Raw genomic sequence first — 288,358 nt, forward strand, 5'->3', positions numbered from 1 at the left:
TAGTTGCACTCAGTTTTATCTAAAGTGTTTGCTGGATCAGTCATTACAAAAAACTAGCATTACTCTTAGTTCTCATTGTTATAGAATAGTTGACTCTACTGTAATAATACTTCAGAGCCACATCTGGCAATTGCATATTGCTATGTAAACATACAGTAAAGTTCCTCCAGTAAAACATTTATTACTTCTCTCAAGGAAAGATTCAAAGGTTTCTTTCAGAAGGATTATCATAATTCTTTGAGAGAAAAGATCAGATAGCCTCATGAATACAGCAATTTAATATCTTTTTTTTACAGCCAACACTGAATCTGTTTTGATTCATTTAATATACCATTTCTTTTTACTACATTTCAGTAGAGCCATGCTTTGGTATCCTACCTTACAATTCCAAAATGACAAAACCAGTTCTGCCAGCTGCAGTCTAGTAGATAGGAATGAGAGGATGTGTTTACGAACTGGTATGTCCCTGTTTTCAAATCCCTGAATACATGCTTAGCCTGTATTATGCCCCCCATTCCTGTTGTCGTGCTTTTGTAAGGGGAGCCTGCATATGATACATGCTGCTGTGTGGCATGCAAGCAGCAACACAAAAATGTTCCGTCCTTTCCCACCACTCAGTGAAGTTTGCCATTGGCATTAGTCAGAACAGTGTAAAACCCGCAAAGCTCTTACGGGTCCTTCAATGCTACAATAAAGAGGGTGACAGAAGTAGAATCTGCTTTGGTTCAAAGAGTTTCAAGAAACTTCTGAAGAACACGCTGATATTATCTGCACAGTCAAAATGATGCATGTATCTGTCTGCTTTAAAGGTCACTAGCAATTCTGGGATTTCAGTGGAACTGAAGTGTGTGTTTAAATACCCTGAATCAAATCATCACTGAAACAGCTTAGATAGTGATTAGAGATGTCACTGGACTGTGACATCTGGCCCCTGTCCAGGTAGGAATGCAGTCAGATAAAAATGCAGGATGAGTATCCAGACTCCTTTGTAACTTGGGGGTGGTTGGAACAGGGCCATCAGTGATGGCACTTGGCTCCCATAAATTAATTTCTGAGGCATTTTACTATCAAGTGACAAACTGCCATGGAAAATGCCCTTACTGTGAGGCAGCAGGCAGTGGTAAACAATCTGAAATGCCACTTGGATCACAAAGAAAGTGAAACTGCTGAAATCTATTGCTCCGACTAAGTTGTGGGTGCCTCCTGAAACAGGAGATGTTGGCTTTGTTGTGCCAGCAGAAAAACATGTATTATATGAAGTAAAACATATGATGAAGCAAGTTCCTTGCTGCAAGGATTTAACAGGCTACATCATCTAGATACTCTCCCCCAGAACAACCACGAGTCCTCTTCCCTTCCCAAGGACATTACAGATAAAATCACCCAGAAAGTCTCAGTATCAGGTGTAGAGAGAATTTTTTTTCTGCCCTCTGTGGCCTATTCAGAGGCAGCAAGTGAGAGAGATGCACAAGCTAACAAAATAATAATGACACACCCAGGCCCGGGCTCCTTGGACACCATGTAAAGAAGGTCTGTAAGAACATAGGCTATAGTGTATTTACATGGGTTGAGTATAAAATGCTAAACTTAGCAAATTAATAACTTATACGTAATAATGCAGTATTGCTCATAAAGAATTTGATGGAGGTCTACCTTTCATTGTGTCAACTGTAGATCCTGGAAACAGTGGGATAATCAATAGGAAGATGAGATAGGCCACAGAAAATCCATTGTATCGGAATGATATAGCTGTGAAATAATCAGATGTGACTTTAACTGAGATGGATGATGGAATTTAAAGAAAGCCTATGTCTATTCAACAATATTGTATTGATATTGGCAGTGAGATATTTCGTTTCAAAGCCTTCACTCCTCTCCTTGTTTTTCCATAAGCTATACCATTCCTCTGAGTGACAGCCCTGAACATGAACTTGACTCCTCTACTTTTCAGTTTTGATTGTAATTTTAACATTTTATCTCTTTATGAAAATTACTCTGTATTTAATTTTTTTCTCTTAATTGTTGTTATTGGAATGTCCTCAGTGCTATGCAGGCTCTTTCCCTAGAGCGCTTGCAGTTTGAATAGAAAGCTAAGGATAAAGAAAGAGTAGCATGGCTGAGTGGTGATGTTGCTCCAGCGCAGCAAAAATATTGTGTATCAGCTATAGTTCTAAGTGTGAACTCTGAGTTCACCCAGCTCAGTGTTGCATAAAGATATGCAGCCCAGCTCTGAGCAAACTAGCACGGAGACTGGAAATAGTATTGGTGCATCACCATAGTACTTTGGCTGAGTTGATATTCTCACTAATATTCAGATCAGCATTAACTAGCCAAGGCAGAGCACAATTGTGTTGATACAGTAACATTGGTACTATCGACTCACTCAACAAGTTTTCTCTCTGTCCTCTTAATGATTTGCTGATGCCATTTACTTCTTAAACTGTGAAAGCTGAAATATTTCTGTGAGTTTTCTTTCTAATCTTTGCCTAATGACTTTGTAACAGATAATCCAACAGAGAGCATGTGGTGGGACTGTGATTTTGTTGCCAAACGTGTCCGTAACTAAACTTTGCAGCCCTGAAAACATGGAGCTATTTAAAATAATTTGCCAAAAAAGCAATTACAAGTTGTTTTGAGGCTGGTACTTGTGTGCAATCTCCTTTTATATTATTGTTAGCTTTAAAGGAAATTAATCATAGGGTGAACGAGAGCTCCCATCACAGAGGCTAGCCAGAATGCTGTAACATGTTTGCATGCATATGTTCAGTTGAAATAATGCAGGTGGCTGGACTGTACCCTGAGTCACAACAATTCCCACAGCTTCCTTTAGCACTGGGCAGCTGCATACTACTCCCACACTTTAATGGGAATTAGTTCAGGGGCTGGTGCCTTAATTACACGGCCTGTCCAAAGGGATTTTGTCAATGTCTCTGTGGAGTATCAATCCCGGGGAGGAACAAGTCTTTTCAAAGTTCTTAGCATGGGTGACTCAAGTAAGGAACTACACTTTGCAGACTAAATGTACTCATCTGTTTATGTAATTCACTTCTAAGATTGTTCTACTCTCAGTAGAATTTAATTCAGTCCTATAAACCTCTCTGTGGTATGTGAAGACTGAATGATAGCTAACATTGCATTCTTTTTCTAAAATCTTGTTGGAAGGACCACAAATATCTACTCTGGCACTGGCTGTATACAGAGTTATTTCATAATGGGAGTGCCAGTAAATGCCATCAGCAAAATAATAAAGCTCATCAAATCCTCCTTTGCTGTCCAGTGAAAAATACCACTTAAGATATGATTGACATCATAGCAAGGGGAAGCACATTTTAAAATGGAACAGAAAACAAAGTCTCTTGTGTTATATGAACAAAGGGATGATTAAAGTGACAGGAGGGTGTTACAGTCCAAAATACAAACGATTACTCTTCCCTATATAGCAGCTTCTGGAAACTGGTAGAAACTAATGTCATATTCCGCCTTGCTGTTATCTGTGCCACATCACTAACTTAGGCTACGCTTTGGCTTCCAAGCTGGAAGTTGAGGCATCATTGAACCAGTGAGCAAAACTTACCCCTCGGTCCCTGAGGAGAAATTGCAGTACAGTCGCAATGGCCAGAGTTTCAGAATTACGTGGCCTTGGTTGGGGTCTCTAGGCAATAAGTCATAAGGTACACTTGCGAGTATTGTCATCGGAGCTTTCGTTCTGTCCAAAAGCCAAAGCAAGCTAAAGCGTGAGGGATGCTTACGTTATGGAAGGGAAAGGATTTTTTAAAAATAACCCGATGTTCTGCCATATCTACCTCAGAATAACTAGGCGAAGGAAAGCTACCCTTGCCTTGCTTCCAATCAGACATTACGCTGAGGTCTCCCAGTGCAATAACACAATTTTTTTTTTTAATCTGTGGAAATAAGGCTAAGATTCTTGAGTAGTTTAAAGAAGAAAAAAAACTACTGCCATTTATGGGCTGACTTTTTCGCTATATAGAAGTGGAAAATAGGGGAGAGTAAGGAAGGCACAAGCTCTGTGAGCTTGGAAATTGCATAAATTCTCAGCAAGGTGTCATCTTTGTGCATCATGGTCATATCCTAGCATCACTGAGATGTTTCAGTAACATTTGGAACTACCTGGTTAATGAATAGAAGAAAATAATTATACTTTCAAAAATTTACTTGTTTTGTTTTATTTCTGACAAAGGCTAACTCTGTAAAGAATGGCATGTTTAAAATTCTTATTTTCATGTTTTCTAACTAGCTCTACAAAAGATGGCTCAGTTCCCAGTATGGATATAGGTTTGGTGAAAAAAGTCTCATTGGTGTAGAACAGCAAAATTCTGGCTTGCAGCTCTGAAAGCAAGAATCCCTTGGCTTCCTTTCAGGACCATAAGATGATATATATTTTGCCTTGTTCCTCTTGTAGGCCTCCATAGCCACTGCTGATGCTGTACAGTTTTTGGTGTGCTATTTGCCAGATGAGACAGTTTCTTAATGTGAAAAGACTTCACTGCCTTCCATCCCCGGCTTTTTTTTCTGTGGGGGGAGTCAGGAATGCTTTACACTTCCAGGAGGGCTGGAGGCTTTTTTCCTCACCGCAGTTGCATCTCTTTCACCTGGAGCCCTTCCATTTGGTCCAGGTGATACTGCAAGTTCCCCAAACAGCACAGAAGGATCCTCTTGAGTACTGGGTAGCTATTTGTCCCAATAAACAAAAGTCTTTTGTTTGGGCCTTCCAACCAGACATGCAGATATCTGAACTCATTAGAGACCAGCCGTGAAAAAGCAAATAGTGAAGTAACAGCCTAAATAATTAAAAAGAAATGAAAGGGTTTGGGTTTGGGTTGTTTTTGTTTTTAGCTTTTAATGAGTCTTGTGTTATTATAGTGAGGTCTCATTAGCAATTTAAAAAATAGCTTTAAAGCTGGCCATCTCCAGTAGCTCTTCCTTTGTTCGTAGTGGACAGACTTTAGGGGATGTGTTACTGCAGGACCAAGCATTTGCAAGGCTGTGGCAGTGGTGACATCTAGAGGATTAGCGCTCTCTGCATTATTGACAGCCTGGTGCTGCCAGTGAGCTGAAAGTACTTTCTGTCCAACCCTACGCCATTGCACACTGCCAGCTAAACTAATTTCATAGTGATGGAACAGAGGAAAAAATTTAAAAAAGTCTCTGTGTGTATATATAACTGTGCCCTGAGAAAACACTGTGCTTTCCTAGTTCTGTACCCTCACTGTAGTTTCATATTTCATTAACTAATAGTATAGGCTATACTACTGCAAGCAAAGAATAAGAAAGCAAAATCAGTTACTTTACTGTTGTGATTAACTGACTTATCAGAGTGCTTATATCTGGGGACATTCTCTGACTTTGTTCCCAGAGTCAGGGTCAAGTGACCATGTAATGCAGAACAGATGCAGCTCTGGTGTTGTAGGGAAGTATTTCCACTGCCCTCCTTCCGATCACTGATAGCATCTTGCCCTGGAAGCAGTGCACAAATAGTCAGAATTACGGTTACAACTGCAACTGCAATCACTTGATACCTCTGTTTTCTGCAAGCCCAACGAGAATCAAGATGCAGAGGTTTAGGCAATGTGAGTATATAAAGAGTATATAGTATATAAAAGTATATAAAAAGTATATAAAAGTATATAAAGAGCACATGGGAGTATAAATTCTGCTGCAGGGCTGCTTCTTCCCATTTCTTTGAGACATGCCCCCGAATTACCTTAGCGAGAGCCCTGGGTTCACTGAGCCTCCTTGTCCCTGGCAGCTCCAGCTCTTCACCTTGGCTCTTGAGCTCCTTGGCACGGGATCATGCAGTGGCAGAGCCACCAGCCTTCTCGACCTCCCCTGTCTTGGGTGGCCAGAAATGCCTTCAGGTTCGGTGCCTTTTACCAGGAAAGTGGGTCCATTGTTTCCCTGCCGTTTTCCCCTTTAAAGCTGCATGAGAACAACCAAGTCTAACAGGCAAAGTCAGCCTGGCCCAGTGCTCCCGCATGAAATACTAAACTTCCAGTGCTCAGAGACGGATGAAACCTTTACTGGTAGAATTTTAACAACCTAATTACACTGGAGTCAACCAGGAGAGATTCACAGAGCTGTAAAATAACCTAATTCTCTTCTAAATCATTTCAAAAACTAAACAGCACAAACTCTTTAAAGCCAAAGGGCAGTTTTGACTCTTTTTAAAGAGATTGTACAGTACTTTGTAAGGCCTAAACTCAGTGCTGGTGATCAAAGCATTTAACAAGTATTTGTGGGGAATAGCAGGGAAATGGATTTCTGGGATCGTTTTTGCATTTTTCCACGCAAAAGGGAAATTGATAGCAGTCTCCATTTCTTTGGTGCAGTCTCGGGCAGTTACAAAGGCTGTACGTGGCGTCCTGTTCCCATGCTCACGACAGGAACAAACAGCAGCTGGCAGTGTCCTTGTTCGGCAACCCAAGTCTCCTTTTCCAGTCCTTTTCCTAGAAGATCTCCTCCGTGTAATTTCCTCCCAGGCTCACAATACCTCTTTGCATACTTGTTTGCTGTTTCTTTCCCTCACAAAGGCTGCGGCCAAATCAGCACCCAGATCAGTTGTGTGCTATATTTGCAGTGAGTTTCCAAGAAAACACCTTGGGCTTCACAGTCATACTTAAGACTTGCCAAACCTTAGGCAGTGGTTTTTTTTTTTTAAGGAAGTAAGTAAGGTCACTAAAAAAAGAGGCCTCTAATTGCTTCATCACTAAGACTGACAGAGAGGTGGGTAGCACTGTTCCCTACTTCAGTTAAGTTTCGTATTGCTTGTGTGAATTAGAGTACTGACATATGAGGACAGTATTTGCAGATGCTGGCTAAATTCCAGCACATCCGGTTGTTCTTTGCTTATTACACTGAACGTAAAATTATGTTATGGAGGTCGTGCATCTAAGTAAGACTTTGGTCATTCAGCTGAAATTTGCTTAGTTCTTACTTGTCTTTTCCAAATGTTGTGTGATCTTTTCAAACACTGATTCAGAAAACAGTGTTCGTGTCCCACGACTGGTTTAATTAGTCAAATGGACTATGCTTAAAATGCTTAAAGTGAAACACACAAGTTCTTGCAGTAGACTTTAGCCTTCTCCTTCAGAATGGCAACTGTTGCGTTTTCTCAGAATAAAATATAGCGAGAGCCACAAAACTGGAAGGACAATTGTTGGGAATGTTTCATAAGGAGCATGATACATTGCCGACTGTACAGTTTTTAAACTTACTTGACCCTGCCCGCTGGACAGTACTGCATGAATTACTTATCACTCCTGGACGCAAGCCAGTGTTATTGCAAGATTACTCGCCCAGTTATTTGTTTCTGCCCGTGAGCACTATCTCAGCGCATGAAACCAACTGGTTTTGTTTTTCACTACCTTTGTTGATAAGAGCCAACAGATGTCAGTATAGCCTGAATAACAAGAGGCCGTGCTGGTGCAGGAGGGAGCGGGCACCGCAGGAACATCCCTCGGGGGAGTCGCACCCGAGACGGAGGTAACGCTCCTGGGAGAGGGGGAGAATGCCACCGAGAACAATCTCACTGTGTTAGGGGAGGCTGGAGAGGCTCTCACAGCTAAAAATACCCGCCCAAGTAATTTTAAAAACACATTCAAGGGTCCTTACAAACACATGGACTTGTGTTGACAGAACAAGACTGCTCATTTATGTTGTGTATTATCCTTGAAAACTTGCTCTGTTTATGCAGGGAGTCCCATGACAACCCTGGCTCACTAGAGGGGCCGCAATGATCTCAACAACAACCGTGTCGCTTTATCTTTTAGAAAGGGACAGAGGGGAAACAGGAAGTATCTGCAGTCTGTAGGAAAACCAGTTAAGAAATGGAAATAAGCTGTTTTATCAAAATATTGCTATTCTGTTTTCACAAGCACAATCCCAGAGGTTTTCTAGCCCAACTCTGGACACCTATTATGTGGTAGGTTGCTGCTAGATATATGTATAAACCCCAGTGCAACCAGGGGAATTAGGCAGGTCATCTGGCTGGTTAAGTGATTTCTGAATGGAAAGGGGTTTAAAAATATGCTCTTTTTTTTTTTTCCACCTGAAGTTCTAAATATTTCTCAAGGTGATGGCTTAAGGCCCCAGAAAGCCACTGTAGGGAACCTTACGGACAATCTTCAATTGGTGAAAAGGGTAACGATTTTGTTATTCTTGAAGTAAAACTGAGACGTGATGCTAAGAATGAGCTAAGAGTCCGTAAAGATAATCAGGGGGGAATATAGCCAGTTTTACTGTATGCAACAGAGGAAAAGTTTGGACCTTGGAGTTTGGATGGTGATATTGGCTGATTCTGTGCCTAGCGATCACTACTTGTCAGAGTAGTCAACCCAGAGCACAGGCTGCCGTTACCACCAGAAGATGCTTCAGTGAGTGCCTTCAGAAGTTTGGCAAGAGGAATAGACCCAGGAGCAAATAATCACACTTTAATTTATACCCACAATGTCAGTCTGAACTCATAATGCAGTACTCACAGCTACAAACATCCAAGTCCCACACCATCTTTGCATGTCCTTTTTCTTGCCATGACAAGTCAGTTATCCCTCACTGCATTGTTAGGACCAGAGAGAAGAAAAATGTTAGATGAGATGATGAAGGACCTCATGGGAATTGCTTTGGGATAACTAACATCTGCATAAAGTAAATCAGGATATTAATGACTGGGATGGCTATCGTTTCAGCTATGCTCTACACACAGTGAAGTGCACAGCTTTGCTTCTGGAGACCAGGCTTGGCCCTGCAGATTCAGGAAACCTAAGATGGCCCGGAAGGGTTTCAGAATGGACATTTAGACCAGGATGCTGTCCCCCCACAGCCATATCTATATATTCCAGTCTCCCCACATAAAGGCTTTTCTCTCTTTGTACATGGAATGGTTTTGAATCTCTTCCTAGATGAAAGGTGGTTTTGCTCAGCCTACATCCTCATGAGTCCAGGGTGGGAGCTAAAAATCTGCTGTGCAGTAACAGTAATAAAGCATTTTTTGACAGTATCTTGGGAACACATTCCCATGACTAGAAGCACTTTTGTCATTTGGTATCTGTAATACAGTTCAAACGTAGCTAATTGTAACAATCACAGAATGGTTGAGGTTGGAAGGGACCTCTGGAGATCATCTAGTCCAACCCCCCTGCTCAAGCAGGGTCACCTAGAGCACATTGCACAGGATCGCGTCCAGGCGCGTTTTGAATATCTCCAGAGAAGGAGACTCCACAACCTCTCTGGGCAACCTGTTCCAGTGCTCTGTCACCCTCACAGTGAACAAGTTTTTCCTCATATTCAGATGGAATTTCCTGTGTTTCAGTTTGTGCCCATTGACTCTTGTCCTGTCACAGGACACCACTGAAAATAGTCTGGCCCCATCCTCTTGACACCCTCCCTTTAGATATTTGTATACATTGATAAGATCCCCTCTCAGTCTTCTCTCCTCCAGGCTAAACAGGCCCAACTCTCTCAGCCTTTCCCCATAGGGGAGATGCTCCAGTCCCCTAATCATCTTTGTAGCCCTTCGCTGGACTTGCTCCAGTAGCTCCATGTCTCTCTTGTATTGGGGAGGCCAGAACTGGATGCAGTACTCCAGATGTGGCCTCACCAGGGCTGAGTAGAGGGGGAGGATCACCTCCCTCGACCTGCTGGCAGCACCCTTCCTGATGCACCCCAGGATACCATTGGCCTTCTTGGCCACAAGGGCACATTGCTGCCTCATGCTTAACTTGGTGTCCACCAGCACTCCCAGGTCCTTCTCCGCAGAGCTGCTTTCCAGCAGGTCAACCCCCAACCTGTACTGGTGCATGGGGTTATTCCTCCCCAGGTGCAGGACCCTGCACTTGCCTTTGCTGAACTTCATGAGGTTCCTCTCTGCCCAGCTCTCCAGCCTGTCCAGGTCTCTCTGAATGGCAGCACAGCCCTCTGGTGTATCAGCCACTCCTCGCAGTTTGGTATCATCAGCAAACTTGCTGAGGGTGCACTCTGTCCCTTCATCCAGGTCATTGATGAAGAAGTTGAACAAGACTGGACCCAGTACCGACCCCTGGGGGACACCGCTAGCTACAGGCCTCCAACTAGACTCTGTGCCACTGATCACAACTCTCAGAGCTCTGCCATTCAGCCAGTTCTCAATCCACCTCACTGTCCACTCATCCAGCCCACACTTCCTGAGCTTGTCTATGAGGATGTTATGGGAGACAGTGTCGAAAGCCTTGCTGAAGTCAAGGTAGACAACATCCACTGCTCTCCCCTCGTCTACCCAGCCAGTCATTCCATCATAGAAGGCTATCAAATTGGTTAAGCATGATTTCCCCTTGGTGAAGCCATGCTGACTACTCCTGATCACCTTCTTGTCCTCCACATACTTAGAGATGACATCCAGAATGAGCTGTTCCATCACCTTTCCAGGGATGGAGGTGAGGCTGACTGGCCTGTAGTCTCCTGGGTCCTCCTTCTTGCCCTTTTTGAAGACTGGAGTGACACTGGCTTTCTTCCAGTCTTCAGGCACCTCTCCTGTTCTCCATGACCTTTCAAAGATGATGGAGAGTGGCTTAGCAATAATGTCTGCCAGCTCCCTCAGCACTCGTGGGTGTCAAGTTTGCTTAAATGATCTCTAACCCGATTCTCCTCGACCAAGGGAAAGTCTTCCTTTCTCCAGACTTTCTGTCTCTGGTCTCCAGGGTCTGGGATTCCTGAGGGCTGGCCTTAGCAGTAAAGACTGAAGCAAAGAAGGCATTCAGTAACTTTGCCTTCTCTGTATCCTTCGTCACCAGGGCACCCACCCCATTCAGCAACCGGCCCACATTTTCCCTAGTCTTCCTTTTGCTACCAATGTATTTGAAGAAGCCCTTCTTGTTGTCCTTGACATCCCTTGCCAGATTTAATTCCAAATGGGCCTTGACCTTCCTCGTTGCATCCCTGCATACACTGACAATGTTCCTATATTCCTCCCAAGCGACCTGTCCCTTTTTCCACATTCTGCATACTTCCTTCTTCTGGTTGAGTTTTGCCAGGAGCTCCTTGCTCATACATGCAGGTCTCCTGCCTCCTTTGCTTGACTTCTTACTCATAGGGATGCTCTGATCTTGAGCTTGGAGGAAGTGATGCTTGAATATTAACCAACTCTCTTGGATCCCCCTTCCTTCTAGGGCCCTAACCCATGAGATTTCTCCAAGTAGGTCCCTGAAGAGGCCAAAGTTTGCTCTCCTGAATTCCAGGGTTGCGATCCTACTTATTGCCCCGCTTCCTCCTCGCAGGATCCTGAACTCCATCATCTCAGGGTCACTGCAGCCAAGGCTACCCCCAACCTTCACATCTCCAACCAGTCCTCCTTTGTTTGTTAGGACAAAATCCAGCAGCACACCTCTCCTCGTTGGCTCCTCCACCACCTGTGTCAAAAAGTTATCATCAACGCTTTGCAGGAATCTCCTGGACTGTTTGTGCCTAGCTGTGTTGTCTTTCCAGCAGATATCAGGGTGGTTGACGTCCCCCCCGAGAACCATCATCTCTTATCTGAATATGGTGATGTTCATTTTACAGATGAACTGGCTATGAGTTAAGAGATGTGACAAGGCCACTGATAGTGGCTTTGTGGTTATAGGTATTAGGAACTCTTGGCTCTCAAATCTGAAAGAAGAAAAAAGTTAACAGTTTAGATGCATACATAAACAGGGTTTTAGGAATCCAAGATTGAAATTAGGCACTTAATTACCTTTTTTAATCTATACATTAATATAGGAAATAGAGGAATGACAGCAGCTACATATTGACCTGAAGCAAAGAACCAAAATTAGAGACCGGATAGAACCTGCTTCTGCTAAAATTAATGGAAAACACTCAGTTTGTCGTGGGTGTTGAATCATGTAGACTCTGGGCAAACTTTACAAATGCAGAGGCCTTTCTTTATGCCCTAAAAGTCTTGTTTTGCACTTGGGTGGCAAGATTTATTTTTCAGGGATACTCAGCACCCCTTGTTGCTCTAGACTTGCTAGGAATTGCAGCTACAGGGCCTCTTTGAAAAGCTAACTCCTTTACTGAAGGTCCCTTTAACAGAGTGCCAGGCTACACCACCTACATTGGAAAAGTTGAGTGCAAATCAGTGCACTGGAGAGAGGACTGCCAGTGGGAGGAGAGCACCAGAAAGCTCATGAATGACTCTGACACATTAATGTTTTTCAAGAAGAAATGAACATTGCATGTATAGATCACTTACGGTAATAGGGTTGGGAGTTTTCCTAGGATGTCTTGAGTTCAATCAATTATTTTCTCTCCCAAGGCAGAAATAAATGTAAATTTTGCTAATTTACATTTCTCTTGCTGACATATTTCCTGGTGGTGATCCAAGTTCTTTCACTTGTGTGTCCATGTCTCTTCTTTAAATGTTGCAGCCTCAGTTATTGCCTCTCTTTCTCTTTTCCTTGAAACTTTTGCATTCCCAGATGGCCTGCTCTGCTTTTTAACCTCTACACTTTTTTTTTTCCTGTTGCAGACAGTAGAAGCAACAGAATAAAGATCTAGAGAGATCTGGAGCCCTGTGCTCAGGGAGAGCAATTCTCTATTCCCTTCCTACCCTGCTGGGGAGTCAGGAAGAGGCAGGGTCTCAAGTCACCCTCACTCTGCTAGCCTGCCAGAGGGATGGGGGTAGAGATGTACGTGAAAGCAGTAGACTGTACAGACATGATATTTCTGTGGACTCCATGCTTCAGACAGCTTTCTGATACACCTGATGTGGAGAACACCTTCTGGGCTGGTACAGCCATGCATAGTCCCAAAGGTGGCTGAGCTTTACAAGGGGCAAGTCTCAGGCATTTGGCTTTTATTAAATTTTGCACTCTTGTTTTTTTCCTACAAAAATTACTAGGGAAATTTTCATAGCAAGAATTTAACAATTGAGAAACTTTTATCTCAGCTCTCACTTTACTATGCATGGACGCTTGCTTCTTGTAAATATGGTATGTCATGGTTTTTTGCTTAGGGCGTTTGAAAGAAGCTGAACACATTACATGAGGTTCCTGGGGCCATGCGGTTTGTCATGCATAGATGAAGTCGTGTAAATACAGAGTGTGTGGTTGTGGGCATGACCTGTGCCTGTTGGAAACACATTCTCTGTTTTGTGAAACCTGCTTAATCTGTGCTCTTTAAACTTGCATCTGGCCCACGGTATAAATTCTCCAAATATATGGATGAATAATATATATAAATGGTAAAAGATGGTTTGATCTTGGAGGTAATTTCTTCTGCTATCTTTCAAATTGTATGTGATTTCAGAGAGTTGTCAATGTGTGTCTGTGTCTGTCTGTGTGTCATGCACTCTTTACCCAGTTGAAATATATGACTTTATCCTTGCTGTCACTGAAGTCCATCAGAATTTTGCCACTGACTTTTACTGGAATAAGCTGCGAAGCTGATGAACAGTGCCTGACACAGTTAACAGGGGGAAAGTTGAGGAACTATGGAGTTATACAGTAACTATAGCCAGGGCAGTAACCAGGAATATACCAGAATGTGCAATTTCTGATTTCCTGAAACAGGTAATTCATAAGTTTTATGAGTTATGGTAAGGAATTGGAGGTGAAATAGGATGAGGGAAAGCCTGACTTCCACTTTCAAGTTCTACTTCATTTTCAGATTTCTACTTCAGATCATACCTGGGAGAGAAAAGGACTTTACAGCAAAGATAAGTTCTATGTGCTGTGTAGAACAATCTGGAGCATTGATATATCCTTTAAGATTAAGTCACCTGAACTGGAAAGGTTTTTAAAGTAATGAAAACAAGAGAGACTGATCCTAAACTTGTCTTACTATGAACTGCACAAACAGGAAAAATGTTTATCTTCCTGCAGAGCCAGGGGAACAAATTCATGGGCTGAATGCTGCTTTCTGACTTCTCATTTTACATTTTGGTTTTGTTCACTTTTTTTTTTCTTCACAAGCACTCAAGTGTTCCCATTCCTTTTGCAGGCAGCACAGAGATCCCTGCAACATAGCATACTTCTCAGAATTGTCCTGTCTCTAAGGATAACCTTGTTCTAGTGCCTCCCAAAAAACACAGGAAGAAAAAGAAAACTGTTATTAATAATCCTCTAGCCTGACCTTTCCATTTGCTTGGTGTATTACATTCTCAGGGGTATGTTCATCAGATGGACAAACCTCAGTCATGGAGGAAAAGGCATTACAGCAACGGAGGCAGAAAGTGAGTCATGTGGGCATCTAAAGCATGTTGTGAGATTGATTAATTTCTGCAGTACACAACTGTCTCTGAAGCTTAGGATTGTGAAACTTGTGATTGTGTAAAGTGAACTCATCCGCTGTATAATGATTTAATTTGTATACCTACTAATTATTGTCACAGCCAGGCAGTAGGCTACTGATTAGGTGCCCTCAGTGTTGCATAGGCAACACAGCAAAGGGGAAGAAGCCGAGGTTCTCAGGCGATGTCCTTCTCCAGGAACAAACTCGCTGACTTTCCACAGGATAACTTATGGCAGCGAAGAGGTAAGAATCTGGTCCTGTTACCGGGCCCCACTGAAAGTGAGTCAAATAGAAATAAATTTGTCATTGAAATAACTGACATCCTTCTTACGAAGGACATAAACACACAGCGTCTTCTTATGGAATAGGTGCAAAACACTCTGGGTATGTTCCCACTGTGAAGCATTTGCTTTTGTGTGTGTTTGAGCCCAAACTCACAGATCATTTTAATACATTTCATGAACTTTTTCCTGGCATCCCCACTTGCCTTCGTTGATTGTGCCTGGAAACAATCTGGGAGGAGGATGCCAGAGAGCCAGTTCCCAGAGAAGCCCGAGTTCCTGCCTGCCACACAGGGTGATGGTGAGCCTTGCAGACATGCCAGCAGCCAGCCACCAGGGACTTGTCGTTGTCTTCCAGTAAAGGCAGGACCCAGGCATGTGGGTACTCCTCCTCTGTTTCAGTGCAAAGTCAAATAGGTTAGTTTAGGTCATCCTGAAAAGTCTAATTCTTGAGTCCTAAGAGTAGCAAAGATGCAAAAAAAAAAAAAAAGCATGTGAGCTGGTTAACTCATCTGCTTAACAGTGACCTCTGCGGACAGTTCTGTAATTCCTACAGGGTAGCCCTTACCCCTCCAAAGCTGTCCTGCTGATTTCAGCAACAGAAACAGTATGACTATGGTCCAGACGTGTGCTATAGGATATGACCTGCTCAACCTTCTGGGTGGTATTTATAAAGAGGGAAGAAAGGGTCACTGCAGTTCTCTTAACAGCTCCAGCCTTTGGCTAGCACAGACTCCCAGGAAGATTTTGAAAGAGAAATTTATGGACAATATGCAACTCGTGAGAGAGCACTGAAAGGAGAAACTGAGATTTTAATAATAACCATACAGGCTATTTGCAGAAGACATGCTACAGCAGAGATAGACGGTTGGAAAGCTCCAACTCCAGAACGCAGGATGTGTGGCCAGGCCCTAGAGACTATTAGTCATATTGTAAGTGAATGCTCAGAGCTGTCCGGAGATGAGTATAAAATATAGTATGACAAAGTTGGCAGTACTGTGCATGGAGTGTGCTGCCAGAGGAGGGAATAACATTACCACAGCAGTATTATCACCCCAGCCAGGTAAAATGATAGCAACGGAGGAGGTATATTTGAAGTTTATTGTAAGAAACCAGATGCGGAGGTTACGAAGCAGAGGGGAGAGCAAGCGGGCAAGCTTTGTCATTAACTTCCCTGCCGGGTGCCAGTGTGGATAGAAAATCCAAGCAACCCCTGAGAAATCAGAGCGTTCCGGCCGGAAGCGCGCAAGGTGCGGGGCATGAGAAGGGGCCCATCTCGGCGCACGGCCCGCGCTCCCCGCGGGTTGAGCATCGCCACGGCGCGCTCGAGCCGGCCGCGAGCCCCGCGCCCACGAGGTCCCTCCGCGTGGCGGGACGGGGACGTCGGCTGGAGCGGTCCAGGCCTGGTGCCGGGCGGGACGAGCTGCTGGCGGGGGGGGGGGCCGACGGGGCGCGGGAGCGACGGCTGTGGGCAGCGCTGGGAGCGGAGGGACGAGGTTTCCCAGCCTTGGCCGGGGGCCTCGGGCGGGCCGGGCGGCGGCGCGGGGCGGGCCGGGTCGCTCCGCTCGCGGCGGCGGCGGCCTCCCTGCGGGACAGCGCGTGGCCGCGCCTCCGCTTTCCAAAGAATACGGTAAACACGTCCGCGTCACGTGTGGCCGTCTCGCCGCTGCTGCCGCCGGCCGGCGCGGTGGGGGGGGGGGGGGGCGCGGCGAGCGGGGCGGGGACAACGTGCTCCGCAGCCGCGGCGAAGCGGGGCCGCTTTAAGAGGCCGCCGGGCGCCGCCGCCGCCGCCTCCTCTGCCCGCCTTGCCTTGCCTTGCCTTGCCCTGCGCGGTCCGGCCGGCGGCATGCCCGCGGCGCCCTAGGGAGGGCGGGCCAGCCGGCCGGCAGCTCCCGCGTGCGGCAGCGCGCCGCGCCGCTCCGCGCCACTCCGCGCCATGGGGCTGTGCTACAGCCTGCGCTCCCGCCTGGCCGCCGCGCGCCCCGCCGTGCCCTACGGCGCCCGCGGCGAGGCGGACCCGGAGCACGGCGACCCGCAGGTGCGGCACCGGCTGCGGCAGGACCTGCTGGCCAAGGAGCGGGCGGACAAGAAGCGGAGCAAGAGCATCGACAAGACGCTGAAGGCGGAGAAGCGGGAGTACAAGCAGACGCACCGGCTGCTGCTGCTCGGTGAGTGAGCGAGCGAGCGGCGGCGGCGAGGCGGGCGGCCCCGCGCCCGGCTGCTGTCAGCGGGGCGGGCGGCGGCGCGCGGCGCCTCAGCGCCTCGACGCCTCCCGCGCTGAGGCGAGGCGGGGCGGCGCGGCCGTTGGGGAGCCGTTGGGAGCGGCGCGCGGCGCCCCGCGGCCTGCGCCGAGCCCCTGCGGCCGCGGGGCCCGGGCCACGCGTGGGGCGGCGCATCGGCAGAGCGAAGGCTGCGGCTTTGGAGCTCCGCGGGAGCCGCGCGTCGGAGCAGGTTTGTGCGCAGCCCCGGGCTGTGAAGCCGGGCGTTAGTGGATGCTGTTGGGTAGGAGCTTTCAGCCGACCGGGGAGGAATAACCACCCCTGCGGGTACTTGCCTGGTCCCCGCACAGGTGCCTTCCCCCCCCCCCCCCCCCAACCGGTTATGGACATAAAACCACCCATTGAGTCTATAGGGGAAGGAGATTTGGTTAAGGTGGTGCAAGTTTTCTTTACATAGAAAGCCTAGGTTTTTATACATGCACTGCTTTTTTGCTATCGTCTTCTTTGCCCCTCAAAGACTCGAAGTTTTAGCTTCAAATACTCAGTCTTGTTGGATTCATCATTGCTTTGCACTCGCATGCGCAAGCATCTGCCTGCTATATCACAGCTTGTCTCTCGGAGGGTCCCCGACCACGATGTGGCTCCGCGCTGGGTCGCTGGGCTTCTTCATGGGGCTGGGGAAGGTGGGAAGCCCCGTGGAAAGGCAGCTTCTGTTCATCCTCTTATGCATAACGGGGTATGGCACACCTGAATGCGTTATGTGACACCCCCCCAACACACGTGGTCATAGAAAGTCATAGATTGGCCTTCAGGTAAGTCATGGGTTTGGAAACACTTCCAAAAAAAAAGTCAGCCATAGATATCTAAGTCTTTAAGGGCTAAGGTAAACATCTTCATTCTAGAAGCACATTCTCTTTTGAAGTGGAGGTAGCTATGCTGGTATAAGAGTGTTCATAAAGGTGTGCTTTGTTCTTGTTAGGAAGGGAGGTGACGCTTGCATTGCTGTAATTATATTGATAACATATCATACCTCTAACCAGCATGGCTTTCCTTTCAAGCACAGGCTAAGTTTTAGGTATTTTACATTTTAACTTTTTTAATATATTTTGTATCCATTCCGTAGTAAATAAGTGCCTGAATGAGCTGTGAGAATTTTTTTTCCTTTGTACATTGAACAACTTAAAAAAAAAAAAAAGGAGGGGGGGTGTTGATAGGGCTAATTTTGATGTTAATCTGCAAGCCCTTATGACATAAAGGCTATCTGGTAGCTTTCCATATTTGCAGTATGAAACATTTCAGTTGCCTGTTTTTTAATATTGTTTATAACAAATGTTGTACCACAGAACTGGTTTTTGCATAAATGACATTTAACATTGAGTGGGTTAAACAACATGTCTTAGCAGTTAAAAATTATCTATGGTGAAGCCAACAGAGAGCATTCTTTGTCAAAGTACTGATTTATTAATCTGATGGATATGAGTCAGTGTTATGCTGGCAGTGGTTTATTATATTTCAGCCTGGACTTGAATAGCAGGAAGTCACTTTTTGGCCCTCCTGTAAATCTTGGGATGCCTAAGAGACCCATTTCCCTACTCCTTACACAGACGGACAGTTTCCCAGTTAGCTTCCTTCCCTTGCTGCTTCTTTCCTGTATCCCACTTTTACTGTTACTTTGTGGAATTTCTATCTCTAAACTGGAACAAGAAACTTTAGGTGTATTTGACTGTACTTTATACATTTGCAGGTATTACTACTGTAGCTGAGTGTCTCTGTACAGAGATGTAGCCTAGATACTTATGACGACAAGCAAATTGTTCAGGACAGTAAAATTGTCCCACAAGTGAATGAAGGGCCCAGAAGCATCTATCTTGGATTTAAAGCAGCAACTGAGTCTTCATTCAAAGAATGAAATTAGGATGGAAAAAAGACTAAAGAAGTGCAGAGGTAGGGATTTTACCTTTGCCTGAAGCCAAGGGCCCAATGGCAAAAGCTTCAAAAGGTGTGCTCACGGTGTCTTCACTTGTGCTCCCAACTTATTTTTGGGCTGATCTGCTCCTACAGGCACATACCAATGACTTGGAGCAGCAAAGGATGCCAAGTGCCAGCTCTTTCAAGGTCTCGGGATTTAAATGAAAACTGCCCTGGCACTTTGGGTCTGGACTATCCCCGTGTTGCAATGCCTGTGGTAGGCTCTGCCCATAGGCCTTCAGCCTCTGTAACAATAGGGTAAATTCTCCACAAATCTAGCACAGACAGTGAGGCTTGACACAATGTGCCTCTTCATAGCAATGTGCATGGAAAAGAGGAAGAAACTCAAAAGCTAAATCGACTTTAAAACATGCCTGTGTTTGCAGTGGGCTAACATAGGGTTGAGAAGCTGCACAGCAAAGCTGGAGCTTTTACTCGTCCCTCATGCTTAGTTGTACAGAATACAGTGAATGCCTGAAGCAGTGCGTGTGTGTGCGCGTGCATGTGTGCACCTGTATGTGGTTTGGGTTTGTAGTGTGTATAACATACCTTATGGCTGTAAGCAGCAGTCTATTACTCCAAAAGCTATAGTGCTGTTCAGCATGCCTGATATTTTAAGTTAAAGGAAAGGTTGCTTGCTTTTTTAGAGTTCTGTTATGTGCAGTCAACATGTGTAGTTACACAGTGGGTGTCTGTATGCGCTGTTGTTTGATTTAGGGCTTAACCCCCTGCTGCCCTTCATCACAGGTGTATAAAGTAAATTCCTGACTTTTGAAATTTGTTCTTTATTTCAAACAGGCAAAGAGTTTGAAGCCATAATCTGACTTTGTACTTGCCACAGAATAGTTTTTTCCTTTCCTTTTGTGAAAGGAAAATGCACAATTGGATGTAATCACATTGAGTTTTGTTTAATATACTGCATATGAAACTACCAAGTCACAACTTCAAGATTACAATCATTGTTATGGTAGTACCACAGGGTTGTTACTACTGTGTATTGCAGGGTGATTTTTTTTTTAACTAATATTATTATTTCTTTATTTCTGTGTCCTGAGAGCAATCCTGGTGCTAATATTGAAAGTGTGTGCTTAAGGGAGAGAGGTTTTTAAACTTTGCCATAGAACAATTCCATTTTGTATGTGCTTTCTCATTGGTAAGCATAATATGGGGTCTTTTGCATTTTTTTTAGACTTTAAAGTATACTTTAATCTAAACTGTATTTTTTTCTTATAATAAATGTCATGTGGGGAAGAGAATTTCAGTCCTATTTAAGGAGTTCCAAGGCTTTTCATCAAAACACAATTAATACAGTACAACCAAAAACTTCCATTTTGTGAGTTAGTATTTTCAAACAAAAAAGCATTGTGTCAAAAACTGTTGTTGAGCTCTTCTGATGTATGTGTTGCTTTACCATGGCTTACTTTCTATAGCCTGGCTTACTGTAAGAGAATGAACTTGGTCTAGGTCTTCTGTAGGTGCCTTTACTGATCTTTGTATACTTAAAGTTTTTCAAGTCCACTCGCTGAGACTGAACCCATGTAAAAAGTACTTGTAGCTTATTCTCATACAGAAAATGGAACTTGGATATCTTTATACCAGTATAGATATAGACACTTTTCATCTCAGGTATTAACAGTAAATTTGTATATTTTTATGATTTGTATATATAAATATATAAATTATATATAAATAAATTAATGACCTTTCTGAATGTTAACCAGCATCAGTTTTTTAAGTTTAAAAAAAAAAAAGCTTCTAATGAAAATATTTATATTTGTAAAAGCATCCCCTAAAAAAACCTAGGCAATATCAGCATGAAGACCGTGTAACCACAGTCACCCTTTCTGTGTGTGTGCCTGATGGTAAGCCTGTAGATACCATATAATTAAAGACAGTCTTGTGTGGTTTACATTGTATTTTTTTTCCACAGGGTTTCTACTTCATTCAGTGCACAAGATGGATGTTGTCCAGTGAATGAGTGGCCATTCAATATTCTTATCCTCCTCATACAATGTGTCACCCCATGCCCTATTTACGACACACCATCCGTACCCTGTACTGAATAAAGAACTGTTAAACTCCTCATGGGCTTTTCTGTAGTGCTGATCACTGTAGTGGCTGAATGTTCCTAAATGTCAGTGAACATATCTGAACAGCACTGCTGTGAAATGAGTTGGTGGTGTTCTCCCTCTTTTATAGATGCTGCAGAAGGAAATGCTGCCACAGAAAGACTTAGGCTAGAATTGTCCAAAGTGACCACTACTCTTAAATGTCCGATTTTTGCCTAATGCTAATTTTTTTTCTGTAGTACTCAGCCTTTTTATAGCACTTCATGAGTTTAGAGCATGGTCTGCACCCGTGTTTCTGAACACTCAGCGCTTTTGCAAGTTGAGCTTTAGACACCCTAAGTGCAATCCAGGAAGTAAGAAGCACAGACTGGTGCTAACTATGGAAATTCAGTTTTGTCTAGTCTACCAGAGTAGCTGTGCAACAGAATGAAGGTTATTGGGTTCTCTAGGGCAGCATTTAGGCATAAACCACAAGGTCACCCTTTCTCTGGTTGCGATTCCCTACCTTGTTTGCTACATGCTTACAATAAAGCAGTTATCCTGAGACTACCCAGCTTCTCTCATGGGCTGGGGGGAGGCGAAGCTGTGAGGAAGACACCCAGTTAAAAATAAGCATGTGCTTAAGAGATTGAAGAAATTCCGTCTTGTAGGAGCTCTGTCCCTGTGGACAATAGTTTCATTCACTTAACAGCTCTGATTTGTTTCTTGTTCCCCATGTATTGTGAGCTAAAGGAGACATGAGCCCTAGTGAGAAGCATATGATCTGTATTGGAAGACTGTGTAAAAGACAGATGCACAAAAGAATGGAGTAAAGCTATAGAGGGAACCTTTATTCTGGCCTTTTGTAATTCCTGAGAACAGGATTTTCAAAACGTAACATCTTATACCAAGTTTGTGTTTAATTTCCCTTTTAAGAAAAACAGAAATGGGGATGCAGGGAGGGAAATCCTGTATTCTGTCCTGTGGCATGCTTGTGATACTAGTATCTTGTAACAGGCCTGTGTCTTGTAGCAGGCTGCTGTGCTGAACAACCTGGCCTCCTGCATACTGAACCAGTGGCTCACAGAGAGCAGCACTACACAGTTGTTACCCAGATGGACTGTCATTAGTGGTGACAGAGTTGCAACTTTTTCCAATAGGTTTCCCAGTAATTACTAGATACTACAAGAACACTGGCACATGGGAATCTCTGTGGTCTCTATCTGCCCGGTACTTTCCACTGCAGACATGATGATCCTGCTATGGACACCAAGAGGTGGTATGTTAATTATGGGTCTTTCTTTACCCTGAAGAGCCTCTGCAAGAGAAGTCCTACTTGGTTCCCACCGCTGTATACAGAGAGAGCTCTATAACATGAAGTGTTGCCTGTTCAATTGGTAAACAGATATCTTCTGGATCTGGAGCATGTTCACCCTGAACAAAAATACCTGGAAAGCTTTGCAAACTGCCAGCCTTTAACAAGGCTTTATCCAACATATGCAAGTGATGCTAGCTCCGGGACTTTTGATGCAACTGCATATTGGTGAATGTTCACTGAACGCGAGACCATTATAGTGTCTTGAGCACTGGCACCTCGGTGCTTAGATCACTTAATAAAATAGTTTTATGAGCTTTTAAAAGGGGGGCAGGAGAGATGGCAGTAGATAGAAAGGAGACAAGCAAGGTACTAACATTCCTTGTCTTTTTCATGAGAACTCCTGACAGTGACTTTTTTTCTTGTACCAACTTCACATACCCAAAAAATCATTAGTGTCAGGGAGACATGTAGCATGGAAAGCCTCAGCCAGCATATTTAAAGTTTGGCAAAGCTAGAGTTGCTTTAAACAGGGTCTGACAGTGGAAAGTGTCGGAAAACCTACTGCGGCACAGCTGTAAAGGTGTTGTGATGAAGGGCTGCTAATGGATCACACGCTGTATTGATGCTAGGATGATGCTTTCTGTATAGAGGTTCAGATTGCAAAATAATTACTTTTGTGACTAAAGTTAATGCTTCAGGGAAACTCTGTGTATGTGTAAACATGGATTTTTAGTGGGGAAGGGGCTAAGGAGTCTAGGGGATTCCTTGATCCCTAGCACCAATCACAGCTGTGCCAACAGTCACACAACAACATAGACAGGCAGCATCTTTCCCCTTCCTGAGCATCTATGTAATGTCTGTGTTAGTGGTAGTCTTGTATTTTTACTCCTAAAATGCCTGATGGGATAAAGCTCATCACCCTAGAGGGGCCGCATTCGTGAGCTGTGTTGTCATGGACCCCATTTAGGAGGTTAATCAGAGAGAACTTTTTTGGGGGGATGCTCTGTAACTTTCATGTTTAGTTAGGACTCTCCTCTAACCGTGCCCTCTCGTTTTGACTGTTTTTGACTGTTTTTTGTTAGCTGTGTCTGTCCCATCCCTTTTATTCCAAAGGAAGATAGCTGTTTCTTACCCATCCTTCTGTTGCACCTACTGGCATCACAAAGAGTTTTCCCAGAACAGAGTAGTGGGCTATATCTGAGTGAAACCACTTTTTTTTTTTTTTTCCTGAAAGAAGTTAAGACTCACCCAGCAGTCAAGTTGACTGGAATCAGAAGTGTGTTATAGGGCAGTGGAGTCCTGTAAAGTTTTCCTCTTGGGATGGGGAAGAGGAAAAGGGGAAGAGAATTCTCAGGTGTGAATGGGCAGCCTGACTTGAAAGGAAGGCTGACTCAGTAAAGAAAGGGAAATGCAAACTTGTGGAAATCCCTATTTATAGCCTCCAGTTACAATGAAGTTATCTGCAGACCACAGTTTTGGTTAAATGGTTAAGCCTTGGCTATGCTGTCATAATTTTAACTATTGACTGGTATGATGGGCTCTAAATTTAGCTGGTTTCAGTGCAACAGGCCTGGCATGAGCTTGTAATCCACGTGCTTGGTTGGCACCATCTGTTTTCAGAGCAGAGAAATTTTCTTAATTGCTCCTGTGCGACTGGTACCTCTTCTCTGCAGTAGAACATCCTAAATTGAACCATTTTCTGTGCCAGGGTTTCTCTAGACCTGGCAGTGTCATGGTTAGGAATATGGAATATCTGACGAAAAACACCAGCAGGGAAAAAATCAGAGGAGGACTGAACCTGAACTGTTGCCTTCTAAAACAGAAAAATCTAGTACTCTGGAAATAAAACAAAGAGGAACAGGAAAAGAATAGAGAGGAGACCAAGCGCTTTAGTATTATTTATAGTTCAAAGTTTACTGCTGTAATAAAGTACAAGCAGGCTCCTCTTGTCTGATTCATGAGGCACTTGTGAAGTCTTTGGAACTGCCTACAAAAATGTCATTCTAACTCTTCCCCAGTTTCTCAGAATTTATATTTAACATACATATTAGAGTTGTGCTTGTGTTTTTGTATGCTGCCCAAAAGAGCTATCTCAGGCAGGTGCCTGAAGGTGTAAAATATCTGGAGTAGAGGAACAATTTGTTTCTTCCCTCATGATGGACCAAAAACCCTGCAGTCGGAGTTAAGGGAGTAGCCTTCAGCAGTGACAAGTCTGGTTTTCATGCCTGACCTCTACCCAGTTTCTTCTATTAGAAGAAACTAATAATTCCCTATTAGACCCTTGTTCTTGATACAGCTTCCTTGGGAAGGTGGGATTAGAAAGACCCGAAAGGGAAATGTAAAGTGCCATTCCACCTTGAATCCAAATAGATACTCTAACCACATGGTCATTCACATTATTCCTGCAAAATTTTCCCCCCTTGCTCTCAGCTTGCTCCAGAGTGGGATCTCACCAACACCAGAAGTTTCTCAGGTGACCTTCTCATTCCTTGGAACTGCTCTTCAGTGGGTCATGTGACATAAGGTAAAATGGGCAAAATCATCTTTATTGGGCAAAGACTTCTGCCCCCTTGTTGGTGTGACTGAGACCTGCTTGTTCCTAGCAACTGTTAAGAAAAAGATGTAAAGAAGTTAAGATTTGATTTGTGTGAGCTACATACTTTTTCCTTTGGCTGTTCTGAAACTGCACAGTGTTAGTGCAGGTTTGATCTCAATGGGAGCAGGACTTTCTGCAGCCTCCTGGTGTCTGACTGGTGTTGTCCAAATACAAAACTAGGAGGCTTGTGTGTGTTAGCCTATTAGTCTGCCAATAACGCTTCAGAGGGTGGGAATGGTTGGTGTTGTGGCTAAAGATGTTCTCTGAAAGATACTTTTCAGAATTCTAATGCGTTTTCTGAACATGTTTGATCTGGGAGTCCGGCTGCCAAGACCTATGGAGGCCAGCTAGTGTAGTGTTTGTTTATTGTAAGTCTTCTCCTCGAGCACTGAAGCTGCAAACTAATGCCGCTCATAGATGAGAAGTTGGCAGTATTTACTCTTGAGTTTGGACACTGACTTTTTCATGGCATGTTGATTTCAGTTTAACCAGGATTTGGCCTGTGAATTACAACATTGTCTGTAATTCTGCCTACAGCACTGTTTGATTTGGCTTTTTTCTAGGCTATATCATAGTAGTTTATTGGCACATTTCTGAAGTGATACTGCATTCCCTGATGACTCCATGCAATACCAGTGGTCAGAAAGCACATTCAGGAACACAATTCAACTCCCCCCCCCCCCCCCAAAAAAAAAAAAAAAATTGCTGAGGGGCTGATTTTTACTGGTGCTAGGCTTCAGTAACGGCTGATGAAACTGATGGGAGTCTGCCTAGGCAGACTCTTGAAATTTGCATTCAGCTACTTTTCTTACTTAAAACATATTTTGATCTGTATCTGTCTTCTATATAGGTCACACCCACCCACCCACCCACCAATCTCTATGTGTAAATTCCTACTTCCTAATAGTAGTCTCTTCTGCTTTAAAACATTACACAGCTGTCTTTGTACAATACCCTCTGAAAGTATATGTGACTGGTGTGTTTTCATTTTTAACATTTGCACTTGAAGTGTTACTACTAAAATCATTGATATGAACTGGCAGTTTGTTTGTGTTCTCCTTTTATGGCATTTCCTGCCATAAAAGAGATTTCTTAAGAAATTGTTGGATATTTTTTCCCTTTGAAGGAGAAGGGGTTAGGCCCTTTGAGTGGACCTCATAAATAATTAATGATTTCTTTAACATATTGTTCTGCAAGGTCAGACCTTATATCAGGAGAGTTAGGTACTGGCATATCCATCCTGACTGTAACATTTGAGACTAAAGGGTGGACCTCGTGGTATTTGCATGAGCTAAAATTATCAGTGTCTCTGTTACAAAGAACAAGTTGTTCTATGCATAACTGAGCTCTGCATATGGGAATATGGGGCACCTTTGCACAAACTTTGGCTTTCCAGTGCTGTCTGCTCTTGAACAGTTTCATACGGACAATACTTTAGCTTCTAGTCTTCCACTTGTACAGAGGCTTCTAGCCAGTGATCCTAGCTTGATCAGAACCCATAGTGTCAGAAAGAGTTGATAGTCATCTCAACAGAAATATGAATAGTTTCTTTTTAGGCATGCTATTGATGCCCACACATCTCCATAAGGTGCATTGACATTCATTGAAGAAAAACCATGAAGTGCAAAGTTGCTTCTGTTTACGTACAGTTCTTCCCTGTCTCCCTTCAATTTTGGATTGTACTTATTCACAAATATGCATGATTTAATTTCTTCTAATTGCTCTAACTTAAAAAAAGAAAAAAAAAAGCTAGAATAAGAGGCTTGACAATTCCCTGAAATGAGGATAATTCCAGATTCTTGTTAGCAGAAAATCCAGTTATAGCAGGCATATTAATCCATTTTTTTTTTTAGATATTTAGGCCCAAAGGATGTTTCTTAAGAAGCAAATTTGAACTTGATGACTTATTCTCATTGTTCCCCTGGTCAGTGAAATGTGAGTAATGAGCCAGTGTATGCTTTATAAATAGCACAAATTAAGTTTTTACTTCCTCTAATATGTTCCCTCTGCAAAGAAAATCCACAGTATCTGTGTATGAGCAACATTTTATAAGACTTCCATGTCACTGAAGAAAATGATGATATATTCCCTGCATTGAGGAACAGTGGGGCAGGTGGGGGAGTCAAGGGTGTTAAACAGATGTCAGAATATTGCTACCATTTATTTTGCCAAGTGGAGGAAGTGGATGCTGAAGAGGAGGGACAGGCTCCTAATACGGAACAATCCACAGCCTTATTTTGTTTAGCTGCTTCTCCTGTCTCTGCTGCAGTGTGTTGGAAGAGGGGAAAATGCTGAACTTCCTGGGAGAATCCAATTAAATTTTTTATTCCAAATTGGAGGAAGAGTTTGGAAGGTGTTCCTCCCACTGACGAACTATTCCTTCCCCTCTCCTCCATCCCAAGCACTCATACTCATGAGGAAGGATTGGCATGTAAGAATCATAGAAAACAACAAATACCAACCAAACAATTAAACCTGGGGCCTCCATTCGCCTGGTATATGCCTGTCCCCCAAGGCTGAGCTTGGCACTAGGCTGTCAGTGTATTCAGCACTATTTTCAGGAACCAAGTCTGCACACTTCCACCCAAGAGCGGCTTCATACAAGTTTGTTTGTATAGCAATGCTGTCTCAACTTAATGACTTTGACCGCAAGGAAGTATATCGGGTTCAATGGAAAAACAAATGAATAGAGAGCCCAACCCCTCACCCGTCCCATGCATGAATGAGCTGCTCCAGGATGGTATTTATCACAATTCTAGTGGGAAAGAACTGTGGGAACTATAAAAATGCCCACTGCGACTTCCCCAGTGAACTGAAGGTGATTTATTTGTAAAGTGGAACTCTGCCAGCGTGACTGGAAAAATATTTTTATGTGAATTTTCGTGGAAGATGCTTTCATTTTAAAGCACAATTTCAGATGTGACTAGAGCCCTGACCATAGAGCTTTATGGGTTCTTATTATATTCATTTCTTCTTGCCATGAGCTGTCCTGCATGGAAATCTGTTCCCAACCCTACTACCCCTACACCTACTACATCAGGAACAGTTCTCAGATCTGTGCCTACCACAGTAAAAGCAGTTTTCCTCAGCATGAAGTTATAGAAATGCTAATCTAAAATATGTTGCTTTTAAAATCAAAGGTTTATGTTTTGGGAGCATTCATCTGATCTTTAAAATCATGGATATCTTGACCGAGTGCTATTATTGACCACTGAAAAATAGGTTGCATTAGCAAAGGAGCTTGAAAGGCCCAGTGCTCTTGTGTTGCTCCCTTTGACCATTCAGCACTGGTTATGGGGTAGTCAGGGCAGCCAGGAAGATAAGCCTGAACTATAAATTGTCCTTGTCGTGTTGCAGAAAGTGGTTTCCATGCCAGCCTCCATTCAGCTGCAAGCTCTTACAGGGAGAAAAAAGTATTGACTAACGCACAGTGTGTTTCCAAATCCTGCAGTAGACTTGGCTGTTGTGTTAATGTTTGAACTGAGGAAGACCCAAGAGCAGGTAACTCCTATGAAAGCTGCAGCTTATCAGGCCTGCAGCAGGATCACAATGTGTGCCTGTGTTGTCACTCTTTTTTGCTGTAGCTGCACTGTCACTGGGCTTAGGCTGTGCATCCTGGCAGCGTGCAGAGCAGTCAGCAGCGGCCAGAGACTAACAGTCACAGATAGGTGGTCCCCTGAGCTCTGTCTGCGCACCACCCAGCAGATGGCACGGATCCTTACAGGGTGCCCGTACTGTTATTGGGATCAGAGTAACTTTTTCCTTCTTGAAATTTTCTGCATGCAAACAGCTAGAGAGGAAAATATGTATTTTGCCAGGTGTTTTAAATTTCCCTAATATACTGGGACAATTCTGATCATGGTCTTACTACTGATGAAAACTTTTGATACGCCCAAGTGCAGAAGCAAAAGGCTGTGGAAAAATTCTATATACAGCAGAAAGGAAGAAAAATAAAAATTAAAAGCACTTGAATACAGATATCAGAAAGACATTACCACACGAGAGCACATGTGTACACTTCTTCTGAAATCCTACCAAGTTCTTGGCCATGCTGGTGGTATATGGCAGTGAGTTCTGCAGGTAATTGCATGTAAATATATGTGTAAAAATCTTGCCTTATCAGTGTCATGTCCTTGCTGTTCTTCCTAATGGAACATTTCCTTGTTCTTATGTTGTAAAGAAATGGAAAGTGAAAACTTGGATCCCTGTCCCATATTGTGTATACCTCCTATATCTTCTTACACTGTTTGCTTCATCTGTGAAATAAAGCAATCTTTTTTTTTTTAAAGGAAGTCTGTGCATATCACTTGATCAGTTTCCTCTTAACACTTTCTATACCAATTTTGAGACATTTTGGCCGTAGCTAAAGTGATTAAAAACATGTAATATTTCATTATACATACATTATATGTTGTGTATATATACACACTGTATCTACATGCATTATACATAAATTATAATATTCAAGTTGCAAATGATCCTTTCTGTTTTTCTCGTTGGCTACCACCGACCATTTAGCAGAAGTTTTGACTGAACTGTGAGAACAGAATTTAAAGATCTTTCTTCTTCTGAATTAGTTTAAGAAATTACAGCATTAATGATGTATGTGCATTTGAAGAATCATTTGGCTATACTCAGTGTTCTGTTCAATGTAGCACAATAATTTTAATCTTTCAGGGGTGTTTTTGCTAAAGCTCAGATGGAGAGTAAGTGCTCTGCTCTCCAGAGGTGGTGACTGACTTGCTGCAGCTCCTTTGGGTCAGTCCTACATTGTAAGTCTAGGCTCCAACGCTACTGTTTCTAAGAAGGTTGTAAAGATTTTCATCACAGAGTAGTAGGCATGTGTTTGTGGTGAGCCCTGCTCTGCTTTCTCATCAGTGCAAATCGAAATAACTTCAGAACTATTTCTTTACTGTTACTGTAAGTATCCTCTCTCTTTTTGTCAAGCCCAAAATAGCAGAGTATCCCAGGGATCAGGCTGTCTTCCAGGATCCTCCCTGTTGACATCCTCTGTTTAGGATGAACTGAAAGGGTGCTGCTCAGAGGATTGCCCCCTCCTTTACTGATGCTTTGGGTGATGAAAGGGGTCAGGAGGCAGTGCGACAAGGAGACTCACACCTGTTAGCTGAGGAAGTGAGGAGTAGCTATAGCTTTAATTTCAGTGGAAAGGCTTAAACTGCATTGGTCTGTAACCTAACTGCTTGCACTAAATCTGCCTGCTTGGTATCCATTCAGAAAGTACGGTTTTCTTCTCTGAGGAAAACATGGTGAGCAGAAAGATAACCAGGAGGTTATTGTTATGTTGAGCTTTTAATATTGCTTTGCACTGTGGGAGACAAGTCTCAGGCATCAAAGCAAGACAAACACTTTGTCAGTCTTTTCTGACTCTTTCATTTTGCTTAGGTTAACTTGACAGGGACATAACAACTGTGCATTCCCATTGTTTACTTGCGTTGAGTTTATAAACTCTGCTGCCTTCTTGGTGGAGATTACAAACCGCTCCAAGTCCATGTGGCATGTAGCACAAAGAGCCTGTATTGGAAGCCAACAGCTGTCTTACGTGTTTGTCCCCGAGCTATTATGGAAAGTGCCTGCCCTGTGGCAGCGCCCTTGAGAGCTGCTCTGTCCCCCCGGGGTAACCAGAGCAGCAGAGTCTTGCTGTGCCTGTTCAACAGCTCAGGCTGGGGAAAAGCCTGCTGCGGAAATGACAAAAAGCACTGTAAGGGTTTGTCCTCTTTCTCAGTGAAACTCTCGTCATGCATCACACCGCAACCTCTTCCTCTTCCCCTCCCCACCCCCACCAAACAATTTTTAGTTTGTGGGCTGTATTTGTTTGTTTTTGTATTTTTCTTGGTTGCTTATGTTACAGATACCAGTTCTCAGGATCCCGGGTTAGCCGGGAGATTCCTTGGAGTGCTGGGGTATTTGTGGGACTTTGACCTTACAAGAGAAGGAAACAAAGCCACTGAGGAAGAAGGGCATGCAATTGTGATCTGAAAATCTGCATTCAGATTTTGTTTGTTTACTTTTATAAATACCAGTTTAAATTCTCTGTATGGAAGAAAAATATTGCATAAAATACTCTCTTAATGCTTTTCCCTGCCTTCTCTCCCCACAGGAAATTCACGATTTGATAGACCTGATTTTTCCCTGGTGACTGAAAAACGTAAAGCAAATATCTTTTAGACTTTAAATGCTGAAAGGTCTTTTCTCTTCCAAATCTGATTCCTTAACACTACTCATACTCTTTTTATTTCTCTCATTTCTTTCAGCTTCTGTAAAGTTTGGGTCACTTATCTGTTGCACTTCATGTTTTTAGGTAGTGAGTGCTGCAGGATTTGATTTGCAGATATTGCGGAAGAATATTTATTTGTTTTTAAAAACAAATGTTCACAAGGAAACATTCTTTCTAGTCTGTTTCCCCAAAACAAAATCTGCAATAATGTGTGCTGCTACTGGAAAGTCAGAATCAATTTGCAAAGGCCTGTTTCATTAGTAAATAGATGGAATCAGTGAAATTTCTTTCTTTGGGCTTTGACTCAAAGCAAGAGTTTCAGTCTTGCAAACTGAAAAGCAGTCCCAGTGATTTCAATGGAATTATTCATGTGAGCAAGGGCAGAGTCAGCCATCCCCTTTCTGAGCTAGCTGGAACAGTTTGAGTAAGGGCTCTCATCTGTGCATTGCCATCCCTCAGACAGGGGTGACAGCACTTCATCCCCCAGCCAAGGCACAGTGATAGATTATGAAATCATTCTTAATCCACTTCAGTACAAAATCAGCCAATTTAGCCTAAGTATCACTGATCTGGCCCGAATTGTAGTTTTACTGTATAGGGGAGTTTAATAAAATGTTATTTCAAACTTTCTCTGCCATCTAATAATTCTGGTTTGGAAGGTTTGAGAATCTGTTGCTTCTAGTAGAGTTTTAAGCAAAAACTAAATATTGCAAAGAGATATTTCTGATTCAGGCTTATTTTGGGAGGGGGGTGAGGAAAGGCCTGATAAGTTATGCACTTGACCGCATGTAGTTAAAAATATTATTTGAAATATAAACTTCCTTGTCTGAAGACCAGCTTTATGCACTAAGTCAAACAGCACAAAAAGCAGTTCTCCTCCTGGCCTCCATAAGTATACCTTAATGCTGCTGAATCCTGGAAATTATGCAGGGCATGCTTTTTAAATGTTGATTTTGACTTCTTGCCTGGGACCAAGTGTAAAGTCTTTCCAAGGAAATACTTAGAAGGCTTGCATTGGAACCCAAAAGCTGCTGCCAAACCTTAGTTTTAGAAAGGGAGTAGGGGGCAATCTGGACTGTTAAAAACTTCCAGTCATTTGTAATTAAATCCACTTCTTCTGAGCACAATAAACATATACTTAGAAAAAGATCATTTTACATAATACTTACGCGGCTTACTGCTGCTCTTCAACTGCTAAAAATCAAGGAAGAGGGCTTCTATTTTAGTCTGGAAAGGCTACTGGAACCTGGGAAGCCAGGAATGATGTAACTGTGCCACCAAAGTGGCATGTATCCACTTTATCCAGCAGTGATAGGCAAATCAAGTTGGCAAATCCTCTTTTCATCTTGAACCATCTTTTCCACCTGACCAGTTGAAATTTGTTTTGAACTGAAAGGGATGGAAATGAAGAGTAGATAAAGTATCCCACACACCCATCCCCCTAGCCAGCAGTAGAACAGCTCTACCTTTGGTGGATGCTATGGGATTGCAGAAACTTCCCAACTGGGTTGCTTGCTTCTCTGAGGACTGATGGGAGACAGGACAACTAAATTCCCACAGCTCCCCTCCCCCTCAGTTTGGTCTGCTGCAGTTTATTCAAGATGTTTAAGTCCACTGCTGTCTTTCATCTGGAGGTCTGGAAGCATGGAGTGAAAACACCGGCAGCTCTTGCTGACAGCTGTTCCCCATCCTCACTGCCATTCATGAGTTGCTCCTCCAGTTGAAATAACTGGCAGAACTGTCAGAAAACTCAGCACGGATTAACACCTTGCTAGGTACTATGTTAGTGATCAAAAAGGACAAAGTTTGAGTGAGATGCTGTACCCCTTTGTGCAAAGGTGGAATGCCACCAGGTTGAGGCAATGTTGACAGATTTGTAATGTGTCTGCTTATGTCCTAGAGAAATGAGTCAATTCAGACTCCAGAACTGTTGGTCTCTTGTCTTCTGCCAGCACCAAAGTCACATCCAGCTTTGTTGTTATTGTTATTTAGTGCCAAAGATCAACTTCTTTTTGTATTTTTGCATTTGTTATGGCCACGAAAGTGTCATTGCATCTCCAGTGTGGGAACATTCGTTTTGCCAAGCTTGCAACAAAAGTTTTCAACTGCCAAAAAAATCCCTGATTTTCAGAGTTAATGAAGTTGTCTATAGAATCAGATCTTCTCCCATTGTTCTTTGTATATATTCTGTTTGTTACATGCACAAACACACAGCCCTCACCAGGAGTTCAAATGAGAGGGCAAAAGGCGACCCCTTCCCATGATGGACAAAAATTTTCAGAGTTTTGCCCAGACTGTGTGAATGATCTACCTTAGACCTCTTGCAGTTGGCAGTGCTAGCTGGGAAGGAGACGGAAGGTGGCTTCTATGTGTCCGAGAACCATCTGTCAGGAAAAAAAAAAAAAAAGAAGCATTTAGCATTTTGTTTTAACTGTTACCACTCTGCCAACACTGCTCCGATTCCCATTCTAGTGGCAAAGGGCAAGAATCCTGCTTTGCTGCAGAATGCACTCCAGACCAAGTGTGAGTTTATCCAAGGGGTAAAGTGTGCATTTACTCTTGGTGAGAGGGAATCTTTTCTAGGATGGTTTGAAGAAATTGTCAGTCATTACCAAGTAAGTTGCAGGAGCAATGACGTTTGGTGCTATTAAACAATAGCTGTAAGGTGTGGAAAGAGCTGAGAGGAATTACCGAATGAGTGACATAAGCCCTACAGAGCAGATTTGTTAGCATTTGAGATGAAAATCCCTGTTGCTTGCTGAGATTATCCCCCAACATATGGTAGGGAATGTAACAGAGATGTGGGATTAGCTGCTAATGATTTAGACACCTCTTGAAAACAGATATCTGTAGTAGCCCTGGATAACTATGTTCCATTTAATTCAGCTGCAATCTAGATTACTTCACTACAGGCTCAGTGTGGTATTATTGTGGTATCTTCATTTTCCACTGATCTCACCCAGTACAGACCACCTCTTTCTTAGGAATACTGCTGAAGTAATTTCATATGACAAAGGAATTGAGAATTCAGGAAACTGAAATAAGCATGGTGACTGCAGACACCCTTAGCTAAGAGACAGGGAGGCAGCCTGGGGAATTGCAGTCGTCTCTGCAGGCAATCCAGTATGTATCCATTTGGACCACAAGACTATTCTGCCACTATTGCTTGATAATAGGCAGTATGTGACGGTAGTTTCTTGATGGAAGATGATTTATCGATAAATTTCTTGAAGACCCTCTGGCTTGGGAGAAAAACAATGCATAGTGAAGCAGTTGTCCTCTGCATCAGGACTTTGAAGTTCAGATATCTGTTTCAGTTTGCTATCTGACATTACAAGGAAAAATGTCTTTTTCCCAGGCTGATTCCCACTGTGCTCTTTTCTCTTGTCCTTGCAGGCTCTCCTTTGTTTGAGGATTTTGTTCAGTGCTGCTTCCGATTGTGGTAAAATGCTTTCTAGTTTAGGTTCTTAAGACAGGACATGTCTTCTTTAGGAATGGAAGTAAACATAGTAAATAACATGCAAACAGTTCCTTGTGTGGGATAAATGAAATGTTTTAAGGATGACTAATAAAATGCCAGTGTATGGATTGTTGATACCATCCCTCTCATTGTGTGGCTTTCCTGCCTGGCTCCATGTGGAGCAATAAACCTAGCCTTGATGTACCTTATCCCTAAGGTTTGCCTCAACTGTTAATTTTTGAATCAACAATCCTAAGGTCTAAATTTTCTTCCTTTAAACTTCCTGCTCCCTAGGCAGAGCCACCAGGCCTTATTCTTTCTGCACAGATCGGTATTTCTCCATTAGTTGTATCAGCCCACTGTGAGCACATTTCAGTATATGGACTACATTATTTGCAGTCAAATGCTATCAACCACAATTTAGTACAAAGTCAGCCCTGAAACTTGTCTAAAATCCACCTTTGGCCATTGTTTCACAGCACACTAGTATCGTATGTCTTTAACATGTCACTTTTTGAGCAGGTTTTTATGTGATGTTAAAATCTGTCAGTCAATTAAATCACACTTGAATGTATTTTTATATCTGTTTTTTTTCATTAGAGTTGTTTGCTCTGTGGTCCTTATTTCTAATTTGACAGTTTATTGCCACTTCAGTAGGCCAGACTTTGGGGCATTCAAGATCTGAAGGGCAAATACCCCTGTGCCCTTGTAGGTGCCACGTTCCTCAGACAGGAGCATGTCCCATGGCAGTTCTTTTTGTGTGACATAACCAGCCAAGCAACTTCTGTGGTTATCTCTATATCTTCCAAAATACAGTGTTGAAGCCATGGAATGGTTGCCAATTTAGGAGCAGAAAAAGAAATTATTTGCAATAAAAATGCTCGCTGCATTGCAAGGAAGATTATCTTGCATTGCAATAGGTGGAGTTTTGTAACATAAATGACACCGGGTCAGAAGAATCTAAATCATGAGGGGAGACTGAGGAGTGTCAGATCTACTCAGAAGTAATGAGGACTTCTCTCTTGTGAGCTTTCTCTGTATTGCACAACAATGCAGAAAAAACTTCTGCTCTGCAGCTAATGATACTGCAACTGAGGAGAAATTTGCTTGTGGGTTTAAGTGTGAAAGGCCTGGCTTTTGGAGGCAGATATGCAGTATACCTTTAGAGGTGCATGTTTACTTTTTAGCTGATGCCTAGCATATACAAATGCGTGTGCAACAACATATTATTGTCACATGTGGCTTTGGCTATGAAGGAATGTAGGAGATAGGAGCAATGAATATATAAAAGGAATACTTTATCCTTATGCCTACATTAATACCAAACTATAATTAAGATTTCTACATGCACAAGGTTAGAAAATTCAACATAGTGGTTCCAACAGGAACAGTTACTTGACCAGATTGTGGGTTTTGTCTTGCTGTGTCATAGCTTTACAGTTCCTTTGAACGGAATAACACTGAAGTGCTAGTGTCCACCAGAGGGCAGGAAGCAATTCAGTACAAGTGTGCTGCAGAAATTACAGATGGTGCCTAGAAACATTCTCTGAAACAGAAAACGTTGAGACATCTTCTGGTGGCTGCGTATTTTTGGTTTATTTTAATCCAATAATCTTCTCTGTCAGTTTACTTGTTACTTATCCTTTGTTAAAGGATATTTAGTTGGTCTTTATTAAAACCTTTAAGCATCATCCACTTGAGCTTCCCCCTGTAAGTTTTGGACACTGAATTCCATTTCTCCAATCACAAGCTACAGGCTGGACGAATGAAGTGAACACAGTATTTACTGAAGAAAAGAGAGGAAGGAAGGATACTACACATCCAAAGGCAAACCAAGCTACTCTCCTTTCTTCCCACCACTGACACCTTTCACTTTCCCCAGGCTCTCCTCTCTGGGACTGGCTGCTGGGATGATCACTAGCGTGCTCTTCCACATGGACAGTACTCAGCAAGTCACTCGAAACAAGGGTGTTGAGCTTACAGTGGTCTACAACTTGTCCCAGTTCTCGGTAGTCCCTGCAAGAACAGCGATCTCCCCTGAACCACTGCGGATCTTGGTGGGTGTTGTCAATGATCGGTTGGTCCCCCTGTTGTCTACTTCATCTTGTCCCTGCTTGTTTGTCTGCTGCTCTGTTCCACAGCGCACTTCCCATGCAGTACATCGGCTTTTTTTTTTTTTTTAAGAATATGATAATATACAATTCAGAACCCTTACCACCAATAGGAAGCTTCCTAACAAGTCATCTCCCTTTTATTTTAACACATGCCCTCTCAGAACCTCTTTTTCTACAATTTCTTTACTCCAGACTCACAGCTTAGTTTACAGCTTCGTTCAGAGTCTGCTCCCATCCATCCTGGCTTTCATCAGTAGAAAATTGGGACCTAGTTAACTTTTTGTCAATGTTGGTTTTTTTCTGTTGTTCTTTCTGTCATTGTCTTATCTGAGAACTAGCTCAGCCAAAGGGAATAAGTGCTTAATTTCCTTTCTGGTGTCTTAATTTAGACTTCAGATCCTCTATATCTCCACTCTGCTATTTCCTTACCATTGAGATTTCTAAATTCAGGGGTACCTGTCTTGCTTCCACTGACATTTTCTTGGTAACTCTGTGTCTTCTACCTCACGTGTCCAGGACTGTCCAGGACTTGACAGTGCTGCAAAGGCAAATGCCTGAGGCAGAAACCCTCCCCTTTGTTATGTGTTTCCAATCTGGTAGTTTTGGTAAGCCCTTGCTCACCCCGACTTTGAACCATTGTCTTCCAATACCCAACTCATCCTTTCCTTTAGGGCACTGAAGTTACCAAGTTAGGGATGTTGTTTCCACTAGATTCTTAGAGATCTGCTCATGTACTTAATTACTCAAGCTGCTCTAATAATGCTGTCTCTGTGCTTATATTTGTTTATATGGAAAGTAATGCTTCCTAGGGTCTCTTAATTTACTTACCTCATTATTGGAAAACAGCTTCCCTCATATTAAACTTTCTTTTGGACTTAATCTTTTACAGTAAAAGCAAGACCTTAACCTCAACCTTTATTAAGTTAGATTCTTCTGAGCTGGTGTCATTTTTGTTACAAAGCTTCACCCGTTCCAGTACAATAATGTTTTTCTTGTGGTGCACTGCAGACACTGTTCCAGATGGGGGTCTTTTTTTTTTTCTAAATTAGCAACTGTCTTAATTGATATTTTCTGTGGTTTCCAAACTATGTATTATTGCTTGAACTAAAATGTAATCCCACTGAGAGATTTCAAGCCCAAGCTTCACTGGGCTTCCAGAAGCTTTTTATTTGCACAGACAAAACAAGTTTGCCTGCATACTGCATTTACGTGTTGAAGATGCATCTTTAGAAACCAGTTGAAAAGATTAATATTCTCTGCTATATTTTTCTCACAAAATAGAATTTTCCTGCAGACTTTTATATTAATATAAGGCTTAAACTATGGCCAAAATGTCATGCAACAATTGAAACGTTTCATTGCATCAAGACCGGAAAGCCCAGTTTCTCTGCCACTCTATTCACTACAGCATATAATCCCTCTCCTCAGGCTTCACCTCAGATTTGTTAGTTTTTGTCATTTTAAAATAATCATTGAGAAAGAATAAAGCTTTAATTTGGACAACATGCCTCCAAGTCCAACAGAGTCATATATTCACTTGAAACTTCCTTGGAGAAATGAAGAGGACTCTTATATTAAACCAGCTGCTGCAGACTTGCAAGTGTCATTGAACTCCTTCATGGTTGGAGGTGTAAGATGATATGAGGGCCATTTACTTAAGTTCTTTGTCACAGACAAACGTGGAAGAGAGAGGAAATAACGGAGAATTCACCAGGGTGTACCACAGGCCTTAGCATCACAGGCGCCCTCTTGCAAATTTAAAGCCCTTAGGACAAAAAGACAAGCCTCAAATCACAGAGCTCCTTAGACTGGCTGGAGAAGTGATCAAGGGAGCTGATTTAGACCACATGTAACAGTGCAGAAGTTGATAGATGAAATGAGAGAGGCCCAAAAATGGTTTTGCCTGAGTGAGTGACAAGAATGGTAATATCAGACTGGTGTATTGAAAGAACATGCATGAGAAGTGAGAATTGGTCTCATGCAAATGTTTGTCAGTAAAATACCTAGCTGTAGCTTTTTTGCTTTTTATTCCAGGCTTCTGATCATTGTTAGCTTTATTATTTGCAACAGTTTTATATATGTGATTCTTTTGTTTTATAGAATTGTTTTATAGAATCCACGATGATGAAATTTTATCTTGAATATTAGAAAGCCCTTGTTTAGTCTTCAAACTGTCAGTTTCTAAATAGATATATTAATTTATTCCAGAAGAATTCTAAGATTTTGAATGGTTACTCATATAATATGATTGACATGTTCAACAGCTAACTATTAAACTTGAACCTGCATTGTTTCTAAGTCTTTTGTGGTTGTGGATGTCTACTGTTTTTAAGATTCGTAGTTCGGTCCCATATTCTTCTCATTGCTCTTTGCCCATCCTGGCCCATCTGCTCTAAGCTGTCAGTTCATTCAGGCATTTCTTTTAATAGGCAGGACTTTTTCTGGAAACAGAAGGACTGTTCCAATTTTTACAGTTTCAAGTGAAAGGCCCTGAACCAACTTCAAGCCTTGCCCTGCAACATTGCAATGTCAGTGTTTTCTCGGTTGGGCAGCTAGTGCCCAATTCATGATTCACACGCTACATTTCAATGAATAGCCTCGTCCAGGGTAGTATGCACCAGCTAGAGAATGATTACAGCAAAAGTCACTGGGCAAGTCACAAGGCACTGGGCAAGAACTGATTCTGAGCAAGAATAGCTCTTTGTGTTTGTGTGCTTGGAGTCGAACACGTTTTGTGTTGGAATACAGAAATGAATAATGTCTTATCCTTTCATGCTGGAGGCCTGCAAGATGCTATAGGAGCCATTGTGTTTCATGAGAGAAAGTGGGATTCTTCTACAGCTGAAGTGCTAAAGCTGTGACTTTGAGATGGGAATGATCCCTGCCAACTGCCAATGGGAGCAAACTTGGGAGTATGTGAAGAAATTTCTTATGTCTGTGGGGGCAGTTCATTTCAGTTGAGCTTTCCTGTGAAGTTGCTGCAAGAACAGCGCATGTATTGGTCATTAAGATTTTGTCTATTGCATTATTAGATGAGATTTTTATTTTTTAGCTTTGCCCTCCATCTGCATCCCACTGTGCATAAAGAAAATCCTGCCTCTGTCACTTGAGAAGCAGCAGTTTTCCAATGCTCTTCCCAAAATACCCTCCAGAAAGAGAGTATTTCCCAGCTGACCCAGATGTTTTAGGAAGATCCATAAAGTGTCTCAGCACAGTGACTTCTGGGAGAGGCTCTCACACCCGGGAGCACATCACAGCGGTGAGGATAGTGCTTGGGGAAAAGGGCTTTTCCTGGGTATGCTTATGTCAAGTTATGCCAGCTCAAGTATCAGCCAAACTCCTTGGGTTTTAGTGAGGGAGGGCCAAATACTGGCCCATTTTCCAGCTGGGCCTTTCCCCTTCTCAAGTGGAAGTGGTATTCTTGTACCTCTAAAACCTCCAATATATTTTTGTTCTTCTGCCCTTCCATTAAGGATCTGTTTTTTGACACCAGTAGATTGTGGCTCTAAAGACAGCAGCTCAAGATACAGAGCTTCTTCCTTTTGATAGTTCCTGGCTTTGTCTCTGCTTTCTAGACATCATCTGATTTAGTTACTAAGTAGAGGTTCTAATTGATCTTGTAAGTTATAAGTAGGAATAATTCTCAAAACAAAAGATAATTCTTAAGCAAATTCTTGTATTTCCCCAGTTGTCCCCGTGCATATCTGTGGACCAGACAGATGGAGAATAGTGCCTCAACAATGCTATGCAAGATCTCTATTAGATACTTCTTTTAATAGTTTGTCTGCAAAAAGGAGCAGATGCAGATGATGAAACACAAGGATCCTACTTGCTGCATATACTGTTTAAAAAGTTAGTTCTGAACATATTTAAAGATAATTTTTCAATGGGAAATAACTGACTGAACTTACCATGGTAGTGTTCTAGTGAACTAGATATGGTATAAAGTTCACATTTGCATTTCTTTTTATAGCTCACAGGGTCTAATCTTAAAAGGTTTTTAATAGGTGCCAAATGTTCTCAGTATCTGTCAAGGTCATTTGTAGATGAGACTTTTTTTTGTATGGAGCAGGAAACATGAAGCATCTTATTGGAATTGTTCCTAGAAGGTTTGAACTTAGCAGATGTATGAGGTTTACATATGTCTTGGTAAAATGCTAAGTCTGAAGCTCAGCAAATTACTGTGCTGGCCATTTACAGAAAATTCTAGCTATGCTGGTTCTGCAGGCAAAGATACAAGATTGAAAGATTTCCACCTCTGCCAAACAGAGATCTCTTCGTACATAGCTGTTCCCAGAGAGGAGCTCTGCTGTTACAATCTGCCTGCAGTCTCAGGGGCGCAGCGCGGTAGCGATTCGCATTGAGCTAAGGTAGAACAACCCAAAACTTGAACGTGAAAAGTGTTCCTTTTGTTTCCAGATATAAACAGTGAGATCAATATCATGACATAGCTAGAAGAAGTGTTAAAATTGGACTTTCAATTTTTGTTATTACCTATTCTTAAAATTTAACTCTCAATCTTAGCTAATTAGAGAAAATACAGAAGCAAAGATTATCTTTGCAGATGAAGTACTTTTCTCAGTTTGTACTTGATATTCTTTTTCAGTATTTTTTCTTGACAAAAGAGGATTTTAAGGCAGCTTTCTTTGATTGCCTTCCCTTTATTAACTTTGTTTCTGCTTTTTTATAATTCCAGATGATTTCTGACATAAAAGCCCTAGTCCTAACATGAGCGTATTTTTATAGGACTGATATTACAATTTTCTCTAAATTTTGGCAAACCTGTGTGTATACTTTAGTACATGTCAAATGTACCTGCTTTACCATGTTTCTGCTTTCTTATAAGTAAGGCCAGACATGCACATTTTCTAAAATACCAGCAACGACTTTTAAAAATATTTCAGTCTTAAGGACACATATGACTGTTGAACAAATGAGGGGGAAATACAGTGATGCTAGAATTTAAAAAAAAATGTGAAAAAGTTCTTGAGAAATCAGTCTTCATTAAGTTTCTCTTTGCTCTTTCTCTGTTAAATAGTATGTATTAATTAGAAATTCAAATTTGTGGGTTTTCTTTCTCCCCTCCCCCTCAAAATATATTGTTTTGAGAAAACCATCTAATACTTAAGTGCTACAGTGAAAATACTGAGCATATTGGCCAAAATTGAGAAACTGAACAAAATATGAGAGTCCTGTGATAAAAGAAGGAACTTTATCAAATGCAACATTGTATGGGCAGATTTTCCAAATAGAACATTTTGTCAGGCTGGCAAGTTGTAACTTCCTTCAATCAGAAGACTGTTTTCCCTCCAGCCTGTGAAGCTTTGTTTCAGGTTGGAACAGAAAAAGAAATTGGGGGCCTTGTTTCATGACTTCAGAAAAAGCTGACTTATTACCGTAACCTGTGGAGATCTTGCATGTCCATGACCCAGCATTAGAGGTAGAAACACACTTGGATTATAATCTGAAGAAAACATTCACTGATATGGATGGATTTTGGATCTGGCTTTATCACCCAGCAAGAAGGGAGGTAGGGAGGGATGTGGTGGGGAGTGTAACAGGTAGAAGGTGAGGGAGAGGTGTGGGTTTCTTTGAGGGCCAAGAAGTCTTTGCAGGTAGGATGTTATGAAGGACCACAGAAAAAGGGGCAAAAGGCTGTTTATCACTCTGCTTCAGTGAAGTGCAACCCATAAAGACAGGATGTCCAAGGACTACAGCAACTATTATATCTCCCTTAAGAGAAAGTGGTGGTTAAATCTTCACCCCAAACTACTTTTCAGTTCCTTGAACAGATATGCTCTCTCACACTTTCTGCATTTCCCCCAGAACAAATAAATTATACTGGAAAAAAATTAATTCAGAGTTAAACTGTTTTCTCATCCTCCACCCATTTTATCACATTGTGTGAGTATTTTAAAGGATAACTAGGTACTAACCTTGAATGTTTAGTGTTAGGACAAACTTCTGTTCATTGTTTACCAAAATAGTACAGCCACTGTGTAACAGCGAGAGTATAAGTAAGTGTCAACACAAGTCACTGATATTTTAACAGGAGACTCTAATTCATAATAAAACTAACTGGAGGTTTTAAGGGTAGCTAAATTTATTACAGCAGCGCCCTCAAGTGCTACTACAATTTAAAGGTCTCATAGTGTCTCTCCTACAAGGCACTGGGGGTTTATTTGCTGGTGCTTGATTCTTCCACACGTTTAGCCCAGTAAGAGCATACAAGTTATTTATTTTGGTGTAATGCTTGAGTGTTCACAGAAATTTGTGAAATTATTTAAATTAATAACAGCATGAAGGGAAGTGTGCTGGGTTTGGGGTTTCTTTTTACATTGCTCTGTGGTAAGGAAGCTTTTATCAATTTTGTTGGAAGTAACGGTAATAAGAGTCCCAGATACGAGAGCTTTCTTCAGACAGGTCAGTGATGGGCCAGATCCTGCAGGATGCTGGTTTGTAGCTTGGGATGCTCAGCACAACCAAGGGCATAGTTTTATAAACCGCTCTTCAGCACCCGTGGCCCTGTCTTTATCTAAGGTGTGGGCATAACAGAACAGAATCGTCTTTGGTGCGACTAATTACCTTAAAGAAGAATTTGTCTGGATTTAGGCGTGGTATACACTCTCACCTTGCACTGGCAGAGCCATGTGTGGTAGGGTGTAGCCTTTTAACCAGCACAGCTATACCTGATGGTATAAATTGTGCAGACATAAATATGGCAGGATAAAGCACCACTGCATGTAACTGTGTTCTGTTAAGGTGTTAGGCTATCCTACCCATACTGGCATTATTACGGTTGTGCAAGGAGCCCACAGCCTTCTTCCTGGGCTGTGGTTTTGCTAGTAGAATTCCTTTTCTCCTTGTCATCAGAAGTTACACGGCTGCAGTAGGGAGCCCTGGTTACAAGCTCACTCTTGAACTTTTGATCAACAAAGCCACAGTCATTTCCAAAATTGCAGCATCTATTTTAGCTGTGCTGGCTGTGTGATTTCCTTCATTCTCTAGAATCCCTTTTTGTTAAACTCTCCACCTCTTGTCTCCAAGCACCTATGATCAAAGCAGGTCAAGTCATTTTTGTTCAAAAGCAAAGACAGAATTGCTGAGTGATACCAGTGTGTCTGTAGAAGTGAATTTAGCCCGAGAGCGCGATTCTACAGAGGTAATGCGATCATAGCACCTAATAATTACCTAGATCCACACAATGAATGTTTGAGACATTGCTGAGAGCAGAAGAAATCACTTTTATAACACTCCCATTGTAAAAATAATGCCCTTTCCTCCTAATTTTTAAATGGTAGTTTTGTAAAGATACTTCAAAGCTTGTATTTTATATTCCTTGCATATACTATTCAAATGTGTATTTTGTTGTGTCCTTTTGTGTGGGTTTCTCCAGATCTAAAGGGATTAGCAATTGTGATAGTGATAGCAATCTGTGGAATGAAGAATTGCAACATTTGGGCCATACCCACTCTTAATATTTGAGTTTTGAATGAGTATTTCTAGAATAAAACAGGAAGAAAATAAGAGGTCAGAGGGAAAAGAATTTAGAAATCATTCAACTGTTTGACTTAGGAGAAAAATAAAATAATGACCACATCTTTAAAATAAACAAATCTAAAAGGTCAGTGGCTGTGCAGAGATCCAATAGCCTGGGACCACTCAGAGCTTTTTTTTGGCCGTTTGAACAAGGAAGTTTTAGAGCCTTTGGCCCAAGTTCTGCTCTCCACTACACGTGCAGTTTCCCATAACTGCATTGTTAGGTGACCTTGGGCTGGTTTTGGTTTGCACAAAGAGGAATGACTGCTTTTCTTGCACTGGAAATGTTACCACACTGGAGCACTGCTGTGAAGGGTTAGGTTACTAAATACAGTTCCTATTTTGGCTCCTTAGGTGCTCCCTAGTACAGGCTATAGGAAAATGCTCCTAATTATTACAGGTTAATTTTTGCTTTTTTCCCCCTCCTCTCCCTCTCTCTCTCCCTCCGCCCCTGCGCTGGGACAGTTTGTGAATTTTTATATGGATTTGACTGTCTCCTTCAATGGCAAAGTTCATGCACCATTTTGAGCGGAAAGGCTACCTTTTTTCTTTTTTTTTTTTTGCCTTCTGCATGACATCACTTAGTAATTGAAACATGCATCTCAAGGAAAGAATATCTAGGTTCCCTGAGTACATTGTGAGACACCCAGCAGTTCTTTCTTTCCTTAGGTTTTTGGTCCAAAACACAAGGGTAGTGTTTGAAATAGTGCATATTACATGTCTGTAGGCAGGCATATAAGATGCTAAGGTTTGAGTTCATGTTGTCTTTAATCGTCTTTTTTCCCCTGGCATAACTTATTTTTCAGCAGAGTACTTTTATCTACATGTACAACTTTCTTCTATTTTTATCTTATTCCACTTTAATCCATTTAAGAAGCAACATAACTCCATTCCAGAATGAATTATCCCAGAATAAATATGGCCTCATACAAAGAAGGCCTTTTGCTGCTATCGCACCCTGTTTGCTTCATGGGGACCAGCCTGTTTATCTTTGTACCCTGCACAACTCTGGGATTGTTCAGACTGGATGTCACCCTGCTATTTGAATTCTGGCATGCAGTTAAATACACCACTGGGTAGCAGCTTCATATACCTTGAGTCCTTAATCCTGTCCTGTAATCCTACATTAGCACAGCTGGAGATACTAAATTTCTACTCTCTTTTTGAAGATTAAATGCCCAGCCCCGTCTTAACAGGAGACACTAGAGTATGACTTTTGGGAGTAACAATAGCAAATTTAAAGGGACGCTCCCAGAACATGGCTTAACGTCACGCACCAGTAAGGAGCTTTGGCAGAACTAGAAAAGTGCTGCGGGGCAGAAACGGTCTCCAAGAACAGCTTCCAGTGTGGATGCTTATTATTAGGAGCTGCAGCGTATTCACAGGAGATTCATACACTCCCTTTTCTCCTCCCCTTCCCTTCTTCTGCCAGGCTGGGGTTGGATATTTGCAAGACACTGAGGTGATCTCTGCAACACAACTCTTTAATGTACCAAACCCCAACCCCAAGGTACTCTTGATGACAGAGATGGCCATGACACCTGTGTCAGGGAGCCAGTGCAGTTCTGGTGCAGAGGACATACACCAGCAAACACCACACTGTTTTACAGTGCCTGCTTGCATTGTTTCTTTGTTCTCCTTGCACCTGTTCTGCCATGGACCTCCAAAAAAAGTGGCATTTTCTTTTATTGAATACCTGGCAGACCTCCAAGAGAAACAGGACCAAGGAGTTTTCTACTAGCAGAATCAGGGGGGCTAAAGCTGCCAAGGACTGGGGGGAGGAAGGGGGGTTCAGGTTGAGAATGGAAGAGACGGAGAATGAGGAGGAGCAAAAGAAGTGAACGAGCAGAGGAAAAAGACTGTGATGGGATTTACAAGCATATATGGCTGGCAAACAGTTCATCCAAGTGTTAGGAAACAGATGAAAATGGAAGACAACTTGCTTGGGGCTCAGTCTGGGGAGGGAGCTGGGAAGCAAAAGGACTGTGTCCACTGGCTCCATCTGTGTTGTACATCTGCAAAGGGTAATTATTTGCAACTCAGCTGGGAGGAGAAGAAAAAAAAAGAGTTCCTTGAGGTATAACTCTCCTAATCCTAATATAAATTCTCATAACATTAATGTGCAAGCATTTATTCATTTCTGTAGTGAAGTTGCACTTTTTTGTCTCAGTTTTCTTCTGCTTTTGAAACTCGGGGTATAACACTTTCTTGACCAGTTTAGGCCTTTTGCAGACATTTCCATTCCCTGCCTGGTTAGAAAGGTCTCCAATTCTCCCAGGCCTTGGGTCAAACTCTCTTGCTCTGACAGATATTTTGCAAAGCACAGCAAGCACTGCAGGACAGGTTGCTCAGTAGCAGCTTTGAGATGCTTACATTTTCCTCTGTCTTCTGAGTGCATGTTTGACTGTCATTCTGCAGCTACTCAGTGTAGAGCTAAGCAGTTCCCTTTTTTTGCCCAAATATACAATCACAGTTTCATAAGACAGAAAGGATAATCTGGTTTACCTGCAATCACAGGAATAAGCACAACACTGATGATAGCAATGTGGCAGTGAAGTTTTCACTTTCTTGCTTAAAGCAGCTTCTCCAAGAAATGTATTTCCAGCACTATCACAGCGTTTTCTTCATATTAATATCTTTCATAATCATGGTTTTGGGCACTTTCCCTTCTAGCCTTTCTCACAGCATCTAGAAAAACAGCCTTTGATTGCTGACATCTAATCAGTGATGCATTCCTATGAGAGGAATCACAGGAGGTGGTTGCTCTGCCTCTATGAGACACCTGAAAAGTATGGGAAATGGGTGGAAATCTGTATATTATAAGAAAAAATCCATAAAGCATGCGACAAACATGCTGAACACAGCTCCAAGCAAAGTCTGACCAGATTGCTGCACATCTATTTTGGCAATATGAGGAATTCTGGAAAAGCATCGGTACACATAGGAAGTGTTTTGTTCCTGTATAAACAAAGCAATGCGAGTGTAGCAGTGGTATAATCATGGAGGGAAAATAAAGTCTGAAAACTCTCGTGCAGACAAGACGTAAGATGCTGTGATTTACCAACTGAGAAGCCCAAATCAAGAAGAATAGCAGAAAAGCAACTGAAACAGGGCTATGAAGAGGTATAAATTTAGGTAGCAATGTTGCCAACTGTTACAGTCAATTTTTCTTCAGGTCCCACCATGATTATTACTTTTTCTCAAAGCTACAATTCATGCAATACTAGCACTGAGAACTGCTATTATTCCAAACAAACCAGATTTTCTGGCTCTTAAGACTACTGAGAAACATGTTTAAAGTGTACCCAAAAGACTCATAACCAGAAGGTAAGTTTTCCTTAAAGTCTCATAATTTGGGGAGGGTTTGACCCCTGTTTTTAAGCAGCTAGGACTAGCATATTTGAGATAAACTACTCTAAAATATTGTTGTGTTTTCTAGTGTTGTAGTACACTATAATTTTTTGTTACCACTGCTCAGTGATGCGTAACTTGTGTCATATTGCCTTTGAACTGGAATTCTCTGAGTAAAATGAGAATAAAATGAGGAAGCCTGTGCTTCAGAGAAGGGGAAGTCTAAGCGCTAAAGAGCATTGATACTAGATTGGAAGTTTAATTAGTTTAACACCTATTTTCTCTAACTGGGAAGGTGTGGCTTCCACATGAAAGGGAGTTGTGCCTAGCCTATGTGACCTCCCATTTTAGTCCCAGAGCTGCTTATGCTGCACGTACAGTTAGTGATTCCCTCGCAGGTACTAATGGAAACTTTTAACATGAGATCCACAAGACAGTAGCAACAGTGAAGGGATAAATCCCACACCTTTAAAATTCCCTGTGTAAATAATCATTGGGAACACATTTAATAAAACTGGGTTTGTTCATTTGCCAGTCCTGAAAATCATGCTTCTAGAATGATTTCCAGCGTCAATTCTAGAATCGCTTCTAGAGCCAGCTCTGGGCCCCCAGAGCTGCTTCAGGAATTGCTTCAGAATGGTGTCTTGAGTCAACAGGAGACATTTCTGGAATAACCTCTAGAGCTAGCTCTAAAATCAGTTCTAGAGTTGCTTCCAACAATCCCCTCTAAAAGCTCTTCTGAGGTCGTTTCTAGAATAACTTCCACGATTGCTCCCAGGGCCAATTCTAGAGTTGCTCCCAGACCTGCCTCTAGAGTGAACTCTGGAATACATATTTTTGATCGTTTATGGAGCCAGCGCTAGAGCTGCCTGTAGACTCTGTTCTTTGCTGTATGCCGCTGGCATATTCCTGCTCTGTGTTAAAGCTGCAGTCCGTCCCTGGACCACCTCTTGACACCAACTGCTTTCAGCGGTGCCTCTGCTTTGCAGTCATCTTGTCCTGCCTCCCCTGGAAGCAGCAGTCGTTTGAATGTGTGTTTTGTGGAAATGGAGTTGTCTGAGCCCTTTAAGTGCGAGATGAGCTCAGGTAGAAGGAACGCAAAGAGCTCCTTTCATCAGCCAGGGCCCCGCCAGCGGCTTCGGGGCATGTCCGGCCAGTTATAAATGGATCATGTGTTGCTATTTTTAGCCAAGAGAGGATTGTAAATATAAAAGGGTATAAAGTGCAAAACTTAGCAACAGTGGCGTTTGTTTGCTTTTTCTTTTTTTTCTTTTTGTTTTTTTTTCTTCCCCGTTGGCAGGAATGTGTTTGGAGAGGAATGAAGTTAAAGCAGGAGATTTGCTGGGTGATCGTGCTTGGACTTTGCACTGCGTACAACTTTTTTTGATATATACATACAAAGGAGGGGAAGGCAGGAGGGGAATACAAGCTCTTCTGATATTGCTTAAGGAAATCCAAAACCACTGTACAAAATGAAATGCAAACGCTGGAGGGAGAAGCGGGGGGAGCGAGAGGGCTGTGTGGGCAAGGAAGACGGTGAGAGTAGGGGCCGTGGTGGGGGAGCGCGAGGAAGCCGGGGGGAGCGCGGGCGCGGGAGGCGGCGGGAGGCTGGGGGCGCGCCAAGGGGTGCCGGAGAGGAGGAGGCTGGCTCTGTGGGTGGGAAGGGTAATTTGATGGCGGCGATGGTGGGTGATGGGTGAAGTCGTGTGGGGAGGAGTGGAGCGTTGCCTACATGAGGACAGAGTTCAACAAATGGAAAACACTGACATTCATAAAAATAGTAACCGCTGGTTTAAAAATAGCCTCTGGTGAAATAAATGTGCAGTAACTTCTGAAACCCTCTTGGGAACATTTCCCTTCTGATGCAGTCCTGCCCTGCTCCCTACTTCTTGTCCTGCAAGAAATCCCAAAGCAAATCCCTCTGCAGAATGCAGATATTAAGGAAGCACCCTGTACGCAGCAGAGGATGAGCTTTGGTTACTTTTTGACATTTTTATGGATTTTTTTTTTGTTTGTGCTGAAACTTTGTGCCAGAGACGGGGACAAATTCCTCTTTTGCTGAACCTCTTGCACAGTCTTGGGAAAGACTAGTTAGAAGATTTTTGGGAGTTGTTTCTTTTTTCTTTTTTCCTTTGCTTTTCACTTTTTTGGTGTTTTTTTTTTGTTTTGTTTGTTGGTGTTGTTCTTGGTTTGGTTTTTAAGATCCTCTGTCGCTTCTAGGAGTCCAGACTTCAGTGTTGTCGTCCCGCTCCGGCCCCTCAGCTCTGGCAGCAGCAAACAAGCAGACAGATGGATTATAAATCTTGCGCAGCTTTGCGGAGCTGTGGCTCAAGGGCAGCAGCCAGCCCGGGGCCCCCAGCCCCAAGCGGGGGCCGGGGACCAGCGCGGGGGCTGTGCTGCTCCGCGCAGATGCAAAGGTGCAGGCTTTTCTCCAGGGGACTGTGCGATGGCACAGGGAGAAACCAGTGAACTGTGTGATAGAAAAGGACAGGGAGACCTTGAGTAGCTTTTTCTTTGGAGCAAAGGGTTGACTGGTCCCTTTTCTCAATGGGGCTGAAGATATTAAAGGATGAGGGCATGAAAGGGCTCCCAGAAGTGGCTCAGGGAGGAGCAGAGGCAGTTTGGGAAGAGACGGGCAGGGGTGCTAGGGAGACCCTTGGCTCTGTGCAGGGGAGGAGGATTTGCAGAAATCTTTTTAGAAATCTTTTGCAGCTCTGGCTATAAACTTGGCTTGTTTTGACTGGACTAGATAACTGAGGCAGAAACAATTATTGTGACAGACAGGCAGACCTGTTTCCTGAAGCTGCTCCCGCCAACAGGATAAGGGGGAAAAAAGGTTGTTTAGCTTAGAGGTAATTATAATTTTATTTAGAATTTTTTAACTAAGCAGCTGAAAGTTTCCACCTGGCTCTTTGTCATCCGGACTGAAGGCACCGGGTGTTCCAGGGGTGCGTTTTGTAGCCTCTCCTCTGCCGGTCACCTTTAACGGCACTCGATAGCGGAAATGTGCTGCCAGGGCTCGCAGGCAGCGCCGGGCACGGAGCCCCTCGGGCCGCGGGCAGGGAGCCCCTCGGGCCGCCGCCAGCCGCCCGCCCGCTGCCCTGTCCCTGCGGCCGGCAGAGCTGCGCAGCACCGCTTCCCATGCAACTTGCTGCTTTGGGTTCCGTTAGGCTAATAAACGTGGAAAGCAAACATGAGAAATGAGCTTACTCGAGTTGCTCTATTGAAATATTACCAATGCATCTGGAAATCATTGGGTTTAAAATGCAGGTTAATGCCTCCCCTCTTTTTTAGGTCGGGTGTTATCCTCAAAGGTGTTTGTTAAATGCTTCGCCCGGGGCTGGAGGTGACCATGGGGGAGGGTGTTTTATCTGGCAAAGTGGGAAAGGGGGTGAATGTCCTTAATTGTATTTAGTAAGCTGAGCCCTGAGCACTTAATTACTTTTTTTTTGTGAGGATTGGACATTCCACAGCTTGTTTCTCTAGCTCATATTAAATTAGTTTTGATGTTTAAATATACTTCATATGAAGCCTGTCTAAATCCTTTAACCAGTATATTTTTGAAAGCACAAATATGTTTTTATTTGAGAGGGTAGCTAGAAAAAAATACTTTTTGTATTTGAGCAGAACTGTTATGTTTTTAAATTAGGTTGTTCAAATTCTTTTAATTTGATCATTTCATATTTGATTCAGCACATACAAACTATGTAGAAACTCCTATTATGAATCCAAACTGAGCATTCATTTTCTTATCAAAATATTATTATAGAAAAATATTAGTCATTCTTCTTGGCAGAGTAAGCAAAGAAACATGTGGATGTGTTAATTTATTCCAGACCCAGCAAAGAGGGATAGTTTATATAAGTAAAATAAATAATTCTTGCCTATTTAATAATTGGATCACTTTAACAATAGTTGACTAATAGTCAGATGTCTGACACACATCTTGCCCATTTCTGTTCTTTAGGGAATTTAGCATTTAAAGAGTATTTTTTCCAGGAATTCTCATTTTTTAAATTGTTACCTTTTTACATACTTAATTTTTGTGCCCTCCCTTATTTAGCAAGCCAGAACTGCGAGAAAACAGGACAAATGTATCTGAAATTAGCCCCATGGGAGTCTGCAAAGAAATTAAACTGAGATTATGAATCATATGAAGGAGTTTCTGATGGGCATATACAAGACAGTTTTTAAAAAGTATATTGTTTTACTCTCTACTGATAGAGATTTTGATTCTCAGAAATGGTGAAATTATTGGCTAGTCATTTATCAGTCTTGATAGTATTAATTGGCTGTCAATTTATATATATGTAATTCCAAATCGCATTGATGGTACAGGATTGAATTTTAGGCATATTAAATTAGAATAAAAATTGATACATTTGTCTCACTATTGTAGTATAAATGTGTCTACCTATGCTATATGAAATTTCTCTATTTTCACATATAGCTCTGCTAACTTGTTCGTTGTTAAATTGTTAACATTGTCTTCTGAGTTATTCTGCTTCTGCTTACAACTACATTAATGTATTGTTTTCCAACTTGAAGAACACAGGTGACGTGTCTCTTCATGTTGGTAATTGATAACAGCTAGCTAAGATTAATTCTTAGGATAATGCTGTTTTAGATAACAAAATTCCACAATTGTATTTTTTCATTTGCCTGAGCTTTAAAGAAATTAACCCTGTGATTGTGTTGTTTCTAAGTAATAAAATTTAAAACCTCTCTTGCCAATGGCAGGATGGTGAGCATATTGTACTACAGTTCAGACATACACAGTAAATCCTTAGACATTCAAGGGTATTTTTGCTACCCTCTAAAATAATAAAAATACATTAAAATATATTTATATATAATATAAATATATTTAAATATATAAGTATCAGGATCTAGAGAATCAGCATTAATTTACCATATTATTTGAAAGGGATAATTTATATTATTAAAATGTCAGATAAGCTGTCACTGTTTTATGTTGAGAGAGTTTTGAGTATGTGTAAATTATTTCTTGTTGACATAAAGATAGAATATCTCTGGACTATCACAGATCAAGTCTTGAATTTGTTGTTTCTTCAAAATGATTTTTTACAGAAGTAGAATATTTGGATGCATGTTAGTCATTCAGTACTGTTCTCTAGAAACTTAGCAGAAAAATTACATGTTGTTAGCAAAAAAAAAAAAAAAAAAAGGAAGTAAATGCAAAGCCAAAGATCTCTGAAATGGAGATAAATAGTATTTTTCCTGGTATATTTTTTCCTATTGCAGGCTATCAAAGTAAGGATATAAAAGCAGGGGGCAGGGAGGGGAGGTTGAAACCTTTTTGGAACTTTTACTTAGAATTATACTTTTCTTTTTTTTCTGCACAATATTTAATGTAATGGGTTCAGGATGGGCTATATAAAATATGTTTGTTTTAATTATTGGATAGTGTGTTTCCTTTTTATATAGTACAGTTACATAATTATAGTCTTATAAAAGCTAAATAAGTTTTTAAATCTTAAGAACAAGTTGTATATAGTTAATGTTTCTCATCATTTTGATGTAGGAATTTTTCCTATTTTAAGTTCTTTAATTTATATTGGTCAGAATTGTCATGTAAATAATATTACATGATTATCAAATTAGTACTTTATTTTGTCAGTGTTGTCTCGAGACTGAAAGGCATGGAGATGTATGAAACTGGTTTGCATATATTTGAAGATCATTCTGTACATACACACTAGCTCAGTAGCACTAGCCGTAGCACTAACCATGCAATTACAATATCTATATTTAAAGGAAAAGTAGGGAATTTGATAGCAGCAACCACAAATAGAAATTTGGGAGTCTTTAATGATGGGGAAAAGTGATATCTAATCAGTTATCTTTGAACTCTAAAAATTAAACTAGACTTCCTAACCCATGGTGAAAATAACTTTTTAGCATTTTTCTAAATGCTAAAAAATGAATACATGAAAACTAATATTCTGAGAAGTTGTAATGCAGCATTTCTAAATAAAAGAAAGAATGTAATTAGTGAGAAGCTGATTATGACATTTGTCATTGATCAGCAGTATTTTTTTCCCCAGTGAAAGTTTAATTAATTAAAACAAGGAAAATGGTGGGGGTCTTTGGTGAAAGAACCCGAACCCAGCTAATTCCTGACACGATTCAAATAATAAAAACCACCAAACACTGTCTCAAATCAGAAGACTGAGAGCTGGTTGGAGCTATCTGTGTCAGAAGCTCACTGGAGACCTGATCCTTTCTCAGCTTCTGCACTGCACTTTCCTGTGTGCAGCAGCAGAAGCAGACATTTAAATTACTACATTGTCATTAGGAAGTCACACTGGACAAAGAAATTTGACTAGCTTAGCAATAATCTTAGCAGAACTAAACCTGCTGAACTCTAGTCCCTTTCTATTTATTTTAATGTATTTTTAACCATATCTGGTTGAGTGAGAGATGTAGGGAAAAGGAAGCTTGGAAAAAACTCGGAGTATTGACTTGCTCTTTGCATATTTGGGAAGTATTTCCTCTGAAATATTCTTAAGGCTTGAGAAAATCTGAAAGGAAAAAGAAACTTATTACAATAAAACCACTGATGAAATTAACATTTCCTAGAGTTATGCAAGGCTTTCAGATGTAAGAGTTACCTAAACAGTTTGTTTCTATCTTACTAACAAAACTGAGAGAGATTACTAACCTACTGTTTTAATTTCTTCCATCAGGTTATGCTGATTCTGTTCTTACTTGATTGCCCCTGTTGATATGCTAGTTTTCATTGTTATATTCTTTACCCTTCATCTGTATCAGTACAAAAAGCCTGAGTTTATTTCTTCGGAGTCTTGAGGAAACTTTTTCTCACGTTCACTAGATGCTATAGCTCTAAGCCCTGACACAAAGATCATTTAGTTAGTGGAGAGATGCCTGTGGGTTCCCAAGGGCAGGCCCCAAAACCCCAGCTATCATGCTGTACAATGTTCGCTTCAGAGTTTTGAAACCTGCAGAATACAAAATGTGTGTCTGGAAGCTTGAAAGTCATATGTGATTGCTTCGCTTGATTTTAACAGCTGTGAAAAATAAAATATGTATTCATGACTATATAGTGATTAGTAGTGCTTATGCAGAAAAACTTTTTCTCCTCTGCAAATCCCTTGCAGTCAGAAATATAGAGCCAGGTATCTAGTGCATACCACTGGTATCTTAAAACACACCTTTCAAAGATCTCTCCCTTAGGCAGCATATAGCTGCCAAAACAGACTCCTTTAGAGTATCAAAGGGCATCTCCTGCAAAGAAATGAAGTTTTTCCCAGCATTATTGACAGAGAAGCTGTTTGGCATAACCAGAACTGCAGCTGTATAGACCCAGTCCTACTCATCCTGCTTTTTTTTAAGCAGTTTGTAAACATGCACTTCTGCTGATACAGCTACAAGTATTTTTAATTTTGTAAGCAGACAGGCTTTTTGGTTTAGTCAAAATTACTAAATGCAATGTGTTTTACCAAATCTATGAAAGAAACTGTTCCCTGATAGGAAACTTTGTGAAATCACAGTGCAAATCCCCCAGTTGCCTTCGAAATGCCTGGCTTCCTCATTCTCATTAAATGGTATTGATTTCTCCAAGCCTTCTATGCATTTAGAATAATGGAATATTCTCCAAAAACACTGACATCAGCTAGTGCCAGTGGTTCGGACAGAGCAACTAAGCACACAGTCGTGGGCAAAGTGCAAGTGGTCTGGCTGGCTGCAGGATACTGCTAGTGGGAGAACGGGACTCCTCGCTCTCGCACAAGCTGTTCAGCCCATCAGCTGGAAAAGCAGGCACAGTTCGTTATCCTTCCTTGAGGGGCACTCCAGCCATGAGATCGACATTCATATTGTTACTCCAACGCTTTCATGCAGCCCAAGGGAGAAGTCTGTTAGCGCTCATCTTATAAACAACTACTTTTAGGGTTTCATACATCATATGTGAACATATGTGTGAGTTAAAACTTGGCCAACGCTCTCAAGCCATCTCGACCGGAACTTGCAAGCCTGACTGACTAGAGATAGCCTAGCATCCAAAGTCTGTGCTTTTATATTGACAGGCTCTGCTTGCAGAAATGTAAAACACGAGCCCAGTGAAAGATGCAGATGCTCAGACTTAAGTGTCAGCCATTCTTTATTTAGGTACAAATTATGAAAGTAGAAATGTGACTTTAGACAGATTTGAAAAATTTGCTAGCTCTGTTGTAATGGGTTCAGTCATGCTGTCAAGTGAATCCAACACAGAAATAAAGTAGCTACAGGCTTCTTGCAAAGCTGTGTAACCACAAACAATTAAATGGGGAGCACCCATATTTTCTACTGAACACAGAAGAAGAGCCAGGCAGAATTTGTAAGGCTCTGATTGCTGTTCTGTGATAGTGCTTTGCCTGAGGAGCTGTACGATGATGGTACAATGGCAGCAGGTCAGCTTTCCCATATATGGGAAAACCCTGCTCTAATTTTTAAAGCTATGTGTTGCTGAATATGAGAATTTTATAAATAAAGCTGGATGTTATTTAGGTTTGTTTGCAGGCCAGTACCTTGAACTCTACAGTTCTGGTCACTCTACAAGGTATGCTTGCAGCCCTTACAGAGGCTTGCAGAGTTCCTAGGTATTTTGCTGGGAACTTGCCTGAGTAAGGAGTGTGAGATTTGGCCCTGTGTCCCACCAGTGCCAGCCCTTGAGATTCAGGGGTACATGCGTGTCTCTTCAAAACAAATAAATAATAATAATAAACCCTCCTGTTTGTTAACTCTGCAGTATTGTTCTGCCAGTGGTCTTGGGGTTTTCCCACCTATTTAGCATTTTCTAACAAAAAGTGTGAACTGGGGTAACAGCATGGCATAAGGGTGTGATGAGATATTCTAGAAAAGCAAATAACCAGAGGGTCCCATACATAATGTATCTTACATGGGAAAAAGGCACTTCTAAATATTGTACCTGGTCAAGGATTAGCATAAGTGGTCCATGGCAGCTGTTTGTTTCCAGTGTAAAACTGCAGACCCATCTCTAACCCTTTGGTAGTTTGGTTAAACAGCCAGCAGAGGATAAGCACTGCATGGTAAATGTGCTGGTTCAGAGGCATTATTTATTAATACGTATTATTTTGATATTATTTGGATTTACACTGAGCTCATCCCCATACTAATCTGAACACTTTACCCTTATCCAAGCTTTTCCAGGCTGGCCATGCAGTGAATAGACAACCAGTCCATCATTTCTGTAATTCTTGTAATCTAATTACTGCCTGCCAGAGCAGCTAGTAACTTCTCCTAAAGAGCCATGATGTACTGCCTTGATGCAGATATCTACTCTGGAGTAAAATTCAGCTAAAAATGTACTGAGGTCTTCTCAGGCTGAGATGCCTTTGGGGCTGCGGCTGTACTAGAATTTCTCTCCTGGTTAGTGTTCACCTCTGTGCACTTTGGAGTGAGTTACACTTAGCTACAGCAACTAAAAGACTGTGGAAAATGGGAAGGAAACAGCCATGGCTTCCCCGAGGACAAGGTAGCTGCTTTGTCCTGTGGGCAGGTGGTTATATGAAAAAGTCTCCCTGCCTGGCAGCCCAGAATGGACAGACCTCCCCCTCCAGGTGCTGCTTAGAGCTTTGGATGCTCTAAATTCACTCATATGTGGGTTTTTTTTATTAGTTTTAAAGGAAAAAATAGAACGTTAATTATTATTTGTAAAGGGCTAGATTCTCACTACAGCACAGACCAAGTAAAATTAAATCATACAGTAGTTACTTTGCCTAAAATATTTAATCCATTTGGTTTGCTGTCATTGCCCTACTGACCACTATTTCTGAGCCAACAAGTGTTCAAAATTGCCTGGTGGTGCTGTTAGTGGCTACCCTGATGTTTATCCATTGATTTGGGGTGGCAATGAAAACTTTCCTTGGATGCAGGCGTGACTAGTCCAGCAACAGAAGTGCCAGCATGAGCACGATGTGAATCTAGAATTTTTTATGAACATGTTTAAAACTAGTCATTTTGCAGCCCTTCCAAAAAAGAAAACAGAAATGAAACCCAGTCAGACAATTCCTTGCTCCTCTCTGTGCATGGTCGAGGTCACTACTCATTATTTCCATCATGTGCACTGTTTTAGGTGCAGCACCTGTGAGAATGTGCTATTTTCTCAGGAACTGGAGAGGAAAACATTACAGGTACTTGCTGGCTGGAAAAGAAAGATGCAGCAAGCAGCAGCTAGTTGCAAAATAGCTGCTTTAAAGCAGAAGCTGTTTGGCTCTGCCAAACTTAAAGGGCCAGCCCCAGAATGGAATGCTTATAAAAATAAGATGGTAACCATGCAGCAGAAGAGAAGCAGTAGAGACCAGGAAGTTTCAATGTTACATACAACACGATACTCTGCTTGGAAAAATATTGCCACAATTATAGAGATATGGGCATGGATCCATAGTTAAAAGCATAACCAAGTACCTATCATTAGGCTGATTTTAATCTCTCATTTCCAATTTTGTCTGTGGAACAAACTCCTCTTGGCTTGAAAATTCTCATGTGAAATGTTGAGCCAAAGGAGATGTGTCTCGTCTGGGGAAAAGTTTGAAGTAATTGGTTAAGGCTGTTTCTGAATTATAGAGGGGGAGAAATGTGTCTTACACTGTTTCAAAACATAACAGTATATGGATTTATTTAAAAATTTACATGACGTTGGATTTATTTTAGTTTAACCATGTTGATATTTATTTGATGGTTTGGATTTTCAGCTAAATGAAAGCGCTTCTTTGATGTAAGCTGATGGTGAAATAAAAACAAGACAGTGACCTATGAAAGCATGAATGCTGCAAGTCCTCAGCCCTCCTGAATAGCAGTGGGATATCTGGGTTTTGTGTACTTAAGAAATCTTGCAGTCTACTTTTAAGATTTTTCTCCTTTTTATTATTATTTTTTTTAAATAGCAGAACGTGATTTCTGTCATCTTGGTTTAAGATTGGCTATTCCTTGAGTTCTGCTTATATCCAGAGGGACAAGTTTTTGTTGGGATGGAGGCAGGTACATGTGTAAGAACTCATGTAAACTCTCTGACTTCATTCTGCCTCAGTAGTCGCAGAGATGCTTCAGTAAGCCAACGTGGACACTGGAGGAGAGACAAATCTGCTCCGAGAAGGACTGCTAGGCTGTCACTTTTCTGTTCTTTGTGCTGTTGTTGACTGGAGAGATACTAAGTGCTCCTCCTGGTTTAAAAATTATTTAAGAATGGGCTATGAAACATCTAGTCAAAATGCTAGAGAGAAGGTACAATTTGTATGTAGGTGTATGGTATTTCTCATTCATTTTCCTGCATTTTGTGCATCTTCTTGAAATTTCATCACCCTTAGTCTGCTCTTTAAGAAAGCACCTGCACCTGAAGTGAAATCACCCTACAGACCCGCGCGTTAGTTATTCGTGTTACGCCAGGCTCTGTCAGTCCTCCAGCTCTGTGCGGGCTACTCTGTTTCTGTTACGCTTGAGGTACTGCAAATCATATCAGGCCTGGAAAGCACTGAGCAGGGGACCCTGCCTTTGATGTGCAGCTGTGGCAGTCGGGCTGCGCTACGCGGGTTTGCAGTCCCTGAGAGTTTATACGCGTCCTGGTTTATATCACAGTCCCACTCCCTGCTCTGGTTCTGTTGCAAAACTTTCCCATTTCTGCTGTTCTCACTGTGGTGCCAGTAGGAGCCCCTACCACATTTCTGTGTAGTGTAAGCCTCGTTTGGAGCAGGTATGCAGAGATCCAGATTATTCCCTTTTGGAATACATGGCCTGAACTCGTGAAATGTAGTGAAAACTGAGGGGCAGAGATGCCCCACCATCATTGCAAAGCTATTTGCAAAACAGGACCTATCTGGAAAATCGAGGTTTTACTTGGCATACCTGTTGCACTGGCTAATGAACTCAAGCGCTGTCATTTGCCTACCTGGCTTTCTGCTTTTCTTAAAGGAATTCCTGTTTCTCATGTCATGGACAAAGCTTCTCTCCAAAGACAATTGGGAAGTAAAATAAAAAGCAAATATCAATATTCCTTCCAAAAGAAAAATGGCCTGTAGAGTGCAATAAGTTCAAGCAGCCACAAGAAGAGAGCTAGCAAGGAGCTCTTAGGGAGGTGAACAAGCTTTTAGGCTGGAGGCTCAAGTTTCCATGGGAGGGAGGAACATGAGGTATGAGCTGTCTGTGTCAAATAAGGACATTTAAACTGACACGAAAAGATCATTCAGGGTCTTGGTGAGGGGGGAGTGGTGCCAACTGGTGTCACAGAAGTACAGACTAGAGCTGTACCTTAGATATTTGTGCTCTCCTTCTGGCTCGCTAAGTCCAGAGAGAGCAAGTCTGATAGATTACTTTTTAGAGAGGGTCCAGTGTCCAGCACCTTCTGCCATTGAGTGTGGACTTGGGGCAGTGCATTGGTGGTCAAGGTGCTGTCAGTGAGACCAGCTCTATAAACGTGCCTGCTGTTGTCCCTCCACTCGCCTGACCAGCCCTTTCCCATTGGGAAGCTTCTGGAGACTCAATGGAGATTGCTGGATGGTACAGATGTCTACCTCGGCCAGTAAACCTTCAAAGCGTTGTACTCTCATCTTAGGTCAGTATGAGTTTCTTTTTCACACACTTAGAAAAAGTAAATATTCTATGCGAATTTCCTAAGAGCTAGTGTTGTTTTAAAAATCTTTAATAGATAATGCTTTAACAGAAAGCATTTTATTTAATTAGAAAGACCTTGGCTGACATGATTCACGTCACTGAGTAGTGAGCATATATATATTTGTCACCTTTATGAGGACTCCCAAGGTACTCTGTGGGCACTCAATGGTGGTGCTTCTGTCAAGGATTTTGGTGTTTACTTTACAAGCAAAGCAAAACTTTTTAGAACTAGCAAAAACTAGATCTAACAAAAATAGTTTAAGAAAACAAAGGTGTCTCTCTTTTGAGAGAAGGTAGCATGTGCTCATGTGAGGACATGATCCCTATGGACTCTGCCACACCACAGTCTATAAATAAAAAAAAAATCCACAGTGAAAAATAAAAATCAAGAGCTTTGTTCCTTTTCCTTTTCAAGTGCTCATACAGGCTCCTTTTTTTTTTTCCCTGCTCTCCTCTTAGACTACAGTTTTCCCTACACAGACTTTAAACTTACCATAAAATATAAACAGTTAGCGAGGAAATCTCCCTGAGGTGCAGTTTCTTTCTGGAGCTGAGCTGGGTGGAAGTTACGTCCCTGTTTGCTCCTCTGAGCTCGATCGCTGGAGCGGGGCCCGGGCGCAGGGCGGCAGTGACTGCTCGTGCTTGCCACCCGCCATACTCTAGCTTTGGGCTACCAGCTCCTCACCAAGCAAACGGAGAGCCACTTTGGAGCGCAGGTGTGAGACGAGCAAAGGCAGAGCCTGGGCCGGCACCGCTGTGCGGCCTCAGCAAGGCGCTTGGTCTCAGCCCGCGCTGTCTTTGCTCCGAGCAGCCCGCTGCTGGACTGGCACTGTGCTCTCAGCAGTACTGCTTTGTTTTTATTGGTTATTTTTCAGTCTATGGTCCTCGGCTTTTTTAAACTTAGTTAAAGCGGTTGCGCCAATCTCTGTGAATGGGTAGTTTAGGAATTTCCAGTCGTTTTAAAGGAACTGGTTATTGGTGATGCTAGTTGATTTCACAAAAGAAAATAAGTTTTGTTAGTAGGATATAGCTGGTTGTTAAATGCCAGCTGCTGCTTCCCCATGGTGTTTCCCCAGTACCGTTCCCCTTACCACATGTCTGAAAAGACAGCATCAGATTTCTCTTCTACGTGCGTAGCCAGAGAATTTCAGTTTTTAACCAAAATGAGATTTTCTGTCTAAGCAAGTTCATTTACAGAAGTAAACCCTACAGCAAACTCCAGAGAGCTGCTATTTTGTCTGGGGAAACTTCAAGTATCTGCTGCCTGCACTCCCTGCATTGCCGTACTAAAGAGTCAAGGCTTCGTTGTAACTTGTTGGGGTTGAAAACAAAAACACCCGTTTGAGTACTTTATGGAGCCTATCAGGGTGAATCAGCTGGGCTGTAAATAGTGTGAGGACTGGGAGCACGTAGAAAACTTCATAATACGAGCCAGAATGTGCCATGTCAACGTTACTGAGCACCTCCTCCCCCGTGCCCCCCCATCACCTTAACCTCAGTAAATCCATGCCTGGGTTGAACTGACTGGATATCTCAACCTTTTTTATAGATGTAGTTGAAGGCAGGTGACCTTTGTTATTTGGCAGCTTTATTGTCCTCTGCTGCACCTCAGGTGATCACCTGCTTTTCCAGGAAATATATGAAAACAGTTTGTGACATGCAGGACAGAGTTCATCTTTAAGAGGCATCCTACAATGTTTTATTCCTTGGGAAAGCATTTCTTCCTTGTTAGGAAGCTTGTAGCTCTATTGAAATTTTTTCTATTCCATAAAAATAGAAGGAAGATGCATTTACAGCTGTTGCATAACTGCATAGCCTGTTTTGTATTGCTTCAAGACAAATAGTTTCCTGTGACTTTGAGAGTTTAAATGAAGTTGCAGCAAAGGAATACAGCTTGAAATACCGGGTTGAGGATGATGTTCACCCCCTTTTAAATCTGTGATAACCAAAAAGCATACATTACTTCCTGAGAAGTATTTCAGAAGGAGCTTAAACAGTGGAAAGATTGGTATTTTAATAGATTGTGATCATTCGTTTAGGCACAATTTAATTCATTTCTGCATCTGCTGTATTTTTGACTTATGCCTTTGAAAAACACCAGTCTTGATTTAAAGTCTTTAAGATGTAATATAACTGCTTTGAAATGCAGACAGCAATATTGTTATTAAAAAAGCAGAAAAATGTAGTATCTGTGATATTATCAGCATGCTAGATATCACACCACATGAAACTTCCTGGGAGGTGTTCTTGCGATCCTGTTTGCCCAGACCATGTGTGGATCAACTTTTGCAGGTCTTTCAAGAAAGCAGGACCGCAAAAAATGATTTAGAGATTGTAAAGTAGTAAAATTGCAAAGGGGAGACACTGGAACTGGAGGAAAGGGACTCTGATATTTAGTTTCTTTTTCTTGGCATTATTTAGAATCCCAAATGACAACGTTTCTAGTTTTCTAGCAGAAAGGAGGCCTCATGCTGTTCAGGATCTGTTATAAAGTTCTAGTACATTCTTGATCATTTTCTATCCCAAACAATTTATCTAGCTCAGTGTTATTTTTAATGTACACTTACAGTTTATAGATCCTATTCGAATAGACAGTCTTTTTGGAAACTTTCCATTTATCTAACAAAAAAAGCCAAGATGGAATATCAGCTTCCATTTAGATCTTCCTGAATTTTCTCTCATTAAATCAGTAACATTATTTTTTGAAATTAACTTTTCTTTTGCTTTTAAGGAGAATAGAAAGGAGAAGTTATAATATTATTTAAAGCAAATACTGAGGCATAAAAAATAGCATTAATTACAAATAAGTTAAATAATCTGAGTGGGTTTTGTTGCAATATTATATTATTATAAAACTTATTTTTACTCACAGGAATGTAACTGATTTATGACATGTACTGTGGATGCTAGAAATATATGTGAGCAGGCTGTTGTAGCTTTTAGTTTGTGCACATCAGTCTCATGTCTCATCCTAGCCGTTGGGAGAGAGACCGAGAGACTGGAGAGAGAGAGAGAATTAAATCAAAAACTTTTTGACAAATTGACTCCCAGAAAATAAAAATATGCTACCTCCGTATTTGACTAGACCCAGCTACCTGAAAAGAGCTTCATGCACATGATCAGTCGCAGTAGCACTTTCATTTCTGTCACAGAGGTCTAAATAAATGGATTGGCCATCTGCAATTAATTCGCATTGTACAAATAGTTTGAAGACTGAGTAGTCTGTCTTCCGAACAGAACAATCTATTTTTAGCTTTTCAAGCAAGCCTGTTTTGTGTTCTTTGTAGAGTCAGCGACATTCTTTCAATTTTTCAGCTTAATTAACACAAAAGAAATTGTAATCTGAGAAGGCAGTAGAAACAAGAACCCCCTGAAAAACCATGAATTTGCAAGAAAGCAGAAGATAGCAGCTTTGCAAAAGATAGTCAACTGGCAAGGAAAAAAAAAATCTGCAGAGTTTGTGGGATTTGGGCTGGATATTTTAAGGCCTAATTTTATACATGGTGTTTGTTGTTTTGCAGTGAACGCTTATAGGTCCTGTAACTAATTGTGGATTCTTTATTGTGAACATGATGAGGTCCACAGAAAGAACATTTTCACAGCTTTCTGAAGGAGATTATAGCTACAACAGAAGAGTGCCTGTGGATAAAGCAGATTTCTGTTAGAATTAGGTACACATGTCTAGCCTGGGTGTGAACATTGGTGTCTGCTCCTTGGATGGTTGAGGGAACACTGAATCCCTTCTGGGTGGACTCTGTGTGCTTGCAGTTGTGGATTAATCTTTATTTCAAGCTTATATATAATCATATGTATATAATTTTCACTAGAATCATGCCTTGACAAATGCAAAAATATACGTGCATCTCATAATGTATTCAACACTATGTTAGTTAAAAGATTTGAAATGATCCATTGAGGATCAACTGAAGGAAAGCAAAGCTTACTGTTCAGAGGGATTCTAGTTAAAATGTTAGTTCTAGATACAAAAAAGAAGTGAAAAGCTGAATAAACAACAGAATACCAACTACAATCAGTGAATGTTAAGTAATAGTACTTTGAAATAAGAAAAATTTCTGTGCCTGCTGGCAGGTGCATTTCTGTTTAAATATGTTAAATATGCAGCATTAGCATTTGCTGTGCGTTGATATTATGTAGGTATTGCGTGTAAGCTTCCCAATTAAACATCCTCCCAAGCCCCTATTTGTAGGTGCTTGCTTGAAATACACAAGCAGAAGAGAAACAGTCATAAACGCTCAGCCTCCCCTCTTTGAATCTAGGTAGAGAGCTTGAAGGCCTGAAGTACAACTCTAAAAAGCATGCCAGTGACTTAGGCAGCCACATTCAACTGATTTCTACTGCAGCAGAGAATGTGGAAACAAATATTTTTGCAACAACTTGTGTGCCTGTAGCCTTATGTTCCTGACACACCATTTTTAAAACTAAAATGTAGATTCCAAGTCACATAACATGAGGTATTTTTTGTTGTTGCCTAAAAACACAGCTAAGTTCCTTATAGGATTCTTCTGCAATTACAGTGGTACCTATGACAAATAGAGCACAGTATAGATCCACCTGGCAGCCCTTTAGAAGTCTGCCTGCATCTCTGGATACAAAGGTACTTTTAAAATCTGGAGTTCAGGTGCTTTTGAAAGCTATTCCCTAACTGATTTCACCAACCCAGCCATTCTGAGTAGCAATAAACTTATAATCAACTTATCTGGTCCCTTTCCAGTATTTGTGTACAAAAAAGTCCTATTACATATTACAGAAAAAATGTGCACCAAAGAGGTTTAACGAGCTGAATTAGTTCTCAAAACTCTAAGTACCTTCAAATGTATCAAGTTAAATTAGAATCTATGACTGATTTCTGAAGAAATATGATTCTTCGATTTGTTTCAGAAGTGTTCTTTTTTGGAATGTCATTGACTTGCTGAACTAACCAGTTTTGCAATACAAAAGCCTCACATCTTAAAATAAGTGCTGGAGGAGACTGTTTCTTTTTTCTTTGGAGTAGAAACAGGCTGTATTCTCCATCTGTAAAAGAAAACTTTAACTTGCTTGAACAGTTAACAGAGAGAAGGAGAAAGAACATCAGTGTTCTCATTAAATAATAGTAAGAAAGTTATAAAGTTGTTGCAAAACCTACATAAAGGAAAAATGTGTGATTAAGAAGCTGTGTAGCTGGCATGTGAAATGAACTGACAAAGGATGCTGAAAATAAAAGGGTATGGTTTTGAGCTGTGCTGGGAAGATTAATTTGCTCTTCTAGAAACTTTGGAAACCGTAGTCAGGTAATGCATAACAGTTTCTTTAAAAACGGTCTCATTTTAATTTCAAAGTCTTCACAGTGCTAGATTTGATAGGCACTTGTCATTCTAACTGTATTCTGTTCTAACTATAGTTAATATGAAAGCTGCTGATCAACACTGAAAGTTGGTCTTTGATATTAAATACTACAAAAATCAGTTTGCATACTTTTGCATGAATTTGCACTGCAAATTTGACCCACTACACACAATGCTAAAGGAGATGGAGGAATGAAGGATGATCCTGTCATCCTTTTTGTATCTAAAAGCAGACAAAGAAAGCAGCAAGCACAACTTATTAATGAACTGGGATTTAATTATTATCTGAGTTTTACTTGCAGAAGTTTTCCATTCTGGGCAGTATGGAGGCATGTCTAAGGGCTAAATATACTCATAGTACTACTGTGAGTAAGTGCTCACTGTTTTGATTTTTATAAAGATTTCTGAGTATTCTTTAAACATTTTCAGTGCTTTGAAAAACAGCAAGATAGATTTCTGTGATCTTCACCATACTCTTAAAGTTCAATTTTTTGAGCTTTGTTCAAGGAAAAGTAAATGTAATTCTTAAAGTATCGTTAAATACAGTAGCAAAACAGGAAATATGTCCTAAGGTATGTTTGTTTTCAGCCCCATAAGAAAGTCTATTTATGAAATCTTCTGTAAGGAAATAAATTCTGAAATACCTATTTAGTGTAACAGTTGTAAAATAGGTAAGGTAGTCAATCATACCATTGGCCTTTTTACTCAGCCAGGTTGCTTGCCAACATAAACAATGACTTAAAGGCTTATTTTTATTAGAATTTATTTTAATGTGCATTTCAGACAGAACCCAATGTGAACCTTTCAGTTTATCTTTAGTACCCTTATTAATTATTTACAGGAATCATGTTATTTCTGAAAGTAATTAACCTAAATTGTTGCTTCTAAAGATAGCACGAAGGTATCTTCCACTTCATCCATTTTGTTCTCAAATGTGTCTCTCTTAAAACCAATAAGGTATTTCCTTTTTTTTTTTTTAAACAGAGGCATTTCTCGAAATGTCCTTGCTACCCAGTGTATTTTCTGCTGAGTCATAATTGTGCACTAGTCAAGTGTGTAGACCACTCCATTATTCAATAACAGTAAATACTCTTTGCTGCTGTATCATCTAAGGGAAGAAAAGGTTTAGCACCCAGACTGTGGACACACAACACTCCAGCAGGTAGGATGAAGTACATCATTCCCGTAAGGGTTCAAAAGAATTGTTTAGGTAATCAGCTGTCTGCAACTCTTCTCCATAGTCTTATCCCTGAACAACAAAAAGCGAAGAACCGGAACCCTTAACCTCTGTCATCAGCTGGAAACCCAGTTGGCAAGTAGCCTTCTTACACAGGGAATTCTGCAACAGGCTTCTTCCCAGAGATAGCAAGTTCAACAGAAGTATCAGGAGCCACACAACAGGCAAATCACAACTTATCTTCAGCATTGGCTTGCCCACTGTCCGTGAGGAATGGCTAGAAATCACAACTGGATGATGTTGCTCAGTTGTCACATCCATTTGTGTTCTTTATTCCCTCCTGGTGGCCTTTGGTATACCCTTCAGGGACTCTCATGTGAGTCCATTACCTCTTTGCTTTAAACGCAGGCCACACAAGAGGTCCTTTAGGAATGCTGAGAAGAGGTTTCTGTGCTTAGCATTTTTTTTTCCTCCCCTAGTTCTGAGGGCAGAATATATGATTGCTTCAGGTTCAAGATGGTGGCATTTGTCGGCTGTTATGTGTCTTAGGCTCAGTGCTGGTTTGTAGCTCTTAGCATTCAGCTTGCATGGTTTCCAGTTACTATCTTCCCTGCCCCTGGAAAGCAGCTAAACTTTTACAGTGATGCTGACTGATGACTTACACAAAGCATCATCTTTTGTATTTTTCACACTGCCAGTGATCATTACAGATATCAGCTTGTTGTGGCATCACATGGAAATAGGAGGGCAGTCCTTGTGCCACATGCACAATGAATCAGATACCTTCAGGCTGCATTCAACAGAATGCATGCATTTTGCATAGGTAGCTGCCTCATCTGGAAGGCTGGACAAACAGACCGATGGTGTTTGTGCACATGGTTGCTCTGCATATCCACAATGACCTTGTGGTCAGATCAGATCTGAAAAAAACACAAGCGTGTTCTTTCAGTTGAAACTCCTCACTGTACTGAGAGGATACTGCTTGCTAGTCACCAACAGTGTGAGCCCATCACAACATAGATGAAGTATTCCAAAAGGTCGGCAGTCCAGTCGCTGTGGGACTTCACAGGCTGATCTAGAGGCAGGGCTAAACCCAAGGCTCATTCTGTCTTCCAGGCTTCAGAGTTCTTCCTTCATAGGAGCTTCTAATTGCAATTGGAAGTTGTCTTCACCACCTAGATCTATTTTTGCAAAAAGCAATGGGAAACTTCTATGTTGTTCTGGAAGAGGAATTACAGAAGGGTCACCAAGTCTTTTGCTGTTCCTCTTCCTCCCCCTGCTTTACAGATGCTCACTGCCAATATAAAATGTGAAGGTGCTTTTCCCATGACAAGTAGGAGGGAGGGGCTGTGTCAGACAGAAGTCATGGGTCTAAGCATAGCGCAAATCTGCCAGTCAGAACGTGGAACTCGATCTCCTGTTCTCTTTTTGAGGATTTGTCTGGTCTAATAATCAAAATTTAAAGGACATGATCTTTTGCAGGGGAGGGAATGGACCTATATATTTGCCCTGCTTACACTGATTTTGATGGGAGCGGTGGCTGTTTGACAATGCCAAAATATTTTATCCTTGCTACCATAGTTACTTCATTTGGCTGCCTCGTTTCACATTGGACAGCCCCAGGAGATGAAGACAATATGTCTATAATATATGCAGTTCTGGATGAGTGTTATGCTAGTTGAAGGTCTATATATTTAGGCTCTTAATTTTGTCTACTTTTCTAAGGATGCATTTTCAGAAATGTAACAGAGTAACTTTTCACATTATAGTAAATAATAGACCTTTCTGCCAAGAAGAAATTGCAGTTTCTTCACAATATTACTATGTTGCTGCAAGGCAAATCAGACAGTAGAGGGAGCGCAAGTTAACTAACAGTCACTATTCCCATCATCATGGAACAGCAACATTAATTGTCTGTAAAATAGCTAGCAGAAATGGAAGAAAGAAATAAAAAGGACAAAGCCATGTTGGTTAGTAGTCCACTGGAAATGGATGAGAGGGCTGAAGGAAACAGGTTCAATGCCTGAGTATGAGAGAATGAAGGGCTAAATATGGCATCTTAATATGTCACATAGCAAGGGGCCAGATCTTTTTTGTTCATAGATTTTAACCTGCTTCCAGTATTTGGGTTTGAGTAGGATTAAAAACCAGAAAGGGATTTTTTTCTAGTTCTGGTTTGGACAGAGATGGAATCTCTGAAGAGCAATTTTGGAGCTATGGACTCCAAACCTAAATTCTAGTCTTGTGTGACCTTAGGATCCAAGCCACAACCCAACATCATTTCTTTAATTCATCTTACCAAACATTTATTAACTGTGCTCTATAAAATAACTTGCACACAACTACAAAATGTAGTTAGGTGATCGTGGCTCTCTGAAAATAAAACATAACACTTAGACAACTGATACTCGTATCAAGAATAGCGTGTGAATTTAGCCTGTTGCTTATCTTTGGTTTGAAAAATGTAGCATCTCCAAGGTATAATTTTCTTATGCTATGTGTTATACATATTTCCGTTATGAAGTACCAGGACTTGGACTAGTTGCTAAAATATAAGGTTTCTTAGGAATCAGCTGTATTAATGACTTTGTTATAACTGAGGATATAACTGAGAATGACATTTACATAACAGACTTTCCAGTATAAAAGCCAGACTCTGTTGGCTATAAACATTCAGAAAGCTTTACCATGAAAAATTACAACAATCAAGGGTTAGATGTTACATTTAGAGAAAATGTAGGGCAAGACACATGAAACTACTGCTTTTTTATATATTTTTTCCAAGTGGAATGACTTGAGCTAAAGTTAACTTTTTACTACTTAAGAAGATTATATGGTTCATAGAAAAATAATTCAAACTGCCTAATTTTTAAAGCTTTTTTAATAAGAAAACTTCAAAGAGGTTCACTTTAGAGGAGCATTCGAGTAATGTAGGTAAGGTAGTTAAATATTCCCTCACTGAAATGTAGTTTGAAAAATAGACCTTCATGGCACCTATACAAGTATTTCTACCGATCCTTATCTGTTAGAACAGCAACATATATATATATTTTTAATTAAAGATCATTATAATTGCTAATGTATGATTGTTTGGGGGCATATTTGAGTCCAATTGTGGTTTTGAGAACACGTTTTTTGAGAACACCTTAACCTTCACTGAAACCTTCGTCCTGTGCTGTAACCTGTGTGCTGAATTAAATGTAGACCTGTGTTCAAAATGCCCTACTTCCTTGCCAAGGAGAAGAGAACCTCCAAGAGGGCAGGTGAGAAAGCTGGGAATCATTGACTATAACTGAGCAAGAGAATTTCTTAAGACAATGACCACTTTGCCAAGAAGCTGGTTAGCAGTTTGGGACAGGAACAAAACAGAGAACCTTAGAAACCAAAGCAAAGAGGCAGAAGTGAGGTTCAAATTATTTAGGGAAGGGATGCCTGCTCACAAAGACACAGGACTTTCTGGAGAGAGCAGAGGCAGACTCATGACTCCTAGTAATGGTAACATCAGGCCAGGAGATGAATTTAAGCCTACTTGCTGTTTTCCATTTATTTGTTACTTGCTTATGTGTTTTTGTTTGTTTGTTGTTGTTGTTGTTGTCTTGGGGTTTTTCTAAGAGAAAGATCTTCATGATTAAGAGGTTCCTTTGCTAAGCCTGTATTGCTTTCTTTCATAGTCCTTTACGAATGCTAGCGGAAAACCAGAGTTTCTCACAGCCAGTATACCCTGGGGTAATGTACATGTAGAACTGTCTCCAGAAAATTGTACCATAACTGTTGATGTGTCCAGATATGTGGCTTACACCATGGAGTGCTCTTCAGCTCAGGTCTTCAAGGCTAGTCACTAATGGTTCATTCACAATGTATCTCTGTCCTGACATGAGATCTTGATGCAATATAAAGATTTCTTACTTAGGTATTAAGAGACCATAACAATTACATAATTGGCCCTGCTGTATTCCTCCATTTAAAATGCTAGTTTTGCAGAAAGGCAGCAGGAGGTCTCAAGTCATGGTAGATTATTACTATCACATCTTACCCCATCTTCCTCTCTGCATGCACACAGTTTGTGCATGTGCAATACATTTGGCTGTAATTGGATCCAACCAGTGAATGTGTATGCTTCTGCCACCTCCTACCTGAGTTACTAGTCACTTACTTCTAGTCATAGGTTTCTCATTTATGTTTCTATAAAGAGGCCTCATGTATTACACTCTTTTGGGCAGTGAGATCCTGTAGTCCATTTTCTTAAATACTGAAAGCACTGCTTCAGCGCTTCACGTTCTTCATTTCATAATATAATAATGCCTCAGTTTCAGCTATGGCTTACACAAGGAATTTCTTAGCCTTTGTCACTACCCTTAACCAGTACCAAGCATATACAGATCTCTGAAAAATAACATTCTTACATGTCTTTCACTGCACAGGCTGATCTTTAGTTCCTGTGTCTTAGATTAAGTCAGTAGCCCTGGGTTCATCAGTTCTTCCTGTTTTCTCTCCTCTTAATTTGTCCTGTGTGTGCTGGCACCGTGCTCTTTCAGGGTCTGGAGACTTTTCTTTCTAGCCCCATTTTTTTCCCCTACAAGCCAGCTTTTAAGGTGGAGAAGAATTAATTCTTATTTCTGGGCTGGAAGTTGGGAGATGGTGAGAGTGAGTAGGTCATGGCTGTTTGGTTTCTGCTTTGTGGCCATGGTCCTTCAATTGGATACTAAGTCCCTCCAGCAAAATGAATGCTTTAATCCCCCATGGAAGATGTAATGTAAAGCTTATAGTCAAGATGATTTTCACAGAATAAAATGGTGTTATCATTTTGATGGAGATATATTCTCAGTGTGTCACAACTGCCTTTGTCCCTTTTGCCTGTCAGAACTGTGAATTTATAAATTCACTCACCAGCTTCCTCACTCAAGGAGAGCAAAAACAGGAAGCTTAAACTCCATTTTTCTTTCAAATGAATATTAATGGAAAACATTATGAGATACTTGCTCAACTCTATAATAATACACATGTCAATTCATGAGATGGTCCAGACAGACCAGAGGATTAGGAATACAGAATTTAACACTGAATTCTAAAAGGCAACACAGGAACTTCAGGCCCCAAAACATCCTCTGAAAGTTTGGCTTTATTTCACCCTATCGGCCAGGATTCTCCTTACAGCACCACGGTATTCATAATAAAGAAATTAAATCCACGCCTTCCTGTGCACAGCACTGTGCGTGCTCTGCACATGTGTAGTTTTGATAAAGAGACATTATCGAGACTGAAATCATTTTAAACAAAACAAATAATGGGGCTGCCTAGCACTTCCTCTGGAAGTAGTTCCTTGGACAAAATCTTCCTTAACTCCTGTGTATGGAGTCAGTATATCCCTTAGTAACACTAATTCATAGAAAGAAATTTTCAGAATGAATATGGATGTATATTTTATGGATAGGGTGTGACATTCAGCCCTGCAAGAGGGCCCTGCCTTCAGTCTGCGACTTTCCTGTGCTAGGAGGGACTCAGCCTCGTTGCGAGCAGGCTGCAGTGGAGAGGGCAGGGGGCAGAGAAGCGCTGGGCCCCCTGCGCGCCTGCTGCCCGTTGCTCCCCAGCTCTGGTACGAGGCCGACGGCTAGCGGTCGGTCACTAGTCTTGTTTCTGGGCTGGCGGAGGAGCCGCAGGGTGGCTTTGCCGAGAGCTGCAACTTGGAGGCGGTGGTGGTGGTGGTGACAGCAGGGTAAATGCCATCGGATTCCCTGCCCTCACCGCGTTCCTGACACAAATCCTGGCTCCCTGGCCTTTATGAGAGCAGGGTGAATTTCCATCGAAGCCTTCTGCTAACCCAACTGCGATCCCAAGCAGCAAGCGGAGGGGTGGTGTCCACATGCAGCATTGCAGCGTTCATTCACGCGGGGCATGCAGGAAGCTCAATAACTCAGGGCTGACACCTAGCAAGCGCGTAGCACCCTCCAGCACCCTCCCGGATCATTCAAATCCTCAGGGGTGGAATGTGCTCCTCGCCGCTGAGGACCAGGGGCTCAGCTGCGAAACTTGCTCGCTGTTTACATAGTGTGGACTAAGCTGTAAGAAGCCGATTGCTTCAGAAGCGAATAGGTCACTCCTAGTCAGACAAACGAGCATGCACAGAGCAATGGAAAAACAAATTCGTTATTGTAATACCAAAGAGCATAAAGCAAACCTGGAGGTGACCTGCAAAAGAACACACCGCTGGGTTTCTGCCCTGTTTGGTACTTTATAGTGTACAGAGAAAGGTTGAAAAGTATGCAGGCTTTTTTTTTTATATTTCAAAATAAAAAGTATCTTTGTCTGGTACTTTGAATGTAGCAAGCACACTGATTTGAGCTGTCCCTGATTTTGCTGGAGGGCCTGTGGGAGAAGGACTCGAAAGAATACCAGCAGCTTTCTCAGCATTTTCACTTAAGAAAAACAGTGTTAAATTTTAAACAGAACTCATTTTTTCATTTCATGTTCTTGAGAATGTCTGAGTTAAATAAGTGTTAATAAAAAGAAGACAGTCTATTAAAATCACTTCCCTTTAAAATAATTATTTTATTATGAAATGTGTTACAGAAGGGCTTAAAAGGTCACAAATGAGATCAGGGCCCCTTGGTTCTCGATACTGTGCAGACACATAGGAAGTAAACAACTTACAACCTATATGAGAAAGGCAGATAAAACATGGTTGGAAAAAGAGGCACAAAAAGGGGAAATGACTTGTCCAAGGTCATGCACAGATCAGTGGCTGTGCTGGATCGAATGATCTGTGTCAGATCAGGTCTCCTGAATCCTATTCCACTGTTTAATGCCAGAGCTCACCTCTTTTCCATTGGCGTTTCTGTTGACTTCTGTGAGCATATGAACAGATTTAAGGTAGACACGACATTTTAACAGAGGGATGGGGATGCTGAAGGCGTCCCCCTGGGCTGGGTCCATGAGAGGGGATAATCCTTCACCTCTGCTGTTTTTAGTGGGACAGAGAAAAAATCCTTGTGTTGGGCCCCAGGTTCTGCCGCTGCCCGGGGCTGGAGCTGGGGCAGGCCCTGGCTCCCGCTTTGTGCCCTACCCTGGCAATGGGTGCGTTTCCTGGCTGATGTTTGAGATAGAGCAACAAGGGAAATCTTTCATTCTGCACCTAAAGGCTTTGAGACAATCAACTGATTTATGCACATTTCTAAACTTTAAGACAAAAAAAGCACCCAAAAGACTTATTTGGAACACTGGAAAAGGGTCTAAATTCTGCAACTGCCCTAGGGTACATGGGGCACTCTAATTTAACATCAAGGCACTTAAGAAGTAATGATGCTGTTAGTTTGCCAGACAGCCAGGGTCTTCCAGGAAAAATAGGGTACAAAAGACCCCTATTCTATAATTGTGTCTGTATGTAATTTTAGGTTCTGGGCTTAGCATTTTTCTGTGTAAAGAGGAAGATGGGAGAAAATATCCTTTTTGAAAGAGAACACACTCAGGCTTTCAGCAGTGCAAAGAAGGAAGAGCAAAATCACATTTCTGTTTTCCGTGCAGATCGTCTTTAATAATGGCTCCTGGTATTGGGAGTATTGTGGTTTGCTAACACTGAAATGTAGTTATTTTGAGTGTGAAAGCCTGAATATAGTTCTATTTTGAAAAAAGTAAAAGAAGGAGAGGAATGTTTACAGCACATTAATACCTGTGCGACAACTTAACAAGAACTATTTTAAAAATCCTCTTATTCCCCTTCCTGTTATGCTCCATAAAATGCGAATGCCGCGTCAGTAAGAAGTAATATTAGTGCAGAGGGATGCCGCAGCGTGCTGCTGCGGGAGCAGGCTGGGACCCAGCGCGGCCTGGCTCGCAGTCTGCCTCGCGGCTCCCCGTGCCGGTGGGAGATGCCGCCCGGGCCAGGGCTGCGCTTGGCACCGCCGGCGCTGCCGCGGGCAGAGCAGAGTCTGCCCCTGCTCCGCTCACCTCCCCGTCGGGAGAGCACAGACGCGGGAATTTCGCGCTTCTTCGCAGGAGCTAACCATAGCCCGATGTCTAGAAAACGCCCCCTTTACTTGTGCCTCTGCGGGTTTTGTGACATAAACAGAACAATTAAAATGGAATAATTCTTACTAAAAAAGCTTGCAGTGGGGGGTAGGTATGGAGCGAGTATTGACAAACATTGAAACTACGCCTGAGAAAGGAGTTGCTCCAATTTTTTTTGTAATCAGCATTCCGTATGGGTTATGCGGAGTGCTAGGATGTGCTTGGGCTTTTGTTACATAAGAGATTTTTTTTTTTAATAAAGTACACTGCAGAATGTGTGAATAGTGAGAAAAATGTAATGAAAAAAAACTGTTAAGAACATAACAAAAGCTAGTAGGTGAAAAGCTACTGCTCAGTATTTTATCTCTGTAATCCTGTGAATTCCTTACAGTCTCTTTTAATGTTTCTGAGGAAAAGCTTAAAAGTAAAGGGAGAGAGGCAAAATTTTTTTTTCTTTGGTTTAAAGGAAGGTCTTGGTTAATTCTATTAGTAGACTTTGGGCTTGTTTTTATTTAAAAACAAAACAAAAATCCCTCTCAAGTTTAGAATTTCTGTATGGAAAAATTCTTCTTCTTTGCCAGAGAGGGAAGTATCTCCTTTTCATTCTGTTTGTTTTGGAGTATCTGTACTTAAGTGTTTTCTGTTTGTTCTTTATTGAATATATTAGCGGTGCATTAATTTCTCCTTGACAGTGCTCAGTTCACTACATTCAGATAGGCTAGCTCTTTTCCATGAGACAAACTTGTCATTCTGCTTGATGATCCTGGATTGCCCTCCCTGGGTTTGATTGATAATGGTTTAATTTCCAACTTTGTTTACCTTTTAATACTTTTTAAAGCGAGTTTTGTTCTGGTGACTGCAAAGGAGACAACTGAAAAAAACCCCACATTGGATTCTTGCTCCAATTCCAATCTGTTTGCTTTGTTTTTCCTTTTCAGATTATTGTTTGGCTTTAATTTGTTTGTTTCTCCTTTAAACGGGTTTGAGATTACTCAAGGGTTCCTTGTTCAGCAGGTCAAAGGGTAATTTGGAGACTTTGAAACTGTCTCCCTTTTTATCACCAAGTTTAAGAGTCCAAAGGATTTTGCACAATGATAGCTTGTGGAGGATGCCTCCATCTAAGGAAAGCGTAAGCAGCAGACCTGATTCATTGCAAGAGGCCCCAGGAGCTGTTTTAGTGTTTAAAGCAAATGAAAAAATGGATCTAAGTCTAAATCAGAGCCTTAACTAATCCTCATGTATGACTAACTGAAAGACTAAATTTACTGGGGATTAAATACATTGAGATTAATAGGTCTGATACTCAACTACCAGTCACTTCTATGGCACAGAATGAAGTCTCACAGCTCTTGATTTCTAATGCTAAAAATTTTAAGGGACTTCAAAGTAGAGAAATATTGATACATAAAAATATACAGTTTACAGTATTTAAAAATGCCCTTTAACTGAAAGAGTCCATCCATCTCAGAAATAGTCCTTGATTTTAAAAAAAGTCTGTTAGAACTGCTCAACTGTAGCACTGTGAATTTGTAGGGTGACAAAACAATGCACTAAGTAATGTGGGCCTCTTAAAAAAAATCACAATTATTTCTTATTTCTATATAAAATTTAAATCCTCAAAGGTGCTATGAACAGGTGGAACTTCTTCTGCACCTTTTTAATATAACTTTGTTCATTGTTTATTTTTTTCCTGGTACTTTAAATCTCTTGAAAAACTTAGCAGAAAAAAAAAAGGATCTAAAGCCTTAATTTCTTAAAAAGATAATATATTTCAAATGAATCACAGAGTGGAGAAGAGTGCATAGCTTAAAAAAAAATAAAAAACAACAAAAAAGCAAGGTATAAGCCTTATCCTGCAAGACTATGTTCAACTGCAGGGTATTATAGGATTGCAGATGCTCAGTGAAGAAAGATTAACCAATCTTCCCTTTGAGACTTCATCTTGACATGATGAGCAGTTCCGACCCAAACTCTTATGGGTGGAAGTCTCACAGGTGTCTCTACTAGACAGAAGAGATAACTCAGGCACATGGCTGTAACTACATTTTCAAATTTGCAGTGAAGGGCTTTATAGTTTGTTATACACTGATCCCCCCCACTTGATAGCTTTAAATCAGGGAGGATTTTTCAGTTTTTTCACACGCAGAAAGCTACCTCCGTATAGAATCATCCTGAGATCACTGAAAGCAATGTTGCAAAGTTTACAGTTTAGTTTTTCAAGTTAAAAGAGTCTAAAGTAAATCAGAGATAAAGGTGTTGCTATAAGAACCATTTGTTTCATATGTTCCCTAAATTAATTGAGCCCTGTATCGTTTCATTAAAAAAGACTTGCTGAAAATAAGCTCTTTCCATCCTATAAACAGCAACAAAGGAAATTGCGTAGTTCGGATCACACCTATGGCTTTTAGTCTGTGAGCTACACATTTTGTCTTCTCTGCCGTCCCTCCTCAGCCACAGCAGGAACTGAAATACAGGCGATGCCCATAGCAGGGAGGGCTGACAGCTGCCTCCAAAGCTGCAATGCCGTTTGAATCTGGTTGCTAAGGGATGCTCAAGCGTGATGTAGTCTGTATCTTCCCTTCCAAATGAGCACATTGGTTTTGTCACAACTCCACCCCCACTTTCACAGCCAAAAGTTGATGAGGTCATGTAACCGTGGACAGCACAATCCCGTAAGTAACTGTACAACTGTCCCATGTGAAAACTAATAAATAACTGTTTCTTTTTTCTGTAGGCTGGGACATCTAAAGTACTTGGTACCGTCAACTTCTCAACAAATGGGACAGTAGGAAATAAGGGTATTTGTAAACCTGGAGGATTTGGAAGGTATCTGTGTTGCAAGATGGACATCCTGATCTTGATCTCACAATCACCCATAAAAACAGAGGGTAACTCTAACGAATGCAGAGCCTAACTCTGATCAGTTGAGAGTTTCACTGACACAACACCAGAACTGTAAGCAGAGAGTTTTACCTGTTTAGCTAGGGAAAAAAAAACAAATGGAAAGAAGTATGTGTTTGAAAAGTATTTTTTCAACAGTATCAAAATCTAGTCAGTTAAGAACATAATAAATGAGTCAAAGAACAACTGTTGCTTCTACGTTTTCCAGCCTATGTTTGTGAATTATACAACAGTATTCCCTTGTCTCCTACCTGTACTGGCACAATAAGGGAGACTAACCCTGGATAAGGAAAATGCATTAAAATGGCTATATGCAATGGTCTGTCAAATATAAAGTAAATGTATTTAAACAGGAAAAAGATGGTCTTTTTTTCTGAGGTCCTTTTGTGATTATACCTATAGGTATTATATGCAAGTCTTCAAAGGACAGAAGTTTGTGTGTGCAGGGTGGGGGGAAACTTACGGGACCTGGTACTTTTCAACCAGTTCTCTCCCGCTTTTACTGTCATTGATATTCTAGTTCTACTTTATATCTAAATTTTTCTAACCATTTACAAATTAAGCTAATATGGTTGTCCTAGCGAGGAAGAGTAAAGTCCAAATAAATTATGCACTTCAGTGGGACTACTCAGCTGAATAGAGTAAATGTTTATTTACAGGATCGGGTTATTGTTACAAACCTTTCCTCAATCTCAGACACCAGACAACTGTTTTTGAGGCCAAACTGTGGAGGGAGAAGGGAGGAATCTATTGCAATGGAATTCCTCTTTCCAAAAAAGAAAAAAAGAAAACTAAGAGATCTGACCATTTTCATTAGAATGTTGGACTAATAGGACTAAAAAGCCATTAAGTAAAGTTGTCAAATAGAATGAAAAGGGTTATGGATATGTGCAACTTTACAATACACATATTCCTTAGAAATACTCAATTAAAATGTTATTCACTTCAAATTATCCTGCTGTCTCTTCATGTGAGATCTTCTCTGATTTGAGAAGTAAAACAACAGACTGTTGTTTCTTACTACCAAAGTAAATTCCCTGTTCTTTTTGTAAAATCCTTAAACTAGATGTGTGTTGGTGTGTCAGTGTCTTTGCACATACTTTGGACTGAAAAAACTTGCAACAGAATTTGAGGTTGTTGGCTGTTATATTTAGACGTAAAAGGAGTATGAGTGAATTTGGATTTCATCTGCAAGTGTGAAACGCTCACAATCTAATCCCATTAATTTAAGTAGTGCAGAATTGAGCCAATAAGTCGTCTTCTGTCTCCTTCAGCCATTTCTACATTCATATTATCTTGCATTTTTGGAAGACATCTCTGCTTAACACGCAGCAGGGTCCTTTAACATCTTCTTTTGAATATCTTGAATCTTCGAATAGTTACATTTTTATCACATTATAGGCACTATGGCCATACATATAGTTATTTCATCTTTGCATTTACTTGTTCCTGAGACTGCAGGTTCCTTAAAAGTGAGCTTTAACTTTATTACAACAAGAGGACAATGTCTCCCTTTCCAATTGCCCCAATCAAAACGTTCACAAACAGCTTAGGAGTCAGATTTTGCATGTGCTTATCCTTCCGATGGGAACAGTCTACTGAAGCCAAAGTTCACAGAATTTTACAAGATGGAAGCTAACACAACTAGTTCCAGGAAGAAACAGTCCACTTGAAAGACCCATCAGCAGCATTGTGTTATTTAAATAAAAAAGAATGAGAACAGATAATGTTTTACTACACTTGCTCTTCAAAGGATGCTCTCCTAATCAGTACTGCACCAGAAAAAAATCACGCCACTTCGGTAGGTTTGTGCAGTATGGTTGGAATACCCTTTTTCTTGGGTCATATCATATTTCAGAAAGACAAAAAAGAGAGTCTGTTGAAAGGTTCAAAAGTCTTTAGGAGTTTTCTTCTTGTTTTGTAGCTTTTAACACTTCAACAATTTAATAACACTTTTCATACAGTGAGCTAAATCTTAGTTCCATCATAAGTAAATGGGAGTCTTGTAAATTAGCTGAGTGTCTTTTCTTTTTCAACTACCATACCGCAGGCAGGCTTTGTTCAAAGGATGCAGGTATATACAGCTTAACAGAACTGCAGCAGTGCTGTGCCTTAGAGCAGCTGCTGTAACATAACTGCTGTAACAATTTAAGCTCGGGGACACGGGCACATTTCTGCTTGGTGTAGCCATCAGCAGGCTGATGGGCAATGGCATTTACATGACAATAACTCAGTTGTCAGTGTATGCTTTGGCATGTGCTTGACTGCCCCCTTTTGCCAAGTCAACTCTGCTCACGATTCATGAAGATTGTAGCCTTTTGTATATCCCCAGCAACAATTTTTATCTTGTTTGTGTATTCAGTGGTGAACAGTTTGAAGCCTGAGATATTCCCCCTTCCCCCACATCTGAGAGAGCCGGGTGACACAGAAAGCAGAGCCTGGAGGCTGGGGACAGCTTTCCCCTGCTGCACCAGGTGGCAAGTACTGGCATTTCTGCATTCTCCTCATACCTCTTACCATAAAAAAGCGATGAAGCTTTATAATTTTCTTTCTGAATTCTGCTGTATTGATGCATTTATACCTTGTAAATACCACAGTTAAAATATATTTCAATAATACACATTACATGTAAACACTACAAATAAATAGAAGATGCAAGGGGACGCATGTGATCTTTGCTTCAGATTAATCTGGACATTGGTAAGCCAAGTCTCTCTAAGACCTTTTAAGACTTCCTTGGCCTAAACCAACACCTGGTGAAGTCAATAGGAGTCTCCAGCTGTGTACCCCAAAGTTATGGCATCTAAAAATATACTGAAAGCCCCAATAAATCCTCAAAGACCAAGGTTTGGTGGTTGCGTTCCTGTCTCCTTTGAGGTCCACCCCTCTTTAAGTAAGGGCAAATAAATAGATGTATCCAATGACACTATCTGACTTTATAGTTGCTTGCTCTATTCACATAATTATTTTACTGTAGGTGGTTGTAATACAGGACCTGGGTGACTTAAGAAGGTACGCTCACTGGAATAATGTGGATAACTGAATTTTGCAAATGAGGATAAATAATTTATGTAAAGTAAGGAACACATTTCCAGTAATCTCAGGAAACAGTAATAGCAAATGTAGAAAGCTTGTAAGCATTCATATGAAAATGGTATTTTAACAAATAAGCAATCCTCACTAATTAAGTACTTTTTGGAAGGAAAAATATTTTTCATTACCAGCCTTGTTCTTTTCTGTAGGATGATCATGGATATTTGCTGATTTTCTGGTTTCAGTTTGGAACTGATGTTAGTATGGACATTATTATTATTTGGTAACGCCTCAGTTTTTCATGCCAGTATCTTTGGGTTTCCTTCCATTTAACATTCCGTTAGTGTAATTTTGTGTGTAGATTTTTGCTGATGCAAGGAGAGAATGATACAATGGACTGTTAAAATGGAGCCTGATCCTTCAACTATTTAAGTATTCCTGTTCAGACAGAGAAGTTTCGTGTGTAAATTAATCAAAGGAGCATATAGTATCAGGATTGTTATAGTGACAGTTTTTATTGAATAAAAGATAACAAACCTCCAAAGCCGCCTTTGGGCCAGACCTTGTGCGTTGCAGTGCCTAATCAGAGTGCTCTCTCTTTGGAGTCCCACTGAAGCCACAGTTTATAAGTTCTGTTCAGGGGATTGGAGGAAAAAATATCTGCGGATTTTAGGGATCCAGGTTTTACAAAAGGAAGGAGTAAAGCACTAATCTTTGTTTTCCAAGTGTAGCTGATATGCTTGTGCCTGAAAATTAGTATGTATTTTATGTATGAGGTTTTCAAAAATATTTTAGAGAATGAAATGGAACTAGGTAGTTAGTGAAAGCATATGCAGGAGCAATTGCCTGCATCAAGGTGTACTCCCTCAGATTACCTAAGGTTATCGTTTTTTACTTGTGTGAAGCTCTCCTACACCTGTGCCTGACCCCAGCCCTGAAAGGACGCAAGATGGGTTTGTCCATGCCCAGCACCTTCGCGGGTCGCGCTGGGCAAGAGGGAGCTGCCGAACACATAGGGAAACGTAATTGCCTAGAATTATCCAAATTGGTATAATTCACTCCTGCGCATCAGGATCTGCAGGCTTGTTCTTCAGGTAACTACGTGAAGACTCAGAGTTCATCAACTGAGAAAATGCATACATGCGCACGTAAACAAAAGCGTTTAGCACAATAACTTCTCTGTTTTCTCGAGTGCTTTGATCGCGAACAGGCCCTCCAGGAGGCCGCTACACCTAACGGCTTAAAGGGCCCGGCCTGATGCGCCCTGCTGTGAGGGCAGGCACGGAGTGCGAGAGGAGCCAGCGCCGCGGGCCGCGCGCGCGCTCCGCTGGGGCCGGGCCGGGCCGGGCCGGGCCGAGCCGAGCCGGGGCGGCGGGGCGGGGGGCGAGCGGGGCGCGGCGGCCCCGGGCCGGGCCGGGGCTGTGTCCGTGTCCGTGTCCCGCCGGCGCGGCCCGCGGGGCCGGTTCGAAGAGGGCGCCGGCGGCGGCGCGGGCTGACGCGCGCCGTCATGTGAGCGGTTCCGCTCCCAGGGTTCAGTGTGGGCCTGCTTGCCCCACCCCGCCGCTCTGCCTCCTCTATAGAGCTCCATAGGGGGAAGGAAAAAAAGCCAGGAGAAATGCGAGCGAGAGCAGGAAAAATAAGACAGGAAAAAACCCTCCAGTGAGGGGACAGTTTTTGCTCGGGGGGAGAGACCAACCGGGCTTTTTTTTTTCTTCTCTCCCCCCCCCGCCCCCACTGTTTGCTGGAGAAGCCAAGAGGATTCAGCAGCCTGGAAACCTAATGTGAAAAAGCAGCAGCGAGGAAAAAAAAAGGGGGGGGGCTCGGATCGGAAAAAAACCCCACCATTAGGGAGGAAGAACCAGCGGCGGCAGAAGAGCGAGCGAAGGAGAGGAAAACCCAGCAGCCCGGAGAGGAAAAGGGACTCGTTATCCAGCAGCGAGCCGGGGGTTGGCTCGACCCCCTCGGGTGCTCCAGCCCTCCGGAGCGGGGGGAGAGGCGAGGAAGAGACATTTCCAGATCCTCGCCGCCGAGGATTCGGGGAGGTTTCCGTGCCTGGAACCCGCGCCTTGGATCTAAAGAGGATTATTTTTTTTTCGGGGGTGGCCCTGAAGCTGGATTTTCTGCTGTGCGCGCGGCGCGGGGGGGGGGATTCCTTTTCCGCCTAGAGGAGCCGGCGGCGCGGCCGGGGGCGCGGAGAGCCCCGCGCGCGGCTCCGGCGGCGCCCAGCCGAGCCCCCCCGGGAAAGGTGCACTGAGGGGATCGGCGCGGCCCGCGCGGGGGGGCGGGGAGCAGCTGCAGCTGCCGGGGAGGAGGCCCGGCCGGCGGAGCGGCGGCAGCAAAGTCATCGCCATCGGCCCCCCCTTGGCTGGCTCCGGGCTCGGCTCTCTCCGTGTCGCTGGCTCTGGGCAGCGGCAGCCACAGCAGCGAGTAAGGGGGGAGGAGGAGGAGGAGGAAGAAGAAGGGAGCCCGGGAGAGTGCCTCCCTGCCTCCCTCCCCCCGGCAGCCGCCCGCCGTCTCCGCGCCCCGCGTCCCCTGCCTCCCCCTGCCCAAGATGGGCTGTTTAGGCAACAGCAAGACGGAGGATCAGCGCAACGAGGAGAAGGCGCAGCGAGAGGCCAACAAGAAGATCGAGAAGCAGCTGCAGAAGGACAAGCAGGTCTATAGGGCCACGCACCGGCTCCTCTTGCTGGGTAAGGGGGGCCGCGGGCAGCGCGGCGCCGGGGCAGGGGCCGCCGCGCCGCTCCCCTCCCCTCCCCGCCGGGGGACGCAGGCAGGGAGGCGGCGGCGGGGCCGCGCACCGGCCCCTGCGCGGGCGCGGGGAGGCCCGCGGCAGAGGTGGGGCCCGGCGAAGCGGATCCGCAGGGCCCGGCCGGCGGCGCCGCTGCTGCCCGGCGCGGGGGGCGGCCGCGGCCGAGCCGTGGGGCCGCGCGCTGCCGCCCGCCGCGGGGGCGCGAGCACGGGAAGCGGCGCCGCGGCCCCCTTCGCCGCCCGGCGAGGCCCGGGGGCAGCGGGGCGAGGCGGGGGCAGGCCCGGGGGCAGGGGCCGGGCCGCGGCTGGGCTCGGGCCGCGGGATGCTCGGCGCTGCCGGGGCCGCGGGAGGGCCGGGCCCCGCCGGGAAGCGGCGGATGAGCAGGGCAGGGCAGGGCAGTGCCGGGGGCCAGCGCCGGCCCCGCCGCGGGTGGGATCCCGGGAGGGGCGCGCGCGGCGGGGGCGCGCGGAGGAAGCGGGGCTCGTTTGGGGGAAATGCGGGGGATCTCGGTGCTGCGGGGGCAACCGCGGCCGCGCGCGCGCTGCGGAGCGGAGCGGAGCGGGCCGCTGGCCCGGCCCCGGGCGCCGGCGCTCGCTCGGACGCGCTCGGTGCGCCCGTTTGCGGGGCACCATTAATTAAGGTGTCGCGCGCTCGGAGGGAGGCGAGCGCTGGGAGCTCGGTCCCCGGGGTTATTTTAGCGGGGAACTCGGGAGACCTGCACGTGTCGGGTCGCCCACTAGGTACGTTTAGAAATACCGATTATGGTTAAAGGAAGGGGAAGGTCCAAAACCTGTTATCGAGGAGCGAGCGCGAAAACGTTCGTCAGACCGACTATTTTAAAATATTTTCAAAACATATTTTAAAATAAGGGGCTTTTATGAGCTCTTAGGTGTTTTGGACGCTCTGAGGGGCTGCTTGTGAGTGTTATGCAGGATTTTTGTTGTGGAAGAGAGGTTAGGCCTCAGGAGTGGACTCGGGTCTGGTGTGAAACAACACTAATTTAAAAAAAAGAATTTTTAAAGGGTGGGGGTTTAGAAGTGTGCTCTTCCTGGTAAAAATCTTCTAAGTGCTAATTTAAGAAAGAGGCTTAACATAAATGGAGAAACAACTAGGACTATAGCAATACTTGCAGCAGTGAAAAGTCTGCCACTGTTCCAGCAGAGATCTTTTGAAAGAATAACTTGGATTTCAGGTCTTGGGGAAATTGGCCTACCAGATTTCAGGCTAAACAGTATGTATATACATGGAAACGATATACAGTCAGATTGCTTATTTTATTAAGAGGTGGAATTTCAGAAATAAAAACTTCATGGTTTTAAGTGGACTTTCTTTTTTTTCCCCTTTTTTTGTTTTGGTAACTGCAAAATAGTTCAGATACTCATAAATAAAAATTGTGGGTATTTAATGATGGCTGTAAGGCCATGTCTGTGTGCATGTTTTCAGGTGATAGTTATAGTGTTGTGGTTTCTAACAGTAGCTGTCATGCTCTAGAAAATCCAGAACATAACATAATAATAGAGGCATGAACTTTTTTATTTTTTACCATTAAATTTATGTTTACTTACTTTATAAAACACATGAAATAAAAAAACAGTGCTTTGGAAATACAAAGTACTAATATCTCCACATCATATTCAAATAACAAGAGCAGCTAAATAATTTTCTGACAGATTTACAATACTGTTTGTAGGCCCTACTCTTTTAATCGTATACCTGCTTCCCTTTTCTGCTGTGGGGAGTCTCACTGAAATTAATGGAACTATCCTTGGTGGTGAAGTTAAACATATGCATAATTGTCTGTAAGAACAGGGCCTTAACTGGTGGCCAAATATAGAAATAGACTTGTCCCAAAATTTGTATATAATACTTAATTTTGGTTCACTGATGTTGTATCAGATCCAGAGCACCCAGGTATGTCAGTGCCAAACTGTATACATTTATAGTAAAAGCAACAACAATCTCCCCCTGGTTTTGGACTAAGTAAAGATTTTGGCTTCCAGTGCTTTTGTTTATAAAATATAATTTAGCGTTGCAGCTGAAATGTCATTGTTATTCTGAATGGAAGTATCATAGTTTAGCATATAGTACTGTTGCTGAATAATTCTGGGTTGTGAGAGGACCCCGTCTCTGGCTTAGCTGGAGATATTCGTGCTCTCGATTGGTTTTGCTGCCTGTCTCTCTCGCATGGTGCAGTGTGCCTGGAGGGGAGGGGAAGGGACTCGCTATGTGCATTACAGTGTAGCAGGTTAGGAGGGAAATGGTGCTTGTATACAGAGTTGTAGATAAAAACTGCTCTTTCTGTGCTTGCAAACAGCTGTCAACAAAAAGGAGAGAAAAAGGCCTGCTACTAAGGCAGCAAAACGTGCAAACAGGTTTTATGGAGAGAAGAACAGGACCGCGAGGAATTTGTGAGGGAGAAGGAGGGGAAGGGGGAAGGCAGAGGAGAGCACGGCTGTCAGAAAGCAAACTTTGAAATATTACTGCTAAAATATAGTTTTGCACGAGGCTCAAAATGGAGGCTGGTGCTGTCAGTGTGTGCTAGGAGAGGCCTGGCATCCTATAAATACAGACTGTACCTCGCTGCCCATTCTGCCACACACATACGTTTTCTCTCGCTGAAATGTGGGCTAATGAGAGGAATAAGTGAGTAGCCGGGAGATGCTAAAGAGAATCTTGCTATGTTTTCCCAGGCTATGATACAGCTCTTGCAAAAGAAAAAAAAAAGTTTGCTTTATATAGAAAGCTCCTGATCTGGCAGCGTGGAGCAGCTCAATTAAATGCTGTTGTTCAAGTCTTTTTAGCATGTGTGGAAAAATGGGTACTACAGGCAGATGGGTGGCCCTGCGCGCTGGGTCCATGCAGTACAGCAAGCAGAAATGGGGTGCATCTGCTTGTGGAAACTTGAGTGAAGTGGAGGGGTTTTTGTTCTGTACTCCTGGTACAGGAGGGGATGGGAGGAGAGCGGCGGGGGGCTGCTGGGAGCGTGCAGCCGCAAGAGGTGGTCTTTGCATCTCGTTGGGTGCGTGATTGGTTTGGACCGTGTGGAGAGGATGGGAGGTTGCGCACGGACACGAATTAGAGAAACAGGCTTTGGGAACTTTGTGGGTGGAGGCTTAAAGGGGTTGCCTGCCTTTTTCAGATGTGAGTATCCATATATTTTACTTTGTGTGATTTAAGTTGTAGTTTTTTGACTAGGTGATGATAACTGCAGGCAAACTTCAAATGTTTTAAGGATCTAACAAAAATGCTTCTACTTAATATGGACTCCCTTTAGTCTTTCTCTGCACCAGAAAGTGGTGACAACATAAGCAGATTCTGTTATTCCCTATCTTGTCCTCTATAAAATGTTTAAGTTGTCCTTTTTTCTTCCAAGCCTTGCAATCTGCTTTTAACGTTGACACTGGAAAAATGGACAGTGAAATGATCCAAGATTCAGATCTGACACATGACTTGAGCTGGGCATTTATTTTTAGCTCTGACTGAAGTTTCCAGTGACAATTATTTCTTTTTCTTTCACTTTTCACTCTTGTGCTGAGGAAATCAGCTTTCTGGATTTTACCCTGAAGAAAAAGCTCTAGCATGTCCCTTCATCAGTCATGCTTCCTTCTGAAATTGATTTACTTTCATTTTCTAGGTGCTGGTGAATCCGGTAAAAGCACAATAGTCAAACAGATGAGGATCTTGCATGTGAATGGATTTAATGCTGAGTAAGTGCATTTGTTTTTTTTCACTTTACAACCTACCTTACATGTGTGTGCCACACAGTAGCCATCGGTTTTGTTTTATATCTTGGCATGTTTTCTTCTTGGTACTGTTTCACGATCTCTAGAATTTGGATGTGTATTTTTAGATGAGATTAATAGACATTAACTTGAAGAAGTCATGCACCAATAATAAATAAGAGCTAATGGTATAAAATGGTTTCTATCAAGGTTCTGTATATCCAACTTGATTAAGGCTTAAGTTTCTTTCTTTTTTTTTTTTTTTTACTGCAGTTTCTTTCACAACATGGCTGACACTGATTTACCTCTGCTATAGCACATTGATTCATACTGCTGTAAACATGCCTCCTGTTAGGGTACAAAATGAATGCAATTTTCTTTATTTAGAACAAATAAGGCTTTTGTTTTTGTATCTTCACAAAATAAGAATGTAAAAGGAAGCTTTGGGGTAATAGGTCAGATTTTCTTCTTTCTTCTGTTGTGTTTGCTTGTCCAGATGATTGTGTTAAATTATGTCCCTAAGAGCTTTTCTTGTTTACACTTAAAATCTGTTCAATTATTTGATAGTCGTGAGGAGGGAATGGCATTAAGCTAGAGAAAATGGAAATCTATTTTTTGTCTGAGGAAGATTTGTGTTTGCTAACTTTTCATCTAACCCTGCTCGGGAGTGGGAAGAGATTCTTCTGGATGTTAGTTTATGTTTGCAAGCCGTCTTTGTATATGAATATACCAAAACCTGCTAAACTGATTCTGACTGAATTTCTAGGTGTTGGAATTTCAAAGCTTGTTCTGCATTTGTGTTTAACATTTTTAGATATTACTGTTTTCATCTTTTTTGTTTTCAAACATAATAATTTTATATTACTGTGTTTTAGCTTCTAGTCAGTATCATTTATTTTGTAAATCCTATGTTTTTGGGAAGATTAGTTAAGCTTTCACTAGTTAATTCTTTAGTAAGAATGTCTGAGCTAAATGTTTAGCCAAGGAGCCTGGACAATACTTCCCCCTAATCCCCAAACGCTGGTTTAGGATAAGGTACACAGTCTTTTGGAAGAAAGTTCAGACTGATTCATAATAAATTACATTCTGCACTACATGTTTTTAGCTCCTCTCTGTAGGAAATATTTTCTTTATCCTAGACAACTCCTTTTTTCCTAAGTGCCCAATCCTGCATCCCTTTACTCATACAAGTTGTCTTCCCTTATTTTGACTGCTCATGTTAGTAAAGACCTCTTAAAAGACTTTAATGGCTTCAAAGTTTTTCAGGATCTGACTTTGCCATACCAGCTCTCAACATTAGGTGCTAAGTGAAATGTTCATTGGTAGAACTCAGGACCCCTGGCACCTTTCAAAAATCAATCCATATTAGCAACGCAGTTCTTCCAAGCTTTCTAAACATGCAGATGCTGTTAAAGAGATGATGTTGGTCAGTAATGAATGGTGTATTACAGGGGTGTATAACCTTCCCAACCCTGCAAGCTGCATACCAAAATCAGTGCGAAACTGAGAGCCCAAAGATCTCCTGGGCAAAGCCGGCGAGCCGGGGAGGGCTGGGGACTGGCTCTGGCAGTGGGGCTGAGGTTGGCCACAGCAGTGGCTTGGGGCTGAGCGGCGAGTACAGCTGGATAGCAGGGCAGATTCGGCCTCGGCAGCCTCCACCAGCTTCTCCCTTCTCATCACGAGGGATCTGGATTCCCCGGCGGTCCCGGTGCCAGCACAGCCCTGCTGCCAATCACAGAACGTGCCCGCTGCGGCAGCCCCGCTCGCAGGGCTGCGGAGCTGCCCGTGGCTCCGGGACCACGCTTGTCCACCCCGCGGCCTGCCGCCTTGCAGTCCTTTCTGCTTGTCCTTCTGCTTTCGTTTGTAGCGTATATTGGAACGTCAAAATCGGGACAGATCAAAAAGCAGCATGTATAATGCGTACAAGAAATGTGTTGTAAGGCATCTAGTTTTAGTTTTTTTGTTGCCAGAAATAGTCAGTAGATCATAACATACTTTACTTGGGGGGAGAAGGGAAAGGCTGTTTTTCAGTGTTTTGCAGATCTTGCAAGTTACTTGCTAGTCCTTAAATGACTTGCATTTTTCTTCCAAAGTAACTAATTGCTCCATACATTATCCTGCTTTCCCCGATGTCCTTTTTTGCCCAATTCATTCCCTCTCTGCCTTCCTTACTTTGTAGAAGGATGATGTGGGATTCAGCTAACAAGAGTATGGAGGGTTTTTTTGGAAGGGTAAGAAAAGTAAGGCATTATGTTTCTTAATGTTCCTGTCAGTCCTTCTAGAACTAGTCAAACATAACGATGTTTGCACATAGCACCGAACCTGATGTGATGAACAACAGCAGAGGGGTTGTGAACGCTGTAGTACACTGGAGATGAAGAGGCGTTCTTTAACATTAGTGTCCATGTACATAAATGTAATTTTAAATTATTTCTGTTGATGCAGCTTAGTCATGTGGCTTGACAGAAATGCGGTTCTAAGTCCCGTCTAAAACGTGTTTGCCTTTAATTTGGTTGCCCTGTGATAATTGATGTTTGAAGCAGAAAGAGAAATACCCGTTACAAAAGACGTTCAGTGTGCTAAAAATGAGAGAATCAAAAGTTTTTCCTTAGTGTTACTCAAATACTCTTTTTAATTTCTGGTGACTAAACAGGATATCCAGTGCTAAATGCACTAACTTCCTTCAGTGAGTGTGGGGATTTTTTATTTGTTTGTTTTTAAGAGTCTGCCTCTAAATAGATGAAGGGACAGTAGTCGTGTGCGTTTAGCTAAATTGGCCGTGGGTCGGGAATGTAGCAATTAACACGGCAAAATCTATGGAGTTGTACGAAACCAGGAGAATTTCCTCTGGGATTCTAATCCTTGATTGTTTTAGCTAATTAGTTATTTGAGGAACTGTATGGAATCAAGTGTTCCAGGTAATTAATATGCTTAATAGTTAACAACATTAAGGTGAATTTGAAGGTGGTTAAAGTTGTAGCCAAGTTAACTACAGTAAAGACTGTTATAAAAAAATTCGACATTCCTTTCATAATCTGTAGTCAAGTTGGAGACAGAAGTATTTTTTTGTTCCTGTTGTGAAGGTGGCGTGTGGGAAGTAGCAGCCCTGTGGCACTGCTAAGCAGAGAGGAACACCGGAGAAGCAAGGCATTTTCTACAGCACCGGTTTTTCTGGACGGGGTTTTGGGAAGTGCTTAGCCAGCTCCCAGCACTCGCAGAAAGGCTTACGTTGGTCGCGCTATCAGCTGGCATATTCCTATAGTAATATTATAAATAACAGGAGCGTGCCTTGCCCACGGTGTTCTTCCAGGGTGCCTCGTCTTTAACATGGAAGAGCTGTCTTTTAAGTAGAACGAAGACTCCGTATCAACCAAATTTTCCTACTCTTTGCGCTACTGCCAACAACAGGGCCCCTTGTGATGTGGAAAGGGTTTAAATTTGGCTTGTAATAGCAGGAAGCCTGTGACTTCCCTTCCTTTCCTTTCCTCCCTCCTCAACACTTCAACTGTCTTTTCATGAGGCCGTTTCAGAGGAGCAGATCTCGGCGGCTGCGGGATATATTGCGCTTTTCTTAGCACCCACTAATAAAGGGGAGCTGAAATGTTCTTCTCTTTTTGCCTGGGCAGAAGTGCAAATGCCAGTTGCTGCGAACTGGAAAGGAGTATATGTGGGAGAGGGAGGGGTAAGAAAGGTAGTCGGAGAAATTAATGTAATGGGATAGCTTGGATTGCAGGGGAAAAAAATTATATCTCTTTTCTGCGTTATCTTGGGGGTGGGGTCCTCTGCTTCGAGGAAGATGATGGCCTTTCACTGACTTTTTTAAGTTGTCTTTCCCCTGTGTCATCACGCAGGGTGGGTTTGGCCAAGGGGCCCCCGCAGAGGGTTGTTGTTTTGGAAAGTGGGGAATTGGCAAGGGGAAGGGACAACTTTGAAGTGTCATGGGAAAAACTGGGACAAGTAGAAATATTTAGATAGAAATAAATTGTTGAAATGTGACTTACAAAATCGACTACAAAGATTGACAGATAAGGGGAATATGCCTTGGTGACTAGTAAGCTTGGATAGTATTTATGATTCAGGGTGTCTCGAGGTTATGGGGCGCTTCAGATAGCTCTTCGCAGCCTCAGTTTCCCAAACAGTGCGGTATTATGGTGACCTTACTTCATAAACTGATATTTTTGAAGTGTTGAATAGGAGTTCATATATTTATCAAATCTGTCGATGGTGATGACAGGAGCAGAACTGAATAGCGTTATTTTCAAGACTCGGAGTGGAATTACATTTGCATTTCTTGTCGTCTTTTAAAAATTATTTTTTCTTGGGAGGGAAGTTAAGAAGTAAACCAAGTGAAGCCTTTAAAGCTTTGGAACTTTCTTGTTGTCTTTTCTCCCCTCTGTTCAGTAGATTTGTGGGGAAGGAAAAGTGGTCACTGATGCATTTTAATCTTTTCTTTGTAATCTGGCCCACTAAATATTGAAGTGCGGTCCTGCCATTGTTTCACATGAACTAGTAAATGACAGTTAGTAAAAATGACTGGTTGGTATCAGTCTCTTCTGTGACTTAAGTGATTCCTGTCTCTAACTTTACTCTTCTGCTGCCTGATACTGTGTTTTGTTTTCTAACCTTAGTCTTTTTGTGTATGTGTGATTTTAAAGAAGAGAAGTTAATGTTATGATTGAGGAAAAACTATAATATTTATAACTAAGTCTTTTTAAAATAATGAATTCCCTCCTAATTACTAATATTAGTTTGTATATGTAAACATAATTGCTCTGTTATTACAGTTCATCTAGATCTGTGTACCAACACCATGTTTTTAGAATGGTCACGTCAGTCCCTTGCCAAGAAACAAACTGCCTTGATCAGACCGTACCCTACTGGCAACAAACATTATTATTTTTTTTTGGTGTTGGAGTAACACTGCGGATTGCTGGGTGTTTGGTTTTTGTTTGTTGGTTTGGTCTGATTGGGGAGGTTGAGCCCCTGTGTATGTCAGGAGGCTTCTGCAGGCTTAAATCAGAGGGTGTTTTTCACAGCTACTGTTTCAGGGCATGGAGAGATTATATTGTGCTGGAAAAATTGTGTGTACATGTGTGTTCAGGGCTATAAACAATTCTGTTCCAGCTAACAAGAGCTTACGGATTTTGATAGAAGTTTGTACCGTAGAACATAAGGGGTGGGTGGAGAGGGGAGGAGGATATGTATTTCGGCTTATTTTAAGTCTTGTCCTAAGAACTGACACAGTTGTGTAGTTGAGTTTTGTCAAAAGACAATAATAAACCAACAGTGGATAAATAGTATGATTAAAAACTTAATATTGCATGTATTTTGTAACAGTTGCATCAGAAGTCTATGGAAGTTAAATATAATTGTCCTCCATCAGTTTGAAAGAAATGGAACATAATATCTGATGGCATTAAAACAAAGAAAACTCCCAAACCTAAGCAAACAAAAAATTCCTTAATTTTTAGGAGCTTTAATGATGTGTTTAAGTGCTTGGAATTAGCTTTTCTTTGGAAAAAAACTTTACTTTCGACAAAGGGAAAAACTTCCATTCTGTGAAAAAATAAACCTGAACAATAAAACAATACAAATAATCGTTCTGATAGTTTTTAATACCTACACTGTGCCTTATTTGGTGAGCAGTACCCTCTGATTCCAATGGTCAGTGGAGAAGCTCCTGTACCTTACTCAGAGGTGTTCTGAAATCAAACCATTAAAATATTTCCATGCACCAGTGATTTTTTTTTTTTTTTTTAGTTTGCAAAACTGCTGTTTAAGTTCCTGAAAGTATTGGTGAAAAGTAATACATAAAGGAATCTGAAAGTTTAAAAAACTGAATATTTCTATCTGGTTTTAGATGTTCATCGTAGGCTGAGGCTAACCATAGGTGGAGACACGAAAACAGAGTATTGAAAGAAAGTATAGACTTTTGTTTTTACCTAATGCTTTATTTTCAACTGACTGTTTTGTGTGTTTGTGCTTTTTCAAAAGCCCATCTTACTTGGATACGAGAAGGATAGTGAAAGCTGAGTGTTCATGTTTCTTGATTTTGTAATGGAATGGGAAACCAGGTGATGCTCATGGCAGAGCAGGCATGTTATCTGTATTTACTGGGTGGTGGGATATGTAGACTTATCCTAGTAAAGCAGTATTTAAACTGCCAGTTCTGTGTTGTTGCAAGTAGAGCAGCTCTCAGTCTCCTGAATTACTGTTCCTGGCCTTGCAACTTGACATTTTTGCTTGTAGTCAGATATTTCAGTTTTCTGATAAAAGCAGTGGTAAACTCTTCCTTTAAACTAGATTTGCATATGTTGCAGACATGATTTGGCATGTAAAGGGACTGGCCAAAAATATGGCGGTAGATTTACTTGTTTTGAGGCTTAAATTTCACAAAAGCTTTTTAAGTATGCATGGGCAGCTATCAACCTACTAGAAAGCTTTAAGTTAGAGCTCCAGCGAGCTTGGAGGGCAATTACGATGAATAGTGAATAAGCATGAGGGATCCAGTCTGAGAAGCAAAATGAGAGACAGAACAGCGCTCAAGACGTAACTATGTGGAAAAACAAATTGGGAATGGATCTGGGATGATTTTGACTTCTGGTGATGGCTGTGGGATTTTACCCATTAGTTCAGGCAAAAAACAAACAAAAATAATCTCTCCATTGGCATCTGTTCTACAAAATTTGCAAATTTCTCTTTTGGTAAGGAAAAACTGTTCTGTGGGTAGCTGAGCTACTGATGTCCGAGTCTTGTAACTTAGGCACTCTGTCTCCCAAACCTTTACGACAGTAGTCCCAGGACCCTACAGCATCTGCAGTTTCTCCTCTTAGCACTTGTAGCTTCCTAAATATTGCCTGGTTCTTCCTTGTACTAGTCCATGGCCCTGTGCTTGTCTTCAACAGCATCACTAATTTTTGTCTCTCCTCTGCTCAGCCTCTGATTTTCGCTTCTGGCAGTCAGTCTCAGCAACAGCTACCCTCTGTCAAATTTGGTTGAAACTGGGCAACAGCGTCTCAGAGGGAGACTGGGAGAAAACAGCTAAAAAAAAAATCCTACTCTTCCTCTATTCACCCTGAATATTTTTTGAAGTATTTTTGCTCTACGCGTTCATGAGTTAAAGTGGAAGTGGTGTATTTTTCTCCTTTTTCTGATCTTATGCAAATGTCTTATATTAGAAGAGCAGTGTATCACATTCTATTGACCTACTATGAAATAAGTTGCAAATTATATTAATAAATACCCCAGAAAACTTTATGTAACTTCATAAATGCAGCTCTGTATAAAGAATATTAAATACATATCTATAGTCAACACTTCAGTGTCCTTTCTGAAAAAATTTTAATGCATCAGGCTTTTCCCAACTCTTCTCGAGAATTTGACCTATGCAGTGAAGAATTTTCTCCTGTATTATCTCATGGATTTGTTAGTGTCCCATATATTTTGGGTGGACAGACTGGGCAGTATTCTGGTTTTCCCGGTAAAAACTGGTTTTATTAATTTATCCAGTTGGGGATTGAATTTTTTTTAATGTATGAACAGATTACTTTTCATTATCTTGAGCTCGTGGAAGGTTACCTTTTTGCTATTAAAACCATACCTTCAGATTATTGTGCTCCCTTAAGATTCTCCTTATTTCATTACGTAGCTATATTTTCTGTGTCCCCAGTCATTCTAGCTGGGGAATTTTTTTTCAATTACATTATGTTAAATCCTAGTGTGTTTGTCCCATAAGATATAATTTATTAATAAATGCACTGTCTTGCTCAGCTCCTTCTAGCAAACTAGGCGTGAGTGGTATTTCTTGTTCCTGTTTCTTAGGTTGCTTGGTTTCCTGCACTGTTGTAGTCTCTATGGGATGGGCTCAGTAAGAGCGAAGATACGTCGTGTCATTTTTCTTCTTTTGTGGTGGGGGAGAGCAGGTTTGTGGGGTTTTGAGTATTTCTTTTCTATGATGAGAGGACATAAACACCCAATACTCCTGTTCCAGTTTTGCAACCATCCTTCCAGAGTGTCTCCTAGATCAAGGCAGGCATAGTTAATGCTTTGAAGTATAATCGAGAAGGCAAGTTTATCTCTATCTTTATTTTTAGATATGTCATGTGTTTATATATTAGGCTTGCCCAAGTCCCATTGCTGATGAAGAGCTGAGATACATAAATTGTTCAGCCTAATCTTGGTCATTCAAAGCTCTCGAGTTGAAATGAAGGAATTTCCACTGATGAGGGATTTTTTTATGTAACTTTAATTCTTACATACTGAAAATAATGTCCTCTATTTTACTTTGACAATTGAATCTTGAGTTCCTAGTACGTAGAAGAGTATTTGGGATACGCTGCAAGTGCAGCTGCATCAGCTTTTAAATGCTCATTTGACAGTTGTATGCTCAAGTAAGCATACAACTAATTAGAATTAGTTGTTTACAGCTGAGCTTATTTAAAAGCAAGAGTACATTGAGGTATGTTTTTTCAGAGCTAAGTTAGGACAAAATTATCTGCTTTTTGAGGGAAGTAGTAGTGGAACGTCTCAACGAGATGTTCTGGTTTAAGATGTTTGCTATTAGAAACCACGAGAAGGATCGTGACCTGATGGATTAGCTACCTGTTGCTTACTGTATTCTCCAAAGGGCAATTTAATAAGTCATTGTGTTCACTTGCCTTTTTAGTTAAGGCACCAGAAAACAATCATCTCTCCCAGCTGCACCTTCGTGCCTCCCTGGAGCGCTGCACTAATGGAGCAGGCAGAGGTGTGCGCTGGTTCCTGCTGAGCCTTGGTGGGGACCCAGTAGACGTTGCATTTAGCCTCGGATGGCACCTTAACAGCTAGCCGAGGGATTTGCTATTGCTGTCTTAATCATTGCAATTTAAATACTCTGTTCCTGTATGCAGGTCCACGTGTATAGATGCATTTTTTTCACTCAAATTGTTAAAATGTTTTTATTCTGTTTTGATAATGTGATTATTTATATAATTTAAATGTTGATATTCATTAGAAAATGTTAAAAGGAAGCTGATACCATTGAAGTACGTTTCTTCCTTAGGTTTGTAATGAGAAAGGATGGCTTGCTCATATCTCTCTTGCTTTTTTTTTTTTAATTATACAAAATGGTGTAATGGGACACTTCATATATTAAGTTCAGCAAACCATGTGTAATAACTGTTTTTAACCCTGACAATTTAAATAACTTAAAGATAAATATGCTAGCTAAATTTGATTTACCATGTTGTTACTGTAGAAAAATTAAACTAATTCATTTCATGAATTTTAATTTAATTGCATAACAGTGATTGGCATGACTTCAGATATTTTGTGTTGCTTAAACAGTTTAAGACCATTTGAGATAAAGACAAAAGCTTATAGTTAGTTATAATAATATTTTTTTAAATAAGCAAAAGATCATAATCACAAGGACATAGCCATTTGCTGAAAACATTTTGTTAAATACTTTTTATTTCTTTTTTTGTTTCTCTGAACTGAGAATATGATAATAGTACTGCATTTTTCATGAAAATACTCTAAGCACTATACAAAGCTGAGGAAATGTTTTTCTTGTTAAACAAATGAGAAAACTGAAAGAAGAGCAGCTCAATTAAGTACTCTGGTTCTCAGGAAAGCAAAAGCCATTCTGACCCGATGCACAGCTCAAGTCCACGTGCAGGTCAGGTAGAACAGCTCCCGTTCCACCGTCCTGCCCTAGACCTTTCAGATCTTTTGGGAAAACATTTGCAGAGGTCAGTATCAATAAGAAGTTTAAGTTAAATGTTTCTGGTATCTTGTCTCAATGTGTTCTACAGCAAGCGTGTTATGCAACTTTCTGGCAGATCTGCTTTCTTTTTCATTTTTTTTCTTTTCTTTTTTTTGAGGGGGGGTAATTTTGGTTAAATTTCTATGGAGTAGGAAGGTATTAAGTTTTCAGTAGTGGGGTTTGCAGCATACTGACATACTGACATAGATACCTGTAAATAGTTACTCAAAGGAACACATTCTGCTTATGTGGAACATTGTTGATGAAAATATGTTTTATAACTGGAGATACATAACTTTATAAATTGGACACTTTAAAAATTGCAAATTTAACTATTTTGCCTATTCAGTTTTTGAACTGAAAATGGAAGGGAACTGTGTCACGGGACTCTAATTTCCCTGAACCTTTGGGAATCCGGGATGCCCCATGTTGCTTCTGTGTTTTGCCTTCACCTAATTGGACAGTCTTCATTTTGTGTAATTGCATCTTATGCAATCATATGTTTGCTTTTCTTATGTTTGTCACTGAAGAACTCCATAGTGTTCTGTTACCTCAGTATCTTTTGCCACCATTGAAAGTAAGGAGCTAGAACAAAGTTAAAAAGACCAAATTTACTAAAGCATTTTTGATTATTTTGCACAGTCCTAGGACCTCATAGAAAAAACACTTTAAAATAATGTAGGCCACATTTTGCCTTGTTTTTTGTTTTTTGGTGTTTTTTTTTTTCCCCCTCCACGGCTTTATTCGTGCTTTGGAAACAAAGAGAGTTGTCCAAAAAGGAGAGGGAGGGAGAAGGAAAAGTAGGCACAAGCAGTAGTCTTAGTTGATGTTTGTACGTAATATGTCTTTGTAGGCCTCTGTATTTGTAATGTTTGCATGTTAAGTATCTCTCTTATACAGGAATAGTATGTTACCCCAATTCTGTCCCAGAATAAAATTTTCTTTGTTAAATTTAAAAATTTAACTCTTTCTGGGGTCAACTGGAATCAGCTGAGAACTGTTTCGTTAATTAAATTTCACAGATTGCCTTGTGATCATTTGGGAAAACTTAAGCCCTGTAAGACAGTATGAACTTTTATTTTACTTTGTTTTATTTGTAAAAATCTTTTTCAAGTGTAGATTTATTACTGAATGCAGAAGGTAAGATGATATGTAATTGTGTAGAGAAAGCATAAATATTTTATAGATATTAGTTTTATTTTCCTTACCAAAAAAAAAAGGAGGATATATATATCCTATATGATACCTGGAATAGAAAAGGAAGTTTATTATCTGTAAGAAAGGCAGTTTTCAGGAGCCTCCATTAGAATATAGCTATTTTCAAAACAAGAATAAATAACAGACAAGAATCCTAAAGGAACTATGCAAGAAACTATGGGAATCACTACTGTTAATTTTTTTTAGTTCTTAGAAAAGGGGAAACAATTTCATTGCTTAAAGTAAGAAATTGTCCAGAGATCTGCTAATCAGATTGCTGGGAATCAAATATGGGCAATTTTATTATTATTTCTTTTTATAGTGAAGGTTTCTAGCAACAAGGGTGTATAGGAAGAACATCATTAATGTGGTTTCATATATAATAAGATCTTCTTGAATGAGCCTATACCTTCTTGAGAAGATTATAGATCTGATTTGTAAAATCAGATCTGTTTTGATATACGCTGTTTTGATACAGATGACTTTCTTGTGCCATTTAGTGTAATATCACATGATATTTTGATTTTTAAAATTGTGTTGTGTGAAACTAGCCATGCATCTATTAGGGGAGTTTAAAAACCAGTTCACTGATGGATCTCGCTGTATGGTGGTTACCAGAGCCAGGGAGTGGGACCATATCTTGGCCTCTAGGGAACTAGTGGTTATATATATAAAACCGAATCGGGTCAGCAATCTAAAGAATGATCCTTCTTTGCAAACTGGCTATGTAGTTAATAGTGGGAGGGTCAGGTTACTCTTTATAGAGTGATCTGAATAACATGTTTAAAAGTCGTACTTCGTAAAATTATGTTTTAATACAGCAGAATGCAAGACAGTCGCCTGGGATTCAGAATGCAGATTGTATCTGTAGAATTGGAAAAGGACTTGAAAGTCAATTAGTTAATTACCTTAGTGTGCTTTATTGTGGAAAAAACCCACCCAAAACAAATGCCAGCTTGGATGTATATAAAAAGGGAAAATGATACGTAAGTAATCAAGTGGATTTCCAACACTGATAAAAGCGTTATTAAAATAGTATATCCCATGCTGTTGTCTTCACTTCATGAAGGATGTGGAATTGCTGATTCTGGGGAAGGATTTAAAGACAGGCCATAGGAATCATACAGGGACTAATTGATTTATTAGTAGGACATTTGGACATGATTTGATTATCATGTAGAGGTAGTGCTGTGTGGAAAGATACTGAAAAACGGAGACGTGGAATGACATTCTGCTTCTTAGCAGTAGAGATACTTTAATTTAAAGAATCTGTTGGGGATGGGGAAGCTTCATTTGAGCTCTTTTTACAGAAGGACAGGTTTATTTTTTTTTTAAAGGTGTTTTAATTCCACTTCTGGAGACGTGGCTTTCATGATGCAAGTGTGCAGGGTCATAACAGGCCATTCCGGCCTTGGGATCCACGAAGCCTCCCTCGGGTGCTGCAATTTATTCCCTTCTTTTGCAGCTACAGGGAAATCTAGTCTGTTTTTATTATCCTGAATATGCTCCTGGTATCTTCTGCTGCATAAGGCTTTCTTGATGCTTGAAGTACTTGGTCATTCCTTGTCAAATAGTTCTTTGTTAGGGCAAGAGTCTTGGGCCCTCGTGTCATCTCATTTCTTTTTTTGTTCCTTGCACGTAGCCCACAACACGTGGTGATCTTCAGGACAAAATTGTTGCATTTGAAATTTCAGCTTGATATTAAAGTACATGGAGAAGCATAATGGCCTGTGGCACACTGGAAGGCAGACAAAAGTATTCAGCTATCCTCTCTGACCTGCAATTCTTCAAAATATTTACTAATTACCAGTGTTACATAATTGTTTCTTTCTGTACCAAACTGCTAATGCAGGTAAAAAGCCCTGAATCTGAGATCTCTTCCATATAGACAAAACGTGTGTGTGCCTGAGGAGCTGACTTAATGAATTTAGCGGGATTCTGTATGATTATGGATCTTTCTGTATTTTGAAGGAAATTGCAGAATTTCACCTTACAGTGCATAATTCAAATAGGTATGGTTTGAGCGCTTCAGTATCTCTTAATGAAACCAAATATAGTTCTCTTCAATTCCATTCATTCTGGACCTTATCTCGCTTTCTGATGCATCTCACCAGTTGCCAGGCAACCTCAACAGTAGTTCTGCACATCCAGCAGCACTAAAAAAAATGAAGTGAGTAGTTGTTGCTGAAAATAAGATGCCTTCTGATGACATGAATGAAGAGAGTTACGAGGGAAGGAAATAGGGAGTGGAGAGTTTGGAGCTGATGTTCTGAAAAAGCTAATAATATTTAGCACTTAAGTAGTGCTTTTTATTTTCAAAGCATTAATCAAGCAATCATAAGATTATTTAATAAAGACTATTTTTCCTTTAAGTGAGGGAAGCACAATTATGTTTATGCTTCATAGAGCAGAGGGCAGGATTTAGTCCCAAGAGGGCAGGAGTTAGTTTGGTATATGTATTTCTTTCTCTGACCCGTATTGACTTCCTGTGTTTCTAATTGGACTTCAGATTAATGGGAAGACTTTGGAAGATTTTTGTTTGCGCTTTTGCTAGTACCTAGACATCATGATCCATTCATTTCCTTGTGCTGCACCTACAGTGTGTGAGTTTCATTAAAATATTTATCATTTAGAAGGCCTTCCAAACTAGAGCTATGATGGATTGTGTTTAGGTCCTTTATTGCTTGATAATTCTGTAATGCTTATGAAGCAATAAATAGAGCTTATTTTTATAATCTCTCTGTTGTATGAGATGCGATCTGAGCAGCAGACAGTACTTTAAACTGCCCTAGGAAAGGATACCATAATGAAAATGAAGTCCGGTTTAGAAAAAATTATGATTTTTCCATTTGTAGATATTTAAGTTTATATGATATATTTGTTTCAGCTCAAAAAGAAAGCTCTATATTACACATAGACAGACTAAAAGAACATTATTAGGGACATAAACAAGTTAGAAAGTGCCAGGATTAAGATTGCCTTAATTTGTGTTTTTCTGATTTAGAATACCATTGCTAATAACTGCCCATATGTAAAAGTCATTTTAAAATTCTTCAACGAACTCCTAAAAAGCAGTAATTCTAATGCATTTTTTTTAAAGCAGGTTCTGAAATTGTGAACACTCACTTTTCTTTGGTCATGATTGGTCTGGAATTGCTGAGCTGTGTGCCGTTATCACTAGATATGCACTCGAGCAGGTTAAGTTATCCCCCAGGTTTTGGTTTGGGGGACTGTTGGTCCCAATCACACAATTTAATGCCTTGCTTCCCACTCATTTTTTTTTCTGAAGGTGGTGGTCTTGGAAATGCACTTGTTCTGCTTTCCGGGTGGGAGTAAAAAGAAGGGATGTACTGCAAATGAATCAGAAATAGGGAGATAGCGAGTCCTTGGCTCTATTTATATAGAAAGAAGAATGTATTCTGCGTTGTACATGCCATAGCCATGGCAGACCAATACCTGCATCTGACGAGCTTCCTCTGTGGGGAGGCTTTTGTGTGCGGGATGTTGTGTGCTAGGTCGGTGTTTGCACCCTGCATGGCCGCTTAGGTGTTTTCGTCAAGAGGCTCCCCTTTTGCCGTTGTTCTGGATAAAATGGACAAGAAGAAACAGTACAATATAGGAGTCGTCTTCTCTGTGTGATACAAATAAACACAAAAAATGGATGCTCAGTGTACAAATTCACAGCTCATCGTTGCAAAGCGACTTCCTGCTATCCTGCTTCTGTAGGAGCGTGAGATGTTTTAAAGGTACTATGATGCTTTTAACTGTAATTAAGAGAACACATATATTTTGAATTAGGACCTATATGTTAATCATTTGTATTGCAGATCCAAGTGAGCGTGCATGCCTGAGAAGAGTTGTTTTTTGCCATGTAGGAGGGTTACATTATCCCACCAACTGTAGTTGCAGTAAATTTGAGTCAGCTGGTGATAGGGTAGTTTTTGCTGTTAATATGTGGATTGAAAACAACACTAGATAATTTTAGGTTTAAGGACAGGTTAAATTAATGACAGCACGCACAAGAACTACACTTGGAAATGTTTAGAACATAAAAAAGTCATGGTGGTTTATCTTATTGTATTCAATATCTAAGATTTGTTTGTGCTGGACTAAAATTTCTTTTGATATACTGCAGCTAGTAAAGGTAGTTTAGAGAGAGAAAGGGAGCATATGTGTGTGAGTATGTGTATACATAGACTGTTTGGGGTGGTGGTATTTTAATGTAATCCTCTAGAAGAAGACAGGTCCTAGATCATGCTTTATTTTATGCGTAAAATACTTGGATTTTGGCAGCTGTCTTTTGAATCAAGGCCTATAAGTAGGTCTGTCCATGCAAGATGAGCTTAATTACCATACGTATGGGATGTGTTAACTGCTGCACAGTATGGCCATGTAGACTTAGTTGCCCTTTTTTATATACATGTATTCTCTGTATACCTAGTTTTAAAAGGGTAAATATTATAAACTGGTTGCTCAAGAGCAGTATGCTATAAAAAAGTAATAAGCACATCAGTAAAAGTGTTGGAGGTGGTAATAAAACTGCACTATAATCCCTCTGCCAACTTATTGAACTCTAACTATTGTTATCTGTGACAACTGCTACATTACATATTGTACATTAACCCTTTGTATAGTAGTTGGAACTATATTAAATATGACTTCAGTGTCTTAAATTTTGGGGTTTCAAGCACGTGTCATCTAATTTAATAGCATTCACAGTTTGCTTGTTGCCTTTCTCATTGCATCTGGCTTTTGTTTCAACAAAAGAGATGCTTCTGAAAGTATCTTTGTCACAAAAATAAACGTCTTTTTGCAAAATGGAAGCAAATATATAACTTATTTCAGCTTTTTTCATCAGTATCTAAAAAATATTACTGAAAAAGCTGGTAAACATTTAAACAGTGGAATCTGTACTTTTTTGATTTATTTCTTTAAGAATACTTTTAAGAAGCTTCATTTGAAAGTACTATGAAATGTTTCTAATGGAATCTTGCCTGACTGTCCCAGGACTTGTGAATTGTCCGTCAGCTCGGCTGAAGGAATCTAATGAATTCAGATTTCTTAGAAGGCGCCTTCTAGGTTTCATTGCGGCGAGAGCATGTGAGCGTCGTCGGTAGATGCGCTGCCCCGTCTGCTAGTGAGCGTTTCTGTCGCTGCTGGAAGAACTGACTGGATCCCCCTTCAGAAAACGCCTGTTTCGGGGCCTCTGCAGCGCCCGTACAAGGCCTGGGCAGCGGCTTACGTATCGCAGCGCTCAGCCGTGGGTGAGGACGGGCGGGACGTGCAGCCAGAGCCGTCTCCGCGTGCAGCGGTGCTGCCTCGGGGCCGGCACGGCAGCAGCAAAGGGCCTCGTGGTGCCAGCCAGCAGGCGCCTTTTGCACCTGCCCTAACTCGCGTTTTAAAAGGCTTACTCTGTAAGTAAAGATGTGTATGGGCCCAGCTGTCACTGAATTTTGACCCAGGGTTCTTGCGAGATGCCGAGCGTTGCTGGTTTTGATCAGCGCCTTGGTGAACTGGTTGGTTCCTAAAGCGATGAGCGTGTGGGTTTTGTTCACTGGAAGCACTGAAAGCTGGGTTATGTAAGCCCAGGAGTGCAGCTGTAAATATTTTGGAAAGCTGTTCAGCGGATGTAAGATATTACGTGAGATAAAGTAGTAAAGCATTGCTCGTTAAATCCAGGGAGTCCCTCTTAGTCTGAGGTTTAAATTCTTTAACGTAAGAAATATTTCTTCCTTAATCTTCCAGAAGATGCTTGTTTATATTAAAAAACATCCTACTATGTCCTCAAACTGTTGAGGAATTGGCAGCTGGCGAGACTACAGCTTTTTGATTTCAGTTGTCTGTTGCCTTGGCACAAAGGTGGATTTTTTATACGTGTATATATATAATATGCGCGTGTGTGTGTGTGTGTGCGCGCTGTTGTAACCAGTGTCCCTCAATTCTGAGACCATCTTTAACAGCGAGCAATTATGTTTGGGTCTCATGATGTCGATACAGATGTGTAGTAAAATACTCCAGGGTGTGGTGATACTTAATCATTAATGACTGAGACTTGGGACACTTCCTGAATATTAATGCTGGATATGAATGTTAATTGCCTGAGGTGAGATGATTACCCAGTTGACTTATTCCCCCCACCCCCTTTTCTCAAGTGCTAGTGGAGCAATAGTAAATGCACAGCTAGGTCAGCTAAATACTTGGCATGGTCTCCGAGCCCCAGTGTCAGAGTGCTTTCGCTACCTTAGTACCGTACCTGCTGCATAATTATCATTGTGCAGGATAAAAATGGCTATTTTAATTTTCTCCCCTTAGTGACTTGATGTGTAGTTACACAGCTCAAATTATAAGTTGTCCTTTGGGATTTCTCCCTCGGAGTCGCTTGGTAAAATTCAGTATTGGCACACGCTGCTAGGTCAGAGTGATAAAGCTGATAGGAGAATTTGTCCTAATTATGCAAGTGTAACTGCCACTAACAGGTAAACTGGTACGACACCACGCCTTGGATGTACTTTAATACTTAATCTGCCCCTTAGGAAAGGCTGAGGATTGACTAGCCAATGTCAGTGCAGTGCTTTAAACAAGCTAGTCATAAAAATGTTTATGACTAGGTTTACAGGATTTTTATTTGTGTTTTTAGAGAAATGTGGCTTTTTTCCTTTAACAACAGCCATACATTACCTTCTAAAATACATAATTTAAGCATTTCACCAACATATTTAGCACATAAAGCGGATGCAGTCGGTTGCGTTGTGCTCCATATGAGGTCGGAGCTCCTGAAAAGTCGTGCGCAGTCTGAGTGTGTAAGTGTTTAAAGAGATGCCAGTGAATATCCTCATGCTTTAGGCAGATCTGTTTTGTCGTCTGATTTTCAGGTAGTACTTTCACTACTGACTTTTTTGACAGTCTCAAAAGAAGGTTCTTTGATTATTGTAATAGCCAGTTATGCTTATTATATTATATCATGCATTTCCGCATATTGTTTGCATGTGTTGAAAATATACGTGTGTACGTTGTGGGAATAAGCTTGGCCTCTCTTGCTGTTAAATTTTTTTCTGGAGAAAGAGAGGTTTGAATTGCATGCAAATTGAAGGTTTCAGAGGGAAGTCCTGTGCTTCTTGCTTGTTCGTGGCTCCTAGAGCGGGGTATATTCATCCCTTTCTCATGCTGGCGGGCAGGAGTGTGTCGGGAAGAGGCACTGTGTCCAGGCGGCTGCTGGCAGCGCCAGCTCCCCACACTACGCAGCCTCCCGCAGACCCGGTTTTCCGGCCCGTCCACGAATCTGGAGAGAACAGCGGGTCCGAGAGTCGCTGTTTCACAACACGCGGCGCTGGCAGGGCTCTGCTGCGTGCGGGATGCCATGTTGCAGCGTTGGGGTCCTCCCGAAGGCTGGTGGTGCACCGCGAGCTGCTCGTGGACCATCGTCACGTATATAAAAGTACAAGCTGAAGGAAAATGCTTTAGCTCTTGACTAAAGCAGGTCCTTTCTTTAAAGTAAACAAAGTGGGGAAGGGACATGTTTTAATGTATTTGTCCTTCTTGCTCTCGCTCTCTTTCTGTCTCTTCCCCCTCGTCTTGTGTTTTACTGCTCGGCTGAGAAGCAGGTTCTCTTGCTTAAATAAAGGAAATGGTCCTTTTTATAGCACTATCAATGATATGTTATAGAATTTGATAGGTAGTGATTGTTGCCCCAAATTATTTTTAATTATTTTAATGAGCTTTAATTCGTAGTGTTAAGTGGAGGTTTACTGTGATGGAGTGGCAAAAACATTTCAGTCTAGGGATATTTCTAGGAAGCAAATTTCTAAGAATGCCTGCCATGCCGAGTTAGACCCATGGTTGCTGTAGCCTGGTATCAGGTCTCTGAAGTGGCTCCTTGTAGAGGATTAGGGGGAAAAGTATAAGAAGGAGGACAAGCTTGCAATGATTCCTGGCCGGGTCTGTTGCTTGTTTCTGGCACTTCAGGAACTCTAGGAAGCAGATTCATAACAAGTTCTGAAGTCAGATCACATTCGGTATGTTTTCCTGTTTCTCTTCCCCTTTAATGTGAAGTAAATAGACTAATACTTGAATAATCTAAAAAGTTCTCCTTTTCCTTTAAAGTTTCTTCTTTTTCCTTTTCTAATTCTTTATTTTATTGTCCATGAACAGATTGCAAATCTTGCAAATCAGGTGCCCTGCCTGGTCAGTGCCTTAGCATTAGCTGGAATGCCGCTGAGGTCAATCACATTCAGACAGGGCCAAGTTATCTCCAGGTTCTCTGAGCTTTTGATATATTATTTGTTACAGCCAAAGCAGCAGCTCTCTTGAGATTATTTTCTTCAGCTGTGTATAAATTTCTCATTTAAACAATGTTATTAATGTTTACAGGGCCATATGTTTTGAAACTAATTGGACAATTAGAGTGGAGTGCTATATATACTAACTGATGTGCTAAGTATCAGCAAACTGCTTCTCACACTTCAGTCTTGTCCTAGCATTCTAATTTATTATATACTGTCAGTATGAACTATAACTTTTATTTTTCTGTTACCGTTTAGAAATGTCAGGTCAGGGCCAAGACATGATAATTGTGCCATTGTCATAGTTTGACTTATATTACAGCAGTATAACTTCCCTTTTATCAGGGGAAATGATAATAAATGTGCTTATTCAGGTATAATTAATTTCCAATTTTAAACTCGGTAAAAGGTCATTCGTCTTACTAGTTGCATCCAAATTTATGTAGATGTTGAGTGCAATAAAGTGAAAGTTTCTTCACTGCATCCATCGTGACTTCCGGGCTTCTCGGCAAGAGCTGTTTGGAAATTTTCCAGTTAAATCATGTTTCATGAGAGAGGGCCAATTTGGATCCAGAATGTTTGTCCGAAACATGTTGGGTTAGATGAACCTTCATGAAACTAATTGTAGGGTTCCCTAGAAATCCAGGAACGTGGACGATTGCTCAACGTAGGAGGCTTTCAGGCTTGGCAGCTCGCTGCCGGCTCTTCCAGATTCCCCCTTTCCAAACCAGAAGCTCTGGAGCTCCCTGGAGCTGCTGCTCGGCTCCTCACGCGGGCTCATGCAAGGAGACTTCGGCTTGACCTAGGGCTGCTTTTCTTTTAATAACTATTTTAAATGGGGAAACCTTGCCTTTGCTTTCAGCAACCTGTTTGTTAACTTGAGCAATTTTTCGAGTCTTCTCTGTTTTACACCTGATACATTCAGGTTTAAATTCACACTAAGAGGGGAATAAGAAGCCAATGAATCATGTTAATGATGTTCTGTATCTATTTTGCACTCAGTTGGAATATAAATAACTCCCCAAGGAGTGAAGACTCAACTTGATGTTTGCTGGGAAGTAATTTGCATAAGGGGAAATTTGTGTGGGAAAACTATAGTTTGCCAACTTAAAAAAAAGAATTGCTTAAGAGGTGCTGTTTTGTAAGATTCAAATGCCTGACACAGACATAGATTTTGTAAGGCTTGTAAAGCAAGCATTTAATTTGAGAAGAGAGGGTTTTTTTCAGTTTCTATCCATCTGCTTAGGGCTAACTTAGGAGTTCAGAAGTTGCTCCTAACTGCATGCCTAAAAAACATAGTTGCATACTCTGTGTCTGCTGCAATCTTAAGCTCGCTTAAGCTTTTGTAACTAAAAATAGTTTGCTGTGAAACAGTTAAGGAACTGTAAAATTAAATTGTGAAAGTATTGTTCTCTTACTACACCCTTCAAATGAATGGGCATAATGGGAAATAGGATATTTAGGTAAGAGAAATGTGTATCGTGATTTCAGATTCTTTTCTACAACCCCCCTGTCACGAGGAAAGATTTTCCTGTTTTGTTAAATGTATGGGATTTGTTTACTTAAAAACATCAGTTAACTCGCAGTACAATTTGAAGTAGATTGACTTAAATCCAGAGCAAATTTATTTCAGAAGTAGCCATACAGAAGCTTGCACATTTTTAAAATAAATTCTTGCAAACCTTTCTGTAAACAGAGCCCTAGATTGCTAGAAATAAAATACATATTTTGGTATCCCTAACTTGACAGGGTCTTCTAAGTCAGGCAGGAAGGAAAAACAGGCTGATGGAGCCTGTTGCCTGAAACAAAGCTCCCTGACCCTGACTGAAGAATTTCACTCGTGGATTTAACACGCTGATGACTGTATCTGTGCTTGGAAGGAAGTGAGCGTATTTTTGTTGTTGTTGCCTGGTAATATTTGATGTTTATTTCCAAATATTTGCCTTAAATCGTCTTCACTTCTGGTAGTGCAAAACTGTAATAAATGGAAAATACATGAGACGTTTTCTTATCACATCTAAATATAACCCTAGAAATCAGCCGGATACTTCAAAGGCGGTTACAGCCTGATACATGTCGGACTCTGAGCCTTATCTCTTAGTATATCTGCTCATTAAAAACACTGTATTGTGTTGGGGGAAAAAAACGTTTATGCTACTGTCAGGAACTATTTACATACTTAATTTTCTATGCAGTCTTCCACAACACCTACCAGTGTAGCTAGAAAATGGAATATAACCTTGCAAACTCCAGGTGGAAGACTGATTTGATCACAGGTTTTTGTTTGGTCTTTGGAGGGGGGTTGGCTGGGATTGTGGGTTTGGGGTTTTCTTGTTTCTTAAAAAGCAAGTCGTCTTGGCTTGTTATAGTGTCGGGCATTTTATTCTCCTGAAGATCAGGATAGAAATGATTCAAAATATGTAGTTGGACTGAGTTGCATAAAAGCATCGTAGCAGCTAAGGGGATTCCACTGGATTCTGTTCAGCGCCATGTAGCCAAGCTCGGCTTAAACTGGCTACTTTCTTTGAATTACAAATGGGCTTTTTTGTATTGATTATTTATTAAAGTAAAAAGTAAAGGACTGCTACAAGAGAGGTGTGCAATGCTCTGGAAGTAGGTTACAATCTATACATTTTGCCTGCTTCTACTTTTCTTGTACATCTTTTCTGTAAATAATTTATTAGCAAAGTCATTAATCTCTAGCCCGGAGATGCTCAGATGCCACGATGAGGGTCTTCATGTGGCCGATGAGGGTCTTCATGTGGCCGCAGCCCTGGCAGTTCTCCCCTGTCTCCTCCCTGGTCGGCAAGTGGGGAGGAGCGAGCAGGAACAATTAAAAACAGCTTAAGTGTTGTTTTAACCCATTTAAGTACACTGTTTATACTGGTGATTGCAAAACGAGGTAGTTATGGTATTAATACTGAGTAGTATGTTGTGTTGAATTTTTTTTCCTGGGCCTCTTCTGCTTAACTGAAGTTGGCAAAGTGTCACTTCCATTTGGATTTACTGTCCTTTCGTTTTGGCTACAATTGCGTATACAAGTAAGTATTGCAAAAATATTTTTTTTCTTAAAGCATGAACATGGGAAATACTTTGTAAAGGCGCTTACATAACCTCTGCAGGGGAAAAAAAAAAAAAAAGAAAAGAAATATGAAAAAAAGCCCCAAAACAGACCATGAGAGGTAAATAGTACTAAATGAACACAGTATGGCCTTTTTATCAGTACATTGTAGTTTTTGAGACAAACTCCATTTTGGTAGGCAGCTGCTTTGGGGGGATTTCTTTATGCATTTCTGCATAAAGATTTGATTCTTTGCACTTTTGACTTATGCTTATTTTCTCCACTGCTGGTTTTGAAATTCAGCGTGGTTGATCTCTTCTATAGGGAAATGTAATTGTAATTAAACAATTTCTGTGTTAGATATTGAGCTGTTAAGAGAGATGCCTTAGTGAGTACAACTATGTCAGGGTATCTTTATTTAAATACATTGAAGCTTTACTCAGCATCAGAAGAAAGTGTGCCAACAGCAACAATTTTAATTTAGTTTTAAGTGAGTTTAAACCTGAATTGGGATGTACTTACAGCCTGTCTCTCTTAAGATCATAATTTCCTATTTTAACTGATTTTTCGCTCCTATTACTTTGTGAGGGAATAACACAAACAAGGAGAGCTTCTTCAGGGGAAGGTGAAACAGACTGTCCAGAAATGCTGGCAAATGCACAACTAAGTTGAAATGGAAACGTTTCCTCCTGCAATTTTACAGTTTCTGTAGACTTAGATGTCATTTGTAACAACAGGAGATTTTTAAAATGCCAGGAATCAGATTTTAAAGGTTACTGCCTTTTACATCAGGAGAGAACATGCTGGCTTGACTTCTTCGTCTAAGACTAATGATTGCAAAGTTTCCAGTGAGTCGTGTCGGAGACATGAATGCTTTGGTTGTTCACTTAACGGATCGAAACTGTACCTTTTGCTCTTATGTTGAAGGCAGCCTTAACTATATTAATCACCCCTAGCTATAACTGAGCCAACCTGATTGTACGTCGGGACTGGAACATGCTGATCTAGAGGGTAAAGTTTCCTGTTTTACGCGGAGGAAAGCACCCGCAGGTGAGGGTTAGTGGAGGTGCAAGGACAGCTGAGGCATTGCCCTTACTACCTGCGGAGGGCTGAATTTCACTTAGCGAAGGGACCGCTAAAGAAGAATCAAGTGTTGGGTGAGACCGTCTAACTTTTTGCCGTTGAACTTTCTTCTAGAGCGCGGGCGGATGTGCGCGAGGTTTTCCCGGCCGCCCGCGAGGTCCCCCGTCGCGAGGCTCGTTCAGCCCCGGGTCCCTGCAGCAGTGCGCCCGAGCATGGGGCTGCAACGGGGGCAGCCCTCGAGGCTCGGCACCGGCTCCTCTCCGGAGAAACGAAGTCGTAGCATTAGGGACGGGGGAGATGCTGTATGAAGAGCAACGCGGCCCGGTGACCTGGAGCTCTGTGTGCAGGAGTTTTGATTTTTGTGCTACGTGTCTTTAGTGGAAATATACTGGGTTTCGTTCAAGTGCTGTCTCATCATGTCGTGATACAGTTGCTCCATACTATATAGAAATGAAGAAGAATTTGCACCAGTGTGGCATTACCCACCCCAACCCCTGTGAACATATGACTGAGCTGTAGGAATAAGGCCGGCTGTGGCGGGGTGAAGGGGCTCGGCGCTTTGCTTCTAGCGAAGGTTAGTAGCCTTGCTGCATTACCACTTACCTGCTCGCTGGCGCTTGGGGGAGAGCTCAGTGAGAATTACTTTTTCAATAATTGGGGTTTTGCAGGAATTATTTTAAAGTGTCTTGAATACAGAAGAAATGGCTGTGAACTCTGGTTTGGAATAGAATCAAACTGTGTCTGTGTTTGAATCTAGAGTAGGAGCATCCTGATTAATCAGTCTGTTGCTGGAAGCTGGGAGAGCAGGAAAAGCGGTTTTCACAAGATCAAGTATGATTTCTCATTTTAAAGACAGGAGGATGCCTTAAAAGCATTGGAAATATTAACCTGAAATAAGACCATAGTTCAGAGTCTGTGTGATGCTGAGGAATTAATTGGGAGGAGAGTAATGTTGTCTAGTTTTTCCTTTCCTTTTTAGGGGGGGGTGAGAGGGTGGTGGTGGTGGCATCTGACGTAGAGGAGCCTAGTGTGATCCTTTGACCTCCTCAATGCTTTTTGGAGAAAAGTCAGCTTCTATCATAGTTCTTTTGAATTGCCTTTTGGAGACACAGTGTCTTTGCCTCTACTCCCTATCTGCAGAGATAATAAGTATTGTACTATCAGACAGGGCTGCTGTGATGTTTATACCGCTGGCCTACAAGTGAAATTAGTACTAGATACAGTTAAACTCCTTTATTATACAAAAATAATCATGAGACAACTCTATTGTGATAACTTAGAAAGCTTTTTAAGTTAGGAGCTGTTAGAGTAATTATTAACATCGTTACAGTAGTAACAATATAAAATGTGTTGAAGACACTTTTAATAAGCTGAGAATTCTGGCAAAAATTAGAGACTCTAGAGTTACTTAGATTCAAAGCATTCTCTCTTTTTTTAATTGTATTTAAGTCCCCTGATATTGTACTTTGTTTTCTCTAAATTCTATCTAGTAAGTAGTAGTATTTCACTCCCCTGCTGAAGATATCTCAGAAAATAAAATTACACAAAAGCTATTTATTTGTGTTCTCTTTCCTGCATGTTCACCAGCAAGTAAAAGAAAATAACCAAACCCGAACACATAGTTGCTTTCAATCATACTTGTTGACAAATCAAGAAAAGAAATAGGTATGTTAATTTTATATTTCATTAGAAATAGAGCAAAAAAGTATATAGTATACCGAATTTTGAGAGGTAGCAATCAGGAAGGGAAGAAATCATAATTTAGGGATATGAGAAGGTGTTGAAATCGAGGCAGCCCCACAAGTAGTGATCTTCACTTTTCCTGCTCCTGAAAAGGAGTTTTGAGCCACGCTAACTTACACTGCAAAAAAACCAGTACAGTTTGTGTAGCTGCTTTATTTTTATACCATAAGGTATATTTATATGATGTGATGGGGGAAGGAAAGGCAAATAATCAGCTTCAATTTTATTCCACTCTAAGAAGAGAATAAGTTTGGAAACCTCGAAACGTTTGGCAAAAGAAATTTGTTTCCAAGTTAGCCATATGTTTCCCTTCAGTGTTTATTTGCTTGGGACTTGATAGTAAGCATACAGAAACTGTAACTTCACCTTTTTGAGGCAAAAAAGAGTTGATCCCAGTGTGCAGGGATCATATAATTAACTTCCCTCAATTGTTTATTTCAGAGCAGATATTATTTGATACTATGCTAGAAGCTGTTAAAATTCACTGTACGTTTGGGACAGTATGGCTTTATTCCTGAAAACTTTGTGGAGTTTTTCTGACTTAAGTTTTGAGTGTAGGGAGAAAACTAGACTCTTCTTGTGTTTTACTAGTTAGTGAGTGAGACTGATGTGACCTCCTGGAAAATGGCTGTAGAGCATATTTCAGATTTTTATATTCCCTTCCTTCTTTAGAAGACCGTTCTCTATAACATGATAACAATTTTTGGAGACATGTTCAAACAGCACAAGTTCCCAAGTTTTCTGGTGACTGGTCAGAGATCACCTAAGTCACCCCTATTACGGAGAGACTGCCCTCACTAGAAATTTGCCGTGCAGGTGGTTTTTTAACATCCTTAACCTTGACTGTATATCCATTAAGTTTAAAGAAACCTAGTTTTTACTTAAAAGCTTCTGAATTTGCCACACATTATACATGTATGAAAGAGCTATACGTAGGGCTTTGAATATCCGCAATAACTGGTGTTACGGAGCAGTTACTGAGCTATTAGACCACTGGCAGCTGAAACCCTGTCGCACCCGTGTCTGCACAGGCAAGCTCATGCTTGAAAGGGTATAATATTAACGTTTTCCAACTGTATCTAGTGCTATCTTATTTAAGAAGATAAGCATAACTAGTAGCTAATTTATCAGTCTGTGCTATGTCAGGCTCCTGAACGGCGATTCCCCGTTTTGCAGCCCGGTGTGATGGGCACAGGTGACGTGTGGCCCTAACACGGAGCTGTCAAGGGAGGAGAAGGGTGGGCTGCAGATACGCGCGCCTCTCGCGCACGAGAGCTGGCATCGTGTCTTATCTTCAAAGACTGCAGAATAACTCACATCTCTGTGTTTACATAAGGAGAGTTGTGCTCAACTTACGGTAAATTTTGCTTCCAGTGCTTTTATAACTTAATTGTTAAGTGGAAGAATGCCATTTTTCCCCCATATAACATAGGCCATGCAGCATTCTTAAAGGTCCTGAGCATGCTGGCCCCCATCCATCATAGTACTTAAACCATGAGTAGCCCTATTAAAGTTGATAGAATTACTCATGTGCTTAAAATTAAACATGTGCTTAAGTGCTTTGATGGATTAGAGCCAAAGTTGTCAGCACCTTGCTTTGTTACGGACTGGGTTACACCTGCCTCTGGCTGAAGGAGGCTGCGACTTTAAGGGACAGACTTTGAGATTTGCTCGTTCTGATATTTATTTACTCTGTGTTCTCAAAATGCAGTTTATGTGCACAGTCATAGTAAATTCATACACTGTCTGGGGGTCTAAGTGTACAAATATAATTCTTAAAATCTTAACAGTACTTGACATTTCACCAAATTTTTTTTTTCTGGCAGTTTGAGTAGGACTTTTCTGCCGATGAGTCTGTTTACATGGAAACATGAAACTTATCTAAAATGTTTTTCACAAATCTAGCTTTTTATTGAAATCTAGACTTTTAATAAAGTGCATGATGAAAATTGCCATTTAGGTATGACTGACTTAAGTAACTGAAAAAGGAAGAGCTGCGTAGCACACTGGTGAAAACAGCTGTGAACCAAGACTTCTTCAGAGCTGAAAGTCGTTAAGGCCTGTTCTGGTTTCTTCTGATAATACTGAGATTGTAAGCGTTTATGCAACTCTGTAAATTTTGTAAAGTTACATATACCTGAGAGCTCCTCATCCTTGGAGATAACTGTAGAAATCTCCCTTGATTCAGAATTTTGTCAATTACAAAAATTCTGAATTTGCTGCTATAAAGAAAATAGCTGATTCAGTGAAAGCTGTCTAACATTGCCGTAAGATACATGTGGCAAACAAAACATTTAACATTAATATCTCTCTGAAATCTGGGTCAGCTTCCAGTGACAGCAGAATTTTTTAATATACAGTTAATGTGTTCCTTTCCAAATCTGTCTCCCATGTTTTTTGGGTGCTGAAGGTCCACATTCCCTGCCTTAGCTGCTTTCCCCTTCAGCCTGTCGTTCTTCAGTTATGAACTGTCAATACTAAATCCTGCAGCATTTAGAAAATGCAAAGCTTTGGGTCATTAAAAATTTAATTGAATTAAAAAAATAAGAGAGGAAAAATTGTGAGTTGTCCTTTGTATTTTTGAGTGAAGCAAAAGCAAAATTTCCAGTAAAATACGGTGAAGTTGCAGCTCACTTCAGAATAAATGGGAAGCCTTCCTTATATCACTCCTTGATTTATATAGGGAACTGAGTTTCAAATTGAAATTGATAGTTGCAGTTGAGTGACTATTCCGTGATGGAACGTGCATTTTGAATTTTTGGTCCTAGCTCACATACCTTTTTAAACTATAGGTTGAGAGCAAATAGCCCTTTGCAGGTGCCTGTTGTTAAGCAGTACTGATCAGACGAATCACATGGCATTTTGTGTTTGCCCTGATCAGATGTATCTATAAGAATTTCTGTGGTCATTTTACACTTAAATTTGAATCTCTACATGTGCATTTAAATGTTGGAATAAGTTTCCTCGAGTGGTGTGTTAGTAAAGCTTGATTGCACAAACTTTTTTGACAAAATAAAATGTATGTCCTGATGAACCAAAAAGTAGCTATTACAGTTCTTGTCTTGGAGGAAATGAAAAGCTCTGTTAGTGTATTTGAAGCTCTGCATATTTTAGCATCCTTCATAGTCATGTTGAATGAACAGATTGAAAAGGAGGAATGAGAATAAAAGTAGCTAATTCGTATAAAAATTCCAGCGAATGCTTGTAGAAACATCTTCTGTAGAATTCACCTTGGTTTTGATACAACACTACATTGTACATATTTGGGCCTTCCTCCTTTCTGTTTCTAGGTTAATGTGCTGTTGTACTTCTGACATCCGTATGTTACCTGCTAATGTGCATCATCTTTGGATGAAAATCTTTTTTTGGTCAGTCTGAGAGGCGAGTATCTTCCAGATCTCCTGTCTACAATGTTATGTGCCTGAAGTGTTTCAGATGATAATGGAGATCATAATCACTAAAGAAATCAAGAGACTTTTAAGACTGACCATCTTCTGCTGAAAACAGTGATTACACTAATAGAATTAAAATTGGGAGATTTAGTGTTTGCCTATCTGGAGATACTGCGTTGCAAGCTTTAATTTTATTCATCTTTATCTCTTTGCATGCACACACAGCCTTTTTTCTTTATTTTGATAAGACAAAATATGTGGCATCAGATTGCAATAAATAATATTCCCTATGTAACAGAAATAACTATGGTCTCTGCTGAATTGTTCACTCTAAGTGTTGCTAGGAATATATACTTTTCTTCTACCGTAAGCCTGGTGCTATTGCATCATGCTGGGGCTGGCCTGGCGGGATACTTGCTCGGCATCCAGCGCTCCAGCCGTTTTTATTTTAGGGCTTCTTTCCATTTAATATTGGCACTTAGCCAGCTGTGTCCTTTTTTAGTTTAAAGTAGCAGTGAGGTTATGTACCCATTATAGGAGCTATTGCTCTCATCCTTGCGCATGAACCCCTGAAGAGCTCTGGGACTTGATTGCCGTCTTTGCAAAGCTCCATATCCCATCCGCGTTGGAGAAGGTACCAGAATACCCACACTTACAAAACCACATCAGAGTGAATGAAATTGGTCTGTCAAAGTTGAAACAAAAGTTCTTTGGGAGTGCCTGAAAACTAAGGCCTGAACAAGACGCCCAGTAATGCTGCTGTTACCTGCCTGTATTTTAAAGCAAACTCTCTACAGTACTTAGGATGAACGGGTATTCAACATAGCAAAAATACCAGCTTTAGCAGAAAGTGCTGTTGATCTATGGATACTGTGGCAGCCGATCAGTGAAGGGTGGCTGTGCAAGCAGAAGGCTTGAAGCATGTGCTGCGCAGGATCGCGTGCTGTATTTCGGTGCTGTCGCCCAGCGGGACACACATGTTTCTGAAAGGTGTCAGCCCATGCATGTGTGTCTTCCTGTTCCGTGCTAGTAATGACCACATTTGCAGTGCTGAAGAAAAGCACATCTTCTGGGCTTCCTGGCAGCCGTTTGAAACGGTTCTCACAAAATAAAGTGAATTATACAACGCAAGGGGATGATTCCCCAAGTTTGACTTGATTCCTCACGTTCCTGCTGGCTCCAATAGGTGTCCGTCAATACCAGCAAAGAAAAGGGTCGCAGCAGTGTAGTCACAAAACTCTAGCCCTGTTAATTATTTTATCTACTATCTTAAGACACAATACTAAGCTTTTAAGGACACATTTTATTTAAATATGCTTTATTACCTGTATGTAGAGCAAGAAAAGTAATCTGATATAATATCCATTGAATGCAACCCTGAAGTCTAGAAAAGAAGTTTGCAATTTCCAAAGGGGTTTTAATGGCAAGGGTCTGTGTCAACCTCATGCATTACAGAGCTGTTTGTGAACACTTTTATTTCCATTCCTTACCTAAACCATTGTTAGTTAATTCGTTGAGGTAAATGGAGCAGCGTAAGCAGAATTATGCTTCTTAATATTGGGTCTGTGACAGCTTCTTATGCCACTTACAGGTATAAAGGGACTGTAAAACCAGCTAAACTGGTTTTACCTAGGAATCTGCAAAGCCTAAGGGGAGCCCGAAGGCGGCTTAAGGGCAGAAGAGCATCCGTGTGCCCCATCGCCCGGTGCGGTGCGCAGGGTCTGGCCGGGGCGCGCGCGGGGCCGGGGCTGTCGCGGGGTGCTGTGCCATGCCGCCCTCCCGCCTCCCCCCACCTGCGGCAGGAGCCACCGTGGTGGCCGGACGCACTTACCTTCGTAACCTTTCCGTCTGCGATCCCGCGCTGAGCACAGGTAGGACGAACCCGAATTTGGGGTGAATGGGTATGTATTTAGGGATGCCTTTTTTGACTATTTGTGCAGACGACACCCTTAGCCACCAAGCACTCCGGTGTAAATAATGCTGAAAACCAGCACAATCTCTGCTTTCGCCTATCTGCTTTTCAACAGTATGTTGTTTTTTGACAGCAAATTTATTGTTTTATCAGTGCTTCAGTAATTTGCCTTTCTTGCTTTTTAACTTGGACAGAATGTTTCCGTCATCCCGTAAGTAGGTGTCTGTCTGCGCTTGCATGTTCCCATGGTATGTTCAGCTATTTATGGCTGCGTGTTAAGGTGTAGATGTACCTCATGTAGGTACGTACTGTACTGTAGCAGAACAAGCAACAGTAAAGCAGTTTGTAGTGCTTTTTCCAACACTTAAAAGAGAATTTCTGGAAGGCCAGTATGTCTTGTCTGTTCTATATATTATGTTGCATATCTGTGTGGAAGTGGTTATTCTTCAGGGGAGAATCGAACTGAGTTCTGGCAAGTCATTTAGAAACAGTCGCAACTAGATCCATGCAGCATAATTAATTTATAGCCATATCTTTAAATCAAAGTACACACTGACCAAATTCTTCAAGCTGTTGGTCTTTTTATTTTTATTTTTTCCCCAACATGCGTTATTTACAGAGAAAGTGAACAGTCTATCATAATATCCGTTCTTATTGTTTGGGGGTTTTTTTCTTCTAATAATAAATAATCATTGGTAACCCGACGGTACAATTTGGTGTTATCCAGAATCTTAGAGAAATAGAAATAAAAATCCTCCCAGTGAGGGGCCGGGGCTGCAAGAGGCAGAGGGCAGTGATGGAGGGGAGGCTGCGCTCAGGGTCCAGCAGCAGCGAGGACGCGTTGCGTTCGGCAGGACGCCCGATCCGTGTGCCGCCAGCGTTACTAGCGCGGCATCGGCTGTCTGGAGTGCTTTAGGTTACGTTTTGTCAGCTAGCCACATCTCTGGGTAACCGTTTTGTCTCGCTAGGTGACAGGGTTATCGAGAGCAAAGTATTAATGTGGTTAGAAAATCTCTTTCAATTCTGCTGCAAATTAGGACCCTGCTAAATCTTATTTCCTGTCTGAGAATGTACAAAGTTACCGTCGGCCAGCTGATGCACCGGAGCTTTTATGTAACTCCTTTTTTGTTCTTGAACTCTATAAAACAGAAAACCTCTTTAAAGTTGTCAGAATTATGGAGGTATCTTTGTGGTGTTACATAAATGAAGAGTCTGATTTGCAAAAGATATCCTGCGGTTGTGCTATTGCATTTTAACGGTCTTGTCTCCAAGACTGGTGCTTTGTCATCGGTTTAATGTGCATTACGTCCGCTTCGCGCCGACCCCTCCAGGCAAAGACACCGCATTTAGACGAGTAGCAATATTCAAAGCACACTTGCCTGTAAAGTGCGTGACTGCCTGTCTAGCTACCGAATGATGTTGTTTCAAAATAAAATCGGCATATTAACTTTTCAGCTCCAGACATTGCTTTCAGTACGTAATTGCCATGTGCTTTTGAAGGCAAGCAGAAAGGGGACAGCCCAGGGCTGCTTCCCTCTGCTTTTACGTTTGTCTGTAATATGTGAAAGCAAACTGTGATGCACCTGTGTTGAAACAGGATGGTGGTGTTTTTTCTGAGAAGAAAGCAGAGCCAAATGAATTGCTTTTGTAAGATTTTTAGTTTGGCTCTCGCAATATACTCACAAATTGATTCACTTAGTTGGCAGAGCTTTGCATGGGCAGGGGGAGCTTTTTGCCGTGTGGAATTACTACGACAGCAAGTCCAAGAGTGAGTGAATTTTGACAGTGCTTCAGAAATAAGGCTGTTTAGAAGTTACACTGATCGCTGAGAGTGGCAGAGGCCAAGTTGTTAACAGCTGCATAAAGAAGACAAAGGCTAACGTGCTGTATTAACATTACATTATTGCATTTTAATACGCTGTATTAAAATAGTCTATAGATCTTTCTAGATGCATACATTTGTGATATAGGTTTAAGGAGAAACTTTCATATTTTCTTGTATTTGCAACAATCAGTAAATACTGCAAATCCTTAAAACTCTACAATAAGTTGGCAGCATAATTAATAAAGAACATTTTAACATGGTATTTGGGGATTGTTACATAATGAAAAGCCAGTTATTTTAAGTAGGAGTCCATGTGTCGCATGATATACTGTGTCCAAGCTGGTATACACTCTTCAGGATACCAGACATGCTCGCTTGCGGTGAAATAATGTATACATGGTATTAAATTGCAAACCATTACTCGGCATTATCTATCATGCTGCGGGTACACTTGTGAAAACCCATATTAAAAGACTAACTGGGAAAGAAAAAACAGATATATTTCAAAATGAATGTTAGCATTTATATCAGCAATATGCTAAGAATGTGTAAATATTTTGTATTCACATTATAAAAGCCTTAAGTATTTGTGTTCCGGGGTATGTTCCTGCTTGAGGCCATCTTCACACTGGTATTAACTGGCAATCATAATTTACCCTTGTTAAAAGCCTTTTTCTGTTACGTATTATCTGATCAAAGTCTTTTTACTTTCACTCAAATGGTGCATCCCCCAGCATTAAATTCACCTCTTCAGTGCTCTTTCAGCATGTCTAATGTTTGGTTCCCAAAATGTTCTTATGCTTAAACCGTGCCACTTCCTGTATAATCCTGGATTTGGGGGAAATGTGGGCAGGGTTTCCCCTTACTAAGTTAGGGTTTCCCCTAACTTAGATAATTCGTGTATCTTTAAGTAATAGTCGCACGTCATTTTGGCTGTCTTTCCTTCTAAAGGAAAAATAGTACTTTTTGGTGTTGTTGCCTCTTGCTCTGCAGGCTTGGGGGTTTTTTGTGGCTCTCATATCACAGATTTGTGGGGTTTGAAGACGTGTCTCATTTCTGTTCATAAAATATATCTGATTTTTACTGGAGAAAATGAAGTAAAATATTCTATTCTGATTTAAAACTAAGTAGTTCTTTGTATTTTTATTTTTAATCTTATCAGAACTCTGCCTATTCCATAGAGTTTTGCAATGGAATATATGGCTTCTTAACCTGTAAATAATGAATATTTGATCAACCAACGAGTTCAAACTTCTTTTCCTTCAGGAATGTAGATAGGTGGCATAACAAGGTCACATATTTTCTTACGTTTTTCTTAATTCTTTTAAAATGTTTTGTTTTGACCCTTCATTCCAACCCCTGTTTCTTTTCCTTCTCTTACCCTGAGAGGTTTATACTGGGCGAGCTGAATAGCTGCTCTCCTAGAATGTTCTTTTCCAAACTTTAAATATTTTTTCCAAGTTCCCAGTAATGGTTATTCAGATTATCTGGAAGGTAAATCAGAAATGAACATTAAAATCAAATTAGTTTGCTTTCTGATAGTCTGCTTGGCTATGTGTTCATTGCATAAGGTTTGATAAAGTCCGACTAAAAATGTTGCCATTTTTATAGTAAAGCACAGGCACAGGTGGAGAAGTTCTTTACAAAATACTGATTAGGTTTGTTTTCCAGGAATATTTGATTTTCCTGACCTTTTATGTCATTCTAATTTCATGTTATTTGAAATTAAAATGTCATCTTTTTTAATAGTACCTAATATAGACTTTATTAGTTTTCCTGAAAGCTATTTGCAGCTTTCCTTTGGCCCATTTAAATATTGAAAACAGCAGGATTTGAGATTTTTCTTATAATCCCCAACTAATAGAGTTTAATACTTTGTTTGGCCTACCCTACACAGCCTAAACAAAAGTTTTAAACAAGATTAAAAATATGACCTTATTAACCCATGGCATCTAAAGATATGTAGCAGGCTTGCAAATACATCAGTCATCCACTAGCTGTGATAGCGTGATGGCATTTCTCATCTAGTCAACCTGTGCCAGAGAAGAAAACATTTTGGGAGACTGGCTTTTTTTTCTCTTGCAGTTTTGGCTGTTGTGCTAGCACTTAGGAATAAGAAATGGAAAAGAACAAATCCGTTTCTAAGGTGAACGTTGTACAGCCAGTAAGCAATCAGCCTGCATGGGTGCAGAAAATAAAGTTCAATTACTTTTTTGAAATTTGAGGTGGGACATGCTGTGGTCCTCAAAAATAATTCTGGCAGTGCAAATGGATAGCAGAGGTTGCATTGTAAGAATAGTTAGCTTTTATTTTCTGCATTTCCTCAGTCCTGGAATAAAGTCAGTTGCAAAGTTACTTTTTTTTTTTTTTAAAGATGGTTAGACCAGTGTGCAGGCTGTTGGATGAACGAGTGATGAACACGTCGCGTTCCAGAAGAAAAGTATCTCATTGTCATGGAAAATTTACACTTAGTAAACATTACAAAACACAAAACGACATGATACATTCATTGCCGTGTAACAAGATTCCTTGTTTACTGGGCATGCTATAGGGCCATAGCAACACAAACAGAAATAGGAACTCTGAGTGTTCCTGTCGTGAAGATGAGGATGGTTATCGAGCAGTTTGTTAATGGCTGGAGTTTTGCATCGCTTGGTGTCCGTTACCGCCTTACGGTGCTGCTGGTGGCTGGAGGAGGATCTGTGAAGAGGTGCAAATGTGACAGTGTGACTAGACCTTAAAATAAAAAATACTTCAAAGTGGGCACAACTTTATTGTATGATATATGAGAGTCAGGTAAATGTGCATTCAGGTAATGTTTTGAGAAAATTGTCCGCAAGTGTTTTGGGGGAGAGAATGTAACTGTAGTTAGCGTAAAATTAGAAGACTTTCTAGATTTCAGTCTTTTTTTAATGATGTTCCAAAATAAAGCACAATCATTTAATATAACTGAATTTTTTTTTTTTACTTAATCCTTTAAAAATATCAGTGCCTTGCGTAACTTTTAAGCACATCAGTAGTCCCTTTGCTTTCAATAGGGCAGAATGTGGATACATGACAGGTTCATTAAGTTCAACACCTAGCTGAACATTGGAGTCAGAATCAAGCCAGAGAAACTGCTTACACTGTCAGTGATAAACATTTCTTGCTTTATAGCATTATTTACTTTTTTTTAATGCAGGAACTTTTTTTAACAGTCAAATATGACTGATGTTTTTGCAACCATATGTGTCCTAACTGAAAAATGCAGTGTTTTTACACCTACCTTAAGTCTTGCTATGTGGCATAGAGAGCTTTTTAAGTCTTAGGCCAGTGGAAAAGATTGAAGATGGGAAGGAAGAGGGTGAAAAGGCCTCAGTTTCTCCCCCTTTTTCCTGTCGTATTTATTTTCCTTAGTTCAGTGCTTCTGGCCTCTCCTGGCTGATTGCCTTGTTCCCATCAGCAGTGCCAAATCCCTGAAGCAAAAAACTGGTAGTCTTCAGATACGGCGGTGGGGGATAAGGTGGTCTGTAGGTAGACCCAGGATTCCACTGAAACCAGGAATTGACATCTGTCTGGTTATCGACGATATCCCTTTCCTTCGGCATCAGGCTTCACCGGCGCTCCTTGCCCTGCCCGAAGGCTCGGGAAGGCGTGCGGTGGCCGGCGGTGAGGAGCCGATGCTCGCAGAGATTCGCGTTTCTCTGCTCGGCGGCGTTCGGTCGCCGACTCGGGCGTGTTCGCTACGGCAGCGAAGTCATCCCGAGCGGGTGCTTTGATGCTGCTGTTTGCTTTCCATCTGCGAGAGCAGACCTCACGCTGCCGTCGTGTTTGAGCAGCTGTGGGACGTGCAGCAAGATCCTCCAAGGCTGAAATGCTGCGTAGCGTGCAGCTAGCGTGGTGCTGGCCTCGCTGACCCTGTCTTTCCCCAAAGTTGTATTAATCCTTCGTCTGATAAGCAGAATTCCCACCCCTCGTGGACGTCTGCGTCTGCCCTGTTATTTAAGCACTACGTTTTTTCTGCTGTTCTGCATTCTTGATTGGTGAACGTGCTTTCGGTTTCACTTTTTTTTGGTGGTTGTGAATAATTGTAGAAAGGCAAAAGTAATAAAAAGCATTTGCAATAAAAGTGCTTAACTCAGTAAAATGAGGTTTTCAAGCTGTGGTCTGTATACTGGAAAGTGTGAGCTCTGCCTTTTAAGGGATAAAAAGGCAAACTTACTGTTAGTAGCTTTAATTCTCTGTTCAGGATACTGTACTGGAAAATGCCAGGAGTTTTCAAAATGAAAAATATTAAAAATAATTGGTATACGTATTCAGATAATGAAAGTGTTTTGTAAAACATAATTTAATGACGATTAAAAGGTCACTGAGACAATTTTTTTTTTTTTGGCAGCAATTACATGGCTAATTTGGTTTACCTCAAAGTAATAATTTTATATTGTGTATAGCAAAAAATTAATAATGTAAAAAAAATTGTCAGTGCTCTACAATTAAGTTACAGTTTACAAACTCTAAGCTAGTAGTACCTTTAGGATGCTAATTCCTGGTTATACCAAATGTTTGACTATGCATTTCATTTGATTGCAGTATTTAGCATTGAAAATAACTCCTGTCAGATTTGCAAACAGCATGCATAAAGAATGACACAAATATAAGAGAGGCAGTAGTTCACACTCTAGCTTGCTTGAGCCTCTTGCGCCTTTTAATTTGGCTGCTGTTAATCCCAAATGAAAGTGCTCACATACGGTATTCAGAGTGCTTTTCTAGCCTACTCTGCTTGTAGTTAAAAGATAATTTTACATATTTGGATTAGTTCTTTATTATTATTTTTGGGTTTATGTCCAAACTGCTAGTTTGAGCGTCTCTGTCAGGTTGAGTTCTTTGCTCTAGCTTTTTCTGCTCTGACATTATTTTCACGCTTTAATTTCTGTGTACTTTGCGGTGCTTTGGTCTCTTTTCATTTGTTTCTACTTTTGGTAAGTTACACATTTTTTTTTCTACTTATTTCCAGTTTGTGCTTTTCTAAATAACTTCCAAGTATTTGTAGTATTTTACATTCAAGTGAATCCAAATCTGCTTGATTTTGCAGAATATCTTAGTTCCATTCTATCTAAGCCTTCAGTAAGTTTTTATTTAAGCATAATTAGATACTGACTTTTGAATACAAATAGATGCTATTAAGTAGACAAGTTGTGAGATATTTGATTGGGTCTATCTACAAAAGTATTCAGTGACCAAGAGTAGTTTAGTCAATGTTAACAATATAGTTTTGATAGAATACTTTCATATTTGTGTTCTGCTTCAGAAAGATATTCTGCTTTTATGGCTTATAAATTCAATTGTATATTTTTTAATTGCAGGGAGAAGAAAATGAAAATTCAGGATATTAAAAACAATATTAAAGAAGCTGTAGAGGTAAGCTTACAAGCAACTGGTTTTTTACTATTCAAAGCTAACTGCTCAAACACACTCTGTAACAATATTTTTCTCTCTGTAGACAATAGTGACAGCAATGGGCAATTTGGCACCTCCAGTTGAACTAGCCAATCCAGAGAACCAGTTTCGAATCGACTACATCTTAAATTTAGCTAACCAGATAGACTTTGACTTCCCACCGGTAAGTAAATAATTCTAATTGGCTGCAATCGTGCTTTTTTTATAAATGATTATTTTTCACCCTGCTGTAGTACGTATTTATAAAAGCCGATGTGCCGCTCTTTGGAATTGCTACGGTAGGTGTCTTGTGTAAGTGCTAATCCAACAAAGTGTGTAGCAGCACAGCTCGAATATTCACATTGATCCTTCGTGAACACAAAGACCCTTGAAATAATCAGCTAGCGCCGATGGGCAGCGCTGGCAGGGACGTCTGGATGTTGCTGGGAATTGCCCTGCCCAAAAGGGGGGCAGATAGGCACAGCAGTCAGTGGTGACTAGCTGGCATTTAGGGATACTGTATTTCTCTCTTTTGGAAGAATGGTGGCGTTTTCTTGCTGATTCAGGCGTGCTCTGTGACAGCTCTGTCGGACAGAATTTCTGCGAAGCTTCCACATAGCGTGTCCTTGCCCGTGACCCTCCCAGCGCTGGTTAATGATTCCAAATCCCGGCAGCCCCAGAGTACATGCAGAAAGTAAAAGCATTTGTTTGGCGATACAACTTTGTGTCCCCTCGGTGTGATACAGCTTCTACTGTATCTCAACCAGGCAAAATACTTTTATTAATTACTGTGAAGTACTCATACTTGTAATAGTACAGTAGTGTGATTCCCAGGTTGTATTCTCTCTCTCTCTCTCCCTCTCCCTCTGCAATGCTCCAGAGGGCTGAGGGCAGGAATTGTGATGTGTCAAAATCACGATCCATTTACACCACAGTTGGGTTTCAAGGAGTAGTCAGCGCCAGATGCTTGAACGGAAAGCGCAAGTGCAAATAATAGTCCGATGCAGGATAGTTTGCACCGCAGCAAGGTTGTGGTGACTCTGATTTATAAACATTATTGAACAAGCTAGCCTGGCAGTTATCTTTTGCAACTGTCACCGCTTCTGAGAATTTCTCTGCTTCTGTCAGCCTTTATTTGAAGGGGGGGGAAAAAAAAAGTACTTTGTGTATAAGGCTAGCACTTAGATGGAAATACTGGGAGTGTGATCTTCAAGTCCAGTAATTTTCAAAGTTCAACAAACTCAGAAAGGTTGACAGAGAAGGGCAAGTGTTATTATTCTGTAGCCCACAGAGTATGATATTAATCATTTTAGCCTAAAGAATCTTAAACAAATTAGACCATTTTGAGATTTTAACTTGACACCTCTTCAATTCTGGCACCTCTGTTACAGTTATGCACGAGAATATTTGGTCCCTTCATAAACGGTCTCCCCTTTTGGAGGGAGTGGGGGCAAAGAATTTCATGTTTTGAAGATAGTTTTAGAAGAATATTCGAGAGAAAAGACAGCAACTCCTTACTCCACCCTGCGTGCTCTGGAGTTGGCCGGGTGCCTGCAGCTCTCGCACTGCCCATTGTTTTGCGATAGCTCAGGTTGGGATCTGTAACAACGTCCTCACCAGTTCCTGAGAGCCACCTCTTACTGAAATACTTGATTTTCTCTTGTCTTTTCTATCTCAGAGAGAGGCATTCAATAGGACTGCAATGATTTTTTGTGTGTGTATTTTTTGCCTCTGTAAGTGTAGTGCAGTGATAAGGACTAAGCCCAGCATGTATACTTGTGTGTTAATTTAATTCACACGAACATGCACTGAAGAATAATCAAGAGGTCTGACCTGCTTTGCCATTCTGTTTCAATCTGAAATGATTTCTTCTTGGATACTCTTTCAGCTTTGCGTTGGTAGAGGCTTTTTCCAGGTGGAAAAAATGTTTTGCATGTGTTTGATATCAGAAAGAATATTCAGTATGAATTGCAGAGCAAACCCTTCCTAATCAAGGTGGAGGCCTTCTTGTAGGTAGTGTTTGCTAGTAAGGAAGTGTCAAAGCCAGCAGCCTGGCTTCCAGCCATCTCTCTTTAGAGGAAAGAACTGTTTCACAGTGATCAGTAACAGCCTGAGATCCTCATAAGATGCAGTACATTAGGGACCGCAGCGAGCTGCCCGCAGCAGTGTTGTACCTGCCTGTCCTGTGACGTGCGTTATCCGTTCGGGGACCCCGGGGCTGGTGCGACTGCGGGATGCAGAGTGGACAGAGCTTCCCAGTGTAGGTGACCGTCACTAGGCAGTCTGTGGTATTTTATGTGCCGTGTTGGTGGTGGCTAAAGAGAAGAGATATTCTTATCAGTTCTGTGAATGATTTCAAGTCCTGAAAGGAATCTTTGAAAATGACGTGTCGAATGGCACGCAACTTCAGGAATAAGGGTTATAATGGGTAGTAGTCAATAAAAGTAGTTTTTCTTTCCTGGAGTAAAAGTATAGTGTTAAAATTTTAAGCCCTGAGTCTACAGAGGTTTAGCCACGTGCTTAACCTTGGCTAATGGCAAGTTTCATTGACATGATTAAGGTTAAGTATTTCATACGTAAATGTTTGTAGGGTTGACGTTTTGAACTGGATATTCATTAGCCACCAGTTTTGAAGGAGTATTATTGGCTGTCTCTGTCCTCAGTGATGATACAAGCTAAAATGTATCTGACTTCTGAGTTTATCTGCATGTAGGTTATAGTTCTTTGGCACCTGAAAAACTGAACCTGAATGTTAATTATGTGTATTAAATCAAGTTAAGGGCCAGAATGTCCCTGGATGCCAACTCTCAGTACATAGTACATGAAATACAAGATCCATGTTGACTTTGTTACAGGTTAATTAAAAGCACTTTAATCAAAAAATAATTTCCTGTAAGTGGAAAGAATAACCTTATGCTAGTTATACAGTGAAGAGTTACTTTGATGTATGTTTAATGTTGTTTAACAAAACAATGTCTAATTCATTTATTTGGTTGCGCGTATTCCCACATCACTGTTCTGTATGTGCTGCAGTAATGTGCTGCCCTTGGTATATACTGTAATATATGTACTCAGACCTCAGCAAATTTAAAATAATAGTTAAATATTCAACAGTCAGAAGAAAATAAAAGAGATACTGAAATTAAGTTATTTAATTACATTTTTTGTTTGTTCCTGACTATGCTAGTTTATATCAGATACGAACCAGCTAGCTGTGTTTTTTCTGTAGGGCGTGATTTTAACCAAGGCACCAGCAGGATTTTCAGAGTCGGGGAAGAGGGGGCATGAAGCTGACAGTTCCCTCTTCGCCGTTCTGCGCCTCATGCCAGCAGTGAGCGCGCGTAACGCGGCGGCGGCAGAATTTCCTGAAAGCGGCTAGTCAGCATGCTCTTGGGGAGAAAAGCAGTGAAACACTGAACCGGCTGAGTCCTACCATCTCCCGCAGTGCTCTGATGGGAGAGTTTCATAAACCGGCAGCCGAACTGCTCCCTGCATGGGTTATTAAGGCAAAAGAGAGGAGGGGGTTTCTTAGTGATATTTAGCAGTACGTAATACTGTCTGTTTTGAGTTTTAGGACTTGCTTTCTGTCTCTCCCGTTTTCTGGCTGAGGAATCGTATTTTGGCTGTTACGAGGCCCTACGTCCCTCAGTGCACTGTCTGGTGCTGCTCTTCTCTGCTCAGTGAGAACATGAAGATGAAGAAGGGAGACAGAAGAGTCATGTCTAGAGATGTTCTTTGAGGGCTCTGAGGCCTTTTTAATTTTCTTAAACTCCCATTCACATTTTTCTAAGCATTAATTTAGCAAGCTGTCCAGAAAGCAATGGTTCGAAGCACTGATTCAAAATCAAGCATGAATTTAGTACTGGGATTGTGGTTTTGTTTCATTTGGATTTTCTTTGGTTGTTTTAAATTGTACTCAGGCCACCTAATTTCTTTTCCAACTGCAGAAGTTTTTCTTTAGAATATAAGAGGCCTCATTCTTCTCACATACATGAAGGAGTAGTTTAAATGAAGTTTAAAATACTCTCCAAAGACTTCAAAATTATCTGTTGTACAGGTAGGGCTAGAATTAACATTTTCTCATCATGATGTCTAGCGGGATGTGAAAGGCAGAAGAAAGACTAAAGGAAGCCTAAACATAGTAGCTTTACAACACTGTGATGGTAGTGTAGATCTGGCTCTCCATCTCTCCGGGATTCAGATAGCAACTGCTGTATTCCGACGTTGGAGTGCTTTTCTTCTTCTGTGGCTCCATCTGCTTGCTTTACAGTTTTTGACTTCTAGGAAATGTGTGGCATTTCTGTGGAGTATACAGTATCACATTTAAAAAAAAAACCACGACTTAAAAATAATGGCAATACAGTGCAATGCTAGATTAAACATTCTCTTTGAAACTGAAAAATTAGTATGTTGGAGACTTCTAAGTCAGTACACTTGGTATTAGGCAATTAAATTTTTTGAATACAAGTAGTAGCATATGGAGGAAGGACGATAGTAGTGCTTACTGAAAAGAGTTTTGTCCACATAATCATGCTGATGATTTAAAGTATTGTGCTGATGCAAGAATAATATTTAGTCCTTTAGATGAGAACCAAAACCCACAAATCCTAACACATATTCTTGTATGGGAATACATCTTTCAGATTTTGTGCAATGATCATTTCCCAATTTTAATTCCCCCCCAAAAGAACTATTATACATCCTTCAGCTGCACTATATATATATATTTAAAAAAAAATTAATAACACTATATATAGTTGCTTTAGTAGCTTGTCTCCTGGTCTTAACTGTTTATAATGAATATTACTTTTTATTTTTCAGTCAGTTCTGGGAAACTTGCTTTTACTTACTGAATGAAAATGTGCCAAAAGCTTCAAAGAGTTTGACAGTTTCAGTAGGGTAACCTGAAATGTGAAAGTACAACCAGCTGGAAATATTTATCATAAAATCAGTGTGTTAGAGGATGTAAAGGTGACACCTTTCTTGTGAAGAAAGAGATTTTTCTAGAGTGAAGAATAGAGGCTACTTTGAGCTTAAAAATGGCCATGTCGGAAGTTATTTAAAGGGCCGGTGTCACGGGTTGCACACACTCTGCACTATACGCATTTTCTGACATAGCTGTATTGGTTGGGATTGCATGAAAATAAATAAACAGTCCTTATCTGACACTTCTTCTGCTGGAAAAATCAACAGTAAATAAAAGAAAAACATGTAAGCACAGCTTCAAACTGCAAATAGGATGTTTTGCTAGGACTGTTTATGTTGTCTGGAGAAATGAGATGATGGTGGTAATGTATCTGTAGATCAGTATAAGTCAGGTAAAAGGATTTTGCAGGCACAGATACCTGGTGAAAACTTTTGTTTTTGAACATGGGAATGTAAATCACCTAAAATTTTAGTATTTTTAAAGATAGAAACACAGGTATGTTGAAAATCTGCAGAGAATGCTAATTAGTAATATTCCAGGCAAAACTACTGAATCCTAAGCTCTTGTTTTTATGTGAAGTATTTTCTGCCTTAGCTTATTGTGGGTTTCTAAAATAGCATGAGGACATAGTATCTTCGGGGGTAATACAATACTGTTCTGATTTAATTTTGCCAAATACTTTGCCTCTTTTTGGTGTACAATCTATCCTTATTATTATTAGGTTTATTGCATAGTCTTTTTCTTAGAGCAGGGTGGAACGGAAACAAGAGAACTCTAATCGGCTATGCAGAATCTAATGTTCATATGGGTAGCACTGGTAAATATTGTGGTTATCATACTGTTCACAGTATTGGGAACATCTTCTGGCTAAAATGATGGGACGTTCAATGATTAAGTCTTGCCAAAGTTTACCCCGACAGTTTGAATGAGCGCTGAGAATAAGGGAGAGATCATGCCTCCCCAGAGAAGTACTGAGACTGCAACTCTGGTTTTTCTAAAACATCACAGTGCCAGTTCTTTGTGGAAGATTACCTTTTTTAAGGAGGACCATTATCCATTGCCTTTTATTCAAGATGAGTTTTTATCATGGTATTAAATTGCCACTGACCAGTATGATGGGTTTAAGCAAGGAAAAAGGAAGTTGAAAGAAAAAAATACTGAGTTAATCAAACTGAACTCAGTTGAGATAGCTGAAGAATTTAATAATCAAGCTGATTGTAAATGTGCATTAGTTAAAGCCTCAGAAATGAAGTAGTAGTCTTTCTCTGTGGATTTATTGGTTTGGATCTGAAGGCATGCTGGAATTACTGCTGTTGGGCTAGTGTTTTACGATTATAAATAATATTAAGCCAAAGAAATTTGTAGATGGTTTATAAATTAAGAAATGAACTGTGCTCATCTATGAAATTCTCTAATGAAACAAGTAGAAAAGTTGTTTTGCTTGAGCAATTTGAGGTCTTGCTTGAGTTTGTGCTAGAAGTGCTTTTTTAGGTATCTCACACTAGCTAAATCCCCTAGGGTTAAGTTTTACTCTTTAATTTTCTGTGTAATCAGATTAACACGTGCTTTACGGGGACAACATGGTGTTTAAGAACAAAGACCTTACAAATCAAAATTTGAGGCAATTATTACAACTTTTCCATGAGGTAAAATGCAAAATAAAGGAAATTATGGTCATAGCTGAGGGTTTCAAATGGGTTTTCCATCCCTATTGTCCTTTGATGCATGGTGATGCAGGTAAAACACAATTGTACCTGTATATTTGAATGTCAAAAATCAACTTCAGCCACGATTCCTGAGGATTTTTGATAATTCTGTCTAGCTCTATATCTGTTTCAAATATAGGGTGAGGTTGGATTAGCTGGGTTAGGGATGGTATTTTTATTCTTGTTCTGCATACCAGACAGTGGTTAGGATATTTTCTCCATCCCTAGTACCAGCTATAATAGTGGCCTCTTTCTCATCCTTTTCTTTTTGCTCTTTCTTTTGGGAAGAGGAAAGGAAATGCTCTCGTTGCCTGAGCATTTTTCTTTCCATGAGCAACCAGTTTGAACCAAGCGGCCAAATAAAGCCTATTTATTTTGGGTCATAGTCCCTTTATAATTCTCTGGTTTTAATAAAATATTCAAAGGAACAACAGTATTTGCCGCTGCCTATTTTTAATTGATCTGGACTCAGATGAGTCGGATGTAGCTCCTGAAATGCCGTAATGACTTTGGAAAGGTTGCATTCAGAAGGTAGTAAAACCAGAATATTAACTTCTAGAGGAAGACATAATTGTGGAATTACTCCAGCATTTGGCCCTCTAGGTCAAGGGAAATATATATTTAGAGAAGGGATGATTTTCAGGGTGTGCTGCTGCTGAAATTGTCTGCGGGTCTTTTGGTCCCGGTTTATTTTTTATTACACTGCTCCGCTGTAGTTATTTTGACTCTCCCGCTGCCAGTGCTGCTGAATAGTTTTGCTATGGTTTCTGCGTGGTGGCTTGGAGGCTGCTTCCCCGCCACCGGCTGCAGCCGTCGGTCCCTCTCCCCTCGCGCCGTCCCGGAGCGCTCTCACGTGCCCCGAAACCTTCCGTTGGGTCCCCATAGTAAATCAGCCCATTGAACCGATCCGGGTTAAAAATAACCCGAGGAACCCTTCCTCCGTCTCTTCTATTTTGGGGAGGTTATTTTTAACAACTTTGAGGCCTGGGTGGTGACGTGGGCTGCAGACGGTTTGGTGCAGCCCAGGTGGTGCAAGCTGCGGTGCCGAGCGGTGCTGAGCAGCTGGGTCAGAGGTGGGGCAGGAATTCCGCAAAATGACCTTGGCACGGAAATCCTCAAGAAAATACAGCCTCAGTAAGAAAAGGTGTGAACGGGGCTCGCTTTGCTCCCCGAAGTGTCCCTTAGTTATGTAGGCAGCAGGACAGAATTCCCGCTCTCTCCGCGTAGTTGTGCACCCTGGTGTACGTAGGGATATATGTATTCTTATTCCTGTCTAAATACAGCATGGAAGAGGAAAAACGCTTTTCGAGTTTGACAGCATCACTAGCTTTATAATGTAATGACAAACATACTCACTTGAACAGTTTTCCATGAGACTATCTCAAATGTGATAGGTTTGGGGTGTGGAAGTAGGAAGAACGCTTTCTCGGCTGGATATGCCCACGGGAAGCCAGGGAACAGCGGGTTTTCCCGGGTGCCTGTATAATCCCGTGTGGGGTTTGGGTAGCTCTCACAGCAACAAAATTGGCGGCTTTTGCCGTTTTGGGCAAGTCACTTTTCTGTCCTGTATACTTTTTTCTGCCCTGTATGTCTTGTCATCTATGCAAATAGTGGTAATATGTGCATCTTGGAGATTTATTTAAGCATCCTGGGGTGCAAAACTGATTTTAAAAAAATAGTAATAATAATAATGTGGATTTGCAAAGTATTTTAATGCAAGAGTTTGTCAATAAAAAGGAATGGGAAATGCTACAGTATCAGGGAAGGGGTGTGATACGAGAGCCTCTGGAATAGACTTCACTTCCCCTTGGTTGAGTCTCCATTATCTTATCTTCACGGAGCAGTTCCTTCTAGACGGACTTTCAAATAATTCAGTTCAGTCTGTTTACCTGATCAGAGTTTAACAAGACTGAAACAAAGCTATTTTTCCTGCCCTTTCATAGTAGAAGTCAGTTCTTGAATACCGATTAATTAAAGGGTTCTTTGGGAGCTTGTTAGCATAGGGTCTCTGAGACAGACAGGCACTTTAATTCATTTCTGTTTCTCATAATTGAAACGTGTATAGTTACTAATTATTTGCAAATGACTCTCAGGAAATCTTTGATTTTTTCCACCCGGATGGATGATACGAAACTTCTTTGTTGCCGATGAATAGCAATATCCTGCGAATTCTTGCAGTGCCAACCTGCCTGTCTGACGTAGGCGGTCACTGATATTTTCAGTTTCAGCTTTTCTTCTACTTCAGCCTGCAGTACCGTAGCTTTTAGTTGGGATGTGAACTAGCCCATTGCATTACACTAAGGAATGCTATGTTGACACAAAGCTTTTTTTTGTGAAAAATTAAAATGAAATTATATCAAGACTGTACGTAAAGTAGCATCCGACTTGCTTGGTGAGTAGAGGTTATTTTGATAAGTAAGTAAAAGCCAATGCTATTAAAAAACTTAGTGCTTAAGGTTCCCGAATGAATTTCTGGTGGCCGCCTTTTCGACAGCAGTTGTCACATCGTCGTTGCTCGGAACGGCCGGGTTTTGGGTGGGCGCGAGGTCCCTGCGGGGCCGCGGCGGCGGCGGCAGCGGCAGCGGAGGATAGCGGGTGCGCGGCGGAGGCGCTCCGGGGTGCTCGGGTGGGCGCGCGACGGGGGCGAAGTCGGTGCAGCCGCTTCCAGTAGCGCACACCGCCCTGCGCCTGCTGCTCTTGGTCCGTGAAACAACGATGGCTTTGGTAGTTACGCAGGAGAATCCGTAATTTATGGGAGGTTTTTTTCCTTTACTAAGGGAGAATCTGATTTTTTTAAAAAGGTGATTCTGTAGTAAAATATATAGTCAGGAACAGTGTGTGCCTATACAGTAAATCTTTAATATAGGAGGATATTTCTTTTTACACCTAAGTGTAAAGCTATTTAAATGAAGAGAAAAATATTCATGCCGTATATGTTTTGACTGCCAAAGTTTTCCAGAAATTCAAAACACTGACTAGGAACCTGGACTTCGTTGAGGTGAAAAACCATTCGTAACATCCTGTAGAAGAAAAATACCACTCTAGTGCGTTCAGTTTGCTACAATTCAGAAAATTGTCATTAGGAATTAAAAAATAGAGTAGCTTTTTTATATGAAAAGAAGTAATGTCCATGAAAAATACAGTCACTGCTTCCACAAAGCAGAACGCTGTAGTGACCAGAAAGAATTGCTTAATTCACCAGCTACAAAAAAATGCTGCCTTTCTAAAACATATTTTGATAGATCTTTAGCTAGAATTATTTACTAAATGAAGTTAATATGCTGTTTTCCTTCATGTAAATGGAACTTTCCAAAAGAAGCTATATAAAGTTCATGGATAAAAAGAAATCTAGAAAATAAGAAAATGGCAATTCATATCTAGTGATGAAGTTTTAAAAAAAAGTGAAGATAATTTTTAAACATTCTTAAGATATTAAATAGCATACATTCATTTATACCATATTCACCTGGTTAGCAAATTAGCACAGAAAGACTATATGTAGCTGGAAATCAGCACATTTAATGGATGCCAGCTAATGAGCATAAAGCGTCAAAAATATAAAATATTATGCAGTCTAGGTTTGATTTAGATAATTTAAGTCATCAGTATATGTTTTTGCTTTAGTATAAAATTTGGTTCATCTTGTTCGATAGTAATGAAGGTGTTTTTTTGTCAATTTTTCTAAAGTCTTGTCCCTCTCTTCTCTTCCTCAAATATAGGTTGTCTGCTAGTTTTCACCTTGTTTTAGGATTTTTTTTTCTTTTCTTCCCAAGGCATAGTTGGAATGTAAAAGTCAAGAATCTTTTTTTCTGAAGAATATTAAAAAAAAAAAAAAAGTGGAAAGATATAAACTAGCACTATATTTAAAGCAGCCATTTCTGAAATTATTGTTAAGCCTGCATTCGGTAAAACAGTTTATGTTTTTAGGCCAGACTTTCAGAAGAACAGTGAGAATGTGATACTTTTTGCTTATAGACTGAATTATGAGTAATGTATATTTAAAAACGAAAAACCAAAAAAACCTGATCTGCCTTCTGACTTTGGTGAAGAGGGATGGGAGAAAACATAAGATCCAAGCAGCTTTCCTAGTGAGCATCGCTTTTCTGTATAGCGATGAGTCTCTTGGCTGCTTGCTGCAGTATGTCCTGCTGCACCTGAGTCTTCTTAAATGGGGCAGCATCTGTAGGAGCAACTCTTGCCCCCTTGCAATAATCCAAATTATATTGCCTGTAACAGCAATTTCTAACTGCAGTGGAAATGGAGATGCTATTAGTTCATATGCTTCAATTTGCTACATGCATTATATAAAACATATTTTGTGCATGAAGTGAAGATATTATCGTCTAGAAAACTGTAGGAATGTGCCCTTTGAATTCTGCAGTGTTTTCCCTGAGCTATTCGTGTAGTTCAGCCGAAAATCCCATGAAGTATTTCTGTAAATCCAGAACTTTTAGGTGATGACATTATCTGCACGTCTTTTCCATAGTGTAGTCATTTTTATAGTACAAAAATAAAAAAGCTTTTATTCTGCTTTAATATTTCTTTAATTAGCATCCAAAGTAATTGCTAACGCTTTGTTCTACATTTGTATTTTTATCTAGTAAATTCCCACCAGACAGTATTTATAGGTTCATAAGTTCACATTTAGAAATTCATTTGAAGAAATTGTGACTTAATTCATATGATACACCTTCTTTTGCTTTCCTTGCAGCATTCTTAAAGTACAAGAACAGAGTAATTCAATTTATGTTGAAATAAAAGTGCTGTCAACTGGATTAAGCAATAAATAGGCATAAATTTCATATAGAAATTCTTAAGCTTTTTCTGGTTTTGATCACAGTAAGAGACTCACAAAATTTTGCTGTATGTGTAGATTAAATAAAATTTCACCTCTGAGCCCGCGTGGCATTGCAACTGTTGGAAGAGAGAACACAGACAATTTGCCCGTTGCCCTGTGGACCTGTCTTTTGGGCAATAAAAAAAAAAAAGCCTTCTGGGCAAAAAGTGTTTGTAACTTACAAAGATTAGGAAATGTGGTGGTAGACATACCTCTAAAAAATCTTGAATATGGAATTTTAGTTTAATTTAATTGTCTCAGATGACTAAAAGATGAGCTCAGATTAACATGAAAGTAGCTACAAGGAAAAAATGAAAACTACTGTGGTGAATTTTACATTTTGATTCTTTGAAGTGTTCTTACGCTGCCGTGTTTTGGGTTCCAAACTCTGCATGGGATATTTATATCTCAGCAAAACACTTTTCCTTTTTAAACTGTTAAGTATTGCTAATGCTCTTAGATTAAAAGGCTGTTTGTTTTGAAGAGGAATTTAAATGCTGGTTAAGCATTTTCATTTACGCATCAAAAATATTTTCCCGCACGTCCCTCCATGCTAAATTTAAAGTCATTTTTTGTCGTTCTGGTACAAAATACAATATCCCGTAGTGTTGCAAAGTTGTGCAAAATAACCATTTTGCATAGTCGCCTGTGATTTCCCAAAAAGCGACTTTGAGGAAGGTGCGCGTGCAGACGAGGCAGGTGCCCGGTGTGCGTCCGCGAGGCTCGGCCCGCGCCAGGCGCTCTGCGCGAGCCCTTCGCCCGGCCCTTGCGCGCGTCCCTCTCTACCTCTGCTTGGCTACAGTCTCACCTAAATCCACGTGTGCTCGCTCCTTATCTTTTCCCGTAGTGTCCTGCTTTGCAGAAAACCAGCCGGTTGGCCGGGTTTTCAACTCGCCTTTGGAGGGTCGACGTTCCCAGAAATCTTCCGGGCTTTTTCATAGCTTTTGATGGCATCAATAAAAACATCTCCGACAGAGAATAATTTTATCTTTTTCTTTACTTAATTATGTTGTGTAGATCGCTGTAGGTGTTTTACTTGGGTTCAGAAAGAACAACTAAATGAAACTGGATTTTGATGTACTTAAAATATGGGGTGTAAAAATATGTATTAGATTTTAAAGTAGCTTTCTGATCAGAAATAGTAATCCTTCTTTGTAAGCACATACCTAAACTATCCTATAGTGCTGATGGAAATTTCTGGCAAAAATAGTGGTTTTCTTCCCAACCTGAAAGGGGGCATTAAGGTTGCAGCTTAGGCCCAGTGCAGTCCCGTGCTCAGCCCGTTACCTGCAGCGCCATCCGTTCCCTGCAGTTGCATAGTGTAGTAAGGTCACTTGATCGGACCATTTGTTTTAAATTTACTATATATTCATTACACAAAAAGCAACTAAATGATGTAGTATCAAAGACATTTTCCAAATTCTAATTTAAGGCTCAAAGGAAATTTCTCAGAGGTTTTATTAAACCTTCCTTCTTAGTCAGAGTTCTGTGAAAATAGCTGTCTGTTGCAACGTCTCCAGTACCCCTCTCTCCTGCCCCAAGAGACAGCCAAAATGGTATAGGAGGCTTTCTGTGAGCCTTTTATGCTATCAGTACTCTTAATTCATTAATGAATTGCCTTCTTTCCAAGTATGAGTATATTCTGAAGAAGCAGAGAAATATTGAATCCTTGGTTTAAAATTACAGGGGAATTTTGACAAAATGGGGAGCAGAGTCCATATCTGCCAACTTCCCTTTTAATGCCTTAAGAAAAAGCACATTCTTCCTCTGTAATGAGAGTGATACATTTTAAATAAAAGCGTGGAAGAATTAAATCTGAGCAGTGCTCAGATATCACCAAATTAATCTTCTGCGGTATCTTGTGAAAGTAGAAATAAAAGGGAAATATTGTGGTATTATGCCAATGAGGCCTTTCAGCCAAAGGCACTCTGTAGATACAGGGTATGGGCTTGTGCGGGGGCCCCTTTTTTTCAAATACTGAGGAGTTCTGAAACTCTTAACAAAGGGGGAAAAATAAAATTCAAACTTAACAGGAGTTTCTTAAACATAATTCCCTTCCCATCATCCGTTCCTCTCCTTGCAGCCACATCTAGTTTAAGTTGTGCTACTAGAAATGTGAAGATAGATACTGTAAGCAAAAGCCCAAAATATTTCAGCATCATTCTTGCTTCTAAACATGAAAAACTATTGATAAAGAGATTGCAGCGTTGCTGAAAGTATTTCTGACTCGGTTATGGGAAGTGCTGAGTGCTCGGTCCTCTCCCAAAGAGTTTTGTGTTCAGCGCTGGCCACGCGCCAGGAACTGGAGACTCTTCAGCTCTTTGTAGGTATGTGTTTCCTTTGTGATACCATCGGCATGTTTTCCCTAAAATAGCAGGCAATAATTAACACTTGTTCACACCATTAGGAATGCAGATGTTTCTCTATCCAAGTAAGTGGCTTATACTGTCTGCTTTGACAAATTCAGCACGTTTTAGTATCTCTGCCCAACCGTAGGGAGCCTGGCAAGGTGTCGTTGGTTGCATTTAGTGAAATGCGGCAGTGCTGCTGGCTATCATGCAAGTAAACTTCGTGTGCCCTCGCTTTTTTGAATATGTAAAGGAGTTTGGAACCAATGGTCAGGGTTGTTTTTAAATGCTGAACACCTTGGGAAGCAAATGTCTCCAAGATGCAGTTTTTCAGTTAGAACCTAAATTTGCCCTTTGCTCACTAGGTTTATAAGGGGATGACCTGTTTAAAACTCTTATTATGAAATGTGCCATTCCATGGGACACTGAACTTTGCCCAGGAATTGAATCCCAGGTTTAACCACAACATTGTGCAATGGTTGTACACACCTTCTAGTAGGTGGGGGGGGGGGGTTCAGTGGCATTGACTTTTGCTGGAATTAGTAAATAAACTGTTCTAATGACAGATCCACCCTGCATTATATGTTACAAAGAAAAGGTAATGTTGCATGTCCATGCTAAGGTTCCTGTGAACATGGTGTCATAGTTGCAATTACTGTGCCAACATTTTTCCCTGCCAACATCCTAATGCCTATAAAACATTGCTTCATAAACATTTTAAAAAAAGGTCCCTTGAGTATTTATATATTTGGAGGGAACAAAGCCTTGTAGACAGTATGTCCAGTTTTTCTCTTTCATTTTCTACTATTTTATCCTTTTAGAATGCCTCTCAAAAGCTGGTCTTGGTTCCTTATTTTTTCCCAGGCCTGGAGTTTGTCTCTTGAGGATTTTTTTTTTTTTTTTTTTTTAACAACCAAAAAACTTACTCAACCTCCTCAAGTCCTTTAACACTTTCTGTGGCTTGACTTTTAATAAAGCCACTGTTTACCTGGCTGTCATTTACTCAACTTGTCTAAGTTTTCTAATAAAAGTAGGTTTTTAACTTGATTAGACTCTGCATTACCGCTTCTCTAATTCCAAATTCTGCAAGTAAGATCTCTCTGGAATGCAGTACAGTTTTCCGTTCATCTCTTGTACACAATGATTTCAGCTGATGGTTTTTTTTTTTCCGCCAGAGGTCTGCTTAAATTCCTGTAAGTGAGTGCAAGCAGTTTAGAGATGTTGCCTATTGATTCGTTATATTGGGAAACTTTCAGCAGTTGGAGCAAAGGGTCTTCTAATAAATAAAATAAATACTTAAATACATGTATTTTCACATATGTATGACTTTCTAAGCATTGCAGTGTTCTGGTATGATGAGAGACAATTCTTCCTAGTCATCAGCAAGTCACGGTCCCTGATACTTCACTTATCTAAATAAGACCTAAGGAGGTTTTCCCAGCCTGTGGATTTTCTCATAGTTTTTATAGTTTCACAGAAGGCTGTTACTTAGGGATTATGCCCAGAATTCAAACTATGTCCCTGCCCAGTGTGAATACATTCGAAGTCAGACCCTGCTGGTTCTGCTTGGATTTGTGTTACGTTAGTGTAATTTTAGGGTTCTAAACAGATTTTTGCCTCTTTAGAGTTCTTTTAGCACCATAAAGAGTGTAAAGTCTGGTCTGGTGGTAAATAAATGCTATGGTCTTAACATAATTCTTAGCAACTCACTTCTCGCCTTACTTGGTGATGCCATGCTGTCATCAGTTATGTTGACTTTTGTTGCTTTACCCAGCTTCAGCTATAGTTTAAACAGTATCTTGGGTATGTGTTGTGTAACTGCAACTGTTGTGGTTTTTTCTTTTTTTTTCTTTTTGGAAAATGACTTAAGCTGAATATTTTTTCAGTTTTAAGCCCACATAGGGCAAGAATGGATAACATGACCACAGTTGGCAAATATTATGGATTGTTTGGAAGCTCACGTTTAAATCCTGTTTATCATAGAACATCATCTCAGACCAAGCTGATATTTAGTATTTTTTGTTTATTTTAGCTGTTTTATTGAGTTCCATTATATAGCACAAGGGAAACCTGTGATGCTGCTGTGGAGTGTGTTACATGAGAACGTGCCAACAAATGAATCAGTGTTATGGAAACAAGAAACAGGCATGTAAGGACTAGTTTTCTGGCTATTTCTTTCCAGGAAACTTGCTTGCTACTTCTGGTTAGTGTGTTGCCTAACTCATTGTTTTTAAAGATCTTACACAAATTAGAACTACTTAATTCAAAAAAGCCTCTGACTGAGCTGATTTTTCTGGTGGTCTCCGAAGCCCTTTTTTCGCCTAAATACGTAATGAAGTGTGTGTTTTTCCTTGCCTTCCCTGGGAGTGCCTGGGCTACGCTGCATGCCTCAAGGGGATGCTGAGAATTTCTTAGGGTTTTTGATGTTGTTGTTGTTAAGTATTATTTCACAGTCTTGATTTGTATAAGTTTAATTTTGTATGCGTGTGTGAGAGATCAAAATCTGTTTTTAGCAACTAGCTAGTATGTCCTAACTCCAAAATCAGTTGTTTTAACGTAAGTGGTCTTCTGATAAAGCTAGAGTGGAGCTCTGTAAGCCTGGTTTACATTTCAGCAGCTTTTCACTGGTGAGCACCTTCCTGGCTTGCAGCTGCAGACACTGGGTCAGCATCAGCCCCTAAAAGCATGAAGATGTTTTTCATATGGTCTAAAGACAAAAGATTACTTAGGAAAGGTTGTTCGTATTTGGCTGTCACAAGTCAGGTAGTTGAGGCTTTACAAAAAAAAAAAAAAAAACTACTGCTTTTTAATGCAGTAATCTATTACTCATTGCTTGCTGTAGATCCTGATTTTGAAATGCCAATAAAAAGTTCAAAGAATGTGGACTTGAATTTTTTTTTCCAACCCACATGGACAGTTAATAACCATATTGAAAAGGTTGCCTAAATACTGCCGGTTACCATTCAGATTAGCAGGACAGACAGAAACACAAGTCTGATCTGCAATATTAAATATTTTATTGCTACTTTGGCCTAACAAGGCAGAAACACTGATCATTATTCCATTATTGTAATGCAGGTATTACCTTGGGGTTTCAGGACTGTGCCGAAACGGGGGGAGGGCACTTCCGAAGGGTTCGCGCCTGTCCTGTTGAGCTAGATCCCAGGCTGTTGATTATCAGTGTGTTCCCGCTAGCGCCAGGAGCTGCATTTACTTTTCTTCCCGTTTAAGAGCCTCATTGCAGGAACTACTCCAAATGTTTTTTCCACAAGGTATGATGGAGTTGATAAGTTGTTTAAAATAATTGTTTTATTTCAGTTCTATACCAGAATATCATAGTTGTAGTAGGAAGTGGAAGTGAGTGTTGTGTCTGATTTTTGGTGCCGTTAGGAGATTCATCTTCCATAGATGGATGGGCCTTGAAGAAAGTGTGTTTGATTGTCAGGACATTTCAGCCTCCTTGGTGTGAAATTTGAGCATTTCTGTGTTGTGTCCGTGCCTTTTTATTGATGTGAGCCCAGGCAGATACAGCAATATTAAAAAACGAATTGTATAAGGTGAGAAGGTCTAGATACAGCAATATTAAAAAATGAATTGTATAAGGTGAGAAAGTCTAGATTTAATATACAAGGACAAGCTGCCCATGGCCATTAGTAAAGGAACCATAAGACTGATGTTGGAGTAGAGATTGCTGTGAATAAAAAGGCATCTAAGCTCTAGAATAAACTTTTTAGTGGCCTCTGAATAAGGAGAACACTGGGTTATTCTGACATCTTAAAAAATCGTATACCGAATAAGCCAGGAAAATTATCAATTACATATTTAGTAAAATGTAAATAACCCAGGAAATTAATGGCAGTTCTGCCTATTTTGTTTTTTTCATACACACTTTAGGATAACCAACTTCAGGGACAAGAGGAGTTGTTAAGGAGAGGTGGGCAAAAGTACAAGAGGAGAGAGACCATATAGGAAAGGGAATCCATAAATATTTGTTGAAACTTCATGTTCTGGCTAGAGCCAACAGAGTTTTACTATACTGTGGCATTTTTCATTAAGGCACTGTTTCTTTTCACTTGAAATATATGTTTGTAGCTGATGAATAATTTTTATGCATTACTGCATTGTCTATAATCTTACCTTTGTTTAGTTATTTGCTAACTTACAGATATGAAGGTGAGATGAGGGTAATTTGGGGATATATTTAGAGATAATTGGCTTGGCAGATGCTGACCCCGGTTTGAGGTAGATGTCTATTTTAGACAAGTTGTTCAAATAGCTATCTGAAGTCTGGTGCAACTTATCTTCTTTGGGTGGGAAATTTGGATGGTTTTTGTCTATCCAATTTTGTTGTTGTTTAAACAGAGACTTTTCGTACAATTGCCAATTCTGTTTCTTTTTTCAACTAAGACAACTTCCCAGCTTTGTAGTAATAACTTAAGTGAGTCATAAGATGTTCTATATTAGTAGACTCCTGCTACTTTTTTGAATAAATAAATAAAGCCACACAAAGATAGGTTTGGTTCAAATACAGTGAGATTCTGGAGAAATCTCTCTCTCTACTTTCTCTTTCTACTCCTTTTTGCTTAGGAAAGACATTTTCCTCACTATCCTGTGCTGTAGCTGAAGACTGAAAGTAGTTGACTGGTCTTCCAGTTGGAGGGGAAAAATAGGAGGGCTTGGAAATGAAAGCATCAAATGAGCATAACTCCAGCAGCAGCAGATAGAAAACCCAGCATTAGAATTAAGATTTTGGTTTGTCTTTTACTTCCTTTAACAGCAAATGGTCATATGACCTCTTGATACTTAAAATTGCATCAAATCTTCCTATTTATGAAAGAAATTAAGCTGGTCTTTTTGTTCATGAACAGATCATAAAAGGGAGAGGACAAACTGAAAAGATATAGCTAATACTATATATAAACTTTTCCGGGGTGGGGGGGGAATCCACCATAGAGAGTATTTTTAGATATGTTGTGTGAATTTGTGTGCATGCACAACTAGTGAATATTCCATAGCAATAAAGGTGAGATCAAATTTGCATTTCTTAGGCTGTTTCTATCTTTGATATTCACAATTATTCACTCAATCCCATGTGCATCTTATACCTGTAAAGAAAGATGAAGGCTTGAAAATCCACTAAATTTACTTCAAAATACCGTTAGGCATTTTTAAGATGCCATTTAAAGCTTCTGCTGTTCAGGTGCATTTCAGGTGTTAGTTAATATTCTGGTAGGAAAGTGAATTTTTTAAAAGAAATTCTTGAGTGAAACTTTGGAAGTCACATTTGGATGTGACCCCTTTCTTTTTACCACGCTGATAGTAAAAGAATGTGAGACGCTGATATCCCGAGAGAGAGAAGGATTCCTAAGCTACGTCACTGGAGGGACCTTGAAGCAGTAAAACGGCTATTTAAAATAATGCATTCTTTTCTGTAAAATATTTCTCAAAAAAAAAAACTATATTACAGCTAGTTCAAAGGTCATATGCTGTCCTAGATGCAGAAAGGTTGGTTTGGAATATGGTACCTGAGCCAGTTAAAAATCAGAATTAGAGTATTTAGTCCAAAACACTTGAAAAACTTTGAGACATAGCCAGGAAAAGTCCATGGTCACTGATAAAAGTAGTGCACACAGTGGTCTGTGTATTTAAGTTACTAAGCTCCTATTCTTCTAAGTTTATTCAAAAGTTTTTGGATTGATAGCCAGAAATATGTGTATGACATGCACCCATGTTGGAGCCAAAGTGCATCTTTTGTATGCAGAAAATAATGATCTTATGCGTGTATTTTTATACTTGTCTTACAGGTTCAACAAAACTGAAGCATTGCGTTTTTGATTATCTGCTTTCCTATCTTGGTTTATAATATTTAAGGCTGGCATAATCACAACACCATCTAACTTCGTATCAACACGTTTCTTCTGAAGTTACTGGGTTGTAACACTGCAAAAGAGAAAATTCTGTAAACCCTTGGGGTCATGTAGTAAGATATAGATGTCTGAAATTAATATGGTCCTGTGACCATATTGTCCCTAGAGATCCCCACTAACTTGGAAAATGCAAAACAAGTGAAACCTACTCATCGATTCCCTATAAATTTTGCCACAAATAATCTGTATTTTAAATTTAAGGACTAGATTTTTTTAATCTGTAAATGGATTTCTGACATTTCCAGGGCTATAAATTGGAGCAATATATCATATTAAGTTTAGAAAAAAGAAAAACATTTTTATCCTAGGCTGATTTTGCAGACTTTAGAACAGGCTAGATTTTGCTGCGGCCCAGATTAAATGCATCCAGGATATGTTTTTAATTTTTGAAAAATTAGCTTTCAGCAGATAAAGTAAAACACAACTTTGGAATAATAATGAGTATCTTTCCATGAAAATTAACGTGCCAGTCATGAATACATTATATTTTTTCAGGTGAGGGAAGTGTCCATTTTTAATCAAGGCAGTAATCAAGTATAGGCAGTTACCTTTGCTTATAATATCCTTGTCACGCATTCCTGAATCTCCATCATGTATCTCTATCATACTGAGAAGGACTCACAATGGGACAAAATGTCAAAAGAGAGGTGTTTGTTGTTGCCATTTTCTTGCATCCTCATGGCATCTTTTGTTTGATTCCTGCCCACACCTTGTGTATATAGTTGGTTAAATTACCACTGCAAAGTGTTGTTATATTTTAGGAAACTTTTAAAGTTTTTTTGCTGGAGAGGCATCCTTGAACTCTAATCCGTACATACATGAACAACAGACTTTAAAAAAAAGAAAAAAGAGAAGAAAAAAAGAAAAATTACCTGTAATTGTAATTTCCTTCATATCTTACGGATAAAATCAATAGTTTCTCGTGTTTGCTACCTTTATGTAAGAATTACTGAAAAGTAATGTTTTACTGGGGGAAAAAAAAAGATTTTGACAGTTAAACGAACATAACGTCCAGCAGAATCATGAATTAAAGAGCAAACGTTACCAGACAGTATTGCGTATGAAAATACCAACAGAATTGTCAGCAACGAAAAGTTAAACCTTCTTCCAAGAGTCAAAATACAGTTGGACTCGATCAAAATGATTGCGAAGCAGTTCTTTCAGTTATAAAGTGTTATAAAGATAAGACAATTAAGAAACCCAACTGAACTTGCAGTGAGTTTCTACAAGATGTTCCAAGTTTGCTGTTAAATACGCTACCATTTAACATCTGTTCCGGTGCTAACGGGATGTTACCCCTGCCAGTTTTCTTCATGTGTAGCCTTTTTTTGCTGATCATATTTTTACTCTTTCAGGAGTTTTATGAACATACAAAAACACTTTGGCAAGACGAAGGTGTGAAAGCCTGCTACGAGAGGTCTAACGAATATCAGTTGATTGACTGTGCGCAGTAGTAAGTATGGTTTCTGTTCTGCTTTATATTGACTGCTATGTACACATTTTGTACTGAATGTTAATAACCGCGTGCTTTGGACGGTCCTGGTGTTGATTTCTGTTGTACCTTTGAAGAAGGAATGTAGGCTACGTTGTGAATTTCTGTTCATTAGCCGTTCAGAGAACTAGCAAAAACGGGCTTTCAGTTAGACGCCTAGTAATAGCTATATTGAAAACCTTGTGAATGCTTTAAAATGGTCTTAACACAGACTGAGATCTTAATGCAATGGACAACTTCAGTGTCTCAAAGTCCAGATTTCCTACTACTTCCACTTAGACCAGTTCCTTTCCAAATGACAGCAAACTTCAGATACTGCAGCAAGTGTTAATAGGTGGGAAAGTACGTTAGCGTGAAACAGGTCCGTGTTTGTAACTTTTGCTTTTAGCACAGTTTGTTTATCTGAAAACAAAGAGATGGCAGCAACCAGAAACCTGTGATCAGTCACCAGGACTTCTGCTTGTGTGCCTTCACGCACATATCAGCGTGTGATTCATTCCCGTCTGCTATTTATACTACTGTGATAATTAGTATTGTCATGAGAGAGACTGCTACATGTTTGCAGTTATTTATCATGCGAAGTAATAGAGTATAGTTCAGAATTTTATTATTGCAATACGTTTGTGATAATTGTGATGATTCCTTGTGATGATTCCTGGTGTTTTCATTATGTATACTCAAGAATTGCAGGGCTTAAATGTGGAATATTAATGGCTAAAACAGCTCTTTATTCATTTATCCTCTGCTTCTTCTGGAGAAGCTGAAATAAGTTTTAGTAGTCAGGGAAATGCAGGCTTCTTCTTTCACATGATGATGGAGGACTGGAATATTTGTGTCTGCTAGTGAGTCTCTTAAAAATGAAAGCACGTGAGACAAAATAAAATTCCTAAGGTTCTTTTTTTGGTTTAGGTAGACTTGAAGGAAAATCAACAATTAGCTCTGCTTGAAAAGAGACCAAAGAGATAATTTTACTATGACTTGCACAGCTCCAGGTCTCTAGAAGGCTCTTTGAAGTTATGCCATTGTTTCTAGTATTCCTTTGTTTTATTTGTAGCAATGTCTCTTCCATTAGGTGACTAATGTTTGGTTGTTTGGTGTAGATCTTTCTGCAAGTTCAGCTGCTACAAAGTAAAAGCTACTCAAAAATTCTGGTTTTCTGTTTTGTGTCAACTATCCAGTAAGTTCTGTCTTTGTAGTGTAAAGCTAATAGAATGAGGCGAAAATTGATAGAATAGGGAAAAACATAGTTTTGTTTCTGATGGTGCTTGGTTATCCGGTTAGTGTTTGTTAATTGTCATCTTCTGTGATCGCTGAAGAAATAGGTAATGCTACACACTTTTCTTTTGTATTGCTCTTTTTTGGAAGAGGAGAAAAATTTGTTTTGCTCTGAATGTACAGAAGAGAGCTAAAAATTACTGTCATCCCTGACTGTTGGATGTTGACTTTTGCGTGGGTCAGCAGGGGAATGGCCTTAATGGTGGTTTTACCATCCTGCTCCATCTAGTGGAACACTGAATTTTACATCATGGCCTGTGGGACCAAAAATAAAACTTGCACATTGCCAACAAATTACAGAAATTCTTCTAAGATATCATTTTTGTCTCCATCTTAAAAATGCTTTGTAATTTAGTATTTACTCAAATTGGATGTAGAGGATAGGGCACTGGTTTCTTATGGAAGGAGCTTTGTAATTGTTGGTTCTTGTCCCCTCTGGGGTTTGTGATGGGGCATTGGTGTTGTCTTTAAGATCAGAATATGCAAAGGGAGAGGGTTTTTTAACGGTAAAATGTATGCTTGGAAGTTAATATCACTTTGAAATTTTGTGCTTGTCCTTATCATACTAAATTTTCAAGTGACCTGACAAAAATTACTTCTAGTAAAATCTGACATGACTGATGCCATGAAATTAACCCAGTGACCACATTTTTAAAAAATGCACCCAAGGCAAGGTATAAAAAGTAGCTGAAATTTATCAAGTGAAGACTATTTTAATTTGAATGTGCAGACTAATGTCATTAGAGGTAATAGGAATTAAAAGAGAAAGTTGAGCCAAGAACAGTGTTGGAGTGGACGGTTCTTTCACAGAAGAGTCTTAGTTTCTAAATATTCCCCCCTTTTGAAGGTCCCTGTGTAAAACAAGAAAAGCATACTTAAAATGGAAAGCAAAAATGTTGATTTTTCTATTTCAAGATAAATCCAGCTTCCAAAAAATCCCTTTTTCCTCTTGAAAATGGAATGTATTTTTAAATATTAATGGATTCTGTACTTTGTAAGTTTCTTTAAAATTCTAAAAAAAAATTATTGTTCACAAAAATCAAATATCACTTTTTATTGCTATTTGTAAATTTTCCTTTTAATTACCACCATCTTTGAAGGGTGAATTATTTAGTGTAAAGTTTGTCTTCAGTTTAACATTCTATATTAAAAAAAAAAAAAGCATTTTTCACTCTTGTAAGTTATATAGTTATATATAGGAACTTTTGCAAAGTATAGCACAAGTAAGTTGTGCTGGATGTTTCAAATCAATTTTGTCTGTTTTTTACTAGGGCACAGTCAAGCATGTTTATCTTCCAGGGGTTGATTTGGCTTTCAGAAATGTCAATAGCAAAATGAAAGCATTTCTGCCTCTGCCCAGCCCAAATAAGATACATATGGGACTTCTGTAGGGATCTTTAAGAGTCCAGTAGAAGGTTCTTTAAAGTCAATGGTTTTAAAGCATGGCGTAGCTTCAGGATGTTGAAGTGTCTTGAAAAGAAAGGCACTGGGGAAATGGAGACTTGTGCTCTTGCGAAGCTCGTGCTAGGACAGAAAGTGTTCTTGACTAGTCAAGAGCTCTCCTGGATGAATACACACCCAAAGAAAGGTCAGTTTTTCTTGCTGTTTGACCTTTCCCAGGGAAGTGGGAATGAATATTAATTCTCAACCTAGTGTGATGTACCAGCATAAGTAGGACGTGGGTATTAAGAGAATCCAGCAAGGGTATTTCTCACCCATTCCTGAACAGTGGCTTACATACTGTAGGGCTTCATGCTGACTAGCGTGTGTTTGCCTCCCGTCGTTCCTCCCCCAAGTTCCTGGTTGAGTTGACTCAGAGAAGAAGACTTTGCCCAAAGCCCCGGGTACCATCTCAGCTTTCCACTGATTTGCAGCTGTGACCTTTGGAGGTGTGAAGTGGGAGGCCTGGCCAGTAACTTCAGCTGCTGGAGAGCCCTTCTGGTAGCCTGTCCTCCACCCTCAGCCTCCCACCGCGGGCAGAGGTCCCTTCGGAGGGGCCCGCTTCGGTTTAAGGAGTAGCTGGCTCTGCTCATGGTGAGCTTCGCTGCGCTTCCTGCCTGCGCACGTTTTACAGTCGGGAGAGGCAGAGCAAGGGAAGGAGGCCGTTTCCCTTTTCTTAACCGGACCTACTAAGTAACTGGTTTCAGTTCTGCTTTCAGAAGAGCAGCGTCTGGGAGATTGGCATCTGTTTTGCTCCGGGAGCGAGTATTTTAGCTGCAAGGAGGGAGCAAGATGTTAAGAGGAGACCAAGTTTCATTGCTCTTGCCCTTTCCACGTACAGTGGAGAGGGCGGGTGTTTTTACCAAAGCTGCCGTGTGAGGCTGCTTTAGGCTACTAATAAATAGAAGGACACAGAATTGGCTAGAATACAGAAAACCCCAAATGATAATAAATGATCTTCGTCTGAGGATCTGTGTGCTTCAAGCCTCACAAATATCCAGCTGGGCAGTCAGAGTAAGTAGGCTCTCTCGTGTACAAATGCGCTGAGTGTAGCACGAATCTTCCTTGTGGTCCTGGACGACCTCGGCCAAAGCCTGTGGATGCCCCTGAAGATAACTGCTTTGATTCCCATAGTCTTTGGGTGAGCCCTGTAGCAAGGCACGTGCAGAGTTCGGGTACATGAGCCTCCTAATGCTTTTTCTGCATGGGTAATTATTAGGCTGTGCCCACAAATATATGGATTTTTGCTTTAGTTATCCTTGGCTAAATTAGGTTCCTTGGTGAGGAATTTGACTTTTTTTTTCCCCCCCTTCATTTTACACTGTGCTTTCTCTGGATATTGTCTAGCTGAAACTTCCTGGTTTTGGCCAGGGTGGAAAAGGAAATAATGCGAGAGACAGTATTTGCAACCCATTTCACACCCTCCGCTATCAGGAAGGGCTGGAAGCAGCATGAGGGAGCCTATTCTCACGCTATTTCCGGCTCGAAAGCCTCGCTCGCCTCTCTCCTGCTGCTGCCATTTCGGGGAAGGAGAGCGCGGCGAGGCTGCCGCTGTAGGTGCGGCAGGTCGTATTTCTCCAACTTCAGCACCCACCGAGCCGCGCTGATAGCTTGAAAGTGTGCCAGGCTGCTCCAGAAGAGTTTTAGGAGAAATCTTTTTTTTTAAGATGTTTTTAAAATACTTACCAAAGGAAAGGAGAGAGTGCAGCTATTAACTGACTGCTGCGCAGAACTGCAAAAGGGTCAGCACATGTGGGCGTACTGCTTTTTTTTAGTTTCTTATTTGTTATGGGGTGTAAATTCTTTGTATTTTAAGATTTATGGTGTGTTTTGTTTCTGGATTTGCTGACTTGCAGAGAGCAATTAAGAGCTCCAATTTGAGTACTTAATGATTTTCTCCCATATCGATTTCGCTTCGTGACAGAGCTCCCTTCATGGAGCCTGTAGTAAGGTGCGATTGCTGCAAGCCTGTCCTTTCTAAAGAGTGATTGATTTATCAGTCGTACTGTTTGTACAGTTTCTTATCCATAGGATTTATTAATTTTTACTTTTTAATTTCTTTCCACTCGATACGATTTTGGCTGAGTGATTCCCCTTGCCTCTTCCATCTCTGCGAGCGATGTCTGCATAGTCGCGTTCAGCAGCACAGGAGTTTCTCTGGTCCATATTCCTGGCATACGTGAGCTTCTTATGGACATTAGCTATTATGCTGTTAAACATTCCTGTGAGGAAAAATAACACCCTTATCCCCTGTTGCTGATCTAAAACTGAAACAGGATAATTGCAGCTTGCCTACTGCTGCATGAATTCTTTGGCAAACCGAGGAATAGACCCGGATCGGCTCATTTCTAACCCGTTGTCTCAAGCAAAAGCCGCCTGCCTTTGTTCCAGAGCGCTTGGAGATAACTGAATTAAGTTCTTGTCCCTACACCTCTTTATCCTGAGGAAATCGAGGTTCATGTTCTGAACAAGGTTATGTTTCAACTAAAAGACAGAAAAAATAAGTTATATTTTCTCCACAACCCAGCGGGGTATTAGTTGCAGAAAGAGGTTACCGTAGATGACAGGAGGCACAGTAACACCTGTGTTTGTGTGGCTTCAGTGAAGTCGGTACCAACAAAATTGTGATCTGAATCCAAATATAGGTAGTTGAATTGCACTTGACTACTTCAAGTGTCTGCCCTTTCTTGCTGACCATTGATAGCAGGGATGTGCCTGCTGGCAAGTGCTGTGAAAACCAGATTACCTAAATTTAGCCAATAAATGGATTATGAATCCAACACATGTTCCTTCTGTTGTCACAGCTAATCATAAATTCATAATTTCAATCCACCCTCAGCCCCAGATATACTTCTGTCTCTAAAATAAATTACATTCCTATTTGAAGCAAGATAAAAGGTGTCCTGAAATGGCTTGTGTGTTTGAGTCTTCAGAGTTAGGAGCACGGGTAAAGGAAAACGTTAGCGGCGATGAACCATTATGGCAGAGGGACCCTTACAAGTCCAAAATGTGAATGATTTAAGAAGTTATGCCATGGACTTTTGAGCTGCATGTGATATGCACCACGATATTTTAAAATGGTTTAAATGTTTGTTCCAGGAACCTGATTTCTCTCTCCACTTTCTCTCATTGTGCCACCCGCTGCCCATCGCCGTCCGGCGTTCGCCACGTCGGTTTCTCCGTTGTTCTGCACATCCGCTAACGTGCCGTTCCTTTTTGCTCTTTAGCTGGTGTAACTTCCTTTCCATGCCTGAATTTTAGGGACGAGCCTTCAGCCGAAGGCAGGGCTGTTCCCATTTGAGATGGGCGTAAAAAGGCTGCGTTGGAGCTTCTTCCCTTGTTTCTCCACCAGGCCGGCATCCAAACAGTCACCCTTGCCTTTGCGTTAAGTGTATCGCTCCCTAATGCCCTTAAGAGTAAGAATAAGCCGTGGTGCAATGTTCAGGTGCCCAATTTTGAGAAATGAGCCTCCGTTTGCACTAGAGGTTATGTTTGCTTTCGCAGGCAAAGGAGCCTTTGCTCGTGCAGCAGCTGTTTCTTTGTCGGCAGCGGGTTCACATGCACAAAACATGCTCAGGTTAGGCGCTCGTTTGCTCGTATTTTGTTTAAAACTTTGGTATGAGTTTAACCATTTTATTTGAATAAAATTTGTCAAAATACCAGTAAATTTTCTCTGTAATCGCAAGTAGAACTCCAGGTGATTTGTTCAATAAATTGCTGTTTTCCTCTCTAACTGAAAGATAACTTTAGTTTTGAATAGCAAAAGCGTATAAAAATAGTTTGATGAAGATAGGACTAAATAACAAGCACACTGACATTTTAGCTAGTGAGGAACATTGTTTTAATTCCAGTTCATAGTTTGCTCAGGATATATCCCTTAGCTAATATTTTACTTTAATAGTCTGCTTTAAAACTAAAGTTGATGTTATCAAAGACTCTGAATACGCAAGTAGCTACTACTGTAGAAATATGGGAATGATGCAGCTTCATGAAATAATTCTCTACTAAAAGTACTTGGCTAAAATTTAGACTTCTATGGACAAATGAGATTGCTCTGTAGCCCAATTTCTTGATGTGTTTGCGTATACTGTAAAATTAACACCAAGTTTAAAATAATAGTCAGATGTTATGGAAATATAAAAGTTAGCACGAGTCGCTAAAGAAAATGACTAGTGGCAAAAATGGCAAACAGTGTTGTTCAGTAAAGAATATTATATTTGCATCACCAAATAACTTTGTTTTATGTTTTAATAATGTTATTAATATTTTAATAACTATTAATAATACAGATGAATGACAAAACATGAATAAACCATGAGATTTCTTTTTCAAACAAAGAATACAAAATAATAATGAGCTAAATTTTTTAAAGCAATCAACAAATGCGTATTGTTGTAATTGCTTTCAAGTTGGTTTGGTTCAGTATTGCCTGAACTTTTTAGTCAACGTATTTCTGGTACATATGTGTGTCTGCTTTTTTTGTTTAGTGGCATTGCTCTGTATAAATGTGCCCATTCAAATGCAGTGGAGTTTTTTGTGGGTGAAGGGGAGAGTTGAAATGAGATAGAGCAGAAGATGGAATATATGCCAAAAAGTTGTATGAATTTAACTTTTACCAGTTTCTGCATTTTAATGGCAATAGGCTCCCCATTCCTTCCCACCCTTCCCCTCTCCCATTCCCAAAGTTTATTTGGTGAGACCTTAGCGGTGGTAAGAGAATAGGATAGAAACACGTGAAACTATATATCTGTTGCCTGCCAGGGCTTTTGGAAGAGATGTGAAAATCTATTGGTCTCCTGCTGTGTTGGTAGGTACCAGCCTGGTAGCAGAGTAAGAACCAGTGAACATGCCAGCAAGGGGCTTGTTGTCATACAGGTAACTGTGTGGTTTGTGTGCATGCGGACTGAGGCTGAATTTACCCGAGTTACTTATGGAAAACAGTTAAGATGTCCCTTTCCACCTTGGAAAGTAATGTTTCCAACCTTTATTCGAGATACACTTATTTAACATCACTTTCATATGGTTGTTAATTCATAGACATGTTTTGAGGATGGGGCCAGGTCAAGTGCTTTAGCGGGATGTGTAAGGTCGGTGGCAATTTGTAAAGTTTAGAGACTTTGTAAGTCATTTTCGGTTTAATTAAAATGACCAATACTTTTCAAATGAATAATCTATTAATAAACAAGATTTATGTATGCATTCCAAGTCCTGACTAGATGTTCAATCCATCGTGAACAGTCAGTCGGTGTTGTTATAGGCTTGACACAAAATAATTTATTCATGAAATTAGTATGCTGCACTGTTATGCAAGATCATTACATATGGTTGCTAAAATTGCATTACTACACAGTTTTGTTTTTCTTTTATGACTGGAAAGCTTAAGAGAGATTTAATAGCCTGGATTGATCCTTACAGCAGCTCTCGTAAGGTCAATGGAGTTTCACCCAGTGCGAGTTGAGTTTTGTGTCGTTCATTAACAACAGGTTTCCCAAACCGTGTTGATTGTGTGGAGTCATTGCTGTGCTGTCTAAAATCCTCTAAAAAAAGCCATCCATTTGTGGAGTGAGGTGCTCTCGGTACTGTAGCAAACACCATATTACGCTACTAGTTTAAAGCTGATGACAAACACATGATTAGCGTGTTTACTGCAAGATAGACCCGGTGCTTGGCAAGGTTTGGCATGCAGAGAAAGTAAGACAACTGGTAGAGCCACATGGACTAATCGAAGCTTACGATTCTGTGGCTTGCAGAGGTCTTGCAGGTGGTGTTGCTCGCTCTTTGTTTGTTTTTTGTTTTCTTCATCGTCAAATTTGTTTTCACTAGGCACAGAATATACTTAGTTATTATGGAGAAACTATATAAGAAGTGTTTTGTATGCATCAAATTCACCCTAAAAATAACCCTAACTGCTGCAGGTGAAACTTGTGCTATAATCTGTGTTCTACAAAATGCTTATGTACTTTAGGTAACTTTGAACAAGTAAGGTAGATTATTCTTATTACATACGCAGTAATTTTTTAATTCTCCGGCTTTTGTGAAGACAGGTAGTAGTCAGTCTGTGTGTTAAAATTCATTATTTAGAATGAGGAGTTCTAATAAAAGTGGAGTGGTTGTATTTCTGTAAACTTTCAGGTTTTCATGCACTTAGGGTCTATTTGCATCTCCTGAAGTTTTGACCTTTAACTTAAAAAAGGTAAAATTCCAGCTGCTGTTTTAAAAAAAACAGAGCAAACAACATCCCAAATTATTAGCAACAGTCTTCCTTTTAAGAATGATTCAGTCGTCTTGGATTACTGTAGCAGTGTAAAAAGCGTGGCTCTGAAGTGTCAACCAAAATGACTGTGGCAGCTCTTCGTATTAGTTCCTGAGAATTAGTTTTCGCTCGCCCTTTCCTCCCCCGCTGTCGCTGCCTCCCTTTGCGCAAACAGAAGCAGCCCAGTGCGAGGTTTGTGCCGAGCGGCGATTCGAGCAGCCGGACAACGCGCCGGAGCGCCGGAAGAGAGGACTTCCCCACGGCTCGCGCGGCCGCCGCGAGGAATCCTGCCGAAGGAGGATCTGCAGGCGCAAAACACGGCGCCGGCTATAAATGCAAGCTCGAGGAAACGAGAACGAGCGTGGCCTCGATTGCATCATTTTTTGCCTTCCCTCTGTGGCAGCCGGAGCCGCTCTCCGGGCGGATTCGGCAAGAGGCCGGGCAGTGCCGGCGCGCGGCGGCCGCGCTCCATTGGCTGCGGCCGGCGGCGTTTCCTACCGGCCGCTTCCCAGGGAGGCTCCCAGCCCGGCTGCTCCTGGGAGAGCCGCTGCCAGCGGTGCTGCTCCTGCAGCAGCGGCAAATGGGGATGATGGAGCAGGTGTGACCGGTAGTTTTAGGATTTGGCATTTTCTCGCTGCTGTTTCTGGATGGCTGCTGGAAGTTTTGGCCTGACCTTGGGACCTGCCATTGCCGGGGCTGGCCGTGAGCGAGCGCTGCGGCTGGGGGAGCGCGGGGTTTTTATCGCTCCTGCTCCAGAGCTGCAGAGAAGGAACGTTTCAAGATTAGCAGCAGACAATTAGGAGAATGCTTTTATCAAGCTAAGACCTAAAAAGATATTGTAAAACCTCATTAAAGACTTGCTTAAAAAAGACATTAAAAGCAACAGTCTTCCAAAAGATAGGAGACCACAGGCAATTTCTGAGACAAGGGTGAAATCAGGCCAGTACATTTGCTGGGACAGGGTGAAAGCGCCAGGTTTGACTCCCAGTTCTTCCCAGGGCTGGAGCACTGCAAACACCTCGCTGTCCGTCCCGACGGGAGGGAGCCGTTGCCATCGCGGATGCTCTGTACAGCACTCCCTGTCCTTCAGATAAAGCATATGAACCAGATCTTTTATAAATCATCTGAAATATTCTTTATAGTATGCGACTAAATTATTCCTAAATGAGCTGATAAAGAAATTGGTAGCTAATTTTAAGTATGATTTGTGCAAGTTGTTTTCTTATTTGGTAGGCAAGATCTCATTGACAGATTTTGTGATTTGAAACACCATTTCTGAATTGATTACATTATATTATACATTGATTTTTGTATCTGAAGAGTGTTAAAATTGGTTGTTATAGTTAAGCACAAGTCTGTGATAATTATATTTGCATTATGATACACTAATTCATCAAGAAGGATATAACAGATAAGGCTAAATTGTAGTGTATTCATTATGCAAGCAAGGGTTTTACCTATAGGGCCTCTAATTTACACTTGAAATGTGTTGGCTGCCCTGTAAATTTTCTATTAAGGCTGTTAAGTACCTTGGATACTCTGCAAGGTTCCCCTTCCCCCAAAGTGCTTATGTAAACTACAGCCCGAGTAAAAGCTAGCAAAGAGCTATTTTTAGCAAGACCATGCAGCTGGGGGAGGGTAGGAGCCTTGGGTCGCGTAGGAGGGTGTATAGCTAAGGAGAGTATCCCTGTCGGGAGCTATATCCAGCCCAGACCCCTGGCTAGGACTGTATGGTTGGTATAGAGAGATTTGTGTTTTTTACAGTAAAAACAACCAAAACCTGCCTGAGCGAAGTGATTTTTTCTAAATAAATGCAAATAATGGTGTCCACTTAAAATCCCTGCAAATGGCATTAATTTACCATTTTTGTTCATGTTTTGTCAATGTTGATAATACTTGTGAAGTCGCTGAAGACCATGTCTGGAAAATGCACTGTCTACCATTTGCTCTTAAGGCATCTCGGTTGAATTGAGTTACTCATTTGAGTTATAAAATCAGGGACAGTTTGGAGAAATTGGGCATCTTCAAGCTTCGTGTCCAGCAAGACAACTTTTTACCTAAGATAGCTTATAAAAGAGTGCAGATGTACTTCCTTGGATAGTCTTTCATCAAATTGAGTCTTAACAGTGAACCGATCTTTGTTGTATTGAGTCTGTGGTTATTTTATTGGGTGTTTTCCATAGCTCTGTGGAGCAGGGTGTGTGCTGTGAAGAAAACAGAGAGTTAAGGCATAAAGTCTCTGGTCTTTTCCTGGCTCTAGACCAGACTTGGATGTGGCTTAGTTTCCCCATTTGCAGATTTGTATAGTACTTTTCTTCTTCAGGAGGGGTATAGAAGCTCGTAGCTGCAAAAACCCTTGGGTGATTTTGGATAGTGTGAGGTATTAAATGAAGCTGGATGAGTGAAGGATGTTATTGTGCAATCTTTCACAAAACTGATGCCAAAAAGTACCGCAGTATCGTCAAAAGTCTTGACACAGTGAAATGTTTTTGCAGAAGGGGTGAGAGATGGATGTAGAGATCTTGCTCTCTCCTATTTTATCAGCATAGATGATGTCTTCCAAGTGGACATTTCAGACTCTAAGATCATGTATTTCTCAATATTAAAATCTCCATATTAGTATGTTGTCTGTATATATTCCAATGCTAACTCTGATTCACCACCACTGTTTTTAAAAGTGGAAAACTTGTTCAAAAGTTAGGTGCATGGTATGTATGAAACGTGGAATATTCCTATGTGAGTTTACAAGTATAATATATTCATTTTTATCACACTGTTTCATCAAGGGAACCAGTAATTAAAACGTCTGGCTTTAAAGAGCTTTTTGGAGAAGAACATGTCAGTTTGTAACTCATTTTGTTGTGATTTACATGGACCATTCAGTAAATTTGCAGCTACTCTGTGTCGTGCGTGGCTTTGCGCTCTCCAGAGCGTGTTTAGAGGTGAGATCCCGGACCCTTCCCCGTCTCCTCTAGCGTACTTCACCATCCCCCCCTGCTCCACGCGGCTGAGCTACTCTTAAGATTCACACGTTTTGCTATCGGAGAGAGTTTATCATTTTTCCCAAGTGCTCTCCAGCTGTTATGGGCTGCGTTTCGGTTTTGCTCTCCAGCGCGGGTGGATTGCTAACGCGCAGCCGAGAAGAGGCAGCCGCCAAGGGGGGACGGGCAGGGAAAAGCAGGGCAAGGCAGGACTGGACAGGTCAAAGCAGAGCCGCTTTCACTAAATGAAGGAAAAAAAAAAAAGCTGGCCTCCTACCAATGTTTAGGATCAGCAAGGTGTTGAGCCGTTTCCCAGTTTCAATCTGATTGGAGCCAAGCCTTCCCAGGCTCTTGTGAAGCAGTAGCTCCACTGCTGCTTAATTGCTTCTTGTTTTGAAAGGTAATTAGGAACTTTATTTAAAAATAGTAACTTTAGTATTCAGTCCATTAAATTTGTCACCAAGGTGTTTTCGTTAGACTCCCAGCTGCTTTCTTATTGGAAATGTGAGCTAAAAATAGGTAGGATTTCTGCTGTGCAGTGACTGGTACTGTACCTCCATTTCAGCCCTGATTTTCCCTAATGATGTGAAATGTGTTTGTTTCCCCCGGAGCTTTCTTCTGGGTTGTATTTAAGAAGGTCCTGCTAATTATGCCAAAATCGTGTGCTGTGGTTTTCTGATTAAGTCACGTGTCTATAAAGAATATGAAACTGATTTCCCTCAAGACAGATCTCGCGAATGAAAGATTAGTGCCGCACCCAGCGCGCTTTTCATTAGCGCTCATCAGTCTGTAAGAAGTGTTTGCAGTAATTCAACAAATACCTGCTTTTTAAAAAGAAAAAAATTAAAATAAACGTACATTTGTTACTCTTATTCTGCCGGGTGGGATTTACCCTCGCGGTTCAGTTCTCGTGAGCAGCCCCTCTCTTCTGTATGCTTTAAATCGGGGGCAGATGGTGCCACGCTGACAATCGCCGTGTTTCTGCTGTGTGAAACGTTGTGCCCTCCGAAACAAAACTGGCGATTACCAGAACGTGTGCGAGCACACCCTGCTTTTACACGTACATGGACTACAAGGTGAATCAGGTTGTAGCATCCTTGTTTGAATAGTGTATCTTTTGATTTCTGAACTGTGCTGCCTTTATTGCTAGCATCCATACCACGAGGCATCGTCCCGGATTAGCACTGGACACGCAGAAAACAGAAACAGATTTTTAAGAGTTAGACATATATCTGTCTGTATAAATGTGTAGGAGCAAGCATACTTGCTTCCTAGAAATCAGTAATACATTATAAAAGTTGTGCTTTTCTATCCTTATGATAGTTGATGGGTTTTTTTCTTCCTTGGAATACGTTTTGGGTATAACTGCAGCAAATGTATGCAGCTTACACCAGTAAAAATGAATGTAGGTAGCAGGAGGAAGCTCTAATGCAGAACAGTGTGGTTTGGGGTTTGGGTGGTGTTGTGTGTGTTTAATAGGCCTGGTATTTGGAGTTACAATCAAGAAAGTCAGTGACCCGAATGTAAATTATATCAGCCATGTTTTTTCTTTCTATTGTCTTTAAACAAGGAAACAGAAAATTGTAGGATGTGTTATTGAAACGTAGGTCTCTCAAATGGAAGTTGGTTTGTTCAAAGGAGGGAATTTTTCTTTTTTTAATTAAAATGTGGGATACGCTTATCTGCAAAAATACCAGTGATGCTCCCTTAAAACCTGTAATTAGATGCAGTGTATAATTCTGGCATGGTTGACTAGCATCTCAAATCTTTTTTTTATTTTCTCTTATGCTTGTTGGCAGTCTTGGACTTCCTGTGCATGTGCATTTGTACAAAGAAGAGAAGTGCAGTTTTACAAGCGGTAGGATCCAAATGTGGGTGGGATGGGGCGCAGGAAAGGCGCCGCACTGAGAGCTCTGCACCTGTCATGAGTCCGGATCTGGCACCACGGGCAGTGCAGGGCAGCGCGTGTGGTCAAGGCACTGCGAAAATGGCTTAGGCTGAAAAATTTAGACGAACAGAAAACTTTTATTTAGTAGCTGCACGTTATTAACTACTGTGTAATTTATCAGTTGCTGCACTTAGGCACTTTTTTTTGTGGTGAATCTAAGAATTTGCTGCTGAGTAGAGGAAGTGGAGTCAAAACACTGCAGCGTGATGATATTTCATGTGTGGTCTTAACGTTTATAGCGTGTGTACGTATAAGCACCTGATAGAGGGGAGGTAATGCTAGAGCTCGCTCACGCCCCTCCAGAAGCATTTAGCTTTCTCGGCAAGCTTTCTCCTTATCTGACCCATCTGCTCGTGTCTCTTCTACCTTGGAGTCCTGGCTGTTCTTTTTAGTGTAAACCATAATCCGGAAGCTCTAATTATAGTAATGCAGAACAAATGGAAATCCTGGAATTGTCTTTTGCAGTCTAAATCACATAGTTTTTAGTTACAGGTATCAGAGCGATCGGTGAGCCAGCATAGGCTTGTGAGGTCTTAATCGCTCCCCGGAGCTGCGGCGTGCCTTGCTTCCCTAGCCCGCGTCTGAGCGGCACGTGTGTTGCCGGGGCTGTGGGATACCCGCTGCGCCGAAGGCACGCACGTGAACCAGCACGGCGGCGCTAAAAGGTGCCGTACACAAGTGCTTCCTTGCAGCGAGACGTGATAAGAGGATTCCTGTTTGAATGCATTTATGCAAAATAATGGACTTGGTTATTAAGCACAGCTTTCCGAGGGTAGCCAAAGCCCCAGCTGGGTTCGTGGCTGTTAATGTGTGTTGATGTGGGGAAATACGTGACATTTGGGGGAGAGTAAATACCTTCTTAGTCCCCTTCCCGTCTTTCCCACTGCAGCAATATTACCCATGGTTTTGAGTGCCTGATTTTGTTCAGTTCTTCCCCGAGACTGTTTAATGTTCCTTTTTATGTAGAAGATGAAATTTTTAATCTGTTAATAAATAATTTAGGTTTAGGATTTCATCCATTTGAAATGCAAACAAGAGACACTGCCGTCTGCAGACAGAGAGCTGGTCGGGGGGGGGGGGTGCGCCCCACCGGAGTCGTAGGGCTTTTCGTCGTCTGGTGGAATTTGGATTTGGAAATTTGCTGGAAGTTGACTGCACACCCTGGGCTCCTCAGTGAGGCTTTGATTTCCCTCAGATTCCCTGCTGCCCATCTGTGATGGAGTAGAAAGAACTACAGGGCTGCATCAAGCCCGCTCGCTTGTGGTGCTAGAACAAGTTGTTACTCGTAGCTTTGTGATACTGCTGCTTTTCAGTGTAATAAAATAGTTAATGATGTCAACAGAAACCAGCATCGCTGGCGCACTGGAGTTAATGCCTGCCGAGACGAAACTATTTTCCACCGCTGGCTGTTTGGTTCGTGCTACCTGCACAGTCGACCTCGCAGCACCACGTTGCGCTCGCTGCATAGCCATCGCGGCCGGAACCTTTTTTCTTTTTTCCTCCTTCCCCCGCTCCCTGAAGAAGAGGGAGTTAAAGTCAAGGTTTCCGGAGAACGAGGAGGTAATTTGGCAGAGTTTTGCGTGGTATAGCGCAGCGCAGCGCTTCTCTCGGACCTCAGTGCAAGGGTTGGTGTTCCTCAAGGCCCTTGCGCTGCCTGGGAGCGCAGGGAACTGTTTCGGAGGAGAAGGACGGGGTTGTGGGGTAAATCCTGTGCCCGCCTTCTTCAGTCCTTGGCCTCTGTGTAAAGTCTGCCGGTGAGGATGCCGTCTCGGATGTTAACTGAGACTGCAAAGATGGCTCATGTATGTCACTGAACCACCATCTTTCGTTCCTTCTGAATCCGGATAGTCTCACCCATGTGAGGTTCCATTTCTAGACAGAACTATCCATTCTGGTATGAATGGCCTTTTAAGTTACAGTGCTTAAACAGTTATGTTCTATGAGTAGCATATTTAGTAATTGTTTAGGTAATTACAACATTTATATAATTGTAATAACTAGCTTCACCAAAGCTAATTTGAAAGAACAAATTCTGCCTGAAACAACTGTGTTATCACTTCCTCATTATAACGTGTTCTTAAGTTAGCTAGAGAATAAGGTATTCTAAAGGTCCTCCCGAATTTCCCTTCGCCTCCTTTTTCCTGTGAACTCGCCCTGCCACTCTCTCTTTTACACATGCACAGGCATCACCCACGCGCAGCGCTGCACGCTTACTCCAGGACTATCTCGGCTCCGTTTCTGCAGCGTCGGACTTCTCAGGTGTGAGTCAGTGCGTTACAATAGAAAACCTCTCGGTGCCGAAACCAAGAGACGTGATTCTTGGCTGAGGGAGGAAACAGGCTGTGGTTGTGCCTTGTCAGGGATTTTACTTTTCCTGTACACACTTCAGTCTAAATTCTGTGTTAGCTCAGTCCTAAAAGCATGCAGCTTAGAAAAGTCCATGGCATAGCGGTGACCTTTTCAAATAGGTTTTGCAAAAAAAGGAAGTGTATTCTACTCCCTGGCTAACAGACCTTTCAATGATTAAAGGTTTTAATACCATTTTTAAGGTCTTCTATAGCCAGTCTCCTGTTTTGGGAGATCAGATTTAAAGGAATTCATGTTTTTGTAATGATTAAAATTCTGCTTCGGGATTAGTTGAGTAGAGTGAGCAGGTCTGTGGAGAAGAGAGGGGAAGGGCCAAAATATTTTATTTAAATGATTCTAAAATGGCATATCATGTCCCTTGCTAAATTAATGCTGTAGGTGAGCCTTTTTAAAGCCAAAGCATTCTGTGAGGTGTGCATTTTAATTGTAAAGTTCTAAAAAGAGTAACTGTTTCAAATGCAGTTTTGGGAAATACTCCATAGTAAATGTCCATTTATTGCTGTTATCACAAACAAAATTCAAATAAGTGAAGGTGGAGGGTCCTATATTAGATTTTCCTTTTAGGAACAGAGAGCAAGGAATCAAATATCTAAGCAAAGAGCAAAATCATGAAATCGAATGACAGTTCTTTTTGTTTGATGTGTTAAATTTAAATGAGCAACAGAAGGCTGTGCTACTTTTTCAGAAATGTGGTCACTCCCTGTTACGGCTTTCCCACAGTAGTCGTATATTCACCTTTATTGTTTGCCTTTGAATTTGGCTTCAAGCTCGATTTCTTGCTCCTTTTATCTGCCTGAATGCAATTGTACCAGAGAGAGACAAACACTTCACTTAAATTTGACTTCTTTATTGTATTGCATGGCAAAAGAATACTGAAACAGTTATTTGCAGGCAATGCCTTTGCAGTAGCCGAAAATTAATGTCTCTAATGTCTCAGAATTATCAGTGTAAAATGGCTATTGTAGCTCCATATCACTTGTTTGTTTTAAAATGAAATTTTTAAAGTCTGTCTGGTATTAAATTTCACGATCGAGCACATGTTTTAAAGAAGAAAGAAGAGTAACTTTATATTCTAATTCACTTCAGACCTGAGAGGTGTGCTCTTTACAGGGGCCGTAATACAAGATGCCAGTTTGTGTGCCTCCTCTTACAGAGGGCTGGAGTTGTTTTTCCCAAGTTCGGAAAAGAAGAACATTTAAAAAAAGGCTCCTGAGAAAAGCAAAAACTGAAATGTGAGCTGCTGCAAATTGCTTAAACTGTCAGCTCCAGAACAGGTATTGACAGGCAGGTTCTGCGGAGAAGCTGACTGCCATTCCAGGCAGAAATGCCCGGAGCAAGGATCATGTGCGACACTAGCATAGGAGTTATGAAAGACTTGAGCTTCGTATGAGCAGAATAACGGTCAAAATTACTGCATTTTTGCAAAAAAGTTTAACATCCTAAAATATAAACAAAAGCATCTCCGTTGTGTTGGTGCTTAAGTAGCCAAAATGCCAGTGTTGGATTTACAGTCTTGTGTGTTAAATACATCTGAACTGTTTCTCTGAAGACCTTTGTACAAGTATATTTATTTAAATAAGGCAGTTAAATCCTCCCTATCACCATGTTCAAAAGGTAGCAGTCATATGTCCCCCCGTCATTTTGGACTCATCTGGGGCCTATGTCCGTTCTCTGAATTCTGCCTACTTCTCTAGTTCCTAAGGAAACCCAATCCTGAGATCAAAATACTTCCTATCAAGTAAGAGCGTATCATCTCTACCTAGCTACCTTTCTAAAATTTATGTTAAAAATGATGTTACCTGTTTTTTAGATACTGTCTTTGCAGTGTTTAGAGATTAGATTTTACACAAGACACACACAAGTTGAAAAAATGTAAGGACTGTTTGAACCTTTGATTTGTTCATTTTTGTGCATCTCTGTTTCCTCAAATAGGGCAACTAGTATGAGGAATTTGTGTATTCTTTATCATCTGAAAGTTGTGATGCAAATACCAGTAATTAATACTTGTAAAGCATTTTGCTGCCTTCAGATGGTATGGTTTTATTCGTACTTCTGATCTCTTGTTTCATTGTCTGTCTCACTGTCTGGCTGTCCTCTTCTTTCTGGTCACAGTCAATGGGAGAAAATGCTTCTGCTAACACCATCCCAACGATTGCAAAGTTATGGGGCTTCAATGAAATGTCACTTCAAACATTCTTGTTTCAGCCACCTCTAACTCTTTTCCACTTTCCCCGCTTCTCTCACTTTACCTTCTTTCTGCATTTGCCTGTTCTAACTATTTTAGTGCTTCATTAGAGGTCAACTTTTTACCCAGTCTTTGAGTGTTGTTTTTGCCTGTATCTCGTTATGTAAAATAATGGCTATTCTGTTATTTTGAATTTCCAGTTATCTATGTGAAAAATGCAAAAAAATAAATCAGCATATTTTGTGTAGGATAGGTTTGTCCCAAGAAAATCCTACAATTTTTGTTTAGATTTTTTTCCCCAAACCTTGATGTCACTAATTCTGTCAGATTAATGCAATTTTAAAATTGCATTAATGTGGTGGTCTTTATCAATTGAATGTAATTCTACTGATTCGATGGCACTGGAGGGAGCTAAAGACCACGAGGACAAGGTTCATATAAATACTTTGCTGAAACACAATGAAAGGATATCCCATTAGGTTCACCTGTTCTAATTGCTTAGAGCAGCCTGCAGTAGGGGCATGGATTTTGGAAAAGCATATAGGTTGTTGCTGTATTAAAAATGAAATCTGAAATTGAAGCAAGCATTTATTTGCTGAACTCAAAGATGTGGGTTTTTCAAACAAATTTATATTCTGTAGAGGCACTCTTTAATTCTGTTTAAAATTACTCATATTGATTCTTGCCTAAGTGATTTTGCCTGAACTGTCTCCTTAGGGTAGAGTAGCATAAACCATTTTTAAACCCATGTGAGAAAATCCATTGGATGCTGCACCAGCTTCAGTTAAATAGGTTTTGAAAAATGATTAAAATGTAAAGTTACCCTCTCTGTTCAGCCCCCCTAGAGCCTGGGAGCGATGCGGTCGGTGACTGCTTTTGGATTAGGTCTGTGGCCTTAGCCTACAATTAATAACAGCATGCAACAGAAAATCATTGACCTTGATTGTAGATGTAGACCTTTTTTTAACCTTCCAGAAAATAGGCATGACAAAAAATACACCCAGAATATGGACATTGGAAGGGGGTTGGGTTTGTTGGAGGAGGGAGTTCGCTGTATCGTCTTAGAGCCACGTGTGATCAGCCATACTTGATTTCTTGTTATCCCAGTTTGATGGCTTTATAGGTAATAAAAGACCATGGAAACAGAATTTGTTATTTTCTTAGAATTAAGTATTGGCCTTCAGCTTTTCATTCCTTTTGTAAAATTACAAATCGTAGTCTTCAGTGTGCATAGCTCTCAGTGAACTAACTGCACACGGTACAAACCTTGATGCGATACACCGGAGTTGGATTCTTCCAGATCACGGTCTTTGAGAGACAGAGAAGGTTAAAACCCTGCTAAACAGCAGGAAAGGCAGAAACTGCTTTAGGTAAGTCGCAGAAACAGCTCTGCAGCGTTGGCAGCCTGGGTGCGCAGAGACGGACGCACCGACTTTCACATTCGCCGTTGTCGACTCCCCCCTGCTCCCACCTCCTCGTCTGGGGTTAGGTTTCCTCGGGACTCCGGCAGCCTGGGCGTACCGTCCCGCACTCCTGCTGCTGCCAATAGTAGACGAGTTGTTTAAAGAGGGGTGATGTTTTGACTTCTGATTAATTCAGCTCTTGTTATATTTTAAACAAATAGGGATAAGAAAACATGAAGACAAGCAAACAAATGTAAATTGTGGAGGAGAAGAGATGGTGTGCCCGTATCTAAGGGAATATACTTGATAGTGGTTTGCAAGAAACATGGTCACGAGTTAGATCTGAGGCTCTCATTCGTTTGGCCTGGCAAGATTCAGGCAGAAAAGCTGGAGAAAAGGCAGGAAATGAAAAATTCTGTTATATGAATGGTTAATTGCATCGCGTTTTTTCATGTTTTTCTTCTTCTTTTGTTGCCTATTAAAAAAAAGGAAAAAGAAAAAGTTAAATGAGGATTGCGCCATGTTCCTCCCCGCTCACTAACACGGCGTTCCTGCCTCAGGCTTGCCCTGGAATCGGATCACGACATAGTGATCTCATTCATACCGTTACCTCTCATTTCTGTACCCAGCCTTGGCCTTGGATCGGCTCAAGTTTCCTACCAGCAGGGCGAAGTAATTTTCCGGGGTGGGGTGAGGGGCCGTTCTGGAGTTATCCGACATATACAGGCTTGTATGGCGGGGTGAGCCTTGGGGGCATACAGTAGTAGGTTGTTTTTAATCGCTGTTTTGGTAGTTGTGCGAGTGCGAAAATACCTTTTTACAAGTTCGAAAGGTATGAGTGAGGGCGGCTGGAGAAGCCTTAAGTGTTCGGGGCTTCTTTAGTTTATGGGCAGGGGGAAGGCCACGTGGAAAGCCACGGGACCGAGCCCCGTCACGGGCGAATGGCTGAGGCGCTCGGGAGAAAGTGTGCCCCGGGTTAGCGGAAAGCGAGGAGGAGCAGCAGATGCTCTGCTCGGGGAGGCGTCCCTCCGGAGCCGCTCGGGGAGTAGGAAAGGTCCCGCCGCAGCCGCCGCCACAGCCACGCGTCGGGTTAAGGAGTTCGCGGCAGGAGGAGCCGGCAGGCGTCATCCCGCGCAGGAGTCCCGAGGTGCTGCCGAAGGTCCGGCGTCGGGGCCGAGCGGCGGCTATGCCTGGGCCGCCTGCCCGTGTTGCTCGCGTTGCCAGCGCCCTCCCGCTCCCGTTGCTCCCCTGCAAAGCCAAAAAGTTTGTACATTTTATGAGTGAGAGCGAGCTTTCTCCTAATAATTTATTTCCTAGAAAGAAATAAGTTTTTTTTTTCTTTTATTTATATAACCTAATCAAAGCTTGCAGTTGGTTATGGGCTCTTTAACTTGGAGTATTTTTACAAAACCAAATCTGTGTTATGTTACATTACATGTTATAAAGTACACTTTCCAAAAGATTTCTGTGAAAACTGCTGTTTTCTAAAATATACATTGTTTCAAGGGCCAGTGAGCAAAACTGTATGTGGTAAAAGGAAGGGGGAAGGGAAGGGAAGTTTACGTATGGATTTAAGCCTGGATGGAACTTACTCTACAATTTTTAGAAATGAAAATATCCATGTGGGGACCTAAAGGAATCCTGTGGGCTGATGGTGCAGTTTGTGTGGAATACATGTACTAGTGTCTGTATGGCATACGGAAGATATTTTGCTGTGGCTTAAATGCTTATTATAGTTGCAGTATTTTGATTACCATCTGTAGTCTCTATTGGTTTTTGATAGAGTTACTAAGATTTTTTATTTTGAGAGTTGTCGGTTGTGTTATATCACACTGACTACTATTTCCAGTATCTGTGAAATAGCTAAGTCTTACAATTTCAGTCTTATTCCTGAACTGTTGCTTTCATATGCTGCTGAAAATATTGAATCTCCTGATTATACAAATGCCTACTGTTGGGTAATATTGACAAATACGCTGAATAACATTTTTGACATAACATTCTGTTCCCACACAGATAATTTGGATGTAATTGAATGGGTTGATCAAGAGTCTGTGCTAAAAATACAACATTTTCTCACCCACTAAGCGCAAGAAAACGCTCGCTTAAAAGGCAGTTTTGTCAGGCAGCGCCGCTGAGAAGTGGGCTGGGTTGTGCAGCGACCGACTGATCCTGCCTTTCGCCTCCGAAGGCACCGCTCAGCTTTGCCGCGGGCTGCAGCTGCGGCCGCTTCGCAGTCTTCGCCTCGTCCGCAGCCCTGCTCCTGCCCTGCGCGAGGGGCCGTGGCTCGCGGCGAGAGCCGGGGCGGCGGCGCGCCAGACCGGACCCTCGAAGGCGCTGGGTAGTCCCCGAATGATTTTAACTGGAGCAGAGTGCTCCAGCCCCTGCAGGATCTGATCCAGGGCGTCGCGCAGCCTAGCACAAGCACTGAAATATGCTGAAGCCAAAAGTCTACAGAAATAGTTAGAGGGGGAATTTTGAAGATCGTTTTTCTTTCTTTTTCCTTATTTTAATGGTCTCCTGGGCAAGGAACAGTATTGTTAGAGTTTCCAAAGTGGTACAGCTTTGCCGCAGACCAGGGGGAAGGAATGAAAAATAGGCGGCTGAGAAGGACTGAACGTTTAGTACGCAGTAAAGTAACTTTTCTACTTTTCTGCATCCACTATCAAATAAATCTTGCACTAACGAGCGACCAGGCTTGTTTCCGTGCCTGCTGCTCGCTCCTGCGTCCGCGCAGAGATGCATTGTACCTTTCCAGCCTTTGAAACGGCCTGTGCCTATTTTTATTTGTCGAGCTGGGGCTGGGCTGGCCCCATTCCAGATGTGTCTCACAAGATTTGGTGCTGATGAGCTATTTATAGAACTGTGGTTCCATTGTCATGGCAACCGTGCTAGAGGCCAAGGCGGCTGGGAGCTATTTCTGGACTTGTGCTGTAATGTAAAACTGATTGGGAAAGTTAGTGCATCCTCTAAGCCAGACTAACTTTAGACAGGCAGAGAGAAAAAAGAGACACAACTACGATTCCTTTAAATAGATTTTTTTTTCCCTTTTCTCCTACCTTTTCCCCATTTGCTCTTTTCGATCGCCGGCAGTTTTTTGAAAGGCTGTGTTACGGTCTGCTGTCTTTGCTTAAAATTCATTCAGGTCTCATGGCCTCCTGTAGGGTTGCACTTTTTAATTATGCAGTTTAGGCAGCAGTGTGCGTAACCAGCCCTGGTTTTAGGGCCAGGTTTGTATTTCACGGCAACACAAAAAGAAGGGGGCTTTTCTGGGCGGTTGGTTGGTTACGTTTAGGGGTTTTTGCAAGAGCTGCAGTTCTTTATACCCCATAGTTTTAATATTCTATTTTTTTTTAATGTGTGCTTCATGTACTCCACACCATATAAGGAACTGTAACCTTGATTACCACAAGATGATTCCAAATATATGGAGTCATACTTTTCAGCTTTCTCATTATTTGCTTCAAAATTAGACCCATGGTGCCCCTCCGCCTCCAAGTGGCTGGAATGCTCCGAGGTTCTCCTGTAATTAAAGCTGGGGCCGCTCTCAAAATCACTTTATGTGATATGTACCCATTGGTATTATATATAATTAAATTCTGAGCTTTAGGTTTTTAAAAATCTCCTTTTGTGTGACTCTGCCTCTAGAAGGAAATCGTAATAGCCAGTTGACTCAAAACTGGAAATGAAGAACTTCTTGGGGAGGTTTTCTAAATAGTTATGTATCTTTTGGTTTATTTCTGTTTGAGTCTTATACTACTTATTAAAGTTCATTTCCAACATAACTCTGTTTTTGAATGGTGTTCTTATGTGTCTGAGAACTGACATGCAGGATTTCATTACAGGAACAACACATGTGAGGTGTTTTTATGTGCGATACAGTACTCGTACTTATACCAAGAATATTTGTTACATACTGTCTGTACGTGCCTTTCTCTAAAGGTGTTTTCTATTGTAATTTTCTTTGTGAAGTAATTAAAGTAACTGCAAAGATTTTGATAATTTTTTTTTCTTTCCTTATCTAGTTTTGTTTAGGGAAAAAAAGAGCTGTGTTTTTCTGAATATTTTTTAATTATCCGGTAACATTTGTAGCATGACATCTATCACCACCTTAACAGTAAAAATCTCAGCTTTGCAAATGATAGAAAATATAAGCGTATCTTTTAAATCAAAAACTCTACCCACATCCTTTTTTTTACTGCATTTTGAGAAAATACATGACAAGCTTAGATTCATGTACTGCCTTGTTTGTAGCATGCCATAAATACTAGCAGATCGAATGTTTGCTTATTTTGTCCACATCGTTCCTGTACCTTTGCCTGCTTTTCTGCTTCCCTTACAAAATAAACTAGTTGAAATACAAAAGAAATCTTTATCAGCAGTTTAAGGAGAAGGATTCTCTCTCTTCTCAGTCTGCTGCTTGCTCCCAAGAATAGCAGAAACAGGCAGAATTGAGGGACGGTCGACGTGTACGTGCATGCTCGCAACTGAAAATAAACCTCGTGCCCTGGATTTTTTGTCAGCGTATTGACCTGCCTGGGAAGCCATGCTGTGGACACTATATAACAGACCTGACTTTTCAGGGTTTGGAAAACTCTTCTGTATTGCCCTTTTTTTTTTTTTTTTTTTTTTTTTTGCAATAAAGTTACAGGACGTGCATCATGTGTTTCTCAGCTTGAATACCCTTTTAAAGACTATTATATGTCTGCGCTATACCTATGACTGTGTAGCTTCAGCATAGGTAAAGTTAGATGTAGGAACAATTTAGCAAATAGTTAACTGTTTTGCTTTTTAGAGAGCTGTTTCTGAATAACATTAAAGATTATGGCACGGACTAAAAAGGGAGTAAAGTAGAAGTAAAGCATGATCTGTTCTGAGAAATAAAAGAATTGCACTCTTGTTTATAAACAGTATTAATGCTGAGTTAAATTTCAGCATAAAACTGCTTTAGGGAGCTTCGAGCCCAGTTTTGTAGTCCCTGATCATGTATAAATAAATAAATAAATCTGCTGGACATTAGCACAATTTGTTCTCTAGGAAGATCAGTAAGCAAATAATTAATTTATTTTCAGACAGAGAAACCTGAATTGTGAGGACTGCTTTAAAGGTGATCAGGGTAAATACAGCCGTGGTGAATTCTTAGTAATATCTTGATAAAGCACATGACTCAGAGGAAATGAAAATTCCATTTCCACTGACTCAAGGGACATTGGGCAATTAATTTACTCCTTGTGTGCCTTGATTTTCCTACCTTTAAAATAGGGTTAAAGTGAGGTGTGTATTTCAGGATGTGATGGTAGAGACAGGAAATGCAGCTTGAATGAAAGGAGGCAGGAGCTGCAAGCATGATTTACTGTCTGTAAAATACCGTGAGGCTTTCAGAGGGAAGAAACTTCACCAATACAGACTTCCAGCACTACTGGTGAGGGAAATCTTAATAAATGTTTTATTTAGAGTCGGGACTGAACATTTGAATTGCTTGATATGCAGTGTCGTACTGATACTAAAGACGAGATCCTAATATGCCACATGAGCGACATTTTGCATGCAAATTCAGGTTATGGCTTGACAGGAAAAAAAAATCTGACGGAAATAAAACTCTTCAGGTATAGATGTGTTGTCTGTTTGAAGAAACCTTTCCAGTGTTATCCCAGATTCAAAACAAAAGGTGCTCTTAAGAGAGATCAAAAATGTTTCCTTCTTGTCAACCATTTCATCAGATCACAATGACTACAGTTAAAAAGACTGGCAAGTCACCCCGTGTCTTCAGCAGGGAAAATAATAATGGAAATGCAGTTGTCTTCTGCTGGTGGTGGTGGTGGTGTCCACTTCTTCTCAAAATGGTGAAGTTATGTTGTTTCTGGAGGTGGGGGTTTTCATCTGCTATGTACCTTTTCAGTGGAAAAAAAATGAGTGGAGACGGTAGTTCTTAGTCTTGGAGCATCACTGCTGATTCACTAAACGCCCCCCAAATGTGAATTTATCAATATAAGAATTTAGTTCTCTGTGTATGAACTCTTAAACTCCAGAAAGAATGGGTAATTTGCTTATGTCTTGATCTGAAAATTGGAACATGGTAATAGACTTGTTATAAATTTGGGAAGGATGGGGGATATGTGTATGACTTAATTACTTTGTCCTAGCAGGAGTAAAAGAGAGCTTTTGTGTATGTGTCCATGAGAGATCTGCCTTCTAAGTGCACCCCCTAAAAAATTAAAGACACTTGATACTTCACAAAGATCTGTTTAAAACAATTCACATGTGTTTTTCCTTCCCTGAGTTGAGGAAGGGGCCCTGAAAATAAAGTATGATTTTTATTTCAGATCTTTTTTTTTTATTCATACCTTGCATTTTAATACCCCAGGGACACATCTGCTGCTGTGCTAGGGATGCTACTTCTCAAGTTTTGCTGACTACAAATGACCTAAAAACTTTTTTTTTTTAACATGCATCCTAGCAGTGCCCTTTTTTATAACACAGGCAAAAGTGCCTTATACTTAGCGACAGTGTTTTGCAGAGCAATAACTGCTCCTGTTATTTAGTCATGTCCAGAATCTGGCCCTAAGTGAGAATTGGCAGTGATGCTGAATGAATGGTTTGCTTTCTGGAAAATAGCTTTCTCATATAATCTCTGGGAAAATTTTACAGAAGTTAACTGACTTTGTAACTTGGTGCAAGACTTGTTCTCAATATAAAATTTGTTTTTGTGGTTTGGCAGTTTTATTTGAATTATTTCACCAAGGTGACTTTTCTTTCTCCCTGTGAAATTCGTTGTTGACATAGGTGGGCAGATCTCCAGTAGACTTAGAACAATCTATAACAGCAGTGAATTCAGCAGGCAAAGTAGTACTTAAATGGCCTAACTTATGTTTTGGGTAGAGCATAACTAAAAATAAAAATTACTGATGATGAATTTGTATTTATTTTCAAATTGCCTTTATTCTGATTTCATCTGATTATTAGTTTCATTAACTTGATAAATCATGTACTTAAAAAGATTTTAGTCTTGACTGATGGTGATTTAGAAGTCTCTGAACATAGTGTATTGATCTTTTCTGAATTCTCATTCTTCCCACTATTGCACCTTATTTTAGATGCATCAGACTAGATGGTGTTTCTACTATTCTTTCTCCTTTCCAACACAAGTAATTTTGCAGTGGATCAATTGAAAGAATGAACCCTTTTCTGTATGCTTGTGCGAAAAGTAAAACTGGTTTTAATATGTCTCTAGCCCTTTTTAAAGTAGCTAGAGCAGATTTTATGCAGAGGGATATGCACAGGAGGAAATCTTCATTCAACATTTTGCTTTGCTCCCTTTTCCCTAAAATGCAACTGGAAGCAGTGTAGGTTTTAACTCTCATGCAGTGACAGACTTTCTTCTTGAACTAGTATTGTTATGAGTATCAGATGTTGATGAATGTTAGGACTTGTTTTGGGGGGAAGAAGAAATGTTTATTCCATTCGAACTTGTTTTACCTGGCATGAATGTTGCTATTGGAATTCATCTCAAGTACAGTACTGCTTCTCCTATGTGGCTGATGTTTTTCAAGGAAATCATAGGCCTAAAAATAGTCTGCATAAACAACAGTAAGAGGTTTGTACTTTCAGTTCCAGGTTTTAGCAATATCTTGTTGTTATTTTCTAATTGTCAGTTTCCAAAATCCATTAAGCTGATTAGTGGAGTGTTTAAAAACACAACAAAAAAAACAAAAACAAAAATCCACCTCTCATGGAACCTTGCAGAAATGTTGTGCTTAGCTAAATTCAGTACAGAAAGGCTGGGACATTATAGTAATCACCTTTGAATCTTGACAAACATGATATGTTCTGAACATTTTTCAAGCATCCTCCAACTTGTGAAATGTATGTTATCGCCACATGATTCTGAAACTGTGGTTTTAAGAGAGAATACTTTAGAACAGTGTGGAAAAATTTGTACTAGCTGCAATTCATAGTTGTCGTACGCATTTAGTATCCTCTGTGTACTGAACAAAAAGCTTTACTTTTTTTTCCTTCAGATTAGAAAAAATGAAGTATTACTTAACAGCCTGGAAGAGATTATAAAAAAAGATCCAGTATGCTAATTGCAGTCCAAACTTTGTCATCAATTTGTCTTTGTATATCTGTCCTTGTATCTCTGTCTCCATGTCACCTTTCATGATGGAAATTGATTTTTAGGCTTTGTTGTATGTTTTTAATAGCACGTTTATTAAGACACATTTTAATGAATTAGAAATTCTGCAAGTCTGAAACTGAAAAAAAAAATACTTTTCATTTGTCTGTGAAACAAGATGATCATCTATTTCCTAATGAAAATTGCTTTACTCTGAAGCCATTGTAAAAATATGTGATTATTTTTCTTCTTCCCCTGCTCTTCATTGGAGGTTTTAGAAAGTCAGTTGAGAAGTAGGAGCTGAAACTGAGGGCCAAAACCCTCTTGATTTCAATGGGATTTGGGTTTTTGAATTGCAAATCTGGGTGTTGGCTACCTGCACCCCCCCACCCTCTAAATTGTTGCCTAAGTCCATAGTTAACCTACTTTCAAAGCAAACTTATCCATGTATAGAGATGGGAAGGGAAAATTCATCTTTTCATTGATTTCTGCTTTATGAAGAAAAGAATTCAGGCAAAGGAATTTAAAAGGAAACTTAAAGTATATTGGTGTTAGGACTGTGATTAATCATTAATGTTACCAGTAACGCTGACTGCAGAAGCATTGCCAGGTTTCCTAATAATACGAAAATGGAAGGTGTCTGAGTACTGTGCAACCCTGCTGCCTGCTCCGTATGGAACAGTATGACTGGGGGGCTCGTTGCCTAAAATCTGGATTCTGGAACTGTTGTTTTGCCATGACTTTGAATTTCATTGTAACAGCATAAGAGAACAGAGTTGACAAATAGGTTCCTTGGTTTTTTATTCTTCAAGTTAAAAATTAAAGATAATCAGAAGGTTACAATTAATTGCTAAAAACTTTTTAAAGACCTTAAGGTACCATCTTTAGCTACGCTAATCAATTTGAGTAAAATAAATCCTTTTTAACTTATTTGATCCACTACTGCTGCTCCTCCAGAAAGTGAACTGAAAAACTGGTATCAAAAATTGACAGATAAATCAGTATTCCTTCTCACTTAACTAAACTTGCAGTGAAGTTGGTGCATGGATTTCCTCTATTAAAAGAACTGTAGCGAAGACAAGTTTAAGAAAATATTCATCTTACTTTCAGGAAAATTAACATGTAGGCAATTTGAGTCATTGTTTTACTGCTAGCTGTAGCAGATTATATTCTACAATTTATATGAAAATATTATCCAAGTTCAATTACTTGTATGTCTGTTAACGGGATGGGGGGGGTGTTGTAATGAGATTAGCAGGCTTGATAGATAAAACTGTGAATTTGGCCCTCTGCTGGACGGTGCTAGGAAGCGCCAGGAATGCATGTTTTAAATACTAGAGTACGTCTGTTAAATAACTTAAGTGTATTTAGCATTTTGTGAAGCTGAATGTATTACGATTTCCCAACTGCTGTCTGGGAACTTGTCAGTTCCTAAACTAAACTTGACACTTAATAAAACCTTAGATAGTTTTTCTAATTTGAAAATGAAAAAGTTGCTTTTTCTTTCCTCTCCCCAGTTTTCTAGACAAGATTGACATAGTCAAACAAAATGAGTATACACCGTCTGACCAGGTAAGTAAAGCTTCATTAAGAAATTACACAACTTATCTGCACCCTCTGTCTTAGTTTTCCAATTGCCATTTGTGGTGCTAGTGCAGGTATTATCATGTACTGTACATATTTAGTATTCCAGTAAAAATTAACTTTTACTTGTATAAGCATGATCTCAACCCAAGCGACAATGTACTGTGAAATTAAAATCTGTCCAGATTTAAGACTTATGTCATATTTCTGCAACAGGACAAATCAAATATTAATTTGAATGAGTAATTTCTAAAGTTTTGTCCATCTTGCTGAATAACTGTCATTCATTTCCTTTGATGCAAAGTTTGTTGGTATTTTCTGAGCTCCACTGGCTCCCACTGTAAGCCAGATTTCTACAAAGGCAGGAAGATGCGTTATTCACAATTAAAAATAACTGTGCATCCCTTTTCATGTATGCTTGCTGATAAATAAAAGGACTAGCAAAATAAATAGCAGTATACTTCGCCAGGTACCAGTCTGTCAATGCATCTTTTTCTGCAGGATAGATTCTTCTCAAGAATGGCGAACCTTGTCATTAAAGGCAATTGTCATTAAGACTAACTTAAACTTTCTTCACAAATGACGCTCATTTTCCAGTCAGGATCAGTGTATTCACTGTTAGCCGTAGCTTAATATTGTGTGTTCAAAACACGCAGATCTGGCCTTGTGGGTGGATTGCAGACTCCAGAATTACGGCTCAAGGAGTAGAAATGTCCATCTTTGATCTACAGTGAAAAGGGCAAGCGCATTTTGCAAGATTCTGTTTACCTTCAGGGAAGAACAGCTTCTCAAGTTACTAAATAACATACATAAAAATAGGCTTTTCTGAATGCAGATGATAGTGATCTGAATTTTAATTCTTCCTGAGTGTTATCTAACCCTCATTTGCAGAAAGCAAAGCATCGTGCATATTCTTACCCTTGTGGAACTCTGCAAATTTCATCTGACAGTTAAGCGACTCCACAAGGTTTAACAGAAGAGGGATATTTTAAAGATGACCTTGTCAGAAGATTTTATTTCATATCAAAATAGTAGTAGGAAATGTAGTCTTCATTTTGTTACAGATAATCTGAGAATTTTCTTTAAATCCAAATTGCTAATCCAAAATCACACGTGTATTCCTAACTTTCTGCTCATAAATAATGCAGTTAAGCATGTAGCATACTTCTGTAGAATAAATAACCCCAAAAAATTAACTTCCCCAAAATTTTCACAGGCAATATTAATGAGAACAGTTTGCATCCTTTTGGTGAAGTCATTTGAGAATAAATTAAACATTCATCCTTTTAATATCTGAATTTCTTATAAATGAATCTTTTTCGTATCACTGAAATCATTCTATTTTCAAGAAGCAAAAAAATATAAATATAGGTTATTGTATTTGAAATTGGGAGGAATTAAGCTGCAAATGTGAAACTCTAAAGTCAGTGTCCCAGTTTTATATTAGATGCTAGGGCTGTCAGGAGTTTAACTTGTAATTACTTAGGAGCATGTTTAGGACCATTGACTGCGTTCAAGCTCCACACAGGCACATTGCAAAACTGAGGCCCATGTGTATCGTCCTCCGGGATGTTATATGTTTGTCCTAAAAAATGATGAGTGTAATAATTGAATTGTTTTCCTTCTTTTTTTTTTTCTTGAGGTGGGTGAGCACTTTTCTTTATCATCATACTTGTATTGATTTCTAGAGATGCAGAGCTGCAGAGAATCGAGTTTTCCAAATTTATTTCTGCTTATTGGGGCATTTGAATTTTAAAACTATTTCAAACAAGTGGATTGCATTAGAACAATGTTTTATCTGTATTTCAATATAAGAGGATTAAAATAGCCAGACGACAATAATTTACTATCAGAAAACTGATGTTAAAATGTAGCCATTTTGTTTAATGATTTATCAGTGTTGTATAACCTTTGGATTTTGTGTGGTTTGACTTTGACTAACCAGTTTGGTACCTATGTAATAAGAACAGTGCTTTTATTGTGTATACAAATTTTTTTACAGCCTACTCCACTTACATGGTCTTATCTCTGTGCTGCAAATATTACAGTTTAGCTGCTATTTAGATCCATTTGTGAGCAACACCAAAACTTTAAGTCCTAAATTATAAAATCTTTAGTTGAATTCAGAGAGGTATTTTGTAGTAGGTTATACTTGGAATGGGAAGCCTGTACAAATTAGGTTCTTCTATATTAATTACCAGGTAGGCATTCTATATGGCTGTCACTGCTTTACAGCACCCGGGAAATAAAAGCCAATACAGTTGGGTTTTGATAGGATTTTGTAACAAATTGGTAGCCATTTCAATTGCTTGCAGCTCTGAAGATCTGATGATAATTTTTCTTTCTACAGGAAATTTCAAACTTAACCTTTGAAAAGCCCATTTCTTACAAGATTTAAATGGTTGAGCTCCCAGTTTTTTCAAGGAAAAAAAGGAAAATTCTGCGATCCAGCCGCTTCTTTTAATAGCCAAGCACTGAACAGCTGGGGAGAGATGTGTCTTCTGGGGTTGGGAAGTGGTTGGTGGTTGTGTAAAGATCCAGTTGTGCCCCACAGTCCCAGTGAAATCTGTGGCTGCACTGTCTGATCTCCCATGGTCATCCTGAGCCACTCTGAATTTCTGCATAAGTGGCCTGTAGATGGTCCCTTCTCTTTCAAGCTTGGCTCTTAACAACCTGCTTATGAAAATAATTGTGCTTTTAAGTGGAGCACGCTTATATTTGTGCACACATTTTCAAGATCAGAACCTTAAATGCAGCTTCATGATGCTATACTCCCTGTTTTTGCAGTACAGCATACTCTGTCAGCACTGGGTAAAAGGTTTTTCTTTCTGTTGCTGGATATATGAAGAATTCCCAAGTACCTGTGTTGAATCAGTGACTTTTCTTTTTTGCTTAGGATCTTCTCAGATGCAGAGTTTTGACATCAGGAATTTTTGAAACCAAGTTTCAGGTGGACAAAGTAAATTTTCAGTAAGTATCCTTCTTTTCTTAAACAAACACGCACACATACGTATGTATGTATGTATAATGCAGAAAAATACCTGGACAGAATAAATTCAGCAAGCTGGAGGAAAGACTACCCTGTAATCCTTGAGACTACTTTTGTATTTCTTAAATTGATATTTAGTAGAACGCAAGTATTTTCTGAGTTTTGAATTTAGTAGGCTTGCTCTAAAAAAATGCAAATTGGCCTGTATTTTTTATGCTTTTAATTTAAATGGCAAAGAACAAATTATTTTTCATCTGGTTTTGCTAATGCGTTTTCTGAGTATTTGATTCATTGCTAGTTTGTATAGTGAAATATTTGACCAAAACCTTGTACATATCAGAGTAACGGAGAATGCGTGATCTCTCTAGTGTCCCAGTTTAGAAAGATTTCTTGACCTGACTAAATATTGCTGAATTCTACTCTCATCTTGTTGACTTTAGAGTTGTGGTATCTGTTTCAGTAAATGGCTTGTTGCAGGATCTTTTTTCAATGTCTTCCTAATTTGTAAAGGCAAAAGTGACTATATAACATGCATGCACCAGAATTTCTTACTCTTTTATCTTTTTAGCTTCTAGAACACAGAAGTCCTAAAACTTCTGATATGTTCTGTTTGCATTTGTAAAAAAAAAGGGGGGGGGGCACAAAATGCACTCTGATTCAGATTTGTGATTTTTGTTCTTAGTATGTTTGATGTTGGAGGGCAACGAGATGAACGCCGAAAATGGATCCAGTGTTTTAATGGTAAGATTAGAATTTATGTTTGTTTCTGCAGAGTCCTCTGCAAAATTTTAATGCCCATTCTTAAATCTCCTACCATGTAAGAGCGGGTTCCTCTTCCATGTAGCTTGAGGGATTCTCTGAACAGTCATTCCAGCTGGAATCTTTCTTGTCATGTAAACTGTAACTGCACAGAACATCCTTAGGGAGAATGTAGGTGGAAAGGAAATCAAGTTTGATAAATTAACATAGTTTGTCTATCTGCTTAAGCTTCCCTCCCTTCATTTAATTAGATTTTTTTTGTTTGTGTCTGTGTTTGTGTGTTATTTGCCAACTATGCGAGTGTTAATTTCCAAGTTATGTTCTTTCTTCCAGGTGAAGATATACATGTATTTGTGCATATATAATATATATAATTACAGTATAACTAGTATAAACTAGTATAGTATAACTAGTATAACTAGTATAAACTAGTATAAACTCCCCATGTGATTTAAACTAGGTAGTTTTGTTTGTATCCTGAAATGTTGCATGTACCTTCCCTAGAGCTGTATATTTTACTCTGTAACTCTGCAAGGTGGTGCATGAAATCTTTCTCCACACAAGTTTTCATAAAGGTAGAGCTGATGAACATATTTTTATCTTTTTTTATTTTGGGAAGGTCCAAAATACATATGAAATTATGCAAAATTCTATCTTTTGTAGACAATTTATAATGAGATTCTATAGAAAATATAGAACACATTGAATTCTATCTTATTTTGCTGCAGTTGCTGTCATAGAGCATCATCTGAACACTTCAGATATATGTGGAACTGCTCTGCAATATTTTCTTATACACTACTACTAACAGATTTATTTGATTTTTCACTCTGCTCCCTCCTCTTCCTGTTACCTCGTGATCTGACTCATTTCTCCGCTGTTGATGTCTGAGGCAGATGAGTTTGGAAGTCAGTATGAGGGGTCTGGAGCAGCAGAGCCACACAGAATTACAGCATCCTGGAGGCTGTGATCCTGTGAATATCTCCCTGGAAAGATGGGGGCCTCTGAGCAGTATAGCACGCACTAGGAGGAATAGGGCAATTAAACATGAATCCACAGTGATTTACTATTTTTATTATTACTATTAACACGGATCAAAAGTGCCATTGTCCTGGAGACCCCCACCATAGACCGCTATGTCCTTTCTTGATTCCCCCGGAGTTGCTTTCTAAACTACTTTATGCTTCTAAATTTTTTTTATATTTTTTCTGTTTCTTTCCTTCAGTTTCTCTCTCTGCCTTCTATTCCTTTCCCTTCTGTAGCTACTTCCATTTTATCAGCTCCTGTTCTCTGGCCTGCTTCTTCTCTATCTTTAATGATTTCTTCACTTTCCTTATTTCTGGTGCTTAGAAAACAGTAAGCAATAGCATTCCATACTCTTCTCCCAATGAAGCTGAAAGTTTGGCAGCTTTTTGTTGAACTCTGGGATTCTTGGATATTTCTTCTGAAATCTGGTACCAACTGATGGGTATTTCTTGCTTTAGATGTGACTGCTATCATATTTGTGGTGGCCAGCAGTAGCTACAACATGGTCATAAGAGAGGATAATCAGACCAATCGGCTTCAAGAAGCACTAAACCTCTTCAAGAGTATCTGGAACAACAGGTCTGTGAATTGAAGTTTCGTTGTTCATATCTAAATTAGTAATCCTATCTTACATTATAGTAAAGCCTTGTTACAGAGTAGCCTTTTTTATTTGCTTCTCACAGCACGGTCAAAAATAATCTTTGTTCACAATTGCCTACCTGTTACATTAACACATAATAAATTCGTCTGACTGAAGAAAATTCTGGAAAGTTACAAATTAGTAATTGCCATATCAGGGATGAGGTAATTAAGGCAGTGATATAGTGGTAAATAAAAAAGTGGGTAAGCTCACCTATTTGATGTATTTGGATAAACAGTAGAAAGTGAGTAAATTTCATTCCTCAGATTAGAAACACGCAAACAAAATTCAGGGTGTGTATGCTCTGAATTATGCCACTGGATTCAAGTAGGAAAGGAACTGTTCAAATTTGTCACAGTGTGTCATATGAATATGCTGTTTCCAGTACTGGATTATGTTTCTTTTTACTATTTAATCCTCACTATGTCTTCTCACAGTGTTTGGCTTCAATTTTCTATAGGTGGCTACGGACCATTTCAGTAATTCTTTTCCTGAATAAACAAGATTTGCTAGCAGAGAAGGTTTTGGCAGGGAAATCTAAAATTGAAGACTACTTTCCAGAATTTGCTCGCTACACTACACCAGATGATGGTAAGGTGTTTTTTTGTTTGTTTGTTTGTTTGTAAGTTTTATCAGCAAATTTATCGTTTCCTTGTTAATCACATTTGTAATGTTTTTGGTAATTTCAGCTAAGATTTGAAAACTCTGAGCAGAAATAATTTTAAGTGCCTTTCAGCAAAACTGTAACGTTAAATATTATGTATTAATGAGAAAATTCTGTCTTTTATACATTGAATATATTAATAATTTCATCATGCCAAGATCCTACTACTATGCTGGTAGACCACATACAGCTCATACCATACTACTGCAGGGATGCAGCAGTGATCTTTGAGACGTGAGATTCAAGGTCGGTTCTGTTGCTATATGTTGCAGGTGGTTGCAACAAGTCAATGAAGTGATCCTTTTTTTAAATAGGAAGTCTGTAATGAAGTGTCTGCCTCACGGAACTGTGCAAATACATACATACAGTTATAAATGAATGGCTCAGTAGTAAATATAATAAATATATCCATTTATCCTGATAGTTTATCTTTAACCTCACTAGTACTGTTCCCAAGTAATTGCAGTGTGAGATCCGGTAGTCGTAAAAATGTCCTCTGGTCTCCCTTGTAGATAGCCATATTTGTAGTCATTTTTCTAATCTGCCAAAGGTCTGGTATTATGGACATTGTAATACTCTTTTGTTCTCCTGAAATCTTGCTGGTTTAAATAATATGTTATGGTTTGCTGCATCTCCTAATCAGTGTTGCAAAGTATGTTTCTATCACATGTGAGCAGAAAACAGAACAAGTTACGATTTTTAAGAGCTATCACCATGAAACATCTGTTTTAATGAGATATTCATTTTATTATTAATCAGCAACACCAGAGCCTGGTGAGGATCCCAGAGTTACAAGGGCCAAGTATTTTATTAGAGATGAGTTTCTTGTAAGTATTCCCTTTCCTTCAGTATTTCATATGTGAGTTTTCTCAAACATAACCTTAGGCACCTTCTAATATATCAAAACTGCTGTTACTTCTTAGGCTGCTTACATTTAATGTCTGCACTGCATAAAACACTAAGTTAGGTTTAAAAGCTTTGCAGCCGTTTGTTAGCTATTCTGTATTTGTTTGTTGACAAAGTACATGCATTATGTAACAAAAGAACCGGTGAGAATTGATAAACCTCAAACAGGGAATAGTGAGTGAAATACCACTGTTATTAATGGGGCCAGATTTTATTCCATACATCAGTTCTAAAGATAATTTAAAGATTAATCAAAAGATGCGTCATCTGCAAAATATTAAAATTCTGTTCATACTGTCTTTCCCATTACTGGTCAGCTGAAGCTACAATAGACATAAGTTGTTTTAAATATTATTACAATTGTAATAGTGTGACAATCAAAGTGGGGACTGGTTTAAATTGGAACAAAATAAAATTTTGAGGGAGGCATTGTGTTAAGTATAAAGCAGGCTTAAAAAGCTTGTATAATGAAGCAAAGTCCCACTTTCTATATGGATAAATTGACTACCAGTTGTGTGGCTAAATTCCCCAAAACTACATATAAATAATAGCATTTCCGTGATTCTCTTTCAACTCTGAAATTCCCCAGTACTCAGTGACCTTCTCACCACATAATTCTGTTCCTTTTAAATTTAATGATTTAGGTGAGAGACTGTGAGAGGTCATGGGCATTTTTGGCACTTAGTTACCCCCTTTGAAAACACAACTCACACATATGTATCTTAATCATCATTCATCTGAGGTTTGAGAATGTTGGTTGTTCCCCCCCCCCCCCCAGTCAGTTTTATTTTAACACAGTATCTCTCTATTACTTTTAACAGAGAATCAGCACAGCAAGTGGAGATGGAAGGCACTATTGCTATCCTCACTTCACATGTGCAGTGGATACAGAGAACATCCGGAGAGTTTTCAATGACTGTCGGGACATTATTCAGCGCATGCACCTTCGCCAATACGAGTTGTTGTGATGGAGAGCACTTTTTTTCTGTGTTTTGGACTCCTTATTCCTTATTAAAAAAGAAAAAAAAACACCCTTGCCCACATAGGGTGGAAGAGAACTGTTTGAATCTCCCATTGATTTGCACCCCTCAACTTTTTCTCCTTGCTGGACAATAGCAGCACTTCTAAGCTTGCTTCTGTACCCCTCGGACAGTTTGAGATGGCCCCTAACACTTAAAGGCCGTTTCCATGAGGATTCCCTAACACTGTTATTAACAAAAAAAAGAAAAAAAGAAATAAAAACTAATTAATTAAAAGCCCTGAATGTGGAGCACCTGAAAGAATTGGGGATAAAAATTTAAAACATAAACAAAAATTGGGGAGAGAAAACTTTAGGTAATTTAGCACTGTTGTGGGCATAATCATATAACCCGTGATCTCCACTTTGTATCATTCACTGCATCAGACAAAAGAAGGTGCCAAGTCACAGACCAAGTTTGAAGACAGACACTTGAGTTTGGTTCTCTGACTGTAATGTGGCTTTGAACGGAAATACTGACAATTCTACAACAGACCTAGACAGTGCAAAAACCAACTGCTACCTTTCAGAAGGGTATTTTTAAATCCAGTCTTGGTGGTCTTAAGACAACCATGGACATTTATGAATTGAACTGCGTATAGCCTGTGATTGCAGAAAGAGTTAACCACACACTGTTTTCAGTTTGTCCACTGATGATCCCGTCTGCTATAAAAATCATTATCTGGACTGTAGTCCTCACAGTCTTTCCCTTCTTCTTCTTCTTCCCTCCCCTCATTTTTTATTTTACTGCTGGATTATTATTCTTGTACAGACTGTAAAATGTATTATTTTGTACAACTTTATTGAAAAAAATAACTTGTAGAAGATCTTTGTGCCTTGATTATGGCTGTACCTGTACAATGAGCTAAGATGTAAGTATGTTTGATTGCGCTGTACAGCTTTGTCAACCCTATCTGCAGCACTAGCTCAAGGTAGGGAAAATTTATCTGTAGTTTAGTTTTTCTGGTTTATAAAAGAAGGAAAAATACTGTTTAGTAAAAAAAAAAAAAGAAAAAAAGAAAAAAAGTAAAAAAAAGTACAAATTGTGCAAACTTAACCACTTTAAAAGTGAGGTCTTCAACAAGTGACCAGATGTTGCAGCATCATGCTTTTTAATTTTTAGCTTTAATTCATTTAAATCTCTATCCAAATGCAAAACATGGCTTGTTTCTACATAAACCAAATTTTGCTACAAATTATAAATGTTAGTCTTTGGTCATTCATAGTCCTTTTTGCTAAAGACAAACAGAACAATAACAGACACGTAGGGCATCATGCAGGTCTGGTGACCATCTCTAGACTGGGCCAAATACCCCACCAACCTCCACTTATACTGTGTGGGCATAATACTACCAGAATGACAAGGTGTGCACTGCCCTTGGATTTGGCCACTGAATTCCAGTTTCAAATGACATTTTTATTTCTCTTTTAATAAAGAGATACTTTAGAACCTTTTTGTTTTATATTAACTATATAAGTAGCTTAAAGTGAAGATGTGTGGATTTTTCTTAAACTTGAATAATTTATGCAAATTATATGCTTAGAACAACATGTGGTACAGTAAAAAGAAAAAGAGCAAAAATCACTGTAGCAATAAGAGAGCATGTAATTTTAGTAACTACTACACTGCTTTATATTTTATACCTAGGTGTTTTATGTCTCTGTGAGTGTGTTACTTTTTCATGTGTCTAAACCTACATGTACAATTTGTACAGAGTCAGAAATTACAGCTGTAATAACACATCTAGAACAGTGTTAGCCTATATTACTCAAACACCCCTGTTTCCCCCTCCATTTACACCCCTAAACTGATCTGGATCTTAATGCAGTGACTTTACAAGGAAAAAAAAAATACTTGCCTCTTTGCCTTTCACACTAGCTTCCCTCCACTCAAGATACTGTGTTAAGTTTCTGTTTTGGGAAGAGGTCCAGTTTAAATTAAAGTTAGGGTGTGGTCAGTGATGTCTGTGCAGCTAGATTTGCTTCAGGTATCAGATGCCTTTTTAATACTAAGAACTGCAACTGTTCAGAATTGTGAAGTTTTCATTGCTTTTGTGGCTAAACTTTTAAATTAAAATTAATCTCCTAGTCCAATTTCACATATGTAAAGAGCAAGGATTTGATGAAGTTAATGTCCCAATCTCTCTTGATTCAAAATTACTGGTGATTTTTCAGAAGACATTAAATTGTCTAAAAATTATAGCTGCGGTTGCTACTCAGTTTAAAAAAAACTGTCTTTCCTGTTCACAGGTTTGAAAAGTTGCCCTCTGAACTTCATAGAATGGTAGGAGAACGTGACCCAAAATAGCCCTCTACGATTTAAGAATGTATCCAGTGCCTGTAGGTTAAGGGCTGATGTTTTCAATAGGTAAAAATGGGACACAAATAGTGGAAATTAAATGCATTATGAGCCTTAATTTTAGTTACAGGAGCCAAAATCTTTAATTTAGTGCCAACCCTTATCTTTTTAAGCCTAGGGGGGAGTTCGTGTAAACACCAAGTTTATAAATGGGGAAAACCTGTAGTGGTGGAAGGAATGTAATCTCTCATCTGAGAGAAACAAAGCACCTCCATTAAAAAAAAAGAATAAAATAAGTTCAGCTTCTTCCTCTGATAATGAGAAGGATACATAATAACAATGAGCTATACAAGGCAGTAACATTTTAAGAAACCTTTCTATAAAGCTTTATATGAACAGAAATGTTTGGGGGATGCTTTTTTTTTTTTTTTAAGTGAGGAAAAAGGCAATGTATTGAATATGGTTGAGTTGCACAAGTATGGAGTGTGTGTGTGTCTTAATGTCTCAGTATTGCCTTTGTTAGTCTCTTTATTAGTCCATGCAGTTTGGTGGCCTGGTAAATGCAAGTCTTATTTTTAACAGCTTTCTTTTTTTTTTTAATACAAAAACATAAAGCTTTAATGCTTGCTATTTAATAAGTAACTGTGTTTTCTTCTGTCTCTAATTTAGTGGCCATAATTTGCAGTTAATTGAACCATTCCAACCTAATGCTTACCCATATTTTCCTAGTTTTGTTTTATTTATTTATTTGAACTTCTTGTTTTCATGATTGAGGACTTTCACTTCTGTCTCATTCATCTGTTTGGAAACTTCTGACCTTAACAGCCAAAACTTTACTCATTCTATTCAGTATTCATCATGATGCTGAAGTGTAAGATACTTGCAAATGTAAACACTACCACTTTTATTAATAAAAACAAATACAGTGTTTTAGGGCACATTTGCATCACTATAGTTGAGGTTGTGTCAGTATTTCCATTATAAACCCATAGAGGGCCTATATCTTGGCACTAAATTACCCTAAGCTAAATCTTTGCCATACAAGGCTTCTGCTCAAGCATGATTTGGTGGGTTGGTTTTTAAACACTTTCCAACACAAACTCTTGTTTCTGGTTTAAGTTATACAACTGTTTTGTTGGATGGGGGTTGGTTTAAAAAAAAATACTGGTTCAAGATTGTTTTTGGCACTTCTGTAACTCAGAAATGGTTTTGATTTAAAAACATAACCTTTGGCAAGCCAGTAACCTACAATATGGTCTGATCACTTTGGGTATTTTGTAAAAATAATAATAAATTGTAGAGATGTTGTGGTTTCAAAATCAGCTACTGTGCATTTGCAGTAACTTATTTCAACCCAAGGACTTTTAGCAATTTGTACATCAGTGTGCATATGCATTACGCTGGCTGCTGAGCCAGATTAGTGATATCTCCTGAAGTGTTTTTTTTTTTTTTTTAATAGTGTGGGGAGGTAAATTAACTACAGGCTAAAAAAGGTTCAGCTGCTTCTGAAAGCATAAAAACTGCTCTCTCAAAAAAGAGGCTGAATCTTGGAGGTCTATATAAGTTGTTAGGCAGAGACTTTGATGTAAAGCATATGAAGGCATGCTGGATCAATTGTCATAAGTAGGAGCCCACGGGCTTATATTCATTTATCTAAAATCTCTTCTGAATCATTGGCATTGAGGATAGGATTTAACCCAGAGTATGTGATGGGGAATTAATTTGAGGAACTGGAGCTAATTCTGCTCCAGTATGTTGCACATAATTGATACCTGCAGTATAACTTTCTTTTACCAGTAAATCTATGCACAGAAATACTAGTGTTCATCACTTTAGAATCTGAGCACCTTGTAATTAGTAATGGCGCAATATTCTTGTAAGTGATGTAGGACGTTTTGTATTATATCCTATTTTCAAATGCAGAAAATGATGTACCAAGAAAAACAAAAGATGTAAATATGATTACACAGAAAGTTAACCACAGATGCGGAGACAGAACCCATGTCATCTGAGTACCAGTCCAGTGCCTTAGCGATAATACTGTTGGTGATTGGTGCTATACAAATGCCTAAGATTGAAAAAGTAATTATAAGATATAAAATGATGTAACTTATTCTGGAGGAGAGTAAGTTCTCTTCTTTCCCCAGCCCTTATCTAATATAATATGTGTGTTTCTAAAAATCCTGGCACTCCTAACACCTCTTCCATTGAAGTTTATGATAAAATTCCTACTAACTGAAGAAGTAGGATCAGGGCCATAGAATGTTAGCAGTGGAAATCTAGCACAGGAGCAGATCCTCATCCTTAAAATACATGTTGAGTTTGTATCGCAGTAAAAATATTTACAAGCAAATTTCTGTTTCCACTCCTAGAACAAAACTGTTCCCCTCTTCCTCAGCTTGATGTTTCTGAAAATTCATCCACTAGGGAAAAGTCTTTCTCTACTATAACAAACTTTGACGTGTCTTTGTAAATGAAATAAGCTACACAGGAGATTTCTGAACCTCTGCTCTTGAAAGCCATTACATTGAAAAAACCACCTCACTGGTGACTGACAAGATAGACATTACAGTTTAACAGACTGAACCTATTTTAATCCTGGTGATGACCAGTAAGCTCAAATATTGTGAGTGGTGTGTTTCAGTTATTAGGTAGGCAAACTGCTTTAGAGTACCTTACCGCATTGCACAGATTACTAAAATTTCAGCCATTGAGTACTGGCTTGATAATTAATTGTTTTCAATTCAGATTTTCATGTTATTAAAATTCAAAACTGCTTTTTACCCTGTCTGCCTTTAATGTACTGAGCTGAACAAAATGGGTGCAGTTTAAAGCACAATTCTACTCAGAAAAGCAACTGGGGAGGGATAGGGAGGCACTAATCATCTCTCACTGCATTAAACATATAAAAATAATATGATATTTTTTTCTAACTACTGGGCCCTGTAAACTCAATCTGGTTCTGTGAAATAGGGACTTCTCTAGGTTAACAACAACAAGTGCTCACTGATACCTATGCAACAAGGGGTAACTGAACAAATAGATAATAAATAATTTTAGCTTCAAAAAACATAAAATAGAAACTACAGTTTTTCCAATTTAGTCTGCCTCAAAAATCCGTATTTTAGTAACAGGAAAAAATAAAGCTATTAAACATGACCCCCCGATGCAGAGAGAATGATAAACCTTTGAGGGAGAAGATACCAATCTTAGGTTTCTTTTATGTAATATAACATGCTTTGTAAGGCTGGGGATAACAGTAGACAAATGTAAGCAAATTCAAAATTAAAATGTGAATGTATCTCCTCACTTTAATTTACCCAGTTGTTTCATTAAACAAGATGATTAATACTTTTGTTTGAAATGTACAACTACTAACTCGAGTGTGGAGAAAGAACAGGCTTAGGACAGAGGTGGTAATGTTGGGAATTCTCTTGGTTTTGTTATTCTGTTATGCAAACTAAGTACTGTTTTTAGGCTGTGAATTTTATATGAATTATTAATAGTGAAATATAGTGTTTCTGTTTGTAGTTTTCCTGTATTTGATACAACTTTGGAATTGTATCATTCTTGCAAGTAAAATACTAGAGTGCAGGTGGAGTTCAGGTAGAGAAAGGAGCTGCTGTATAAAGATTATGAATCACCACATCAGGCTTGTGAATGTAAGGATATTTGGAAGGGGTTTCCATTACAGTTCATTTTCACTAAATTACCAGTTTCATTTTGGCAATATTAGGAAAGCTTCCATAAAAAGGCCATAAGGAGGGGTAGGGTGATAGATACATGCCCATTTAGGACTTCTAAGTATTGTTGAAAGGTATTTTAAACTTCTATTAACCTACAACCATAGGAGGCAATGTGTCTTTGCTGAAGCGTGTGTATGATGATTCATCTGTATCTCAGTATTTTTAATCTCTGTTGTCTGTTTGCTTGAAGGCACAATATCCAAAATGAAGTGTAAGTAACAAATTTTATGAAAGTTTTGGTGCTAATCTTGAGTTCTGTTTCCCACAGGGCAAAGCTGTGCTGGGCTACAAAGTTTCATCTATTTAAGAGAGTCTGGAAGCCCAGTGCTCCCAAAAGCAATGGCTGTTGTTAACCTATTCGTAATTTAAAACCAGGGAGCCTACAACTAATTGCTTTGTTCAATACCATGGCCTAAAAACTGCTCTTATAATTTATATGGTTGATAAGAGAGAATAGAGCAGCTATGAAAAAAGTTATGATACAACCAAGTTGAAAGTTCAAAGGAACCAGGGAAAGCCAGATAAACAGACTGCTAAATTCTTCACCTTGGAAGTTAAAAAATACATATTTATAGGGGAAGTTCTTCATTCCCCAGGTAAGTGACCCAGTTTGGGATCCTTATACAAATTTTCAAAGTCAGAGAATGTATTTATCTAAAAGGCCAGGACATCCCCAACTGAGGAACCGTGAAACATATACCTACTACCTGCATTATAGAAGAAACTTGGGGATATTTAAGTGAAGTGTAAGCTTAATGGGTCCAGTTATCCATATACAAATCAACTGGAACTTGCTTTGAAACAATAAAATGTCTCCACTATAGGCTCATCTTAAGCACACTGTAAGGCTATGCTCTTAAACAATCCACAGTATGTAAATATAGTTCCAACATCTAAGCTGATATTTGAAGGAGACTTTAGAATGGCATTTTGTCTGCAATGTGGTAGCTATCTATTTTTTCCTCGTTCCTAAAAACATTCTTGTTTTGTCTCTGAGTACTTCTCAGTTACCTAGCAAAGTGTTATCATGTTCAGTATCTAGCATTAACACTGTTACCAGTAACTGTGAACCTTAAGGTACAAAAAAAAAAAGTTTAATCTTGAGGTTCTGCTTAAAAAGGAAGAACTTTTCAGCCAAAACTCATTAGCCTAACTTGATGCTGCTGTATTCTCCTACTTAATTTGAAAGTTACTACCTTATCTCTAGTTGAATGTATTGGCTGATTTGTAAAGGGCTAACGATTATGAAATACAAATTTATGCTAAAAGAATTTGTAGGGGGCGAGCAGCAAAGAGGCAATTAGCATACAGAGAACTCCAAAGTAGATATGTTTTTAAAACATGAATAAAAGGCAAATATTTTTGTAGGAAGTCAGCTCTTCTGTTTGGGATTTCTCTTTTGTTCTAGGAAGAAACCAAATGAAGTTTGGTGATTTCATCAGCTATCTCCTATATTCAACACTTCCTTAGGTAGGAAATCTTGAAGCAGAGATGTTAAGTAATTTGCTCAAAAACCAAGCCGCTAACTTTGATAGTTGAATGGAATTAAAACTTGAGCATTTGATATTTGGTTTATTCTCTACTCCTCTAGAGAAGCTCTTGCCAAACTTTATGTAGGTAAGCTTCATTTCAGTAAAAAAAAAAAAAAAAAAAAAAAGACTGGCAGTGTTCCACATTTCTCTAGGTTTGGCTCTTCCCCATCTACATCTACTTTCCAGGTTGGCTCTGCTGCTTCTTCAAAGCATGCTGCAGAGTCATCTAGGCTGGCCTTCATAAAATATTTATTGGGCTCAGACCTTTATCTGTAATATGCTCGCTGCCTCATCAAGATCTCATTATTTGGGACTTGTGACTCAAGAATATTTTACACATAAAATGTAATCAAATAATTATGCATTTAGGGAGAAATCTGTTGCGCCCGTTTGCTGGATAATAAAATCTTTCAGGGACATTCAGGTAAATTATAAGTGCTTTTATTATATGCAGTGGTGAACATTTTGCTAAAACCTCAAAAAACACTAATAGATACGGGGGAACACAGTTAAGCCCAAGAGGACAACCAACATTGTTTCCATTCAGAGTTGTAAAAGTTTAGTTTGCAAAATCAATTTCTGGTACACTTAGTGTTTCATCACAGTTTAAATGATACCTTGAAACTGTTGTTTTTTATTTGACTTTGCCTCTTGTTTATTGACTTGGGATGGGGAAAGCTTGGATATTGCACTTTTTCTGCAAAGGGCCATCCAGCTAATGTCTGGCTCTGGTGCAGTCCCTAGTTTTCTTCTCTAGGAAAGCTGAAAGTAAATGCTTTGAGTATTGTTCATTCTTTATATATTTAAAAAACAGTGAAAATTAATTTTCTGTTACTGCAATCCAAATAAAGAGATGCAAATATATAAAGGCAAAAAGAACTTCTTTTAGTTTTGAGATTAAGATACTGCAATTACTAGTAGCATTATTTTGTAATAGTACTAAGTCCTTCAGTGGCAGTTGGTGCTGGGGACTGTTTACTTTTTCTGCTCAACTAGGCAGTAAGTTTTGTAGCATGATTATCATTGCCAGTTCTACAAATGATGACAGTCCCAACTTTTGTCACTGGATGAAATTTCTACCTGCTCTGAAAATGCTTTACTGACAATAACACATACTATTTGAGCCATAAGCTGTAGACACAATGAAATTGTCTAGACTGACTGATCCAAATATCCTACCTAGGAGATGCACAAGAACTTTCAATCTTGGGAAAGAAGCCTCTCTTCCTATATAAAGAGGTCTGTTGTGGAAGGCATATTTACTTAAGCCTTCTATAAAGAATGAGGATCTCCTCCTAGGCCTATAGCTCACATGTAGATAATCAATGTACATTATTCATGCTAACACAAAAGAAGCCATCAATATCCTTTATGAAGTGTAATGACATTCATGTAGCCTTGATTGATGCATCTTCTGACCCTCTTCCTAAACCGAGTCCCTGTTGTTTTCTTATACTCATTCACAGCACCAATTAGGCTGTAAGCTCTTCGGGGCTAGAGCCATACCTCTATTGCACAGACTTCAGTTCTGTAATTGCAGAGCCAAAAACATTTTTTTCTCCACATATACTACTGCCATCAACCTGATTTTCGTGGCAATTCACAGTAATGCCATTAGAACCCAAAACCCCACTCTATCACACACACTATTCTGAGAATGAGATGAAACAAAACATTTGGCAGATGTTAAACACATCTCCTAATGGGACACTGGAATAATGTGACACTCAAATATTACATGAATGACAATGGGATCAGAATCTGTAAGACAGACCAATGCAGCACTGTGGGAACAATTAGGGAAGTTAGATTTCTGCTCTAGTTTGCACATTATTAACATATTCATTAATGCTGCTCTGACATAACAGCTAGTTCTGCCTCCTACAGATAATAACGGTGCACAAGAGTAACAGGGCAGCATGTGGCTTATCAGATTTACTGGATGTAATTTTTGTAACTTCTTAAACTCCTTGACTAGTTATAAGCTGGTTAATGTCCCTATTCACTGCCCTCTTTCTTTTAGACTTGGCAAGAAATTTTTGACAGTCTTCACTCAGCTGTACCATGAAAGCATGACTCCTATCCTGAACACTTCCATTAACCTATCTTCTACTTTAAATACACATAAACTGGGGGCAGGGTCCACAATTTCAATTTGTTTTTTGATTTGTCTGTTTAGACAGAGGAAACCTTCCACAATTCTGTTCCCAGTATGAACATTTTATCATTACTGCTCCAGATCTGTTTATTTCATTGAGGAAAGAATCTGAGCGCTTCCCATCCCCCTTCTCTGCCAATCTCCTATTTTTGCATATGTGTTTTTAGATCGCACTGAATTTTTAACACTGTTATTTCCAAGACTTGTACAATAGTTTGTAATTATGTATGTGGTACAATGTTGTACACAGCTAGTGCTACTCTATGGTAAGACTAGAAAACCTATACTGTACCCAGGTATGTCTATTTCTACTTGTTCAGTTTATATTCACAACATAAAACATACCTTAAATACTTATTTTTGAAACTGAAAAAGTGCTCCGATAGTTATTTTCTATCATTTTGTCTAATATGTGAGTATGTAAGTATAAAATGTAAACTTTGCATCTGTTGATATCTACAGAAATACACAGAATATGCTTAGGGATTAGGGAACAGAGCTCCAGGCAGTCACCAGCACTGTTTTCTGCAAGAACTGGTCTCAGTTTTGTGGTTTTCCCATACAGTTTCATTGGATTTTCTCCAAGGAAATTTAAAAATTTCTGAGCATTGTTAGGGTAATATGATAGTTACCCTGAAATCACCTTCAGAGAACTTGTCCCACATCTTGTAGCACTGCACACCATTCTGCATCATAAGCAAAAAGGAGCTGATGAAGCACAGGAGGTATATAGATGTTTCTTACTCAACTCCCAGAAAATATTTTTTCTTTCTTGGCCTGGGGTAGTTTAAATTCAGGGCCAATTTCCTTATGAGTCTGGAAAGTCACACCTGACCCAAAGATGTAAATAAATTTGGCTCAAATATTCAAATTCAGCATGTATAACAAATCATGCTCCCTTTCAGTATTTGCTTTTTGTCTTTTTTTTTTTTTAACAGTACAGATTTATTGTGCTGCTCTAACCAACCTGACTAATCTGTTCAGCAGAGATACTTGCCACAGTATGCTCAGATAAGCTAACGCTGCTACAGTTACCAGCACAGGTAGTGTCACTTCAGTGTATGTCTTTCGAGAACAGATCTAGTGTTGGATCAATGGATAATGTCACCCAAGGTGCCAAATATCCTTCATTCCCTCCTTGCACCACTCCAAAAAACTTAGAAATTCTGACTCGTTAATCACACTGTCTGAGTATGCTATTTTCTCACTTCTGTGAGGTGGAAATTACCTGCCAGCTAAATGGAGAAAAGCCAAAGATTTTTCTCAAGGATATTTCCATTGGCCTCCAGCCTCAGCCTGTTACTTTACTCCCAGTTCTTTCCTCATAAAAATTTTGTCTCCCATAAGCATTGAAATATTACCTTACTGTCTTCCTGACTGCAGACAATCAAGCAATATTCCAGCACAGGTAGAGAATGTGTCCGCTGTGCCTCTTTACTTCAATCCATGCCTTTTTTTCTGAAAAAGTTTCTTTTCCATCCTGTTTGCAGGGCAAAAGGAACATTATCCTGGGCACATGAAAAATATTTTTGAAGAAACTTTTCAGAAAGCGTTACTTTACCACTGTAGGGTAGTGTGTGACATCACAACTCCTGCTGAGCCACAATTCAGGTGAAATTTCTGCTGAAATACTGAAATTATTGACTGAAATTTCAAGTGCAATAAACCCTTTAACTAGTACAGTGACCATACTTAAACAAGGACTGCATTTCTTGAAGATCCTACAAGAATTTATGAACGGGGTTTTTTTGCTCCTTCAAGATTTGATGGACTGCTTTGAAAATTATGTAATTTCTATTATTTTTTAATTAGAATATGAACAAGAATAAAATCCTTTTAAATAATTAATCAGCAAAGACCTTGGCTGCCCTGCAAATCGCAGAACACGCCCTCATCCTCCTCTTTCTCACATTCGAGCTCTTATGCAATTTAAGAATGCGAGTCAATCCGAACAGAAACAAAAGGATTCTGTGCGTTTCTCTCACATGCTCTCAACTTCAGTAATTCCCATCTCCTTGCCCAAGGTCAGACTGTATGATCACTTTTCATTTTGGATTTTACCCCCTTCCATTCTGCTGCAGCTTTGGGATTAACTCTGTAGGCAGCCCCCAAGAAGGGGCTCCCAGGTCCCAAAGTTATGCTGAGATCTGGGGATCTAACTCCATGGACGGGGGGAGCAAATCGTGTTTTCTGCCTATCGTGCAATGGACTGGGCGGTCACAGAAGGCCGAAAGAGCCTCAGAAAAAAGGGAACTTGGCTCTGGCACCGCAGATCTCCTCTCTGCTGCCTGGAAATGAAACCGTTAACAGCTGTAAAGCCAAGAATGCTATTTATAGGCACTATGGTTGGTTTGTTGAGGGTTTTTTTTTTAGATCAAAGATTTCAGAGCTTTGTTTTAGGCTTAGAAGTATCAAAAAAGTTTTGCTTACTACCAGAAAGGTTTTTTTAATGTTATTCTCTGGAAAGCTTTTGGGACATAGATTTACCCTGGCACTGGACCTAAAACATGGACAACCTTATCGCTCCACCAAAATTATCTTCTCTAGTCTTTACAAGGACTACTATTTTTTCTACTTGCTAGGTTTTTTAAATCCTACCGTAACAGCTAATAATTACTACTAATTTCCATATTCTCTTCATGCTTTGGTAAGTGCCAGGAAACTGCTCGTTGCTGAATTCCAGTCAGAAAAGCAACGCGCCTATTTTCTTCTCTTGCAAATCCCCCTCTAGCTGCTGCTGCGTTACTATGGCTTTGGGGGGTTTCGCGGGGTGGCAAATTTGTTAATTTTGGGGTTTTTTTCCTGGCTGTACTGTGCCGTCCGCCGCCGCGGACTAACGGGGGATGAACCGCTTACAGCGGGACAGGCCAAACCTGCGCCTCCTCGGGACCCAGCACCGCGGGGCCGGCTGTTATGTCGCCCCAGTCCGTTTCCAGCTGCTCAGCTTCGCGGACGGTCGCAGCTGTAATTCGTCCAGTCACGGCTTCACCGCGGCACAAAGGAGCCGCTCTGAGGCTCGCGGGGCGGCGGCGGCGCCCGGCTGCCGCCGGCATCGCCTGGCACCGGGGCGGCGGTGGGGCAGGAAGCCCCCCGCCACCCCCAAACGGCAAAAAGGCGACGGTTTTCACACAGAAACCCCGCTTCGCCTCACCCCGCTTCGCCCCTCAGAGCAGCGCTGCCTCCTCAAGGCGGCGCGGCCATGGCGCCGCCGCCGCGCGGCTCCGCCCCCTGAGCGCCCGCCATTCCGCGCCGCTCCGCCCCGGGGGGCGGCCGCGGCCTGCTTCCCGCCGCCGCGGCGTCCTCGGCCGGGCCGGGCGGTGCCATGGAGGATGCCGATTACTTCGGGGGCAGCACGGCGGAGTGGGGGGACGACGCGGACGGAGGGGCGGTGAGCGCTTGCGGGCGGCGGCGGCGCGGGGCCGCGCTGCCGTGCGGCGGGAGGCGGCGGCCGGGCCCGGGCGGAGGAGCGGGGCTCACCCCGGCTCCCCTTGCTGCGCGCCGGCCGCTTCCCCCGCTGCCCCGGCCCCGAGGAGCGGCCGCTGCGGCCCAACCGGGCCCGCGGGGAGCTCCCGGGCTCGCTGCGGCCCTCTGGGCCGCGCCCGGGGCGGGCTGAGCGGGGAGGCGCCCCGGGGCGCGCGAGCGTGGCAGCGCCGGGGCAGAGCGGGGAAGGAGGCGCTGAGCGGGCTGTGCTCGCACGCAGCAGGACGATGAGGACGGAGAGGGAGAGGACGACGCTGGCGTCCAGCAAGAATGCTTGCAGAAATTCTCCACCCGGGACTATATAATGGAGCCGTCTATATTTAACACCTTGAAGAGGTGAGTGCGGCCTGTTGTGCCGCGTTATCACTTGCCGCGTGTGGAAGTGCGTGAAAAAGGATAAATTATGCTGTTATTTTTCCCTTTAGACCTCAGTTGTTTGCTTGTCTTTTAATACAATAATAACTTTTCAAATAATTCCTTTCTAATCCTGTCATCAGATATTTCCAAGCAGGAGGTTCCCCAGAGAACGTGATCCAGCTCCTGTCTGAAAACTATACTGCAGTGGCGCAGACTGTAAATCTGCTGGCAGAGTGGCTCATTCAGACAGGTAGGACAGATGATACGGTACTGTTTTGGGGCTGTATTCTGTCATGGGAAATGCCTAAATTGGTGGCACATTTGATCATATTCGAACAGTGGATTGTATGAAAGCTGTCACCTATGTATGACTAAATTCTTCGTATTACGAAAAGGTCTTCAGAATACATATTGCAATTCCTTCCTGTTCTTGTGTAATACATCATTTCTGTTCAGAGAATAAATGAATAATCCGGTGATAAACATTTTTAAAATGCCCACAAACTGTATTATAAAGGGTAATATAGTAGAAGCAACTGTATCAACTATAGTTTCTGTTTTTTTTTCCCCCTCTTATTTTCGTACATGAGGACAGGGATACTGCCTGTAGATTGTGTAGCAATAGTTGATATTTTATAATAGCATGGTATAATTAATGTTGGAAAAATAATTGCTGTATTATTAGTTTCCATTTCCTTTCAGTAGAACGGTGGTTAGACGAACAGCTCTCATATGGATGCTGTACTCTTGAGACAAGAATTCTGTATCACCAGTCTGGTTATAAGAGTTCTACAGTTGTGTCTCGCAAGACAAGTTCAGTGTTACTTTGTGATATCATTGTCCCTTAGCTAGCATAAACTTTTATGTACAAATTGTCAGAAATGTTATACTCTGATCTCAGAATGTAGAACTATGTAATAGCTCTTTGTACAGCATTTTGAAGTACATGTCCTGGCTGTTGATATCCAGTATATTAAAAAACAGATGGACTTTGGTCCGTGGTGGGTTGGGTTTGTGCTCTGATCCTGGTAATCCCTTTGTGTGTAAAGTAATAAGCGCATTTCAGTATTATGCCCAGTAAATGTCTTGTGAGATGACTGGCATTGCTGTTTACATGACTGATGAAGAGAGCTGGAGAAAAGGACTAGTGTAACCTGCCTGTGATTTTAAAAACAGTTAATAGGTCTGCGTTTATGAAAAAAGATTGAGAATCTCTAAATCTCTGCATGTCTGTGTCAGCATGGCTTAATAGTACTCCTTCAGGACTGAATGCTTTTCTCTTTTGCTTTCTGCATGTTGATAAATTTCTGAGTAGCTTCTGCTCTCTTTCCCTAGCAGATCATTGTGGAAAAATTTAAGATGTTGCTGCCGTGTTTGATCGGATTGCATCTGCTGACTTTTTTTGTTCCTTCTGTACAGGTGTTGAGCCAGTGCAAGTTCAGGAGACTGTAGAAAACCATTTAAAGAGCTTACTTATTAAGCATTTTGATCCTCGGAAAGCAGATTCCATCTTTACAGAGGAAGGAGAGGTGTGCATGGAATCCATGTTGCTGTCTTTATATGAGTGGATCCTATATAGATGCCTTCGTCTGATGGAGTAGTAGATGGTTGGGGAAAGGAAACTATATCTTCAAGGTTCCTTAGTTGTGGAAGCAGTTGTTTATTAAAATCAACTATATTTCATTGGAGTTCTCAGAGGCTACTTAAATTCTGAATAGAGTTTACCTTGTATTAAAGTTCTGTATAGCAACTTAGAGGACTCCTGAAAGGTAGAAATCTTACTTTAAATTATTTTGACATCTAGATATTCTTACCTCTCCCCCTCCCCTTTCAATTTTTTTCAGACTCCAGCCTGGCTTGAACAAATGATAGCACATACTACGTGGAGAGATCTCTTTTACAAGTTGGCAGAAGCACATCCAGACTGCTTAATGCTTAATTTCACTGTGAAGGTAGTACACTCAAGTCTAATAAATGGAGAATACTGCTTCCTAATTCTTCTGGCATCAAATATCAGCTGTAGTCTTGCTTGTATCTCTTATGTGTTCCTGTTAACACTGCTTATTCAGAACATGTCAGAACAATACAAGAACATAACTATGGGAGAAATTGTTACAAGTTGCGAGTAGTAAATGTAGTTTTCCAGTTTGAAATGCTGCTTTGGGAGATTTTTGGAGATTCATTTTTTTTCTCTTTGATGTATATTTGAAAACTCTGGGTTATCTATTTAAATTCTAAATTATATGTTTAGGGCATCTGTATTGTGAGGTTTCTTTCAAGTACGCCTTTGTTCTCATTAAACAATGAAACTGAAAACTGGTGTGCTATTTAAGAAAAGAATAGATACAGACATAGACATTCTCACTATAGATTTCATTGTATTGCCTTGTCGTAATTCTTATTGTGTTTTTGAAGATCATTGACAGTGGAGAAAGACTTAAGTCTTGGATACTTCTCTTAAAAATTATTTGCAGGGTTATTTGAATTGCCTTACTTTCATGCTACGAGCACAGATTTGCCTTGCAAATGCTATGAAATAGTTTACCAGTTATGTTTCTTATACATTTTTTTTCCCCCCAAATAATGTTATTCTTCTGGGCTTTCTGTGTGCATGTGCACAAAAGCATATTGCTAATGTTATATTACATATGTGTATGCAAAAACATACATGCACATATATATGTGTACATATATATGAATAGAAAAGACAGACTAATTCTTAAACTTGCCTTGTGTGTGTTGTCAGCATGCATAAAGTAAATGCACATTTAATTTCATGTAAGGAGGTAAGAGTTTTAAATGGGAGGCTTCATTCGTGTCAGTAGTTCTTGTTCCTTATGTGAACTTCTCATTTCTAACAATTCATTGCTTAGTTCTGTATGTTTCTCTGACAGGGAAAGAAAACGTGCTATCTAATGATATATCTAGTATATCTTCCTGTGTTCTGAAATATTTCTATATAATTATGGTTTACTTGGTTTTGCTTATATCTCTATTGGTTTCCTTTTCTGTAGTCTAAAAGATGTATGTGTATATAGAGAATAATCTTATGTTCTGTGTGTTCTTCCAGACTTGTTGGGGTATCTGAAATATAAACTTAAATAATGTATTCTGTGATTTTTGTCATTGTAGCTTATATCTGATGCTGGATATCAAGGGGAAATAACCAGCGTTTCAACAGCATGTCAGCAACTGGAAGTTTTTTCTAGAGTCTTGCGTACATCTCTAGCAACAATTTTAGATGGAGGAGAAGAAAACCTTGAGAAAAACCTCCCTGAGTTTGCCGTAAGTACTTTGCTCCTTTTCATGTGGAAAAAATGTTTTTCCTTCCAGATAGGATATACAAATCCTTGCATGATTGTAGAAAATCTTGAAATCCTATGAAATCTTACAAAATATTATGAAGAAAAGGTATATCTGTGTTCAAAACCAGAAATTTTTGCTACTTGGTTATTCAGTCACCAAGAATTTTTGGGGCTGCTTAACTGACACTTCCTTATATTTATTAATTGGATTGTATGAAGATGAAGTAAATCTCTCTTCTTTCACATTTAATGCAATATCTAAAGATCACTCTAGTCAATCCTCTGGCAAATTAAAATAATTCTGTTTTCATCCATGTCAGTGATGTGAAAATTGCCATCTGAATCAATACAGTGTGTGTTTTCTTTTTTTGTGAAATAGTGTAATGAGTTTTGGGTGGCATTTTACTTGGCTTCTTAAATATTGTAGAGAAAGTGCTGAACAACAAGTAGGCTAGAACTCCCTCTCAACTCTGGCATCTAAAAACCAGAAGTTCTACATTTAATATTTTGTTCTTGCATAGTATCAATGCATAGTGATACTATGTTTTTCTCTACTTTCTTACTGGCTGTTATTTTCGCTTTGTAGTAGTACATTTCAATGTAATCTTTGCTATTAAGGCAAAGTTATAGAAAAATACTAGCATATTTCTTGTTGATTGGTAAGATTTTGATGCGTGCATTCACAGAAGATGGTGTGCCATGGAGAACACACATATCTCTTTGCTCAATCTATGATGTCCATATTAGCCCAAGAAGAGCAAGGAGGATCGGCTGTCAGACGGATTGCTCAGGAGGTTCAGCGATATGCCCATGAGAAGTAAGTGCTTGCTATATTTATTGGTGAAATATAAGTCACTGTAATTTGAACTGTTGTCTTTTGCTCATTCTTGATTACCTTATACCAGCAAAAGGAGAATTCTTAGCTTTTTGTAAGTTCTGTGGTAGAATGAAATCATTTGCAACAGAGCAGTTTTTGGTGTAGGCCATAATTCTTAAAGCAACTGAAAGGTTCGATATCCTGTACTGGGAGACCTGAAATAGCAAGAACAAAGAGTTGAAGAAAGTTTCTATCTAGTAAAAATGTATATATTCTTTGCACATTTTAGAAACAAACAGGTATATTTCTGTAATTGTCCAGGGTAATGGGTTCTGTCCTAAGGCATTACATGTCATGCGATGTGCCTTATTGACTTATTGACTTAGTGAGGCTAAAACTAACATGTCTGAATTAAGAAAATAAGTTCTTATGTATGTTTATGTTCTTTATCAAGAGGCCACGATGCTAGTCAGATCACTTTAGCGTTGGGTACTGCTGCCTCCTATCCTCGAGCGTGTCAAGCACTTGGTGCAATGTTGTCCAAAGGAGCTCTGAATCCAGCAGATATCACAGTCCTATTCAAAATGTTTACAAGCATGGACCCACCTCCAGTAGAACTGGTTAGTAGTATCTCTTTATCAGCCCTGAAACTTGTTTCTGTAATAGCATAATAAGACCTCAGGTTTTTGAGTCCTACTACGTGTTGTATCAACACAAAATAGAAGTTAGCACTCAAATTCATCCATATGTAGCTTTAAGTGATGTATAAATGTGAACATACTATTTGTATTCTTTTTGCATTAGCTGCTTAATTGATTTTTTTTTTCCATTCCAAGGTTTTTTGGGTTTTTTTTTTTTAATACATATATTTACTTACTTTAAAGAAGCTCCTATTAGGAGATAAAGGTGGAAAGGAACTAATTAACTAACTTCTTTTAAAAGATGATTATCTTGATTTTGCAGTTTGTTGTAAGTAGGGATAGATTATGTGTTTCAGACTTTTCACTGCCTTGCTCCAACATGAGTTCTGGTAATAAATGGTAGAATTTAAATACATAAGTAATGCAGTCTGTCTGTACCTCTTACCTTTCCTTTTTTAATGTCAAAAAGTTTGGGCCTCTTCGGAAAACTATTTAATGTATTCCTAAGGGGAAAACTTGTTGTTAATGTCTTATTCTATGCAAGGTACATTAGATGCAAAAATCATATTTTTAGTCATTTCTCATAATTCTCAGGCTCTCATAAACCATTCTTTTCCTTCACAGATTCGAGTACCTGCTTTTCTGGACCTCTTCATGCAGTCGTTGTTTAAGCCCGGTGCTAAGATCAATCAGGACCACAAACATAAATATATTCACATACTGGCATATGCAGCTAGCGTAGTAGAGATGTGGAAAAAGGTAATGTTCAGTTCTGTGAATAATATGTTCTTTTTAACTACAGTGATCTAACTGTGCTGAAGAACGTGTATGGTTATGAAGTTTCTTAGTTTAAAATAATGTACTCAGTTTGATCTATTTTAATGAGATGCTTTCAGCTTCAACTGAAATAGCTGGAAGTGTCGATCCTGAATACCTCTGAAGATCAAATCATGCTATGAAAGTTAGAGTGCACTGGATATTTTTGTCGTCTTTCTGTCCTCCAAACTCCCCAAAAGGTTATCAGTAGCAGTTCTGTCCTGTGCTGTTAGAACTGTATGCTTTTCAGAGGAAGATGAATTGAATTCTATAAACTAAAATAGTTAAAGTAATTCTTAGGGAATTAGATAAGGGAAATGTCCTTACACTTCAGCTCATTGATACTTAGTTCTAAAACTTGCATATGAGCCTGCATTTTAAGAAATCTGATGTGATTTTAGTCCTATAGCAAGTAACAATTCCTCTCCTTAAGTAGCCAAGGATATCCTGTTTATTCATGCCTCTTGCACTCAAACTTTTCATTTTTTTCAGAATAAGAGAGTCAGCATAAACAAAGATGAACTCAAATCAACTTCAAAAGCCATTGAAACTGTTCACAACTTATGTTGTAATGAGAACAAAGGCGCGTCAGAGTTGGTTGCAGAACTGAGCACTCTCTATCAGTGCATCAGGTGAGCAGAAACACTGGTCCCCAAGCTGCTTGTTGGCAGGAAAGTATTATTTAAGAGGGGAAGTGTTGTTAAAGGGCAGTCTTTTTGCAGGGAACTCTGAGAAAATCCTTGTTGTAGAATGGGTGAAAATGTGGTCTGAAAGTAGCTTTCAAAATTGTTCGTTTGACTCCTTGGAATCTCTCTCATGAGTATGTCAGCTCTGGCTTCCACTAACAGCTCACCTTCTTGTGCCACAGAACATGCTTCTTTCTGCCATTGGAAAAAGTTGACAGAGCACTTTCCCTTCCTCAGTAAGGTTTCTTAGCAATAGATTTGTCCTTTCTTCTCCTCTTAGAAGTTTGAAATAGCAGATGTTGAATAAACTGGCTAGAAATACATTGGGCATAAACATTGGAGCATTCATGAATCTCATTGCCTGCTTTTTGCATTTTCTGTTGAGTGAGGGAGTATCCTTGTAGAAAGAATATTCTTCCAGCCTATCTTCTTTTTTTCTTCCTGATGAAGACTATTCTGGAGGTGCTGGCAAGCTTTTCAAGCATAACATAAATTAAATTAGAAAACTCTCAGCAACCATCAGGATGTTTAAAATTTACTGCTCCCTCCCTGGATACTCTATACTAAAATGATCTCTTCTTTTGTAGGTTTCCGGTGGTGGCAATGGGTGTATTAAAGTGGGTGGACTGGACAGTGTCAGAACCACGATATTTTCAGCTGCAGACTGATCACACTCCAGTGCATCTGGCATTACTGGATGAGGTAAGAGCATACAGAAAATCTTGCTGGAGAACAAAAAGTTTTTTTTCTGCTTGTACCTGAATTACATCCAGTTCACTGAATGCTTGTCATTTGCTGTAATTCAGTAAACACACGGAGGTGAGCCTGTTTCGGTCCAGAGTTAGTTGGTTTTGCCAGCTCAGCAATATTTACACTAGGGAAACTTAGGCATCAAAGGCGGCAATGGTAGAATACTTTGCTTTAAAAATAAATTAAAAATCCATGTCTGGCACTGAACATCAGTGTAAGCTTGTCTAATAAAGAGTGGATACATTGGTTTTTAAATTGAAGTTCTGATGTTCTTACTTTCCCGTCTTGTTTGCAGATCAGTACATGCCATCAGCTGCTTCATCCCCAAGTTCTGCAGCTTCTTGTCAAGCTCTTTGAAACAGAACATTCTCAGCTTGATGTAATGGAACAGGTGATTATCAAAGGATTCGGTGTTTGTGTTCCTTCCTACTAGTTACTCTCACTGAGGATAACTGCTTTGCTGTCACAGCAGTTTTACAGAGTTTAATTTAGAAATGCTGTCATTTTAAAAAAAAGTAACAGATACTAAATCAATAACAATGAGCAATATTGAAAGGGAGCTCTAATTTATGTTTGTTTCCCTTCCCACACCCCACCCCCTTTTTCCCCTTTTTTAGCTGGAATTGAAGAAAACTCTCTTGGATAGAATGGTGCACTTACTCAGTCGAGGATATGTCCTGCCTGTCGTCAGCTATATCCGCAAATGCCTGGAGAAGCTAGATACAGATATTTCTCTCATCAGATACTTTGTTACAGAGGTTAGCAGCCAAATTTTTGTTGACAAGTATACAGAAATAAACTTTAATATCAGTTATATCTGTTTGGATATTAAGTCAGCATATCTCAGATTAAAATATATTCCAAGATATGAGATCAGATTTTGAGCAGTGTATATAATATTGGTATTCACAAAGACATGACTTGATCCTACTGGATCTTGACTTCTGAAGTATTAAGATACTGGGTAGAGTACCACAAAGATGATTGATACACAATTGATTACTTGGAGAACAGGAGGTCTTAAAAGAAAAGTGCAACTACTTGTATGCCTTAAAGAAGAATATTGTGAATTAGATATTGTCTCTGCCACCTGTCCAACTGGAAGAATAATCCAGCTTTGCCTACTATTTCAGGTGCTGGATGTGATTGCTCCTCCATACACCTCAGACTTCGTACAGCTTTTCCTTCCGATCTTGGAGAATGAAAGTATTGCAGGTACTATTAAAACAGAAGGTGAACATGATCCTGTCACTGAGTTTATAGGTAAGTCATGATTATCATCTGTTGCATTCCCACTTCCTTATGCATTTGTTACAATTTGCAAATAATGTTTAGGAGAAGGATTGCTAAAAATAGGAATGCCTGGCAGATCTTTTCACAGATTATTTCCCCTTCCTTTTAGGGAACTGTGTTTAGCAACTTTTCTTTAATCAAGAATGTCTGGGTAGTAGTGAGGAACTCTTGGGAGAAGTACTGCTTTTGGAGAACTTGCACTGTAGTAAGGAAAGTAAAGAAAGGAAGTACTCTTTCATAATGCACGCCTACCTGAGAACAAAAAGACAAGTCTAATGCTTAAAATCCTAATTAGTTATATAATGCATAAATGCAAATGCAAACAGGTAAATGGGTGAAATACTGAACACTTTGTCCTTTTTTTTTTAAGCTCACTGCAAATCTAACTTTATTATGATGAACTAAGCAGTGGAAAAATCAAGAATGCAGAGCACATGATTGCTACTTTGCTACACTCTTCACCAGTAAGGTTCTATAACAACTGGACAACAACAGCAAAAAAGGAAGAAAGGGCCGAAGGGCATTTAATTCATTTGCACGGTGACCTTGAACTTTACATCAGAGGACTCATAATGCACTTTGGAAAAATGGAATAATAGTTGAGGATCTTTTGTTATTACACTAACCAGTATAAATCTAAATATTCTGAAGTGGGTAGCAGAAGACAACTAGATTTGTTTCAAAGAAAGAATGTTATTTTCAGTTACAGGTAGACTTTTTTTCACTGATTCTTTGTGTAGTGCACAAAACCTGAAGAATGGAAAGTAGTTCTTACTAAACCCATTTTGCAGATAGATAGTTCACTGAAGACTAAATCTTGAATGCTCTAGGCTTTGATCTTGTGAGTTGCATAAAGGAGTCTGTGTGATTAGCTCTGATGGGGAGAATCCAGAATGCCTTTTTTTCCACTGTTGCATTATATTAGAATTCTAAATATCCTATATATTTACTGTTATGAAAAAACATGTTTTGTGTAACACAACTGGAGTTGTACCAATCAAGACTAGTTTTGTATTAATAGATGAATCCTGTGTGAGTGTGATACCTTTCAAAATCTATTTTTTTGTTAAATAGATGCACCAAACATTACTGGTAAGTTTCATTACCATGTCAGAATTCTATTATTGTCCAAAAATATGAATGTATGCAAAAAACTCACTACTTCTTGATGTGGCCTGTCTTCATATTTCTCTGCTCTATCTTGGTTGATGTTAAATCGTGGGGAATATGCCCTAGATCATAACTTACTTTTAAATAAAGGCTTTTTCTTTTCTAGAGCTGCTTTTTTTTTGAAGTTTCTTAAAGAAAGACCACTATTTTTGTTGTATGTTAGGTGAGATTTCTCTTTGTATATGTAAATAGTGTTTGTATAAAAGGAAGGAGCATAGAGAAACACATTGTTTTTTAAGCACATCTGTTTTTCTAAATAACCTCCTTTCTAAAAGAAGAAAAATGTACTTATTTATAAGGAATATGACATTGAGTCCAACTCAATATAAGCTTATAAACAAAACTGTCTTGCTCTTTTCTATTGCCAGTGATTCATGAATGTGAACTCTTTAAGCTACTGTGCTAACTATTGCAACAGCAGTCAAGTATAAGGGTTTTTACTTCTCAAAGTGTATCTTCCTTTCCATCAGCCAATCCCTCACATACTCCACCGTGATTGAGCTTTCTGTAGTAACACTTTGTGGTGCTCTGTTGAAACAAAACACTTCTGCTTTCTTCTGTGTCCAAGCTCAGTATGGTTTTCTTTAAACAAACATTTGAGTTCCTCAGCACTCTTCTTGTGGGTCATTATAGCTAGTTAAAATATCAGTATTAAGATCCTTATGCTCCCCTGTTCATAGTCATGCTGAATGGGACTTAAGTAGGGCAGGCACTGCAGCTTGGAAGAATTAATCATTAGGACTTTGGAGTCATTTGGCTATAGTACAGCAAGCTCAAAGAGAAAGATGGAAATAATCAACACAGTTCTTGAGATTCTCAATTGAAATCCTATCTTTTACCTAAACATCTATTTTAGCTCACTCTTTCAGGCTGGAGGTGAATGGTGGATGGGACAGAGAACACTTAACAATTAGAGCATGATTCTTGTAGGAAGTCAAAGCATGAGGTCCAGGATTTGAAAATCTCCCAGCCTGCCAGAATGTGGCCTAACCTCAAGTATAAAACACATTCTCTTTGTAACAAGAGAATTGTTCTGTTTGATACCCAAATAGTAAGAACCAGGAACAACACATAGCACAACCACCTCAGCTTCATCCTGGACACTGGAAGTCTTATTCTTTTATGGATCTTCACCACTTACCTTTCTGAGAGTAATAAGCCAAGTTCTCTCCCTTTCACAGATAAAAGCATGATAAATTGCAGAGATTGGAAGGTAGCAAGAGAGAGTCAGTTTCAGGGAAGATCTGTCTTTTCCTTCTCTGCACCCCTAGAAAGCTTTAACTTAAGAATCTGAATGAGGCATAAGTCACAGGTTGGTTCAATTTACAGTAGTTACTGGAGATTGACATTTAAAAGTAGTGTTTTACAATATCCAAACAACTCTTCTTTCCTTGCTTGTTGGAATTCAACTCAATATTCAGAGGCTTCTTTATCTTTTGCCCTTCAGTCTTCAGTGTAGGTGGAAGTAATGTAATTCCATTTGAATTATTGTGTTTGAGACACATGATAGTTGCTGGGTAGACTATGTTGTCCACCAGCCCCTCCACAAGATAAAAAGTCAGGTAAAAGGAGTACCATTCTGGGTAAGCTTTGGATGGCTGCTCTGCCACATGAGGCTGCATGTTGGTACCAGCAACAGTAAAAGACAGCTGAAAGTGCCTGTTTACAAGTTCTTATAATCCACATACAAACATGTAGAATTAAAATGTTAGTTTATTAAATGATTAACAATGCCAGTTAATGACACTTGTTATGGCACTGATTGATTGATTGTCACTTAGTAGTTGGCTCAGGCTTAAGCAAGAGAACTTGCTACCTTTCCTCATATTAGCTAGTATGAAAAGAGCTCTGATGGCAGACATAATTTATACTTTGCCCCATAGGAGGAAAATAGCATAGCCAATCAAGAATTAAAGCAAAGATTGGTGAATAACTCTACAGTAAGTGTTCCTTTAAAAACTTTTGATAAAAGTTGTTCCTGTTCCATCACTTCTGGTTAGATAAAAGTGACTGCATTATACAAGACTAGCAACAATACTGTGTTTCACCAGGAGGCCAAGAAAACAACATGGAATTTAGTTTTTGAATATATCAGGTCCAGACATAGCTTTGCTTTTTCATCTACATCATTGTGTGATTTCCTTGGTATTGTCATACTTCTATAAAGTTTAGTATAAGCTCCAGACAAGAAAAATGAACTCCTTAATACTTTTACCTAGTACATCTAACATAATTTGTATTTAAAAAAATATATACACAGATTTATCTGTACAATTTCTGTAAGCTGACATGGTTTAAATATTGTGCTTCAAGGCAGACAAATTTTTACATGGATAATTGCTTGAAGTTTTTTTTTTTTTAAAGTTACCTAAAGGCAGCTGCTCTTGGCTCTGGATTTATTTTACTTCCAAGACATTGTGTGTTGCTATCTGGGCTAATGTTGCAGAATTGCCTGGTTATGCTGAACTGTGAAAGAGTTTTAGACTATTCTTTAAACAAGATTGTGTTGGGAAGCTTTCAAACCAAGCAGTTCCTAAACAGGAAGATGCTCAATGTAGAATCAAGGAAGTACAGCATCTCCATATGCACAGTCCTCTTCAATAGCAAGATTGTACTCTGCTCCTTTTCCTCCTTTGTATGCACTTGTCACAATTCTCAGCCACCCTCTTTCACCCTGTAAAAGATTTATTTGCATTACTATAAGCATAGACATTGTGAATTAGAAAACATAAGGTAACTGTAGAAAATGTGTGCTATTGCATCTGTTCTGTCTGCCAAATACAGACGATTAGAAGTCAATCCAGGAATTCACTCAAAAGATGAAGTGCAATACTGAGTTCACAGGGCAACCTTGTTTGAAGGGGCAGTTTGCTTTGGTGGATTTACATCCCCTCCCTCTATTCCAGGTACATGACTTGATTTTTGCCTATAACTAACAGCAATTTACAGCTGCCTGTAACAGGAGCTATATGTCCATGGAAGGACAGCATTTGGGATTGAGTTGACATTAGCCAAGTGACTTTGAGTAGCCCTGTCTTAAGCTTAGTTAGGTTTCATTTTCTAATTGCTAGTCTTTTTTTAAAGAAAAAGCCTTACTTTTCCTATCCACAGGCTACCTTTGCAACTTCCTGTTTGCAAGAAAAAAGAAACCTACACATTTTCTTTAGTCATTTTGCAAGCATGCTTCTTCCATTCTTTCCTTACCCAGGGTTCACCCCATGAGTTGCGAACAATCCAGTATTCTGTTCCATTTTCCACACCCCAACCAGCCACAGATACTATGTGATTCACCACAGGTGAGGGGTTGTACTCAGTATAAAGTCCTCCAGTGTAAGCATCCAACTTTTCAGTAGCCATTATACCACAGCTGTAATAAAACAGAGCAAGCATCTTTATACAGTGGGGCCAAGGGGGAGCCTGGCTAAAAAGTAACAGTTTTTTTCTTGCATTTTAACTTCAGTTAGTGTAACTACAAACAAGCCAAAATCTGCATATTATCCCCCAGCACCTAACATCTGCCAGAGTGGAGGAATACCCCTCAGTCATGAGGCTAAGTTTCAAGTAGTCAAGTATTTCAATTCAAATACTAATAGATGTTTGGGGTTTAACCATTCAAGGTTTTTTTTTTTCCTTTTACCTAATTGGTCCATTAGTGTAGATTTCTGCCATCATTTTTTCCCTTCCACTGACAGAGCCATAGTCAGCAACTTTCCAGAGAGTGTAGTTCTGTATCACATGGCATTCTCCAAAGGTAACACAAGTTCCACACTGGTTAAACTTCTTACATTCTACAAAGCAAAAAGTGAGATTATCACCACAAGAGAATGCTTTTCTTTAATTGAATTAGTAGTACTGCATGAGTGAGGAGGGTATTTTTTTAATTCATTTGAGGCAGATATTCATAACTTAAGAATTACTAATAGATATTTTCTCCAGTGAACTAAATCCCTTTTTCAAAAAATCACATTGAAGGCCTATACAATCACAAGTTACTATTCCTTACTTCATAGGCACAAGTGCCTTGATGAAAAAATGATTCAAACTTGCTTCTCCATAAACTATTCCAGTTACAAATGAACATACAAAGGTTATGTTTCTGCTTTGTTTAGCTTGAGGTGATGCTTTTGAATATTTCAGTACATCAGAGATTGTATATCAGAGACATAAGAGATTAAATTTAAGCAACTTGCTGGTGCAGGCCTGTTTGGACATGATTTAATGTTATGCTGTCTGGCTAGAGTAAAAAAAAGACACACAGAGGCCTGTAAGGAAGCCTGTTCTGTCAGTCAAACAACAGATACACACTGAAAGGCAGGAACCAGTAAATTCAAAACCCAAGGGATTATTGCTTCTCTACATTATGATCTGGCAAACCTGGGCTGAAGCCCTACAACAAAGCAAGTAGGTATCATACTTTGATCCTTTGCTTGGTAGTTGTTACAGGTCTCATCTGGAATGCCGTGGTCATGGGCATACATCCAAACACCCGTGTGGTCTCCACCTTCGCAGGACCCTGCGTTAGCACAATCAATAACATTCTGGACAGAGAGGTATGCAGAAGGCCATGCACCTTTCCTCTTTATGTTGATTCGATCTGTAACAATAAGCAATTGGGGCTTGTTAGTTGAAATATTTGGGCTATTATTCATAGCAACTAGTGTTAAAACTGTCTTCTTGATTACTCCTGTAACTGTTTGCAGGCAACAGTATTTGTGGTTGCAAAAGCCTCCGATATAGATGATGAGGCATACACCATGACTTAACTCAAGTGCGCAAGCTGATAGTGTTGTGGGTTTCCATTAGAAGATTTTTCCACTCAGCAAAAATATGCAGATGAGTAAGATCCGTTTAAACCCTTCAAGCGCCCTAGTGCTCTTTTAATTCAAGCCATGACTTGAAAACTTCCCAATCTCTTTACTAGCCTTGACAGAAAAGAGGTCTCAAATATGCATCAGGAAACCAGCTCTCACTGTCCTGTTTTACAGGAGTAGAGAGTTCTGTACAAAGTCAGCAGCAGGCCCATGCAGCCCAGGTCTCCGCCTCAGAGATAATCTTTCCAAGCTTTAAGCAAGGGAATGCTTTCAGAAGTATTATCCATACTGCTATGTAAACATACCACAGTTATCTTGCCATCTTAGACAAGTTTCATCATACTGCTGCCTCATTTTGTCTGAAAAACTACTAGTTTGGCAAAAAAGCTTCATACTTGGTATTTATACGCTGCTTCTCAGTGTAGTAACAGTCTTAACCAATGCCACTGGAGTACTTTTAACCCTGTTAGTACTAATGACATTCAACTGTACTCGATAGAGAACTGGGAGAATGCTCCATATGAATTAACTGGGCATTATCCTAGTCTAGTCTTTCAGCAATAAGAAGAATGGATACTCTAGCTATTCCTTGGAGATAAGAAAAAACACCTCCATTTTTTAAATCAACCTTCTGTACTTAAAAAAATATACATACACACATACATGCAACCTTTTAAATTTTAACTAAAGCTAGATAAAAATTAGAAAGTTCTTAAGTATGTATGTCTAGTACTCATTACATCATGGCAGGCTTCATATATGTCTGTACTGTTGTATTGCCCAAGAATGGATCCTTCATGAGTCCTGCTGTCTCCTCACACACACCTGTAAGGTCTTGCTCCCTTCACTATTTCCTCCATTCCTCCTTCACACTTAATCCTTTTAACCACCTCCCTATTCAAACAGTAATTCTGCAGGATGTTACTGAGCCAAAGCAGTTGTGCAAATCATTGTGTATTTTCTCTAGAAAAAAATACCTAATTGAAACAAATCTCTACTTCCCTTTTTCCAAAAAAAGGGCAAATAGAAAGCCATCTGCTGAAATTCGCCTGTATACTGTGGTAGTCAGTTCTTTTGACTAACAGGGCTCTGCAAGCTAATGCCCCACAGGCCTTCTCACGAGAAGCAGCTCCTTTCATTTCCCCATGTTTAGGTAGCTCTCAAGTTGCAGAGCAGAAGGAGTCTCTTGCTGCTTTAGACATGGTGTGGCAGAACAAGGCACCAGCAAAGGGATTGAAACATGCTGAGTGTCTTTATCTCGGCCCCTGCCATCACGACCCCTCCAAGAAGAGGGGCAGAAACCCCAGTTCTTACCCTGGCCCTTAATAGCAGCTTGGTAGGAGTAGTAAGTGTATTCCTTCTGCAAACAGCTTTTTAACTGCTCCAGTATTCCCCCACCACCACTTACATAATTGCGCGAGGGTGGAGATAGCCTTACGCTGCTTGCTTTTTCTATTGAAACCAAAGCTCCTTGCCAGGAGCTGCCAGGTTGGGAATCACCATCATTCTTGCAGCCTCAATCTCGGACTCAAGTCTTTACCACGCTAATCACTGCGGCTTGCACTTTGCACCTCTTCTTTATACCTTTGCAAGCTGAAAACACACTTCCTATAGCTTTTGGTGAGCAAAAAGTCACTGGGGGCAACAGCTCGCCCGGCGGAGAGCCGCTCGCCGAGAGCGCAGCGTACCTGCCAGGGCGCTGGTGCTGCCGTGGGCCCAGCAGGAGCCGCAGTACTGCGGGATGTGCTGGTTCCGCGTGGCACTGGCGTAATTGACCCCCTTAACGCTCCTCCAGTCCCAGCTTTCGGGCAGCTCGGAGATGTCCAGGTACTCGTGAGGGCGGGGGTAGGTTCTGTATGCAGACAGAAAGGAGAACTAGTTGCCTTTTTGCCGATTCCTGCGTTTTGGGGCAAACAAGGAGAGTTAAAAACACCAACACCCCCCCCCCCCCCAGAGTTTCGTAATTAGGCGTGCGAGTGTCCGGCAGCAGCGCGGGTCATATGACAGGGCGCAACGTGACCGCGCCCTCTGGCCGCGGCCTTGCGGCAAGCGCCGCCGAGCTGCGGGGGCCGCGCGCCCCCCTCCCCCCCCCCCGGCCCGGGGGCTGCCGCTCCGCGCCACCGGGGGGGGGGGGGGGGGGCCGGGCCGGGCCGCTGCCCCCGCTGCGCAGCCGGGGCTGGGGGCTGCCGGGCGGCGGCCCGCGGGGGGGGCCGCGGCGGGCAGAGACCTCACCTGAGCCCGGCAGCCTGGCGCCGCGCCGGCTTGTAGCAGTGCTGCCCTTCCCTGAAGTGGAGGCCGGCCTCGGCGGGCGGGCAGGGGCCGAGGCCGCCGCAGAGCAGCAGCAGGAGGGCCGGCAGGCGTCGGGGCAGCCCGGCCATGCTGGCGCGGGCGGGCGGGAGCAGCTCCCTCCACAGCGCGGCGCCGGCATTTAAGGGCGGGGGCGGGGCGGCGCCGCGGGTTCGCGGCCGCCTCTCGCCTCCCGGCCAGTCGCGGGTTCGCGGCCGCCTCCCGCCCCGCCTGGCCCCTGCGCGGCGGCTGCGGCCCTTCGCGCCGCCACACGCGGGCGCCAGCGGGGCCCTGCGGCTCCCTCCTCACCCCCGCCCCGGGCTCCCCCAGAGCAGGCAGAGCATCTTTCTCCCTTTCTTTTTTAGCAACGCCTGCCCGCTCGGAGCCGGACTCGGCAGCGCCGGGTACAAGTCGCTCAGTTATCGCGTCGAAACTAGTGTCGTAGCGGGCTGATCTGGAGCAGACGATAACAAAAATAAAGCCTCGCGCTTTCACTAAACGAAGCCGTTGGGAGCAAACCGAGCCGCTGCCACGTTGCCGCGCTGCCCCAACCTCCGCGCTGCGTGACGGGCCCAGGGCTGGCGCGTGGGGGGACGTGGGCCTCTGCGCGGGCCTGGGGCGCCGCCGCGTCGCCGTCCCCCTCCGCGCGGGCGACCCTGCGCCTGGCCGGCGCTAAATACCCGCTTCTGGGGCGCCCATACCCGCGACCGCGCCACGGATGCGGGTTTCCTGCGGCCTGGCACATCGTCTTCCCGAGGCTGCACCAGCAACTCCACCATTGCCCTGAGCAGAGACGTTGTTTATTTATTTATTTTATACTGCTCATAGGTTTCTCATTTCTGAAGTCCTCCTATGCTACAGTTAACAGAGAAATGCAGACTTATGCCTGTTTTTAGGCTATTCTTCAGGATTCCGGTCATTCGAAGATTCTGTGTTCTCAGAACTTGCTACAAGTGTATTCAGTAGTAAAAATAGTTTAATTTTCCTGCAGAAGCTTTGAATACGTGTGTTGGAGGACTCCCAATCTCTTTTCCCTACGCTGCATACAGCTTTCATGCTTAGTAAACATGTTTAGTAGACCACAGCTAGTGCTCACATCATCGCTTTTCTTCGTTAGCTTCAGCACTTTTTATAAAGAGCACGAGGTTTATCAGCTCCACTTTACACATGGAGAAACTGAGGCAGTGGGAAGGAAAGTACCGAAACCAACAGCAGAGCCAGGCACTGAGGCTGACTAATGTGCAGGTGACCTTTTCTGGCAGTTGGTTAGATGATTCAAGCTCAACAGTGAATGTCGTTGTGCTGGTAGGGCCCAAGAAGCTGCACTACCCAGCAAGTGAATTCGCGCCGCTGTAAGACACGAGTTTTTGACCGGTTGTAGTTCTGCAGCATGGGGGAAGTAACTGCTTGGTTGTACACTTTGATTATAACAAAAGCTGTTAGTTTAAAAAATACAGACTCATTATACTGTTAATAATCTACAGGGGGCTGTAAGTTATGGCAAGGGCACAAAGAGACTACTTTCTCGCCTTTGGACCACCTGCCAGAGGGAACCAGTTTTCAAATAATTTTTGTTATTAACTGAAAGGAAAATGTGAAGCAGATAGTCTTTAGTGCCTGCTGAATGCAACTTTCTTTTGGTAGCATTCCTGAGGATTGGTATGGCCTGTTTTAGCTGTGATTAGTGCCAGCTGGTCTGGCAGTCGTTCACAGACCTCTGAGAAATTATTTGGTGGCCTGTAGTCAGTTCAACTCAAACTGAATTTGTGTTTTTCTTCTCAGGAGTCTCAGGAAACAAGAGCAAGGTCTGAAGGAGCCTCAGGGAAGGGTTCTTGCCTCTCCTGCCCCGGGGAGTGGTGCCAAGGATGAGACCGTGAGTAACAGCACCAAAAGTGTTGGTGTGGCTTGTGGCTAAAAAGCAAAACGTATTCTCTGCTATTGTGCAAAGCTAGTTCCAAGAAAAGCATGGTTAAAAAAAAAGGAAGAAGAACCATCCCAGAATGCCAGCCCACATATGTGCATTGGTGGTGGTGGTTTAAAAAAAAGGGGGGGGGGGCTTGTCTGTGGTTTTGGCTTTCATCCATCCCCAGGGCTTGAGTATCTAGGGCACACTGATACTGCAGTGGGCAGGCTGATAACAGAAACTGTGGGACAAGCTGGTAATAGCTCTGTCCTGTGCCAAAAGTGACTCGAAGGCAGCCCTTCCGCCACGCTCACCTCTCTTTCTCGTGTGACATGCATGCTGCTAATCTGCACCAGCACATGTTCAGTGGCTGTGCCTGGGAAGCGCATTAATGCTGTTAAGAGGCTTGAGGTTTCTAAGAGCTTAAGAATGACAGGCCTGCAAGCAAACAAAATCTACAAAGAAACAGGCTTTTCATATACCCAGTTTGGTATAAAAAAAGACTCGGCAGTTCACAGAAACATGCTTAGGGGAGGGGAGGGAAAGGAGGCACAAAACCACCTCCACTTCAGAAAGCGCTCAGGTGCTTTCTGCCCCATGCAGTCATTTTTCAAGACTGTGTTAGGAAGTGTCTTATAGGAGGCATATGATTTCAGGGAGCTATTTTTAGCAAGAGAAAAACTAATGTTGCGTGATGATTGCATCTTTTTCTCACTTCCTTTTTTTTTTCTTTGCTTGTGAACTGCTCTCAGTGAATATATTTATTGCTGGACATTGTTTTGCCAACTTTTTTGGCCACTGGATCAAGGTCTGCAGCTTCTTCACAAGTTTTGGCTGTTGTAGATTAATACATTTTATATTTAAAATGTAGTATTTATTTACTCTCAGTAGCTGTTGGATACATTGTACAGCTCCCATTCAGAATGCAGCAATTGAGTGTACAATACAAAATTGCAGCTATTCCCTTTAGCATAGCTGCAGAAAACAAATAAAAATTGTACATAAATAAAATGAAATTTGCTTTCAAAGTCAAAGGAAAATCTCCAAATATCCTTTCCAGAAATTTGTCTTAGAAAATACCTACAATGCAGCAATTAAACGTAATAACTGTTCTATTGTCTTGCTAGTGAAACTAAGCTGTTGAGAGAATCTTTATTTTTTGGAAAATGATAGAACTATTGTGTTTTAATGAAACAAAATGAATATACCTGAATTTTGAAGCTTGCTTTTAATTTTCACTGTTAAGGATGGTTAATAGCTTGTCTGAGGATGACAATATATTTGCTAGCTACTTTTTGAGATGCTGTTGTGGTGCTAAGCTTTGTCTTAGGAGCAGTTATCCGTCCTTTCATTAGCTGATGGAAGTCATTTGCGGTGCGGAAGTCTGGAATAAGCTGATTTTTCTTTTGGAACAATATGGAAGCTTATAGATTTCTTATCTCTAGCAACCCATAAAGTGGTAAAAGTAGTTACTTTCAAGGAGTTAAGTCTCTGTCTCACTGGTGTCTTTGTATTCAAACTAGTTTAAGGTGCTAGTTTCTTGTTCCTTCTCCTGTCCTTAAAAGAAACATTTTAAAAGCACTCACAAGCATCTGACATATAATAAAGCTACTATAAACTTCCAGATGAGACACCGTTCTGGGTTTCTGTTGCTCAGCGATACTAGTCCTGTTTATCAACAGGCAACATGACTGTGTCATGTTTTGCTCAGGTTTACATGGTTTCCTTCAACACAGTGAAACATTTCACACAGCGGACACTATAGTTAACTTCAGTGGGGCTGCGATTTCACCTCTAGAATTTTCCTGGAAAATTCTGAAATACTGTATTTCAGATATAAGAAAATAAGAAATATGAAATAAGAAATACTGGGCCTCTGAGTGCCTCTTGGTAGCCTATTCTTGGAACATGATAGTTTAACTGTGTTGTATGATGGATATGACAGTAAACTTGACCATATGTTAAATACACTCTAGCAGTGTAATATAGTTTATAATGGATTAATTAATAATATTCAATAAAAGGCCACAGTTACTGCTTTCAGTTGTTACCTAATATGTTCCATGGTGTGAATGTCAGAGTTTTAAGAAGATATAACCTCTCAGACTGCAAAGAGAAGGGAGGAATGAATGAAAGCACAGTAGAAAGTAGATGTTTTTTGAACTGATGTGAGAATAAATGGAGGTAACATTGGGTCTTGAGGAAACATGGATAAGAGATTTTTTTTTTTTTCCTCGTAGCTGTTTTAGTACCTTGATTGTATAGCTGTGCATGTAGTAGAATTTCTAAAAATACCTAAGCAGCCTGGGCAGATAGAAGATAAATACCTAACTGGCATTTTAGGTAGTGCAATTGCTTAGGCTCCATACAACCCTTAACCCCACCCATCTACCCCAGCTCTTTTCTATGTGTTTTGAGCACCTAAATTGTCACTGATGATAAAGTCCTTAAGGCATCTCTGTTTCAGCCACTGGCCTAGCGAATATACACTGGCTGCTCTGCTTAGAGTCTTAGTTCACATGTATGCCTCGGTGGGCTTCTCAGGCTGGGTCTGCTATGGGCCCTGGCCTCCTGCATGCGCTCAGAACTGTATTCATTTTTCAGTGCTTTTTTTTTATTATTTTGCACTGAAGACAACTAGGATGAGACATTGAGGTCTGATCAGAAAATGTGTGGTTTCCTTTTAGCCACATTCCTAGCTGTAAAGACAATCATTTTGTAGGTGCATTTCTCCAGCCTCTTGCTTTGGTTGATTTGGTGAATAGGTTTCAGCCTAATATTTTCTGCAACTCACCTAAGTTAGCCAATTCTTTATCATAAATCACTTGTTCCTGTTTTGCAGCATTTGATATAACTTATTAGCTATGCTGGGGGGAGGGGGGAAGATGGCAGGAGAGGGAGAGAGCACGCACGTGTGTACGTGCAGGTTGGTTCAGCTCTTAGGTTGGGTGTATTCCCAGTAGTGCTTTTGGAAAATGCCCGGACAGATGAAAGCATTGGGCTTTCCCTTCCTTCCAGGATCCTCCCTATGAACTACTACCTAGCAAAAAAACCTTTATTATGAAAGATTAACCCATATCTTTCTTCTTTTTCAAAAAAGGGTGTCTATGGAGCCCTAGTTCACAAAACTTAAGTGCATATCTGAGCTAAATGTCTCTGGAAAAATATGCCTTTGGTGAGATACAATAGGACCTGGCTGGAAAGAAAAAAACATTCTTACCTTATAGCAAGCAAATAATAGCTAATAATGTCATGCCTACCCACCGCAACCTTTGGTGTATTAAACATAGAGTTACCTCTGTCACCCAAGTATGCTGGATAAGTATTCTGTAACCACACGTAGAGATGGGTTTTAAAATTCCCCTGCTCCCCCGGCCCCTTCCTGCAGTTAGACACTGAGGCTGATGCTTATTAGTGAACTGCAGCTCCGTCTGGCAGCGTGCTGAATGTTGTGATCACAGACGGTTAATGCTCAAAGTTGTTATTGGTTTGATTATGGCTGTTGACTTGTATTACTTTTCTGATGCGTAAAATTTAAATTATGTGGCAGAAACACATGTACTTAATAAATTAACATTACTCATTTTTGGTGGGAAATAGCTCTACGCAACAGCTCTGTGTGTGTGTATATATGTATGTATAAAACAATGAAACCAATACAATGTGCACAAGTATTCATGAATCACAGTGTTTGCTGCACAGAAAACTGGAATTAGTTGGGGAGGGGAGGTGACATTTTTCCCACCCTCCTTCTGCAATGTGCTCTTACGCTCTGTACGTAGGCAGTGAGGAGGCACTTTGCCTTCTTGTGAACTACTTTGATGGGCAACTTGTGAGGAGCTGGCTACTCCCCTTGTGGGTGAGTGGCAGCCCCACCAGTATAAAAAGGCCCCTGGGGCCGGACTGTGCTGGGTGTAGCTGATACTGCAGCAGAAAGAGGGCTTGTTCTAGGGACTGCAACTAGAAAACCTGCCTTAGGCTGTAGCTACTGACAGGTCCAAGCTACACAAAAATGCGTGAAATTGTGCATCTTCAGATTGGCCAGTGTGGAAACCAAATTGGAGCTAAGGTGAGGCTTCTTTTCAATATTGGTCATTAGTAGTAAATGCTATCAATAGCAGCAGGTGAAATATCATTAACAGGCTGGAGCTTTGGGGCTGGAGGGATGAGTACTTTGCCGTCTTAATGAGAGGATGTATGGCGTGTTAGCCGTGACTAGGGGTGTTTTGATGTGAAAGTGGTAAGATGGGCTTGCTCCTCATGCAAAAGTTGATGTTAAGACTGGCAAAAAATGAAACTTCTTTGCAGTGGCTGTATGACACTGTGATTATACGTGCTCCAGAGGATTCCTGCTCGGCCTCATATTCCAAGGGGCATTAGTCTGGGCTATAAAATATTGGGACAAATAAAGAAGTCAACAATTGCAGGACTGCAGCCAGTGTGTTAGTTCAGATATACATCACTAACTCCCCCACATTGTAACTATTCAGATGGTTTTATTAGCCAACAGGATGACCTGTACTAACACTGAACAATTAAGGTTTTTTAAGACCAGCACAAAGTGCAGTTAAGGATTCCTGCCTAATTGGCCTCCAGTGACAGATAGCCATGTCATTTAGAGTATATTTGTTCAGTTCGAACAAATGCATGCTGTTGCTTAGAGAGAAGTCAGTCATTGCTGACAGTGTGCGTGTGCTATGGAGAAGAAAACATTGCTTCTGCTGTATGATGGCCATAGGGTTTGTTGTTGTTGTTCATTAGTAGGACATTGTCCCCCAAAAAAGTATTGGATTAATTTAAGAGAGAGAGAGAGAGAGAGAGAGAGAGAGAGAGAGAGAGAGAGAGAGTGTGTGTGTGTGTGTGTGTGTGTGTGTGTCTAGCGGATGGGGGTGGGGGGGCTCTCTGAAGACACGATAGCTAAAGGGGGGACATTGCTGACAATGTTGTATTTGTGGAGTTAAAATGAGCCTGGATGCTAAACCAAAAGACCTTTAGAATTAAAATAGCCTGGACATTATAGCGGGTGGGTGTGTCTGCATTAACGCTGCTGTGGTAGCTGCCTAGATAAGAGTCCCAGTACAAGACAACCATATGAATGTCAAGATAGGACATTTGGGTCTTCTTCCCTCCTCCCCCCCCCCCCCCCCCGGATACTCAAGTATAAGACAAGTTGAGTGTGTTGCCTCCAAGTTTCCCCTCTGCCAAGAAAGCCCTGTGTATATAATATATAAAATCTCTATATGTTTTATTATTTTGTTATAATATCTATATCTATTATATATATATGTATTTATAAATAAGAGGTCAAAAGCAAAATATCAGGTTTAGAGTCTCACAGATGTTCAGAATTACACTATTAACTCTTGATCACCAAAAATTAGATGGGTTTCTGGTGGAGGTTGATGGTGAGGAATGGACCTAAAAGAAGAGTATAAATGCAACCGCAATTAAAAGGACCAATATGTTTGTAGACAGTATTGTTCACATAAATTGGCTGAGCCGGATTTGCCACAGCACAGTCCCACTTGTGCATGATTGGCCTCAAAACAAATATCCTCCCTCTAAACAAACAAAAACCCCCCACCAAAACACAAAAAAGCCTGCTTGTCCCATACTATTTAAGCCTGTACCAACTAGTACCTGTGTTATTTAAACTAATACCAATTTTGCTTAACTGTAAAGGGACTTATTAGCGCACAGGTGCTTGCCTGCTGGCATAAATGGCTGGCTAAGCTCTTCTCTGGAACATATGGGGGGGGAGGGGGATTGCGCTGACTAGCACGATTGCATTTCATTCAGCTATTTTTACTCAAATTGTTCTTCCATCCTCTACAGTCTAATGTGTAAGCAGCAAAGCACCCCCCTTCCCCCAACTTCAGGCACAGTACCCGCTTCGTGTGCAGTCACAGCCATGAGAGCAGCAGAAAGGATGCTGAACACAGTGCTGAAAAAATATTTCTTTTTGAGTGTCTTGAACATCTTTCCTTTTTCAGTTCTGGGAGGTGATAAGTGACGAACATGGGATTGACATCGCTGGAAACTACCGTGGGGATGCACCACTGCAGCTCGAGCGAATTAACGTGTACTTCAATGAGGCTTACTGTAAGTGCTCAGCACTGTTAGGCTGTTGTTAGAGCGATTTACAGCACCAACATGAAGGTTAAATTAGGAACAAAAGTTTAAATAAATAAATAAATAAATAAAGCTCCAAAACCACTGTAGGTGGATAGGAGTTTTCAGAGTAGGTTATAGCCTGTCTCTTTGACTTCTAATAGCAGTTGTTCACATTAAATTTCAGGCTTCAGAAAAACACTTCTGCTATCTGATAGCCCAACCCTGTTCTTAAACAAAGCAAAACTTCTGAGATCTGTACCTGTTTTCCTTTGGTAATTCTGCAGGAGTGAGCCCAGTTGTCCTTGGCCTGTTTGAGTTCCCTGATGGTTTTGTTTGTTTTGCTTTGAAGTTTACTTGTGGCACAAGCTGAACCCGTCTGTTTTTTAAGCTCACTGAAAAGGATTGGACTTAGCTCCAACTTATGCTTTGTTGGTCATTCTTTTTCTATACCTCCTTATAAAATATGGTGAAATACCTTGAAATACCTAGACTGAGGCGATGAGATGGGGATAATATTTTTGTCAGTAGACCCAGTAACTTGTACACATTTTTCTTTCGTTCTAGCTCATAAATATGTGCCCCGTTCTATCTTGGTGGACCTAGAACCTGGAACTATGGACAGTGTACGATCTAGCAAAATAGGCCCATTATTTCGACCTGACAATTTTATTCATGGTATGTATGCTGTTAGTAAATTAGCTAGGGCCAGCAGGCTCCAAGTGGCCTTTTAACACCATTCTTACAGCCTTTAAAAATCAGTCTTGGTAATATCATGGCTGGTTTTCTGTACAGGTAACTCAGGTGCTGGCAACAACTGGGCTAAGGGGCATTACACAGAAGGAGCTGAACTGATTGAAAATGTCATGGACGTGGTCAGGAATGAGTGCGAGAGCTGTGATTGTCTTCAGGGGTTTCAGCTTATCCATTCACTTGGTGGTGGTACAGGCTCAGGTATGGGCACGCTCCTCATCAACAAAATCAGAGAAGAATATCCTGACAGGATTATGAACACCTTCAGTGTTGTGCCTTCACCCAAAGTATCTGACACAGTTGTAGAACCATATAACGCCATCCTTTCCATCCACCAACTAATAGAGAACACAGACGAAACCTTTTGCATTGACAACGAAGCTCTATACGACATATGTTTTAGAACTTTAAAGCTTACCAATCCCACCTATGGTGACCTCAACCACTTGGTGTCCCTAACAATGAGTGGGGTCACAACCTCACTCCGTTTTCCTGGTCAACTGAATGCAGATCTGAGGAAGCTGGCTGTTAACATGGTGCCTTTTCCACGCTTGCATTTTTTTATGCCTGGCTTTGCTCCACTGACAGCTCGAGGTAGTCAACAGTACAGAGCCCTGTCAGTACCAGAGCTCACTCAACAAATGTTTGATGCACGCAACATGATGGCAGCCTGTGACCCTCGTCATGGACGTTACTTGACCGTGGCATGCATCTTCAGAGGCCGAATGTCTACCAGAGAAGTGGATGAGCAGTTACTGGCTGTCCAAACCAAGAATAGTTCTTACTTTGTGGAGTGGATCCCTAATAATGTCAAAGTGGCAGTGTGTGATATACCACCCCGAGGACTGAAGATGGCAGCTACCTTTATCGGCAATAACACAGCTATTCAGGAGCTCTTCATCAGGGTTTCTGAACAATTCTCAGCTATGTTTAGAAGAAAAGCATTTCTCCATTGGTATACTGGTGAAGGTATGGATGAGATGGAGTTCTCTGAAGCAGAAGGTAACACCAATGACCTTGTGTCCGAGTATCAACAGTACCAGGATGCCACAGCAGATGTTGAGGAATATGAAGAGGTAGAAGTGGAAGTTAGACCAGAAGAGGAAACGCCCTAGAAACAATAGTAATATAAAAACATTGTCCTAACAAGCCCATTGACACTCTAAAAAGAGCAATAGCCTTCATTTGCCCACCCAAAGGAACACCTTTAAGACTTTTTTTCTCTGTATCAGGCACAAATATATCCAATGTTACAATATAATGCTTTTGAAATCAACAGCGGCTATGCTTTGCTTTCCTAGACAACTGAATCTCTCCCAAAAAAAGAACCACTGTGAAGAAAAGTTGTTTCAAAACAGTCTTTCTTATTAATGTATTCACTTTTGGAATATATAGCCAGACACATGTAATATACAGCCTGTGTGTGCATATCAGGATCATAAGCAGCAGCAGAATAGGCTATAGACTCTTGTCATATTTATTTATTCTCAAGTAAACACAGTTCAGGTTTTTGTTTGTGAACCTGTTACTGTTTTTAGGAACACATGCATATCGATAAAGAACTACAAAGGCAGTATCAGTTTTATTATGCACTCCATAGACCTATCTAGATCTGCAGGTAAGTTCAGTTTCTTAAGCAGAGCTTTCTTCAGTAGAGACTGAATAGGCACCTTAATTCTTACTTTTTAAGGAAGTACTTAAATAGCACTATTAGATTGCTGGTTTATAATTGCAGAGCTTGTATTCATTGTCATGGTGTGGTTTGTTTTTATTTCAAACTATAGACTGAGTTACACTAACATGCAAAATTGTGAACACAGTATAGAAGTTTTGGTGTGGTGGTTTTTTTTTTCATATACTAACTGTTGTAACCTTTCCGCCTATCTTTCAGTACAGCAAAATGGATGAAATGGGTTGCATCTAGTTAGAGATGCAAGTTCAATGGTAATTACTGACTCAGAACTGTATCTTGATGTCAGGAAAAAGTTTCTTGCCAACTACAGAAATGTTCACAGCCATATATTTAGCACTGTTTTTATAACATTGTTTAAATATTCTATATCTTTTTTTTAAAATAAAATACTTCAAAAGTTGACACACTTGATAGGCAAAAAACATAGTTTGTTCTTGTACGGACTAACTTTAAATTACAATAAAAAAAATGAGCTTGGTTTCTTATACTCTTGAAAATAAAAAACACAAAATTGTTGACTGTTTTCATCTGTTTGAGAGTTAATATCATGTTTGGCAAGAGAGGTAAAATAACTTATTTCTAAGGTGTAGATCTAAAAGGCGAATTTAATATTAAATGGGCAACTCTACACCATACGCAGGGATATTTACAAGAATGGTAAGTGAAAATCATTTCTAAGGGAGCCAACTTCTATTGTGTTTTGGTATTCAAAGTGCCAAGTCTAGCTGACATTTTTTTAATTGCTTACCTCAAAACGTTTGAATGTATTTTCTTCCACTTAATAGAAGTATGATAAGTAGACATTACCTTACTGATCAAGTGGATGTGGATAAAGATACAAAATATAGATTGAGCTAAATGTATTTATTTAATCACTCAGTTATTAAGTAACCCTCCCCAATATTCATGATAGGACTTCTAAAGAAAAGAACCCCTGTACACAAACCAAAACTGTCTTTTCTCCCAAACGCAGACAAACTGCGTGATATCACTCAAAGACCTTCTATAGATTTAAAGACAGAACTGGATTTTCAAAGTATTTAAGCACCTAACCTTCATTTGTTTCTTTGTATCTAAAACCAGCAGGGCACCTGTGCACACACTTAATGAAAAATATAACTTCTGCTGACTTAGAAGGAGCCTAATCCTTTCCTCAAACATTACCCTGTCTGAATTAGAGCTTCCATTTACAGCAAAATTATTACTGAAGAACCCATTTATGACAACTGAGTTTTAATAACCAAATATAATTCTAATACATTTTAATAGCACTCTTCTCAACCCGTTTATATGATGTACTCTTAAGAATCTGTGAATACTGCTCACCTGTGATATGTCAGTTTTACAGTAGATGGGCATGATATATAAAAATCACATAAAAATTACATATGCAAAAATATATAAAATCCTTTTTTTTGACATATCTTGAATTCTCTTTTGAAAACTGTATTAAAAACCAGAAGTGTATTAATTTTAAAGGATTGCCTAAAGCTTTTTTTTTTTTTCTAAAGAAAATTTAGGTGCCACCTCTCCACGTGCCACCCCCCCCCCCACCCTCCCACATGCACACACACACACACACACACACACTTAGTTTGTTTTCTGTGCACTTTAAAATCCTGGGTATTCTAGTTGCACTAGCTTAATCATGTGACCAAGCTATTCTTTGCAACTAAACTTGGACTTTACATTTGTCATGCATTCTGCCATTAAATGATTAGCTTTGAAGAGACTGCTGCGACAAGGAGATTAAAAAAAAAGTTCTAAAGCCTCAGTTACACTGAATATTTTAAGATGCTGATATTCCATGAAATATACATAAAAAAAATTAGTGGCAATCATCACAATATGTTATTTCTTTACTCCTGTAGTTATTTTAAATATATTAATGGTTTTGAATACTTGTTTTGAATAGATTACCTGATTTAAGACGCAGAACAACATTTACATTTAATAAAGTCAACAAAAGGGGAAGCCTTGTGACTTAGGCTTTCTCTTTTTTCCTCCACCCTCCTATTGTTCCATTTCTACTAAATAGGAATAATTTGACTGACAGCAATCATACCTTTTCAATTGTATGCATTTTTAAAGTAGCTGCAAAAAAAATACATCATCCTTTTTGTCTGTGCAGCTGTGATGAAGGCTACAGAAAGCACATAAGAAAGCATGCAACCTCTGCAGTATTAAAAGCCAGAGCTGGAACATCACATGTTATTAATGAATTTCTCCATTTGGGCAGCTAGAAGGCTAGCTGGGTGATGAAGTAATGTTGTAAGAATTATGCTAACAGGTGTAGGTTTTGATTTTTGTTGTGTCTCTCCCCGCTGCCCCCCCCCCCCAAAAAAGTGCATCCTCCCAGGAAAAAAAATACATTACTCTCTTGCATTTTCTAGAGTGAGATAAAATCTGAGTTGATGGTAGTTCAGCAGTACAGCTGCAACAAAACCTCTTTTTCTCTGCTTGTCTCCAACTTCTGTGTAAAACAAATCAACCTAGAAGACTGAGATCAGGATGCTTTAAGATGCAGCAAGTATTGGAAAGCACTATATGCATGTCAGCTACAGTTCACATTTGCATTCAAATGTTAGTTATGAATGTAAAAAGTTGAGCCAAAGACTGGGAAAGCACCTAAGCATGTAACACCAGAAATAGGGCACCTGACAGAGCCCGAAGTATGCTCAACTCAGGAGTAAGTCTGAAGAGAGAAAGTAATACTTCACGTTTTAGTTTGAGTCTTTGGTATTATCATCCATACTAAGAAGAGTGCAGGTGAACACAATTTTGAAGTGAATTATGTGTGCTATATTTATTCCTATGCAGCAGGGCAACATTATACTTGATGTGAAGCTACACTGCAGCAAGAACATGTAAACATTTCCCCCAAACCAATACAGCTGAAAGCACAACTTCCCCCCTGATCCAGAGAGGATGGAGTACCACCTTCCTCTCCTACTGTTCCCTAGTGAAGTGCACGTCCCTGCCCTCCCAGGACAATGACAAAGCATAAGCAAGAAGGACAACCAAGAATTCAGTGAGAGTACAGTCCAGGGACTTCTGTTCTGTTCTTCCTGCCCATCCTGTGAAGAAAGCCAAGTCCCCAAATACTGAATCACTACTGTGTACCAGACAGTTTGGGAAATTAGATCCCAGGCATCACACCCATGGAGAAATAGCTTGTTTCCAGTTCAGCCTTTAAGCCTAAGCTTCATCAAACTGATTTTCATTAAGTAGTTCTGAGCACAAATGGAAGATGAACTCTATGACCATAGAGAAACTTAAAAACAGTCCACCACTTCCAGCAATAGGACAAAGCCGACAGAAGTATTTTTAATCACACTTTTGAAATTATGGGCCTATATTCTCCATTGAACATAGATATTAATGTGGAAAACTTTTGCCGAAAGCATGCATTAATCATTGAACTAAAGTAGGCAAAATTTTAAACAACAGTTAAATCTCTCCCTCTTCAATGTACCTGAAATAGCAATGTGAACACCAAGATACTTCCCTTAAAAATAAACCTATGTTGTTACTGAGCAGTAGAGTTTGATAAAAAACAAATTTCTGTTTTAACACAAGTAAAAGATAAACGTCTCTGCAAAAAGGAATATTTCATCCATTTAAAGAAGACCACCACTTGCCACACATGCGTTCGTTTGTTAAGTGACATTTATTAGCATGCTGATTTACATATACTGGCAAGTTTTACAGTTAATGTGATGACATTATATTGCAGAGTCTTGAGATTGCCTACAGCTTTGTAGTTTGTTGTTACAGTATTCACCACAGGCCAGTTCCTATGAGAGATTTAAAGCACAAATTACTTGATTCAAGAATGAGGAAACATGTACAAGGTTGGCTTCAAACAGGAGGTAATTTCACATCAAGAACAGAAGCTGTTCTACATTTTTAGTACTGCCATCTATTTGTTTTTAGCACATCAGTTGAAACCATTCCTGACCAGGCCTAAAACAGTTTTTTAAAAATGCAAAACAGAGGCCTAACATGTATTTTGCCAGCCATATCAACTGCAGGTCTTGATTCAGAGATTTGTTTTACTATTTTACAGACAGCACTGTCATTTACAAGCAGGCTGATCAAGCAAGCACCTCACAGAGAGACCTGCACTGTTTCAGCAATATTACTGTGTCTGTAAACACAGTGATGGTAATGTTAAGGCACACACATTACATTTACTAAGGCAGGTTGATGCCTCATCCGTATAACAGTCCTGGTCACAAATCTATCTTTTCCAGGTATGTTATTTCATGCTTGAGACAGAGTCTAGAGAAGATTTCAGTTGCAGGTGATGTATGCAATGCCACAAGTAAAATTACAAGTGGCATTTACCTTTCACAGATATTAGGTAACCTTTACACAGATGAGTCTGCCCGTTAGGGAAACATTAGGAAACCGACGCTCCTCAGGTAAAGAGCTGCAATAAGGCGCCCCCGCCCAGGCAGTTACTTACATTTCATTCCTTCTTGGGTTTCACTGTTTTCACAGTAGCCGTCGCCGCCCTCTCCGCCTCTGCTTTGTACTGAGGCTTCATCGCTGCTCTAACGACCTGGGCACAGATCTGGGAGTACCGGATGTAACTAAAGGCGGGAGGGAAGGGGGAAAAAAATGCCGGTGAGAATCAAACATGTCCCCAGAGCCTCCCGTCCCCTCCAGAGGCCCCTCTAGGAGCCCCCCGGCCCCCGGGCGGCCCGGCCGAGGCCGGTACCTGAGCCCGGCCTGCCGCCAGTACGCCACCATGGCTGCGGCTCCAGCGAGGCTCCTCCGCCGCCAAGGTCAGCGCCCACCGGAACGGGAAAGGCGGTGCTGCCCGCCGCCAGCCAATCAACAGGCACGAGCGCTCGCGCCGCCAACCACAGTGCGAGTTACCTCAGGGAAGCTGGCCAATAGCAACTAACCGACCCCCCCTCAGTCACGGGAGCAACCAATCAGAGCGCTAAATTAGGCACGCGAGTCCCGGCCGTTTGCTGAAGAGGCGCGCGCGGCCGCCTCAGAAGAGCCGTGGCGAAGCCCTTCCCTTGGGCCGGCGAGGAAACCAGCGCTAGCCCGGGGCGGGGGAGCGGGAGCGGCCCGCCCGGCCGTGCGGGGACGTGGCGCTGCGTCTGATCAACGCCGCACCAACGCAGCGTTTGTCTCCGCTTCCCCCGGCGCTAAATACTGTTTAGAGAGGCCTCAGTTCTAGCTTCCAGGTATGGCCAGCTGGGACCTGCCCCAGGGATCCAGAAAAGGGAGGTTTGGTGTTTCGGAGCCAGTAGTGTGTCAGAAAAATACTACATTTGAATAAACTACGGACTAAACATTTAAGCCTGACTCTCTTCTATGAGGCTGATGGCTAGTTATACACTAATTATATTAGTTAAATGTTAAGTCATTGCTAAATAGTTCAGTAATGCTGTTGTAATTAAGAATTTAAGCAAGTGCCTGAAAGCACCTGTTGTTTTTTTTTTTTTCCAGCTATATCAGTTGTCATTATGTCTCTCTGCCAAGTTTTTTAGCTTGTTCTATTTAACAGTGTAAAGATGAAGACAAGAACCAAGTGGTGCTTAAAACTTCAAATCAGAGATAGTCTGTGTTATAAGCCATGTGTGGCCAAGCTGTCCCATTTTCTGAGTTTATCCCTTAGAATATGATGCCTTGGCATGGGACTCTCTTGGATGTAAGAAAGACCATTTGTTGCAAACACTTAAAATTATATAAATTATTTGCTCTAAACAGACATCAAAACCAACATAAACTAGCAGCTCTAATCATTTGTTTACACTTGCTGGAAAGTAGTAGACAATTTTCCATATGTAATAGCAATAATAAGCAAAGAGCTATGAGTTGACTTGAATCACATTTGATAGGCATCAACACAGTCCTAATCTAATGCTCAGTTAAATAATTGGGATTTAAGTACATTTTGGATTGGGCTTTTATTACATGCTTGTGTGTAAGTATGTATACCTATTCTCCCATCTATCCTTTCCATCCAAAACCAGAGCACACCACAAAATATGTAAGAATCCTCCAAGAGCCCTATGGATCTTGAGGAAACCCTGATGACTTGGGTCATTCCATAGAGACCTTGTGTTTTCCTGTCTATTCTGTTATCTGCTGACGTGTATCACCCTAGAAACTACACAGTGATGGCTACATTTACAGTAAGTTTCTCAAGCAGAGAATCATCAGTTTTATTAGAGATTTCACTTAGTCCAGGACCACTGCATTTAACAATCAATACGCAATAAGAATGATAGCATAGATCCACCAGAACTAAAAGAGCAATCGTTCACTAAATACATCATAGTCTGTCTCCCAGATAATCATATGACAATAAGAAAAGATTGCCTATTAGTGTAATTAGCAGGAACACCAACTGGGAGGAAAGAGCAGGAAGAAGGAAGGAATTTCCTATCCTTACTTCACCTACTTTGTCTCTCTCTACTGAGATTACTGAAAAAAGATTCTAATTGGTGCCAGTTGTGATGACATCTTGAAAGTGGACATTTTAGGACACAAGATTAGACTAGTTCATTTCCTCCAATTGAATTTGGGCTTCATTTCTAAAATCAAAGTATTACAATCTTTCCTACTTCATTTTAAATAAATAAATAATATAATTAAGGCAGCAAGCAATTCCTATTTCATGCATTTATTTCCTTATTTAGATTTTGTGCAAACCATTTTTGTCCTCTTACTTCTGAGACATATACAGCCTATTGAAGCAAAGCTTTCCAGCTTGTAAAAATTTAAACCGTTAAAAGATATTTCTAATGACAGGCAGCCCTTTCAAGACAGAAAGGGTACCAGTGAGGTGATATTGAAACAAAACATATCTGTCTTCTGAAAACCCAACTATAACAATGATAAGAAAATAATTCAAGGAAGCACAAAAGATATAAGAAAGCCCAACTCTGTTACCTATGCAATATATTTGATGTAACACAATTAACTGTACTACTTATATATACATATACTGGTAAAGGACATTGTTTTATACAAATGCTGTTTTTAATGGTAACATCTGATGACTTGGTAGGTAAAATAATTACAAATAAGATTATTTTAAGCCTTATGGGCAGCCCAGGCCACAAATACAGTTTGCCAGAAAAGAATTATGCTAGCAATGATGAACACTTGTTTCAGCTACATGTCCCTCTATTTCCTCCCCACCACATCTTCCATCTCTGTACCTCCATATGAAGTATCCACTGCCTGCAATTCTGCACAACCTGCTCAAATTTAAATTGGTAGTGGAGATATGCAACCTGGATGCCATTATTTGCACATTTACCTCTATTTACTATTTATTGATCTTGAAAGATAAACATTCAGCATTAATTAAAAAGTTAAATCTTTGGAAGAGGTAGCAGGCTTAGACAGAATGAAAATTAGGTTAGTAACAGAAATTGTGTTCTACAACATTTCCAGAATATATATTGATATCTATGCAGCTATAAACAAGGCACCATTATAGATTTGTACAACTTGTTTTCATGCTCAGTTCTGTTTAGATGCTAGGACATATTTGTAAAGCCCTAAACTTCCCTCAAATAAGAGCTTTTGGAGACATTTGACACAGAAATTAGAGTACACAAAGGAGGAGGGTTTAGAAAGGTATAGAGAGGTTGCAGAGGGGAAAATGGTTATTCTAAGAGGGTTAGATGCAGAGATCAAGAGAAGCTGAAGAGGTGCAGTTAGAAACATCCAGAAATGTGAGGGTGGAGAGGTCGGGGGGGACTGAAGATGTGAGATTAGAAACGTCCAGTGAAACTGAGGAAGTGAGGGAAGAAGAATCCTGAAAGGAGAGATCAGAGACATCCAGAAAGGGTGTAGAGATGAGATTACAGACATCCTCAGATGAGGATGGCTCAGAGGAGTCCTGAAACATGAAATTGTTAAAATCAGTGAGATCTAGTGATTCTGAAGAGGTAGAGGAAGTGTATTCTGAGACATCTAGTGAGGGTGGAGGGATTGTACAGGAAAAGTCCAAGGAAGCTGAGGAGGTGTGACTGGAGACAACCAGGGAGGGTGAAGAAGTGGGACTGGAAAAATCTAGGGAGGGTACTGAGGTGAGACTTGAGAGATCTAAGGAGACTGAAGAACTGTCGCCATAGAGGTCCTGAGAGCCTGATGAGGTGAGACTTGATAGGTCCAGTGAAATGGAAGAGGTGAAACTGGAGCGCTCCAAGGAATCTGAAGAGGTGAGGCTGGAGAGCTCTAAGGAGATTGAAGAGGAGGTACTGGAGAAGTCCAAAGAGGCTGAAGAGGTGAGACTTGAAAGGTCCAGAGAAGATGAAGAAGGGAGACTGGAGAAGTCCACAGAGGATGAAGAGCTCAGACTGGATAGATCCAAAGAATCTGAAAAGGGGATTTTAAAGAGTTCCAAGGAGGCTGAAGTCTTGACACTGGAGGGGTCCAGGGAGGCCAAAAAAGTGAGACCAGGTAGGTCCAGGTGGATCAAAGGATGAAACTGAAAAGCCAAGTAAATCTGCAGCATGACTACTGTCTTATTAAATCTTAAGTATTTTTAACTACAAATTTCTAACAACATGCCAGAAAAACTTAAATAAATACATAACAAAGCCCAAAGAATATTACAACTGAAGAATATTACAACTAAGCACACAAGAGAGGGCTAGTATTTTAATCTTTATGTCTCTTAACCTCTGTTTTGGTACAGAAATTCTAGTAGTAAAAGCTCACAGAATTATTCTTTAGAATACTGCTCCTTCTGAGAGAACCAGTCACTACAAGCACAGAAGAATGTGTACAGTAGCAGATATTTTTCTGTCCTGGTATATCTCTCTGTTCAGCTAGATTTTAGCATCTACGATAGCCTGACAAAGAATACCCTTGTCAGATGCAGTCTCCCCGTCTTGAAGGTCTCAAATGAAACAACAGTTACATAATAGAATGGAAATTAAAATGTTTTTGTATTTCTTTTCCAGATATTACAGGATATTCAGACATTATACTGCATTTTACTGGTTATGTAGAGAGATTGAAACAAATACACAGTTGTAAAAGGCAACTGCAAGTCAAACTTGGCCTCTGGTTATAATGTTATGAGGGATTACTTCTTTCTGATTCACAACATCTGACTAAAAATGTGGATCTTTCTGATGACACCAACAGAAACAGCAAAGAAAACTGTATTTTTCTCAGCAGCATGTCCAGATTTTATTTTTGGAAGGCAGCAGTATGCTAAAATGGTTCCATGACTAAGAAACATACACTTCAACAACATCAGTTCTGCTTGCTCTTTAGATAAAGAGAGGTCTTTTTTTGATTAGTTTTGTTTTTTTTAATCTGTGGGCATAAAAACTGTACTATAAAAACAGTATTTTTTATTTTGTGGTTAGTTTGAATCATTTAATAAAAATATACAAAAGAGATGCATTCTGATAGAAAGCAAGTATGTAATTAAAAAGGAAACAGAGCAGCTTATATTTCAATTGATAAAGGTGCTTCTAATTATAGTATGAGTAGATCAAGAGGGAGATCATTCTACAGCCACCTTATCTCAAGACTGTACTGCAAAGCAGAGAGTAGTTGAATCCTGCTGTTATCTTTCCAGGCATAGGATTACACATATGATTTTTCAGAGAGTCATTACGAAAGTTTTATTACCCAAGAAAGTGAAAGATGGACACTTAACTGGAGGCTGCAGTTTCTCAGGTGAATGCGCTCAAGCTTTGTCTGTATTATTACATGTATAATAGATTTAACATAATCGCCATGGGTGGAACTCCCACTGAGGTCACCTCAACTAAAGCAGGTGTCTGCTGAATATTAGCTGAAGTTGATAAGAATGATGCCTTCCTATGTAAATATGAAAACTGTGGGGATTTAGCACAACACAAAAATTATTAGACTAAGAAAAGCTGCTTATTTAAGAGTCTCACTTACTGAAAAGTCTCACTTTATGGTGAAACCTAGAAATGAAATAGCTATTGAATACACTTAATATTTATTCATAAAATAGCTGTAATTTTAGAGCTCATGCAACATGGTTATAATTTTATCAAGAGTATAAAGTTTATAGATCAAAAAGGGAAAACATGAATCTTTCTCAATGTGTATAATATTTGTGATGAGATTACAAGTTTGCCTGCTGTCCTATATTCATAACGAAATTAAAAATAATTAACCTCCTTAAAAAAATCCTTTGCTAACAACATTCCATCATTTTGTGACTATCTTTAATTTAGCAAGTTTCTCAAATACATAGTACAGAGGAAACCAAATAATTATACATAAGCCAAGTTACAATATAATAAAAAGCCAATATCAACATGATTTCCAATAGATTATTAATTCCATCATCCCTTCACTGTGTTCCTTCTGCCTTAATTTCAAATGGCAGAGGTATTGCACATTTTCCTTGAAATAACATAATCAAGAAACATGAAGCTGTAGTTATTATCGTATAAAATATAGACGTCAGTAATAATACTTCCTACCTCTGATAGCTGTGGACTTATCTCCTTTCTCTGCTTGTGTAAGCCATATTGGGCTGTGCCGTTAAAGCTCTGCCGTTCTTTCTGCTGATGACCCTAATCTGTTGCACAGCTACTGGAAATCACGCCATTCTGATGACAATACAGGTCATCTCCTGTTAAATCTCTTCTTGTCTAAGTACAGCACTCACCAAAGAGAACCAGCTGAAAACACGCTCTGAAATCAGCCCTAATTTTAAGATAAAGTTGCAGTTTTGTACTGTTTCCTTTTACAGGACTACATTTTGAAGGTTAGTTGATTTAGCAGATGAAGACATTCATTTTTAATTTTTGGACACCTGGATTTAAAGTAAAAATAATTCTGGCAGTGTCATTCAAGTTCTCAGATGTCCATTCTACAAAACCTGGCACAAATTTTCTCTGGAGGGACCCAGGATCTGCAGGTCAGAATTCAGGTACGCTCAAGTTTTAAGAATCTTGTGCATCAGTAACTATTTTAATGTATTTAATAACTTTTATGTTAGCTTTGTTGCTTTTAAAGTGTTGTTATGATAGAACAGCATGATAATGTAAAACTTTCTCTTCACAGATGATAATAATACTGGATAAAAGTTTCAAAAACACCAGGGTGACATCAAAGGCTAGGGCACTTTTTCAGAAGTTTCTAAGTCTCATAGGTGCCTAAGTTTGAAAGGCAAGAGACACTTAGGATCTTAGATAGATAAGGGCTTGTAAAAATCGTACACATTATTGTATCTCACTTTGCAGATAGAGAAATAATGTATCTATGCAGTACCACCCTGCTTCCATTTGTCCTTTGTATCCTTTCACAGGAAAAGCAGAGAAATTATGTCACTTGATATTACCCCAAATTGACAATTCTAAACAGAGGAAATAAGCCTGTATAGAGCCATCAAGCTAAGACAGTAAAATGCTTCTAGTACTTCAGCTAGATCATTCAGAATATTATACTGGACTATATGATATAGATAAATCCTAAGTATCAGTACTAACCTACACTTCCTAACTAACTCCTAATTTCACAACTTACCTGCTAGATTTTACTATGGCTACTATATGTAAATGGGTTTAAAACATAGCAAATCTAGATAAACCAAAGCAGTTATCTCACAGATTAATAATATCTACATATTCCCCCAAAAGCCATTGACAAGAACTCACCAAGTTATGCTACTTGCAACATTTGGGCCATATTATAAAAAAGATTTCTTATCAGGCTGTCCACAAAGTCCAACAGGTTCTAGGAATATTGAAGTACACAATTGCAAGGGCAATTTTTTTTTTTTTTTGTATCGATGGAAATTTTTGGAATTTGATGGAAAAAAGATTGGGCCCATGGTTAGTAGGAAAATATTTATCCATGTATGGTTGACTTTATATCCTCCAGCAGTTGATGAATATATAGCTGATACTATTTTTTAGTTCAGCATTTTTAACCATTTTAATTAAAGAACTGTCAAACCTTTTGGAGAAAAAGAGAATGGCAAGAAAACATCCTGTATTGTACTTCTTGTGGTACGTGCGTATGAAGAGAAAGATAAATTAACAATATTACAATTTTACACAAATGTAGTTTTACTGTTATAATAACACACATTATAATACAGGAAATAAATTGACCTTTTGCCAAGCATTGACACCAGCTGGGGGCCAGCTGTAATTTTACAGACCATCATCTGATGTCTTACAAATTACCTCCTGATTTGCTGGACTGAAAAACAAAGTGCTAATTATAAAACAAATCCACCTAAAACCTGAAACCCACAAATTTGCAGAGGTCTGATGAATTACTAAGCGTTCCCACATTAACCGTTACTTTTTACAGTATCAAATACACTTTCTAATAGATGCAACATGAAATTATCACAACACACATTGCAGAGATGATATAATTTCAGTAAACTTAATAGCTTACTATAGATAAGGAGAACCTCCATGCCTTCTTCCCTTCCAGTGTGTCCCACCTTGCTGCTGGCTGCATATATATGACTTCTCATATTCATAGTTTTCTGACTCAGCAAATTGAACTGGCTCAGCAAAGGGTCTGAAGAACACTATATCCAGTGCAAGAGAAGCAGCAGGATGGCACAGCCAAGAACAAGAAAGTAGGCAGACAGACGTGGGACTGTTTCCTTTCAGTGATGGAGAACAAGTAATTCAGCTCAGCCATAAACATGTAACCACACCTTTAGAAGCATTCAATTTTATGGCAGTATATAAATGAAAGCTAGGAAATTGAGAAAGAAAAGGTCCTGCGCTAGGGAAAGAACAGCCTTCAGCTTGAGGAACTGAAGGATTCCAGAATGACTCGGTGCTTTCACATGAGCTTTACAGGCTCTCTTCAGTTCTTCTATAAACTTTAACTTCTGCAGGATGCTGATCTTCAAACAGAGCATCTATCAATGCCAATGGGGGGGGGCTGAAAAGTTGCAGTTACCAGACGTTGGGTGCTTAGGGTTACTTATTTAAGACTTGCTGGAAACAGGCTAGCCCATACAGTTTAACTGCAGTTACAGACCATAACAGACAGTCAGCAACACTGTAGGAAATCTCAGTTAAAGCTTCTTCTAAGCGTATTTTTCCAAAATAATGACTAACAACTGGTTTACATTTACAATTAGCGGCTATAAAACTGAACTGGTGCTGACACCCATTGTCAGCAAGAGGAAATACTTCTCAGGTAAATGAAACCTTAATTTAGTTGTTTAGAAGTACTTCATTTTTATTGCTGATTGATCAAACGCATATTATTTTAGTGTTCATACAGACACAAATCATTTCAGTGTCACAGTAATTTTAGGACTTTGCTTTCTTCCTTGGTAGCAGTTTTCATCATTTCAGACTGTGAACAGTAGTGCCTTTCAGAACACTAGAATATTAGGCTATTAGGAAGATTTACACTGCATAAACCTCACTCTCAACAAGCTAAAAGTTTATAGCGCAGATAAATACATGGCAGCTAGACAACTACACACCATCAAGACAAGGTTAAATCACTACAGATCTCTTCTTCTTGGAATGCCTTGCAGGTAATGTGAAACAAGTTGATCTACTGTTGTTTTAGCCACACCAAGCCTGTTTAAATCAAGAAGTAAAGGGCAAGGTAAATGTAATTAACAGCTAAAAATCTCTACTAAAACTAAATTAACACCAAAATCCCACTACTGGTATGTCTGATTCTTATATAAAACCTGAAGAAAAGTAATTTTCCAGCTCCTTGTTTCAACTTTTGACATAAATCAGGTAAGCAGTTTCATTCAGAAGAATTTTTCCATAGGCATGTGTCTACATCCATGGAACTACTTGAGAAGAACACTTAGTTTCACTACAAGCAACAGATAATACAGATGTTCAGTTTCAACAGAAGAGGGCATTAAGCTTGTCAGGACATCAAACTTTCAGCTACTGCAATTTAACCTTAAAAAAAAAATTAATAGCTTTTCTGGTTGCAGCTTGTTTTAAAAGGACCCTAGGAGACTCACAGCATGCCCCTCCTCCAGGCAGAACCTCCCTTTCCTTTCTTATTAGTTTTGTCCCTCCAGCTGTAGGTTAGTGTTCTTCTTTCTCTTTCCCACCTCATCCACTTCTTCCAGCCACCTGAAGCCACAGCTTCCTTGCGCTAGCTCAGGTCACACTCACTGCAGTTATCAGCCATCGCTACCGTACGTTCCTCCCGGCATTGCCAGCCATGACGCAGCCCTGCAGCGCACTGTGCACTACTGAGGAGATCCACTGTGGACATCTGATGTGCTTAAGTGGATAAGAAACAACTGGAGTATGCATGCATACTGAGCACCTGGCAGGCGCATCTGTCCTTCTCTTCTTACAGGATAGCAAATACCTTGTAACCGGTGCCCAGTGCACCGCTCCACCTCAAGCAAAACTCCTTTAGGCAAGGTCTCCTATCCTGACAATTGTGTGCAAATGGGCGAGCTCTTACATGACTGTCCAGACCCAAACATTTTGCTCTCTTCTGCTCTTAACAGTGTGCATGCAGATTTTATGTGGAAAGACACATTCCTTAACAGGTAGCTTGTAGCATATGAATCTCAGCCCAAGTAGAGGGAAGATCTTTCCACAGGATCTAGCAGGGTGTGAAATCTAGTTGCTAGTTAATATGTCAGATTTATAGAAAAAGCAGTTATTAAGCAAAAGAGACCACAGCAGCTGCAAATGGGTTTATTACCACTGAAAATAAGCATTTTAGGATAGACATTTTGAGTTAAAAAATAATATAAAAAAAATTAAAAACCATGGCATTTCTTCACCTTCACCCTCCTCATTCTACATTACTCATCCAGCAGTTAACCCCCCCCCCCACGAATTTATAGGAAGTTTTAGGAACTAGCCAGAACTCAGATAAAATTTTATTTAAAAAGCGCCGCATACAAAAAGCCATACTCCCTGACAGAATGAGAATGCAGCAATAAAAATAAAATAGAACAAAGAAAATCATGATCTTTTAAGAAGCTGTTGGATGCTTGCAAAAATTAAATAGCCTAATTTTTTTTTCAGTGCAAGGTCAAACAGTGAGTTCATACTATGCAGTTCTTAGTGCAGACAAATTAGGAAAACATTAAGTTGACTATAAAATGCCCAGAACTAAGTGATGCTTAAGGCTAAACAAATATTTAAAAATGGTTTCAAGCATGGCATCTCTTTTTAACAGAAGTGATGGTACAGTTTCACGGAAGTTTCACATCATTTTTTTTTAAGTTGAAATGCTATTGTAGTTGTAATAATATGTAAAAGCATGTCAAACCTCAATGATTTCAGTTTACAAAGGTAAAATTTCAAACTTTCTTTTTAGAAAAATATTTAAAATAGTTAAATTTTTAAAAGGTATACATACACATACCTGGGTTTTTTTTCCTACACAAAAGGTTTTATGGAAGGTTGTGTTCCCTTATATTCACCACTTACTTAAAACAAGTGCTGGTGCTGTTTAGCAGACACTATTCAATAGGCAACTGTGATATAACAGAAATGGCATGCAACATAAAATATGGTAGAACAGGTGACATTACAGTTCTTAAAGGCTAAGAAATAGACTTGAGATTACTTGTAAGCTTAGAATCAAAATTCCAGGAAGAGCCTCTGGCACCAAAACACAAGATCATCAGTTAATTAAGGGCTGTGCTTTTCCATTTTTCTTCCACAATGAAGTAGTCTTACGGGACAGATAGCCTCTACTGAAGTCCACAGGACTACCAGTGGAGTGATAGAATATGGAATAAGGATGGCAAAGTCTAACCTTTAAGTGCCCACAGCCAGTTACTGGAGACAGTACCAATAATCTATAGCTAGTACCAAGAAACAAATTCAAACTGTATGAAACTTTTTATTCTCAAGGCTTTCACTTCAAGAGACTTGTTTTGTGAGCATATTAAATTAAAAGATAAAGGAACTTCCGAAATTTGGATTAGAACAGAATGTGCTATTCAAGACACTATGTTTAAATTAAAGCATAACACAATATTCAGTTGATGTACCAGATTATTTTCAGAGCATGATCAAGTTAATAGATATATCATTAACATTTTTAATACTGCTTCCTCTTACATTTAAGTATCTCTTTAGCCACTGAGATGTTTTTGTCCTTTAAGTGTTTCTTCTATATTTCAAAGTGAACACCTACTTTTCTTAGAAGCCCTAGCATCTTGCAAGATATTAATGTTCTATGCTTAGTGTATCCCTTTATTTAATGGGATTTTAGAAATGGAGATACATATCCTATAAGTTTAAGATAAAATTCTACCTTCAGTTACTGCATGCACAGCTCATCAATGTCATATTTAGGAACAGAATTTAGGCCTTAGTAGGTTAGAGACATTTTGTATGTTTTACCTATAAGGACTGTAAAAACAGTCTGAGTACCATGTTAGATCAACCAGTCAAACAAGAGCTAAAAAGTTTTATCAAAAAAATATTTTGTACATTCTTTTGTATTTCAAGCTTCAAGTAATAAACTTTCTGCTAAACCAAGTTGTATCACACAACTATCAAAAATTAACAAACAACAATGCTAGAACAAACCATTCTGCTTAATTTGGGCTTGGTCCCAAAAGAGGTAGTCCTTGAATCACACAAAAATAAAAATTCCACTAAGTCAACCTAACATGCCAGTCTCCTCCAACATATGCAGCGTCAGCTCTATAAGAGACTTCCGTTATTTGAAAACATTATAAGTTAGTGTTCATGTAAATACAGGAACTACACTTGAAAATTATTTCTTCATCTGTAACCAAAGTTCGGTCCAGCAGAACCAATATATTAATTAAGCTTTGCACATCAGCCTCATTAGTAAGATTTTAGCTTTTCTCCAAATGTAATTTGAAACATACATAATTCACAGGTGTACCTTTAAAGAACAAATACGTATATTTAGGTTTGGAGAGAAGCTTTAGACTGTTAAACCTGTTTAGTAATATAGGTATATTTACTATCATTTCTCTACAAATGCTGCTGCTGCCATTGAATTCCTCATGGTTCCTCTTGCTGAAGCAGTGAACTCCTCAATTTCAGCGTTCAGTTTATTAATCACCCATTCCAATGCTTCACGGCCCTATAGTTAAAGAAAAGTTTATTAGTGTATAAATCCTGACAAGTAAATAGGCTAAGCCCTGTCTTGAAAAAATACTTAAGAAACAATAGTTGAGAAGCAAAGGTACAGAAATACATCCCAATGTAGTACTTTTTAAACTTCAACAACCAGACCATTGCAGAAGTCTGTACTGCTTTATACTGTTCATGAAGAAATTCCTTATGTCAGCAGTGCTCAAGGTATTAACCACAATATGGCTTCTTACTGCGTGTTTTATCATTCTTGAGGCTGAACTCAAGACATCCTTGGATTCCCAAAGGATGGATTCCCAAAGGATAAACTCTCAACTAAAACATCATTTCATTACACCCCCATACTACTTCAGATCTGTCTGGCTATATATGTTTTTTTTAGATAGCAAAAGTAATAGATGGCATCAAGAGGGCAGCCAAACAGTGACAGCATCAGACTTCTAAGTCAATGGAGACCTTTTTCCAGTGAAGATTCAGAGTTTGCCAATAATAATTTATGACCTACATTCACAGCAGAAAGAAAAATCAAGTTTGGCAAGCTGAGCATGTAAGTTTCTATATTAAAGTCAGTATAACTATGTGGGCCCTTTCTAAGGGGGCTGACAAAGCCAAGAAATAAAATAGATTTTTATTCTCTATCATTTAGCCAGGGGTCACACATTTTACAGAAGGGTCATACTTACTTTATTAGCATTGGAAGAAATTGTGTTTGCCATTAACCCTTCTAGGTAACTACTAAGACTGACACCTTTCACAGATATTATTGCTTCTTGTGTCAAAATGGTTCTGAAACGGAGAGAAAAACAAAGTGAGTTTTTCTGAGTACTTTAAAACAGAACACATTGCCAAAAGACAACTCGCCTCCCCCTCCCAGCAAGTACATTCCCTCAACAGCACTTAATTGTTTTGTTCTTCTACTCCTATGTTCATAAAACAAAACCCAGAAGTCCCCACTAAGCGGGAGGAGGCCCTTGTGGCACTCCACTAGTCCCATCTTTAGCAATGGGAAGTTGAATGAATGTAGCAGCTTTAGACTGAAGACACACCGAGAAAACCACTGATTTCCAGGATAGTATTAAGACTTCTCCTTTAATAATAGGGATTTAATATTTCCCATTGTCATGGGGGGGAAAACCTCTTAAGGAACAATCCTTACAAAGATAGTTGAGAAATATCACTCACTGCAAGATTACAGACTTGGCAGGCTCTAAAGCTGCCTTGTTTTTAATCCTCCAAAAATACAATCTAGAGGCAGACAAATGTGCAGGTTCAGTGCTCAAGTTGATGAAAGGATCACAAATAAGGAGCTGGTAACTGAAGACTATTCTAATCTTAGTTACAGACAGGACATAAAAAAAACTCCCTGAAAATCTGATCTGAATTGAACTCCACCATGGTATGACAGTCCATCTCCCAGTGGTACTCTGCAGAAGCAGTGTCACTAAGAAAAATGATAGTCTATTTAATTCTTAGAAAAGTTACCACAACACAGGTGCTGTTACCCCCACAGCATCATCTTCTGTTCAAGAGAGACCACGGGAATTTAAAAAGCCAAAATCTATACTACTTCAGGGCAGTCTCAGAAAGAACAAAGACATACTTACTTGTGTGGTTCATGAGGGTGTGGTTTATAGACAAGCCTCTCATCTACTGACACTAGGTTTGTAAATGAAATCTGTGGAACATAAAACAAGATAACCCCTTAATAAAACTCCCTTAATAAAAATATTAAAGGAATGTAGTAAATAAGACCACAGATACAAAACTAATGCTCATGACTGATTTAAACATCGTATTTTTCCTGCTAGTATTGGGATTAGGGTTTAGGATTAGGATATACAAGATACAAAAATTTTCAAATTCAGCATTTGCTGATCTACTTGTTTTCCCTTGGATTTTATATATTGATCATTTACCAACACACACTATCAAGTTTTTATCAAGATTTAACAATGATATTAGACAAACTGAGTAGTACATAAAGGAAAGCATTACACGATGAGGGAATGGCCACACTGTACACCAAAGGGCTTTTAATTTTTCTAAAAAAGGAGACTACTCGTATTCTCCTCATCAGTATGTTCATATGTTTCACAGTGCTGACACCAAATTCCAAAAATCCTAGTAGTTCCTTTCTGAAAAACAGGAATGGTGGATAGTATGTTTTAACTATAAACACATTACTTAAATCTTTAACCTGTATTTTCCTAGTGCAATTTTCAAGTAATTTTCCAGATAATTTTTCTTTTCAAATTTATAATGCATTACTTATAATATTCTTAATCCGTAAACTATCTGAATTGTATAAACAAAGCTAGAGTACTTACATTACTGGATTTAAGCTCCATTGTTTTTTTCACTGGGTCAACAACAGAGTGTTCCTGCACATACGTCCTTGTTCTGCATGTGCCAATGAGCTGGAAGACAGGTATCACAGATTACACATACACATATTGCAATTAATTTTGCTAAATAACTGCAACTTTTTATTGCCTTCAGATGCATAAGTAGTGATTATTGTATTGAATAGACTTGGAGACGACAGGACTAGGGTTTAGTTTAAAACAAAACCATTCAATTCAGGTAGATTTTTAAAAGGAAGCAATCTAAAATATAGTCGATCTATAACTATCTTGGAGTCAGCGCGTGTCCTGCCATTGAGCTTTACTGAAATAAACGCTCATATTTTTAAACAACGAGAGTTATAAAATTATACATTTTATTACAACAACCCAGTTCACAAACTTCCTCTCCCCCAGGTATCTCTTTCACGCCCTGCAACGCAACACGCACCGATTTCACAATAGAGGGTATTCCCCATTCTGTACTGAGCAGTCTATGGCTGTGCAACTTCCCGCTAGGGTCTATGTGTCTGTCCAGAACATCAACTCCAACCACGCTGGGGTTCATTGGATTTGGGTATTTCTGCATGGCAGCTGTGGTTACCGTTTCCCAGGGGTGACTGCCAAAACAGAATCAAGACACAAAGTTATACACTTAGTTTTTTAACAGGATTTCTGTTAAAACTGAATATGATACATCTAGCAGTTTCCATCTTTGAAGTAGCTTTATTTCCAGTTATTAACCCTACTAATATTCTTTCCTAGGGAACACCATTTATTAAGGAGTGGACAGTGGTCAATGCAAGTTAAACATACAAAACACCTGATTAATCAGGACCCTTGAGCTCAAGACTGTCTCTGCAAGTACTTTCAGTCATCTAACTTGATAAGGGTGTGTTCCCTGTGACATAACGCAGAAAGACTTCACTTCCTTCTGCCAGGCTGCAGTCATTCTGAAATAAAGAGTAATTGATTAAACTGCTACTTTCCACTAACAAATATTCCCTTCAGATTATTTTTCAACAGAGGAGTTTGGGGGCACTTGATCTCCGAGACCACTAAGCGACTCGTGCCGCTCCGGTCAGCTCCGCACCCCGCGGGCGATACCCCTCGTAGCGAGCGACACGGCCCGTCCGTCCGCGCTTCTTGCCTCGCCGTGTCGGCCGCTCCCGGTCTCCTCAGAGGCCCCGCTGGCGGCAGCCCGGCTCCGCCGCCCGGCGCCCTCCCCGCGCCGGCAGCCGGGACCCCCCGGGCCGCGCCCCCGCCGGGCCGGGGCAGCGGCAGAGCCGGCAGCCGGCGCGGTGTGGTGCGGCGGGCCCGGGCGGCGACTCCGCACGGCGCGTGACCCCGCGGCGCCAAGGACGCGCAGCGGGAAGGTCAGCGGAGGCGAGGGCCGCGGCGCCGCGGTCGCCCTCGGCCGCCGCAGCGGGGGTGCGGCGCCACGGCGGCCCGGGCGGGCGGGCGGCCAGGGGCGGAGAAGCCCCCGCGGCCCTGGCCCGCTGGCGACGAGGCCGCGCTCCCCGCGGCGCGGCGCGTCCCGCTTCCCCACCCGCCCCGCCCTTACTCGAAAACGTGCTCCGAGGTCCAGATTTTCATGGCGGTGGCGGGGGCCGGCGGGGGCCGCCGTGCTGCGCCGCTCCCTCACGAGCGCTGCGCAGCGCCGGCACCGTCCGGGCGAGACACGGCCGCCGGCGGCCGCTGCGCCTGCGCAACGCGGCGAAGAGCCGGCTGCAACGGCGCCCTAGGCCGCGGAGCGCCGGCATCCAATCCCCGAGCGGCGGCGCCGTGGCGTCAGAGGGCACGAACCCTTTGAAAGATGCGCAGGAGGCCTGGGACACCGTGTCCGGGCGGCGGAAGGTGCCGCGCTTCGTGCGCGTGCGCAGGGTGGGGCCCGCCCGCCCGTCCGCGGTTAACAGCGCACGCTCGCGCCGCGGCGCCGCTGAGGGGAGCGGGCGCGGCAGCGGCGGCGCCGGGCGGGACTGAGCCGCTAGCGCCGAGGCGGCGCGTGTTCACCGCCCGAAGTTAAGTTTCTTCTTTGCGCTCATCCCTCTGGTGTGCGAACCACAAAGGCCACGGATGGAGTTAAAGCAGCAGTTGTCGTAATGCTTCTTGAATTCTTTTTACATCTTAAGTGTGAAGACAGCAGCTAAGTAGCTTTTATCAACTAAGAACTGAATTTAGTTACATTTTAAAGTGTTTTGGGTTATACAAATGTGACCTTTGTAAGATACTAATCGCTTGATAAATATAACCAGTTAGTTTTTGTAAGACTTAATGAGTTAAAGTTGGAATTCATATATATCTTGCATTAAGTGGTTCAGGAGTGAATTTCAACAAAAAAACATAGTATAATCTCTTGTTCAAATTCTTTCTCTGCAGTCATAGAAAGACAAAATGACCTTGGGATCTGTTATCTGATGTATTTCTAACCCTGACTAGAATACCTATTGTCTCCTAGATAATTGCAAGTGTAACTGGAGAAAACACCCATTAGAGTTAGCTTTTCTACTTAGTATCTGTCTCTTAATATTTTAATTTTCTTATACTTGTTCATCTCTTTCATCAGATGTCTTTAAACATATGCACAAAAGTTATCTTTGTTCCCTTTCTAACCAGTGTCAAGCTTCAACAGAAATGAACACAGAATCAGGACCTGAAATTACATTTAAAGCATCTAGAATAATGCTGAGGTCATTTGTATCTTATCTTTTCTTTCACACTTCACATAGGCCACCATGCAGTACTAACAGAGTAAATGTTTAGCCTGCTGAAACCATTAGCTGTTTTTAGTCTCTGTAAGGCCTTTATTCCTTTCCAGGCATCAGGTTTACCTTAGGGTAGGAGGTGAGCCTGCCTATTAGAAGAAAAGGGGAAAATTAGCACCAAACATTCACCATTTCATGAAAGTGCAGCTTTATTTTGAGGACCTACAGAGGGTTTCTGCTATGCAAGCCTGATCCCAGGACTTTTATAAAATTTCAATTTATTTTAATAGGAGTTTTGTTCAAGTAAGCTTCATTCTTGCAGATTTCTGACTATACTCAAAAAAGACAGTAGTGGGAAAAGCTGTCATTACTGATGCATGCCAATCTAAAATCTTGGTGTTAGCTGCAAGCAAGAGCCATCTGCATTACACTTTGTAATTAAGAAGAACATTCTGCCTTTAGAAAATAATTCTTGTCTCTGGAAAAAAATTCATTTGAGCATTTTATTTCCAAGTAATTTCTAGTAGCTTCTGTATTTGACTGCTATCAGGGGCTGGACTGCTTATAAACCTGAGTTTTGTAAGGAGTGATTAAAATTATAAACAATAAAGCTAGACATTGGGGAAAATTAAAATGATTATTTGCAGTAAAGGGGGGGGGGAAGATTAAACAAAAAAACAAACATTGCGTGTCCTAAGCATTAAAATTCTTTATGTTGGTTGTGTAGCATCTTGAGAATATCGTGTCTATTTTTTGATGATGAAGAACTTGGTATTACACTATAAAGACTGACATCTCTTTTCTCTGTATATGTATATCTGTCTAGGAACTGAAATCAAAGAAAATACTCTGTCATTTAAGCCTGCCAAGTCAGAGGCACTCCTAAGATGGTTTTAAGGACCATAACAGACATCTAGAAAAAATATAAAATCTGTGGAAGCCCATGGTGAGATTACTTCCTGTGTGTCCTTCAGGCACTCTCTGCTTATGATTCTGCTAAATGCAACCAATAAATGAAATGGGCCCTGTGATTATGTGCCTCAGATATATTTTGGCACAGCAGTTTCCTCGGCATGGTTATGAAGTACCTGAAATGGCTCTTGGGATCATGTATGAAAGAGCTCAGAGGTTCCAATGAATGTGTTTGCTGGAAAGTGTATTATCACTTCATATTTTGAGACACTTGTTTGCCAGCAGGGAAGTGTGTGTTAACCCCTTTCAGCAGCCTTGTAAGATATCCATTGTTTTGACTTAAAAATACAAATGTCAGCAAATATTTCATAAATGAATTCATTTTATCTCTAGCTTTAGGTTCAGATCATTCCTATACTCCATAATGGCTACCAAAAAAGCCAGATTTTCAAACTTGAGCAGACTTGGACAATTCCAGTATTAGCTTTCTTTAAGAAAAAGACAGATTTTTCTGGCACACTTAAAACCAGCACATCCTGCTTCATAGCCCTAATCCCAGCAATCAATTGGACCACTCTGCAGTAGAAAATAACACCAAATCCTAAACGAAAAAGGATTTGATGACAATGGCAGTGATCCAAGTTTCAACTGTGAATGAAGTTAACCCAGGAAGCAGCAGCATAATGGATTACCATAAGCAATTTTACTGTGGTAAGATTACTGATGAATGGAAGCAAACCTATGCAGAAAATTCAGTATTTAACTGTTGCATTTCTTTGCCACAGGTAGAACGTGAGTTCTGGTTGCTTATCTAGCTTCATGCATCACCAGTCAATACTTCTCAGGTTTTTCAAATGAAAACTAAAAAAAGTTTACCACTTCATATATTTTGAGAAAAAGATATTTAGTAGTTTTTTTCCTGTCATATTCTGGAACAGCTAACACTACAATAAAACTGCATCAGTTCCTTGAACTGAAAGAAAAGGTTCTGATGTGTCTGAAATACTTGTATTCTCATACAGTGCTAATGAAAACCATTCGAAGGTCTTGCCCTTTTCTTGAGCTGGAAAAACAAGTTCCCATTCCCTTTGTCAGTCTGGCAATTATACTGGCAAAAAACCTACACTACTGATATTTTCTTTTCCAGACATACTTTTTCAATTATTTCCATTATACAACCCTTAATGAATACCCCATCTATAAACACTCTTTCACCATCAGCAGTCAATTCAGCATATGAAGCTGTTACCCTTAGGCTGTATTTTCCTACATGCACTTCTTAAATAAATAAATAAATAGCTCCCTTCCTTTCAGAAAGGAAGCACAGCAATTTCTTGGTGTAGGAGAGTATCAGCTCCTCTAGTTCCTGCTCACATTTCAGTAGAAGCTTTGTGCAAGTAATTTTGAACAGATTTCTGATTTGTATCAAAAAGAGACAGTAATGGGGAGATGTCACCGCTACACAATATATCACATCCAGAAAACATGGTGTTAGCTGCAGATTAGTTAATTTTCATATTTTTTACCAGGATAGGACAGGGCTCAAACTATACTATGGATTAGCATTCAGATACTTCAGTAGTAAGTTAACTATCTCTTTCTCTTTTCAGTAAGAGAGGGACTAAAACTAGAAATAGATGCGATTCATCCAAATAGCCAGCATTCTTTACCTTTTCTCCTCTGTGCAGCACTAGCAGTTCCGCTGCTGGTGTTGAGTCCTAGCAGTTTGCTTCCTGCTGCTTCAGCAAGCAGGTCTTCCCCTCCGAAACCTTTCACCTTCCTTCTTCACACCTACTGTACTCCAGAATTTCTTGTCATAGCTGAGGTCTGGGCTCATCACTTGACCCAGGGTAGGGTGAAGTCTATGCTAGAGCCAGTGAGAGGGAGATGACAGGAATGTAGCAGACAGCAGTTAAGAATCCTGAGCTCTATATTATCTTAAGCTACCTGCCTGGATCAAGTTAGCCATATTGTCAAACTATATTCTATAAAAGTGATTTCCCAACTTTTGTCAAAGCTGCTTACGCTGACTGGAGCGCATCCTATGTCTGGTCACTTATTCCCACTCTTGAGCTGCTACTCATGTTGTACCAGAACAGCTCTTCACAGGCCAGGATGAGCGTTATAAGGGAACAATACAGCTGTATTAATGTCTCTGCACAGTGAACCACAACTGGAACTGAAAAAAAAAAAAAAAATCACAGAAAGGCTATGCTAGTATTGCAGAGGAGGCAATGATGTTGCAGGAACAAGTGGTCAAGTGCTGATTAAGCCTGTGCTGTGCCTCCCAAAACATCTACTGGAACTATAGCTTGGTTTTATCTAGATATTCAAGTTTTCTAAGTTCCAGTTTAGTGCCATTTTGTTCTTCATCCACTCACAAACACTAACTTGGTATTTGTTAGTATCATGCAACAGTTCAACCCAAATTAAAACACAGATCAGTACAAAAAAAACAAATCCCTAAGTTTGTTTCCATACTTTAACAGCCAACCAGGGGATTGGCTGTTAAATCCTCTAATACTTAGGGCTTTTCTTGCCTCATTTCAGGAAAAACAGATTAAAGGAACAGCCAACAAGTCCCTCTCACCTAATCCCTCATGATTTGGTAAAAATATGCCAAGTTGCATATGAAATACAAATCAAAACTTTCACAAATTATCATTTTCTGTCCTGAGACAAATACCTATCATCCCCCCAAGAGAGATGAAATAGCAGCAAACATATAAGCTTTTGGAGAAAAGTTACAGGTGTATATGTTTATTCAGAAATATGGTGGGATCAATTCATTTTCAACTTCTGTGTGGAAAAGCCACAAGAGGGGGCTAAATTTCTGTGAGGTTCTGCACATGAAGCACTGGTGCTGAAGAACTGCCTCCACACGAAGAACTGATTCCATCAGAGGCAAAGGATTCGTCATACCTTCTCACAGGCAAACTTACCTCAAAGTATCCATATCTCAAGGCAAAGCCATACGAAGGAGGACAAGATCCCCACTCTATGTCCCAGCAGCAACCACCCTCAAAGGACAGCCCATCCCTAAATCCAGAGTGTATTTTTTTCTGCAGAAATAGATTGTTTCCCTGCTTCTATGTTAAAAATGTGATCTAAACAGAAAATCCTTTCTGGAAACAAATGAGAAAGATACATGCAGGCCCCCTTTTCAGTACTTCAAAAATAGTAATGAAAACAACATAAAAGCAATAGATGTACTCAATTAAAAAGTTCCCTTGAATGTCTTCTGGATTGAGCCAAGCTGATTTGGCAGCCCTACAAGCCCCACAAAGAGGGCTGGTTTTCAGCCTGGCCAGTTTGCTGATATTACTGACTGCTCAGCTGCATGACTGACAGCAGCAGAAAAATGAAGGAGACAGGAGTGTGTGGCCAGGGATACTACTTCTGATGACATCATGATCTCAGACCAGTTTAAACCACTTCTGAAAGTGCAGCCTAAGTGGCTTCGCCACACAGTATTTTACACCACAGTAAAATCCAACATGATAGTGATCTGTACTAATTTTGTGCTAGTGAAAGGATAAAAGGGATAGAATAGTAATTGTGAATCTGATCTGACACTGGTAACCTACAATGAATATTAAACATATGCATGCAAAAATCCATTGCCTGCACAGTTCTACTAGTGACTTCCCAAAGGGATTAAAAGAAACAGAAGCTTCCAGACAATGTGTGTATAAATAATAGTTTTCTAGCATCTTTGTATGTTCACCTTTAACATTTGCCTTGATCACAAGGACAAGTAGAGATATGAAATACAGGCAGCAGGAATCCACTGAGACTCTCAAGATTCAGAACATCTGGTTCCCTGGCCAGGTTTCCAAATCACTTTTTTATGCCAAGAATTTTAAATTGCATGTATGCATATGAAATGGAAGTAAAGAAAATCCTATTGCTCACTGGGCAATATCAAACCCAGGCTCATACAATGTGATTCTATGTAATATTGGTCATGTACATGTCTTACTGCAGAAATGAAATACAGAGAGCGCAAAACACAATACACGAGTTTCTGTCACAACTGTTTTCTTGTGTTTTGGGGGAAAAAACAAAACAAAACAAAAGGCAGAGTGTATAATGAGAATTATTCATGCTCAGCTACCATAGTCTAGTTCATGTAACATAAAAAAAGGGGAGGTATACTTTCTTCCTTCTTATGACTAAAACCAATACGGAACTAAGTAAATCTTTTCCAGAGATTTATATACAGATTCAGAATTTGATTTCCAAGAGGAATTGTTGTAAAAGGACTCTTCCTGGAACTTCCTAATGTGTACTGTTTTTCTGCTGTGTAAAGCTTTCCATACATATCCATGGACAACTGTAGTACAAAGGCAGCAGTCAAAAGTGATGTTGTTCTCTAGCATGCTGATACTGGGAGGGGAAGAGAAAAAAAGAAAAAGGGAAAAAAGGGGATGTAGTTTCTTAATAATATTATTGCACATCTATTTCCTGTTTCCAAGTTATACTGATTTCCTTCTCAGACACTTTGAAAAAAAGATTCTGGTTCCTAAAATCATTTCTAAACTCTAAAGTAGTATATGATCTTTTGAAAGACATCTGAGATTTATTTGTGGGAGGAAGGGAACCTGGATCTGGAATGTCTCCATCCTGGTGTTTCCATTTACTCAGTAAAGCAGCCAAATTACTAGGCTGCACAAATTACTTCAACACTAGACTAATACAGCAAATGTGACCTGGTCACATTTTGCCTAGAGTCAATTCACTTCTCTCTAAGGGTGAGAGCAAATGAATAAAACAACAGCACATCCTTCTCAAGGCTGCAGATTTCTATCCATCAACTTTTTACCATCTACAATGGTTGGCTATATTTTGAATAGGTACCTACCCCACAGAAAAAGCTAAGTTTAGGAGTCACGCTCACTTCCTTTGCCCTGTTTTCACATACTAATCCATTTGCTCTGCTAACCGGCTACACAAATAGTTAGCATATACAAACCACAGGCCTTTGTGGTCTATGCCAATAAGTTTGCATCAAGAAATCTAGAATAGATAAAAAAAATTCATTGAACACACATGAACTCACATTTCATGAACTCAAGTATTTATTCGTGCAAATTTAGGCGCCAAGATCCTTTTATATCAAACATATAAATTCCTAAAAAACCCAACCAACCAAGAAAAAAAACAAAACAAAACAGAAGGGTAATTTTTAGCAAATAGTTTTAAAAGTGAATATGGTAAGTATGTCGCTACTGGGAAGAGGGAACTTTTGAATTAAGTGATTACATAGCAATGCTTCTCAAGGCCTTCAGTAACTTTTCTAATCAGGCAGAAAGCAGAAATGATTTCCCTGAATGAGTTGTATCAATGGCCTTCCATTATCCACACTAAACAGTGTTCAGAGCATCTTCTTATTGATTAGGTTTGTAATCAGAGCTGCAAAATGCAGCTATTTTCTCTCTAGTTTATGATTTTTTTTTTGGTTCTTTTGCACTCATAAAACTACAATCAGTCAGCTATGTTTAGCATGAGGACGACCTCATCCACTGCTAAAAGCAGGCAAAACTATTTTGTCTTTTCATCTGAACAAAAAGCTGAATTTTACTTTCTCTATTCAGTCAAAAAAAGAGCTGGTTCTACCAAGATGATACTTGTTTGCTAACATTTCTGAAGCAGTGGGACTTTAACTCATTGTTTAATAGTTGGTGTTAAAGAAACATCAGGTTTTTTCCTCATCATAAGACTCTCATTCCTGCATCACAGAAATACAGAGGGTTTTTTAAGCTAATGTTAAAACCACTCAGTTCTATAATCGGCAGAATACATTGAATTATATGTTTTACCTATATACCCCATTGTCTATACATGGTGCCTCATATACTCAAGAATAGCCTTTTAGATTTCAGTTTCCAGAAGTCTATACCATGAAGTAACTTTTCTTCCCTTTGCAAATACTTGTCACTACATATGCAATTCTACTACATACGTCTCCATACGTCACATATGTGACCAGATTTAAATAAAGCACGTACAATGTCTCAGTTAAAGGCAGACTGAGAATTAAGACAGAAAAATCTGGAAAAAAAAAAAAATGCAGTGCAAGCTTCTACTACAGCACACAGTTGTAGATATTTGCATCAAATGTCAGATAGAGCTTTTGACACTATCTACGGAAGTAGTATAGGCTGCCTAAGATCTCAAATTATTCGTAGAATCTAATTTAGTAAACTCTTAAATTTAGTAATTTCTTAACAGAAGGTGATGCATATTTTCAGAAAGATTTAAAATAGGCTTTGGATGAAAACAGAATGGCCTTTCACTCTCTTGATCATGGAAATGTATTTTTTCTTGGACAAGCTCCAAAAGGTAACATGCAGTCAAAAACTACCTATGAAAGATATGTACAGAAGATGATGCATCTTCCATCAGATTCTGGCCTGAATATTCCATCATATCCAGAGAGGTTCATTGAACCAGTGACATTATGGTCATCCTATCCTATCCTGTCACGATGCATCATGACCATAATGTCACTGGTTCAATGAACAAATTTGTTTACTCTGCTATTAAATTCACACTTGAAGTCATTCTTAACATGTCAAAAAAAAGTGTGGTAATCCTTCAGAAACCTGTGACCCTTTGGCTGTGAAACAGTAGCAGAGTATATGAACTGGTAAGCAATGATACTGCTGCTAAAGCACACCCCAATTTTTAGTATTTGGTATTTAATGTCTCTCCCTTCCCCTAATACCCCCCACACATTGAAAAACAAACCAGACATTATCTTTGCTTCAGAGCATTTAGTTTAAGTTGGGGTATATAAAAAAACCCATGCATTTGATAGAATGATCTGACAGCTGAGGCTGTCTTGGAACAAACATTTGATTTTCAGATACATTTTTTCCCCCCACCACAGAACTTCCTAAGTGGCTTACTTAAAGCTGTACAACTTCAGAGTATTGTTTCTTCATATGTAAAACTGGCCCTTCAAGCATGTGATGTATCTACTGCTGTTTTGAAGCATGCTGAGGCTCTAGCACTGTCTACATCATTTGAGTGCAAGCAGTTATTTTTCCTATTAGCTTTCTGATAGGAAAGTTAAAAATATAGATTACAGATACACACGATTGCAGTTAGCCAGCCACCTTGTAGCCTCATCAGTAGTATACTGGCTACTCTTGAGACTAGGTCTTCCGCCTGCTACATGTGGTGTTCTCTTTTGTTCTAGCATACTCAGATAGCCTTAGTGAAATATGCATATCATACGGGTGTGCTTGTATTTACATTTCGCAGCAGAGGTCTTAAGTAGGTGGCACATGGCTCTCAGATGGCTTTCAGCTAATGAATGCTGCACAGTTTCAATTTAAAGAGTGACTCAAAATTTGTAACAAGGTACATGCTGCATGACTCATTAGCACCATGACTTTTGACTTTATTTTACAATTGTGCAGTTTCCTTAACTTGTTCAGGGAGTTTGGTAACAGCTACACAAACAGTCCCACTTTGTCGGTATCATTAATGGGAGCAGCAGCTGCAAACAAGTGTCTGACTTAGGTGCAGATACGCAATAGTGTACAACTTATGGATGCAACAACTATTCTGTTGTCTAGGAAACAGCCTCTATCATAATTTCAGCGTATTTAAAACTCTGCATAATATGACAATTACCAGCCAGATAATGTTTTTTCTTGCAAGTGCCACAAATGTGCATGTGATCATGTAGGCAGATAATAATCATATGTTATCACCCACAACTCATGAGCAAGCACAGTAACTACAGTTAAAGACACAACTACATACTTTAAAGTACTTTGAAATTGCTGATTATTTTCTGTTGCTTGGAAATAATCATACTTGTCTCCTAAATTTGATCCCTTTCGGAATCTAAAGACTACAACACTTCTTATAAAAACGCACCATACTATCAAACATTTAATGAATACAACTTTCCAATGTCTATGCTTGAAGAACTAGTGATGACAGGTAGTGGTGGTAATATATTACGTTATACACACAAACATATGTGTGTGCATATATATATATATATATATTTACACACACATACACACACAAATAAATATATTTTCATGGTCTTCAAACCATGCTGCCTTTATCCATCAGGTAAAAATTTATATACAGCTCCTTGTTTCAGAAATCTTATACTCAATTAGATACTATTAAAGCAATATGTGAATAAAAGCAAAACACTGACTCCTCCTACAAAACAGCAAAGCAAGTATGATGCTAGAAGCTGAGAAATGTTCATACCCAATCTACTGCATAAGAGTGGCTACTTAGCCATGAGTATTCTGCTACTTAACTATCACAGAGAATTATCATTACCAGTTCTAAATCAAACAGCCTTGAGGCACCTCTAACTTATGTCTGTCACTGGCTGACCACAGAGTTGTGATGAAGGCAAGTCATTAAATCATTTTTGTTCTGTGCTCTCTGGGCCAAGATTAGGCAGATCCTGGATTAGGTCAATTTATGTTGGCTTTAGTGCTGGAATCAAATTCCTTGGAACATTTCATATTGTTTTTGCTCTTTCGACTGCTGCTGTATATAGAATGCGTATCTGAAGTATGCATAATATCATAGCCTTTTTCTTAAGTCAAAGTAAATCTAAATCTCACTACATGCATAAAACCAGACAAAATTATTTACTCTACTCAGACGCTTTATATTTTTATTTCATCCTACAGCTCAGCAGTAACCTTGGAAATTTCTCTTTTTATTTTTTTTTTTTCAGTCTTTCAGTCTAGGTAGTTTCTTGACATTTGCACTTCTGTCATCTATTTATATACTCTCCTTGTCCTAATAGGCAAACTTAAAGTAATGCAGTTAGACTTTTGCTGTAACAAAAACAGTCCATTTACTTCTACAAGTTGATTTTCTCACTTAACTAGACTCTGATAAATATCTGCATAACCACTAGCTTCATCTTCCCATTAACTTTTTCCAGTGTCTTTCAAAAGGCCAAATACATCATGTCAACCAGTTCTTTTACTGCACATTTTATGGATACAATTCTAGTAAATTGTTGATAATTTATTTGTGCTTGTCTGACTGTATCACATCTCCCAGGAATTTTTATTATACTAGTTATTTTGACTGTTTTATCATGCAAGTAAAAACTGTTTTCTGTAAATCTTCAAATCTCTCCCAACATCTTCTCAAAGTTACAATATTCATTATCCTTCAACACTAATATACTTTTTAAGTCCACTGATAAGTCAAAGACTTCTACTAGCAAAAGTCAGCCACTCTCTTCTTAAATTGAAAGGCTTATCTGATCCTAATCGCAGTATCTGGTCTTATTAAACAGGAATTTCCTCTTTTTAGAATCTCTGTATTTTTTCAAAAGAATTACCTGACTTCACAGTCTCAAATTCCAGTATCAGGGGCTACGATTAATATGCAAAGAAACAGTGTTCTTTAACCCTATCTTGAATAATATAACTGACATCACCAATCGTTATCCTGCACCTGGCTATCCTATTTTGATGAAGTTCTTACTACTGTAACTATATTTGCATCAATCATTCAAAATTTTGAAGAGATTAAGTGTGCAGAGCAGCTCCAAATACATGTAACAATCTTATAATCACAGAAACCCTATTTTGCATTCTAGGTAGCACTACCATGGTGACTATTAAGTAAAATGCCAGTTCAGGTACTCAAGAACAGTCCTCAACTGTTCTTACTAGAAGTCAGGACAATGGACTGACACACACAAGTTTAAAAACAACACCTTAGAGACTGCTCTCTGCAAAAGACTATCTGTTATTTGTACATATCAAATATCAGGCTAACTCATTCATTCAAGGTTTTGGGTTTTTTTTTCCAAAGTAAGTTAAAAAAACAATACTGGAAGAGAGAGAACAATGAACTATAACTATCTGGGGTAGAGAGCTATTGTTTAGGAGATCCTAGCTGAGTATAAACTGTGCAAATGGGAGCAAACTCACAAACTAAATTTAGTTTGAGTGCGTCTGAAGAACAAGAACTTATATTGGGATTTGTAACATTCTTCTTGGGAAGAAGTGATACAATGCTATTTTAACTCCCTCAAGGGAAGGAAAAAAGAATAAACCTCTTTCCATATGAAGAATCTTTTTAACTATTTTCAGTTTGACTTTTAGTATACAGATGGAAAATAAATATTAGTTTTACTACTAACAAAAGAAAAAGCAAAAAATGGTTATATTACTACAACAGCCTAATAATAAAGTGCTTAGAGGGGAAATGGAACCAGATTCTTAGAGGTAAATGGTGAAAGAACGAAAGGTAATGGACAGAAGTGGCAGCGATGAAAATTCCAACTACATATTAGAAGCATTTCCTCCCCTTTCCCCAACCCCCAAAATGTGTCTAGTTAAATACTGGAACACATGGACTGTAGAATACCCACTTTGGAAGACAGTCAAAACTCAGCTGGGTATGACCCTGAACATCCCGATCTAACTTTGAAGTTGGCCCTTCTCTGAGTGGGGGATTGCAACAGATGAACTCCAGAGGTACCTTCCCCAGGTTATTCTGTGATGCTAACAAAATAATCTTTTATTTGAAAGGGGCAGTGCAAAAGACTAAATATGCTTTCTACACTTACTAGAATGATTCAGTTCTGCTCAGTTACTTCAAGTTTTGAAATGCAAAATATGTTAAGTAAAAATGATAAAGTATAATTACGCTACTAACTTTCTGTATCAACATTCTTAATCTTGCTATTTCAACTACAATCAGGTCTGCAACTTTTAGAAATGAAAAGTCCTATACCAAATAACGTGGAGATCTAAGTTTTAACTGAATGGTATATTACATAGTAATATTTCGGAACCAGAATATTCATCAGTGGATCCTAGGTTAAAGTTTATAATTTTGCGAGCACAGAAAACTCTCCTACAGCTAACATCACATATTCAGATCCTGAAGATGTGAATATATATATGTATTTTTGGATATGTATGCATACAGAAAGGTTACAAACTGCTTTCTCTTTGTAATAAAAGGGAAATTTGGAAGTAAAGAATCTTTACTGTGATTCCATTTTTCCTCACTTTCCTTGTAGATTGCTTGTAAATTGCTTGTAATACTCTATAGCTATCAAAGTACTTTAAAATGACTGCCTTAGTGTATTTGAAACACAGCATCAGTTAATAAGAAAGCTTTCATCTTCATTAGAAATGCAACACATTCATAAGTGAATTTCTACTTTTTAATCACCTTCCATTTCTCAACTTTTTTTCTATGCCTGCTTCTTATGCTTTTGAGTATCACCTGAAAAGAGAAACAAATTAATTAACATACATATTTCAGTTCTGGCCTGTATCCCTACTAGGGAGATTCTTTTCATCACAACTTTATTGTCCTACAATGTTATTCTGAGCTGTCTGATGGCAGCTCAGGACTATTACACCTATTCTCTCTTTTGAGCCAAACATGATTTTACCTTAGATGTCCACAGATGTTAACTGCACTATAATATCAGCATTTGCTTGTGAAGTTCAGTTCAATGAAACATCTGTACTGCTCCACAGACATAGACAGGTTGGCTAACATATCGAGGATGACTAAGACAGAGATGTAAGGACTAAAACAGCCTCCTGTGCCATGCATATGCTACGAACTTACCCCATAATAACGCTGTAAGCTTCTCTCCAAGGAAATAGAATGCTAACAATTCAAGGTAGGAAGTGACAAAAAGCAACAGCCTTCCAGCTATGTCTAGAGCTTCCAAAACTGGGTATACCCAAATACCTGAGGCATAATTTACCCACAGCATCCTAAGAACAAAGAAAAACAAAGTCTTAAACATGAATTAGCCATGTCTACATTTTTTTTTCTTTAATATAGACTATCTTGTTTATTGCTCGAGCCACACAAATCCCTCAATTCTAAGTTCAGAATAAAACTGGCTACAGAAATACATCATTAACTACATCTTAAAGCTATGTGATTTTAATAACAGTTAAAATAGTTCCAGTTAAAATATCTTGGTTTGATGCAAAAGTATCCCTTTGCTGCAATTACTTTTTGTATCTCTGATATATGAAGATGAGAGATCATCACATCTGGCTTGAGAAAATGTAATCAATTAAAGATACTGACACGGACAATAAAATCCTTGAGGTTGACTTGGATGGCAAGCAAAAAGTATCAATATCTGTAAGATGGGTAGTTAGGTGGACAGTTAGCTGGACCAAATACAGGTCTTTCACTAACTAATGGAGTTTGCTCAGGGTGAAAAAAAAAAATGTTACTACATTAAATGTATAGGGGGAAAATAAATAAATAAATAAAATGGAAGTTGCAGTAACTGCAAGTGTTTGACCATTATCCCTCTCCATAGGAAAAAAAATCACATGAAAGGCATTTCTTGAGGTTTTGGGATTCATACCTTCTAACACAAGAATAACATTTAAAGAGAGCCACAACAAAACATGGCTTATTTTCAGTTGAACTGTTTACTATTTAGCGCAACTACACAGAATCTGAAGGAGCTTTTGAAGAATCTGGACAACCTAAAAAGTTTTTCTTAAAGAGGAAGCACTCAAAACCAAGAGGAAGCAAGCTCTTTATTAATGATGTTAAAAAATAAAGTGGAACAGATTACAATTTTAACTTTTTCATTCTTGTTCTGAAAATTTCATTATTCACTTGTTTTCTAGTTCCACTCAGAGACGTCTTTCCTGCTAGGATTATCTCTTAGGTATCAAACATTTAACAGAATGTCCCATTTTTGTATATTCAAAACCTACAATCAAAGAAGTCTTTAGGCACCACAGAGGTACTGTTAAGAATGAGATGAACATAAACAGGGAGAAAAACAGAAGAACAAACAGAATAAACATATGCCAGCTCTACATATTTCTTCTAAATTATTTATTATTGTATTTCTGTGTAAAAAAATCAAAGTACATTGCTATAAATTAAACATAAAGAACATAATAAACACAACATAAAACCTAAGAAGACTGCAGGTTCATATTATTACACAAAAATGGGTTAATTTGATTCTCTGAAGGAAGAAAATTATTTTACAAAAATATATTTCTGAGGAACAAGGAAGGCCTACCATATAAGGTATGAAGAACCAAAGATGCTAAGTCCTATTATTCCATTCAGTTTACCAGGGTATTTATGTGGACATGCTATCAGCTCTACAAAAAGTAATGGCAGTATGGTGGTATGCTAAAAATAAAAACAAATACAAGAGTTTAAGATGGAAACATAATGCAAACAGCTCCTGTAAAATGATGCAATAGAAAAACCTTGAAGTACAGTGTGATAAAAGTATTTTCTTTCACAGTATTCTCTCATAAACACTTTAATCTAATAAACAGATTTCCTAAAGTCCCCATTTATGTAAAAATAATAGATTTCCATTTAGGAAAAAACAAACAACAGAAAAGGCAACAAGATGATGCCATCAAAATTAAGTGGAATAATCCAGCTGGATAAAATGCCTGAATTTGCACTGTACTGTAACCTCTATCTGACACTTAGTACAGGGTATGGAAAAAAACTTTAATATAGTTTAACTGGGCAATATTATACTACTTAAAGAAAATGAAAGAATAGATGGGGAAACAAAGTCTTGGAAGTCCTGAGAAAGAACACTAAAAACTACATTTTCTAGAACTGTTCTGACAAAAAGCCAAATGCATTTAACTGACTTGCACAAGGCCGTTAAATACAGAATAAAAAATTCAAGTAAAGTTTGTGGCACAACTTAAAAAGAATCTAAGAAGAATTTAGTAAATATTAAAAATATATATGATCTATTAAAAATACATTTAAAGAACAATACTTGAAGCACTGCCCTTTGCAAAGAATGAGAACTATCAAGTTAACATCATTACAGCCTTAACTCCTACCTGTGCATGTAGTAGAACTGCATAATCATACACTAGTTTTTCCCTACATTGCCTCATCCTTGCCAGTTCTGAGGATGGAAAGTGTACAGTGCACAAGACAGTTCTTACATACAGAATTTAGACACAGAATCCAACTCTTCTAGTCTTTCCCCCTCCCATCTATTATTGTTATTAATTTATGCAGCTTCATTAGTGTGTTAAATTTCAGACAGAGCATACTTTGGGATACAAAAGCCTTTTCATCATCCTATCACCTACACTTACAGCTGTGGTGAAACAAAGATGCACACTCAGCTGTCTGCAATTTTGTTTCAGCAAAACCAGTAATTAAAAGAATAAACAACATCTATAACTGAAAAAAGTTAAATCCAAAATGCTGAGAAAGCATCAGACTTACCATAGTATGATTAAGCCAACTTGGATTAACCTCATCCAGCTCTTCAGGATATATAAGTTCTCTGTTATATGCATATAGAGTCCAAAACATAACAGCTACAAACTGAAGTTAAAAATATAAAGAAATGGAATAAATATTTGCACACAGGAATATTAACAAGGACTACTATACTCATAAAACAACCACTTAAAATGCAACTTTTCTTATCTAGTGACTGCAGAGTGTCCATTAAAGTGTTTTATTACTAGCTGCCTCAATTTATTTTCTTCCTCTGAATTTGACTTTAGATTCATTTAAGAACTACTTTAAGTTACTGTACAAATAAATAGTATTTTTTTAATCAATTCTATTGCACTAAGTCAGTAGGAAATACATTGTCATCAGCAAGTTCATGACTAATAAGGCATCAAAACTGGAGTTTGAGGTTCTTGGTTAGTGTCCATGTATGGTTTTCATGCTAAGAAATAAAACAGTTCTCGTTAATTTTCTACTGGTGGCAAATTCAGAGCATGTGGCAGCTCTCAGAAATACATAAAACACTGTAAATCAATAATTATTACAAATCGAAGTCTGTAGAAAGGTAAGATGAAGAGCATAGGAGCAACAGCAGCTTTTCTTTTTAGTCAATATTTCAACTATCAAAAATATGCATACTATGTATCTTCTGACTAAGCAGCTCCAAATGTATAGTGGTATGAGTATCATAGGAACAGAAAAAACAAATACTATCTGAACAGCTGAACACTTCCCTGAGCATATGGACACAAACTGATGCTGCCAGATAGAACTTGCCTTGTCTGCTGCCGCCGATGTAAGTAAACAAAACAAAACAAGAAAAAGGACTGCACAAAGCTTCATTAAACACAGAACTCTGAGACATCCCAGTACGCAGAAGCAACTGAACTTATTTAATTCCCTAGAAATCAGTGCTTGTGCCTTATAATAAATGTGTATTTCAGTGTTAGTCATATAGATGTAGCTTAAACTTATTCCTTGCTGATATAATCAAAATTAGAGGAGTACTTTCAAAACCATCCAAACATACACACTGCATACATCTGCACACATTTAAAGAAAAATAAGAGTTAACTGCAATTACCTGCAAGAAAGCCCCTTCTTTAGGAAAGTGATGCTGTATATTCTTTTTAGTTCAATAGTTATTCATGTGATTATTTCTTTTCATGAGGATCATGGACACGAAAAAAAAACTTTGTAGAAACAGGACTTATGTAAACTCAGATGATGAATCTCTTTTGTGCTCACTTGGAAAGCACTTTTTTTTCATGAAACAAAAAGCCTACATCATCTATTTGTAGGTTTTTTAGAAAGGCTTATATTTAGAGTAAGGTATATAGCGTGTTTTTTAACTATTAGTCATTTTATCGTTATCTCCTAGATAACTTAGTCAGTACAGACGGGTATTCCAAAAACTACAATACTAAAAAAGTAATTTCAGAGAATCTGTTTTCTGAAACACACCAGTACAGATGGAGAGAAAGAAAACAACTGCTGGCCTCACTAGAACACTTATGATTTTTGGAAACTGAATAAAATGCGATCATACCTGTCAGCTTTGTTAAGTTAAATTGAGCATATCGATTTATTCTGTCTTTTCAGAAGTTACTTAAGAAAGTATTGAGGGCTCTGACAGTTCACAGAGACTACTTACTAGGCCAACAGGGAATACTAGCACCGAGAAGATGAAGTCTTTCACAGGTAACAATCTGGATGATACGCTCTTCTTTTTAGCAGTCGCAAATACAAGTACAAAATCAATTATGACACATATTCCAAACAATAAAGTTTGCAGAATCTAAACAGTTAAAGAAAATGTTAAGAAAAAGGCTTTTCTAGTACTTTATTTTTGCTGTATTCCTCCAATTTTCCAAGCAGAAAATGTGAAAGTACATAAAAACTGCTTGTCTCCGAAATAACCGGCATTCTTTTTCACTTGCCTTAAATCTCCATCACCAATCTAGAGGTTTGGGCACGTATATTTAGTAATATTAGAGAGGTCATAAATATTTTGAAGGAAAAAATAATCAGTTTCTGTGCTGACATCTTAACCGGTCCGTTACATAACCTGAAAGTCTAACACCAACATGTTTTCCGCTGACTCAAAGAGTTTACTTACAGAGCTCAGCGGCAGCCTTCAAGCTCGAGGAGCCCTGACAGCTCCGTATTTCGGGTAACCGCGTTGTCAGACTACAGATACTCAAACGCTCACAGTGCCCAGACCAGTGCGAGCTGCCCAGGTCCGAGCAGCGCACCAGCAGCCTGCGAGCGGCCGAGCCGAGCCGAGCCGAGCCGAGAATTTAATCCCAGCCCTCCGCGTGGAAACGTTCCCATTCCTCCGTCCCGCTTTCCCGCTACAACACACCTCCTGCGTCAGGACACCGCAGTCAGCTTTTCTTTCGCCCAGCAGTAAAACGAAGGTTTGGTTTGTTTGTTTGTTTTTAAAGGAGAAAAATGCACGGCGTTAGGGAGATAATCTCCTGAGAAGCACCCAATTGTTTCAGTCACGGTGCAACACAGCCCTTCCATAGCGCGGGGAAGGAGCCCGCCCGTGCTGCCCGGCAGCCTCAAGCCTCCCTTCTCCGAGCCCGGTGAATCGCTCTCGACACCCTCTTCCCTCCTTCCCCCTCAGTCGAGGACACTCTCGCTTCAGCTTAACCCCTCGTTAGCGCGGCACCTGGCTTAGCGACAAGCACCTCGCACCAAACCACGCTCCCTCCCAGCGGTTATCTCCCCTCCGGCGCTGGCCGCACCCCGCGTAGCTCCACACGAGCCCCCGCCCGGCCTCCCCCACCTGGTTGATGAAGGTCAGGTATTTCCAGCGCCCTCCGTAGGTGTCGTCGCTCTCCCTGCGGGCGGAATTAGGCAGCCCCACGTTCTGGCAGAGCGAAAACAGAGCCCACAGGAAGCAGCACACGTGGAGAACCACGACAGGCCGCTGCCCCCGCAGCCCCTCCGCCACGTCCCGCAAGCCTCGACGCTGCATCGCCGACCCCCGCCCGGCGGGACCGCCGAGCCCAACGGCCTCGCGTGCCTAACGGCGCGGCGCGGCGCGGGCAGGCCCGCGGCGGCACGGACTGCACATGCGCGCGCGCCCGCCCGCCGCCATTTTGCGGGATCCCAGCTGCGAGGCACAGCGCGGGCAGGCTCGTGGCGGCACGGACTGCACATGCGCCCGCCCGCCGCCATCTTGCGTGATCCCTGCTGCGAGGCACTGTGGGGAGACTCTCAAGTCCCGCAGGCAGGAAGGGGGGATATGCCATGCCAGTGCCCGAAACGGGAGGCATGGATCAAGGATGGGCTCCCCAGATTCACCTCTTTGTCTGAGCACTTTCAGCTTTCAGGATAACCCTGTTTCTTTCAGTGGATTACCCCCGGGGGGGGTGTGGCGATTTTGCCAGGAGGGTGCTGGGCCCCCCATGAGGCACTGCCCCACGCTGGGAGCGGGCTCGGGTGCCGCGGGCCTGCAGAGCCTTCATAAGGAATCAGGGTTTACATCTGCTCTGGAAAACGATATTCTGACCCAGAAGCAGTGACAAGTTCTTCTGGACAGGACTTAAGCACATGGAGCTTACCTCAAGGCAGTGCAGGTTTTGCAGAGGGAGTAACCTGGTGTCTTGCTCCATTTTCAGAACAATGTATAACACAGAGCTCTTGGTCATAAAAGTTGTAGTATTGATTTAAAAAATTATAGACAGTCTAGTTAGAGTATGCAAAATTAAACCATTCAATTTTTCTTCTAAACGCCAGCATGGCAATGCTACACTGAACCTTAGAGGTCACTCTCTTTTCTGTGTTAAGTAGTAAGATTTACTTCTGTGCTGTTTGCAAAATAGTATAGCCTTGATGGTGCAATATAAATATATATTTAATTTTTTTTTTTGAATTTGTAATGTTACAGGCTATAGGGAATTAAACAGTTTTCTTCGTGAAGAGATTGATAAGGAGAGATGAAAGCCTTTGCAAATGGTAGCAATTTGGAAAGGCAGGACATTATTGAAAGGGCAGTGGGAATTTTAATATACATTCTGTACTAATGCTGCATTTTTAACTGGGGGCAGCCTTGAATTGCTACATACTTCAGAGACTTTTTTATTAGAATTAATCCTGACAGGTTAGTTTTGTAATGGATCCTTACTAATACAATAAATGAAATATATAACCTGTGGACAACTGTTAAGATGAATGTTTCCATAACAACACACAGCTACAGCAGGTCTACAGTGACACCGGATACTGTTTCTATGGTAATAGAATGTTTTAGTCTCAGGGATGCAGGGAAATCCATTATGAAAAGTAGGAACTGATATGTTAGATTGAAGGGAGTTTCTTGCTTACATTTATCTGGGTCTAGCCACATCTTGCCACTTTTCTCTTATGCCTACATTGTAAACTTTTTAGGTTGGAGAGACCCTCTTTAGGTTGTTCTCCTGAAGAAATCGACCGTATCCAGTCACACTGCCCATCCTTCTAACTTTTGAACCTGTTGGTTAATTTTAATCAAATTACACTGTGTGGCTTCAAAGGGTTTTCAAATATATGCCTCAGGTTCCATGAAAATCAGTAGACAGGGAGAGAACAGAAACCCGAAGTAGTGGCATCACGGGGAGAAAGTCCACACTGAATTCAGTTACTGTCTGTTTGGCCTGCTGCTTGGCCAGTCAGCCCCAACTGGGGATGCCTCCCAATTAGGGGACGTGAGCCAAGCTGTGCTGAGGTTGGGGAGAGGAGGAACCAGAAATCCTGGAGGGAAAGGAAGAGAGGTGAGGACATGGAATACGCATTTATGGTGTTTTATAGCCAGTTCAAATAGGAAAGTAAAATTCTAACAAAAAGTGTTAGAAGATGGCATGGTAACGATTTTGGCATGATACACGCAGACACACAGACACACAGATCAGCTTATCTAGTTCACCCTGTCTAGTTTCAGTTTTTCTCTTCAGAAAATGCGAGCTATGTCCCTACTGACTAGTACCAGTACATCAGCAACACTGGTACTCTCAATTAGCAATACCTAATTCTTTGGCTGAATAGGCCACTTTCTTCCTTTTTGAGGGAAGGCGTGTGTCCCATTCTCTCCCTTCTCACATAATAGGTATACTCTACTTCATCCTCTGTAATAATAGTATTGGAGGTTAAGAGTAGAAAAATGGTGACTGTCAAAGGTTGCTGCCCTCTGTGCCAAAAATTACATCCAATCTGCTTGTTTCCAAAATATTACTAGTTGTGAGCTATTGCTTGGCTGAGCTGGTCTAGTGAGCTGTATGTATCCACTGGCCAAAAATTGAGCTCTACTGACTTACAGGACAGCTGTACAAGGGTTACACTTTAATCTTAGTCATACAAATACAAATCTAGGGAATTACAGGAGCCACTGCAATAAAGTTTGGGTATGTCAGCCTGTATCTGATCTCATTCTACTTACATGAGTGTATTTTCCACTTACTGTAATGGAATTTATCAATGATGTGATAAAAGAATCAAACAATTATTTCATTTCAGTTTTTCTAGAGGATTAGTGGAACATTAAAAACAAGGTAATAAAGAGCTGAAAGAGTATGCAACCCCCCCCCCCCCCATCAAATAGGAGGACTTGAGGTAGATCGGGGAAGAATTACAGTTTGGATTCTCTGTCAGTGAATGGAAGATATAAACTGGCTTTGCATAAAAATGCAATGGTAGGTATATAGGGGTCCTTTAAACAGTAAAAGACAGCTTAGAAAGGGGTAGCAAAGGATTTCTGTCATGGATTTAGTTATCTAATTGCCCTCTGTGTCCCATTTCGGTCACTTGCATCCTTTTGTGAATTCTGACCCTTAATCATCCTGGCCCGTATTTGTCTCTCATAACTTTAGTTACATACCTGAGTTGCCTGGTCTACTTCTTTAGTGAATAAAGAGAAATAGGCCCACTCACCTTGTGTCCACTGCACACTGATGCAGGTGCCTAAAGTTGGTTAGGGAAACAAGGCTTCCATGCCTTAGATTATACATCTGTATAGTACATATTAAAAACAAACAAAAATCCTTTTCTCTTTTTTCCCCACCTTTTCCCCTCACTGACTTGACTTGCTATTGTGTTACTGTATTTCAAAAAGCCTACTATAAACTTTCATTTGTATTTGTAAAATGTTTTCTAATGCTTGGAGGAGAAGTTGGTGGAGTTGATACATGGAGCTTCTGGAAGCTGGCCTAAATCAAGGATAACTTAAAAAAAAAAAAAGAAAAGCACTTTCTAAATGTCATTATTACAGACTTAAATTTGCTTCAATATAAAAAATCAAGAAAAAGCTAAAGGTTTTCTAGAAAGAAATTACTATTTCTGGGTGTCAGTACTGCTTACAAACTGAAATCACAATATCTGAGGTTTCTAATTTTGCTTTCTGGACAACAGAGATGCTTAAAGAAACATTTCAGGAATGATTCCTCTTAACATTATTCTCACTAAGCAGTGTAATAATGTTTTTACCCCAATTAGTTTTCCTTTTGAAATTAAAATGAAGCTTAGTTGAATTGAATTGTTTTACATTTGCATGGTCTTTAACTGTGGTATAACATTATTTTAAGTGTATTGTACTTACAATTATTATTTTGAACAACACAAAATAAAAAAAAGCATCTTAATATTTTAGCTATTCAGGCAAACTCAGTATGTACAGTTTTTTTTTCTCTGATGAGTTTTGAGCAGTTAATAAGATATTCATTTCAGAATTTTTTTTACTTGACCTGCAAATTCAATTAAAATCTTTTAAGGAAGATAGGCTTATTCCGGCAGAGTGTTCCCAAAGATTTTTCCTACATGCAGTATTTGGCCTACTCAGTACAAAGGGGTCTGCTAGTTCTGCAGTGGAATTTAAAAATGTAAGAAAAATTTTATTAGTTTTAATTTCTGAAGGTAATCTGTAGAGGAACATATAAGAATGCACAGTGCTTTTATACCTTTAAGGTAATACAGACAAAAACTGTTCTTTTCTACCAGGAGACAGCTTTTGTGCCGCTTAGTTTGAAAGCGGGTAGTACGATGACATTATTGCTTTAAACTACTGTAGACCATTAGCTCCATGTTTAATGCTAAGGTGGATTGGATTTGATTCCTGTACAGATGTTGCAGAGGAGAAGGATTCTTTGTGCTTTATTCCATGTTCCTGTATCCTGAGTGTGCTAGACGTTTGGCTGTAAAAGTCCCTGCAAATTATTCATCTGCAGTCAAGCTTACCAAGTAGCAGTAATACCTTAATTGATGGGTTTAACACCGAGCAGATTTGCAACAGAACTTCTGCACAGCCTCCCATCTGAACTTAAAACCAATACAACTAAAAAGGAGACTATTTACAGTAATTTCAGCTCATATTTTGAGTCAAGATGAAGGCATTTTGGAACAGGTATTTGGAAATTCAGTTAATGCCAAACAGATGCTAATTCAATACAGACATGGTCATGGAAACGTCAATTAAAACTCTACTGTCACATTTCATTGTGCTTATTTAAGGACTCTTTAGTAACTTGTAACAGAAAAAAGAACATGGAAAATTATGTCCACAGTTTTGCATACACTTTATTATGGTCAGAAAGCTGCATTTAAATATAACATCAGATTGCCCATTTCTGTAAGTACTCAATGGCATAAAATGGAGTGCCACGTGTAGAGTCTGAGTTGGGGTGAAGTGAGTGGTTAGATGTTGAAGAATCTTTTCAACATGTACATAGTATTTGAGGGCAAGAGGATATCAAACATTAATAGCTGAAAAACAGCTGATACAGTTTTCATGTCTGCTTTTGAAAATCAGAGCCATTAACGGTGCCAATAAATTACAAAAAAGTCATGGTAGTCCAATTACTGCTATTTTAAAATACCAAGATTCCTTTGTAGCTATGGAAACAAAAATGCAGACATTAATGAGCAAGGGGGGGAAAACTGGTGTTTCCGTGACAACAGATAAAAGCATAGCTCCATGAAACCCAAAGGAGAGAATAACAGAAATACCTTTTACCATCAGATACAACTGAAAAAGAAGTCCAGTGCAATAAAGTATTTCACTAGGAAAGGTATTAATAGGTCAAAATATTCTGCCAAGAAGCTACAAGTACTCTTTTCGCATGACCACTTCACATTTCTGATATTGAAATTAGCCAGTAGCATGAGGCATTCTGATGTGTTCTACTGATTATCTTCAAGAGGATAAGAATAAAAATGGCATGTAAAAGCCTGTGATGAGGACTGGAATGCTCTTGTGGCACATGTGGAGTGGATGAGTGTTGTATATAGTGTGCTGAAAGAACTTCTCAGACAACAGGCACAAGACCTAAGAGGTCCCAACTCAGAGATCGCGCTAGGTGCTTTGCAATGCGGATGTGTCTAATACACTCTAAAGAAAGCTAACTATGGACAGAGTTGATGCTGCTATTTGATGCCCAGGTGTTGCCTGGAGAACAGTAGTTCTTCCCTGGAATTCATCATAAAGTCTGTGCAGATGTAGTTCCTCTTGTCCAGATGAAAAAATTATAAATATTAGGTATGATTATGACACAGGAAAGAAGACATGGAGTGTGTGACTTTATTGACTTAATTATTATCACTCAGAATTTAGCTGGCAGCTTTTCACACAATCCAAAAATATTTTTATCAAAGGAACCTAAAATTGTAGACAACAAAATAAGGGAGGTATTGTGATACAGGTAAACAAGAGCACTTCAGTAAGATTACAGGGCTATTCTTCAGTGGCTAGCATACAGCATAATAGAACAATGATATTTTAAAATAATTTAATGAAATTAATAAATAGAAGAGTAAATTCGCAAATTCCCTATAGGTATTTTGGAAGAAATGAATCTTCAAAAAGATGTCTTCCTTTGAATCTGTCCAGCTTTTGGTATTGAGAGCATCACTTCATAGTCAAAGTACATCAGTTCAAAATCTTAAATTGTTTTGTGTCTATAGCAATAAAGAGCTGGATACTAAGCTATAAAAATGTAGGGTTTCCTTGACAACATGTTGAGAAAAAACACAACAGCATAAAAGCTTGTGGAGAAAATAAAGATATAGTTGAGTTGGCTGAATGGTGTGGAACATGATCATGAAGCTTTCGATGGGTTTACCTATGTGACTTGTACAGGCGTGGGGTCCCGGTGATGGGAATGCTGTGTTTCTACAGTTCTAGGTATTGATGTTTCATATTACTGTTTTTGACATTGATCTGCAGCTTGATTCGAGTGATGAATGACCCTCTCAAAATTTAGTCTCATTTCCTGTGAAGTGCATTTATATGGTGGATTTTAGAAGATTTCTGAATATTATCAGAAGTTACCTGTTTTTCTATGACAAATAAGAAACATGGAAAAAAATTAGTATGACTGTGTACTCTAGTTTGTGTATGTGTAAAAGACTAATTGCCTGGCTGACTTTTTGAGTTAAAGCAACTGTTCCTCTAAAAGCTGTATTTTTGTCTTTATCACATTTAAGTGCATTGTAATTGTAATTACTCATATTTATGGTATTTTCTAGAGTGTGATATCCCTGAAAATACCATAACTTATTACTCCAGCAGTCTAAATGATCTGGAAATACCTTTCCTACCTCTCCTGAGAAATGTTTATTTGTAGAAGAGGCAGCATAGGGTCCTCCATTTTTTCCCCTTTCAACTGTCAGCAAAAGAATGACTTGAGCAAGGAGGAGTAATTGGAGCGTTCTTCATTACCACCCTATCTCCCAGTACCTTACCAGCAAAGCTAGACTCAACCATCTGCTTTTTCTCACAGTTGTCTTTAAGTTTTTTTCTTGAGTCATGGACTATCCTTGTGAAGTAAGCCATAAAACAGTCCTTCACCAGACCTGCTTATGCTGAAATAATAATAATAATAAAAAAAAAAACTAAAAAAAACCCCAAATCAATCTGGTACGATGATTCAGCCTATATATTTAGAGCCTTACCTAAAATGCATTAAAGCTAAATTTGGGGAAAATATCTGTGGACTTTAATGGGAGTTGCTTTGAGGCTATAGCTAGCATATATATTTTTTTTTTCTTCTTTGGGTGAGTGTCTACATGCAGAACTCCACTGTTGGGGTGTAAAAAACACCCGAGCACTTTAGACCAGAATTCTGTTCTCAGTGAAATGCTTAGGATGTATGTGTAACCAGCTGAACCTTCTCATTTTTGTGATTGCACTTTCTCAGCAGCACTTGACTCTTTTCCCTATGGGATCTATTACTTCAGCTTTGTGGGTTTTTTTTTTCCTTGTACTGGCTTTTCTTTGGCAAGTAGACCCACATTTGCCTCTAATGAAGCAGTGTGTCTCCCTTTTGCTGTTCCAGCACATTTTTGTCTTTAAGTTTTTTTATCTTGGTCTTTTCTTTTTTCTTTTTGCTATGGCCTGACCAATATGCGAGGGTTACGCTCCTCTTTAGGATGGTTGTTCTTGCTGTCTAAGCAAAATGCACAAAAGTGCCATATGAATCTTAGTAGCTATTACACAGTACTGATATAAGGGTGATATTTGGCTGTCTAGTTTACTCGAATGCCTTCATTCTTCCCACTTTGTTTATCTTCTGTTATATTCAAATTCTTCCAAATTTTAGATGCTTGCTTTAAGTGATTCTGTAAACTTACAGAGCTGTGTTCTGTGGGGAAAAATATTACGTTAAATAGCATAGTGCAAATGCATCTTTGGTCAAATGAAAGTTGTATAGGCAACCATAATTTCTGTACGTTTAAATGTAACAGTCCTTAGGTCTGTACTTTGTATCTTAACATTCTTCGCAACTGTCAGTGTTTAATTTCTTGGGATTTGGGGAGGGGGGAGGGAAAAATAGTAAAAAACTATAATCATTGTTTCTGACTTCTGCACAGCTTAGCAGTGGGTTTGGCTGTCTACATCTACAAAACAAACATTGCTACTTGTCATAATTAACCAATAACAATATTATCTCAGAATTCTTTATGCGGATTAGTCCCCAGAGGAGGGTTAGATGCGTTTGGACATTAGGTTTCAGATGTCACTTCAAAAAATGCAAAGTGGCCAATATCGTGGCAGAAATGATGACTGCTGTAGCAGCTTGGAAAAACGACAAATTATACTACCACAGTGTCCATGAGATCCTGAGACAAAAAGAGCAACAAGTATCTTTCAAAGATATTGTCTCAGGCTATATATCTTGCTACTATGCTTTTCAAACTGGGTTCAAACTGTAATTCTTTGTGTTTTTTAAAAATGAGTTATAATAGAAGATTCAAATGACACTACTCATTAATAATGCACAGTGTTCACTGAGTAGAAAGTGCATGAAGATTAATTTAGAGTTTAGAGAAAGAAATAGTAATCAAAAGGATTAAATCTGTTTTTACTTCTATACCCACACAAAATTACAATACAAGGAAAATTATCAGTTTTACTGAATTAAGCAATTTCAGTTTGCAGTATGCATCATGTTGTACGACTGCACTCATAAAGTCTGCATTAATGTAACTAACTCTGCTGGGAGCCATACTTTTCTCTCTAATCATGCACTTTTCTGTCCTGACTAAAGCCACAGACATTTCTCTAGCAAAATTTCCCTGAAGCTGACTTCAACCATTAGCTTATACGAGAAAGAAGAATTTAAGTTTCTTCTGTGGCTAGTACCTAGCCCGCACTCAAAACCCGGTCAGCCTGTACTGGCAGTAATCTCTCTTTTCACACTGTTTTAGACAAGCGAAGATCTCTTTTCATTCACCGTAGTGTGATTAATTGTTTAACTATCTTTATGATATTCTTTGTTAAAAGTTGGGTTTAATAGTCTGAAATCCTCAAGTCTAATCTCGCTGTTTTTACTCACACACTGAATTCTGCTGATTTGGGATTTTTTTGAAGTTGGATGTCTTCTCTCATATGTATATGAAGATACGCAGTTAACAAGTGCCAGTCCCTTACTATCACCAAGTGGCCAAGTCAAAAAGGTTCCCTGAAGTTTCCAGCTCCTTTCAAAAACTGTTCTGTGTCTCCCTTTTTGGTCAAAAAGATATTTGAGAAGTGTTATAACTTGTCTGACAAAAAACTCACCCCGCCTCCCCTATTCATATGCATTTATATTCATTTTCTGTAGTGCCAGCCATAATATTTTAGCTCAAATAGCATTTTCCCCTCCTCCCCCTCAGTATTATAGAGAACAGTCCCTCTGTCTCATTCCTGTTGACCTGCTTTATATCCAGTAGTTACAACAGACATTCAGATCTGTTTTCTGTCTCATTTGGAGTTGAATCAGTAAGCTTGATGCATTGTTAGACTATTGAATAAAAACGGATCACCAGAACATCCCTTTTTTTCTGGGCTATGTTTTGTGGAATATTAAGGGAATAGTCATGTCCTAAGATTTCCTACCTGGCTGGCTGCAGAGTGGCTGCCATGGCTATGGTACCATTCTGCTCTGCACTACCAAGATTTGAGTAGCCATTTAGCATGCTCAAACACACAAATGTAGGCACCCTTTAAAGAGTTTTACTGTGGAAATCTGGGTGCCTTTTGGAATATGGGCCCATGTAGGTTAATTTTTAAAAATGCAGAAAAAATTGTAACAAAATGTTCATTCTAAATAAAATCAAGAACCTTCCTAAATACTTAATTTACATTGTTTATTTTAGAGGCCCAGGAGGAAATCTGAGTGGATTACATTTATTAAGATTAAAAAAAAAAAACTTTTGAAAAACAGAGAAGAAAAAAAAAGTAATCATTTTTCATTGGTGCCTGATGGGTTTGTTTTTTTTCTTTTAACTGTTTGCAAATCTTCAGTGTAATGGTTTGAAACCCAGTCGTGTCATTTCTTTACGCCCACACAGAGCTGCAGTAGTGCAGACACTGTAGCAGGCAAACCATATTACCAGCAACGGCCATTAAAACTCTTCCCACACCAAGTGTGGGCTGACTTCACCCCCTCTCCTCTTTGCACACACCCCACCACCCACCCTTCAGTTTTCAATTGCTTAAAAAGAAAAGAGAAAGACATTGAAAAAAGAAAACAGGATGCTTCTTTTGTTTCAACGCTATTCCAGAGAGACCTGAACCTTTCCACCTGCCTGTGAATTGGCCACCTAAAGGTTAGCAAATATTTTATCATTTTATGTAGACAGAGATATAATTAAATTAGAGATAGTAAGAGATAGATTATTAAGTTATAATTATTTTAATGTAATGGTATTTCAATTAGGAATGAGAGGGATTTTTTCCTAAAATACATAGCATTTTGATAGCAGCCCCACTTCTATTTTTAAGAGGGCTTTAATCAGTATTTTTTCATCATTTAGTCCAACCTCCTAAACTTTAAAAGATGGATTAGGTTTATTATTTTTCTGTTAGCACAACCTGTTGATTATAGACTGCTGGCTGGAGGTTGTTAACTCTTTCCTAACAAGGGGAATGCACAGGAGCGAGTTTGATGAAAGGACAAAAGAATGGAAATCCTTTGAGGTTTTTAGATTTTGTAAGCATTAACAATTCTATTTTTGTCATTGCGAAGCTGCTAACAGTGTTACAGAAATAACAGATGGGTTAGATACATATCTCTTTAGAAAGAAGAGATGTAAATTTAAAATAAAGACATAGAATCAACCAGAAAGCATTTCTTAAGACTGGAGCTGAGAAGAGTAGCAGTATAAGAAGTAGAATAGGAAATAATCTCCTATACAAATAGCATGAAGACATCAAAAGGGCCAAAGCAATGTTGTACTTGTACACTAGGATATACTTTAGCTAACAGGATTCTTACTGATGTTAAGCCTTTTGGATATTTTCACTTACAGATATTCAAGAAAAGGATAATCAAAAAGATACAAAACAGTGTATATTTAACAACAATCAAAACACAGCTGGTGGTGTTTTGGAATGAATGAAAGCTTCTAGAGATCATTAAGATCAGCTGCTACATTTTATACGGGATATTATATTAATTTGTCCTATCATATTCCTAATATTCTGGTAAAGTGTTTACAAAAATAAACAAAATAATTTACTGATGTAACACAACAATGGTGGAAGTGTAATATTAAAAATATTTGTCCACAGGATCCGGTGCCAGAATTTCAAAGTCTGATTGATAAGCTTGTTTTCTAGATGCTTTGTACTTCTGTAAGATGAAGCAGAGCAAACCTTCAGGAACAATGATTTCACAAGTAGCAAAATTTTCCAAAGTCAGGATTTGAGCAAGAAATGTTATCATTGAAAGACTATTAGGGTTTTGGAAAATTAGGGAATTACCCAATTTCATCCTGATCCTGCAGGGGACTGAAGCTCCCAGCTTTGGTAATAAAGTTATGAGAAGTCTGCACACTGCTGGCAGAACTTGCAGTCTTCTAAGATCAGATGCCTTAACAACAAGTGAAAATGTGAAGTCAGTACTTCTGTTATGAGACGTTTCAAGATACGAAGTCAAACTGAGAAAAGAGCAAAGGCAGAAATAGTTTTAAAATAAAACAAGACTAACAGTCATTTCTGGGCTAATCAGAGTATGTATCAGGTCCATTTGCTAGTTTGAACTGAGGCCTAGAAACCTCCATAATTATACTCTTAAACATTTTCCTTTCCATTGAACAGGTAGCGTTTGAAGTACCTGTATGAAATTTATTTCTGGCCCTACAGTTCACAATTACTTTATTATATTTACATAGAAGTATCATTTAGTCAGTCAAAGGGGTCTTCTTCATAAGCACTGGGCACCCTGTGCTAGCACTCAGTGGTAGACTGGCAACTGGGAATGACATTTCCAGCATCTCTGTCTTCTGCTGACAGTAAGATCCTGAGTGCTGGTCTCAGCATCATTTTCCTCATATGAAAAATTATAGTTAACAATCTCACAGGATACTTTCTCTCCATTTAAGTTTGTAAACTACTTTAAAACATGTAGTTGACAGGATTTTTGAAATATATTAGCTTACTAGTATAGGAAGCATGCTTATTGCTGTACTTTTACTTGATCACATTTTTGACTCTAAAAAGTCTCTGAAAAGTACAGGAAAAGGATACTGGGTTTTAGATACCTGGGAAGGAGCCCTTTCTGCAGGTTCTTGGCATCTGGAAATGCATGCTAACAGTATGTGGGCTTGATCTCTACAAATCCTGATTAAGTCCTGAATTAAGTGTGTAGTGAGTTCATTAGCACCACCTATTCCCTACTCTATACTACCTGATAGGAGGTTTATACATAGATAAAATAGCTATTATGCTGGATCTTGGGCCAACTGAAGTTAATTGTTTTTTTCCCAGCAGGATGATGTTTTGAACAGGAATGAATGTGAGTAATCTTCCATAGAGATGCTAGCTTAGGAAGTGACACCTAAAAATGGATTGGTTTAAAACAAAAAACAAAAATCACTTAATTTTAAACAGAACTAATGCAGTATAATACTGGTCCTCTTTATTAAGTGTACAGTGCAAATTACTTGTAGTCATTCCAGTAATCTATTCACCTCTATAAATGGGAGGAATCATAACATTCTGTGGCATGAGCCTGATTCCAGACTCACTTATTTAGGATTTAGGAATTTCAGATCAAGCTTCAGAAAACTCAGCTAAGCCCTGAAACCTGTGTGATGGTGGAAAAAATCAATTCAATCACTTGCTTTAGTTTTAACTCGCTTTATTTATTATTTTAAGCCCCTCGGGATAAGAAGTTTGCAATTTTAGCATTTACAATTTAATATGCTACTGACGGTGTTCTAAACGATGAATTTTAAAAGCTCATATATGTTTCAGAGTTGTTAGCAGTTCCAGCATATTGCTGGAATTATCAGTACTGTTTAAAGTAAGTGTCCTTTTTAAGTAGGCTCATTGTAACTTCAAATAATAGTCTCAAAGTGGAATAAAATATAATTGTATTAAGATACGTGATAAAAGTGTAGAGAAACTAATTTTGACTGGTTCTATAAAATGCCCATAATCATGTCTTTGGATCACTTCTGTTTAGTGTCAGTTATTCTGTTTTCCTGTTATAAGACGTGTATCTATAACTCCATTAGTTTGTTGACCGTAGCACAGTCTTATACGGGAGAATCCATTCCTCTACGTAATTGTCTCCCAGGAGAGCTGAAACTAGTTGCTGCCTGTAGTTACTTTTATCCACATGGACAGGACGAGTCTGTGAACCAGAAGCGTGAGTCATTGCAAGCAGTTCACAACGGCAAGCTGTTTTCTAGATTCACTAATTTTAGGTGTGTGCAGTACCTTTAACTATTGTTAGGAACGTTTCAGTGTATGATAGAAACTAGAAAGGTCTTAAGCTACAATACTTGGCCCTGCTAAGAGCTTATTTCCCCTCAGTAACTAAATGACAGGCTAGAAAGATAGGAAGAATGAGAAGACAGAAATATTTCTCTGTCTCCAAAATTAGAGGCCTATTAAAATAGGGTCCAGAAATAAATTGAAAGCAATCCAAGATCAGTAAAGCTGCGTAGAACTAAAATCCATTTACACCTCTAACATTAGTCAATCATCTTAATTACTAAAGGAAAGGACCCCCAGTAAAGTGGATATTGTACAAATAATCCAAAGTATTACAGTTTCGCCAGTATCCAGTTTACGACAGCAGATGCAGGCTCTAGTTATCTGACTTGGGCAGATGCTCATTGTGGTAAGTGATAGAATTTTGGCATTTGTGATACAGATCAGTAGCACACATGATGTTAACCAGATTAAAAGATACATTTTCCAAAATACAGTGTTCCTAAGGAATTTTTACATGCCAGATATGCTGATTTTGTAAAATTATGAGGAATGAATCTTGCACATTCCAGTTTAGGATTTACTCAGTGTAATAGCAGCGTAGGGGTTAGACATTTCAGTGAATATTCTAACAGAGGAATGCATAAAGAGCAGCTGTCCCGTAACAGGAACATCCGGGCTGTGCTAGCTTTTTGTTTGAGGAAGCTTTATGAAGTCAACTCACATGGTCTAAACTCTTCAAATGATCTTTTCACGTCTCTTGACAGTGTCTTATCCAGTTTTCCCTACAGTTTTTCACAAATTTGGGGGAGGTATGTTAAGAATGACCTAAACACTTTTCTCTAGCATTGTTGAAGCATTTTGCCTCCTGGTTACTGCTTTCCACCCCAATGCGAGGCACCATTAGAAACTGCTGGATTATACCCACTCTGGAAAAGTTTAGCATTTCATATCTAGCAAGTGTCTTCCCGCCTCCATTGTTTTCTTTTCCAACATGTTTTAAGAGCTGTTTTTACTATGCATTTTATAAAGTTACAAGCAAATTACCTTTAGGGGTGTAAAGAGAATATTTCTACCACTGTACCACTTCAGTATATTTCACTGAATGATGCAATTGATAAGGCAGTGTACAAAATGCCTACATTTCAAAGACAGCTGATTCTGTTTATAGGTTGCTAGATGAATAATGATAAATGGTAAGAAGAAATTGAAACGCTGCCTCATTTTCTTCAGTTTTACCTCTTCCTGTTTTCTGAAGGTTGTTACTATGACACAAGGTAAAAAAGAAAAACAACTTCCTACTTCTGATCTTTTAAGTCTTTGCCCTCGTTTCTCTCTCTGCTTGCAGCAGGTATTGACAGAAATGAGACTTCTTTTACTGAAATGGTTGGATCAATAAAAGGTACGTAAACTGAAATTATTTATAGACAAAAGAGAATCCCTCTTCTGTATGCTCTACAGTATTATATTTGAGGTAGGAATCACTAAAAGCTTTTAAAAAAGGCAAAGATTTCTAGTACAATATAGTACATTATTTATGTACAGAATGTCAAAAAGCTGCTTCTGTATGGTTACAAAAATAAACTAACTGTATTGTGTCTAGACATGTAAAACAAGGGATCGAGCACTGCATCTACTTAAAGACTATCATGCTCTTCACAGTGGTGTCAAAAAAGTTATATATAAGCACAGGAAATTTGTTGTTACATGTTCATTTAATGTTTTTAGTAATAATGATGGACAGTTAATAGTGTATTTACATGTGGCATACAGAAGAAAAAGAAATCTTTTGGTAGTATAAGAGATTCTTATCACAGTGCTGATAAAATGAAGTAAGCTTTATAAAATACATGTGTAATTAAGAATAAATTTATACAGGAAAGGGGAACACATTAGATTTAAATTGTATTGCTTATACTGGTTAACAGAATAAGACAGGTTCTGTTATGTTGATTTGTCATCTAAAACTACTACACTGACTTTACCGTGTTACACAGACTTACCTGTGCTGTGTACCTGAAAGTATAATTCAAATGAGGGACAAAATAATTGCATTTAAATGGAATTTTATTGACCATTTATGATAACTTTCTAATAACTTAAGAAACTCACTGAAAAAATTCTGGACAGGCCAAATCCTACTTTTAGTTTTGTTTGTTAGAAAACTTTCCTTGTCTAAGTAGGATCAAGTTTTCCACTAGTAGTTCAATGCTACAAGTTACTCCAAAGCAAACTGAGCTCAGAACATCATGTGGGAGATAGTAACAGAACTTAGGGGATAATCAACACAGGAAGATTTTCTGTTTTAGGCCAGGACTATCCAGAATTAGCCTTGGGGTAGAACTAATTTGAGATAAGCTATTTTTGTCAATGTGTAAAGAAATATAGTGGCTTTTCCTGTATAGAAACTATAGGTGTGAAAAGTATGATCTTATTCACCACATTAGAATACACAGCACAGAAGATTCACTTATAAAGAAAGTATGTTTCACGGCAGAGTATCACTTGCTGTGAAAAGGAGCAAACTACCTACCAAACTACTATTTCTACCACAGCTGGTAGAAATATATTATTAAAATATTAAAAGTTATGAAACTTGTGTATCATAGTTTAGCTTAATTGTTTAGCATTAGCTAAAATTTCCTTTAAATTTTCTGTAGCCATTAGCTTGTCATTAACATGAAAAAATCCTGATTTTTCCATATGGAACATTACAGAGCACTGAAACTATTCTCAGGATTGTACTGTATTTTGGGCCCCAGAAATCTTAATGGCGTATGTGAAATTACACATATATTCTGGTACTTTGGAGCAACAGGATTCATATTAAAAACATCTGTCCATGACAAGTCTTACTAACTTACAGGCTGGCCTTGAAGTATCCATCAGCTACACATAGCCAGTGGATGTTCAAAGAGGGAACGTGCTTTGCGACACTGGAGCAGGCTTATCGTAATCGAAATGTCATTACTCATTTCTGCACTTCTCCAGAGGAAGGAGGGGAGCTCAAATTCCTTTTCTTCCCTGTGATCTGTTTGGTCTGTCGTGGTTTAGTTGTCAGATGCTTTAGCTACATAAGGGTATTCCCTTACCCTCTTTGCATCTTATCTCCTGAACATATCTTTTTTCTGCAACTTTTAGTTATTTTCACATCTTTGGAAAAACAACAGCATGCTTACTTTATGAGTACCATTGTCTCATGTCTTATCACTTACTCCTGTTTTTATTGCAAGTAATTTATCTGCGCTGTGCAGATAAATTACGCATGCTATTAATTACATGTGTTTTTCTGCAAATATTATGCTTTACATCTGTACAATACCTGGTATTTCTAGTGCTCCTGTTATAGTATTTACCTATCATCGGTCAAATTTACAGTAGCTAAATTGCTATATAAAGGTGACTGAATGGTTTAAAAAACAGCTTAAATGGGCTTGAAATGTCCATAGTCTCATTTTGCAAACTAGAGAAATCCACTTTAATCCTGTAGTGCTAATCACATTGCACAGTAAGGATAATGACTTAATTCCTTTTATAAGCCATATTCTTTTAACATTTTTTTATCCATATAGTCAATACCTATACTATAAAGCCACTGAGTCATTGTTCCATGCGAAAATCTCTGTAAAGTGGACAAGAAAAAATCCATGCTTGATAACTGAGTTTAATTTATAAAATCCATGAGAAAGAAGGGAAGAGGCAAAATATTATGTGTGGATCTGTTCATTTTGCAGGTTGTGTTTTCTGGGATTTTTATTACAATTAATTAAGATGTTTGAGTGAAGAAAGAGAACCCCATGAGGCAGTGATACTTGTTTCATAAATGGTCTAACCCAGAGCTCATTGCAGTTGGTGGCAAACTTCTCTGTTACTTCAGTGGATCATCAGCAGGTCTGGTTTTGCACTTCCTGCACGGAGAGAATCCAATGTGCTTGCTCATGACCAGAAGGAAGGTCCGAGGGGCTGCACTGCTATTTTTCCCTCCTCTTTTCCACTTTGTGTGTAAGCAAATCAGTTAGATGAGGGCGGAACTGGAAGGAGCCATGGCTGTGAAACATGAGTTACCAGCCAGTGACGCAGCTTCCAGAAGTGGTGCAGGGCTGGGAGTGTGGAGTAAAATGTACCAGGCATTAGGTACATTGTCTTTTCTTTGCTCAAGGAGACAAGTATTTACAGTTGTTTTGTGAGCTACACATAGGGAAAACGTAATTTAAACCATCCTTTACCGTGGGATTATAGGCCCTTTACAGTGCGATTAAAGGCAATATCCTAATATGCAAAACCTTTTCATCTGCAGAAGAGCATTAACCATGAGGTTTGCTTTATCTTTCAGTGGTGCATATATTTAATATGAAAACAACCCAAATTCGTAGTCTATTGATTAAGATATTAATTAAATTTATTACTGAGCACATAACCCATTAACCTTAACCCACTTCCTTCTATCATTAATAAAAAGTTATTTCCACAGCTTCCCCATTTTTTCATGTGACATGTGAGCGAGACACTTACCATTTTCAGTTAAGAAGTAACTGAACTTCTCTTGGATCTTTGCCTTGTCAGCTGCTTCAGCAATAATTGATGAATGTTTAAAAACAAATAATTTCACTGAGATTGCCATTTCTCCTTTATATGAATTATCTGCAAAATTCTCTTAATTTTTTTCCACAAATTTCTTCAGGAACTATGTACAGCAGAGATATTACTTTAAATAATGGTAACAGAATCTCCATAGGGTGTGTGTCACGTGGCGCTAGTCCAGCACTTCTGAGGAACGTGTTTACTCTTTCCAGTAACGGTTAAAATGATCCAAGAAGGGAACAGAAACACCACCACTGATTATGCAGTAAGGCAGCAAATTGCAGATTTCACATTTAGCCACTGATTACGTTAGTTCAAATCTGCTTTTTGCGACCATTTGCACAAGAACAGGGTATTATTCTTAACAGCCAGTAGATACAGAGTTGTGAATATAGCTGAATAAAAATTTGAATAATCATTCACAGATTGCCTTCTAATTTTCACACAAACTATAATTACAGGAGATTATGCGGATGTCTCTATCATCTTTCAAAAATAATTTTCAACTATCTTATTTTGATAGTTTCTGAGTTTGTTTCTAAGAAAAAAAAAAAGAGTAGCTAAAGTTATGTTAAAATAAAAAGTAGTCTGGACCAGCACCAAACCTGAATATGTTTGGACAGATTCTCAGAAGAATGGCTTCACTTCTTCCAAAAACTGCATCTACAAAAAGTTTCAAGCTGGGATTGAAAATATCTAAAAATAAACAGTATGCCATAGTATTCCCTTTAATTAGACAAAATAAATTTGGGCTAAAATACAAAAGACGGCTTTAAATTATCCTACTATTTTGTTATGATACCACCTGTTCTACTTTGTACATATTGACATAAATCTCACTGGTAAAACAGGACATTAGTTTCCTTTTGTTTCCACATAGTCACTTTACATCAGTTGTGGCAGTGTTCAGCCTGAGCTTACTTAAACCCGGACACAGATTTTATGCAGCCATGTATAATGTTGTGCGTTTGCAGCAGGTTGCCCAGACTGGTTGTGCAGTCTTTATCCTTGACTTTTTTCAAAACCAGACAGGATAAAATCCTGAGCAACCTCATCTGACCACAGAGCTGACTGTACTTCTAACCTGAACTGTTCCATGTTTGTATGTTAACAGCAATAAATCTGATTAATCCCTTAAATTTTAACTTTCCAAGACTACAGGATTTTTAGACAGTGAATTATTCTTGTGTCCAATCTGTGTTAAATGCTAAATTAAGTACCACTTAATTTTTTCAAAATGCTGTGCTTTCTGGATTAAATTACAAGAACACAGTATAAATATGTCATGTGAATATGGTTCCAGAAAATTAAAACTGTATTATTTGTGGGGTGCCAAGAGCAATAGAACAAATATACTTGCTGTTTTTATAGCACCTTCCATTTGCAAATTTGATACTCAGATTTATTTCTGTGGGTACTTATAATAGATTTTAAGTGCATTCTTTAACATTCTTTACACTATACTAAACTGTTTAATTCCTAGCTAAGAAATGAAAGATTAATCAATGCAATTGGAGAATGAAGTAATCATTTTCTGTATAATGCAAGTATATAAAACTGTGATACTCTTAAGTGCTTGCTACCTTTCCCAGTCCAGTGGTTGGCTTATTTATACACAGTAATAAAAAAAAAACCCATTTATTTGATTTAGCTATCTAAAGATTATTGCCTGTTTTTTTTCCCCCCTACAGATACATGAATATGTGGTAAATCATCTTTGAAATGGAGGCACAGAAGCCTTCCTGTTTCACAGCTGCACTAGCAGATCAGCCAGTTCCAGCCTCCTCTCTTGAGCCTGCCCAGGGTTCTTCGGGTCTCGGTCACAGCAGTGGGACCCCTCAGCGGGAGCAAGCGCTGGCCCAGCCTGTGTATCTGAAGGCCCTTACCATACCGCTCTACCAGCCTGTCCAGCCAGCGTGCTTTCAGCCAAACAGTCAGGCAGTGACTGGCAGAAGCTGTGTAAATCTAGACAGCAGTAACATACCTCTAATCCTGAATCCACTTGTTCCTTCAGAAAGGTCAGATCAGCCTCAATCGGTTTTTCAAAAACAGCTTGGGCAAACTCTAACATTAAACATAGTGAGCACTTTACCAGTGTTATTGTCACCAAATTCTTGTGCTAATGCATCTATTGGAAACCCAGGAAAATCAAAAAATGCTGGGAAATACATCTGTAAACACTGTGGACGAGATTGTTTGAAGCCAAGTGTCCTTGAGAAACATATTCGCTCTCACACAGGAGAGAGGCCCTTTCCATGCACCACTTGTGGTATTGCATTTAAAACTCAAAGTAATTTGTATAAACACCGACGAACGCAAACCCATGTCAACAATACCAGACTACCCTCAGACTCTGACAACAGTGGCATATTGGAGCAAAATGAGAAAGCAACAGAGAGTGTCACATCACATGAAGGCACCAAACTACACAGTAGTGCCCGTGAAGATGAGGGGGTGCAGATTAAACATGTAAATTCAGAGACGAGTGTTGTAAAAGACACTAAGAAACTTTTTAATGACCTTTCACTGCCAGCAACAAGCGATTCATCATTTGCTTCAGAAAATCAAATAAGAACTAATCAGTCCTTCAGTTCAAAGATTAATCAGGAGGTTCCTGAAAAAGAATCTTTACCATCTCCAGTCGCTCTGCAATGTGGTCAGCCCCAGCGAAAGAAGATACAAGAGCAAAGGACCCCAGCTGCCAGTAAGCACATGCAGTTGCAAAGGCAGCAAGCAACCTATTCGGACAAGCAGTGGGATTACAAGCCATTTGACTGCAAGCTAAAGAAGTGTGAGAGCACTGACTCAGGGTATCTGTCACGCTCTGATAGTACAGAACAACAGATGCCATCATCCAGCCCGTTGCATAGTCTCTATGAACACAGCACTGAACTGGAAAATGAAACTGCCTTCAGCAGCTTAAGGTGCACAGCCGGAAGCAGTGCAAAGCTAGATTCAGCTGAGAAAGCTACAGCCTTGATGCTAGAGAAAAAGAGGCTGGAAGAACACATCTCAAAACTCATTTCTCATAACAAGAGTGTGGTGGATGATACCCAGTTAGATAATGTTAGGCCCAGAAAAACCGTCCTTTCTAAACAGGGAAGCATTGATCTGCCAATGCCTTATACATACAAAGACTCCTTCCATTTTGACATCAAAACTTTTGATGTAAATAGGAGAAAGAACGTTTCCCTTTGCTCAGCAAAATCTACCTTTGCACCCCTAGAAAAATGCAAGCCGTTGTTTTTTCATTCAGTGCCCACCCAGTTCTCCACAACAGTAGATTCTGCTGTGCCCGTTACCAGAAGCAACTCTCTGCCGTTTGTGGAGGGCACCAGAACGGTACATGACAAGGCGGGTTGCCCAAACCCCCTTTCTCTTACTAAGCAGTCTGTAAGTACAAGCGCTTCGGGTTTGTTGCCTAGCAACAATCTTGCTGCAAATTCCCTGGATTTTCCTACCAGCCATCCCCGAGCACTCGTCAGACAAACAGCAGTGGATGATCTGCCGCTGAGTAACGCAGTTGATTGCCCTTCTCCCTCTGAGGAGCTGCAAGGGAGTAAAAAGCTTGGGGCTGGAGGAGAAGCAGTAAGTGCTAAAAATAAGAAACAAAATCAAAGGAAATTAAAGATGTTCTCTGAAGAAAAATGGCAAATGTATGGAGATGAAACATTTAAGAAAATCTACCAAAAGATGAAAAGCAGTCAAAACGCCAGGAAAATGAAACAAAGGGGGAATAAGATTACAGATACTACAGGCTTCACTCCTGATTCAAAGGAATCAGTCAGTGGTACTGAAATTACCCAGGAAAGAGATGGCAGGAGCTCTTTAAGTGACAGTCTTTCCTCCCCTGTGACAGCAGATTTAAACACTGTTAAATCAGAAACCTGTCCTAATGGTAATCACGTTCTACAGACTGTGTCCTCAGAGGAAACTGCAGACAATTTAACCTACGTAATGGAAACATCACATTCAGTAAATGCTGCTGCACATACAGGAATGAGCAAAACTTCCCAAGACCTCAGTGGCAGTGACACAGATAAAAACACAGGTGGCAACAACACATCACAAGCGCGAAGCAGTTGTGAGCTCAGGCTTCAAAATGCACCGTGTCAACCGAACACCAGCGTAATGAATGATGACTGCTTGCCAGTACAGAGTAGCAATTGGGACAATTCAAAAGAATCTGGGAATGAATCCAGTCCATTGGAATCAGAGTGTAAAAGTACTTCAAACAATTATGGAAAGCATCGCAGGAATAAGGAAAGTGGCCAACATGCCCTGACGTCCCTGGGGGTCCATTGCAACAGCAATCGAGAAGCCTCAGGGAAATCTCAGAACTTACCATCAGAAAGAAAAAAGCTGAAAGTTGAAGTGGAAAGGAAAGAAAACATTATTTTAAAGTCCTGTTCCAGGCCCAGCAGCGGAAAGAACGCAGTAGATGAAACAGAGGGAGTCTCCTGCAGTATCGCTCAGTGTCTTTCCACAGCACCAACGAAACTCTCAGGTAATGCAGAAGAGCAAATGTTAAGCACATCTGGAGGTGCTGAGAGTGTGGAATGTATGAAAACAACCAGACTCCCCACAAAAGCTGTTAATTGTAGTGACGGTGACCTTTCACATTCAGCAGGGATCTCAACAGCTTCATCTGTGGGATTTCTGGGGCCTGAGTTAAAGGGAAGTGATTGCAATTCTTTAGCCTTGCACAATGCAACAGATAAAGATGTCAAAACACATCTTGTGAAAACAAAAGGAATAATACCACTTTTCAATGACAATGTTGTTGACATATCTGCCAAAATTCATCATCTGCAATCTGGTCAGTTAACTCCAGTCCCACAGAAAAATGCTTTTTCTCCAAAATATATCCTTAAATTGCCACAAGACAAGAGATCCTCAGATCTGTCACTTCTGCTTAGATCAGAACAGAAGATGACACCATCTGTGTCTGTGACGGACACCTTAACCAGCCCGCCCTGCTCTTCCAGCAGCAGATCACTCAGTTCTGACTCTAATGATGTGCTTTGGTCCCCTGTAAAATTTGAAGTGAGACAAAAGGCCAGCAGAGGAGAGCTACGATGGAACGTACATGCAAACTGGAAAACTCCGGCATTTTGTTCACCAGTCAACTCAGAAACCACAAGTATCTTAACCACAGTAGAGAACACCTTTCATAACCAGAACTTCAGGCAGAAGGAAATGATAAAAGATGCTTGGAAAAACAAATACAACAAAAATAAATTAAATTATCAAAGGCAAACTGAAGACAAGTGGATGAGTGTAACTACTTCTGCACAGTCCCCAAAGAAGAAAATATGCTTTACTTCTATGTATACGAGTAGTTTTTTCATATCAGCGGATATCAAAGAAGAAAAGAGGGTTTTACATCACCTTTGCTCAGGCAGCAACTCTTTGGTGATGACATCAGGCCAAAGGGCAGCTTCTAGCAAGACCCCGGAGCAAACAATCCTGGGCTGGGGCACAGATGGAAGTCCGTGCATTCTTAAGGACATTTCACCAGCACTGCAGGATATGGAGCATTCTCAGAGCTCAACAGACAACTCTACTTATTTTTGCCATTCTTTTGGCACTTTTTATTGCCACACTCTCACTACTCACTGCAAAGAATTCCCAGCACTTCCCCACAGTCGTTTGACTTGCTGCTCTGGAAGTTTAACAGTATCGAGCACAAAGAGCACCTTCCCATCACTAGATGCCGAACCTCGATTGACTTGGTGTTGTTTAACAAGAAGCCTTCCTCTGCCCGCTGAGCAGAAAGGGAATGCAGACTCTGCTTATTCCTCCATGCACATCTGTGACAAGGAATCTAGCAATGAATGCACATTATCAAAATATGATATTTCTTTTTTCAAAATGAAAAATATTAGCAAGACTGTGGCCTATGGCTTAACAAACAGGAATTTAAAAACACTGGTTTCATCCTTTTCTAAAGGACAACAGATGCAGGAGGTAACATTATTAATCTTGTTCACTTTCTGAAGATGGTATAATTGTCTGAAAAAAAAACTTTTATTACAAAAATATGAGCTAATTATCAAAAATAAATTCTTGGCCATATACAGGCATTTGTGGGTACAGAGTTTACATGTTACGTCTTTATAAGACTAGTTATCCGGTCATTCGGTGCATGAGCTGTACATACTTTTGTGGGAGTATTTAAGTTTCTTTTGCTTGAGAATTGGAGTAGGAATACTATTTAGCTAGAAAAGTGTAATTTCTGTTTCTTAAATTTTCCCCCTGGGGTATTTTTTGTAGTCTTCTGTAACAGCATATTT

The 288,358-nt window shown here is 40.0% G+C and overlaps 7 protein-coding genes and 2 long non-coding RNA genes across 13 annotated transcripts in view; 5 read left to right on the plus strand and 4 right to left on the minus strand.

The window, feature by feature from the left end:
- Window positions 1-16,348: 16,348 nt before the first annotated feature.
- On the plus strand, window positions 16,349-188,486 carry GNAS (GNAS complex locus). Of its 3 annotated transcripts, none has more exons than XM_067307741.1 (12): window positions 16,350-16,708; window positions 86,877-86,949; window positions 124,544-124,598; window positions 124,681-124,800; window positions 145,717-145,814; window positions 175,336-175,390; window positions 178,299-178,372; window positions 179,074-179,132; window positions 180,635-180,755; window positions 181,277-181,407; window positions 182,240-182,307; window positions 183,208-188,486. In XM_067307741.1, the coding sequence occupies exons 1-12, from the start codon at window positions 16,477-16,479 to the stop codon at window positions 183,352-183,354; spliced, it is 1,233 nt and encodes a 410-aa protein (XP_067163842.1). In that variant the 5' UTR covers window positions 16,350-16,476; the 3' UTR covers window positions 183,355-188,486. The 3 variants fall into 3 exon arrangements, with proteins under 3 accessions (XP_067163845.1, XP_067163842.1, XP_067163843.1); XM_067307742.1 differs by lacking the exon at window positions 16,350-16,708 and adding an exon at window positions 82,201-83,183; XM_067307744.1 differs by lacking the exon at window positions 182,240-182,307 and having other exon boundaries at window positions 16,349-16,708.
- On the minus strand, window positions 176,066-180,022 carry LOC106492807 (uncharacterized). The gene is made up of 3 exons (XR_001294052.1): window positions 180,004-180,022; window positions 179,206-179,309; window positions 176,066-176,127 (listed from the first exon to the last, which is right to left on the minus strand). It is a non-coding gene; the product is annotated as an uncharacterized lncRNA (long non-coding RNA).
- Window positions 188,487-192,490: 4,004 nt separating the features above from the next.
- LOC136993618 (uncharacterized) lies at window positions 192,491-196,247 on the minus strand. Its single transcript, XR_010886012.1, has 3 exons — window positions 196,013-196,247; window positions 194,501-194,619; window positions 192,491-192,509 (listed from the first exon to the last, which is right to left on the minus strand). It is a non-coding gene; the product is annotated as an uncharacterized lncRNA (long non-coding RNA).
- A 165-nt stretch (window positions 196,248-196,412) lies between these two features.
- NELFCD (negative elongation factor complex member C/D) lies at window positions 196,413-206,559 on the plus strand. Of its 2 annotated transcripts, none has more exons than XM_067307609.1 (15): window positions 196,413-196,527; window positions 196,840-196,955; window positions 197,117-197,226; window positions 198,396-198,505; window positions 198,821-198,928; window positions 200,109-200,261; window positions 200,968-201,098; window positions 201,553-201,718; window positions 202,364-202,498; window positions 203,048-203,187; window positions 203,829-203,943; window positions 204,287-204,382; window positions 204,609-204,749; window positions 205,125-205,254; window positions 205,655-206,559. In XM_067307609.1, the coding sequence occupies exons 1-15, from the start codon at window positions 196,462-196,464 to the stop codon at window positions 205,687-205,689; spliced, it is 1,752 nt and encodes a 583-aa protein (XP_067163710.1). In that variant the 5' UTR covers window positions 196,413-196,461; the 3' UTR covers window positions 205,690-206,559. The 2 variants fall into 2 exon arrangements, with proteins under 2 accessions (XP_067163710.1, XP_067163711.1); XM_067307610.1 differs by having other exon boundaries at window positions 196,843-196,955.
- Window positions 206,560-208,149: 1,590 nt separating this feature from the next.
- CTSZ (cathepsin Z) lies at window positions 208,150-213,699 on the minus strand. The gene is made up of 6 exons (XM_067307854.1): window positions 213,498-213,699; window positions 212,954-213,117; window positions 210,869-211,048; window positions 210,092-210,242; window positions 209,659-209,821; window positions 208,150-209,128 (listed from the first exon to the last, which is right to left on the minus strand). Exons 1-6 carry the CDS (start codon window positions 213,641-213,643, stop codon window positions 209,015-209,017), a joined length of 918 nt encoding a protein of 305 aa, XP_067163955.1. The 5' UTR covers window positions 213,644-213,699; the 3' UTR covers window positions 208,150-209,014.
- A 5,653-nt stretch (window positions 213,700-219,352) lies between these two features.
- TUBB1 (tubulin beta 1 class VI) lies at window positions 219,353-224,536 on the plus strand. Its single transcript, XM_013952700.2, has 4 exons — window positions 219,353-219,523; window positions 221,448-221,556; window positions 222,133-222,243; window positions 222,361-224,536. The coding sequence occupies exons 1-4, from the start codon at window positions 219,467-219,469 to the stop codon at window positions 223,431-223,433; spliced, it is 1,350 nt and encodes a 449-aa protein (XP_013808154.1). The 5' UTR covers window positions 219,353-219,466; the 3' UTR covers window positions 223,434-224,536.
- Window positions 224,537-229,780: 5,244 nt separating this feature from the next.
- Window positions 229,781-233,448, plus strand: TRIM44 (tripartite motif containing 44). The gene is made up of 3 exons (XM_067307561.1): window positions 229,781-230,172; window positions 232,129-232,456; window positions 232,963-233,448. Exons 2-3 carry the CDS (start codon window positions 232,174-232,176, stop codon window positions 233,073-233,075), a joined length of 396 nt encoding a protein of 131 aa, XP_067163662.1. The 5' UTR covers window positions 229,781-230,172; window positions 232,129-232,173; the 3' UTR covers window positions 233,076-233,448.
- Window positions 233,449-240,846: 7,398 nt separating this feature from the next.
- PRELID3B (PRELI domain containing 3B) lies at window positions 240,847-245,186 on the minus strand. 2 transcript variants are annotated; one of them, XM_067307998.1, is made up of 6 exons: window positions 244,978-245,186; window positions 243,865-244,033; window positions 243,399-243,488; window positions 242,676-242,746; window positions 241,755-241,857; window positions 240,847-241,060 (listed from the first exon to the last, which is right to left on the minus strand). In XM_067307998.1, the coding sequence occupies exons 1-6, from the start codon at window positions 245,007-245,009 to the stop codon at window positions 240,941-240,943; spliced, it is 585 nt and encodes a 194-aa protein (XP_067164099.1). In that variant the 5' UTR covers window positions 245,010-245,186; the 3' UTR covers window positions 240,847-240,940. The 2 variants fall into 2 exon arrangements, with proteins under 2 accessions (XP_067164099.1, XP_067164100.1); XM_067307999.1 differs by lacking the exon at window positions 244,978-245,186 and adding an exon at window positions 244,237-244,321.
- A 38,571-nt stretch (window positions 245,187-283,757) lies between these two features.
- The window catches only part of ZNF831 (zinc finger protein 831), a 12,349-nt gene continuing 7,748 nt past the window's right edge, over window positions 283,758-288,358 (plus strand). The window contains 1 exon segment of the mRNA XM_013952689.2: window positions 283,758-288,032. Within this exon segment, the coding sequence (XP_013808143.2) occupies window positions 283,758-288,032 (4,275 nt within the window).

Source organism: Apteryx mantelli, chromosome 18 (assembly GCF_036417845.1).
Source record: "Apteryx mantelli isolate bAptMan1 chromosome 18, bAptMan1.hap1, whole genome shotgun sequence".
NCBI lineage: Eukaryota > Metazoa > Chordata > Aves > Apterygiformes > Apterygidae > Apteryx > Apteryx mantelli.

Bases quoted from the DNA above. Each gene is read 5' to 3' on its own strand.
- GNAS (XM_067307741.1), top strand. From the start codon at position 16,477: ATGGGGCTGTGCTACAGCCTGCGCTCCCGCCTGGCCGCCGCGCGCCCC. The intron at 86,950-124,543 runs GTAAGTGCATTT...TTTTAATTGCAG, and splicing joins GTGAATGGATTTAATGCTGA to GGAGAAGAAAATGAAAATTC. The intron at 182,308-183,207 runs GTAAGTATTCCC...TACTTTTAACAG, and splicing joins TTATTAGAGATGAGTTTCTT to AGAATCAGCACAGCAAGTGG.
- NELFCD (XM_067307609.1), top strand. From the start codon at position 196,462: ATGGAGGATGCCGATTACTTCGGGGGCAGCACGGCGGAGTGGGGGGAC. The intron at 196,956-197,116 runs GTGAGTGCGGCC...TCCTGTCATCAG, and splicing joins ATATTTAACACCTTGAAGAG to ATATTTCCAAGCAGGAGGTT. The intron at 198,929-200,108 runs GTAGTACACTCA...TTGTCATTGTAG, and splicing joins TGCTTAATTTCACTGTGAAG to CTTATATCTGATGCTGGATA.
- CTSZ (XM_067307854.1), bottom strand. From the start codon at position 213,643: ATGGCCGGGCTGCCCCGACGCCTGCCGGCCCTCCTGCTGCTGCTCTGC. The intron at 213,118-213,497 runs GTGAGGTCTCTG...GTCTGCATACAG, and splicing joins CGCCAGGCTGCCGGGCTCAG to AACCTACCCCCGCCCTCACG. The intron at 209,129-209,658 runs GTAAGGAAAGAA...AATCTTTTACAG, and splicing joins ACTCATGGGGTGAACCCTGG to GGTGAAAGAGGGTGGCTGAG.
- TUBB1 (XM_013952700.2), top strand. From the start codon at position 219,467: ATGCGTGAAATTGTGCATCTTCAGATTGGCCAGTGTGGAAACCAAATT. The intron at 221,557-222,132 runs GTAAGTGCTCAG...CTTTCGTTCTAG, and splicing joins GTACTTCAATGAGGCTTACT to CTCATAAATATGTGCCCCGT. The intron at 222,244-222,360 runs GTATGTATGCTG...TTTTCTGTACAG, and splicing joins ACCTGACAATTTTATTCATG to GTAACTCAGGTGCTGGCAAC.
- TRIM44 (XM_067307561.1), top strand. From the start codon at position 232,174: ATGGAAGAGGTGAAACTGGAGCGCTCCAAGGAATCTGAAGAGGTGAGG. The intron at 232,457-232,962 runs GTAGGTCCAGGT...TTTCTTTTCCAG, and splicing joins GGCCAAAAAAGTGAGACCAG to ATATTACAGGATATTCAGAC.
- PRELID3B (XM_067307998.1), bottom strand. From the start codon at position 245,009: ATGAAAATCTGGACCTCGGAGCACGTTTTCGA. The intron at 242,747-243,398 runs GTAAGTACTCTA...TATGTTCCACAG, and splicing joins TGGAGCTTAAATCCAGTAAT to ATTTCATTTACAAACCTAGT. The intron at 241,061-241,754 runs GTAAGTATGACC...CTTTAACTATAG, and splicing joins TTTCTTCCAATGCTAATAAA to GGCCGTGAAGCATTGGAATG.